Genomic DNA, 220,395 nt, shown 5'->3' with positions numbered 1-220,395 from the left:
TGTCAAACTCGCCAAACAGGCTTTGATGAGCTAACACCCCTTTAATAGTTGAGAGCTCGGGTGGAGTGGGGTGGGAGGGTCATAGCGGTCTGAGTGTATAATAGCAACGATCACAGAGAAAAAATTATGTTTTTCAAGAGTCACATCTCCCTCTTGTTGTTCGGGGTGATTAGAATAAAGTCTGTGCTGCTGGCTGGCTTGCTCTTGTGAATGTTCCAGTGGGATCCCAGAGCCCCAGAATTACAGGAAAAAATAAAAAAATAAAAAATTGCTAGAGAAATACCCTTGCTGGAAAACTGTCTGGTTACAGTTGATCTTGACGAGTGCAACGCTGCATGTGAAATATTGACAAAATATCACAGATTCAGAATCCAGTGCAGAAGCCTTTTTGGATTTATTGTGCCTCCATCCCAGTGGATATTCAAAGGCTCATCGTATAAATCTTGCCTCCTTTTGCTGCACATACTAAACTGTCATTGCATTTTTTTTTTTTTAATTATGTGGTCTATATTCTCCTAAAATATTTTCCGGTCTATCTGATTTTACACGTCATCCTATAAGTCAGCAGTAACATTTCTCCTGAATATGGATTTTTCTCCCTTATCAAGAAACAATATTTGAAGTATTTGGGATCTTCTAAACCCCACACTGCGAAGCTGTTATATTTGATTTTACATCAAGTCTTCCCTTTTCTTGACAAATGCCTTTTAGTCCCACAAAGCTGCACAAGCTAGAATTTGGGCTGAATGATTCGGAGAAAATATGCAATTGCGATTTGATTTGCAATGTGGTGATTCAAAGTCAAGCTACATTTCAATATTCACTGTGTAACAGATTTAAAAGATGTGATAGAGCATTAGCACATGAGAGACCATCAAAAGCGTGACTGCCTGACAAGCTGGATGGCATGAATTTGTACAATCATGAACACAACCATTTAAACCTTGAGTCAGTTGCTTAACATATATCCTCAACTTCAGCTTCTGAAATTTGCTAATGTATTGTTTCAAATTGTGAAATCGGTTTGAAGTCAATTCATTGTTCAGCCCTATTGTAACTCAGATGGCTGATGTCGGTGTAATATGCGTTTTTCTAACTGAACCTAGCACACTATACCTAAATATAGCACAAGATATGCACACAAATAAGCACTGCATGGTTCACACTAGAAACATGAGTGAGGCAAATGCCACGTCATGGCGTCACTTCTCAGAATGGCAAGGCGGTCTGCGTCTCAACTCAAAGGTTACGTTGACAGGCAAACCCTGACATCATAGCTCTTTACAGTGGTATTAATGACTATAAATATCAGCAGCCTTCACTCTATCTTTCATCATTAACAATACATCCATTAGCTCCAAGCTGTGCATTTAGAAATGGATGTGAATGAAATGAATCCCCACACAGTGGAGGCTGTCCACCTCTTCATTCAGTCAGTGACTCATGCAGAGGTAACTTTAACACAGTATTAAAACTATTACACCATATCATCTATTGGTTTCTTTAAATTAGGTATGCATTGAATTGTAAGTCTGCATCTGCCAGCACTTCTCCTTTGACTGATTGAGTCAATTCAAATCGAAGGCTGTGTTTAACAGGTTTTCTTCATCAGGCTCAAGCTGGACCAGTAGTATTAATTGGATGAGAGTAAGAGCGCAGTTGCAGTAAGCTAAAAGGATTGCTGTGCTTAATCAAAATGACACAAGCAACTGTAGCTCGTATAAGGAGACAGTGGAGTTGCCTTAATAGCAGAGAGTTAGACTTAACAAAGAAAGACAGGCATAATGATGGTAAGAGCAATATCCCATCTTCTGTAGCTCTTGCCGCTGTCAAATACACAGGGCTTTGTTACACTCATAATTTATACTAATACACTGACACCTCAGCCAGTAGCCAGTCATTTGAAGCTTGTGCCACCTGTCACCTGGGAAATAATGTGCAATGCCAATACACCTCTCTAAAGCTTCCTCCTCTGTATGTCTTAGTTCCTCTCTCTTCTCAGCCTGAGCTTGTGTCTTAGCATTAGAAACTATTTGTGTTTTCTTGCTACTTTACTAATGACGACTAGAGGTTCCAGTGTTCTACATTTAACACAGTTGGCCATTTTGCAGGGCCACAGCTGGCATGCAAGGCTCATTTCCCATGACAGATTACAATCCCGAGTCCTAAACGGTGGGAACATTAATGTGGCTACATACATACTGTGCATGCACCGTAAGTTAGGGTTTAATGGAGTTGGGATGAACTCGAGAGTAAGATGAAGGGCGAGTGAAATGACGTATCGTTGAATAATTAAAATGCTGAATCCTAACAGAGTTAAAATGGCTGGAAAATATTTAATGAGCCACAAAATGGAATTCCACTGTATTTTACATTAAGCAATGCTGCAGGGAGAAGTTAAACACAGTAGTGCGCAGTAGTGGTGAAGGAAATATTCAAATCTTTTACCAAGCATAAATATCAATACAGCAATGCAAAGATACTCCATTACAACTATAGGCCCTGCATAAATATACTAAAGTAAAAGCACAATATATCTTTAAAAAAAAATAAATAAAAAAACAGTCATAAAAGTGGTTTGGTCCCTCTGGCTGAAGGTACATTATCACTGTCAAATGACTAATGTGGGAGGAAAGAAGAAAAATAAGTTCTGATGCACAAATGTTGTCAGATTTTGGACATTTTCTGTAATGTTTAATTTTTGCTGAGATCATTTGAACATTTATTGAAATCAAACAATGTTTACAGGAAAAAAAAATGCTATTTGGTAGAGCTGTTAACAACATCTACAATGTCAGCCCAACAACTCACCGCTTTTTAAAAGAAGTGTTTTAAAAGTTTGCTACATCATATACTGTCTAAAATCTTCATTTTAGAGGTAACTAACGCTGTCAAATAAATGTAATGGAGTACAAAGTACAATATGTAGTGAAGTAGAAGTATAGCATAAAATGCAAATCCTTACATAGAGTACCAGTATCTAAAAATTAAGTACAGTACTTAAATGTACATGTACATGGACTTAATCACATTCTACCACTGGTGAGCAGCAGCAGCTAAGTATATTCACTCAAAAAGTAAAATTGTTACCAGTTCATGATCCTACTTCATAACAACAAATATTGCACTTTTTACTAACGTATACTTATTTTTTAGAATTTGAAGATAAAAACCACAAGATCAAATTATGAACTTAAGTATTTTATCATAGATTACAATTTAAAAGATGTGTAACGTGCCTATTACCTTTAGCAGTTCCATTTTAATGACATTTCACTCAAAATTTCCCAGATAGTGTCATGCTAACCCCAAAGCCTAGAGGTGAAAACACTGAATCTTTCATAAGAAAAATGCAAATATTTTTTCAAACAATAAATGAAAGCAAATATAGCTAGAAGAACTGACTTACCTATTCGGTGTTTTTATTTATTTATTTAGTTGTTTATTTGGTAGGGACTGTGCACATTAATGAACGCCCATTTATTCAGCAATGGCCGTAAATATGCCGGATTGTAGCACAATGCTAATTTACATCCGCAGTCCCTAAGAAAAAAAAAGACAGTGATAAAACAATAAGCAATAAGTCACAATAAAAGCATAAAATCATCTCCCAGTAGATTTATTAACCTTCCAACTACACTTACTTAAACCCTGGCACCGACTTGATACTGGTGCATCAGCATTAACAATTTCATAATGTAATACATAATTTCAATCAAGTGACATTTTCTTACAGAACTTTTTCTTTTCATACATTTTTCTGTTGATACACTTGCACTGTATTTTGCTTGCAAGACCTTGGACTATGGAGTATTTTAACATTAAATGGGGATGTGCAATTTTAAAGCCATACACTTTTGCAATAATCAGAGAACAGCAGTGGGAACAAGGGGGTCAGTAAATCTGGCACATTTTAATATATTAGGGCTGAACAACTGGCTGCAAATTTCTGATTGCAATTTTTCTTACAGATATTTTGATTTTCAATTACATTTTTCAAAGTCGAGTTGCAAAACACTACGTAAAAAGAGTTCAAACATGTGACAGAGCCTTACCACATGAGAAACCATCAAAAGCGTGGCTATCACAATAGGTGGATGGGAAATTATTTAAAAACATTGACACGACAGTTTAGAACCTGGGTCAGACATGCTGTTTAACATTCTGTACATCTTCAATTGCAGTCTTTGCAATTTAACAGCATTGTTTCAAATTCAAATCATAAGTTAGGCCCCTTCAAATATGCTAACTAGATAAATACCAACAATCTCTCCCCAGAATTGCAGACTTCACCTTAAATGGAATGTAATTTTACGAATGTAAATGACTTGATATCATGTTTTAATCAGATGCTACAACCAACCTGAAGTCACTGTTGACTCAATGGGTGCATGAATCTAAGCAGAATAAACCTGTACAGTCTGTTATGACAGCTAGTTAACACTGGGTCTTGATATTAATGTGAGTCAGTTTTATTCCTATGTTCTCCTTTCATCTGTCCCTTTAACTGTACCATCTCCAAGACGCCCATTCCCTGACTGCTATAACAGATAATCTCTCCCTCTCTTTCTTTCCGTCCTCATTATGAGAAAACTGTTATACTTGGCAACAGAATTAGCTGCTCGGCTGGCAGTGAGAGCTAGAAAGAAATGGAAGAAGTGGGTCATGTGCTAGAGGAGAGGAGGGAATCGAGGGGAAGATGGGAAGAATGTTGGTTGGGTAGGATGAAAGCACAGGTAGAGAGGAAGGAGGTAAAGACTGAGCACGAAACCAGGTGGGTGAACACTTGCTCCCAGCTTTGAAATTAACCAGATGAATATATAAAAGCAGGAGGAGACTGGATATGAAGCAGGTTCAGGGAGGAAATCACCAGGAGTCTTAGCAGCTGACAGTAAACAACAACTTTCTCTGAACACTTGGCTGCAACATATGATTTATGGATTATTACGTCTTCTTCTGATTGCAGGCTGTGGTGGGAATATCATATATAATAGCAGCTAATATGTACACAACAAACTTAATGTGGATTTAACATTACTTGGAGTTCTCAGATCCAAGTATAATACCACAGTGTAGCAATAGCAGGTCACAAGAAACAGTCTTGCCTCAAAAACAATCCCTTTGCAGAAATTGTATCATAATTATTTGTGCTTTAATGTATATAGGAATCACTTTAATGCTGCAGCTGATAAAGGTGGGGCTAATTGTAAATACTTTACATATTGCTACTATCGTAAACTTAACATCAAAATATATTCTTTGATTTTATTCTGAATTACTAATTTGAATTTGCATATTAACAGGTAAATGTGTGTGTGAAATATAACAACAGTCCTTGTGTGAATGTACTTTCCACCATGTTACTGAATAGTGTAAACAGAAACCAATGTCAGGTGGATATGCGGTAGTAAATTACAGTAGATTCTTGATTTTGTCAATCAAATCTGTGGTAGAGGTTAAATAATTAGTTAATTAATCAATCAGTCAACAGACAGAATATTAATCAAAGTACTCTGAAGTCTGCTTCAGTCAAGTTTCAAGGACTAAAGAAGGGCCTAAACTGATCAAACTTTATTTGCCTGTAATGTTTTCAGGGGTTAGGTGAAAGAATGGAGGGCAGAATAAGACAGTGATTTCCAAACATTTTTGAAATTATCTCTAGTCGCCCTTCATGGACAGCACTTCTCATTAAGTCTATTACTCTAATTTGAATGTAAATTAATATAAATATTGCTAGAATTATTTTTTTTATACTATTGAACAGTCAGTGTTTAGGTCAGTTTGGCAATAGCAGACATTTACTGAATTCTACAGATAAGTACTTGAGTACCTCCATTTTATGCTTATTTATAGTTTACTAGCTTCATTATTGTTAATCAAATGATTTCATTCATAATAGCATATCAGTCAGAGAGACCAAACGAGCACTTTTACTTAAATATTTCAACATTTTAGTGCCAATACTTATGTAATCTTACTCATTTAAGTGTATTATTTATGCCGGTCTTTAGCTTGTATCGGTGTGTTTATTAGATATTTTATATTGATGCAATGATATTTTACGTGAGGAAAGCATAATTCTTCTACCACAGCAGTTAAGTCAACTTTGTACATTGGTATCATTTAGGGGGAAAACCTGGACTTTTAAAAAAAAGTATCAATTTAACTAAGTATTTCAATAATTTTCTATTTCCTACCTACCTGATTTATTTATTATTTTAATTAATTTCACAATCAAATTTATACCTCTTACTTATCTCAATTGAAGCCATTATCCATTAGTGATACCCTGATTGGGAAACACTGATATACGATGCTAACGACTTAGCTTAGCAGGCTAGGCTACTAGCTAGAGGAATGACGGCTGTGGCGCATATCGTGGCCAGTTTCACAAACACAAGACCACCAAATTTAACCGCTTCTGAATGTGAATCATCACGTCACCTTACAAATGTCCAAATGAGGGGGAATGTTCACTAACTCACCGTTTTTTCAGTCTTAAACCGCAGTCTGGTAGTCGAGTCCAACTTCAAGCCGAACTTTCAAGGCTAATACGAATATCCAACATTTCAACGGGCCTGTCTCTGCTGGTGTTGAAAGGGTTTATGCAGCTTTACAGTCCTACTGTCGTCGAAGAATCACCGAATTAAAACCAAAAAATTGCGACGAATATGTGAAAACAACGCGAAGAGTGTTTTCACTAAAGTGTTTTTACAGAGTAGCTTGTCAGCTGCATTAGCTACCTGAGCGCAGTGTAAACAAAGTCTGTATTGATACCGTATGACTTTATTTATACAAAGCATATGGTTTCATATAGCAACACACGTATTTATACAACCACACTCACCTTAAAATTTACAGAATATTTTATGACCAACTAATTATTTGCAGTTTCTTAACATTTAAAATTGTGCAAGAGCTGCAAGAACTGATTAGTTAACAACTATTAAATTAATCACCAACTATTGATTGACCAGTTTGAGTAATTTTCTAAAGTCAGACTGCTTTGATTGCAGTTTCTTAAATGTGAATAGATTCCACTTTTTCCTCCTCTGTGACAATAAACTGATTATCTTTGGGTTTTGCACAAAAGACATTTGTCATATTGGACAGCTAATCGATTACTCCAGAAAATAAGCAGATTGTTCGACAAGGAAAGCAATCACTAGTTGCAGTCCCACATTTTAGGCAATAGCATGGTATTGTTTTTGTATCTTGGGTTAAACTCCTTGTTTAGACGACTGTATGGACCATCATTTACAGATGAGTTTCACACACATATATAAATAACAATTTTTCAATGAAGATAACATTAATCAGAAATACAGTCTAGACATTGTTAAATGACTATTGTAGTTGGAAAATGGCTGATTCTTAATGGAATATCTACATAGGGGTACAGAGGCCCATTTCCTGGGTGACTTCAAACTTTTGAACGATAGTGTGTATGTATATATATATATATATATATATATATATATATATATATATATATATATATATATATATATATATATATATATATATATGATGTACATACATACAACATACATATATGTATGTATTCACACACACATCTTGCAATTATCTTTTGGTCTTTCAAATATAACCATCATGAATAAACTTCATTTGAGGGCGACTCTCCACAGGTAAGGGAATGTGTTTGGTGCAGACTGCAGCAAACGTTACATCATTTTTACATTTCTTTCAGGGAAATGCAAATGCAAACATAGTCAATCAAATTAAAACTGTGACTCATAGTTCAATCACAATATCTCTAGAAACAATCACAGTAAGACTTTTTTTTGTCTGTGCATGTATTTGAGCACTACTGCAAAGCTTCTCTATGTCTCTGTTGGTGAATCTCCACTGTTTTAACAGAGTAAACAGATTGATCAGTGGCTGCCCGTCTGAACTGTAGTCACCTCTGTAGAAGCTCTCGTCCTGCCACTGCCTGAATATGTCAGTTGTCCTCTAAGCAGACAGGGTGGAACATTAGGTAACATTTAAAACATAACGCATGCATCAGAGTAAAATAGAAAGTTATGAAAAATGAGAAAACTGTATTTTTTCAGGTTATTCCAGTGATAATGATCATTTAGCTTTCTATCTAGTACTTTAAAGATTTCTTATATTTAGGCTCCAGTGTAGTCACACCCGCCTGTCACATAACAGGTGGGGGTAAAGCAACTTCTGGGCATGCAATAATTTCTGGTTCCAGCTTCTCAGTTGTGAGGACTTTGCTTACTCTTTGGTTTTATGTGACTGGAAATTACATTTCTTTTGACAGCTGTTAGACAAAACAAGTGAATGAAGATGTTCCCAAGGGTCATATTTTGCTATTTCATTAATTGTCACTGAAAACAATCTCTACCTGAAGCCTCAATTCTGGAGACCATGAAGAGAATAATTACGAGAAAACAAAATAAAACTGTCTTAAAATTAATGGTATAATCTCAAGAAGGATGTGATGAATGTGTAATGAATGGAAAGATTACTGGCATCAGTCAAATCAACCAACTGGTCATCGCTAAAGTTATTTATATTAATACATCTCATCATCATGATTATTGCTGTTACAGTTTTCCTTCTGGTAACATCCTTTTCAGATCTATAAACGTGTGAATGTACGTTTCTTTTTTATATTAAGGATAAAATATATGTACTGTTGTAAAACTGCAGGTTAATGATAACACGCACGTGAGTATTTAAAAGAGTCAGAGAGAAAATACAAAACAAGAATTAAGTATCTTTAATGATATAGGCTACATTTGTACATTTCTACAGCAGACTTTCAGTAAGACTAACTGCCAATTAGAAAAAAAGACAGAGAAAGTTTTACTTGTAACAACTGAAAAACTGGATAAGATGTCAAAGGCTTTGAAATTAAATACTCAAGGTAAATATTCAGTTCAGTACTTTGTCCCATTAAATAATAAAAAGAAAAAAAACATTTAATAGTTTTGAACAATCAATATGAAATATAAATTACATTAAAGCACCTTTTCAAGAATGAGGATATTGAAATAAATAATTGGCCTTTCCATATCAAGACAGTACATTTCAGGGTAGTAATGTAAGGCTGTGCAGTCACACTGAACACTCCTGCCCAATGATGTAAAATGGGTTCAACATACAGTACATCATTACATGAGGGTAATGCTCACGCGAGTTCCACAATCAACAGCAAATAACTCTGGTTACAATATAAACACCTATGAACATGTAGCTCCATCAGCCACAACAAAACAACTGCAAGTATTGTAGATGATGCACAATTTATCCTTCTGTTCTCTCCTTGAAAACAAGACCTAAACAACAAAAGTGAGCAACTCTGTGAAAAGATTGTCACTTTTTATTTAATGCAACATGACAATATTCGAATGTTTCTCATAGTCTGCCAGCTGGGTGTACTTCCATTACAAAGATGCCGTGTTGCGCTATCCCTCAATCCATTAAGCACAACTGGCCTGAAAAAACATATTGCAGTTCCCCCCCACCGTCACTCATCCACATCTGTACTCAAGAGAGCAGCTGTGAAAAGCTGCAGTTCATGAAACGCATCTTTACCCAGTAGAGTTGCCCTAGAATATATCGTTTCAGGTTGTGAAATTGTTTTACTGTACACTGTTCCTGCACGAGCCTTTCATTTATGCACTAATGAACTTACATAAATCTGGCAAAGCGACAGTCACACGATCAGGTATGACGACACACGTTACTTTGATCCCTCGAGACCCACCTGCCAAATGCATGCACACACCCACACACAAAGACTTGCACACACACACACACACACGGTGAGAAAAAGACCTTACTGTGAGTATAAAAATGAGGGTAGACAGGGTGTCAACAGGTGCTTCAAAAAGTCACAAGAACATATCAAAGTCTGAGGCACAAAGCTGCCTTTTTAAAACCCACCAATACAAGTACCGCCAACCAGTGATGGTGGTTTCTGTCTCTACTGCCATACATGGTATAGAAAAATTCATACATCTATGCTACAGTACAGTAAGAGGGCTTTCAATGATTACAGGGCCTGTAGGTTCAAACTCCCACTCACATATTTAATGCTTTGTTTTTCTTGATGCATTCAAAATTTGGTATGCTATGCAGATTGTATTTAGATATTTAGTTCTTAAAAAATCATACAGTAATTAAAACACTCCAGTAAGCCTCCTTTACATAAACCCTGTACAAGTCATTCGTATATTAACAGTCCATCAAAATAATGATTTAGAAAAATGCCAGTCAGTTGACTTTAATAACCGGTAGACTATGAATTACAATGCTTACAAAAACATTTTCTTTTTTGTGGCAGATACTGTATAATCCCCCTCACAGAAAAACAACATCCAAATGTAGTCTGGAATTCCTGCGGGTATAAATCAATCTGAGTACTGAAGATCTAAGTCTACTGTGCCGTCTGTCACCACCAACCTCACTCGCTTGGGTTTTGTGGCACCCATGGAGTGAGATGTTGGAACAGGTCCGTAGTGTGATGTGCCTTGGTGTTCTCCAGGCTGGCACTGCTGCTGCATGTCCTTTCTGCAGTGTTCTTCCTGACCTTTTAGCCCTGAAAATCCACCCAAGGCAAAAGATGCTGGGTTAGACAGCTGGGGTCCACAGGGCTCGAGAACCAGCCGCCCTTGTGTGCCTGAAGGTTCCATCAGACAGTGGTAGGTGTAGTTTGTTGAGCCTAATCCTGGGTAGCCCTCAGCTCCATCCCTGAGACCCAGGGTCAACGAATGGTCTCCGCTGAAGTTTAGTACGTAAGGGGGACCTTGATAGCCATAAGGGAAAGAGGCTGAGGAGGTCGAGGACTGACTCTTGTTTGCTGGTGTACCAGGAGGTGTACTGTGGGCCACTTGGGGGCTGCTGTGCTGAGACATGGGCGACAGAGATGAGCCAAAGCTGAAATCAAAAGGGTCTTGCTGAGTGTAACATGGCTGGTGTTTGTCTGAGGTTGCCGCAGTAGACTTATCCTGTTTCAAACTCTTGTCTTGTGGTGATGAATAACCGTCTGACATTTTGCTAGGAAAGAAGAAGGGTCTTGGCAGCCCAGAGAAGTTTCTGTATGTCATGTTGGCTTCACTACTTTCGTGTTTGTCAGATGACATCTTACTTTTACTAAAAGACTGAGGAATAGAGGAGTTGGGCTTGTTGAAATGAAGACTGGATCTGCTGAGGTTTGTGGAGGAAGCAAGATGGCTGACATCCTTCCCAAATCCATGTACAGAAATGTTGTCTTTATTATGGCTTTCTGTATTAACACCAAATTTCTGACTCTGCTGGGTCTTCTCAACAACACCAGGCTTTGCACTGAGTGTTCTCGACGTGACGGTCGGGCTGCCAGCAGCCATGATGTCTTTACAAGGTGCACTATACAAGTTCTGACTCGGGTTCCCCCCCTGAAACTTAAGCACCCTGTGAATAACTGTAGAGGTTTTCTCATGGAAGTTTAATGGATTGTCCGGAGGATTGGGATTTTTCACAGTGAAGAGTTGAGGAGAGAGGAATTTATTCGACATTTGAGATGTTGGGACGGACTTTGTCAGGCAGCTCTGGGGCATTCCCCTGACTGTGTTTGGCTGACTACTTGGAAACGTTTGAGATTTACTAGGAATGGTCATTCGATGGAAAGGGCCCTGGGTTTTAAAGTTGGACTGGGTTTTTGACTGGCTGGTGCTCGGCCTGACGTTCATAGAGGATTGAGTTAAAGTAAGAGGATTTTGAGATGTAACAGATGATGCTGCTGTGCCAAGCAAACGAGGTTTGTTGGTTACAGACAAAGACTGGGGTTTGAGGTCTTCTTTGGACATCCGCATTCCTAGATTTTTACTTATAATCCGATCCTTAACCATCAAGTCAGAGTTGCCCAGAGCTGAAAAATTGAAACTGGAGTTGGGTGGGTTTCTGTCTTTGCAGGTATCCTTCACTTCGCATTCCAGTGGAACCGAGTCACTTTTGGAAGAAATTAGGCCTGGAAAAAATTGCAGATCCTCACTGGTAAAGTTATTTCCTGGACTAGGAGGGCCAAGGTACGGTGTTTCAGTGGTCCATGTATCAGAGGGGCTATGAGAGAGGGGGCTGCTGAAAGGATCTGTGGGTGGATCCAGCGAACACAAATCTGATGGAGATGATGGAAGTATGTTCTGTGGCTGATAATACCCCTCAAAGTTAAGACATTGAAAATCTAGAATATCATCACAACAGTTAGTGAAGTTAGGCTCACCAGAGAGCATGTTATCAGCAGTTGTGAATGGAGGAGACTGGGATGGGGGCTGGATGACAGAATTAGAAGCACTGGAACAGGCTGTGGGCTTTTCCAGAGTCTGAGATGAACACAAGCCCTCAGAGAGCTTTGAGAGACTGTTATCAATTTGCTGGAGAGTGTGACTAAGGCAAGTGGTGGGTGTTTCTACAGGCCCACACTTGCGTGTTCTGTCCATTTTGTGCCTCTGTTTCCTTCCTCCGCTGTTCATCTCTGGCCTTTCAGTGATTCTATCAGGAGCCAGGGATATAACTTCAGCTTTATTGTCATTAAGAGGCGATGACAGTGACAGTGGTGATAGAGACAGAGAAAATGGAGGTGGTTCTGTTTTCAGAGGGGCAGAGTGGCTGTTGAGCCTCTGAGAAGATGGACACTCTTCTTTGAGCTTGTTAAAATCAAGACATCCTTTCTTTTGTTTCCCGAAAATGTGACCCCTCATCTCTACTCTGGGCTCTATTTTCAGTCCGGTTTGTAAGAGCTCCTCTTTGCTCTCCACCTCCCAAATATCCTCAACTTTCCTCCGTAGTTTAATTACTGGTAATGGAAGACCATTGAAATCCAATTCTGGTTCCTGCTTTTGTTGCAACCCACTTTCAAATAAGCAGCAATTCTTTACAAAACGGTCCTCAACTTTTGTTTCCTGGCCTGAAGCCAACATCCCACTGTCATTTTTGTTACTGTCGATTTTTTCTGATAGCTGCTTGACTCCAACAGGAGGCTCTCTGTCAATTTTCTCTTTAACTTCTACGTTATTGTTGGCAGATTCACTGGGCAGGCATGCACTTTCAGCGTCTTTCTCTGATTTCCCAACTGTGGATAAATTTATGGCTTGCTTTTCATTCAACCTCTCCCTCCTTTTTTTCATACGATGCAGCCTGCTCTTTGACTTCTTACTAGCCTGCACGTGAGCCTGAGCTGCCTCCATCTCCATGTTTAAAATTGATACAGAATCCATGATGGCTTTAAAAGGATCGCATGTCACCAACTCATCTCCCTTTTCGGTTTTTAATGCTACATTTTCAAATCCTGCACTTTGCATCTCCCACACTTTACCCCTTCTCCTCTTAAGACGAATCTTAAAATTAAGGCCAGGCTTTACGTCCTCTAAATCACTTTGTTCGAGCATTAATGCTTCCACCTGCTCTTTCTTTTGAGATATATTTAAAGCGGATTTCTTACCAAACCGTTGCTGGCTTTTCGCCAGATTAGCATGTTTGCCCTCTGCAATCTTATCAGTCTCTTCTGTCACAGCCTGGCTGATGTCATCGTCATCTTGCCTCTCTAATTTACACATTCGAACTTTCCTCAATAAATGGCCTCGCTGTACTTCGTTAGCTCTGGAGCGAAGCACTCTGGTAAAGGAGGTTTGTTTTGTCATCCTTTTGGGACCTAACTTTTGGACTTCTGTTCTCCTAGGTCTAACTTTCACTTTGCTGCTCTCCCCTGAACATGGAGGGATGTCCTTTGTTAGAGCTGTAGATGAATTTAGCTCAGTGACTTTTTTAGAAACCTGATCTGAAACAGACTTCAGAGTTTGTTCAGAGACCATTTCCACAGAACTGCGAAATGTACGTTTCTTCAGAGGTATGTTGGACTGTGTGTGGGCCTGTGGATTGGTATCTGGTGTCTTGTGAGGTAGTGGATTGAGGCAGGGAGTCGGTGGGTCACTGTGCCTCTGTGACGACTGAAGCTGCAAACTTTCCACACCAAACTCAGTCTTAACTGTAGCTGGAACTTCTTCGCTCAAGCGCCCCTTTGTACATTGCTTTTCTTCTGCTTTTGCTTTTGCTGCTCTGGGCCTCATCTTTCGTCTCTGCGCTGAACGATAGCACCTGCCTCCATTTATTTCAGTTTCTTCTGCTTCCTCCTCGGCACTCTGCGTTTCTTGAGAGATTAAGTTAGACAACCCTCGTCCTACAATATCTCCCTGCAATCTCTTATCTATTAAGGATTTATCTTTTCTTAAAATATCAGATAGCAGAACCTTTGCTTGCTTGATAACAATATCTTCTTCATGCCTACTCACTGCCTGTCTACTCAAACTCCGAGTCATTTGTGTTGATACTTTAAGCACTTCTTTCTGCTTACATGCATCCCTGACGATATTTTTCATAGACTGGATGTTATTTTGCGCTTTCATTTCTTCACTGGACACGATTTTACATTCAGACTCTTTTACTTCTTCAAGAACTATATTACTTTTACATTCTACAACTGTTGATGCAGAGTTTCTATTTTCTTTCTGCCCTTCACTCTTGTCTTTTGAAATGTTCTGTTGGTCTTTTTGTACACAAACTTTTTCTTCTGACACTGTTTGTATTTCAATAACCTTGTCGTTCCTTTTTTTCTCACTGTGGGACGAATCATCAACAATCTCATCAAGGTGCCGCTTTCTTACATTAACTTTATCTATGGCCTTAAAAAGCATTTCCCTCACCCCTCTGTTACCTTCAGCTGTACAGATGTCTGAACTTCCTCCCTGCCTCTGCTGAGATCTGGATACTCGTTTTTCTACCAGGGTCGCTGGTTTAGGACACTGGCTCTGCCTGCTCCTTCCTCTTATGTCCATTCTTCCTTTCCTGTCTTCACAGGTCTTTCCAGCTTCAAAACTTTGTTGCACTGATAACCTCGTTAGATTGACGGTAAGGTATTGCTTCAGAGATATTAGTGGATTGTCCCCAGCTTTCTTTGATTCATCTGTGATGCTCTGACAGACCTCTGACAGGGATGACGCTCTGATAGTCTTGCGCTCATTTTGCTCAGCAGTTGGATTTTGAACCTCAGCGATGATGCAGGATTCAATGCTGCTGCCTTGACTTTCTGTGGATGCATTTTCAGTCTTCTCTTGTTGTATTGCACTGCAGGTTTTGTCAACCTCAACAGGTGGACAAACAGTTGTAGTGTTATCCGTGTTAGTGGACTCTGTCTGCTGTGTGGACACGGCGCGAACCATGTCCTTTGTTCTTGACGAGGTCCTCATGTGTACCGCTCGCTTGCCCACTGCTTTGATAGGCTTCCCATTCACCGCTGTGTTACTTACAGCAGGTCTGCTTCTCTGATGAACTGACATGGAGGAATTTAGAGTGAAAGGCTTCAAGTTTAATGCACTGCTGTCATTTTCTTCACCAGTCGAGTTTAGTTCATTCAGCCTGTTATCTTTTGGCTTTACTTCCTCCAGCTGTTGCAGCAAGGCCCTTTCTTTGCTTTTGGGATCCTTACAATTAAGCAGGAAGTCCACTGAGTGGCGCCGTACTCTGATTGTAAGGTCCCTTAGAGTAACCTGGGACAAAAGTGGAACTGCCCTGCACTGTTTAAACGTGGAGGATTTTAGTGGATGCTTTCCTGATCGTCTTTGCTTCTCCCGTCTCCACTCCTTTGTTTGACTCAGTTTTCTGTTCTTCAAGGCATTTCTCCTCATCTGCTGAGTAAAGGAGTTCCTTGAGGGGATGGCTATGAATTAAAGACAACAAAGAATCAGTTGAAGTTAGGATTTTCTGTACAAAGGAATTTGTTTTGTTGATGTGTGTGTTTATTCGGCAGTTAATATCATGTTTAATGTCATGTTCAGCAATAAACATGAATGTCATGTTTAACCAAATGTTAGCTCTGAAAAATAGCCTTTGACAAGATTGTAAGTTTTTCCTCTATCTATCCTGTGACCCATTTACTGAACAGAAACATCCTATAATGCTATCCCAGCGTGTGATGATGTGGAAGCTGTGGCATAAAAACGCTACATCTTCTTTTCAACATATTTTTTAACATTTATACCATACCGAATGTTTTCAGTTAATAATCCACATACTACCTAGATGGTATTACGACTCCTTAAAGAACTGTAGTATTCAGAGTTTACGGCAAAGCTGTTTCCACCATCTACAAATTTAATGTCCACCGTCCACAGGCACAGCTCTCATGTTTGAAAAGATACACACAATCCATCCTCCACCTTTAAGCTAACTCTTCAACAGAAGCAAGACCATATGCAGCCTAATTAAAACTACAACACACCATTGATTTATTACATGTATAAATCAATAACTTTGAAAAATTCTAAATATTAAGAGTTTTAATTTATTTGTGAGAACTTCCACCTATTGTGTGATCTTTCCTGTCTGTCCCCAAGGAAGATGCCATCTAATTATTTTAAATCCTACCTGCTAAATCCTTTGTTTTGCCATGATTACATAAGCATATTTTGCTACTTTAAACCAAATACTATTATTTACAAATGGAGAAAGCGATGTCGTTAAACTTGTTTGCAGTCTCCATATTACATGCAGTCTTTTGGTCATGTGGAAGCATTTTCTATTAAATTATATTACATACTAGGCAATTTTTCAAACATGTTTACAGGTTATGGATGACTGCACTCACAGTCATTATAAAGCTATTCCAGACTCCCATCTGGCTCCTGAATAGTGAGACAAAGTTGTTCATTAACAGCCAACTGGCTGCATTAACTGATCTTGTCTGTGGCCTATCGCAATACAAAAATGTCCTGCGGACCGCCGCCTCACCAATTTTCAACCTATATTCTATCACTGTGGACACATGAAAAGATCTCTAGCCTTTTCACAATCATAGTATTGTCCTCGCTTTGCAGTGTGAATTTGTGGAAGCTGTGAGTATGCATAAAATTGCAACAGACATATTGATGAAAATTGCATGCAAGCATCACGACATGATTAAAGCAGACCCATTATTTGCCTGTACGTCTCTTAAGAGAATCGTTTAATTAATCTGTTGGAACAAGCGCTGGAATATACCTTTTAGAAAAAACACAGACATTTCACAGATCTTTTGTTGTCTTAATTTTTATGAACTCTTAAAAAAATTAAATGACAGCCATGTTTCTACTCATTTAGCGCTAAGTGGACATTAATGAACAAGCAGTGTCAGTGATCCTTAAGGCTTTTATTTTAATGATGCTTTTAACAACCGCTGAAGTTATGAGCAGACTGTCAAGTTTTTATTATCACAACTTGTAGTATAATTGCACTGTTCAGCTATTATTCCTGCGATTTCTCTGGTGTTCACTACATTTGTACAAAGCCAACAAAGAACATCTTCTGTCTGAATTAGGTGACAGTCAATATTTTGAAATTTTCATTTTAAAAGAATGTAGCAGTTTTATGAACGCAGAGTTATGAACTACTTTTTAGCTTTCATGATTATTTAGAGGATAATTTAAGAGAAAACCTTGAACTGGTTACCTTTAAAGATACCCGAGTGTATTCCTGGTGTTATCGGCCTTGTAGGAAAGTGACCTTTTTCTCTGTGGTGACGAAGATATCTCTCTCTCAGGCGGTACTTCTGGCCCACAGGGTCCTTCGTTTCCTCACATTCAGGCTGTTTCCCTCTGTGCTTGAAGTGGCCCTCTCCATTCCTTAAAAATGGTGAAAATTACTAAATTAAACAGAAGCTCAAACGTCAACAAGATAATCTTCTGTTTCGAACAAAAAAAACAGGCTTTGTTAAAGACAGTGTCTGATATCTGATGGACACACCTCTCACAGGTGCAGCATTCACACATTTCGTTGCCTTCACCAAAAAAGCTGGCACCATAGTAACATGTGATCTCTTCCCCAGGAGAAATGGGTCGAATGACTTCAACACAAGCAATATTCTTTTCCCCAGGGATGAACTGGGTGGGTGAAAACCACAGTAAAAGAAAAAGACAAAGGCTTGTTAATCAATGAAACACAATAAACAGCTGCAAAATACACAATCACAAATCTTGATAGATTAAGAAAATAACATTTGAGCATTTATGCATTAATTAATTTATTTATTTATTTATTTATTCATACGAGAAATTCTTATTTCATTATTACCTTGCAGTTTGGTTTGCAATCTTCAACCCAGAAGGAGAAACAAAAAGAAACACAGATTAAAAAAAAAAAAATCAAGTTTTTAATTTAATCACAGCAATGAATAAAGGACACAGCATTTTGTTGATCAGCTGGTCTACACCGACTTCATTTCGCAAAAGCTTCAAGGTTAAGCTGATTAACTTTCAAAACACTGTTAAAAGAAATAGCCCTCCGAGTGGATGGAACAATTAACTCAAATTTCACTGGACCTTTTGTATAATTGCAATTCAGTTCACACATCAGATTGATATGCTGTCTGTGAAGAGCAATCTGCATGTATTTACTGTCGACTTTGTTAAAATGACTGTGCTGTTCCTTTAATTAACTATACATTAATTTATGGGAACAATTTGATTATGATTTTTAACTATAATCACTAGTAAAATACAGTCATGGTACAAAACACATTCATCATTATACATGAATCATTTTCACTGTTGAGTAAAATTAGTACATATATATTGTATATATTGCACTCATTAATCGACATTTAGCTGGACTTTACATGAACTCATCTAATGACCTCAAAGCAAAACAGCAAATATTGACTGACTCTCTGACCCTAGGTTCATGGACTGCACAATAACACAGGGGTGACACTTTATGTAGATTTGAAAGACTAAAGAAAATCACATTAAGAAATTAAGCTGATAACACTGTACAGCTATAACAGAAAAATAAGGATATCTACAACCTAGATTCCCATGAAGATTGAGCAAAATAGGAAACAGCAATTCTTAAAGATAAGAAGAAGTTTGTCCTGCTGAAAATGTAATACATTAACAAATATTTTTTGCCACTGTGAATAACAACTGAAGTGCAATATTAGCACAGCATTTTACACAGAAAAGGTCAATAGCCTGGACAAAAGTTGTGCTCATGAAAAACGCAGATCCTAAGCATCACACCTCATGCTGGACAAATTTGGTTGGCAAATGTTAAAGCTTACCAGCCAATATGCATTTAATCAGGACTCTGAACAAAGCAGAAAAACTATATCAAGGGATGATCTACAAGTATCTCCAGTATATATCAAAACAACATAAGGCAGCTACTTCTAATCCAGCTTTCAAGCACATGTGCAGGATAATAATAATAATTTGAGGACACAGTCGTCAGTATTTCTACAGTTTAAATTGCAAATATATTTGGACTTTTTCCTGATATAGCATGAAAAATCGTCATTGCTGAATGCCTCAAGTTCTTGGCCTCATTCAGTAACGTCAGTGATTAACAAACACTACAAAACAATTGAGTAACACTTAGTTGTTGTGTAACATCACTGCATGTAATAATAGTCCCATCAATCAATTTCAAAGTGACAGCAGCTTGACACAGACTGCACCAGTAAAATGTGCTCCTGGGGAAATGATCGGCTAATGAAACTCATAAGCAAACACTCCTATCGGCTATGAAAATTTTTAACTGGTACACGTATGTGTGTACTGGAAAAACATTAGTGAGAAACGCAAACAAACTCACCGTGGTTAATAAAAGCTGCAGGCCCGAGCCAGAGCTGAGCACAGCGCTTGCGTGTGGAATACATCACGCTAAAGTCATTGACTCCTGCCCTCAGCACGGCACTGTCAGCGGGGCTCAGCTCTGCTATGCAGCCCAGCAGGACCTCCACCCGCTCCCCTGCAAACCTGCAGAGCAACAATTCAACAGTCACATAGCTACAATTTAAAAAAAAAAAAACAAACACTCACACAGTCCACCACAGTGCTGTAACAGTAGCAGTTATTGTTGCTGCCGTCTTGACAAATACAATGAAACAAGTGTGAGTGATTACCAGTGCCTTGTTGAGGTTATCTTTGCTCCGTTGGTCTCTGAGGAGTATCTGTCACAGGACTCGATCTTGACACCGCTATCCAACAGGAAGGCACTGAGGTAGCGATAAACCTGCAGACATCACAGATGGATTAGGATTGTGTTCTCACATTCCAGTGACAAGTTTAAAAGACAGTGATATGTTCCTATGAGCCAAGCACAGATACTAAAAGTGGGAGACTTCCGAGCGCAAATGCTTACATGTTGTCTCAGCAGCTCCTGTCGATGGCTTCCCAAAGCATTAAAGTAATCACCAGCCAGTTCGCCCACCGTCAGTGCCTCAAACGTAGCGTTGAAGTCATGCGTACGTTGAAACCGCAAGAGGGTCTCTTTGAGGTTACCCCAGCGCCGAATCTCTGGTGGGGGACTGAAGAAGAGCAGCAATTGCAACAGGGTCAATTCCACATAGCCTGAGTTAGTCCAAGGTGCTGTTTTAAACACTGAATTTTAGGTACTGATGTTGATTTTAGATATAGAATTCCCAGTATTGTTTTAAATCATCAAAACATTTTTGTGCTCAGTGAACACTTCTTGGTGCGATCAAAAGAAGATGCAGGGTTTAAAAAAATACATAAATAATCCATTTTCTCAACGATTTCTATGTTTGTGACCATTTCCAATTTACCACAACTACTACACAACATCAAAAACACTCAAACCGGTCACTAGTTAAACTTGAAATGAATTATGGCTAATTCATAACAGCAAAAATGTTGTTATAAATTTAGATAATTATCCCTTGTGCATCTTTGCTGTAAAGACAATTATAGATACAGCATATTCCAGTGTGATAGACAATGTGCACAAACTTTAACACTGCATTTAACATACTGATACAAAAAAATTAAAAACTCAAAATTCAAATAATCAAACATTTGAATAATAATTATTATTAATGATCTGTTATTAGCATTTGCATCACTGTCACACAACAGTAGATTGTTCCCTCCACTGAAATTCCACTTACATCACTCACAGGTAGCCTGCAGTGACAATGCTCTTAAATCAGAAAGCTTTAATCACAGCATTAATCAAACAAACAAAACATGACTCCTAATTCAGCTTTCTCGTGTACAGGGAGGACTGTCCTGAGAATTTAGGCTACTTTGCCTGAAGGTACAGTTTTAAACGCAAGTGTAGCTTGTGAATTCCAAAGGTTTTGTTGAGTTTGGCACTAGTTTTAAAAATATCTAACTGACTTGTACAAGAAATGGACAGCAGGCGTCGAGCAATATGATCTTAACACAAACTTCAACACAAATCTTCACTGAAATGGTTGGTATTATATTTTACATGTGTTTAATTAAAAAAGAACTTTTCAAAATTTATCCTTCAATGCTGATAGGCTGTTACTCGTGACATGTAACCAGCCAGACAGTGACTAGGTGAGACACTGAGGTGATACAGAGAGGGAGCTGTATCTGAGCCAATACAGTGCATTTTTTAAATAATTCATTTGATCAAGAGGTGCTTAGAAAAAATAAACGACATTGGTGATCAAATTTAATAAATCAGCCATGCTGGTAATCAGCCTTTATCTAGTGGACAGTGTGTGGGAACTGCATTAAACTGCACATCTGTCTTCTCAGCCCACACAGGGCAGTAAGGCACAGCTATTTGATTCAATACAATGCTTAACTTATGTCTGTAAGTTATATACATATAACTGTATGTAAACTACCTTAAGGACAGGTTGGGCTAACAGGGCATGCTCACACATGTCACAGTAAACATTCAACCAGTCACAACAAAAGAAACCAAAACAATAGTGTGTAAATGTGAAGGCCAAAGAGACATTCCACCATTGGTATTTTAGATTCTCTGACTGTGACACAGTTTGATTTGGCTGCGTATTACCAGAGTGACGGATTACCTGATGTTCATCTTGTGGGTGCTGAACCCCAGTAACGGGTCCAGCACCAAACCGGTGGCCAGGTCATCGGTCTCACACAGCTCCTTCACACTCATTCTAGTGCATCCGTCCATTGCCTCCCACCATCAGCATGCTGCAATCACAGGGTCAAAGTATCGCTATGGCAGCAACAACAGCAAACCACAATCAGCTACAAATTTTGCATTTCTGCACATCTAATCTGCAGATGACATAACATTACATTAGTCACTGGATCGCTTGCTAAAGTTAGCCCACTACCCCATCGTGCAGCTCGGTCTATATCTGCATTCTGTGTGTACTACTGTGGCAATACACAGCGGATGATAAGGTTACGTGAGAAAGGAATGTGACAGTGTTCCCTTTAGCTTCCATAACACATTAGCTTAGCGTGCCAGCTTGCTGGGTAGAAACACTGTGGAGGAAGGAGGCTAACATTCGGGTAGCACTAGCCGTGTGCAGCTAACGTAACATGACTGCATCCTACCGTTGATGAAATCCAGTTTCGGAGACTGGATCTGTGAAGCAATGTGCTCCCACGGTGATGTAAAGACACATATAGATGCAGTGTTCAAAAACCTACCTGGGAGTCTTTTGTAGTAAACGAAGGTATCGTCAGATAGACAATTTATCGCAAGCTGCTAGCTTGCTCTGGCTCCCGTTCGCCTGGCAGGGAAAGTTAGCCTAGCAACATAACCAGCTAGCTTTCCGCCGTCTTGCTGGCTAGCCCGAGCAGCCGCATACGAAAATGGAGTCTCCTCGTCACCTCTGGAATTTGCTGCTTTGCGGACGACTGTAAATCCCAGTTTGAATTTCAAACGCCAGAAATGCACCGCAATCAGCGACGAATTAGTTTAGAAATGTATATGTTTAGTAGCTGCTAACTAGCTTTGCCAGGCTCGTCTAGTAGCAAAAGTTGATGAGCGACGTTCAGCGCAACCGAACTTACCATTGACCACGCCCACATGCTGCGCTATTCGCTTAGGTCAAGGTCAATTTTGCAAATCAAACCCAGTATCGTATTTGGAGCTCTCTGATTGGTCGGTCTCTTTATGGGTGGAGCCACTCATGTTGTTGGATAGTACAGTGGCCTCTATGGCTGCTGGAGAGCAGCTCACTCTCACAAGAACAGCTATGCAGGGTACAGTAAGGATGCAGTCACCAGCAGGAAAACCAGTATCAGCCTGCTAGCAGGACAGAGAAGCCTCACATGCTTTTGTCTTATCTACTGTAAATGACATGTCTAAGAGAAGAATTGCTAAAACAGCTGCCTGCAATTGTAATTGATGAGGAATGCAGTGCCTTAGATGGGTGTTTCAGAGAGGTATTAATTATTTTTGTCTGCAGTTATGGGTTAAACAATGGGCATCAGTCACTATATAAGCCATCCAAGCTAAAGTCACTATGATGTTCAGTTAAAGGGCCAATCTGCAGTTTGTACTTAGCTAATAATCATCAATAATGCAGGTGTTTCAATCAAAGTTATTAAAAAGAAATTCAACTTATAACGGTTCGAAATAAAAGCATGCTTTACTACTGTGTTTGCAGATAACTAATGAAAACACACCTTTACAACACCAAATGCCGCACAGGACTAGTTGTTTTTGTGTGTTAAATGGCCCACTAATCAATTTCAGTGAGATAAAATATTGTAATTTTTTTGTAAATGACATGTTTAAGACTGATGTTGTTTAAACAGCTGTCTGCATAAAATTGTATTTTCCGAGGAACTCATTGTACTTGCACTGGTGTTGCAGAGAGGTGCAATTATTTTTGTTGCAGTTTGCACACTATAATTAAGGTTAAGCAATGGTCATCCATCACTCTATAAGCCAGTTGTCATTAGGAACTTACTGCACTGCTAAAATCACTATGATATCCAAGTTAAAGAGCCACGCCTCAGTTTGTATTTGGCTAATACTAATCATAAGTGCAGATGTTTGGATGCTTGGATTGTGTTTCTCAACGGATAACAGTTCAAAATAAAAGCATGCTTTAATGGGGACCAACCTTTACAACATCAAATGCCACACATGATTAGTTGTTTTTGTATTAAATTCCCCACTAACTGATTTGAGTGGAATCTTGTGTAAATTACATGTTTGATACTAGTATTGCTACAAACAACTATTTGCATAAAACTGTCATTAGTGAGGAACTCCGTGTACTTGGATTGGTGTTTCAGAGAGGTACAATTATTTTCGGATGGACAACTTTTTACAATTTTACAGACTATACTTAAGGGTTAAGCAATGGACATCCATCATTATATAACCCAGTTGTAATTAGGAATTCATTGCACTGCTGAAATCACAAATGTCCAAGTAAAAGAGCCAAGCTGCAGTTTGCTTTTGCCCATTAATAATCACAAATGCAGGCGCAAGTAATTTTCCATGTTTCCCAATTTATCCAATATGAAAATTAAGGCATGTTTCACTACAATGTTTGCAGGTAACCAGTGTATACAAACCTTTAAAACATCAAATAACACAGAGTGAGGAAAGAGAATAAGATAAAGTGTTATTAACTACAGATATTGCTTTCAAAATTGCATTTCCATTTGGAATAAATGCAGAATAATAATAAGATATACAATAAGTTAGTAAGAAATAAAAATAAGTGAGCTGAATTAAAACTAGAAGAGAAAAGTAGCAAGAAATACTGGCAATGATACTGATGTAATAAAGCAATATTACACATTGTGATGAAATATTGCACATTAAAGTGAAATTGTGCACAATGATTATTGCAAATGACATTGATATAATTGTTCAATGTTAAGCATGCAGAAGATGAAAGGCATTGTCCATAATACTGAGTAGTTTCCTTAGTATCCTTTCTGTCACATTCTGTTGATTTTACTGTTAGTTTCTTTGCTAAGCAACCTACTAATCAATGCCAGAGTGATAAAATGTTGTAATCCTGTGTATTGAGTTTGTTGGATGTGCTACACTTCTTTTTAGATTTGGATCGCTGCTCATGTCTTTAAAGACTCAAAGTTAACTTTAAAAGATCACATTATCGCCCACATATTTCGCAATGTACAAAGTGCACATCTTCAAATGAATAAGAAACTACCTTTTCATTGATGCTGATACTTTAAGTAGGCTGTGCAACTATGAGACCATGTTTTGTGTTAGTGTTGTGTGTGACAACTATTTCAATACACTGTCTATTTTGAGATATACTGTAGCTACAGCTTAATCTCTTTTTTGGATTTTTGCTGGCAACTCATCTTGAGTGTTGAAATGTCTTGGAAATCAAGAAGCCCCCTGCACCCTCCACCTCCATCCTGTGGACAGGTTTCAGCTGGAAAACAATCCAAAGTGCTGCATATTTTGAAGGGCGCCAAGCATTCAAGCACCCAGAAATGGCAACCTTCAAGGCCTTAAGGTGGAATGCACCCATCACTCTGTCATCAGAGGCTCAGCTATGTGGTTGAGGGAACAAATTCACCACAGATTATGGTCCAGTTATAAAACATTTATCTAGCAGTGTATCTTTTGCCTCCCTGGAGCAGCAGTCAGTTGCTTCCTTCAGCACCTGTGCATTCGAGGCAAACTTAGTCACTCCTCTCTTTTTTTCCCACTTCACACCATCCTCGCTTGTGTTCAGCTTTTTATTTTTGGTTGGCATTAAGAACACTGCATGCGCAGCATTTAATCTGGCTGTCTGGTGAAGACTTATTCATGAGTGTGATTCATAAATCAGCTGGATGATTTATGAGTTGACAGGTGGTGACTTCAGCTTGTGTCAGGCTGCATCACCATAAATCCTGATGTGAAGGTTGCAGGTATCGCAAGTCACCACGCAGCAGGTTTTGGTTTTTTATATATATAAGATAGCATAAATAGAGGACATACACAGACAGGTGAAGAATTAAAGGACAAACAGAACCCTTGACCCCTACAGTGAAGGGGTCTAGAGGCTCTTTTATGCTGTAGGGGGCATTTTGCTGGCGTGGTTGGGATCCACTTGTCCCTTTAGAGGGAAGGGTCACTGCAAATCAGTACTAAGTTGCTCTATCGTGATGGGATGAGTCTCTTCCAGGATCATAATATGTCAATCAGTACGACTCAAAAGTGATGGGAATCACACTCTGTGACTTTTGGAGTCACCAGATCTCAACCTGAAAGGATATTTATAGAGGATTTTGGAAGTGACACCATAATCAAAACACCGAATGAGGGAATGTCTTTTGGAAAAATGGTGCTCATCCGTCCAGCAGAGGTCCAGAGACTCAGAAAATCAATATGAGGACGCAATGAAGCAGTTCAGTACTAAAATACTTTATGTTGGTTTGTATTTTAATTTGCCTAGTGCTTGTATCTCTGATGAGTAAAATGGAAAATGAATTAAGAGCAATTAGGGTGTGGCTGGAATACAGTTTAAAGCAGCAGACCAGGGTTAAATTTAGTCTCTAATTTACATGTATTACTGCCCTTGTTCTGGCTTACTGCCTCTGGAACTTTCTCACTGCAGCTGTGGCATGATTCCCATTTTTATTTTATTCCGGAAAGCACAAGGACTATAAAAGATAAGAAAAAGGGTAGAAGAAAAAACAAGACAAAACAGCAAAGACAGGCAGAGAGCAGGAAGCAAACCACGCTGCCCCGCCCCTGGCCCACTTTTAAACCAGAGGAGGAAGGAAGAGGCTGGCAGCCTGGACGGAGAAAGTCTGTGCTGCCATTTCTGTTGTCATAAGCCACTTCACACCAAGCACAGTCAGGTGATAGACTATCTGATTTTGTAAAATGTCTCTCTGTGCTGTCTGAGCCAACTGACGTCAAACAGATAAATAAATAAATGTGCACGCACACATAAATGGGCCACCCATGTCACTGACTCATACTGCAAATGTTTGACAGACAATAGAGGCAACCTCCGCAAAAGAAACAGAGAAAAGAAAAACAGCCTCGAGGCAGGAAAGACGTAGAAAAATTACACTCCCAGTCCTCTCGTATGAGTCGTTCCTACCATCTTTCATGAGAAACTGAAATGTTTGATATTTCTCACATTGCAGTCACATTTGAAAAAGATACAAGGAAAGCCAGACAAGAATGTACAAATTCTAAGTTTTATTTCTACCTTGTAACAGAGACAATTTGTGATCGACTTGAAAACAAATGAAATACAAATAAAAAATACTGTTAATTTCCGTCATTTCTTTATCTTAATTGTAATAATCTAATGATTATATATCTACCCAGCGACAGTGCATGGTGCAAAACATCCCTGATTGATTAAAAAATCCTACACTAATAAGCTTGCAGTATCTAGGGTTAAATTTGTCAGTAAAAACAATACGAAAAAAAAGATTAGAGGGCAGAGTCTTAGAGGTAACAACCGTAAATATAGAGTAGCAATTTTAAAATGTTAGAAGCAGAGGTTTGTACAGCTGTGAAAATGAGCATGAAAGTGGACCATTTATTCAGGAGACAAAGATCTGCGAGTTCCATGTTGTTTCAGCTCCATATTATCTCTTACATGAGCCACATAATTGTTTTGGATTGTTGACAATCTCTCTGAACTGGAGATAGTCTCCACAACATCATAATTCCTAAACCTCTTATTAACTTTTTATTACCCTATTACACTTTAATACCACAAATTTCCAAATGTCTTTTTAAATCATATCACAAGACGGAGGGCCGTGAACAAATTAAAAGAAACAACATTCTAAACAACAGATCATTCTGAGCATTTCTCCCCCATGCACTCACCAGAATGCTGTTTGGGCTGAAGTCATTTCATTTCAGCCTCTTTAAAAATGTGAACACAAACAAACTGCAAGTACGCCGACTCGCACATGTCCTGTAACAACGGTGCGTATACATGTATGAGAATCACACCATTGCACTTGAATTGAATTTATTTAAATTTCGCTTCCTGAGTTGGTCTTACGTGATGTGAAACGGAATGTGAGCACACAATGAGGACTAATGGTTTGTTTTCCCAGCAGCCCTCTTCTACATATTATCCACATTGTTAGAAAGCCACACGAGATGCTGAATGAACCTTATCTACACTGATTTTATAGAGAAAAAAAAAACGTTATTGACTGAGGTACCGAGTAGAAAACCTCTGGCTGAGAAAATGGAATGAGAAAAGACGTGGCAGGATGACGGCTGAAGTCCAGCTTCTCCGCCCTCTGCTTAAGTACGTGCTTATGCACTGCCTTTACAATCTGGAGGGCTGCGGTTGCATGTGTTCATACTTGGACAGAGGGCTGAAGAATGAGGACACGCAGCAGACAAATAAAACCAGACACACCAATTACGTAATAGGGCTGAAAGATTGTTTAGGTTATTAGAAATGGGTAGTGAGATACCCTGAAACACTTCACAAAGATTTCTTCACCAGTTGCAACAGCCTGTGCTGAACTACGGCCTGCTTTCACTGGGAACACCCTGTATGCCAAATGATCTTAATGCACAGTCAAAGAAACAGACCGTTTGTGACAGTAAGTGGTAAAAGATATTCTTCCTATTTGTTTAAAAGTCTGTAGAAACAAGCAAAAATTAAACATTTTTAGAATCTCAATTCAGTCAACTGTGCCCATGGGGTCACACTTGAATAACCCAATTTTTTTTCAACAGCAAACTGCTGGAAAAAAAATTAGGACGTACTTACAGCAAACTGAGAATAACAATTACAATCACAAGCAATGCAAGTGCCTCCACATTCTTGCCAATATATTTTACATAGCATAATCTAAGAAGCATAGAGAAGTATTTACTGAATTGCTATATAGCACTAGCAGTTCACCTGGGAGCTACTTGATGTTGTAACCTAAACTTTAAACTAAATCCACAGGGAATCGACTGTACATGATTATCTTGTATTGTTTTTTCTGAACATGAGAGATTTTGTGCTCAGACTGCCCTTACACTATTATGTCAAAAAAAGGGATTTATTTGGGTTCTCTTTCCACACACCAGTCCTTAGCTCCCATGTCCCCAGTTTTATCTTGCATGCATCACTCATTTAGTGTGGGTTTTACATTTAAATAAACCCACTCTTTGTTTTCATCATGGACTCGAATGAAGTGGTCTTAACCAGAGCACTTCGAACTGAAAGGTCGGACCAATGAGTCACCATCTCAGCTCCCTTTCATAGCGTTTGCTTTGATCACAGCAGAAGATACAGAAAATCATGCAGCCACTTTCTCCTCAGTCGACATCTTGAGAATAATGGTGAGACAATAGACAACACAAGCCCAGTGACAGAGTCACAGCCTCCCTGTTCCTGTTAGTCTTCTTGCTAAATTGTCATCGATGCTTGTAAAGCCAACAATCATTTGAAAAAAATATATATTTAGGCATTTAGGAGATTATTCGTCAAAAACCCAGCTGGTTCTGAAACCAGGTTTGTGCTGTCCTCTCCTAGTCAGTGAATTTCCACTAAACATCATCTTTGGCTAAATCACACTGAAACAAGATGTAAAATCCCATTTTCTTTTAAGTGGGTCAAAATCACACATCGCAGCTTTTCCCCCACTTTTTAGTCTCATTCGTAAGACAAGCTGCTGTATCATCAATTCAAGGTGTCACACTCAAAAGACAGGAGCAGCTGCTGGGTGTGTCAAAGGTCGCTGATAAATATGACAAAACAATGCCAAACACAAACTGATCCATATGATGGCTTACTTCAAATAAATGGTTATTTTATTCATCTTCAACTTTCAGTGAACTAAAAACAAGAAAATGAAAAAAAACATGTCGGTTTCATGTATCTACAAGAAGAAGAAAAAGAAGCAAAACTATTTCACATCCATGACTGTGATCTTAAATCATTGGTTTTCAAAATGGAAAAGAAAAAAAGTTATTTTATTGTGAATCCGTTTAATTCATGGATTCACCTGCACATATATCCACCTGTGCACCCAGTGTGTGGTATGTGCCGTTACCATTTGAACGTGCAACTTGATCCCCAACCCCACCCCAACCCATCACACATATACGGACCTCCGAAACTGGATGTACAAAAGCTTGTGTTTAGCAATAAACAGTGCAGGGCCTTAACATAAACAGCTAAGGCTCCTCTCTCTCCCCCATCCCCTCCTACCCTGCAGCCAGGTTGGAATTTACATAATGGATGGGCAGAACCCATCTCTACAAAATGACAGAAAACAGAACAGTGGGAACACGAGGAAGAACAACAACAAAAAAAAACAACATACACACAGAATACAGCAACTCCCTCTGTATCAGTCTCACTTTTGTACACGCATTCACACAAAAAAATTGCAAGCATATAGCCAAACAAACAGTTAGAAATAGTTTTAGAGAGAAAAAACATGATTGAACCCTGGACACTTGTTTTCTTTGTTGCCGTTTGGTGACGAGGGAGAAACAAGTTTGGGAGGTAGAGGAAAAAAAGAGCGTTGGGCCGACAGGGGGTGGCAGGTCGTGGGAGGGGGACCCAGCGGGTGTTATTTCTTGGACTTGGCGGCCTTGGCTGAATTTCGTGGCGGGGTGACCGGTCTCCCAGATCCCATTCCTCCCCCTCCACCATAAGGATACAACTTTTTATCTGCTGGCTTCAGAATCTGTGAGACAAAGAAGGTCTAAATTAGCTTGGCAAATGTACACACTGAACTCTAATGACTGAAATCCATTTTTCAGTGTTCTCATTGAATACAGCGGAACAAATTAAACTCAAAAGGTTAAAAAAAAAAAAAATCAATACCCTTTGCTATGATTTCTTAATCCATACTGTATAATGTTACAATGACATACAGATTAGCTTCATTACAAAATCAAAAGTTTCTGTTTCACAAACCTGGAAGGAGCACATGAGTGTCTCATCCACACTCATCATGGCACCAGCATTGTCAAACTCTCCACAGTAGTTGGGAGCCGAGAATAGAGTAACAAGTTGCCTCTTTGCGAAAAATTCATAACCATCTTCTACCACCTTTGGACAGAGGAGAGATTGTCATTGATACAAAAGTAGAAGCAAGAAGTCAACACCACTTTGGTCCAGGTGGTTGTGAGAAGCAACAGAGACTTAAATTTTGAAGTTGCTTAACACTGTACACGATTTTAAATACTCACGCTCACATATTGTACATGAGCCACTTTATAGTAATCACCTGCTTTCTTTTGAACTCATACTGTAATAATCCTGAAAGATGTGTTCTTTTTAGTTTCAGTACGTTGAATTGAAATACTCTCAGTGGCCACAACGAACACTTAACGTACACGGACAATTCACAGAGCAGCTGCTGCAGCACTATGCTTCCACTATAATCAATGAAAGCCTGACACCAGGAATGAGAGCAAAGTATAAGGGCTGGAAAACACACCAGTCTTTCTTTTATAATATTTATACAAGTTGTGTGTGACCATTTCACATAGAAAAGGGTAATAAAGTCTCATTTTTAAACTAACAGTATACAGGAAATGAGTACTATGAATCAAACAGGACTTCAACCTTGGGGTCTTGATCCCCCTGTCAACATTTGTTGTGCTACTATCAACTAACGGTTGCTTAGTAACTTCATCCCTTACAAAGTCTACTGATGTCTGTAGACATTAATTTGCTCATAAATTACACAAACTTAGTGAGGAAACCAGAAGTTCGACAGCACTGTGCTGGGAACCAAACTGAAGATACAAGTCAAAACATACAGCCTGCAGCATATTAACTCTGCAAACAATTCACTTAGCTGTACGTATTCAATGTAGCCAAAATGTTAGGTATACCTGCATAACCTGGTGAAATCCAAGACAAAACACCTGCCACAAATTCTTAATTAGGTAGGGTTAAAATGTTTGATTATCTGCTGACACTGTCAGAGGAGCGTTAATTCAGCTGTGGCTGTAAGGTTGTGGTTAGTGGTGCTGCTGTACTGGACTGGGTTATATTGAAACGTGATTCTGATATTCTTCTTCCTTCATGTTTTTAAATGAGCAAATTATCAGAAGGCCCTCTCATTACAATGCAGTTCTATTTATCACCACAGCAAACTGCAACTGCTGTAATAAACATACAATTAAATGAATACCTCTTCACAGTGTCAATCAAATCTGAATAATATTATATAATATACTATGATCATAATGGTAGAATTTATGGCTGAGCTTTTCTTACTGGATTGTATTACATTTTACAGAGGTACCACATAAAGTGGCTACTGTGTGTAAATTCACAGTCTTTTGATTAAAATCAGGAAATAAAGAGGACAAACAGACACAGCTTCAGTTAACAGCAGCCAAGGTTTCTTGGTTTTTAATCCATACAAAATAACTAGTAAACCTTACCTGATGTGCCCTGCATATTAGGTCCATGTCATGTTTGTGCAAAAATTTGGCCACCACATCTGCCCCAAATGTGAAGGAGACACCACGGTCATTTTCCCCCCAGCCCAGCACATCTTTGTCTGGATCGGCCCACAGCAGGTCGCACAACAAACCCTGGTCAGGCACGTCTGTGGGTCGCATTACTCTGCGGATTTGCTCCATCGACTGAAGATCAGGAGACAGGCCTGGAAAAGAAGTACGCAGGAAACACATGAGCATATTAGTCTGGCTCTTATTATCTAATCTTCTTAAAATCATACGTTAACAAGGCCTACCTCCATGACAGCAGAAGATTTTCTCATCTACAATGGCAGCCACAGGTAAACAATTGAAGCAGTCTGTGAAGGTCTTCCACAGCTTAATGTTATACCGTCGCTTACCTGCCAAAATGAGAAAAGAAATTAAAGTTTAATGCAACAGTCCAGAACACAGATATGATTTTTTTTTTTTTTCAATTTACAGGCTCTGTGTCCACTTACACTCATCATAAAAGCCGTAGATTCGATTAATAGAGGCGCATTCGTGGTTGCCACGCAGCAGGAAAAAGTTCTCTGGGTATTTGATCTTGTAGGCTAGAAGCAGGCAGATAGTCTCCAGTGACTGCTTTCCTCTGTCTACATAGTCGCCCAGGAACAAGTAATTGCTTTCTGGGGGGAAGCCTCCATATTCAAAAAGCCGGAGCAGATCGTAGTACTGACCATGGACATCACCTGCAGGGGGCAGCAGAGAAGTGCAATTTACACACCACACTTTCACTGTTACTGGGTGTAGCTGCCTGTACATGCAGAGTCCACACTTATCAGCTGATAAAATGCTTAATTACAGACAAGCAAAACGGCTAAGTAAATCATGGACAAAACATTTTATGATTACCCATGTGTTATGCATAAGAGACAGTCCGCAGTGCAGCTTCTTACATTCGATTTTCACTCTTTGCCTTGATGCTGCAGACCGACTGTTCAACACAGACACCTCCACTCATTAAAACTCACCACAGATTTTTAGGGGAGCCTCTAGTTCAAGCAGGATTGGCTGGCTCAGGAAGATTTCACGGGACTTGAGGCAAAGGCCACGGATCTCGTTCTCTGTCAGCTGGACATTCTTCCCTGGCCGAGAGCCCTTGACTGAAAAAAAGGGAGATAATGGAAAAGACAGTTTATAGGAGATATATTAACACCACAAAGACATGCCTATTCTCAAAGCTGCAAGAAAGAATGACGTAAAGCACAGCAATGAAACGTGATCCGCAGGTTTTGAAACAGACCACCAGACCGAGAAGTTAACACCTCCCACCAGCCAAATGGCAACAAATTCTGTTAGCGGTCCAGCCTTACAGCCACTTCTGCAGGTAACCATATCATTGAGAGGTAATATTGTACTGTGTATTTTGGAAATCACAAGCTACTGACATGAGACACTTTTTGTGTTTACCAAACCACAGCACAACAAGATGAGCCTGTAAAGTGTGCAAAGATGTGCAGCATCTGAGAAAAACGGATCAGTGGAAAGTAGCTTGACGTTGTCAGCCTCAAAAGCAAGTCTTTCTGCTTAGGTGGCAGTTCAGACTGATGCTAGGAGAAAGATGTGAAACCCACTTCCCCTTGTAGCTGATGAAGCTGCGGCAAACACGTAACTAGGACTCGCTCTATTAAGAAGCAAAGAATGGCTCGCTAAAGGGTGTAATAACACAATTTCAAATCAAAAATAAGGCTAAGAAACAAGTTGTAACATAAGCAGATGTCATAAATTGCATACATATAAATATAATAATGCAATAATTAAGATGATATTCTGTTCATGTCATCCAGCTACCAGCTAGGTGACTGATGCCATCTTAAGAATTCAGCAAGTCTGTCTCCTTTTCACACGTACCACACTCTGCAGGACGCCAAACACAAAATCATGATAAAGAGGGACATACTTAATCCAATTTATTTTACTCACAAACTTTTTGCTTGAAATCAAGTATGTATTGTCATAGCTTTAATGCTACAAATGGTAGGAGTGTAAAAGTTCCCTTCAAAAAAAAAGTTGGTAGTTTCACAGGCAGTCGGAAATTACTTAAACCAAACCAGGACTACTGGTCCTAATTCAGATAAAAATATTGGTCCACTGACATGCCAAATGTAGGCCACAGAGGTGGTGCTATGCAACTGTATCTCAGTGAATGTGTGTGCATGGCACCCTTATGCAAGACTGCTCCTGATGGAGTTTGGAATCAGGTTTGTTTGTATCACTGACAGAATCAATCACGCCCCCACTCGTACATGTGCTGCTTGATGCCAAAGCAGTTCCCAACACAAACTGTACAAGCCTACTAATGAGGAGCCTCATTCCCACCCAACAAATTCTACACAGGCCACTGCACAAGTAATGTATGTATAGTGGAGAAGACAGAACTGCCTCCAACGATCTGAGTGACAATTATATTCAAGATGCGTGTGAACAGAGCTCTCTGTAATATGTTTATGGGACTGATTTAATAGTTATCAGGTGTTTGCCGGTTAACAGACAAATGCATTCACTTTTAAATAGCAGACGAGTAAACCGATGCACACGTGGATGATAGCAAAACCAGTCATTTAAAAACTATACATGTTTGTTGCACTACATTACATCTTTAATTGCACCACCTAGTTCTGGCAAAGCTTAAATCAACCTCAGACGCAATGCTGCATAATTATATCTGGAAGAATAGCTGCCTCGTCGATACTGAGATCACAATTTCTGCCACCACTCTCACATTGTAATGACTGAGCTATTTACTAAAACCTGTTTGAAATGTACCCGATGCCCTTCGCAAGAAATAAATTTGACAGTGCAAATCCAATTTAAATAAGACCATATGAATACTACCAGTGGAGCATTCAAGCAAATAAAAACAAATCTCTACATACAAAATACTGTTTCAATAGAACTGGAAGCTATCCTTTGTCTAGAAAATCCATTTCTCTGTGTGCTGACGATGGTGTAACTGTAATTGTATGCTCATAGGAAACACTGAATGGCCAAGCCGCTGAGACTTGATTTACCAGAACAGGTACTTAAACACACTTTTAGCCACAGTTATGCCTGCATCTACCTCAGTTATTACAGAATTAATGGCACTGTATCATAGACTAAAAGGAGGATTGTATTACATAAATCTCACCCGTTTCTGATAACTTCACCATAGACAATGGATCAAGAAAACTAATGTGAGCAATTTTAATAGCTATGTTATATATACACAGACAAAAAGAGATGGAGACAGAGGTAAATCTTAAAGTTTTTGCCCACAACTTCAGAAAGTCACATATCTTTTACTACTTGTGAAATGTTACACACAGCACCTGACACTTAATTACAGACCATCGCTCAGAAAAATTAATCTAAGTTTAATAGTGCTTGCAAAGCACTTGGAGAGGGAGGGCGAGAGTAGATGTCAACAAATGGATGTAGAATAAAGGCACTATCCTGAAGCGACGACTAAAAGCAGTGAAAAGTAGATATAAATACTGCAGTGCTGCTTGTCACTTTAAACCTGGATTACAGAAGGCTAAGCCCTGACAAAGCTTACTCCAAAGTTAGCCACATAGCTAGTGGGCAACCATGAGCTTATCATGAGGGGCACAGACAAAAGGCTTTCCACTACACTGATCAGGAGGCGGAAAACAAAGAGCTGGACCAGCGCAACAGTAAAGCTGTGTCGGGCGTGCTGGAATCAACAGTTGGTTTGGTCCAACACTCCTGACACAGTGCTGGGTGTTCTGGCTGGGCTTAGGTGATGTCACGCTCTCCAGACATGCTATTAGCAACACACTCCCCGAGTTCACTTAGCTGTAGATCGACGTAAGTAATCCAATTGAAACTGCTCATTATCCAAACACATTTAATTGGTTTGGTCTCGAAACACAGCCAGCAAGCAGGAGAGTTACCTTGTTGTCTCCATAGGAGACTGAGCTGGCATGGGGTAATTTATCAATCTTTTAATGCACGACTTGCAGTGGGACAGCTATTCTTGAATCTCCTGCAGTCCTGCACACAGCAGTACAATAACAATAGCAACATTTACTGGCAAATGCTTATTCCCAGCAATAAAACTGCAAATGCTGAAAAAAGGTCAAGCGAGTTACATAAGAGGATATAAATACTGCCACTATCAGGCTTGTTTGTCTTCTCCTGTGTTTGGCAGACAACCTTATCACGGCCCAAGTACAACAATCCAGGTACAAAACACTCCAGTAGCCAGCATGGCCCACACTCAAAGTCAAACTCCAAGCAGGCGCTATGACTGCATATGCATATTTGTGCATAATCCCAATCACCTCCACCAGCTCAGCTTAGTCTGATCATGCAGGGTCTATATTTAAGAAGATAAACAAACTGAGGGCTAAGGTCAAATTAAAAACAATGTTAGGCCTGAGAAACTTCTCTATATGCAGTGGACCCTATTTACTGCTCTAATTTTTTTCAGATAAAAAATATTAATAAAGGCAGAATTTTTCCTTATCCACAAACCCCCTGAATCAAATGTGTGATTTGAGATAAGGGGTTATATAATTATTAGATTCATTTTACTAACCCACATACACAGGATTACTGCAGTGAAACTGCCAAGTATTGATGTGAAGCAGACACAATTTCTACACCCAGTGCACTCACCCTGCAAGGACGACTATAGAAGGTCACAACCTTATTTCTTGTGCTCTTTCGATGAACTGTACAGTTGGGTCTGGGGAGATTTATGTTTCTGTTTGATGTCCTCAGGGTTCCTGTTACACAATCATCATGCGGATGTGAAGATAACGCAGCCCTGTTTTCCCCCATACACCTCCAACCATGACAAATCTGTCTTCACACACTGTATACAGTTGGCATTTAGAGATCTAAAATCCTTTGCTCAGGAATGGTTTGCATCAGACAGAGAGGCAATGCAGATACAATTACTCCATATCTGCCGAAAGGATGTCTAAAGATTTTAGCAAAAACAATTCCAGTGCATTTTTTACAACCTGACTAGTTTCCACACAATGACTTACAGTCACTTGATAAAAAGGAACTATATAGCTATTCTGTTTTTCACATTTTTTAATAGCAAAAACATGGCACTGCTATGTATCAAAAAGAAATTCGGAAAGTGTGTGCTTCAAATGCAGCTGCAAAATAGCAAAGAGGGCCAACCAGCAGTTCCTCACGGTTAAAGTGAGCATGTGCCAATCAAAGTATTGTTATTTGTACACCTCATTAACAAGTCACTCTGGGAGGACTGGGGCCGCAAATTGTAAACAGATCCTTCACCATGCAACTGCAAAACAGCACAACACAGCACAGCCCACCCAAGTAAGTGAGGAGCTCTAGTGGGAAAGGAGTGACTAATGGGGTAAAAAAAACCTCATCACTGCAAAACTGTTCTTGCAGGAAGCCTTTGTCCATCAGAGTTAACGCTTAAGTCACAGTTATAATTTCTGACTGTTATATTGTAAATAGCCACTCTCAAATCCTCCAACTAGTGTCAGAAATGATTTAGACTGGGCGTTTCTGTTATCCTGAGCTGAGAGACAGAAATATATCTGAGGCTGAGTTCCATTTCTCGATGGAAAAAGCTAATGCATTAATCAAAACCCATAAGCCTGAAACAACTAAAGCATCCAAAGACGTAATTTACATAAATACGTGTGTAATGTCCCTCTTTTTCCGGTCTACATCACTCTAACGTCACGTATTCCCTTTGATTTGTAGACAAGACCACAACAGTGTATCGCCAATGAAAACACATGAAGAAATGTCTATTATAAAGAAATATATATCTCCAATCAATAAACGGAGCTTAACAATCCATAAAGAGCAGGGCTGATTTGGTTTCAACCTCTGATCCAAATCCAGCCATCGAGATTGAGAGCAGAGCAATCTTAAGTAGGCTACTACAACCTACCCTGACTGTCTTTAACTTGAGCTGACCTACCTGGTTTAAGAAATACACATTTCACGACCATCCAAATTTCACATGGTTAAACAGAAACACTCTGCTGTATAGTGGGTTTGGTCCTCCTCACCTTCCAAGAGACGCTGAATTATAGAGTCGATGTTTAATTTGTCCGGCTCCGCCATTTTCTTTATTTTCTGACGTTCTCGGGCAGTCAAGACCTTGGTTTTCTGTGTAGCACCTTAGATTATGAGAGCAGAAAGAACAAGATAGAGACACTAATGGTTACTCGTGATATACATCATAATGTACACTGGTTACCTGACGAATGTCTCGCTAATCAAGAAACGTCAGGACTGGAGCAATCAATGAGCTTATGCGAGCTTGAGCTAACCCAGCTAGCCGGGTAGCTATTAGCCAAGTAACATAAGCTACACATACAAACTAGCAGCAGCACAACTGAGCCGCGGCTAGTTAGCTAACGTTAGCTATATAATTAAACTTGAAAACACACAAAATGTCGGCGAACCTTGTCTTCGGTTTAACAACAATCCTCCTGGGATGAAAATGATGTGAATATTTATCCTCTGAGTTCAATCTTGGCCCTTTTCCCTTGGTTCGTCCGGGTCGCTCTACTCTTCCCCCAGGAACTTTAAAAGAAGGCCGTTTCTAGCGAAGCGTCTACGGTAACGCAGGAGGCTGAATCAAACCGAGTTCTTCATACGTTTCTCACAATCTGATTGGCCCATCGTTGAATTCAGAACCCAAACCTGCGGACCCGATTGGATACATGCAGGGTCCGTCTTATGCGTAGGACCCCGCCCACAACCGTTGACAATGGCATCAATGGAGATTTAAATAAAAGCTCAGAGCGCGCCGCCCAGTGTAAACATTCGGAACTGCAGTGTGAAACCTAAAATTAGCCTCTCTACAGCAATTTCATCTGACCTGTCCACAGGAGGCAGAGTAATACCTATACATCCAAAAATATATCTAATAATCTATGAAAGTCACATTTTTTTTCATGATTTTGCATTAAATTGAAAGCTATAGTTAAGACATTACACAAGCAAGTGTTACACAATATAATAGGGCATCTGCATTATCCAATTAAGTTGCAAAATAGGAAGCAAATGCCGACCAACAGTATCATTTTCCAGAACTATTCTATTACTACTGACAGTAATAATGATAATGATGATAATAATGACAACAACAATAATAATACTTAATAATAACAATAATAACAATATTAATAATAGAAATAATAATAAGAATTCTTCTTCTTCTTCTTCTTCTTCTTCTTCTTCTTCTTCTTATTATTATTATTATTATTATTATTATTATAATTTTTTTTTTTTTTTAGCAATATTATCACCAGTCTATCGCAGGACTACACATAGAGACAAACAACCACACTCACATTCACACCTACGGAAAATTTTGAATTACCAATTAACCTCAGGACGTTGTTGGACTGTGCGGGGAAGCCAGAGTACCCAGAGAAAACCCACGCATGCACAGTGAAAACATGCAAACTCCATGCAGCCCAGTCTGGGACACAAACCGGGGATCTTCTAGCTGCAAGGTGACAGTGCTAACCATCAAGTCACTGTACAGCCCAAAAACATTTAAATTAAATTCTTTCTTTTTTTTAATTTTATCTTGAAATTTACCATACGTGATGCACACTGAACAAACATTACAGAAGGAATGTATTACCCAATCATAAATTTGTTTACATATTATCCAGTTGTTTTAAAACATAAAAATAATATTTTTAATGACTGCTCAGTTTACACGGACAACTGAACAATAGTGTACATACATTTATTTAAATGCTCTTCTTGAATAAATGTTTGTGTACCTCACCTGAGTCTTTTGATTTTAGGGTACTTGAGTTATCTTGAATTATAAAGTAAATATTTCTATAGCGTAAGATAAGGATAAGGATAAGGATAAGGATAAACTTTATTGATCCCACAGTGGGGAAAGTTCACCGTTACAGCAGCTCCAAAGAAAAAGTATAAAGGCAGTGCAGGAATAGATAAGAAAAAGATCATACATACAAAGCATATGGTGGGCAAATAAAATATGAAGCATTTTTATTGGCTACACATAAATGTATAATCTAGTAATTGATCATGTAAAAACCAGTAAATCCATGTCTCTGCATTACGTAATCATTAATTCATGTTGCTATTAACATCACTATTTGATGCTACTTTAGTTAGCCTCAATTAGGGATTGAACACTTTTACAGAGTAAGATTTTACATACACAACATGAGTGAATTAAATATGAAGCATTTCAGTTGTACACACATTCATGTTAATCTATGATCATTTTTATTCTTATGGTCTGAAATTAAGAAAAGCCAAACCTCTACTTCATTTTAAGTTTTTTTTTAAAAAATACTTTAGCCTTATGTTGTTACAAACACCAATGTACTTTTAGTTAAGTTGATTTAGTTTGTAAAACAGTTCCATTTACTTAATTTAGTGGTAGAATAAGTCTATACCACAAACAGATTTTAAATATTTCATGTGAAACTACAAAGTACTAGTAAAAAAAAAAACAATGCTTCTTGTTGAAATATAATTAAATGCCTGCATGTTGTATCTGTTAGAATACACAATTTCGACTATGTGTGTCTTACATACTATTTTCTTCTCTATATTTTTAAAAATCCTCTCTGTATCTTTTCACACTGAAACTTAATATTATGCAAACTATGAAAGTGTGTCACAGAATGTGTTAACAGTGGCTGCATTCCTCTTCATTTCCTCATTTATTTTCCTTCTCATGATCCACGAATCCCGGCTTTTAAAGTTACGCAAAAACCCACCCGTCACGTCACAGTTTCGACAGACGTAGGTGTGTATGAGAGGAGGTGGGGGGTTACTTGGGATGTGCAGCTATGGAGGCCTGGCTGGTATTTGTTTGTGTAGACGGTGGAGAAAAATGGGGGCAGTCTTCCAGGTGACTCACCGTTTTTTTTTCTGGTAACTTGTGATCGATACAAACAAAATGATTCACCCAGCAGCAGCATCATCATCATCATCACCACAATTACACAAACCTTTGTAGATGTTTCTTGGTCAGTTTTGACTACTAATGCCAAGATATTGCAAATTTTTCTCCTATAAACTCAAAAGTTTTTCCATTGGAGGCCTCCTTAGCTTCACAACAGGATTAAGGTGGGACAAGAGAGGGAAAGATGGAAGACAAGCTATAGGACAAGTCCAGTCTGGTCTTGAGGTCCTTCCCTTCTCTGTATTACCCTGTTTCAAGCTGAGCCCCACCTACATCCCACATTCCTCTACAAATACCCCATCCTCTCTTACAGCTCCTACATAACGCTTTTGTACATTTGAAAACAGCATCTTAAAAACTACGCACAGGTGGGGGAAAAAAAGGAAGAACCTCAACTGACACCTCATCTAATTTTTAATTTTTCACAAAAGGTAGGAATGTTTTTTTAATCCACTTTTTATTCAAATGGACAGTCTGAGTGCTGAAAAGAGACAGGATTCTGCAAAAGCTTGAAATAACAGAGGATGAAAGGATTGGTTGAAGGATTAGTTGGATACCTTTTTTATTAATGGACACGAGGAAAAAATGCGTAAAGTGCAAATAAACAGCCGTGAGACCAGGGAAAGAAAGGCTCACTATTTGCTTTATCTGTGCTCATAATTTTTAAGCATCTATATTAGAATTGACAAGGATGACCTAATTTATAAGGAAACAAAATGTATGTGTGTTTGATTGCAGTAAAATTAAGAAATAAAAAGTCATTTTGAGGATGAGCTGAACTTTCAGGAATAAAAACATTATTAAATGCACGAACTCACATCAGATTAGTTTTCAGTGTTTAATCTGCTCTGAAAGTTTGCTATCCGGGGCGGGTCACATATGCTAAAAAATGCTTAAAAGTAAGATATTTTTGTCCAGGTCTAAACCCTGACTGGGTTATTGGCCATCCTTTGTTATTTCAGTAGATTGAAGGTGGAGAAAACTAGATTTAATGATCACCAGAGGAAATAAAGTTGGAGGCATTTAGTTTGGTCGATAAAACGTGTCTCGTGGCGTGAGATTTTACGCTTTTCTGTATGAGTGAGGAACAAAGAGAAAGAATTTGGTGTATGTGCAATTAACACAGATGCCACAGAACATCCTGAATTGATCCCAGTGCCATGTACACGTGTGCTTTGCTTCTCCAATTTTTGAATTACACATTGTTTTTCAATACAAAGACAAACCACGAAGTTAGATTTTCCAAGTAAGAAGTTATGAGGGAGGGTGCAACATGTCCTGGGTGGAGATCCAGGGTGTGCAGGCCTGTTGGGACATGAGCTTGTTTTAAAAATGTAGCCCTACACCACATCTTCTGTGAGGATCTATCAGAGGGAGCGGGTGTTTGTCTGAGTGTGCCTTCAGCTATGTGATCACACACAAAACCCCCACAGATTAACTGTAATACTGTCTAACAACACACAAAGACATGTTACATCCTAGATTTGTGGAAGAAGTTCAACAACTCCTCCTCTAACTAGAACAGCAAATGCTAATGAGCTACAATCAAACAGCAATTAAGCAGAAGTACAGGAAATTAAGAGCAGAATTTTAGCATCTTAGTGGGAAAAAAATGGAAAAAATCTTAGATTTTAGGATACAAGACGTAAGACAAATGAAACTTTAAATACCAAACAGTTAAAGAAGAAAACATAAAGACTGAACAGAGTGCTGTGAAGCAGCAAGGAAAGCTTGAATCATCTCCCTCATGCCTCTTTGGTTTCTCTGGTTTTTCTAGAATGGGATCTGTTGGAGTTCAGATTGTATGTGTGGCCCTCGGGGTCCTCGGCCTGATCGGGGCCATCGTTTGCTGCGCTGTTCCTCGCTGGAAGGTGTCTTCCTTCACAGGATCCAACATTGTGACTGCGCAGGTAACATTTTAATCCAAGGACCTACACTACACAACTACACACAATGATTTCTGACCCTTTTGAACATATGTACTGTATATCTCTATATAAAAAAGACATGATTTCATCACTTTTAGATGAAGACCTAAAGAAAGCAGACTATTCTACTGAAGTATTTAGGACATTTTATCGAAGTAAAAAAAAAAAAACTAGCAAAATTGAAATATTAAAAATCCTATGCATCACAAAACATACTCAAAAGTAAAAGTGAGTGCCAGAATATTGAATATTATGTCCGTGGATTATTATTGCACATCTATTGTTGTGTAAGTTGCATTGCGTTTTTATTGCGTTTTTTTGTTCAGGTGAAGCTGATGTGACCTATTTAATAAAGTTTTGGGTAGTTCAACAATAGCAGTGCATAATATGAAAGTACATTACATGTTTTGTGAATGATGTGTTTGCAAAGTGACCCAGACTGTCAGATAAATGTAGTGGAGTGAACAGCACAGCATGTCCTCTTTACTTACTGTGAAGTATTGTTAGGTGAAGATGCTCAGGTTAAGTATATGAATAATGCATGAACTGACTTTGTGTTTTCGTTCCGTGTGTGTGAGCAGAGCGCTCAGGAGGGCCTGTGGATGGAGTGTGTGGTGCAGAGTACCGGCCAGCAGCAGTGCAAGAACTACGACTCCCTGCTGGTGCTGTCCTCCGACCTGCAGGCTGCCCGTGCCATGACCATCATCAGCTGCATGCTCAGCTGCCTCAGCCTCCTCATCCTGTTCTGCGGCGCCGACTTCACCACCTGCATCGAGAACGAAGACGCCAAGCCAAAGATCAGCCTGGTGGCCGGGGTGGGCCTGCTGCTGGCCGGCCTGCTGGTCATCATCCCCGTCAGCTGGTCCGCACACATTGTGGTGAGGGAATTCAACAACCCCCTGGTGCCTGCTTCCCAGAAGAGGGAGCTGGGAGCCTGCATCTTCGTGGGCTGGGGAGCCGGTGTGCTGCTGCTTCTGGGTGGAGGTCTGCTCTGCTGCTTCAGCAGGCCCAAATCTGGCTCAGGAGGAACCGCCAAGTACTACAGCAACAGCGCCTCAGCACCCAACAAAAACTACGTGTAGTGGCTTTATAAAAGGGACCGATGTGTGAGGGAAAGGAGGGCAGGGGGATTTAGTTGGTAAAAGACTGGGAAGCACAAAAAAGTAGATGAAACCTTGGGTTATTTTGAAAAAGTGTAAATATTAAATGCTGACACTAACTTGGTTCCATACTAATAGTCATGCTAGTGATGTTTTGATTTTGGGTGTTGGGTATTTCATATGCTATGCAAGTAAAGGCTGTAAATTATCAATCAAACTCAGCATGAAAACATTTTATTTAGGTTCCTGCCTTGGCGTATATGATATCAACTATAATAGTTTAGCTTCAAAAATGTTGCTTTCTACTTATTTTTCTTGAAACATGTGACCTCAAAATTGATTTTAAAGAACAGCACAAGTGTAAAAGAACATTAAAGGTTATGAAAATGTGAAACGTGTATTTGTGAAAAGAAAAATAATCAGATTTTGTGAGCTCTAAGCTCAACGTTTAAAGAGCCAAATGGCCTTTTTAAATGCACTAATGGCTCATATTTCACATACAGTTTGCATGTTTAACCACTTGTCTATTGTTCCTCTTTTATCTTGGATGCTGTTAACTATCTGTGGTCAGACATAGCGACAAAATAGTCTTTAACCAAATGTGTCTCAGTAAGCCTCAGGGAGTGTCTGTGTGCACTTGTTTCTCTGATGATATGTTCTTAGCATCCACATTACATTTCATTGTATAAGACATTTCTTGTTGCTCATTTTGTTTTGTTTCTCATTTTGTATGCTGACAAGTATTACTGAATAAAATTTGGTCCATTTCAAATGTGTATTCCATGGTTTCTTTTTTTTTTTTAAGAAAAAATGAGTCAAAAATGTACTTGGAAAATACAGAAGACTTTATTTCAAACTAAAAGCATATATTAAAATAGGAATTTTAAAACCAAATAAACAAATTCAAGCTTCAAGCCAAAAAAAAATAGTTTTCTAACATCCACTGTATTAATCTCTCCCTTTGTCTCACTACAATGAAAAGTTAACAACAGTTTTCTCCCTCTAGTTGTCATTCCTTGCTCCTCTGCTTATCTCTTGACTTCTGCTCTTGGTGTATATTTTTGGTTTATGTTTATCAAACTTTCCGGGTTTAATGCTTGCTCTCCAGTTCACTCACACGCTTGGTCAGCTCCTCTATCGCTGCTTTGAGGTCTTTCACCTCCTTCCTCAAGGACTGAACCTCCTGAAAGACAGAATAACAGTCTTGATGTTCATCTGATTGCATACTGCAACATTAGTTGTTGGTTAGGTGGATTTTCATGAGTAAAAAATATGTTTTTCCTTGCTACGGAAAATAAAAAAAATATTATTTACAGCAAAAAGCAGCATAATTACACTTTGACAGTACTTCAGAAAGTCCTGCATCCCAAACTGTATAGAAGTATCAGTGAAGTCTGGAATAAAACTCAAAATAAAAGTACCAATATGCAGAAAAATAACACATAAGCTGCATTTCACTGTTGTAGCTACTCTTAACTACTTTCTATAAGTACTTCAGGTTTCATCTGTAGAAAATGCATGATAATTAATATTTAAGTGGAAATTAAGTTGCAAGTAAAACCTCATTTAACAACTAAATCTGTTAAATAAATGGAATGGAGTTTCAAATGCAACCATCACCTCTTGAAATGCTGGAAAAAGCATAAAACAACATAAAATGGAAAATCTTAAGGTAAAGTAGAAATCATTATTATTATTTGAAAGTCTATTTTAGAGACTCACCCCGCTGCCTTCCTGCTGATTCCCTGCAGAGGCAGTCGTGGTCTTCAGGAGACTCTTGTGAACTTTGAACTCCTTGGCTTTGGTGGTCGCTACGAACCCGTCCTTTAGGGATATCAGGATCGGCTGTCCATCTTTGCCTTCAAACCACTCGTCAGCTTCAACCGAGGGCTCGGGGCCGATGGTGTCCGGGTACAGATCCTCCTGGAACAGATCCGACTACACAAGCAGAGAGAATAAAGAATTAAGTGACCCACAAACTCATTCTAATGGATAAAAGTGCACTTCAGCTTGTTAAACCTTTACCTTGCGGGGCACCGTCATGACTATGGGCTCACATTTCCTCTCATGGAGTTTGTAGAACCTAAAGGCAGAAACTTTAGTTCATATTTCAGGTTGTTGTGTCAGCATAGGTTGAGATAATGGGCCTGCTTTGGAGGCAGCGGACAGATTTTGCCCTCAAAATGTCAAACAATATAAGCAAGATAAAGAGTCGACAGCTATGCTGCAGTTCAGGGAAGAACAACGGTGCTTTGAGGTGAGTGTTTATGTAACAGTGAGTAACATGCTCATGCTGTGTTTACTGACTTAGTTTGCACTGGCTAATTATTACTAACATAAAGTACAGATGAGATTGATGTGGACATGAATGTCTGTACCAAACTGCACTGTTGCAAACCTACAAATGCAAACCTGCAAATGCAAACCTGCTTGTGGCACTAAAGGAAAAGTTCCTCCAGCGCCAGTGAACATCAGAAAACCGGAGTTGTGGTGCAACTGACCAAGCAGCTACAGTGTTATCATGGCTAAAATCACTGAACTACCTTTGGTTTTCACAAGACACAAACATAACTACCTGGCGATTTCACATTTGTTGACCTCCAGGCCCCTCTTGGGCATGTATCCCATCCCCTTCTGGCTCTCCTTGCTGCTGTACATGGACAGGTAGTGGACATACGGAGCTTCATCCGTCACCTCAAAGTAACGGATGCTGCTGTCGCCCTGTGACGAAGACAAACCAGTGAGCTGCGAGCGTCTGTGTGGGTGAGAATGACACAGAAAGATTTCAACATCTTGGTCTGACCTTTCCACAGAGGTAGACGACGCCAGTGTCTGGGTCGAAAAATGGCAGAAGGACGCCGCTGCTGGTGTCCAGCTCCTGCAGGGTCAACGGCTCTCCAAACTTCTTCTGTTAAGAGAATCAGATACACAAAGTTACACGTTTGATTACATCTGGTGTAATACACTGTAAAAAGTCTGCTCTAGCAGACGACAGGTAAGCCGGGGATCTATTTAATTGAGACTGATGTGGATAATGCAGAGCAAACACCCTCAGGGCTGTAATGTGGCTGTTGTGAAACATCAGTGTCGTAAATAGAAGTTACTCCCTAGTGAGAAATAACATTTTTGATACACCACGAAAGCCAAACTGTTCAGGTTTTTATGTAATATCTAAAAATTTAAGTCCACTTGCGCTCCTAAAAGTGTTTTTATGCTTCACTGTGCAGAGTTGGACACCAGAAAATCATTTTTAAATCATCTCCTGAAGGTGGACCCATCTTGTGTTCATCAGCTCAACTTTTCAACTGAAAAATATCCCCATTCATTCTATTCATAGAGTCTGAAGGTTGGGATTTTGTGTATCAGACACAGTTTATCTCAATATCTTAAAATATGTCTTGAGGGAGTGTTTAAAGGTGTATTTCGTATAAACACTACAGCCATTTTTTTTGCCAGGTATTTTTTTTTTTTTTTTTTTTTTAAGAAAAGTGTTCTTCATTTGACATAAAAAATTAAGATGAAATTTCCAGGCACCGACCAAAACTGAAAACTAAACCTTCAATAAACAACACATGTTTTTCTAAACAGGAACTTGATGTGGTGCTCACTAAGTTACATACATTTTATGTCGTAGAGACAAAATGTCAACCGCATTTTCATGGATATTTTTAGGATAAGCGTGAGGGTTCTGAATGTTGTTGAAGTTTTTCAGTTTGGAGTGACACTCACTGGATCCCACAGCGCCACCTGCCTCTCACTCATGCGACTGAAGCCAGTAGTGAGGATCTTGCCGTCATTCACAAACACAGCCCTGATAGGCCGGGAGCCCTCATGAGCTTTCTCCTTCTCCTGCAGGTGAAAAGTTTAACACAGAATAGAGCTGTAAATGTTCCATAAATACCCAAATAGATGCCGAAATAGATAGAAAACATAAAGTTATAGCTTTAAATGTTCTCCATAATATTAAATAATCAACTTCAACTTCTTTTCTTATCATTATCAACAATGTGCAAGAGATAAAAGTGCAACTAAAAGTCAAATACACATTTATTGGGTAATAACTGTACTGCTTAGAGCTATCATATCATTCTGACCAAGATGATTGTCTGAGAAAACCCCAACAGATTCTTAGTAGAACTGTGAGTTACATGATATTCCAGATGTTTTGGAAGAAATCCAGTTTAACTTTTTCTGTAAAGCTGCAGTATTGGTGATCGAGCAAGAAATGTGGTCAGATGAGGAAACCTACAAAGAGGACGGTGCCTTTACGTGGATCCAGCACCCGCATGGTCTTGTCCTTGCAGGCGGTGAGGATCCTGGAGCCATCCCTGTTCCAGCAGGCGCTGTAGATCAGGTCGGTGTGCACGCTGTCGATCCGCACTGCTGCTTCCCCACGGGCCACGTTCCACAGGATCACCACGTTATCGCAGCCTGCAGGGTCACAACAGTGGCAGATATAAAGAAGGGTTAAAGGGCTTCACTGTGGGCTCTATGTAAGAAAATTAATCTACACTAGAGATGCCCCGATCAGGTTTTTCGGCCCGCGATCCACGAATATTTAGTATCTGCCAAAACGTGATACCACTTTCCTATATATTATACACTTTGTATTATCAAGGAAAATACAAAGTAAACTTTATTTATTTAAGTATTGCAGATTAGCTGTAACCTCTTACTCTTTTACAGTCAAGGAGGAGGTAGGCAGTTCTGCGTTAGCAAGCAGAGGGCATTGTAGGTTTTTTGCTAGTAAAGGTGCACCATGTCAAAGTCTACTGTGACACTTCATGACATCTGGCCAGAGGAGTTTTAGCAAACAAAGTTGGGATTATCTAAAATGGTCTCCTATGTCCCAATGACATGTGACATAACTGTCTTTACAGATCATACATTGTGTCTGTGGCATAAAACAGAAAATTGTTCAAATTTATGACACCTAAGTGACAGCAGACAAAGAATCAGGCTTGGATTGGTTCCCATTCTGACCAGTTATGAAAGTCTTCATCATCAACTGGGACATCCCTAATTGACAATATTTGTCAAAATTAAAAACATTTTATTCAAGTATTACAGTGAAATTCAGCCTTTTTCTTCTCATTTTAAAATGCAGTGCTATGGTCGATTCAAGCTGATTCAGAATTTCACATTTGCTTTTCTAAGCTGTCAAAGCTTCAGTGTTATTTCCTGGTATCATGTTTTACATTTCCACGGTAATCGTAATAAACAGAACAGCAATGACAGCTGTCATGGCCACAGACAGCAGAAACAAACACCATATACAGAAAAGAGAACTCGGTGAAAAGTTTGGTGAGAAAGTCTTGATAGTACCGTTTGAAAGATGAGTTGGCTCGGCATGGAATAAAGGCCCTAACTTACACTAGAAACGTACTTTATGAAGATTAATGTCAGGCTTAAAAGCAGGGACATTCATGAATGAAAGGTTTGTACTGTATTAGCAGCAGTTAGGGCTGATTATTTAACATTAATATTTCTCTGCTGTCAGGGGAAGTGCATCTCGATTAAATGACTATTACTGACTGAATACATCTGTGGTAAATATTAAGATTTTAAGCAAACTGTTGCAGGAAACTACGCATGCATTTTGTCTATATGAGCAACGGCGGCATGTTTTTATTAGTATATTACATTTTTTCAATAATGTTGCTCAGTCCAAGCAGCTCTCATATTAGTGAAGTTATTTGGTGACTGTCAGACAGACTGAGGCTTCAGGGAGTTTTACTGTGAGCTGAAGTGTTGGGAGGGCTGAACAGTGTTGAGAGTGAAGAGGGTGGAGGCTGTGAGAACTTCCTCTTCAACAGAGGTGTGAGTCTCACTCAACAACACACCTGTGATGGATTTATGTCACATTCATCTCCGTGTGGTTCCTCAATACACATGATGCAGTTCCACACAGAAGTTCTCTGCCGTAACATGTAAACTGAGCGACAGTTAGTGTTTTAGCAGGTTACTGAGGGCGGAATGTGGGGAATACCTGCACTCATCAGCACATTATGAGCAGTGGGGTGCCAGCTCAGGATGCCGACACGTTTGGAGTGACCGTCCAGCTTCACAACAGGGTCTGTGAGTGACGTGGTCAGTCCGCCGTCCGGGATCTCCCAAATCTACTCATTGACGAAGACAATGAAGTGTGTAATTTACGTATCACATTGCAACACAAAGAATATGCCATGTCATACTTTAGAGAAAGACTGTTTCCTTACCATGACGCTGCAGTCCTCAGAACCACTAGCAATGATGTTATCATTGTGAGGACAGAACTCAATGTCCAGAACAGGACCTGTGTGGCCACATACAGTGGGGTAGGACATGTCGATACGTCCTGTCTGCAGAGGGAAGAACCAAGAGGACGATGACTGCAACTCTCAAATAAACTCGTCCATACAGAAACAAGGCAACTACAAAAAGTAAAGTAGATAAATGAATTTAAATCTGTGCATTATGAATACCTTCTAAATGTAAAATACTCAGTATTTACAGCATATTTTTTCCAAATATGGAAGAATTTGTGCTATATATTATATAAGTATTTATAATAGTATTTTCTGCTCATAGGACAACCGCACAATCTCAGTGTCTTTTTCCATATTGAATAACCCTGTGCAAGATTGTAATTTTCAACTTGCAAAGTAATTGGTGCAACATCTGAGTTTCAACATATAAAAGAATCTCTAAAATGTCAAAAGTACTTATGTATATTATCTTGTTTATTTTATAATGTTCTACTAATGTCTCTATATTCTTTGCTGTATTGCTGCTGCTGTAACACTACAAATTGTATTGCATCGCATTGCATCACATCACATCGCATCGCATCGTATCTTATCTTATCTTATTTTATTTTAAATTGTCTTACAAAGCAAGAAAAAAAACTGTAAAGTAACACAGATGTGTGATGAAAAAAGGTTAAAAAAAAACAAACAAAAAAAACATGATCTAATCCAGGTAGGAGGAGAAATTGATAGTCAGGTGATATAAATTCCAAAGCTATGCCTTCAATTACTCCTAATGCCTTGTAACCTGGTTACAGAGCATTTCAGGGCCTGGAAGGTGAAACTGCATTTGTTCGAACATGCCTCCATGTGGGAGAGCATCATGCAAAAGCAACATAACAAATTACATGTTAGAGTTAAAAAATTAGAAATGAACAATTTTCCAGCAAATCAATCAAATCTGGCTGCGGCGAATTTCTGAATTTGTTTTTTAAAGCAGGTAAAAAAACTTAAAGCAAGATAAGACAAGCACAACAGCAACCATATGTCTCAAAACAGGCAGATTTTATTTTTTTTTCCATTTTTCCACAACCCATTTCCCTGCAATTTTATGCCCAGTGGTCCCTTCATTTATTTTATTCCTTTGAGAATTATACACTACATGTGAGATAAGACCATGAATAATGTGGTTTCTGCAGGGGTCGCCAAGTTAAATTTAAGACTCAAAACCTCACATAGCGTGAGAATATGATCAAAAATCAGCAGGCACAATATGGATGACAATTATCTCATTTTTGTCAGTTTAGCAGTAATTTCTAATGACATAATTAATCACAGGAAAGACTGATGAGTAGTAGTGACAGTGTTTGATATACGGGTCTTAAGAGCCTCCTGCAGCATAAACTACTGTCTCCTAACAGACTGCAAACACATGCAAAAATATATTTTTTTATTTAACTTTGCAGCAAATTACAGCAAATATGAGAAATTACTTAAATAATTTCTTATATTTCAGTATATTTATTTCAGTAAAGGAACTCACTGCTTTGTAAAAAACTGCACAAACCTATACATGTGTTAGTAATGACAAGCCTGAAGGAACATATAGGTGATCCAAAGAGATGCTTCACTCAATTCACACACAAATGACCATTAACTGGGCCACAAGGCTTGCAATTTTCCACTTTTTCGGGGACAGAAAATGCAATAAAGAAGCCACCTATCACACTCCATAAGTGACTGCAGAGTAGTAGGGTTGAGGCCACATCCTGTCCTCCTGCACCGAGCTGACAACAAGCTCCTAATATGGTGAAAACTTCTCAACGGCAGAGCAAGTGACGTATAGAAAGACTCAAAGACAGCATCAAACTTCCTTATTTAGCTGAATGAGTGGTTGTGGCTGGCAGAAATCAAATTTTAAAGTACCAGCATGGAGCTGGGGATAAAACAAACAAACAAACAAAAAAAAAACACAATCAAGAACTTGCATCTGAAGTGGTCAACACATCCAAAAATGGCATGATGAGAAGTTACACAGAAGCGCAAAGAGCCAAGCAAGTTCCGGCTCTTGTGACCCACCTTGGTCAGAGGCAGCACCATGAAGGCTCCTCCACCGCTCGCGTCCACGATCATGGCCACAAACTTGGGGTTAACGGAGCAGAAGTTGCTGTCCCAGGTCATCTGGGAGATTCGGATGTCATCGTAGCATTGGTCAGCTTTCACAGCCTGGCCAAAGACGTGACGGAACTTACTGGTCCTCACAACCCTCCTGGACATGGTGAACTGAGGAAAAGCAAGCGTTTATAGAAAAAGCAAAACTTTGTGTGTGCAAAAGGTCTGCATTGAAACCTAAAGAAGCAAATCTATGTCATCATTTCAATGCATATGCTTCAACTATGCAGCAGCTTCACTGCTGTCCCTTTATGTTTGTGTTTTCTGATACTATTGTGGAAATATACTGACGACACAGTAGAAAGACACGACAGAGGGCACCTAAAAAAAGAGGAAGCACAACCTTTCACAACTGCTTCCTCTAGTCTGTTTGTGGCTGGAACCCTGTCTCATTCTCTCTTCAATTTGCGTTCCTGAAATAATTGTGCATGCTGAAGACAAGTGTACAAAGCAACAGCATGAACATGACACAAAAAACAAACAAACCATGCTTTAATCATGAATTTGAGCTGCTGTGTGCCTATAAAGGTAGCTGCTAAAGTGGCAGTTACACCACATCCTTCAGCAACAAAACCACTAACCCCTCGCTCTCACAATTTGTCATCCACACACTCGTGCCGTCATTGATTTTCCTATGAGTATACACAATTTAAATTACTTATTTTAACAAGCAAACAAATATATATAGCGAGTGCATCCTGAACCGAGGCAGGAGTCAGTCTGAGCACGTAATGAGATTTGTGTTAAACCTCAAATTACCCATAAGTTTAGTCAGAACCAGCTGCAAAATAAACCAAACATGCATCATTTAGCACTGCCAGTGAGAAACACTAAATAGATTTCATTTTACCTCCATTTGTAGACTTTACTTCCTGAAAGCTGCAGCTGCGCCTACGAGCTCACACTGGAATCGTGTAGGAGTCGTGCTGCATGTGCATCACAAGACCTCTCCTGCTTCTCTGCACCTAACTTAATAATCCTTTATAGAGTGAGCCGTAATTTTATCAGGAGCCTAAATGCATGTCATTGATCTGCCTCCACTGCTGTCTGCCTCTGTTGTGATGGAAAACACTACCAAGCACAGAGCAGGAAACAATTCACTGACTAGAAACAGGATAAAGTCAGACGATGTGCAACAAAGATGCCTAATTCAAATCAATGATGCTCTGGTATCTTCACCTACCTGCTATACAGTAAATGCAAGTGTTACAGGTAATATCATATCTTGTAAGATGCTCAGCAGGTGTAAATGAGCTGCAGGACAGATTGGAGGAAGATGTTTCAGGCCTACCTGGGAGTCGTGTGGAGGCGATTCAGCTTCGAGAGTTTCGGCAGCGACACCAGACACCCTGCCACCAGAATGAGAACTCAGAGAAGACGGTGGGTAAAGTACATCACAAAACGACATGGAGGAAGTGAGAATTTCAAATGAAGGTGGAAGTGGGAGGTGTCTCCTGTGACATTTTTGGGGTTAAAAAAAACTACAGAGGGCAATGTGAAGGCCTTTTCAGATTTTTTGTGAGATTATATCGAGATAAAAGTGTTAAAACAATGTAAACTTTGATTTAATGGAGTTCAGTCTACATTTATCAACAGATTCAAGCAGATTCAGGCCTTTGTCGCTCAGGAATCACCTCGTCATCAGAACCACTTCCTCTCTGACATGCAGTGATCATAAAACTGTTTAAAAAGCTGATCTGACCAATGTGATGCAGTTCACAGATGCATGTGTCAGAGCACAGGTGCAGGTTATTCTCTGAGAGGAGAAGTTTTGATGCAGCTTTCAGTGCAGAGACACCATATAGGAATCATTTTCTGACCAACTCTATTTACACTCCCCTCCAAAAGTACTGGAACAGTGAGGCTAGTTTCTTTATTACTGATGTAGACTGAAAATATTTGGGTTTGATATAAAACTATGAATATGAGACAAGAGAGCAACCTTTTTAGCTTTTATTTCCAGGTATTTACATCTGGATCTGATACACAACTTAGCAGATAACATTATTTGTAACGGAACACAAATACTTTTAGGTGAGCAAAAGTATTGGAACCAAACCTAATAATGAATATTTTCTCGTGTCTATCCTCCTCTATGGCAGTAAACTGAGTATCTTTGGGTTGTAGACAAAACATTTGAGATCATCATCTTGGGTTTTGAAAAGCACCAAACGACATTTTGCCCATTTTCTGACATCAGTTAACTGAGGAAATAATCGACAGATTGATCAAGAATCCAAAAATAATTGTTCGTTGTGGCCCTCGTGATGATTAGTTGTTGTGGACACACTAAAGACTTGCTTTCTCGAGCCCACTGAGTTGCAGAACAGAACACCACATGAGGTCCGTATTACCAGTTGCCAGTTTAGCTCCTCTTTCTGCAGGAGTCACAGCAGAAAAATGGGGCGCTTTAAGAATTTCTTTCAGGATTAAGAAAGTTCACACTTGTCTTATCAGAAATGTAGGAGTCAGTGCTTCTAGCAGTTTAGCCCAAAAATATCTAGATATTTTGATGTTTGCCGTATTCTTTCTAAAAATCTGTCCTTGAATCTTCATGTGCTGCAACATAAAAAAAATACTGGAAAGCCCTTTAAGCTGCATCAACTAACTGGTTTGGCTTGAACTGACTCTGTGATTAGCCGAGGCAAAGCGATGTTGTTGCGTTCTTGTTTTTTTCATCGTGACATAAAAATTTCATGCACACATAGCTTTACACTTAAGGGAACATTTGGCATAACCTCACCCATCAAAACTAAAGGAGCAACCAAATCCATTCCACTAAAATTCACATATTTTTTTATCTTTAACTGCCTCCTGTTGTTACAGTGTTTATGTGACCTCATGTGTATTTATTTTGGTACAGATGCACCATGAAGGTTACGTGTTGGAATGAAATCAGTCCTTCCAGCCAATATATGATCACTTTGTTGTCAGGCGAGCACAGAAAATGTTGTCTGACTGTTCTCATATTCTCCACGCAGATGTGAGCTCTGACCCTCTGGCAGGTGATAAAGAGTGTAATTAAACCACTTTAAAAGCTCATTTATGGCTCCTGCAATTAAAACTTTAAACTATGTTGATTGAGGCTGCAGGGCGTTGGGAGTCACTGGTTGTGTCTTAAGTGCAATTTGTGTAATTTGGAAATGTGATTTGCTACAGGAGTGTCCACACCTGCGGAGACAATAAAGTATCATATCATATCACATCACATCCAGTGTGAACATTTTATCTTTGTTTTTAGTGGAGCACACTTTCTTCACATTCTGGTGGCCAGAAACAATAGATAAAACATTTATAAAAGCACTTATTTATTATCATTCCTATTAATAAAAATATGAATGTTAAGGTTAAGAAAACAAATGAAAGTAGCTTCTACAGGCTGCTTTCAGCTCCACAGAGGGTTGTTTTGCTTTACTGACATTGGCATTGAGAAAATTTAGATTAGATTTTTTAAAAGTGAGTGAAGTTTATGATATTGTGCCGCCATGCATTGATGGTGTTAACAACAGGCATGCTGGTACCTTTATTAAAGGGAATTAGTGATGGGTTGCCTTCATGCATGAATCTTAGCTCAATAATAACCTAATTTTACACATGATTCATGTGGCAGTGCTGTTTGGATTGTGTAGGAGCAGTGTGAACTGGTACTAGGGGGGTGAATCTGGGACACCAGAGTTCACCGTCTAGCCTCCTGGAGGTGTTGTGGGACTAAATAGGTGAAACACCGTTAAAGGGAGGTTTCCACCTGATGACCCCCAGAGATGTGTTAGGAATCACTGCTCACTGGTGTGTATAGTGATGACTCAGGGATCCTAGGTCCTTCAATGAGTGTGTGTTCTTCTTGATGGAGCACAAGTGTCTCGTGTTTAAATTAACAATGATGCAGAAATGCATTTCACAAATCATGTTTTCAGGGGAGCTCATGTCCTTTTAAAGGGGCCAAGCTCCCACGTCTCATAACATTCTGATTAACAGGTTCTACTTCTGATTTACTTTTTGAAGAGCTGTCTTCAAGCAGTGTCCCTGTTTTGTGAGATTTTTCTACTATCAGTTGTAGTAGTTTAGGCACACTGATTTCTAATGCTCACTTGAGAGTTGTATTAACATAAAGCATTTTCTAACCTTGTGGTGCCAGATTTGAATGACCCAAAGCAGCCCTATACATCCCAAGCCAAGCCTTTAAGGTAACATTACATTATAGTAATGGTAAAAATGACTTTTCAAGATTTTATCACAGATTCGACCAAATAACACAGAAAAAAAACTGTTTAAGTCTAGTTGTAATGAATGTAAATGCCATTTCAATGTCATATAAGCTTCTACATGTCAAACCAGTGACAGGTATTTTCTGATAATAAAAGGGAAGATGTTGATTTGCAGGAATATGGACTTTTTGGGGGGAAATTTTAACCAAATTGTACAGCTATTTAAATTATCGCAAGCTGCCAAAAACCATTTCAACCATAATGGTGACTTTACTGTAAACCTACTTTTGACTCAACTCTAAACCTTCAAATTGAAGATGTGTCAAACAGCCAAATGCAATTTCCAGTTCAAACTCACATTATTCTTCACAAAGAAGTGCAAAAGTCACACACATACACATCCACAATTCTATATTTGTGAGGACCGAACCCCAACTTCACCTGTGCTGAATTTACTTCCAGGCTTTAACCCTAAAATCCGCCTAAATGACAGTGTGTTCGCTCCCAAGATAAAGCCCTATTCTCAGTTTGGTCCTCACAAAGACAAGCACACGCCCACACACATCTTCATAAAAGAAACATAGAATCATAAACAGGATGAAAGAGATGACCTGCAGGCAGGTTTAAAAATATAGACTTCAGTTTATTGCACAATCGTTGCTGGAGACTGAGGAGTGTGAGAGCCTGTCTGTTACACAGGACACTAATGTCGGACACACATGTGAAGTACAGCACAGGAACAGAGTGTGTGTCTGTGTTCGAGCGCGTTAATTTGCAAGCACACAGACTGGATAATGAGGCACTCTGAGGGTGCAGTCAGCATCCCGTCGGTGCAACAGGAGAAAGTAAACCGGACAACATACACATTTCATGCTTGCATGGGTTCTGCAGGAGAGCTCATACGCACATGTGCACATACATGATCTGGAAATAGAAATGAACGACCCTGGAGGAAAACCGCAGACCCGGACTGACAGTATTACCGCCTGTCAGCTGGTTTCATTTGGCTGCAGTATGGCTACAGTAATGCCTGCATCAGTGAACACGAACCTCCACTAGATGGAGCCACACTCGCTCCTTTGACACGTTAAAAATGCCGTGACGTTGCAGATATGAAGACACGATAACAGACAGACCCTCCAGAAAGCTCCCTTCATCCTAAAGGAAAGGGCTTGTCTCATTACCTGTACACATAGACCAGTGTCATTATTAGGATCCACAGAATAACAGTAATCAGAATAATCAGTATATAACAATACAGGTAATCCATTATAAACAGGTTGTTAACAGGCTATCCGGCACCTGTGTAATATTAAAAAAAACTGAATTTAGTTTTGTTAGTGATGTTTCCATACATCATTTTATGTCTTTTTTTCATTTAACATACAGACAAAAGGACAAAGACCAATTTTCTGATCAGACTCCACTCCTGTAACATGTATATATATATATATATTTTTTTTTTTTAGAGAAACACCCCCTTTCTACCTTCCTTCTCCCTTGCTTCCAGTCACAGCATGAACAGACTGGTTTTAGAGGGCAGGTGAAGGTAGACAGACGTTTCCATAGACATGTTTCAGACAGCAGAGGTCAGGCCTCGGATGTTACAGCTACTGCTATGGCACCCTGAGAAGTGGGAGACCCAGGATGTTGGAGTGAGGCCTCCGTTACAGCGGATCAGAGGGCCGGTTAACAAACACAAATTGACTTCACTGTTATGTATCCTTCGGCTGATAATGCATAGATAGACCAGTGGTAGTCACGAGGTATTCACATGCCCGCCAAGGTTCCCCCACCATGGTCATAAATGTCTTTCTCGTGTGTCTTTCAAAAAAAGCGGTTACATTTAATGATCAAAAGCATTCTTAGTTGGGGCCACAAAAAGTCAAAAAACTCTACATTAGCACTGAAAGCGATTTCAGTTATTTTTTTTTCCTGTGTTGTTCACATACATATGGACACAGCTAAGCAAACACGTCATTGATATCACTCTGAAGCACCGCACCGAGCCGCCTGCCTCCCTCTCATGTTTCACTTTGGCTATGAAAGAGAGCAGCAGCTTCTATGTGGCAAAGCATCAATCCCATTCCTTCTTATTGTCCCTCCTCAGCAGATTGTTAAAAAATGAATCAGGGTATATTTTGTCTGCACTGTATGTATTATATAATCTACATACATGTATTTACATTATTTATATGGACTTTAAATATGTTTCAGAATTATAATTTACTTGAATCCAAAGCCCTTTGGAGAACAATGAACAGTGCAGTTTATTTGATAGTGATGTATTGCCTCTGATCTGTCATCTTCCTATAGTAGTGACCCCACCCTCCAAAGTACCCCCGACTACCCACACAGTCATTTCCAGTAGTGAGCGGATGACCTGTTGCTGGCTACGATGTACAAACGATTAGCTAACACTATGAGACATCAGTTTCTGAATCACAGCTACTTTCATGCATTATTTTTTTCATTCAATGGCCAAAAATACATTAGTTTCAGCTTTTACATTGATCCCCGGTCATAGCAGGTAATAATCACCGTTGGAGTGAGACTAGCACACGAACAGTATTTGACTCTTTATCAGGGCGAGGCGGTGCAGTCTGAGGTTAGTGTACGTGATAAAGGCTCTGGGAGGTCCTTCTTCACCTATGAGTCAGTGTCAGTGCAGGAAGCAGAGGGTTTGCTACACCTCAGACGCTGCTAATTTGGCAAGATGAAATGGGACTGACGGGATTGGCAACTAGTCAGTGGGTGGCTGTGACTGTTGGCATGGGAAACAAGTGCAATGTCATTAAGAAAGTAAAGCCTGCCTCTAAATAAGGGATGAGGCGTCAGACAGCAGTCTTGAACACGACGGAACAGCGCAACAGTTACTTTTACTTGAGAGTAGCAACTGAAAGAGCACAGCAGGGTATGGAGCCAAAACAATCATGAACACACACAGAGCTGCTGTGCCTTTAACATGGCAGGAGGGCGAAGGGGTTCATTCCTGCTTAGTTAGACCAGCTTAACATATATATATATATATCTATAAATACACACCGCACTGCTTTAAAATGACTCATCAGAGTCGAACCTCTACTCAGGTTGAAAAAAAGTGCAAGTTAAGTTCTGCTCTGTCACAGAACACAAACACAGCTGCAGAGCAAAAACAGTGCATTCAAAAGTATAATGTGGCAATTATGTGCTCATTATGTGGCAATCGTGACTAAACATTAATATATAATGTACAAGTAAACATCCAAATACAGCAGAATCAAATTCATTCTGAGAAAAACTGATGTAAATAACTGAACTGAAGAGGCATGTTTAAAGGTCAGCTGTTATCTGATTAGTATGAATGAAATGCGATGCACAGCGACAGATCTTCAGTTCAGTTCAGATATATTACTGTGTGACTGAGAAGCCACATATTGCAGGAAAGAAAAGCGGGTGGGGAGGAAACACGGAGCTAATCCTCAGGATTTGCACGGTTTGAATAAAACAAAAGATTTTCTTTGACCTCTAGCTTGATCTGTAAGCCTGTGATCCTCCACAGCAGCAGCACAGCTGTTTAAGCAGCTGACAGACAGAGCTACCTGCAGCAACAAATAAACACCGATGAATAAAAAGAAGAACGGATATAATCTATTCCTTAACTACATTATTTTGTGCATATTGGATCAAAGACCACTATCTGCTCTTTGCCCAAATGAGTTTACAGTGTCAAAACATTTACTAGAAAACATCTCACAAGCTATAGTTGGCAACAGCTTACTTCTCAATGCATCCTGTTGCCACATATGTACACACAGTGGCATTTCAGTGAAAAGCAACGTCATCTATAGGTTTGTTGTTTAAAATTGCAGATTAGAGGGCTTCTATATGCAACTTCTGCGCAGAAAATAAACTGAAGACTCAATACAGAGCAATGAGTTCCCACATTTTTAACCTAAAAATGCTAAAATTTCATAAAAATAATTAGTGGTTAACAGTTTCCTCACAAAGGGAGGTTATCATAAATGCACAACAATAAATAATGAGAACTTTGCTGGACATGAGGATTCTGTATGATGCTACAGAACACAGGTTGTAAACGAGTGCAGTTTCTTTTCTGTTTAAACACACCTGGTTTTCGTTGGCACAGGTAAAAACAAAGCTGATTGCACTGCTCGACACTAACTTTGCAGTCCTAAAGCGAGTCAACTCATCGCCAACATGTTCAGGAATGAACCCCTCGTCCATCTTCATCTGGTGCCGCTAAGAACAGTTGAAACCGACACGCGCATAAAGAAAGAGGCAGTGGCACAAAACAAGGAAATAAATAAGTGAAAACTCAAGGAGTGCTTTGTGCAGCACTTCCAGTATGAACATGTAGTATAAAAATATATGTGCGAGGGAGGAGTGTGTGTAGTGTGTGATGTGCGTGAGCCGAGATATGGATGTGCTGCATAGGTAGCAACAGTGACATCTGAGAGGACTTGAGCGTGAGATATTTAGCAACCGCTTCAACTAATGCTCAGCCTCTGTTATTTCATAAAGGCTTTAAGCTCAGCAGAAGCCTTTTACCGAAGCCTTTTCCTATGACTTTAGTGTTTAATACTCTAATTAACTGTATGAATGCGAGTGTCTGTTCATGTTTGTGGCAAGAGAGTCAAAATGATTGTGTGTGTTACTTGACATACGTTTACCTGCATTCGCACAAAGATGGACGAAGATATGAACATTCTGAGCGCATGAGGTGAACACATGCACAGCATCAGTTCTCCCCCTGTCTCCCCTCCTCCCCCCTCCCTCTCCACACACACCCCCCCCCCCCCCCCCCCCCCCCCCCCAGATGTCCTTCATCGTTATGTCCCGGCGCTCCTCGTTGGGGGGTGGGGGCTGTTGTGGGGGTCAGTCTGAGGGACAGTTGTAGCTGTTGATCCACAGCAGGTCGTCCAGGACGCCCCAGTGCAGGTAGAGGATGGAGCCCACCACCAGTACATGCATGATCTGGTGGCTGTTGCACCAGTAGTCAAAGAGGCCCGGCCGGAAGCGCTCCGGGATGCGCGTGATGTTGATGACCCCGCCCAGCACGGCCAGCGCGTCCATCGTGAGGAAGTGGCGTAGCGAGGTGGGGCTGCCGCCGCCCACGCCCACCCAGCGCAGCAGGAAGAAGGAGAAGCGGAACAGAGCCTGCCAGGCGAAGGAGCGCAGCCGCCGCACGCTACTGCGAGCCGTGACGGCGCAGTAGATGGCGTGGCTGGACAGCAGGATGTAGACTAACAGGGCCACAGTGCGGATGAATGGGTAGCACAACAGCGTGCTGTAGACAATGGGCAGCGCACCTGAGGCAAGAGACACACACAAGGAAGTCAGCGATCACGTGCCGACATACAACTCAGCAGCAACGCCACGCCTGCTGCACGGCACAGAGATCAACAGTCAAATAGTCTGAACCCTGTCTGACACGACCTGTTCAGAGCCGAGTTAGCAACGTTCACATCCTTAAATGAGGAGTCGCTGCCTGACTGCGCTTCAAGTGCTCAACTCTTGTCACACTAGACTTGTTTCCGGCCTTCAACCTGTTTCCTCCTCTGACTTTTGCCAGGCCAACGTTGTAAATAAGGGCTTGTTCTTTACCCTCAAAAGGCCTAAAGCCTGCTGACTGGTTCAAAACAAGCATGTTATCCTTAAAAAATCTTGAGAAATACACAATTTATCAGAGGCAGAAATGGCAAAAACAGAAAGACATGTCAGATTTTCAGTTTTCCAACATTCACAAATATGTTTTCATGTGTAGGTCCATCACAAAAATTAACCACATCTAAGCTTAAAATCATGATTTTCATTAAAATCATGTTAGTCTGTATGTCTCATCTAAAGATTTGTAAAAAAAACAAACAAAAAAACCCCACACTGTTCACATTAACTAGATTATGTGAAAAAAGTAAAGATTCTGCACTACTTCATACAACTAAGAACCCATTAGTGACTGAGATGTGTCAAAAACTCAGGGGCTCTCAGGCTGTACTGGATTAAACTGCAGGCAGTGTTTACACAGTGCAGATAACAGACAAGCATGGAAACAAAACATTTAAGTAGTAAAACAACAAATATATGTTGTATGTGCAGCCCCTGTTTTTTTCCAATATTGGCTATAATTGTGAGCACTTAGGGAAATGTTGTACTGAAAAATTCCACTTTAATTTATTTCTTTTTTGGGGATTTATTACATTATGGCTGTGTCATACTATACCAAATATATTTTTAAGTTCTCTCTACTTCTAGTCTCGAGGTTGTGCTGTTTCCATAGAGGTGCAGGACTTTATGTTGCAGTGAAAAATGAGCCCAGAGAACTGAAAACCATGAATTGGCCTCAAAGGCACAAGAGTCCAGCCTTGAACAGTCTGTGTGAAAGAACCTTATGTTTCACAGAAGTTTAGATTTGTAACTGAGAAAAAAGTTCTCTTTTATTAGACTGACGTAGAGTTAAAGATGACAAATCTATTAGTCAGTCGACTCACAATTAGTTGGGATTTTGATCATCATAAAGGCATTTTTAAAGCAAAAACTGCAAACTTTCTCCAGTTCCAGCTTCCAAATGTAAAGATTTGCTGTTGTGCTCTGATATATTTAAATGCGAAATGGTGATCTGTATAATATGACGATGTCACCTTAGAGATGAGCTTTGAGACTTTTACTAATCTTCTACCCTATGCGTTGTCAAAATTTCAATTACTCTTGTATTACTATCTGCATATGTGCTGTAGGACAATCAGTAAGGTTTGTTCAAAGTACACGTGCACATAAATAAATGAAAAATAATGCACCTGTCATTTCTTTTACTGTAGGTTAACATAGGCAGCACACGCAGATCAATAATCATTTCAGAACTTGGATCACCGCTTGCGCTGGACGACTGACTTAACGTTGCACTCTGTAGTGAAATGTGCTCTGACCAATCAATACTGGTACACCTCCAAGCAAAACACTTCCACGGTAAATCATTGACAATCAATAAAGAAAAAATTCCACCCTCAAAGCAAACAGAGAGCGGCGGCTGACAATGAATCCGACACGACAAGCGGCGAGGCGATCTGCTGAGGAGGCTCACCCAGCGTGTTGATCATGCAGATTCCACAAACGTCGAGCTTGAGGAGGGTGTGATAGACCGGCTCGCCCCCCTCGTGGTTCATGAAGAGGTGGTAGAGCACCGAGCCCAGCTGGGGCGACAGGCAGGCCAGGAAGTGCACCACGCCCAACCATGTGACGCTGATCTGGGACCAGGGGATGTTGAGCGGCAGCAGCACCAGGAAGCAAACCAAAGGGATGCCTGGAAGAAACAGAAAACATTACACTGTGAAAAAAAAAGTCTTATATGGTAAAATTCCAGCAGCTGTGGTTGCCAGAACGCTACCATAAAATTACAGCAAATCATTTTCTTCATTTACAGTAAAGAAATGTATTGAAAATGTGCTTCATTCCATATTTTACTGTACAAAAAAAGTTTTGTTTTACTTGAAAATCTGCATGAAAATATCATATAAAATAAAGTTTGTGTGACCTATTATAAATATTACAGCATTTTTCCATTATCAGCACAACAGTTAGCTATAGCTGTCATTAATATGAAAACATATGTCTGTTATTAACACAAAACTACATCAATTTGACCGGTACAATGTATATTTTTTTAGATGAAATAAATGCAAAAAACGCCATGTTACTTGTTACAAACATGATCAGCACAACAGTACGTACATTTAACTGTGAAAACTGGTATTCTTTTCGAACAGTGAATGCAAAAATTACAGCACTGAATGTTGTACATATTATGGCATTTTTCCATTAAAAAACTGTGCAAGACTAGGGAAATGTATTTTGTTCAAGACAAAAAAACTAAAAAATTCATTTTTATTCCCAATTAACTTATTTACAGTGATTCAGTGCATTATAAACTGCATCAAACTGTTTTACAGTTTACAGATTTTAACTGTCATGGTTGGACAGTTTTCCACTGTAAAAATTTACAAACATATTTTACAGTGAAGTTATTTAGTTGTTCCTAATCACAGAGGAGCAACCATAGACTGTATACAGTCTATGCGAGCAACACAAACAAACATGTACTTAACAGATCCAGTAGCATGTCACCAAAGCTTATAAGATACCTTTTGAAGGATTATTTCTGTTTGAAGTTTCGTCCACTAGATGACAAAAAAAAAATAGCCTGAGGCACGCTGGTGTGAGAACCATCTGCTGCAACAGCAGCTCTGACAAAACCAAATTAAGGTGACTTGTTTATTGTAGCGCTGATTAAAATTTTGATTAAACACAGGGTTGTGTGGATTAATTTGATTAATCACTCATTTCAATTAATCACATATCATTCATTTTACTCTATATTAATTGCGTTTCTCACAGGTGTATATATATATTCGGCTACTTCCGGATCAACTGCACATTGCATGTGCGGTGGCATGTGCGATGGTAAGGCTACTTGGACAAACTGAAATGCGTTGCCAGAAACGTTCAGGGGATTTTGAGTCATTCTGCCCTGCAGGTGGTGTTAATTGCGTTAAATGATGATGGATTAATCCACATTAATGCATCAATTTCAACAGCCCTGGTTTATTGTGACAAATAATCTGGCTCAGGACTTTTTTTCTTTTCAAACTGTACAAGAAAGAGCAGCTGCGAAGGGCTTCCCGGCTCTGCTGAGTGTGCGCCAACAACAGCAAGAAGAGCAGAGGGGGAAACCTTCCTATCAGTGTTTCCCTCTGAGAAAGAAAGACAAGGCTCCCGCTAAGCCCCTTATTTTGATGCAGCAAAAAGACCCCACCAGCTAATGGCTACACAGCTCCAATCTGAGCTTCTCTTGTAGCAGGCAGCCACTGCTACGTGAGCAAAAACCCAGACCTTGAAATTTGATCCACATACAGTTGTTACCATCATTTATCACCCCGCAGCACACATATAGCACTCCCTTTCCCTTATTTCTGCTCACTCTGCCTTTCCCAATGTCAAGCCATTTGTCCCAGGCAGGTGATACAGGGAATGCCATCTACTCTAACACATCTATTTTAAGTGCATTATCTCCGCTCCCCCTGCCCTCTACTCGTCCTGAGCCTGACCGGCCGAACTCGGGCTTGGACACGGTGGAAGAGGAGCTGCTCTGAAAGCCTGGGACCGGAGCTGCGGGCAGGATGTTTTCAGTTTATATGCAAAACAAGGCGGCTCGGGAAAACTTAGCTGAAATGTTACTACACTACAACAACAACAAAAAAAAACAGCCTCAACCTGCACGGCTCGGCTTCTCCAGGGCCACTTCCTCTCATGATCCCCTGCTGCAGTTTAAGCTGCAGGTCGGAGCACCGTGAGATGATGACCTTCACAACAGGGAAGTTGTAAGATTCTCAGCAGTCAGCGAACGCACAGATGATGCATTTGAATGGGAGAGAAGGAGGCAGAGGAAACCGGGCGTGCTACCGAGGAGAGCTATCATATCAGTGCAACAGCAGAAAAACAGCGTGCAGACTGCCGACACGTCAGTCTCACCTCTGGCTGCACAGATTAACACATTACTGCAATTAATTTGGGGCTTGCACACAACTATAAAAAGAATAGCATATTGTGTAACCACGACACCGAGGGCCAGGTGAACAAACCTGCATGTCAAACTAGTTTCTTTATGAAATCCGTTAATTTTTAAGTGAGGAGAGCTGAGAAAACATGGCCCGAGGCATTTTTTTCTGAATAATCAATTACCAAAATTCCCATTTAATCAATTTGGCGCACGCACAAAATGAAATCAAAAGAAAAAACTCACCTTTACATGTGTTTTACTCACACAACTTGTAAAGTGACTTAAAGTAAAGATATTTTACTTAAATAAATGTATGTTAATGTAGGCCCATATTGCTCAATATTACTAATGCATTTGTGTGGTGAAAGACATTAAAAGTTTTACTACTTTTTCTTGTCAGGTTGGAGCAAACTGAAACTATATTTTAGAGATGAAATGACTGATTCATTATGGTGATTGAGATGTTCACTTAAATGACATATTCTCACAATTTTGAAAGCAAAGAAGAGCAAAAACATGAGCCGATTTGCTGCCTTTTCTTTTGCTCCACATCACTGAAAACTGAATAAACATGGATTTATGGCTAAAACATGCAGAAGATTAAGTGGCAGATTAATGAATTGCAATATTTTCTTTAAAAACGAAATTATTTTGACACTGCAGAGGTTTATCACATTTTATCACGTTTGCATGTAAGAACTAACTACGGCTGTGGGTGGAGTAAAAGCACCATATTTCCCTTTGAATTGTAGTGCAGCAGAAGTACTAAGCAGCAGTTAAATGGAAGTTCTCAAATTAACTACAAGGCCTGCAGAACTGCACTTAAGTACAACACTGGAATCAATATAATTAGTTCTGTTCATGTACTGATGATGTACTGAAATGTGTAACTTGCTATGACTCTTAAATCAAAACACATGAATTTTACTAGTAATAAACACTACAAAGCAGTAGTACAAATAAGTAACCAATTAAAGCTGCAACAATCAATCAATTAGCTGTATAGTAACTATTAAATGAACCGCCTATTTTTGTTAAGGAATTGAAGCTATTTTGTAAGAATAAAAGTCAAAACTCTGTGATTGCAGCCTCTTAAATTGGAATATATTCTTATTTTCTTCCTTCCTTCCTGGACAAAACCAGATATTTGTCATCTTCAGCTTTGGGAAACACCATTCTCTGACATTTTACAGACCTAAACTAATCGATCAGTTGAGAAAATGTTTGCCAATGAAACTAATCCTTCACTGGACTTTTATTTCTGCTCCTACATAAACTGAAACAGGCTTATAATTGTTAAATATTCTCAGAATTTTTAGCATTTAGTGTATGCGTAAATGTATGTGTGTTAGAGTTTAATAATAAATGCTTTTAAGGCTTTTAAGTCATGTGGCTTCATGAGTCCGACTTACCATCACAGCTCTGCAACGATTAATCGATTAGTTGTCAACTATTAAATTGATCGGCAACTATTTTGATCATCAATTAATAATAGTGTAGGAACAAAAGTAAAAAAATTGTGATTCCAACTTGTTAAATTGTAATATTTTCTGCTTTCTTTAATCCTCTACGACAGCAAACTCAACATATTTAGATAAAACAAGACACGTCATCTTGCTTTGGGAAAACCTCAGCAATATTTTCCATCAGTTTGGACACATTACATACCTAATTAACTAATTGACTGGGAAAATATTCAACAATGACAACAATTTTTAGTTGCAGTCTTATTTCTGATGCTTCATTAACCAAAATTGGCCTGTAATTGTTAAATACTGACATCCATGTGTATGTGTATTTAGTCTAAATATCAGATATTAAGTTTTTAAGTCATGAATATGGTTTGGCATCACACCTCTGATAAAATGAAAACTATTTTTCAATATTATTAATTGCGAGTTGTGGACAAAACAAGAGATTCATTGCATTTATCTAATTAACTAATCGATTAATCGATATATTATTCAACAGTGGCAACAATCCTTAGTTGCAGCCTTATTCCTAATGCTTCATAAACCAAAACAGGCTGATATTTGGTAAATATTTTCAAATTTTTCAAATATTAAGGTTTTAAATCATGCCTGCTTCATGCCTCTGACAAGATCATTGGATTAGTTAACTGTTTTGCTAATCAATTAATTGTGAGGTGTGGACAAAACAAGAGATTTGTCAATTTGGGCTAATTGATCTAATTAACTAATCGATTAATCGAGAAATTATTCGACAATGACAACAATCCTCAGGAGCAGCCTTATTTCTGACGCTACATGAACTAAAACTGGCCTGTAATTGTGTTATATTGGCATGCATGTGTGTGCATTTGGCCTAAACATCAGGTGTTGGGGTTTTTCCTCCGTGCTGGCATCATCCCTCTGCAGGTGCAGCATCTGTCCCGGTTAACGCTCAAAGTCACACCGGCCACACTAATCTGAGCCGCTGACTAAGCAGATCCGGCTGATTTTTTCTGCACTCACCGTGAGTGTAAATGTTTCCAAGTTCATTGTGCAGGTAAAACAGGCTCCTGATGCAGTCCTGCACGGAGGAGATCGGCCGGTATCCCGTCAGGACGTATTTGTTGAACTGAAGATGTGGAGGTGAACTCGCCCAGTCCAGCAGCCTGGGTCCGTTTAGAAATGCCATAGCAAAGAGGACCGTTAAAAGGACGCCGCCGAACAAGTAGAAAACAGACTGTACACCTATATACACGTTCAGCAGGATTATTGCCACTAAAACCTTATGGGACACCATTGGTGTAGTTGGGGAGGGGGGGTTATATATTGTGCTGTTAGCCGCCTAGCTCAGCGCTAGCAAGCTCACGTCAAGTCTGTCGGCGCTACCCGGCGACGGTGTGTCCGCGCCGCCGCTGCTCGCTCTGAACCGCCGCTACCTGTGTGAGTGTCATCCGCAGGGCTGGAGGCAGGCACGGCCGGCCACAGGCATGCTGGGGGACGGTCATTACACCTGGCATCTAGGAAATGTCTGAGCAGCGCCGACGAGCCTGAGGGACGAAACGCCTCCCGTCATGTTCGAGCCACTTCCTCGTTAGTTAGCATTCCAGCAGCAGCCTGAACGCGTCCCGGGCTGCAGGGATGCAGAGCCGCTCGTCCATCCGACTCCAGAGGATGCTAGCTCGGTCCTAGCGGTCAGAGCCGCAATACGGGACCTGAAGGTTACACCGCCGCTTCAGCGAGAGCAAGCGGGCGTCATATGCTCCAGTGAGCTCCGTCGGATGCTGGCTAGCTTTCGTAATGCCGTTATTAAAAAAAAGCCCCAGCAGATCCGTGATTGTGGAGCGGAGGGTTTGAAGGACTGCGGGGCTAGCAAGCCGGGCAGGCGGCTACCGACGTCCACTGACCGGGGATGAGAGAGCTGAGATTTGAGCCGGCTGACTCCAAACGACCACGGCCCGGTTCGCACGGCGTGTATTCGGTGTGTTCATTATCTGTTTTGTCCGGTTATCCTCCACCATTCTTTGTGACTGTATTCCTTGAAATGCGGAGTCTTCTCCGGCGGCCTCAGGTCCCCTGCAGCGCCTCCAACTGTCAAGACACAGGAACACACACGACCACACTACCGGCCGTGGTTTACAAAATAAAACACACATAGCGGATCATGTTCACCGTGTTCAAACACCGATATACAACAACAAAAAAAATCACAGCATGCAAATTATCTTCTTTTCTAACTATAAAAAATATATCTAATTTTTGTTGGTATGGTTAGAAAAGCATTAACCCTCCTGTTGTCTTCATTTACGGGCATCAAAAAATATTGTGTCCTTGTCTGAAAAAAATTCAGCAAAAAAAATTCCCCAAATTTCTGAAAATTTGCAAAACCTTCAGGAAGAAAATTCCAAAAATTCCTGAAAAGTTTCCCTTAAACGTTTTATTTATTATTAATTCTTGTAAATATTTTTTAAAAAATGAATAAAAATCTTCCAAAAAATCCTAAAAATATCTAAAGTGATTACATATATATCAGTAAAACTTCTAATATTTTCTTGGCCAGAAAAGCATGACGGCATGCATACTGCAAAATCTAGAAGGACATCCTGTTATTTTTGACATACTAAATCTGTTTTTCTGGTGTACTATATAGTGCAGTAGTATTGATACTGGAGCACACCCATTGTTTTGGTGTAACATTTGCACACGGGGAGGTGAATGCCATCACTAAAATGCCTTACACAATACAAACCAGGTGCAAAACCGGAAATTTTCAGTGTGCTAAGTTGCTAGCCAAGTGTCATGAAGTGAAGGGGCTTTGACAACAGTAATGCATAGATAGCAGAAGAGGAGAATAAAACTGTATGAAATGTATCTCCAGTGGCCAGCTTCTCCCTGCAATCGACACCCAGTGAGTCAGACTAGCTTCTGACAAATTTGTAACTACTGAGTTAATCCACAAAAGGACAATGTAAAGGACAATGATCAAATACAGAGATCAAATAGCACGACCAGACACTCCTTTGACCGGTGACTATAAAAGGCCTCATTAAAATGCAGCTTTATTCAAATGAAGCAGTGCCACAGACTACAAGAGAAAAACAAGAGCAGGCTGTTAGCTGCTGTTTGGATCATAGGCAGCCACTTGAAAATCCACGGTTCACCATTTGTTATCTTAGAAATAGTTTCAGACGGCTTTGGATGTCCAATAACCTAAATCTATCCCAGAAATTTCCACCAACTTCTCCAAGCCCCTTTAAAAAGAGTGGGACAGCATTTAAGAAGTATCATCAACAACCTCTGTAACTCTATGTTATAGAGTTGTTCAAGAAGAATAACAAAATGACACCTTGCAAGTAGGCAGGATTGGTTCCCAAGGTTTGTCTTAGGTCTGTTGTGTATGAAACCCTGGAAGTCTGAATCTCTGTTTGTGCAAATGTCCTCTGTACACTGCGTTTTTAATTTGAAAATGGTCAGATGTGGCATTGACTACTCATTTTGCTATCTAAAAACACTGCACGGACATGTCAACAAGGTAAAAAAAAAAAGAACATTGCAGGTTCAACTCTACATAGACAGGTAGCAGTAGACACCCTAAATGTATGAGATTATATTATTGCATTCATTTAAATTTTAACACCTATACTGATCCTTGCTCCGCGGTTGTTGAAGTTAGACAGTGTGTACAGATCATGTGTGCTCACTGTTCAGTTCCGTTTGGGGAAGATTCATTAACATGAATACACAAGATGATGATAATTATGCAAATATTTGCTTTTAGGCCCCTACAGATCATTTCTCCTCTTTCTGCCCTGTGTACACTGAAAATGTCAAACAGTACTCACGTTGTGGAATAATACTGAATGGCTCCATATATTAGTTGTGGTAATTTAAGGGCAATTCTATTGAAGAATATAAAATTATAAATGCAGGGAACCTTTACAACACAGGACCGTAAAATTGCAGGATCCATCACAAATTCTAATGAATATTCTCTAACAAATATGCAAATATTCAGAATTAGTAGAAATAGAGTAAACCCCAGTTGGATCAATGTAGGTCTGGGTTCCACTTTCCCCACAAGAAAATCTATTTAAGTTCCTCTTAAAACAAAGGAACAAGGCAGCTATTGATGAACTCACCCTTTTCTGAAAATTAGATTTTAGTTTGAAGGCGAACTCTGTAAACTTCTGGTCTTATTCTGGTTGACTGGGTGCAATTGATGCCGCTTGGCTCCACTTGCATTGTGTAAATGCCAACACAGACAGAGCTGCAGCTGCCTTCAGTGGACTTGGAAATGCTGCAGTTATCACCTGAGAACACAGAAGAAAACAAGATTGTCATTTGCATGTTACTATAAGCAAAAAAACATGTTGAAATACATCAAATCAATATTGCATCCTAAAAAAAAATAGGTCAGGCTTTCAACGATGTTCCAAAGGCTGGATGTTTTTGAGAACTATACTGCACAAAATCAGTATTTATAAATGTGGAACATGCATAGAAATTATTGGAGTTGCAGATTTTAATCATGAGAAAATCCGTTGTGTCCTAAAAGCATGCACACACTCTGTGAAAACACGTGTTTATATGGAGCTAAACAAGAATATGACTATCACTGACACTTGAAATACAGCAATACACATTTGAAGACTGTACAAACATCCACAGGCAAGCAGATTGTAAGACATTTAAATACAGTCAGTTTTTTATGAAATAAAACTAGTCTTATGAGGTCACTGGCCAGACACATATTGTTTGAATGCAGCCCCCAATTGTCAAACCTTATAAGTGCTGCTTAGGCTCAGTTTTGCTGTTCTTGCTGCACAAAAGTGATGGATGCACTTGGAGTTGCAAGAGTCCGAGGAGCACTTGAAGGCAGCAGGTGACGTCCTGTGATGCTCTAAAGGGAGAGGACTGTTGAGGATGTGGATGAATCACACCACCTCTTCCTCTCACCCCTCTCTGCTGCTTGGACCCTATGACATGTGGCCGCCTGGAACTGCACCTCTGCAGAATAACCTTGTGAGAAAAAAGTTTGCTGTGCATGAACCACCTCAACCTGTCACCTCATTCCTTCACCACATGCCACCCCCCACCCCCACCCCTAACCACCAACCACCCCCTCAGCCCGCACACACACACACGCACGCACGCACACCAGCAACACACACACACACACACACACACACACACACACACACACACACACACACACACACACTCACCGTCCCCTTTACTAGCTTATAAAACCCAAAGTACTGATACCGATGCTCACAGCTGAGGCTCATACATGCAGCACCAACTCCAGAGACGAAGGTGAGTCCTTGTCAGTTTTCTAGTTTTAAATATTCTCCAACCTTACTGGAAAATACATAACCTTTACAGAATTTCTAAATATAAAACTATTAATTACACTTTTTAAAAGACATGGCAACTTTCTGAAACACAGGAATTAAATGTTTCATCGGAAAACAAGGGGGAACAAAAGAAAAGAAAACTCAGAATAATGTTTGTTTGGAGATTTTTAAAAGTATACTTTGTACCAGCTGATGCAGTCACCTTTTGTGGAGTGGTGAGATTACCAAAACGACTAGTACTGAGTTAGTAGATCACAAAACGCACATCCAAGACTTTAAAAATGAGATGTAAAATCTTACAATTGGTTCTTGAATTTCCCTCGAGATTAAAAAAGTATCTATCTATCTATCTATCTATCTATCTATCTATCTATCTATCTATCTATCTATCTATCTATCTATCTATCTATCTATCTATCTATCTATCTATCTATGAATTTAAAAAAAAATTAAATCTTGTTTTGCCTGAGGACACCAGAATAAAGTGCGCTGCAACTGTCAAGTCAGAAAAGATACAAGCACGGGCAATGGCATGTAAATGCAAAACAAATCTTATAATTGATTAAATATATCAGTTAAACAAAATAGAACTGCACTAATTTACCCACCTGCCATCAAAGTAAACATTTTAGAAGTCCAGTTTCTAATTTTAAGAACACATTGGAGATTTTGGGGTCTGACACACAGTTGGGCATCATCTGCATAAGAATGTTAGCTGGTGGTTCATCTATCAAAGCTTTGCCTCAGTATGTAGACAGTAAATAAAAGGAGTCCCAGGCTACACCCTTGGGGGACCCCTGAAAGTAAAGGAGGCAGCTACAAGTATATACTAGTAGCTGTGTCAATACAGAAATCAATTTTGTTGCGTTTTGAGTCGCGAATCTCAAGCAAATGTGGGTTCACTGAGTCAAAGGCTGAAATGAGATCAAGTAGAAAGTATAGGCATCCATTGGCACAAAGAAGTAGTCTCTGTCGTGTACATATTTTCCAAGATTTGATCATTGTTCATGAAAGAAATCAGTGGTGAATATTAATAAAACAAATGATTTGGAGAATTTTTTTCATTAAAACGATAGCTCCGAGATGGTTCTAAAATTACTTAAAGGAGATTAAATGAGGGGTCCTTGAAGAAGTGACATGTTTAAAATTGGAGGAGAAAATCCCAGAAGATAGTGAGTGGTTAATAATGGCGAAAATATCTGAAAGAGACCCAAGTTAAAATATACTCAGATGGTTAGGATGATGATTTTGAAAGAACACATGCCAAATAATTAGCATGTGAAAGAAAATGTTGCCTTAGTGTGGAATTCTATAATGCGCTACTTAGTCTTGTCCAACTGTTTCATGATTGTTAAACTGAAAATGTTCCTTTCCCAGTTTGCCTCCATCTTCCAACTTAACGGCAGCATGTTTCAGTTGAGTATTGTCCTCTGGGCTGGCCTCATGCTGTCCCTCCTTCAGCGTTCCCATCAGTCATGCATAGAAGGGACACCCAGACAGTGTGAAGATGCAGAATTTGCTCCAGGTACCAACTTGGCCGGGGAAGGCTTTGACATCACCAAAATGGAGCGTAAAGGCGCCTTTGTGCTCAACATGAACCAGTGGAACCATAAAAATAAAACCTGCACCCTGTGTAGCAACCCCTATCTGCAGGGCAAAAAGCAAAAGCTGCCACTGTCAGTGGTGGACTGGAGGGCAAAACAGTCCTGCAGTGCAAAAGTGTCCACCAAGCTACACAAATCCAGCGAGTCTCTCGTAACATCCAGCTCCTCCTCTGTTGAAAACAACTGGAATATTAGTCTAGATGTTAAAACCCTAAAAACAGGTGCCTCCCTGATGCTGGCTGGTTCTCATTCTAAAGTGGCTGAATTCTCCATGGAGAAAACAAAGAATGACAAGTTCAGCTTCGCAACCCACAGCATGTCCTGTGAGTACTACAGGTAAGAACATTCAAATAGAACTAATGTCTGCAGAAGATAACAATACAGCATGTTTTAGAGCTGTTTCATGCTGGTCGGTTTTGTTTCTGGAAACAGCTACAGAGTTTCCAGCACTCCCCAGCTGCACAGGGAATTTAACAGAGCAGTGAAACAGCTTCCAAAAATCTACAGTGCAGAATCCAAGCATCGCTTTTACAAAGTGATCGACAACTTTGGCACCCATTACATCACCAAGGTGAGTGAAAAGAAAATCAAACCACCCAACGGCAGCATTATAGAAAGTCTGACCTTTGCTCATGCAGAAAGTCTTTAAATATATGATTACAGGTGAAGCTGGGGGGAAGTGTTGAAACTGTGACCAGCATCAAGGAGTGTCAGGCCAGTCTGCAGGGCTTCAGTGTGGAGGAAGTGCAGATGTGTCTGGAAGCTGAGGCGTCTGCAAGCATCAAAGCTACTATGAAAGCTGAAACAAAACACTGCAAGAAGGACATAGACAAGACAGCGACTAAGTCAGCCTTCTCCAGCACCTTCAATGACAGGTAGGTAACATTTTTCTCATATTTTCCTTTCTCATGCACTTCAAAGACAGAAAAACTGAAAATGCATCAGAATTTAACATGTTTCTTCACATGTACAATCCACCGTCTATGATGTAACATGATTTATATTCATTAGTAACGATTACATTCATCCTCCTGCATGTGCTATATTCTGAAAGACAGCGGCTCTTCTAATCTTGTTCTAATCTGATCTTCTACAGGTTAACAGAAATAAAGGGCGGCCACACCACGGAGCCGGACCTTCTCTTCTCTGCCAACAAGAATCCGTCGGCCTACAAGGAATGGTTAGGGTCACTACCACAGAATCCAGACATAGTGTCATATTCTCTGGAGTCACTTCACGAGTTACTGCCTACTAACACACCTGTCCACAAAAACCTGCGCTCTGCCATCAGCCACTACATCCTGGAGAAAGGCCTGTTGAGGAACTGCAGTGAGCATTGTCAGGCTGGTAGAAAGAGCGACTCCAGGGATCCCTGCGTCTGCCAATGTCACAATGACCCCGCTGTGACCCCAGACTGCTGCCCAACCCGTAAGGGCATGGCTCGGGTCACCATAACAGTCCAACGGGCCTCCGGTCTGTGGGGCGACCACATCACGGCCACGGACGGATACGTGAAGGTGTTCTTTGGCGGACGGGATTATCGTACGCCTGTCATCTACAACAACAACAACCCACACTGGGACATGGTTGTGGACTTGGAAACACAGGATCTGTCTATGGCAAATAAAGTGAGATTTGAAGTCTGGGATGAAGACAACAAATGGGACGACGACTTGTTGGGGGAATGTGAGCAAGTTCTCACTGCAGGAGTCAAGGAGGATTTGTGTGTTCTGCAGCACGGCTGGCTGTACTTCAAACGGGAGGTGAAATGTGCTCCGAGCCTGGGCGGAAACTCGTGCATGGACTACAAACCTACACCTATGAGTCAAAGTCTGAAGAAGCTGTATGTGTCCCGTCATGCCCATCCTATTCCGAAGGCCATGCTGTTAGAGATGGGCGTGTTCGTGGACGAAACAAGTTCATGGAAAAACCAGAGTCTGACTGCTGAGAGTCAAAAGTATGATGTGATATAGCACCAAAATCTGGTTTTACTGAAGCTCACAGTCGATGCTTTAGCAATGTTTTTATTATACTGTTGAGACATTTAATGCAAAATTTAATCCTCTTCATAAATCAATATCTACTACAAATAATATACAACAAACACATTGGTTCGGAAAGAATAGACAAAATGACAGCAAGTTAATATGTGGAAAACATCTTTTATAAGTTGTATGTTTAGTAATATTTGCAACATAGTGACATAGTTTCTTAAGGTCTTAAGTGATATTAATTTAGGCTACATAGATAAAACAATCTCAGCACATACACTGAAAAAACATCAAAGCATTTGATTGTGTAAAATTTCCTGCAGTTGCTGATGTGTGATTCAATGCAGCTTTTACTTAAAATTGTATTTTACATTTTAAAAGGGTTTTTACTGTACCCTTTATAAAGCATTTAAAGTGTGTTTTATGCATTTATATAGGCTCATGTAGTGCTATCATGTATCCCTTCTTGCATTGCTGTTATACATTGTTTTTTAAAATGTATGTATGAAACCATGCATTCATCAGTTTCCTCTCATGTTTTTATTACTTCGCAATATCAGTGGTCTATTCTCTATGGATTTCTTCCATTTAAATGTACTTTTGGGTTTTTAAAAATAAAATGTACATCTTAAGATGATCAGATACTCAGTTGTGTTGCACTACTTTCTTTGTGTGTTCAAAATTATGCTTTTTTCTTTAAAGTGTTTGCTGCTGAATTTCCTCATATCTTGCTCACCCACAGATTGAACATTCAGTTTTTATCTCTGCTCATCATAATAGAACAATTAAGTTGTTTTAGATTGGTCACAAAGTTATAAAGCTGCTGATTGGTCTCGTTTTCCTGCTTATTTATGGCCACAGCCCAGCACCACTTCAGAGAAATGACAGGTCTGTGGCCTCTGATTCTTTGCTGACAGGAAAACAAGTCTGACGTTCATGCTTTCGCTGACTGAGTTTGTTGATAGACCACCGGCTCCTCCAACTCAGAACTGAGCAGCAAAGATGAAACTGTCAAACCACCGTTTTTCATTAGATCATTAGCTGCCTTCAGTGCACTTGCAAATGCACATTTGAAGACTGTACAAACATCTGCAGGGCAAGCAGATTGTAAGACATTTAAATACAGTCAGTTTTTTATGAAATAAAACTAGTCTTATGAGGTCACTGGCCAGACACATATTGTTTGAATGCAGCCCCCAATTGTCAAACCTTATAAGTGCTGCTTAAGCTCAGTTTTGCTGTTCTTGCTGCACAAAAGTGATGGATGCACTTGGAGTTGCAAGAGTCCGAGGAGCACTTGAAGGCAGCAGGTGACGTCCTGTGATGCTCTAATGCAGGGGTGTCAAACTCATTTTCACCGAGGGTCACATCAGCGTAGTGGTTGCCCTCAAAGGGCCACATGTAACTGTAAGACAGTATAAATATAACCAAATGTAATGTAAAAGAAATGTAACTACTCCTCAATGTTAAATTACTCTGAATTTATTACTTATTCAAATTACAAATATTACATATGCATTTGCATAGATGTTAAAAAAAAGGTTGCTAGCAGCTCTGTTAATATAACATAAAAATTTTAATTTGTCAGGTTAAGAAACCCACATTACTCCATCAATCAATGATCAAACTATCCAAGTGAATAAAGAAAAATATCATCCAACACCAGTTATGACATTAACTTTGTTCAAAACCTTTTTGTCACAGCTGAGAGGGGCAGAATAACAGAATAAGTACAACCAACAATTGTGAGGTGTTAAGAACATATGCGACAGATGTAGCATTTTACAAAAACAAATGGCTGCACACAGCCTTGCAGATTTGTCTGCATAAACATATAAACCTGTAAACACTAAATACATTGCTACACAGATAAAGTTATATTTGTAATAAACTCAAAATAACAAAATCATAGTTCTCCACCATCCTAATCTATTGATCATGCTCTAAAAATAACAAAATGCCAGCACAATCATTACATTGCACACAGTTTTATTCTTCTTCTTCTTGACTGAAATACATTTTATTATATATTAATGAGGTTTTAAAAAATGCTTACCTGTGTATTTTCTGGCTGGATCTCTGACATCGTTTTTTTTTCGTCTTAGGTCTTGTGCTGAGGCAATCCGTAGAACAGCGTGGAGGTTCTCATCAGTGATGCGTGATGTGTGCTTGTTTTTGTTTAATATTCATTATTGAAAACATCTGTTCGCACAGATAGGTGCTCCCAAACATAAAACATGGGCTGCATGACATCGAAGCTGTGGCATCGAACCGGGGGACATTAGACGGTAAAAGTCCTTCATCGCAACATCCTTGAACTTTGCTCTCAGGCTACGATCGCTTTGAAGCTCTATTAACTCCATCTGAAGGTGTTGGGGTGCAGTGCAGACGTCGGTGGTGAAAGGATGGGCAAAGATGGCAAAGCCCGAGTGCTGTGCTTTAAAGTCAGAGAAACACCGATCAAACTCATTTATTATCCGGCTCACTTTGGTCGCCAACTGAGCATATGAAAAAGCACCCGGGAAATGAGGCTGAAATGCTCCGACAAACAGGAAAGTGCACAAGATTGTCCTGTTTGACTTGACACATCCATAGGTCAAGTTTACGCTGGAAAGCGGTGATCATGTCAGACATCTGTGTAATGACTTGCTTGCGTCCCTGCAGCTTCTGATTCAAGGGTTTTCCTTTACTTTGCACGATGTCTTCCCTAAGTTCAAAAAATCGTTTGAGGACTTTGCTCCTACTCAGCCACCGTACTTCTGTATGGTACGGCACATCTCCATGCTCTGAGCCCATCTCCTGCAAGAACAGCTGGAACTGATGGTGATTCAGGCCACACGCTCGAATGAAGTTCACTGTTTTCATGACCGTGGTCACTATATGATTCATCCCCAGCACCTTCCCACACAAAGCTTCTTGATGAATAATGCAATGATACATTAGCAGAGGCGCGCCACAATTACTTTTTTGCATTTTCTCCCTTAGTCCAACCAAGGCCACGTTTCCTCCACACATTGCGGGTGCACCGTCTGTAGTTAATCCCACCAACTTTTCCCAAGGTAATGCATTTTTACTCACGGTCTTCTCCACCACATTACAAATGTCCCGTCCCGTTGTGGTTCCATGCATGGCAGCTGCATCCAACAGCTCCTCAGTTACAGAGAGGTCCGACTTCACGCCTCTAGTAAAATTGGATAGCTGCGCTGTATCCTTGTTGTCTGTGCTTTCATCAAGAACTAATGAAAAAGCTATGTAGCTGCGTGTCCCTTGGGCCAGCTGCGTTGACAGGTTTCCTGCTAGTTCTGTAATTCCGTCCACAATGGTGTTCTTTGATAAACTGACATTTTTAAAAGTCTGTATCTGGTCGGGGCACACCTGCTCACAGACCTTCAGCATGCACTGCTTCAAAAACTCGCCCTCTGAAAAACACTTTGAAGCTCGGGCGATTTCTTCTGCCACAATAAAGCTCGCTTTCACTGCTGCAATGTTTTTGGTTGTGGCTTTCGTGAACACATTCTGCTGCAACTGTAGTTTACTTTTTAATTCTTCGACAATTTGTAGTTTTTCTGGAAGGCTAATTTTGGCATATTTAGCTCCATGTTTAGTTTCAAAATGCCGATGTAGATTGTACTCTTTGACAACCGACAATGCCTCATCACAAAAAAGATATACCGGTTTTTCTCCTTGAAGCACAAACACGTATTCGCCTTCCCATCTTTCTTGAAATAGCCTTCCATCTGCATCAACTTTCCTCTTCCTGGACATTTTGGGATCATTTTTAATTCCACTCAATTCCACTTGCAGAAAATAGCATTGATGCGCATGCACTGAAATCTAATGGCAGGATGTCGTCACTTGGCGGGTAACATAATCGGTATGCATTGTGGGAAATGTAGTTGATGGTCAATGCACGCTTTTGATTTATTTATTTAAAGACAGTCGGAACTTTTCAGCTCTCGCGGGCCACATTTGGTCCGCGGGCCTTGGGTTTGACACATGTGCTCTAATGGGAGAGGACTGTTGAGGATGTGGATGAATCACACCACCTCTTCCTCTCACCCCTCTCTGCTGCTTGGACCCTATGACATGTGGCCGCCTGGAACTGCACCTCTGCAGAATAACCTTGTGAGAAAAAAGTTTGCTGTGTATGAATCACCTCAACCTGTCACCTCATTGCTCCACCACGTCCCATCACCCCCACCCCCTCACCCCACCCAGACCACCAACAACCCCCAACCCCTCCTTACTAGCTTATAAAACCCAAAGTACTGATACCGATGCTCACAGCTGAGGCTCATACATGCAGCACCAACTCCAGAGATGAAGGTGAGTCCATGTCGATTTTCTAGTTTTTAAATATTCTCCAACCTTATTGGAAAATACATAACCTTTACAGAATTTCTAAATATAAAACTATTAATTACACTTTTTAAAAGACGTGGCAACTTTCTGAAACACAGGAATTAAATGTTTCATCGGAAAACAAGGGGGAACAAAAGAAAAGAAAACTCAAAATAATATTTGTTTGGAGATTTTTAAAAGTATACTTTGTACCAGCTGATGCAGTCACCTTTTGTGGCATGGTGAGATTTCCCAAATCGCTAGTACTGAGTTAGTAGATCACAAAACGCACATCCAAGACTTTAAAAGTAAGATGTAAAATCTTACAATTGGTTCTTGAATTTCCCTTGAGATTAATAAAGTATCTATCTATCTATCTATCTATCTATCTATCTATCTATCTATCTATCTATCTATCTATCTATCTATCTATCTATCTATCTATCTATCTATCTATCTATCTAAAGTGCCACAAGGATTGTTGCAGCTACTTGACAGAACTATTTAAATCTTGTTTTGCCTGAGGACACCAGAATAAAGTGCACTGCAACTGTCAAGTCAAGAAAGGATACAAGCACGGCCAATGGCATGTAAATGCAAAGAAAATCTTAGAATTGATTAAATATCTCAGTTAAACAAAATAGAACTGCACCAATTTACCCACCTGCCATCAAAGTAAACATTTTAGAAGTCCAGTTTCTAATTTTAAGAATACATTGGAGATTTTGGGGTCTGACACACAGTTGGGCATCATCTGCATAAGAATGTTAGCTGGTGGTTCATCTATCAAAGCTTTGCCTCAGTATGTAGACAGTAAATAAAAGGAGTCCCAGGCTACACCCTTGGGGGACCCCTGAAAGTAAAGGAGGCAGCTACAAGTATATACTAGTAGCTGTATCAATACAGAATTTAATTTTGTTGCGTTTTGAGTCGTGAATCTCAAGCAAATGTGGGTTCGCTGAGTCAAAGGCTGAAATGACATCAAGTAGAAAGTAGAGACATCCATCGGCAGAAAGAAGTAGTCTCTGTCATGTACATATTTTCCAAGATTTGATCATTGTTCATGAAAGAAATCAGTGGTGAATATTAATAAAACAAATGATTTGGAGAATTTTTTTCATTAAAATGATAGCTCCGAGATGGTTCTAAAATTACTTAAAGGAGATTAAATGAGGGGTCCTTGAAGAGGTGACATGTTTAAAGTTGGAGGAGAAAATCCCAGAAGATAGTGAGTGGTTAATAATGGCGAAAATATCTGAAAGAGACCCAAGTTAAAATATACTCAGATGGTTAGGATGATGACTTTTAAAAAAGACATGCTAAATAACTAGCACGTGAAAGAAAATGTTGCTTTAGTGTGGAATTCTATAATGCGCTACTTCGTCTTGTCCAACTGTTTCATGATTGTTAAACTGAAAATGTTTCTTTTCCAGTTTGCCTCCATCTTCCAACTTAACGGCAGCATGTTTCAGTTGAGTATTGTCCTCTGGGCTGGCCTCATGCTGTCCCTCCTTCAGCGTTCCCATCAGTCATGCATAGAAGGGACACCCAGACAGTGTGCAGATGCAGAATTTGCTCCAGGTGCCAACTTGGCCGGGGAAGGCTTTGACATCACCAAAATGGAGCGTAAAGGCGCCTTTGTGCTCAACATGAACCAGTGGAAACGCAAAGATAAAACCTGCACCCTGTGTAGCAACCCCTATCTGCAGGGCAAAAAGCAAAAGCTGCCACTGTCAGTGGTGGACTGGAGGGCAAAACAGTCCTGCAGTGCAAAAGTGTCCACCAAACTACACAAATCCAGCGAGTCTCTCATAACATCCAGCTCCTCCTCTGTTGAAAACAACTGGAAAATTAATCTAGATTTTAAAACAATAAGAAGAGGTGCCTCCCTGATGCTGGCTGGTTCTCATTCTAAAGTGGCTGAATTCTCCATGGAGAAAACAAAGAATGACAAGTTCAGCTTCGCAACCCACAGCATGTCCTGTGAGTACTACAGGTAAGAACATTCAAATAGAACTAATGTCTGCAGAAGATAACAATACAGCATGTTTTAGAGCTGTTTCATGCTGGTCGGTTTTGTTTCTGGAAACAGCTACAGAGTTTCCAGCACTCCCCAGCTGCACAGGGAATTTAACAGAGCAGTGAAACAGCTTCCCAAAATCTACAGTGCAGAATCCAAGCATCGCTTTTACAAACTGATCGACAACTTTGGCACCCATTACATCACCAAGGTGAGTGAAAAGAAAATCAAACCACCCAACGGCAGCATTATAGAAAGTCTGACCTTTGCTCATGCAGAAAGTCTTTAAATATATGATTACAGGTGAAGCTGGGGGGAAGTGTTGAAACTGTGACCAGCATCAAGGAGTGTCTGGCCAGTCTGCAGGGCTTCAGTGTGGAGGAAGTGCAGATGTGTCTGGAAGCTGAGGCGTCTGCAAGCATCAAAGCTACTATGAAAGCTGAAACAAAACACTGCAAGAAGGACATAGACAAGACGGCGAGTAAGTCAGCCTTCTCCAGCACCTTCAATGACAGGTAGGTAACATTTTTCTCAAGACAGAAAAACTGAAAATGCTTCAGAATTTAAAATGTTTCTTCACATGTACAATCCACCTTCTGTGATATAACTCATGATTTATATTCATTAGTAACGATTACATTCATCCTCCTGCATGTGCTATATTCTGAAAGACAGCGGCTCTTCTAATCTTGTTCTAATCTGATCTTCTACAGGTTAACAGAAATAAAGGGCGGCCACACCACGGAGCCGGACCTTCTCTTCTCTGCCAACAAGAATCCGTCGGCCTACAAGGAATGGTTAGGGTCACTACCACAGAATCCAGACATAGTGTCATATTCTCTGGAGTCACTTCACGAGTTACTGCCTACTAACACACCTGTCCGCAAAAACCTGCGCTCTGCCATCAGCCACTACATCCTGGAGAAAGGCCTGTTGAGGAACTGCAGTGAGCATTGTCAGGCTGGTAGAAAGAGCGACTCCAGGGATCCCTGCGTCTGCCAATGTCACAATGACCCCGCTGTGACCCCAGACTGCTGCCCAACCCGTAAGGGCATGGCTCGGGTCACCATAACAGTCCAACGGGCCTCCGGTCTGTGGGGCGACCACACCACGGCCACGGACGGATACGTGAAGGTGTTCTTAGGCATGCAACGACAGCCTTTACTGACTCCTATCATCTACAACAACAACAACCCACACTGGGCGTACGTCATCAACCTGGGCTCCTATGACCTGTCCTCAGGAAATAAAGTGAGATTTGAAGTCTTGGATCGGGACAGGGGATGGGACGACGACCTGTTGGGAAAATGTGAGCAAGTCCTGTCTGCAGGACGCAACGAGGAAGTCCGTAATATGAATCATGGCCAGCTCTTCTACAAATGGGAGGTGAAATGTGCTCCGAGCCTGGGCGGAAACTCGTGCATGGACTACAAACCTACACCTATGAGTCAAAGTCTGAAGAAGCTGTATGTGTCCCGTCATGCCCATCCTATTCCGAAGGCCATGCTGTTAGAGATGGGCGTGTTCGTGGACGAAACAAGTTCATGGAAAAACCAGAGTCTGACTGCTGAGAGTCAAAAGTATGATGTGATATAGCACCAAAATCTGGTTTTACTGAAGCTCACAGTCGATGCTTTAGCAATGTTTTTATTATACTGTTGAGACATTTAATGCAAAATTTAATCCTCTTCATAAATCAATATCTACTGCAAATAATATACAAGAAACACATTGGTTCGGAAAGAATAGACAAAATGACAGCAAGTTAATATGTGGAAAACATCTTTTATAAGTTGTATGTTTAGTAATATTTACAACATAGTGACATAGTTTCTTAAGGTCTTAAGTGATATTAATTTAGGCTACATAGATAAAACAATCTCAGCACATACACTGAAAAAACATCAAAGCATTTGATTGTGTAAAATTTCCTGCAGTTGCTGATGTGTGATTCAATGCAGCTTTTACTTAAAATTGTATTTTACATTTTAAAAGGGTTTTTACTGTACCCTTTATAAAGCATTTAAAGTGTGTTTTATGCATTTATATAGGCTCATGTAGTGCTATCATGTATCCCTTCTTGCATTGCTGTTATACATTGTTTTTTAAAATGTATGTATGAAACCATGCATTCATCAGTTTCCTCTCATGTTTTTATTACTTCGCAATATCAGTGGTCTATTCTCTATGGATTTCTTCCGTTTAAATGTACTTTTGGGTTTTTAAAAATAAAATGTACATCTTAAGATGATCAGATACTCAGTTGTGTTGCACTACTTTCTTTGTGTGTTCAAAATTATGCTTTTTTCTTTAAAGTGTTTGCGGCTGAATTGCCTCATATCTTGCTCACCCACAGATTGAACATTCAGTTTTTATCTCTGCTCATCATAATAGAACAATTAAGTTGTTTTAGATTGGTCACAAAGTTATAAAGCTGCTGAGTGGAAGCTGATGGTCTCGTTTTCCTGCTTATTTATGGCCACAGCCCAGCACCACTTCAGAGAAATAACAGGTCTGTGGCCTCTGATTCTTTGCTGACAGGAAAACAAGTCTGACGTTCATGCTTTCGCTGACTGTTTGAGTTTGTTGATAGACCACCGGCTCCTCCTACGCAGAACTGAGCAGCAAAGATGAAACTGTCAAACCACCATTTTTTCCTTCTGCTCTCATAAAGACCACTGTCACCTCACCCCCCCACCACCTCCTGCTCTGCTTTCTTTGTCTTTTAAACACCAACCACCGATATTCGTTCTTACAGCACCCCATTTCACAAATTCAGTTTGAACCAGCAACATAAAGGTGAGTCTACACTGCTTTGCTAACACTGAAATTCCCTTAATTGAGTCTCTGCAACCATCTGTCTGTTATTTATTATCACGTTGTTTAATGTGCTGGTACAGTTCACTCATGTTGCATTTGTGAGAACAGGGCCTTTAAACCTTCAGCGAGCTATTATGCTGGAAGTCAAGTCCGTTTATCTTCAGAGCGCATTTAAGAACAGCAAAGCAATCATGTTATGGACTCTAATACTTCTGTACCAACACTGGCATCAATACAGGATTTAAAATGGTAACAGAGTGAGAAGACGTGACAGTGAGAAGAAAAATACACCACAGACACCCTTTTATTTTGACCAAGAACAAAGGTTGGTTAAACCACTGACAGACTGCCTGGCTGAAAATTAGGCCGGCTTTTCTTATTCTCATTTAGGTGGAAAAATGTCATCAAGAAGTTAATGTTCTTGAGGGAAACTCACTTTGTGTATCTTTTTTTAGATACATTTCCTCTGTCATAAAATATGCGATGGGACGTTTTCCAAAACCAAACCCAAGTGAAACAAAACAGATCGTAGACGTTGAGGTGCACCACAAGAGAAAGAATCAAAAGGAAGAATAAACATTTACTCACAACCGAAACTGATCTAATGTTCAGAAAAAAACACCAAGGCTTTGCACTGACAGACTCTTAAATGCTCTATCAAATGCAGAAGAAACAATAATATAAAATGTTTTCCAGAGTGTAAAGACACTGTAAAGTTGTTGGTTATGTCTAGGAGAGCAAACCTGACAGGAATTTGTATAAAATGCAGTTTCAACTAAGTGGAAAGCTCTGCAGCTAAACAATGAAATCAGTGCTGAATACCAAAACTGCCATTCCTCAAATGGCTCAGTTCATTCCCATAGGCATGCATGGTAAAATATGCAACTTTACAGCAGAAATAAATACATGTACAGCCTGGTGCAAAAAAATGGATTGGGTCAAAATTGCTCATTTCCCTGTGCCATCACAGGATGTTCCATCTCTTTGTTCATTTTTGGATTAACCAGAAGTTAGAAGGAGTCAGGCCACGACACTGAGGCTCAAAACCGCCGTTCAGAGAACCTGAAAGTGACATTACAGAGGGCTCGTCCAACTTTATATACAGGCTATAGCTAGAGTCTACAAAGGATAGAATCTGTGAAAGTACAACGGTTTCCAAGACCTTAGGGACCAGCTGGAAGTATACAGTGTGTATCAATCAAAATATGAATACTTGAAGAAAGATGGTTCATCATACTTGACACAAGATGTGTGAATAATGGATAAAAAATTTAAGCCACTAAGACATTTCTAAGAATCAGCAGAATCACTGTATGTCCAAAGAGCAACTTAAAGTGAGGCACAAAGAGCTTTACCAGAGTCTGGATTTTCTGAGTCAACTCAGAGTGGGAACATCAGGCTGATTAGAGGGTGTGAGGTGTCATTCATTGGTTGCACCTACAAAATGCACTTTTTATGACTGGACTTCCTACATAGTCTAGTCTGACTCATAAAGGGTATTTCCATCTCAAATAACTGAATTTTTAGAATAGTTTCTGCTTGACTATGTCTGATTTGCCTGAAATTTTGATAAGATATAATGTGGATATTAATAAAGATACTTGTAATGTTTTACCTTGATATGTCAAATACTTTTGGCAGTCAACCAATTTTCAGCACGTTTTTGGCCACATTGACTTTCATGTTTCGACGACAATATCTTGGGAACGACTGATGATAAAATCCTGAAGTTTTCACTGTTATTTCACATCATGCCATCAATTCAGAATCTGCAAACAAGATAACTATTCTAAAACTTAAGATCTTTGTTTTACTTAAATTAGCCTATCTAAAAATAACTTCTTCTCTCATTTTTTGTGATCAAGTTTTTCATATTATAAAAAGTATTCTGTTTTGTTTGGTATCATCGTGACATGCAGCTACATGCGCTTCAGACAATATCATTAGTTGGCTTTTGCATTATTGTTTTTTTTTTTTTGTTAATGTGAGTTCAGAGTTGGGACTTTTCATATTTCTACTCACCCATAATCAGAGACTGTTTAATAAATTTGTCTGATATTACAGATTCTGAATCAATTACATGATGACAAACAAGAGATTAGATATTGTTCAAACATAGCCTCAAATTGTAATGTGAGAAAAAACATGCTAAAAGTGGGTCGATGTGCAACCGGAAAAAAAAATTACTGTATCTAGAAAAGTACTTGAAGTCCAAATTTCACAGATACAATTTTTAATGTCATAGTTTATGATGAAAACGGTATCAAGCAAATCACAGATGCTTGAACAGGACGCCCTTGATGATTTGAGACGGAATAACTAATTTTAGGAAAGCTCAAACCATTCTGCATGTTCAAATTGCAGTAATCCTCCCGCAGACCTTCTTTCAGTGGAGAAAAAAAGCACCAGTTTAGAACCTCTGTGGCAGAGCTGAGAAATGGCTGTACAGGTCCCACAAAGATTGGATAAATGCTGAGAAGCCAACAGGCACCAAAATGTTTGGCTGTTTTTTGAGTGTGTGTGACTGTGACAAAGAGGCATGTGTTTCAATGACTCCATCACAGTAAATTAAGAATTACAGGAGTCACTGGAAACTCAAAACTGCCATTACAGGAATGGTCTTTACAAATGTATGCAAACTTTTGTTCACGACTGTATATTATATTATTACATTCCTGTATTCAGATTGTAGGGAAAACCTATATGATCATTCAGGTTGGAAGATTTAATGTGCTCTAATGATTTGCTCATGTTTATAAAACTGTTTCTTTCCCAGTTTGCCTCCATCTTCCAACTTAACGGCAGCATGTTTCAGTTGAGTATTGTCTTCTGGGCTGGCCTCATGCTGTCCCTCCTTCAGCGTTCCCATCAGTCATGCATAGAAGGGACACCCAGACAGTGTGCAGATGCAGAATTTGCTCCAGGTGCCAACTTGGCCGGGGAAGGCTTTGACATCACCAAAATGGAGCGTAAAGGCGCCTTTGTGCTCAACATGAACCAGTGGAAACGCAAAGATAAAACCTGCACCCTGTGTAGCAACCCCTATCTGCAGGGCAAAAAGCAAAAGCTGCCACTGTCAGTGGTGGACTGGAGGGCAAAACAGTCCTGCAGTGCAAAAGTGTCCACCAAACTACACAAATCCAGCGAGTCTCTCGTAACATCCAGCTCCTCCTCTGTTGAAAACAACTGGCAGGTCAATCTAGATGTTGACGTAGGTGAGAAAAGCGCCTCAGTGATGCTGGCTGGTTCTCAATCTAAAGTGGCTGATTACTCCATGGAGAAAACTAAGAATGACAAGTTCAGCTTTGCAAGCCACAGCATGTCCTGTGAGTACTACAGGTAAGAAGATGAGGTCATTTCCGACACACCTACACTGTAAAATAAAATCCATAATAAAACTGTAAAAATCTGGCAGCAATAATATGTTGTATGGTAGCATACTGCAACATTAAAAAACTGTATAAACGATGAAGATAATGGATACAATCTGCAAGAAAATTAAATGCAGTGTAACAAATTTTATGTAAAAACAAAAATCTTTGATTTGAATATTAAGTATAGGCATGTACAGATTTCTTTAAGTATTGCAAATGTAAATTAATATGCTCTTTCCAAATTTCCTAGGTATTATCAGTCATTTAACAAAACAGACAAAAACACTGATCTTTGATATGGGCATTATTTACAGTTTGGGACAATTTTTCAGTGTTAGCATATAAATAAATACTTCTTTTCCTCCATGATTTCATATTTTTTTAACAAAATATAAAAACATCTTTAAAAAGAGTAAATGGCTCAAAAAAAATTAAATTGCGATATACTTATGAAAAGTAAATATAAAACTATTGCACATTTGCTTAATACTGTTGTCTTGTCTTGTATGTTGTCTCAATATCAACAGCTACAGAGTGTCCAGCACTCCCAAGCTGCATAGAGAATTTAACAGAGCAGTGAAACAGCTTCCCAAAATCTACAGCGCACAATACAAACAGCGATTTTACAAACTGATCGACAACTTCGGGACCCATTACATCACCAAGGTGAGTGAAAACCACTGCATGGCAACATGATGTGTATAAAGTTTGACCTTTGCTCACACCGAAAGTGTTTTAATATATGATTGCAGGTGAAGCTGGGGGGAAGTGTTGAATCTGTGACCAGCATCAGGCAGTGTCAGGCCAGTCTGCAGGGCGTCAGTGTGGAAGAAGTGCAGATGTGTCTGGAAGCTGAGGCGTCTGCAAGCATCAAAGCTACTATGAAAGCTGAAACAAAACACTGCAAGAAAGATTCGAGCAAGATGGACAATAGCAAGTCTTTCTCTGACCTCTTCAATGACAGGTTTGCAACATTTTCTCCTATTCTGCCACATCTTTTATCCACACTTTAACTGAATTAAAAAAAAAAAAAAGAAGCTACTTTCAGCCTCAGAAAAGCCAACTGATATGTCACTGCCTTCTACAGGTTCACAGAAATAAAGGGCGGCCATACCACAGAGCCAGACCTTCTCTTCTCTGCCAACAAGAATCCGTCGGCCTACAAGGAATGGTTAGGGTCACTACCACAGAATCCAGACATAGTGTCATATTCTCTGGACTCGCTTCACGAGTTACTGCCTACTGACACACCTGTCCGCAAAAACCTGCGCTCTGCCATCAGCCACTACATCCTGGAGAAAGGCCTGTTGAGGAATTGCAGTGAGCATTGTCAGGCTGGTATTAAGAGCGACTCCAGGGATCCCTGTGTCTGCCAATGTCACAATGACCCCGCTGTGACCCCAGACTGCTGCCCAACCCGTAAGGGCATGGCTCGGGTCACCATAACAGTCCAACGGGCCTCCGGTCTGTGGGGCGACCACACCACGGCCACGGACGGATACGTGAAAGTGTTCTTTGGCGGACGGGATTATCGTACGCCTGTCATCTACAACAACAACAACCCACACTGGGACATGGTTGTGGACTTGGGAACACAGGATCTGTCTATGGCAAATAAAGTGAGATTTGAAGTCTGGGATGAAGACAACAAATGGGACGACGACTTGTTGGGGGAATGTGAGCAAGTTCTCACTGCAGGAGTCAAGGAGGATTTGTGTGTTCTGCAGCACGGCTGGCTGTACTTCAAACGAGAGGTGAAATGTGCTCCGAGCCTGGGCGGAAACTCGTGCATGGACTACAAACCTACACCTATGAGTCAAAGTCTGAAGAAGCTGTATGTGTCCCGTCATGCCCATCCTATTCCAAAGGCCATGCTGTTAGAGATGGGCGTGTTCGTGGACGAAACAAGTTCATGGAACAACCAGAGTCTGACTGCTGAGAGTCAAAAGTATGATGTGATATAGCGCTAAAATCTGGCTTTACTGAAGCTTACAGAGCAACAGCACTCATTTAATTACATTTGTTGATGATAATTTAATCAAAAGGCTTTATCAACGAAGAAACATGTTATTAAAGCTCTGCTGACTCCAAAAGATAAGACAAAGACAAAACTGTAACTCAGCTGCAGAAAATGTTCAAATTATGTGACGTTCAGTTTATGTTTCAGCATAATCTCTATTCAACCACTTCACTTGCAAATGCAAATGTACAGTTTCTATATGCCGTTTGGCAACTAGTAATGCAGGACATCAGAAAACAACTCCAATCATTGTTATAAATGTATGAAACATGCAAAATACAGCAATACATTTCAATCATCTGCTACAAAAGATAGCTTTGCTGTTTTACAAAAACTGTAGTTATCTTAGAGCCAGTTTTAAATAATTAGCTCCTTTTCACGACAGCAAATGACATCTAGCAGATCACCTAAAAATTGAGCGAAACTTTAACTTTCCCTGTAGCTGTATTTATGCCTTATTACATTGCATTGCAGAGTTAATATATATTGCATTTATTTTGTAGCGTTTTTTTTGTGTCTATAAAACATTTACAACATGTATCAGTGTGTTTTATGTATTTTAATCTCAGTCATATTGGTGATTTTTGTTTTTTACATGTTTTTTAAACTCCAGAATAAACACATAATATCTCAAGCATTCGATGCTTCATCTTGTTACTTTTAGTTTTGATTGGTGTGTTTGTGCTCCGTTTATCTTAGGTAATGCTGCCTGACATGGGAGGGGAAGTGGTGAAGCTTCCTGTGCACGGATGAGGTTTCATTTGGTCTGTTAAAGAGAACAATGTGTGCTAGTACGTGTGAAAAAGTGTTGACTCGCAAACTTCTGTTTGACCTCATTTGATTAGATAATATATTAGATTACAACAGTAAAATCACAATTTTAATCTTTATTTTAAAACAGAGACACATTTCTTGCACTTTCCATCTATTTATGTTCATCAATCACCACCAATGTCTTCAGCACTGACAGAGCTGAACTGGTGGGGTACAGCAGGTTCTTGGACAAGGAAGACAAACAGACATGACTAACAGATGTCCACTTACAGAGAAAGACGAGGGGGTGAAGAAAAACAAAAGGACAAATGGACAACGCAACAGGACAAAGTTGAGTAAAACGTAAAATAAAAGCTTTAGAAGCTCATTACACTGAACACATTATGGAAATGATCCACGTGGAGAGGTCCAGGTCATTTGAATTAGCCTGGTTAAAGACAGAGACAAAGACAGAGGGGGAGGAACACAAAGATACTGAATCAGGAAAAGACCAAACCACAACAGAATGTGTTCAATCACAAAGAAACCACATAATACTCGACAAAAAAGTCCATCTTATCTAATCATCTACACAAAACAAATCAAAAATATCTTCAAAAATGAGCCACAGATGTGTTGATTTGCTCAAAACCACAAAAGAAAACTGCATCTGAATAGATCTTTAATGCTTTAGCTGCATCGTCTTGCATCAGTTGCAAAGCTTCCTTCATTCTCACCTTTGTAGCCGTTACCAAGGGCACCGTTCACTCCGCCATATTTGCCGGTTTGCTCTCCTGTGAAAAGAGTCAGCCAAGTTCAGCTTCAGAAATGTTCTCAGAATGACAAAGCAGCAACAAAAAGTGGTTTGACAGCTACGTTAAAACTTGCGAAAATGGCTTTTCACCTGCATTAAGAGGACTTAGCCACCTCACTCCATACCCTTAAGTGGAAAATAATCCATAATGCATGCAGTTGTACTTTCACTGTGCAAGCAGCTTTAGTCAAAGTACATGTTGAGAGCAAGTAAACAACAATCATGAGTGCAGAGTTCATTTCACAAATAAATCTTTATAAAAATGAGTTTTGTGAAGGATGCAATTTGTATATTTGAAAGAAATCAATTAAAGCGCACTAATGCTAAAATGCATGCTAAACCGTGCAATAATTAAATATGAAAGGTGTTTTTGTGCACAGAAAATGTGTTGTAAATGGTTATATTGAGCAAGCATGACTAGTGTGTTCGCCAGTGTGTGGAAGCTGATGAATGAGGAAGTGTCTGGTTTTCTTACCCAAGGCATCCTGAGTGGCTCCTAGCTGAGCACCATAACCTTGAACAAAGAAATTAGACTGTTAAGATGCAGACGAGAGAAATTTGCAAAATATATTAATTGAGACTTTAAGTGTGGCTGAGGAAAGTTGAAGGTGCATTTAGAAAAATCTTGATTTTGCAAGACATACCCATGCTAAAAATATTGGTTAAATAAACACACATCGCTGTAATACAGCCAGACTTTCTCAGTCTAAATGAAAATAACACTGAGATCATGATGGTTAACTGATCGCACCTCTTCGATGACCTTGACAGGATTCTTGACTCTCTAGTGTGACATAATTCCTCTTTAGCTAAGGTGAAGTTGTGAAGGCCTCCTAAAGTTGTCCATGCATTTATTATAATTCGGCCATGCTTTTGTAAATGTTTGTATGTGGACGTAGAACAATTGGCTCCAGGGCATCTAAATTTCGTACAAAATGCAACCGTTTTGTATTTTAACAGGGTAAACTCCAGTACTGGCCTCCCTCCACTGGCTTCCTGTCAATTTTAGCACTGATTTTAAGGTTTTATTGTTTGTTTTCAAGCTTTTAAATGGTTTGGCAACTTCTTATTTATAAGAACCTTCACATTTTCACAAACCAGTTAGAGCACTGTGGGTGACAAACCAGATGATCCCTGCTGGTTCAAGATCTGGACACAAAATTAGAGACAGTTGAGTTTTTGCAGAAGCTGCTCTGAATCTTTATAACAGTTTACCTTTTTATGTGAGAGCTGCTGAAGACCCAGCTATTATCTTCTGCATTTAACCCAAGTGCAGGTTGACACCTTGACTTAATTTTCACAGCGTTGTATCCTTTATTTTTCCTTACTATCAAGCAGTCTTATTCAGAAATGTCCTTCAGCCACTCTGTGTATGTCTGAAGGGCTGCTATTTATAACTGTAGTGCACTTTGGTTTGACTCCTGTTGTTTCAAATGTGCTTTAGAAACACATTTGACTTGACCTGATGGGCTGGTGTGAAAAGACATCCACTGGGGGTTTTTATATTTGTGTGACAGGATGTGTGTGATTCTTTGATTGTGGGGGAATGTAAATTCACCTGTTTGCTGAGCTCCATAACCTGCACCAGCACCTGAAACAACACAGAACATGTAAACACTTCAACAGACATAACAATGATCAGCCATAATGGACACACGAAACATATCTGTATCATGTTCTTATCCCAGATCATAAGGCACTGTATACATCTAATGCTCCTGTTCATTTTCATTATTCTCTGTTTAAAAGTTTTAACCTCATTGGGACTTAACTGGTTAAAGAAAACTGACACCTCTCAGTAACGGTACTTTTCCATCACACTCAGTTTGTCACACTTTTGCTCACGCACACAGTGTCTCACCATATTTGTTGGCGGTTTTGGCGCCTTCAGCACCGAGGCTGAGCTGCTGAGCGCCGTAGGGGTAGCCACCATCACCTGAGGGAAGGACTCATGTTAAATAGGAGTATTTAATGGTTTTGGTAGCTGTGATGTTGCAGTGAACTGACAGGGTGCAACCAAATGAGAATGTTGTACATTTTAGAGGTTTTTTTTTTTTTTTTTAACACCAACAAAGTCAGAGGTGTTGATTCTTTTTCCATTCTCACATTGTGCAGCATTTATAGGCCCTTAAAATTACATTTCAATTAACAAGTCTTGTGTAAATGATACACAACAAAGTGTACAGATATATGAATATAAAAACAATACATAAAAAAATGGAGGATTCAAATGCGTGAAGTCTGTTACCATCCTTTACTGGGATACTTGTAATAGTATTACAGATTTAAGACCTAACAATTTATTCAGACTAACATTTATATTTGACAGTGACTCTGCTCGGGTGACCATGTGGACAAGCATAAACCAGACCCAGAGATCACAAATCCCCCAGAGGAGCCTGAGATCTACAACATTCACATGAACAAAGCATGAACCAAGTATACTTTCTTTCTTTCTTTTTTTTTAAGAAGAAGGTGGCTGAGGAGGAGGGGAGATAATCTTCAGAGGCTGGTGTAGGAGCTATGTATCAGTATTTGGTTCTATTTTCATGTGCAATAATTCATTGTCGTGTATTATTTTGCTCAGAATCATTGCCACTTTTACTTCTTACTTTTCTGTTCTAGTATTATTGTAGCTTATATTTTTGTAATTTTATTTACTGAGCATTCTGTGGTGCATGTAGAGCAAGCAGAATGAGTGAACGCTGCCTCAGTTATAAAGCCTGATAATTGCATACGATGGACGGAAGTGTTAAACAATTGGACAGAAAAGGGCTTCCAACCATAGACTGTATGTAAAAGATGAATGTACCTGCATTAACAACTACTGGTTTGTGAAAAAAATCATTCAAAAGCCTCAGGTTTAGGATTTGGCCGTTGCCATCTTGTTCTTTTGAAACCAGATGTGACATATGAGGACTCTACGCATGTCAGTATATCAACCTGTCAATCACACGGCATCCCAGCCACTAAAACATACCCTGCTTTACTGTGTATTTTCCCCTAAATAGGACCATAATTTACAAAATGAACACCCTACTGTACTGAGGAAGTCTTGAAATTAGCAATTGAGACCATAAACTTTTTAGTAAAATGTTTACTGGGGTAGGAAATCAAATGAGATGTAAGTTCATTTTTTCATAGACTTTTATATAATTTGATTTCTTCTCCTGATCTACTGCAAAGCTCAGTTTTTATACTTATACAATGATCATTTATGTAGCTACCTAAAGGAACATTTAACCATCTGTGGAAATGAAATGATTTGCTTTAGAGTTAAGTATTAAGGTCAGTATGTTTCTTGAATGCAGTGGATCAGTGGATTGGATTAGCTTAGCTTAGCTTAGCGAAACAACTTTTGTAATTTGTCCATAAACCAAAGAGTAACATGGTGCTACTCATTTACTGCACAGATATGAGAATGAGCAAGAAAGTAGATGGACATATAGGACAAATACATATAACCCTCTTAGTGTAAGTCTTAACACTGCTCAAGAAAAGTGGTCAAATCTGCCACGAGTCAGCAATGAATATTTCCAACTGATCTGTGATGCAGATATGCTCTGCTTAACAGTGATAGTGGTTACAAATAAAGTTGCAAACACATGCAGGCCCCACCTTCCAGTCCGGCAGGAATCACTGGAGCATTACCATAAGGAACCTGAGCAGCTCCTCCTCCTGCAGAGGGGAAAAAAAGAAATCATCACATGGTCAAACTGACTCATATCTCTGGTCTCTTTCCAGCCTTTAACCCGCATGGGCCATCAGCCAGCTCTGCTCAGGTCACCAGTTCAAGTCTGATTCAGACGTGGAAAGCCACAGCGACAGAAGCCTGAGTAATACTGTGACAGAGGGATGAGGTCATGTCAGTGCTGCTCACCATATTTGCCACCAGTTGCATCCAGGCCTGCACCGAGCGCTCCTGAAAGAAGACGAGAGGGGCAGTTGTGTCAAGCTTTCCCTGAAAACGTATTCAGACTGCGCTCTTGTTGCTGAATGGACGGCCATGTTTCCCCCGACTTGTATATTTAAAATGAAGCAACAGATTTGGCTGAGATGTGGGATATACATGAGAATAATTAGATTTTTTGAGTGTAGCTTTATAATCTGTATTCCGATGGGAACTGTGTTGTTTTTCTTCATTACAGTCTGAAGCAGTGTTTTACCTTTTTTTCCGTTGTTTTTTTAATCTTTACTTGTAGTTTAACTGGATTAAACAGCCTTAAAAACACGTATGGCAGCTAAAGGGACATACATTAACTGCGTCCTTATTGCTGCTCCATTTTTAAATTTCTTACCATACGCCCCCTGGACCGGCCCAGCGTAGCCTCCTGTACTGAGAGCTGGAAAATAAATATATTAGATAAACATACATGTCAGATACTGGCCAAATGTTACCTGATAAGTAGGAAACCTTCAAATTAAAAGCATCTACAGGAGCAAGAAGTCAGAAGCCACCAGATTCAACTGGTCAGCTTCTATAAATAAGAGACAATAGCTACACCCAGTGGATAAAACACCACACTGGCCATGTTAACAAGCGTTTTTCTTGATGTTTTTTATGCTGTCAAACTTTGCAGGTTAAGCATCTATGGGTTAGTGCCAGTTTACACCAACTCCTGGAAGTTGTTACCTTCACTCTTCCCTGCTTTGTTCTCAGCACCATCAGCTAACTCTGCAGGGTAACCAAGCCCTGAAACATAGTTCTAATTAATTATGTCTGTGAGCTAATGACTCTTTAAGTAGACTGAGTTTCCCCGCTTATGGTTTTAGACGGCACTCACCAGCTCCATAACCGTCAGGGTAACCGTTGCCATAACCTGTTGAGAGAAGATGAAATATGTTAAGATAAAGAGAGAGGAAATATCCAAGAGTGTCATGCATGCATGCTAAATACCTGTAGACAAAGCTTTAGCACCATCTCCACCTGCAATAAAAGCAACATTAAAGATAAGCCTATGTCAATGGCATATCAACACTCCTGTCAGTGACGGCTTTGATGCAGTGTTTTTGACACCAAACACAATGAAGAGCGATCCTCTGTCGTAGTCGATTCACGTCTCAAAGTAACAGTCTTTGCTCTTTAATTTAATCTGACCAGCTGAAGAAACATGAAATTTCTCTGGGCTTCCACCTACCAAAGCCGTTGCCTGCCACAGCGCCAAGGTATCCTGTTGTTCCCTCCCCATAGCCTGTGATAACACACATTCAAAGCAAACTGTGTGACACACACCGTGTTTGTTTAACAAAAGACATTATTTAACTAAGAACAAATAAAAAACTCGGCCGGCTCTAAAGACATTAATTTCTTGCACGGACATGCAAAACGGAAAAGAGAAAACAAAGAGATATTCACAGGAGGGCTGAAACAATTTGTGAGTAATCATTTGTTGTTGTTGTCTTGCAGTTTTTAAAAAGCCATATTAATTATTCACCAGAAAGGAAAGGCAGCTTCTGGTGTGACCTTTAGAGGAAGGTGAAGATGACAGAGATTTTCTTCTCTCTAGTGTGACTCACAAGCAAATTATTGGTTTACAAGGCAAAGCAGGAGTAGCAGCTGAGTTTCTGCTGTCTGGCCCAGTCCTCAATTCCACTCTCATTCTGAACAACAACATTAAAGTGGAGAAAACAAATCCTGATTTTCTTAATAAGTGTAGGTGGTTTCTGACAAGCTTCTACATTTGCATAAGATGACTGGGTCTATGGAAGAGGCCCTTAAGGCAATAGTTTGACATTTTGGGAAATATTTTGTTCACAGTCTTGCCGCAAGTTAAATTACAAGACCACATCGCTCTCACAGTAAACAACCCATGTTGTGTCCCCTTTTAGCAAATTAAACAAAGCCCCACACGTGTGTTTTTCAGTTTAAAATAGTGCATATAAGATGGTTAATATTACGACTTTATTACTCCTGGTTTAAGCCCTGTTCTAAATGAATTTTTTCAATGCTTTTAGCTTTAAATAAAGCTGAGCTGCTGCTGTCCACGCCTCCTTCAGGAAGAAGACTCTCTCCGTATCTGTGATTGCTAATGCAGAGCTAAACAGCTGACTGCACAGTAGACAACACAGATTTCTGATTATGGAATTATTGCCATGTTCACAACAAAGCTGCTGTTTTTAACTCATGTGTTTAGTGAGTTTATCAGACAACATTGTGGTTATGAAATCAGTAGTTTAACAGTGGAGAACCGCAGCTTGGAAATGGCTCTGAAGTGATTGCTGGTTAACATGCAGTCTTAATGGGCTGCATTTCAGTCACTATTTTATACTCATTCCATTGTCTGACAACAGAAACTGAAAAATATGTAAATGTGAAAAACTGAATTAAGAATTCAGCTTTCTTAAAATACTTAAATGGAAGCAGATGTCAATGTTATTTTGTAGAGAGAGAGGTATGAGTTAAGATGCAAAAGGAGCAAAATTAGCACATAAATCCAAATAAGCAAAACAAAGAAAAGAAAAACGAAGGAAAACGCAGATTCTTACCTCCTAGTTTGCCTGCTGCACCACCCAGATATGCTCCCTGACCCAAACCTGAGGGCGGCACATGTGAAATATTTACCACAAGTAGAGTAAATCTACATCAGTATTTCAGTCTGTTAAAAAGCACTTTTCATGTGTTATATGTCATTATCCAGCATTACCTGGTCCATAGCCTCCAGCACCCAGGCTTGCTCCCAGATAGTTTCCTGCTCCACCCATGTAACCTGTGGAGAAGGTAGACAGAAGTTCAGCAAAAAACACCTGTATGTCTTTCAAAACTTAATACCTAAAATGTAGAGGTAATCATTTTGCTGTGTGCTCAGTGAAGTGTTTAAATAAACTCATTTACTTTTAACAAATACAACCCAGCTTTACTAAAAAAGCTGATAATGACATATATGGAATATACATGTTTCTGCTGGAAAACTGTGACAAGACTCTTCATTCAGTAGTCTCTTTATATGGAAGATGCAGCGGTTTCTGCAGATGGAACACATGGAACTGACACCAGACACAATAAATGTCTGAATCTTTGTTTGAACTGGGTGTTATTTTTAGCATCCGCTCCACTGGACGGTAATTTTCCTGGACTGAATCCCAAAACCCACAATACCAGATGTTGAACCATCAAAATACGAGTATATGACAACCTGAACAATGAGTCAGAGGTAACCCAGATAGACACAGACATATTGTCGGATGTGCTTCGTTTCACCATCACTCGCAGTCAAACCAGCATTACAGCACTGGGATAAATGCAGTGTCAATATAAGGAGATTAACCAACACAGACTGGATGAAGTGTAGATTTCCTCTCTGATTGGAACCTCTTTGTGCAGACAGCCAGATCAGTGATTAAGAGATCCTCAACTGCTTTAAATGAGTCATACAATATACAGCTTAAGGTATTAGTGAATATTACAAAATCCCCTTTTGACAAATCTACCAACTATGATCGCAGTGAGTCATTATTTCAGAGTCCAGAAACTGTATTACATGAAACAACCGTACATTATGATTTTATACATAGGGCTGTAACGAATGACTGTATTCATTGTCAGTTAATCTGTTGATTGTTTTCTTGATTAATAAACTAGTTGTTTGTTAAAACATCAGAAAATTGTAAAAACAAAATGCCTATTAGTGTTTCCAAAAGCCCAAGATAACATCTTTAAATGTCTTATTTTGTGCACATCCCAAAGATATTCAGTTTACCGTCACAGAGGAGGAACGAAACCAGAATGTATTCAAGTTAACAAGCTGGAATCAGAGAATTTACACTTTCTGACTGTCAAAAAGTCCCTCATTAATTTATTTGTTGATAACTAAACTAACTATTGCAGCTCTAACATCACCCATGAAACTGTGTTGCAATCGGGTTTATACTTTGCAGTGCATCTCTGCTGCTAATTAGAGAATATGTTTTGACCAATCCATGAATTATTTCATATTATTCTACTGTGCATTTCCAGATATTTGCAGTTGTTTTGGGGAAACGTATACAATAATGTTTGGGCAAAAACTGTGCTATACTTAGCAGTGACATAACCATTCTATAAAGAAAAGACAATTTCAAATAAGTAAAACACAATATATGAACTTAAACTGTGAATCTTAGATATTTACAGTTGTTTGTGTCATGATTAAATTATGTAATGAAGACATTAGAGGCTACAACTGGCCTTCATTTGGCCGGATATATTCAGGACTATTTTAGAGGTCTAACAAAGCTGCAACACTGAAGTTAGGTCTTATGCTCAGGGCGAAATAGATAACGTTTTTTAAAAGTTATTAGCAGGTGCAGAACATTACTGTTTGCTGCGGAAAGCCCTGCAAAGTCAGACCCATAACGTCAGTTCTATTAATTATTCATAAATTCAAGATAGAGTGAATCTTTTTAAAGTATCTTCAATCCTGTGACGTTCAAGAGATGGCAGATTTACATGATTAAAGACGCACAACAGAAATGTATTATCGACTCACTCTGCAGTCAGAGTTATATTCTCTGGGTTATGACCTTTACAGCAGAAAACTGATTTGTGTTCTCATTAAAGGATCCATGAAGCTTCAGCCTCCCAATGATTAAGTCTTGAATTTCCATCAGTGCAAATGGGAAATTAAACAATGACTCCATTCAGCGTACCAAGCAAAACATAGCCACACTCACAGTTTAACTGTTTCTGGTCACTACAGCTGTAAGGCCAAAACCTACAGGTCATTTTTTACAAAGCTATTCAAATTAAGATAATAAGACATCAAGCAATTGTTGACTATTTCTTTCCATCCATGATTGTTTCCATAGAGGTGCAGGACTTCATGCTGCATTGTAAATGGAGCCCACAGTGACGGGAGCAAAAAAAAACCTGGTGGTTAGAGGGTTAAATTAAAATCTGACTGAGTCATTATAGACTCCAGCCCAGAAAGTGTCGGTCAGGTTGTTGACATCTGACTGAAATGCTAAAGGACAAGTTTTACATCTCTGATAACTTGTGCAAAGGTATTTCTTGTCACAAGATGACCACTGTCATGCAAAACTAGATAGCACTCCAATAGCTCTAATACTTCTCGGTTGGATGTACATGAGATATTTTCAATACTTTAGAGGGTTCATGTAAGATAACATTTGTAGAGACACTTTACATAAACTACATTCACATGTGAAAGATGTCATTACCAAATGAAACAAAAGGAGTAAAAACTGTTACGGAAAATTTTTTAAAAGGCAAATAAAAGCAATCTGGGTAATTTAGGAGACTAGCATAGTGTAAATCTCAAGAGTGGGCCTTAAAAAAGCCAAATCTGAAAGGCAAAAAAGGATTCTTAGATGATGAAAAAGACAAAGCTGTGCTCTTACTTGCTGCCTGGTTATTCCTCCCAGCCTGCCCTGGGATATGGAGAGCTTTTGGCTTTTTCACATCATGTTCTGCTTGAGAAAGGCTTTTTGCATCGTGAACATCTGCAGTGAAGCCCTGAGCCTCTTGCCCTGCTCCGGCTGACAGGATTCCTAAACTTTGGGTTCCAGTTGCACCAGGGACCACTGCTCCATAGCGCCCCCCTGCTTGTGCTTGAAGGTTTGGAGCATCGTGTCTACGGCTCTCTACAGTGACGGTGCTGCGGATTTGCAGTCCATTCCTAGCCACCAGTCCTTTGACTCCCTGCTTGTCTGCTGCAGAATAAATGCTGCTTCTATCCGGTGCTTGTGAAAGAGGGAGCTGATAGGTTTTCTCTCCTTTCACTTGTGGCTTTACGTGTCCAGGATGTTCGCTCTGTTCACCAACGTGTGTCTGAGGCAGCAAACTTTGACTCCTTTGAGTTTCTGAACCCAAAAGCTCAAAGCGATTCCTGTCCAATACGCCTGACAAATCAACAGCGGGGCCACAGTTTCGGGTTCGAGGATTTTGTTGAATAGATAAATCAGAAGAAGAACCGAGACTTTTGATGGTGTCTTTATCTAGATTGAATTGTCTTCTTACACCTCCAGCTGCCAGTGCGGCTCCATGACTTGTTGTCCCTTTTCTTTTAAAGATCGAAGGGTCATGAGTTTGTCCTCCTTGTGCTTGTGAAACAGCTAGACTGAGAATCTCACTCTGTTTATCAAGAGGAGTCCCAAGATGTGGTGACTGAACTATTGGATCGAGGCTTTTGACCTCCCTTCCTGCATGTAATTCAGGAACAGTGGGACCAAATACACTGCTTCTCCTCATGTTGGGTATTTCAGGTCCAAGCATTCTGTCTTGTTTTCCATACGAGTGACCTAAAGCTCTGCTCATTTCTCTCTTATGGTCTCGAACAGTTTGGCCCAGACTGGCCAGCTCAGGTCCAATCAAATCTGCTGCACCTGGCAGAGAAATATCATCATGCATGCACAACTTCTATGTTGGATCAGAGACAACTGTAGCAGCCAGAGGCAAAAATATTCACTGATCTGTCTGTTTTTTTAATTCTACTCTACCGATGTGTGTATCATTGCATTCGATACAATATAACACATCATCAACAGAAGAATCAGTGCTCGAATGGAGGCGATTCAAAACCAAACACAGACGAGACAAAATCCATTATGGTCTGAAAGTAGTCCAGCTTCAAAGGACAGAATCATCACCATAATTAGGACCCACACTTGCGATAAAATCGACATATAAAACATGCCATGGCAGCAAAACGTTGCCATCCCAAATTGTTGAAATGCCATAAAACACACTAGAGTCACAGCACAAGATGAAGACAACTCCAGACTCCAACAGCATCAGTGTGTGGCAAAGACAACTGATACACAAAGCTTAGTAACACACAGCAGGAGGCTTCAGTCAACAGTGAAGTGAAAAATATTTGCCAGGAGACTGAAATAATCCAATTTTTACAATTGAGCTTCACTAATAATATTAAAACAACAAAGATGTTATCGTGCATAAAATAACTGAGCTACTGTGAGCCAGAATCAGAATAATGTAACAGATTAGAAATTTTCATGACTCACGGTAACTTGACATTCCTGCCAAAAAACAAATGAATCATGTGTGAATAATTAGTTTTTTGCCCCGATAAGTAAAACATCAGCAAAATTTGAGCTATGCTCTATAGAAAATTGATTACAAACTTAACGTAGCAAACTGCAGCTTTCGCAATCAGTAGAGCATCATTTTAATCTTATTATAAAATCAAGTTGTTACTGTGCATTTAGTTTGCTTAACCTACTTCCTGCATCCCTTCAGCTCCTGCAAACCACAGCCCTGAGTTCTCTCCACACATCAACTCTTATTAACCCACAGACTGAAGATGAAGCTGGAGGAGCTCGGAGCTCATGCAACATGCAACACAGATGAAACACTGACAGACAAACACAGTCTCGCCTGTGCACACAGAACAAAAACAGCAACATTACATTCGATAGATGTGATTTCATGCCAACATGAATTCCACATCGGTGAAACACCAGGCGACGATTTCACAGAGGTTGCAGAGAAGTACAGCACAGAACAAAGACAGCCCGACACACACGATCACCACAGTCGACTGCAGTGAAGATGTTACCCGGTTTTTGTTCCTTGGCCCCCTGTCCAGTGGGATACTCAGGTAAAACCCCTGATGAAAGCAGATAGGAGGACTGTCATTGAGTTCACTGCACATGCAAACTCACAGAGCAAACCAGCACCAACGTTATCACCAGTGTTTTACAGGAAGTAGGCTTTTTTATTCTTGTAAAGACGACACATTCTGTGGCAGTGGAGGCGGATGTTAAACTACAAGGCCTTAAGTTCAGTAGAACAGGTCAAAAATGGCTCTACCAAAGATGCTGCCTGTGATTCTGGAAAACTACCCAGCTTCTGTGAAACCTGATGTTACTGCACGACTTTGGATGAAGTGTTTAAGGCCAGAGCAACAAGAAAACACCCTGCAGCCCACACATATGAGAAGGCACCTGAGGTAAGACAGGACTCCTACCTGGCCGGGCTCCAGGATAGCCGATGCCTGTTAAACCTCCGTATCCTGGCAAAGAAACAAAGAGCCCAGTTCATCTTTAAATCAGACAAGCGCTCTGATTACATCATCAGTGTCCTGGGGTTTTCTCTGTTTTACAAGGACACATAATTTATTTGGCGAGATGCGATCTGCCTCATATATCATGTTCACAGACGTGTTGGCAAAGAGCCACTTAGCTGAGATTTATCCAACAAACAAGCAGAGACCCACAGAAGAGTGTGTTTACGTTCATTTGGATACGCAACAAAAAGAAACTATGGAACAAACCATATAATTACCTACCTGGCACAGTGCCGAGGCCAGCGCCATAAACTGGAAAGTCACAAAAACAGAGTTAATTCCTATTTACAAAGATTCCTACAATGTATAGCCATCTGTTTATATGAGATGTGTCTGCATGTTTGCAGTGTGAAATTTATAACAAACACACATGAATACAAGAAGATAAAGACTCAATGGTTCAACACGTCTCATAAATCTGATTTCATTAAAGCCCTGAAGGTTTTGTGCCAAGTTTTGCATAAAGCACCGACGCCAAGGTTTCTGCTGTGCTGTGTGAACAGGACAAAAAACAAATCTAAACTTGCAACAAACCACATCTGGCTGCTTGAAGTTCTTGAAAAAACTTGCTTAATAACTTACGTATTCTTCAGAAACAGGTAATTATTATACTTTTTAATTATACTTTTTTTTTTAAGCGTCAAAGTTTTTATTTGGGTAAGAAATAGAATTAGTCAATACTTTTTAAAATAATGTATATTTATGTAATTTTTCTTTTTTTAATTTAACTATTTTTAAACATTTTTTGAATGTAATGCCGAATACCCATGAATTAAATTTTCAAAAAAGAAAGAAATTTTACATAATTGCTGAAGTTTTCACAATAAAAATGCTGAATGACTGTTTTCATTGATGAATTGGATCTAAAATTATTTGTAATTTCTCAAAATATAGTTTGTATCATACATATAATTATATCTGCCTAACCATGCGTTATATTATCATAGGTAATTTCATTGTTTTGTACATGTAAATATCCTACATTAACATTAAAATGGAATCTAAAAATACAGATAATCTCGTGTAAAATTAAGGCCAGAAAATGCATTTTAACTATGGAAATTTGCTGTATATTTTTATTGGCTATTTTCTTTTCTTGTTTTAGTAAACTGCAGGAATGATTATGGATCTGCTTTTATTACATTTGATTGGCAACGTAAGAAAACAACCTCACAGCCGTCAACAGATTTTGATTCAACTGTTGCTAAACTCTTATCGGCGCAGAAAAATACAACAATCACCTTCTTCCATTAGGAGGAGGAGAGCACAAACAAAAACAAAGACGCAAAACTCTCTTTGGGAGGAGATTATGCTGCTGACTGAGAAAAAAAAGAATTTCAGGGCCTTTTCTAACAGCAGCTGGCAGCTAATGAGTGTGTTTGGTACTGATTGTTGTTGTGTTTATTCTAATTTTCATTTATGTACCTGCTTGAATAAATAATTTAAATGGAGTGCTGTTCTGCTCATGCTTGTTTTATTTTTTTTTTTGCTTTCATGGCTCTAGCCAACATCTCCCCTTACTGAGCATGTCAACGCCTGACTAAAACCTCTATTAAACATTATCTGCTGGACGCCATCTTCCTTTGTATGTCAGTATTACCACGTCTCCCTGCCTGGCCCAAGCTCAGTCCCAGTCCATTAGTAAGACCAGCTCCCAGCGCCATCCCTGGTCCCAGACTGGCGCCTACAACCACAAGACAGATATAAACTATTAGTAAACTGTATTTATTTCTTTATTTTTTATTCACATTAACCAAAGCAACAAAAGGAGACCAGAGGAGGATAAACATTAAGTAGACTGTGGGGGTTTGGTGATGTACCGTAAGCTCCCTGGGTTCCATATCCACCCTGCTTCAGACCAGCTCTGCCTCCTAAACCCAGAGATCTGTAGCCTCCTATGAAAACAACAGAAAGTTCACGTTGTTGTCCAGCAGCAGTTCACCAACAAATATCATCATTCAGACTTCAGATGGGCTGTTTATTTATCTGGATGGAGGAGCTCTGCACCTCAATTCCAAGAGTCAAGGAATTATTCCATCTGCCTTTCATAGATCAATAATGTTGTAGTCGTGAATAAAAAAAAGAAGTTTGTGCTCTGTATACTCTCCAACAGGCGAGTGTATTCTAAGCCTTTTCTTCTCAGTGCTGTGCAGGTTTACTCATATTACTGTAATCTGTAGGACATGAGGATTTTCTTACCAACACCAAGGTGAGCTCCAGGATAACGTCCAACTGAGATTTACCAAAGAAAAACAAAAACATACATGACTTATTCTGAAGTTAAAGTAATATAAGATCATTCTGTTGGCAGAAAGTTAAACAGAATTTAACTTACTTCCAGTCTTCATTGCTTTGCTGCCATATCGGCTCCCCAGCGCTCCAAGAGCTCCTGTAACTGAGAGGAAAAGCATTTTTTATTACATTATTACAACTTTTCTCTGTATTTATACCCAAAAAAGAAGCTTAAGATAGAAACAGGTATTCCTCTATTCATTATAGGTTAAATGTCACGTGCACATCTGTATGAGACACACTTGTACATCCAATAAATCAGTCAGATAAGGTGCTAGCCTCTACTGCTGTAATTTTCAGTTTTAATTAGCTACTCATAGTTGGCATTAGTTAGCCATCCAGTGCACCATTCATAGGATGTACACATAGAAAAAGACTGACCTCCAGGTTTCACTCCAATGCCGACACCTGAAGAAATAAAAAACAGACATACAAAAATGAGAAACAGGTACAGACCTATTTCTTCTTGTTTTTAAGGGAGGTAAACTTTAAAAAAACAAAAAGTTAAAAGCAAATGTGTTTGACACACCTCTGGCTGGCAGCACTCTCCCCCAGGACACACTCTGAGGTTTAACCCCTGAAACATTGAAAACACCACATTACAGATGGGACCCATTTGCTTTTCATAGTTATCAAAAGAGGATAAAACTGAACACATTCCGAAAGCCACCATGATGCATAAAAACACAAAAGCTATGAAGCTTGTGAGAATTATAATGAACTGAAATAGATAGCAAACACATTAAATTACCAAACTAGGAGTCAATAAAGATGGTAGAGTGTGTAATGTTAGCTCTGCATCCATTGTATATAAATGATGGAAATAATGCAAATAAGAAAGAATGCATAATCTGTAAACAAATGATGTGTAAGTCTGCAGGAAAGTTAATCTATCAAGGAGGATGGGAGGACTTAACTATTGGTGTAAATTGAGCTTTTAGATTCCTAACCTTTTATTTTCCAAACCCACACTCAGTGGTAGAAGAAGTACTCAGGTCCTTTACTTGAGTGAAAATATTAGTACAGTAATGTAAAAATATTCCAATACATGTCAAAATGCTGTATGTAAAATCCTGCTAAAGCAAAAAAAAAAAAAAAAAAAAAAAAAGATGTACAAATTCCACAAAGCTGTTTTCAGTTGTTGGACTTTTTCCATATTGCTAGACAAAGTTTTAAATATTTACTGAAAATTTTGAGGGGGGAAAAACACAATTTGGTGGAGCTTTTGACAACTCAGACGTCTAAAAAGAGATTCTGACTTAATGAACCAAAAAAGTCACAAACCACTAGCTTACTCTTTAACTATGTGTTGTACTTAAAAGCCTGTTGTACTGAGCAAAATATTCATCTTAACAAAGGCTGTCAGACAAATGTAGTGGAGAAGAAAGTAAATACTAATGCCTCACAACTGTACTTGAGTAAATATATTCAGTTACTACTTTTTATAGAGTTGTATTTAACTGAGCCTGAAGGTCAGACATGGTTTTATGGTAAATTTTACTTAAAAGCCAGTATGTTTACCTATTTATTATCCACAATACGGTAAAAAACTGTGAACCAGAAGCCAGTCGAGGTTTTTGCGACTGCTGTAGCCTGACTGGGAAACACCAGGACAGACAGACAGACAGACAGACAGACAGACAGACAGACAGACAGACAGACAGACAGACAGACAGACAGACAGACAGACAGACAGACAGACAGACAGACATTCACTGATGGAAACGCAGCGACTGACTGGAGCCTGTTAGTTCTTCTCACAATCATTCGTCAGATTTTACCTGCCTCTGCCACCTTCTCATTGCATCCTTTGATTCAAGTGAAATCAGATAATATGAGCCACAGAGACTTGGCAGAGCTGCTGACGTTTGAGCCCACAGTCCTTTTTCTGCCCCGATCTCACACACATGAGATTTAACAAGTGAGTGAGAGCGAGTCAGTGAAGACGCTGATCCATCAGAGCTGACAGTGAAATCAGACAGATGTGCTCAGAGCTCTTTCATCATTCATTTGTCAGCCAACGTTTCAAGCAAAATTTTCGCGAAAGCCAGAGTCAAGGTAAATAGATTTTGACCAGTTTGTGCTGAATTGTTTGATAACTTAACATTATTTCATTTATTTCCACAAATATTCCAGATTTGCAGTAGCAGTTTCTCTTTTAACCTGTTGCTTTCTAAATTTAATTCCTGAACACAAAGCTAAATTAGATTGCTTAGAATTATACCACAAATCCGACAAAGGTGATCTTTATGCTGTTATTGCGCAAAATACTTAATTTTTCAAATACCAAAGCAGCAAAGACATTTAACAGAACTGGCATAGAAATAGGCAAGATAAACAGAAAAATATCACCAAAATCATCAATCAAATAAAGCTATCTTGCTTAGTACACAGTAAAAAAAACACCTAAAAATAAAAAAAAAAAACCTACATTTTCTGCCACATTTGAAGTGTGGCAGAAAATATACATAAAAATGATGAAATATATAAAAATATAATGATTAATAACTAGAAATTATGAAAATAATCTCAGCTGTCTGTACAAAAAATTGATTTTATACTGTAAAAATTGTGCCATTTTATTGTCGTGATTTTAAAAAAATTGTAAAAGTGCATTTTTCAATCCTTCAGATATAGAAATTTTCTTTTAATAATGACAAATGTCTAAAATAGCATTTGTGGCTCATTTAAATATAGTAAAATAGTGCAAAATTAAAGTCAAACACTCTAAAACAACAAATGAAAATCTGTTATGACACCTTAAATGTAGACATTATCTGTAGTTTTGGTCTCTTTTTTAAGTTAACAAGTAAATTGAAGTCTTTTTCTTCAACTTTACCAGATATCTATAATTTTACGAAACAGGAAAAATCTGTAAATAATAGTAAGTATATTTTCTGGAAAAATTACAGGTAAAAACCGTAAAGATACTATTTTTTTGAAACAGCGTATAAAAACTTTGCTTCGTCTTCACTGATGCAGTCGTGTGAGTTTCTTACCGCCTTGCAGAGTTTGCTGAGCCAACCAGAGAACCAGCGAAGTCTGGAGTAGAGCTCGAACCAGCATGATGGAGGCAGCAGCACCGGGAGAGAACCAGCTGAAGGACAGACAGACAAACACAACACTGGTACTTAAAGCTGCACAGCCCCTCAGGTCTTTTATACCATTCTTTCCTCCGATACACTCCCACTGACCAGTTCTGCCCTCTGAACACACACATCGGTCTGACTGGGCGAAGCTAAAAGGCCCATTAGCTGTGAATGTACACAATGAGATTCTGTATTTTCTTCTGCACCTGAGAATTCACACCCTCCAACCAAGAAACAACCTGCATTTGGGCTAATGGTTTGATTTAGTATCTTTCACATTTTTCTGAAAACAAAAATCACAAATGTGTGTGTATGTGTACTCATGACTGTTAAACTATGTATAAATCCAAAGATTTATGTCATAGTGAGCACGAATAGAACTCAAGGATAAAAACAACAAAGAAACCGGTCTAAAAACAGCCAGAAGGAAATTCTTCTCAGCGAAGAGCAAACATCCAGCGAGTCTGTCTGACTTTCCTGCACATAAGGATTCAAAGATCCAGGATTCAGTGATTTTACAAACACTTGCACAAGCAAAATGTGCACTGAAATGCAATGTGGTGTGGCCTTAGGTTGTGCTAAAAAGACGAGTAGTGTGAAAAATAAGAAAGAAAAAAAGAAATGTATGTGTAAAGAACATAAACATGCAACAAGGATATTTAAACGTTTGAAAACAATGAAATTACATGTTAGATAGATAAATATCATTAAAAAACAACAGTATTTTGACAGATCACCAATATGTAAAGGTATTATACAACTATAAAAAACAGTCAATATTTTTGTGAAAACTTCTGCAACTATACAAAATATTTCTCATTTAAGAGACAAATCTATGTAAAATTGTAGAACCAGTATTTATTTTTTTGTAACTTTCCACTAATCATATCTTATTTTTGTAATATATTTAAAGCAGTAAACTGTAATTTAACAGTTTCATGTATTATTATTATTGTCATTTACATTTATTTTGTTATTTTGAGTTACAGGTTCTTAATGTTATTTTACATTAGACATGTAAATTCTGTAAACATGTCAAGTCTGTTTTAAGAATTTTGTTGACATTTCTATGCATTTCAAGAATCTGCAAAAAATCTGTAAAAATGCAAACTTTTTTTTTCTCCTTACAGCATAACCCTGATTCTGCACCTTCTACACGACTCTCTTTAGGGCTTTAGTCCAGTAAATCAGCTGATGATGACTCCTAATATTACAGAACCCATAAAACAGTGTTTTCTCCATATTGATATTCTTGTCAGGATGGAAGCAGTTAGCAGCTAAATAAAGCAAGATTATTTGCACACTCTCTCAGACATTCCCACGAATGCAAATACGGCCTTCTTGTTGTGCAATAAATTTGCAAATGAGAGTGAAGACAGAGAAATTACATAATGATTTTTTTCCATAATTAGGCCTTGACAGATGTGTTGAATTCATCCGCCCTCCAAACAAACTCACCTAATTCAAATACTGTTGAGCAACAAGCCTGCTTTTCCTGGTTTTTGTTAACAGAGCAAATATTTTACCTCCTAAAAAGAAAAAAAAAGAGAGGAAAAGAATGACAGCACGCAAACAGAATCTGTTTTCAAATATCCTGGGTTAAAAAAAGGCACTGGGGTGCCCGTATAGCTCAACGCGTTGAGTGGGCGACCCATGTACAGCGGCTGGTCCCTGATGCAGCTGGCCCGGGTTCGATTCCCGCTTACGCCCCTTTGCTGCATGTCTTCCCCCGACTCTTCTCCCCTGTTTCCTGTCTCTCTCTCACTGCGCCTATCTAATAAAGCCCACAAAAAGGCCAAAAAAATAACTTTAAAAAAAAAAAAAAAAAAAAAAAAGGCACTGGAAATTGCAGAGTAAATATGACATCATTACTGCATTTGTGTGTGTTGGGAGAACACCTGATCCAGGTAAAGCACAACTAAGAGAAAAATATGCTCCAATGGATGTTTAATGTGGAAGCAAACACTGTAGTGCTGTAGAAGCTCAATTAAAATGTCATTCTGAGATGTTTTCCAGTAGTTTTCTATAGAAGAACATTGTAATCTTAAAACAGTCTGTTATAGCAGCACAGTGTGTTAATGCAGGCTGAAGGGAATCACTGGGTTTGTCGGGTTTCTCTCCATCATCAGGGGCCTTCTGTCAGATCTGCTTGAAACTTTATCATAAACTGTAGATATTTAAAAACTTATCTGTGAGTTTTTTTGCACTAGCAATTTTCGCACATTGAAATCTGAGGCCAACAACATCTGTGGAACTACTCAAGGATAAAACCCTTTTATTTCTCATCATGGCATTGATTCAGAGTCTGCAATATTGGAAAAGTAGATCAAATATTCACTGATTATAGGTCAGTTGAAATATGAAAAGTGAAGCTGCCATGAAAAAATATCTTTAAGCACACATTAACAAAAAAAACCTTTCAATTGGTAATAAACTAATTATATTATCTGATCAAAATGTCACAATAATACAAAACATCTAAAATACCTTTTAATATGAAATATTTGGTCACAAGAAGTAAACATGCTGTAGTAGTACAGAGTTCTGGAGTTTTAAAATGTTATAATGGTTAAAACAGTTCTCACAGATATAACTAAGGGCATAACTTTCATTTTCCTACCAAACTTTGTCAGCAGAAACCTTAGTTTGGAGAAGACTTGTCAAGTAGTTTGGGGTAAATTCTTGGGGGGAAAAAATCTAAGAAAAATATACCAATATCTTTTCTTCGTAGTTATATTCAGAGAACTCTCATAAAACTGTCTAAAAAATGTTTATATGTTTTGCTTTGTATTATTATGACTTGCAAAAAAATGTGGTTCACTAGTTGTCTTCTGTATTATCATTGTTTTTTCGTAATGAGTACTTAAATATGGGACTTTTTATGGAAGTTTGAATATTTTTTATAATGTTAACTCATCCTTAATCAAAGATTGGTCTATGTGTCCAATACTGCAGAGTCTGAATCAGTGACACGATGAGAAATAACTGTGGAAAATTATAGGCTTTGATCATCAATTTCTGAGATACTGTCATCCAAAGAGCCTAAAATTTGTGTCAAAAAAGGTGCTAACAATGTGTCGATGGCACAATTAAAAAGAACAACATCTTAGAAAGTATTTGATAAATCAAGCTGAAGTTTCACAACTATCTGTATAAATATCCATAATTTATGCGAAAAAATGCAGAAATGATCAAGGCAAAATTGTTCCAAAAATGTGCTGATTTCAGATGGAATGACTCTATAACATAGTGTTGTAAGGTCTTGACCTCGCCATGTGAAATGCCCTGAGATAACTTATGTAGTCAACTGTAGCTGTAAAAATAAAACTGATTTGAATTGTTGAAACTGTGTAGAAGAACATTGGACCATCGGTGCCAAACTCCAGGGTCGTCGTCGTATCCTATACTGCGGGAGGTCCGTGCAGGATTTCTTAATGTAACGTTGAAATTTATACACTCGATGCAAACGTCTGACTGGAGAACCACATATGAGGCTGAAGCCACTTGGTTTGATGCCACCTGAGGAAAACGGCAGTCAGACCACCACATCGTCTCCCCTGGTGGTACTGCAATAAGACAATAACAAAACCCACGTCTGACTCACGACTCCTCGCCCGTGATTCACCTCTAAACATTTATGTGTCTGCATGTTCGAGAGGTCCCCTTAAAAAACACACATCCATAAGGAGAAGGTCAGTTCTTCAGCAGGAGATGTCAAAGCTTTGAGAAGACATTTACCCACAGAGGAGGAATATGACATGAGTGTGTGGAGACACATCTGGATGGCAGTTTCACTGTGGTCTGTCATACTACAAACACCGTGTGCACCTATGTATATACTGTTAAAAAAAAAAGTTCTAAAAATCTGACAGAAAGAGTCCCTGAAAAAAATAATGCAAAATGGTGGAATATGGTAATGTTCAAAAATGGTGAAAATAATGGCAGATATATGTATAATGCTGATTTTTTTTATTATTTTTTTGTGCTGCTGATTCAAAAACAGTAAAAAGTTAGTTATTTTTACATTTGTAAAGGAAAAAATATACATTTTAGATGTGGATATTATTGACAATTTTTCCTTGTGTTTTTTTATATAGTCAATATACAAAACTGGGAACATTTGTAAAAAAAAATAAAAATAAATTAAAAATTATGTAATTTTTTCCATCTTTAAGACACTTTTATCAATAAAAGCAAATATTTGTACAATAATTATATTTTTGCTGATTTAGATACAGTTAAAAAAATAATATTTTTACTGTCAAAGGTATAAAGATGAATTGAGTTTTTTTAGGGTTAACGTGTAAATGAATCTTTTTTTCTGTGATTTTACTAGATATTTGAAATTTACCAAAACATGTAAAATCTGGAATACAGCAATTAAACAATTATTTTACCATTTTCAACCCTTAATATACATATTTTTTTCTTTTAAAACAGTAGTAGTAAATGTGCTAAATAATGAAATTTGATGATTTAAATGCAGTCAAAATAATACAATTTTACTGTGAAAAATAAAAGGATTGCAACATCACTCTTGTGGGTTTTATTTTAGGGCTAACATGTAATAAATGTTTGTTGTGTCTTTTCTTTTTAATTATTTTTTTTTATAATTTTACCAAATACCTTTTATAATTTACCTAAGTGGGGAAAATCTTTAAAATTACCCCAAAAAATTAATAAAAAATTTAAACAGAGTACAAAAATAAGAAACATGTTTACAGTGTACATACAAGTGACATTCTGTTTCTGCATGCATGTTATCCTAACATGTCCTTTAAGGAAGGACACTAAGAGGAGGAAAAATCCCTGAAGTGATGAGGCTGAGCTGACACTGACGCGCTCAGCAGGCTGCTTAACAGTCGCCATGTTGTTGAGGGTTAAAGGATATATTGAGGATTATGTTTTGGTGTGTCAGACTTATCAGGCAGGCTTAAGCACCGGATGATGACTTTAGACATCAGGGGGGGTGACCTGGATGGGCTGAAGATTGGCCTGTAGGAAATATGTCAGTGTTGGCCTGTTGTTACTACATTAGAGAGCTGGGGATACTAATTTACTTGATAGTCTCTATTTATGACATTTATTACCCCACTGAGGGGCTTCATCTCTGTTAGAATCTGCACGTATGACGCATCCTCCCAATAAAATGCTCTGTCAGATTTAATACACAGCACACCTCTTGCTGTTGCGGTAGTCTCCATTGTTCCATTTTCTCTTAAAATAAACTAAAATGTTCCATGGAGAGTATGAAACTAACATTAGCATAAACACAGACTGCAGCAGGAGCACAGTCAGACACTGTGAGCCTCATTAACGAAGCAGCAACACCTGAACAAACGTGATCACATTAACCTGTGCAATTAAGTTTTCTAAGTGTCTCCACTCGGTGGTCGGGGCGTGAATACAAACCGTGCAGAACGAAACTCCTGAAGTCAGTCTGAGGCAAAAGAATCAGGAGGTTGACTGGTTTAATGTGTGTACCTCAGTTAAATCTGCAAACCTGTACAGCTTCATGTCTCAAAACAAAATAAACGTCTTCACACTGGTTAAATGATCAGCTTCACTCTCTGCAGTCTCAGTGAGGTTTTTTTTCTTAGCCTCAGGAGCAGCAGTGTTTACTGGAGGTTTTATGCTCTTCTTCTTCCAGCATGTGAAGCCCTGCGGGCATCCTCCAGGGGGCTTAATATTAGTGTTCAGCTCCATGTAGCGCACACATGAAGGGGAGAACACAAAGACCTACAGAGCTATTGTGCTGGCGCTGTTTGTTTCAGGCAGCTGTTCCGGCTGAGCTTGTGTCTGGCGGAGCAGGTTTGGTCAGAGAGTGTCGAGGGCTGAAGTCTGCTTCCAGTAAACCGACCTCACAGCCAAAACAGGACATTTTGGTGCTGTAGACATTGCAAATAAAATCTACTCCACCAGGGGTCTGTGATGAAGCAGGACTCCACCACTCTTCAAAAATAACCTGTCAGCTGCAACAAAATATTGGCTGTTTGGTCACAAGGAGTCATAGGTGGAAACTGTTGCGTGAGAAAACACCTTAAAGGAGGTTAGCAACCCAAACTCACATTTTTCTTTATGTGTTTGGTGAAAAAAAAGTCTTGCTGGTATCCATTTCTGTGACATACAACCTCTTAAGACTGACTTCATATTACCTTTTTTAAAAAATCTACATGTGAGATAAGATATCAGAATGTCACAATAAAGACTTTAAAATGAAATATCAGCAGCACAAAATGAACACCGAGTCTCTCCTCACTATAGATATTGCTGTAAATTTGTTTCCGTATTTGTTTCTGATCTACTCTGTAGAAACACAGCCTGCAGTTAAGTCCATCCATTCATTATCTATCCACCGTTTAATCCTCATTAGAGTCCCGGGGGGCTGGACAGGACAGGCCACCAGCTTATCGCAGGGCTACATATAGAGACAAACAAGCACACTCACATTCACACCTATGGACAATTTACAATCGCCAGTTAACCTTAAGTTAAGCATGTTTTTGGACTGTGGGAGGAAGCCGGAGAACCTGGTGAGAACTCACGCATGCACAGGAAGAACATGCAAACCCCATGCAGGCCCAGGCCCGGACGCAAACCGGGGATCTTCTTGCTGCAAGGCGACAGTGCTAACCACCAAGCCACTGTGCAGCCTGCAGTTAAGCCCAATTTAACTAAAAAGTTCCTGAATTTTTGTCATGTAACTATTGATCACAGCTGACTGAGTAAAGACTCCACAGTTGCACCAAAGAGTGCAGAATTTTCAGTTTTCAGAATCTAGTTAGAGTAAACTGCTTATTTTTGGGCCAGTTTGTAAATGAGACATGTAGAATAAAGTGATTTTGAAGAAATATCTAAATTTTTAAGTTCCCCAATGGAATACCATGTCAAAGATTAGCAAATAAGACAAGCGTTACTGTTTTTACAGTTTGTAGCTCAAAAATAGTTTCATTTTTATCTTTTTTTAAAAGATAACATGCCTTTCAAACCTGCTGGTGGGTTTTGGGAGTCAGAGTTTTAGCACAAGGCAGTCTGATGGCTGAGGCAGCAGATGCCAAAACTAAGAATAAAACAACCTCCGTCTCATGCTTTAATGGTAACTAGTAATTACACTGGATCCCAGTTGGATGAAATATTAATATTAGCTAATGTTGTCAGAAAACCTTGTAATTAACAGCTCTCAAAGCTCCGACTGGCACAAATAATGTGGAATCCAGCTTGTTTAAAGACAAGCTGGTCAAAGGAGACTTAATTATTTCTGCACAACCAGCAGCAGTCAGTCAGAGGGACTGGATGTTTGCACTTGAAGATTTAAAAAAACACCTTGAACAAGCCACGCACAGTAGAACTTGTCAGCAGTCCTCAAGTTTACTCGTTATGTCAGACTGCGAGAAAACATCCTCGCAGCAGATAATAGACGGTGAACTTTCCTTCCATTCACTGCGTCTGCACGAGACCTGCTCCTATGATGGACAGTGTCTGGAAGTTTCCACGGCACAGAAACATGCCTCACTTTGGTCCAAATCCCTGCTGTGTCAGTCCCACTGGAACAACACTGACTGTGGATTCTGACTCCTCATGGCTTGTTCAGTGTCTGCAGCCAGACTCAGACTACACTGTAAAACATCTATACACTGACAGATGTTTTGCAGAAAATGTGTCTGTAAGATGCATGTGTTTCAATGATTTTCTGTGTATCTGTAATTTTTTACAGATTTATATATTTCCTTTTTTCTCTGTATATTTGAAATCATCTAAAATTTATAAATTCACATGGCTAATGAAAAAATATACAAGATTTTGATGTAAAGTTACACATATATTGAAATTCCCTTTGGGGATAAATAAAGTTATTGTATTGTATTGTATATGTGACTTAAATGAACAGTTCGGCATTTTAAATATAATCATAAGTATTTGTTTAATAACTATGGTTTTGCAAGTACAAGTAAATGCACATATTTTATAGGTAGAATTTTATAATATTAAAGACCTGTCAAATCTTAAATACAAAATACTAAAGTAATATGTTCTAAACTTGTTCATGTAATTTAAAACTGAATTACTAGTTTTGCAACAGTATTTTGACATTTTTAAAGTTTTTTTACATAAAAAATAATTAAATCCTACTAATAACCCTACTTATTGGTAGTTTCATTGCTTTTACACATGTAAATAATCTTCATTAAACATTAAAAAGACCACCAAAATGTATAACATGTAGCCTTAAGGCTAGAATCTATATTTTAATAATGGAAAATTACATTTTGTAATAAGAGAAAGAGACTTTTCTACAGTCAGTTTACTACCAACTAAGTTAGCCATTTGCTGTTTGAGTCCGCTACAACTTTCTGAGTGACTGATGATTTTTTCTTTTCTACTACTCACCATCACCAAGCGCTGCTAAAACAAATCTAGGTGGCCTGAGATGACATATATCGTGAATTGGGGCTTCAGAAATAAATTTTGACTAAACTGACCAGCTATATATGCTCACTAGATTGATTACTGGGTTACTGAAAGCTGACTGATATTTTCTCCTTAATGCAAATAATTAGACAGCTGGTCCTTTAGCCCAGTTGTTTCAAACTATAACTTGTAGACTTCAGCCTTTATTGAAAGTGTGTGTTGTTGGTTACACAGCTGAACATAAATCACAAGAGGGAGAGTATTTAACTCATCTTCTCTCACTCCTCATTTTGGCTATTTATCTCTTCACTTTCAACTTTCACATTAATGCTCTACAACAAATATCTGTCATTCTGAAACCATGTTTTTAGCTCAGTCTATCTGTGTGTGTTTTGTTTTCCAGCCAGGTTTGGATTCTCTGCTGCCTCCTGAGAGGACCTGCATAATGAAGGCCAGAGAAACGGTTGCCATGACGTTATAAATTCAATAAAGAGCTTAGATGTGAGCTGGTCTGAAGTGCCCAGAAAAAAAATACAGAGAGCGCCACGGCTTTACAAAGGAAAGACGGGACAGGACTGTTAAAACTGGCAGAGGCTGTCGTCGCCTCGGTCCAACATCACACACACTTACTGCATCGCACACAATCCACAGTTGTCTTTCTCTTGGCATCCAATACACACAGACTGAGCTGTGTGGGTGTTGTGGAGGGTGAAACCACCTGAACTCAGTCTAAAAACTGCCTTTATTTGCAAAACAGTTTACCTACATTCATTTAAATCCTTTTTCTGTGAATGTAAATAATGTTTAAGTGATTACAAGAGGATCCAGGCAGCAGATACTTTTGAAAAAGGCTGAATATAAATAAGTGTATTTACCTTCAACTTTCTATTTACACATCAGTCTGTGCTCTGTCTTGTACACTTTGCTGTGTTGAGTCTGCAGTGTTTCCTCCGGCTGCTGTGTCTGTTTATAACCTCCAAACCCACCGGTGGACCTGCTGTTCATTCACTTCAAGCAGAAAAACTGTGGATTCGGTTCCTTGGACACAAAAAAGCTACTTTCTTCAACACTGCAGGACAAATGCCGAACACGTTTTGTATCTTAGTCTATTTAGTTTGCAAGGTAACATTTGCTTATTAGCATTCAACATGTGCAGTTAAAGGCTGATCAAATTATTATTTGCATATTATCATCATTTGTTATTTATTGATGATGGCGCAAAAGGAAAGTAAAGTGACCTCTGGAGTCGTTATTATTATTCACCATATGTGAAACAGAAAAATCTAACAAAAATCAAGGAATCAACCAAAGTCAGTAGGGTTTATTCTCCAGGGAGAATGAATGTCTGCCAAAAAAACATGGCAGTTGCTAAAATATTTCATTTTGGATCAAGGTGGTGGACCAGCTGAGGGGCTGACACATTCACCAGAATGGTTAAAAATAGTAGTATTACATCAACTTAAAGGATTTCTCTATAACATGCATAAAATCTTGTCATTGACGACAACAGTGGTTGTTAGATGATCTACAGTTCTTATTGTTCTCCTTAACCCTTGTGTCGTCCTGTGGGTCAAAATTGACTCGTTTTAAAGTTTGAAAATGTGGAAGAAAATTTTTTTTTTTACAGTGAAACTTTTGATGTCCACACTTTCAACATTTTTTAGTGGAAAAAAGAAATGTTAAAAATGTTTCTTAAGAACATTCACACAAAAAATCAACCAAAATCCAGCAAATTTCGCTGGATTTTAGTTGATTTTTTTGTGTGAATGTTCTTAAAGAAAATATTAGAAATTTTACTGATATATATGTAATCACTTTAGATATTTTTATATTTTTTTGGAAGATTTTTACTCATTTTTTGAAAATATTTACAAGAATTTTCTTGCCAAATTTGGGGTGATTTTTTTAAAAATAAAACTTTTAAGGGAAACTTTTAAGGAACTATTGGAATTTTCTTCCTGAAGGTTCTGCAAATTTTCAGAAATTTGGGGAATTTTTTTGCTGAATTTTTGGATTTTTTTCAGACAATGAAACAATATTTTTTGGTGCCCATAAATGAGGACAACAGGAGGGTTAAAGTAGCAAATAAAAAGAAAATCTGAGATGGTGGAGCAACACGTTTTCTGAATTCTGAATTAACACAGACTGACCCACATGTAAATTACTTCATGTTCTGATGCATAGTACCTTAAACTGTGTACTTCTACATTTTATTTCTAATCGAAAGCTTGCTTACAGTTATTAACGTAAAGCTTAGAATGGGCTGTGAAATCAGTCTGGCCGGAGCTTTGGCCTCCTCAGCTCCAGCATCAACACACCTGCAGCACATGCGAACCTCTGTGTGTCTGTCCTCAAACTGAGATGGTGTTTAAACCTCCGCCCATAAAAACAGAAGTTCTAGACGTTCAGACCGGCTGCTTGCATGACTGGCTGACATCACTGCTGGCACTGCAGCACGAAGCTGTCCAGACAGAGACGACAAAGACACTACTGAGTGTGGAAATCCCAAATTAACACTCAACGGAGCAAAATTTACAGTACAGCAGATGATACCTTTCTGTGAAGATAATTATATGATAGTAGTATGAAAACAGATGTTTGTTAATCCTTGAAATATAATGCTCAACATCTCTGTGCAGGTAAATCTGCAAAAACACTAAAATTTATGACAACGTTTCTTTCAAAAGTTACACACAATCTCTGTAGCAGCCCAACAAGTGACCTGTCATGATGATCAAGGAGCCCCACAACAACTGTAGACCAAAAATGAACAAACTAGGAGTCCTAAAGGAGTGTTTACAGAGAATTCATAGCAGCACTACCCCATCTGGTGGACAGTCTGTCTGCATCAAATCTGTTCTGCACCGATGCAACGTTTCCAACTCCAAAGCAGAATATTTCCACTCTGACACTTAAAAGTAGGCGAGATGTTCTTTCCGAGACCACTCTGGCTGATTCAGATGTCGCTTTGCACACTTCAGTAATGTTGCGGCCACAGTTAAGGTTTTCCTCCATGTCTCGACCTCAGTGCTGCTCTCCTGTGTCAGCCCAGTCTTCCTGCAGCTCCTCTGCGCTAATTTTGGTGGAGATGTTGCTTTTCCTTGCTTCTCAGCAGCTTAATCTGAAAGTTTTCTTCCAGATCTTGTCTTGACTTACAGTTTCCTGCTAACTGCCATCTGTTAATGACATTTCGGCAAGCTGAAAGCGCTCTGATATCTTTTTATAGCCTCACCCTCCTTTGAAGACATTAATTAGCTTCATTTTCAGATCTTCTTACTGGTCGTTGAGAAATACCACAAAGTTTGATGAGTCAGAGAAATGATCAAACTCTGGAAATGTCATTAGCAGCTCCTAATGACCATTTTTGACCTCCTCCCCCTAAGTTTTAACAAGTCAATTAAGGCCTATAAAGTTAATTAAGTTTTTTTCACACGTGGAACCGTGCCCAAACTTGTGCATGTGCTACAAATAGTTCCTCTTCCAGTTTTCAGCTCATGATGAGTATATCAAAAAGTTTATTTATATATATATATATATATATATATATATATATATATATATATATATATATATATATATATATATATAAAAATAAAGATTTCAATGCATTTACTGCCACTTTAACAATTAACAGAATGTGTAATTTGTTGCAGAGAGCCCAAACTTACAGATTCGACTGCATCAGACTCTGGATTTAGGGTGTTATTTGTGTTTTTATTCACATATAGTTCAATCTATACTGTTCACATAATTTACAGTCCTTATAGCTCAAGAGCAGCAGTATGACGATACCTAAAGAAAAGAAAAACATTTGTATTTTTCTACATAAATGTATATTTTTTCAAATGTTATAATTAAACATCTTTTTCATATCCTAAAAAAAGAGAAATTCTTGACAAGATAACCGAATATGTTGTTTCTTTTTGTTGTTTCATGACATTCAAAGACTCAGAAAAGCCTATCAGCCTGTTATTGTGTTCCTTGTTATATCATATATTTCATGTATTTAGTGTCTCTCTATTCTCATTAAAAGATAGATGTAAGATTTATTTCACTAAAAAAGTAAACAAACTGGACACCATCTTGCACCGTTGACCCAGAGCTGAACCACCATCTTTCAGTAAACAACTGTCAGACATGAGTGACTTTCACTGCTGCTCTCCTGCTGAAAGCAAAAGTGAAACCTAACACACTGTTTCTGTGAAAAACCTGAAAAGCCCACTACTTTAATGTGAAATAACTGGGCATGAACAAGTGTTTGTTTCTTATTTTGCAGGCTGGATGTGCTCCGCAGCACCTCCTCCTCTGTCCTCTCCGTCACGTATCAGCCCGCCTTTGCAGTTGCCCAAATATAAACTAAGTTTCTTGGCCCAGAGACAGATTGAAACGGGGAGGAGTCTGATACACCGAGTTCAGCTTAGGACAGACTGAAGGACAAACAAGCAGGAAGGAGAATTCGTCAGAAAAATAAGGGGACAGTAAAGCTTTCTGAACACTGCCTACCTGAAGAACAGTAAGTGTTTTCCCTGATTTTTACTGTATTTTAACTGGAGCATGCCTATTACCAGTGTATGCACAGCACCACTGGTAGGCCCTGCCTCAACCATGACTGTTTTGTAGGGGGAAACATGGCTAACATTTGACTTTTAATGAGAAGTATAATGTTTAAATGGCTATACAGAGTTTCTTTTCAGTCAATGTGATATTATTTTTGCATTTATCTGTTGCTTTTTTTTAGTTAGTATAGAGTTTATGAGACTCCTTTGACATGAAAACACATAAAATTAGTTCTTAGGTTATTGTTGTCTTATCAGATTCAACATGTTTGTATGTGAATCATGTTTGAAAGCAGTTTGTATCTACAGTATATCTTCATCTCTTTTTGTTTCTTTACTCCTGTTCCACCACTGCAGATGTCTCTGACTCCAGCCGCCTTGGCCGCTCGTCGAGTGTTTGCTGCTGCGTCGCATTCAGGCGAGGGAGGAGGTCAGTATGTCTTCACTGAACTGTCCATTCAAATACAGCGGCGTTCCAAAGCCATGCAGGAACACCACAGAGTCACATATAGCTTCGGTCTCTAGCTGAACATTAACTGAAATGTCTGCAGAGCTGGCAGCCGGCCGGTGCATCCACACTCTGGCAAATAATCAGGAACTGCAGTCCTGTAATTTACTTTCATTCAGTGCTTCTGTAATGCACTTTTATTGTGTTTTCCACAGCGAGGACATGGAAGATTCTGACCATCGTTCTGGCCTTCCCTGGCGTCAGTGTCTGCATGGCCAACGCCTACATGAAGATGCAGGCTCACTCACATGACCCACCAGAATTTGTGCCATATCCTCACCTTCGTATCCGCACTAAGGTCTGTCTGCAGCTACATACACACTATTCTCCAATGTAATTTGCTGCAAAAGTAATAATAATACGTTGATATGTCTCCTTCCAGAGATTTCCCTGGGGTGATGGAAACCACACTCTGTTCCACAACCCCCACACTAACGCTCTTCCTGATGGCTACGAGAGCTCCCATCACTGAGAGGATCAGACGTATTTCTCAGCTATGCTTCAAGCTAACTCCAGTCTGCAGAATACTTAGCTCGATTACACTGTCAGAGGGGCCAAGCAGCAGCGCCGTGAAGCCGTGCTCCCAGACAGGAATAAAACCACTTTGTGCTGTATTACAATGAGTGCCATTCTTTCTTTTTTTAAATTTTGAGTAGTGCTCAATTTAATCAACACTCAGAATATATGTGTGTGGTGTTGAATGAAGAGTGTTTTTGCATCTCATTATGTAGACCAACAATTTCAAGTGCTAGACGAGCAGATCTCATTTTTATATACAACCACTGGGGGCTGCCAAAGTCCGAAATGTTCAAATCCTGAACATATTGGTTCTGAAGCACTAAAATAAGGCTGGTAACATTCTATATTTCACTCACTGTTGAAAAATTATAAGTCTCTTTGCACACAAATTTCATGAGACATAAGCATAAGAGGGTGAAATGTATATGAAAAAGCTGAAACAGGGTCCAGCACATTGTGTAAGCAGCTAAAATATATTTATTTGTGTCGCTTTGGTGCGAGACCTTCACCAAGAAATTAATTTATTACAAAGAAAAGCCAACTTAAATAGGAAATGGCTGTAAATCTGCAACAAATCACATCCATTAGGTTCTATACGAACCCTTAAACATTATTCTACTGAAGGACAATTTTCACAAACATAAACACTATGATGTAAATGCCAAAGATTTATTTTTGGGGAATGGGGTTTGACCCTTAGTTATTTTAATTCACCCATTTATTTGTGCAATTTCAGGGTACATTTATGATTGGTATAATACAGAAGGTTTTCTAACTTTCTGTTTGTTATTGTTAATTGCCATTCAGAATAGTGATGTTTTGGAATTCGTGACAAGAGAAATGTGATTAGTTGCAGCCACTTCCTGTTTCAGATGGCTTTTCTTTGTAGCAAAACATTTTGCCGATGAAGGTCAGGACTGAAAAATATCAAATAAATGTGTTTTTTTAGAGTTAGCCAACATGTGAAGTGTGTAACAACAAGCATTGTCTGTGATGTGAAGCTTTGACGTAGTATATTCCTCCATACCTGACATGTCCTTCATAAACTGTCCTGCTGCTGCAAATACTCACTTGTGTACCAAATGTGGTTTAATATGCAGCTAAAACATGCCTCTTCTGAGTAATTATTGCTAAAAACATGAAAAACTGGATTTTTTTTTTCTAAAGTGAAAGTTTACATGGATGACTCATTTTTAGAGATTAGTAGCTTCAGAATAGGCTCAAGGCTGCTGCAGGCAGTTCAGTGGAAGTATTTAAACAGGCTTTAACACTGTTGGTTTTGGGCTTTTTGTGCTTTTTTTTGGCTGCATGAAAAATCTAGAACATGGCCGGTATTTTCCTTTGCAAAACTTTTGTGAAATGCAGCGTGTTAGCTTGCCAAGTGCTGCCAGGTGGAGCATTTCACTCTAAAATAGCACTTTAGGGAAAAACTGGAGATCACCATGGTCACGATCAGATATGTAAACCAGTTTTCACTGTAAATTATCAGAGCTGTTGACATTTTGCTCTCTGCTGAAGTGAAATAATAGAACCAACAGTCAAAACAACAAGAAACTGGAGGCACAGTGATGTTCCAACAATATATTCAGTGGCGCATCGATCTGCTGAAACTTATACACTGTATATCTGCTATTCCATATCATCTCTATGTACAAAATAAACAACTGGTTCTGAGACCAACCCTGATTATTCCAGCTACATGACACTTGGTAGAGCATCTGCTTAAACGTTTCCCAAATTAAAAAAAAAAAAAAATCCCAATACAAATGCCGTTAGAAATTAATGCAACAACAGTAAATTATAACAGAAGTATGTCATGCTCGGACGGGCTACAATTACATCGAAACTAAACAGAAACGTTTGCTTCAAAATTATGAAAATAAATCACCAGTCACTGCCATTAGCGCCGAAGAAATCATACAGCATATTTTTCAGGTATTCGTGCTATTGTTGTAGCCGGTAATTGATAAAAATAAGACAATGGCAACTTCAGAAGCTTATTAAGTCGACTCTAACTTACTCTGTGGCCTCTGAATTTATGCTATTTATCACGAAAGTCAGTATTTCCCTCCTTGTTCAGCTCAGAGCAGCCGAGGCCAGACTCAATAGATCCTGTTTCAGAGTCTCTGTACAGTCAGCCTCTCTGGCCAGTCTGCGAAGGCAATCCCCAGCGATGGAGGACAAGAAGGGCCGAGGACAGTCCTGACAGCCCAGCAGCAGAGACAGGCAGGCCCGACCCAGCGCTGGGTAACTGTACCGCTGGGAAAACCAGTACACCTGTGGGAGCAGAGCAGCCAGAGCTCCACCTCCAGCAACGGTTTCTGAGGAAGAATGAGAGCCCTGAGCTGCTGATTTCACAAGCTGTGCTGAACCTTTCATCAAGTTCTTTGGTCTTAATGTCAACTCTTCTGGATCCACTGATATGCCCTCAGGTTTAGAAGTTTTGATTGTTTTCTTCTCTGAAGTTGTACTCAGTCCTTTGTTGACTTTCTGTCCTGCTCCAACCAAAGAGGATTTCTTACTGTCTGTTTGATTTAAAGAACTGTTCAGTTTCTTGGTCTGTTCAGGCAAATTTTCTGTTTGCATCTTAGTTCCAGTCAGCTCTAGCTCGGATGTTCGACTAGCAAGGTTCTCCTCAGCGGACTCACTGACTTCTTGGTCCATTTTAGGTGCAGCCTTTTCAGCACTGTCCTCTGAGGGAGATGGACTAGCAGCCTTCGTGGAGCAGGACAGAAGAAGAGACACACAGAGGTCCTCTAACTCTCTCTGCAGCTCAAGAACCAAAAATCTGCAAGCTCCAATCATGGCCTCACCTAAAGGTGTTTTCTGGAAAGCCAAGTCCTCTGCTGAGTGCTCCTCTGTCTCCTTCTGGCAGACATTCAGTCCATCGAGGACCAACGCATTTAAAATATGACACTGTCCTTTTCTCCCTCCTTCACCAGTTTCCTGTGTTGTTTCAGTCTTTGTGAGACGACATCCATGCAGGTAATGCAGCACCGGTAGCAACATACCTGTGCTGACATCTTTAATGTGGATGGCTTCTTCTGCGTTACCCTGAGCTTCTCCAAAGCCACCTTTCAACAGAGCCCTGAAGTACTCAGAGCCGACCCCGTATGAGCCCTCCACCCCGGCCACAGTCTCCCTGTTGGCTGGGACCCGGGTCCCATCGTCCAGCAGCAGGAGCAGGTCAAAATGAGAGACACCGTAGGGACATGTGTCAGCTAATCGAGGCTTTTTCGAGGGAGGAGGTGAAACTCTGCCAGATTTACTGGCTGACTGTGTTGGAAGTGGATTCATAAGTTTTATGTCAGTTTTAATGGGACCGGTCAGAGTCGACAGGCATCCGATCAGGAGAGAGAAGTAGAGCGAGTGGAGCTGAGAGGTCAAACCTGAATTAAACAAGTCGGAGGGAAGTCGTCCACATTCAGCGGGGTGGTCGTCATCCCCATCATCATCTTCGCAGCCGAGGGGCTGAAGAGCCAAGAGGAGACCACCACTGTCCAGGAGGAGCTTCTTCAACAGGGACTTGTTACTGGTAGAAAATAAGAACCTCTATATAGTTCATATTTTATTGTTCAAACAAGTTTCGTCAAAGAGAATGTTGTAAAGGCATAAGTAAATAACTAAAACATAGTGGCAAAACCGCAGACTGCACTTGAAGTAAGTGTAACCTCAAAACAGAAAAGTGAATTTTATGGAATTCCATACATTGTTAATTAAGTACATTTGTCATATTCATATCTATGTCTACCACTCACCTGCTGATTAATGGCAGAGAAAATGCACAGTTCATCTTGTCGGACTCGGAGCCAGACAGCATCACATGTGCAAGAACCCCAGAGCCAAATCCAGACTCACACTGGACACGCAGATTATTCAGAAGAGCGACACCTACAAAGTCAGAAGGACACAATTATAAACTGCTCTTGTACAAAGTGAAAGTGACCAAATTTTGTACATGATCGTATAAAATTCAGGTATCCCCCAGATGTGGTCATATCCACAACAAACAGTCAGTCAACATGAAAATCATCATTCCTAGCTTAATATTGGCTTACATAAAAATACTGTCAGAAGAAGTAAGGTATGCAGACTTTCAATACATTTCTTTTACAAAAGCCCTAGTATCACATTTGCACTCTGTAACAGCAGATAACTTGAGAAACTGTTGAGAATTTCTGCTTTGGGATTAAGGCAGTTCATCTTGTAAGTGCATCTGAGGACAGAGTGACATTTAATGATGTAAACTATTTAAATAAGATGAATAAAAATAATCTTCTTTAAATAGAAGATTAACTACATAAATTAAATAGAAGATTATCAAAAATGTCGATTATTTATAACTTCATAAGTGAACTTTAGCTTATGGTTTCAGTTACTTGATAAGAGCAACAAGGTTCACAGGTCAAACGAGGCCTCTCAGCTGTTCTAAAATTACCGTGTTCATCTTACCGAGCTGTTTAACTTTAGCTTTCACTCGGTCCGTCTGCCTCTCTTCTCCCTCACACCCTCCCTCTCTCTGGCAGAGGTGGTGGTGAATCAGTGCTACAGAACCGGTCCGGACCAGCGATTGCAAACAGTTTGGGTTGCAGCTCAGCCGGCAGAGCATACGGAAGCACCTGCTGCTGGGGTCCTGGTGCTGGGTGAGGTAGTACAGCAGGCCGGACATGACGCCTGAGCTGACCAGAGCGGCGCTGGGGTCGGTGACATGGGAAAAGCGCGACAGCAGCAGCAGGATGGGAGACTCGGCCGTCCAGGGTTCGGGGTGGTATGGGTGGTGGTAAGCGTTCGGACGGGGCACAGATGGAGGGGTGTCAAGAATGACTTTAGTCAGACAAGTTGCTGAATGAACCCGCTGTCTTCTTTTGTGTGGCGATGAGAACTTTGACGGAGAGACGGGTGTTGATTTAGTCGGAGAGGAGATGGTGGAGGAACTAGGCTGGGTTTGAGGTGTGAGAGCAGCGGAGGGAGTCGGATCTGTGACTTTTAATGACGATGAAGAGGAAACGGGGGAAGGCTGAGCTGCTTTCTTAGAAGCAGAGGAGACTGTAGGAGTGGATGAAGAAGAGTTTTTAAGAAAGGGACTAGAATATGGGTTTGGGGAAGAAGTTTGAGGGGATGATGACGGTGGGATCTGAAGAGTCCCCCATTCCCCATCAACACTGGAGGAATCCAGCAGATCTCCTTCAGAAGAAATCAATCCTTCAGACACCAACCATGACCTGGAGAGAGAAATAAAGATGTAAATAACAAACACAGAATAGCAGAACAATAAAGATTTGACTTTTTGATTTGATTTGTCATACCTGAGACTCAAAAAGCTTGATGAACAAAGACCTTGCTCTCGACCAGCTTCCTCCTTCTTGTATCCCTCAGGAGGAGGAAAGTCAAAGGAATCCAAACATGAGGAGGGCAGCAGCTCAGTGGGAGACATGCTGGATGAGAGGCTCACGTCCATCTTCTCAGCCAACTGCTCCTCTCCTCTGGTGAGCTCCACTAGTCGTGCGACAAGAAGAGGGACTAGCCCCAACTCCTGCAACTGCTCCATGGCTGCCTCATCAAAAACAAAGTCTACACAGGCCAGAATAGCGAGCCGGGAAAGTGGATGACTCTGATGAGCAGACAAAAAGCCAATCAGCACCTCCAGTCCGCCGCTCTCCTTCACCTTGGCCCGGTTCACAGCCTCTTTGCAGCACAAACACAAAGCCCTGAGGAAGACTCCCGACTTCAGAGGGTCTCGCTTAACCTCCTCTGTGAACTTCTGAATGACCCCCAGTGACCCAACTAGAGGCCGCAGGCAGCCCTGGGAGCACATGTTGGCCAGCGTCTTAAGGGCCACCTCTTCAAAAGGTTTACCAGACTCCCCGGACGCCAAGACACCGAGCTGAGCGAGGACCCCAGAGCGGGACACCTCCCTGGCACATTCAACACCACAGCCTCGGGTCAGCTCGTGGAGGGTCCTGAGTGCTGCCCGCCTCAAGGCCTGGGGATACTCTGGAGCAATTAGAGGGGCGAGGGCAGATAAGGTCCCTTGGGTGAGCAACGACAGGCGGTTAGAGGGCGTATCTGAGAGGTAGAGGAGGGCCCGAGCAGCCAACTGAGCGCACTCCAGCTTGGGACAGGGGTCTTTGGGTGGAGAGGCTTTGGGGGAGGACGGGGCTGAGGACAGCGACACACAGAGGAGGAGGAGAGGAACACCACCTGCAGAAGAAGAGGAGGCTTGACAATCAACAGACATAAAATGTCCATACAGTTAGACACTTCACAGATCATAGGAGGGCTGCACGATATTGGAAAAAAATGACATTATGATCCTTTGTTTTTCTGTGATGTGAAAAAATGCAGGAATTTTCATGACATCTCTTTTTCTAACTAAATCTTCCTTTTCAGTTTCTTTCCTGTTCCTCGCTCATTTTGGTGTGCACATGTGGAGACTGCATGTCTACAAATTGCGTCTTGTAAATAAAATTAAGAAAAGAAAACTCCACAAACTCTTGAATCAGACTAAATTATAGTTCTGTTGATTAATCATTGAAAATGAAAACAATTATTTACATCTAGTAACAAAAAAAGTTATTGCATGATGCGTTGAGTTAATTTACTTTACATTACACATCGCAATGTTGATGATCAAACCATATATTGTGCAGCCCTAGATGATAGTAACAATTTCTGCAAACATTTGCATAAATGTCACTTGTGTATATATTTTTTTAAAAATGAGACATGTAAAGATGTATCTATCCTTTGATAATGAATGGAACAATAAAAAGCTTTCTGTATGGGTTACTATGAGCTCCTTCTATTATTCCTTATATTTATATATGTCATATTGTGAGAAAATAAAAAAGGGATTTTCCAGTATGTCTACAACTGATAGTCCTCAATATATAATGAGTTAATTTGCCATTTCAGTATCACACCCAAGTAAGAAAGAAGAGTGCCAAAATGTGATGTGCATAAGGAATTAGTCAATATAAAAATAGTACCAAGTGCAAAGCAATATGCGCCATGTGGTCAATGCCTATCCTGCTTCACATATGTTCTTTGAGTACATAATCACACCACAAACAGACTTGCATCTTTAACAGTTTCTACTGCAGCTCCTACAAATACATAATTACCATCAAGAATTCAAGTCACATCTCATTTTGAATGCTGAACTGTCAGCGAAAAATGACGCAGAGGCTCACAGCTACATTTCAGACTTACCAGCAGAGTGGATGAGTGCAGAACTCTCTGGATCCATGGCCAAGTTTCCCAAAGCCCGGGCTGCTCGGCTCTGGATGGTCTCCAGTGCCACATTTCTCTTCAGGATGTCCACTGAGACAGTGAAGAATGTTTTTTACATACATATAATCTGACATTTCATTGTATGTTTTCACAATTAATATATAATTGCAAGAAACTGCCTATAAAATGCAAAAATGAAAGCAAAAATGTAAGCCTCACTTACCTACAATATTGATTCCATCAAGTTTACGAACCTACAATGAAAGATAAATTAAATGTAAGCAGCTTGAATAAATAAAGAGATCAATATTGTATTTTTAACTCCTCTTTTCTCACTTCTAAACGTGTCTCCAGCTCCGTACAGCAGTTGGCCAGGATGCTCAGAGCCAGGTCCAGAGTTTTCCTGGAGCACTCAGGGCGTTTGAGCAGGTCCAACAGGGGCCGCAGACCCCCTTGAGTTCTGAATCGGGTGATGCCAGCCTTGTCACCCTTGATGTGCTGCGTCCGGATAGCAACTAGAGCTCGCCACTGAGAGGCCCTGGACCTCTTGTCCATTTCTTTCCCACCACCTGAGTCTGCCTGGCTCTGTCCCTGAGGTTCAGCTCCAGATCCAGGTTTGGAGAGGTGAGCCAGGCACCAGGTCAACGAGGACTCTGGTGAGGATGGGTGTCCTTCTTTAGAGGGTGCTTTTGAGTGTTTCCAGTCACCTTGCACAGGTGATGCAGCCATGATCCCGACAGATTTATTAGGTTTTACTCTTCTCAGCTTAAGTTGACATTACAGACACAGGGAAGCATGACGAGACGCTTCCAGTGAAATACCGAGAAATTAAATAACATGTCCTCTCACTTTAAATTTAAGCCCTCAAACTAGTGAGAACGTGCTTTTAGTAACTTCAGTCATTTTCTTTAAAGTTTGCACAAAAATAACAGTTTGGTGTAACCAGGAAACTACAGATACCAGCACGAGAAATTAAAATTGTACCACCTGACGCCGCAGTCGCTGCCGGGAGATGGAGTTCCAACCGCTTCGGTCCACTCCCTAAAGAAACAGGCCTACATCGTGAGAAGGCCAACCCGTGTTATTCTAAGTAATGGACGTGTATTTGCTCAGTGTAACGTATTTTTACACATCAAATGACGAATTAAACCTCTATTTCATCAATGTTTTGTTACCACTGGCCGAACAATTTTAGTGAAACAAAATGCAATCGCCTGTGTTAGCCGCTAACGCCATCTTTAGCCAAACAACAAAACAGGGGCGGTCGAGGGAGGGAGCAGGGAGTGAAGAGGTGGGTCGGTTGTTGATATTCTGGGATTTGTAGTTCAAATCTGGCTGCCGCTTACCTCTCGTAGCGCATTTTCTCTCTTTAATAAACTACATCTCCCGTGGCAGTGATAAATACTAGATTGCGTTCAACCGACAGAAGCGTTTAGGGATTGTAGTTCTTTTAAAAGTCGAGAATACCCAAAGGCCAGCTTGTAGCTATTAAACGGACTACATTTTCCAAGCTACCAAGCGACGTTGTTATAGTCATCGTTTTTTGTCGACTCGAGAAAGCGCATCGGTGCTTCTGAGAGGTTGTTAAATTCCGCGATAGACACACCGTTATTAAATAAACAACTTTATATGTGATGTTTAAAAAATATGGAGGTTATCGAGACAATTGTGATACAAAATGCTGAGGTGGAAGGAAAGGAAACAGTTCTGTCCAGTGTGGATACGGACAAAACTAAAACAGGTTAGTACTCAAAGACTGAAGTGAAACAGGTTTCATCCAGTCATCGCATGAAGCGAAGAGGCTCTGATGAGTGCGCAGCATCTGCCTGTTGTACGTTATAGTCAAATACTGTAATTCAGACAATGTCAGGTACATGCACCTGAATTATAAATCATCGGGTAACTGACAGCTTTTAATAGGTGTTACACTGGAGGGGATATGTCTAATAAAATGATGAAACTTAAATTAAAAACAACAACGTTTTGTTCAAGGTCACACATTCATGAGCTAATAAAATGATCCATTTTTGTTTTCATCTCTAGAGTTTATTTGGACGCTGCAGGCTACATGGCACCTTGTCAACACCCGACTCGAAATGGATCAGGCTTTTGACCAGCCAGTATGCAAGAAAAAGAAACTTTGGGAGACGGTTGCAGAGAAGGTAAATGCCAAACTGAGGGAGTCAGAGGTCACTGATGTCACTGTGAAGGCCTATGAGTGTGATCTGAAGTGGAGAAACATGCTGGCCACGTACAGGAAGAACTCAGAGAGGGCCAAGAGGCTGGGGGCCACCAGCGTCCACTGGGAGTTCTTCAAGGCCATGCATGAGGTCCTGGGGAAGAGCCGGGAGGAGATCGAAGCCCAACGCAGGGCCAAGCTCAGCGGGACCAGAGTGGGAAAGGCCATAGCCAGCAAGAGGTTTACCCCCATCCTCCCCACGCCTCCTGCCACCGCCGCCCCCTGCCCCGCCAGCAGGCCTCCACAGGACGTCCTGCAGCTGTACATGGAGCTGCAGGAGAGGAAGATGAACATGTGGGCGCAGCAGAAAGCTCTGGAGGAGAGGAAGATTGAGGCCATTAACAACCTGGCCCAGGCCATCTCCAGCCTGGCTCAGAGTAACAGCACACAGACGCCAAAGGATGGACAGTAGGCCGCAGGAGACGTGGATCTGAACTTTGATTTTTTTTAGCTCTTAAGAAAAACTTTTATGATGCAGCACGAAGAAAATAGTTGATGTTTGTAATATATGTTTTTTAGACTGGTCACGCTCACACTTTTTCACTGTTACAGTTCATAGAGTAGTTGAGTGCCACAGGAAAGTTTCTTAAAAATAAATGGAAAAGGTACACAAAAGTAGGCACTCATCGGTGATACCCTCAGCAGCTCTTGTTTATACTGCAAACAGATTACACAGATCTTTAAAGTTTTCATTTACTGCCTGTGTCCTAAAAGGTGAAATGATCATTTATTTTTATACCGAAAATTTTATTTTAGTTTAAGTTAGAAACCAAGAAAAACTAAAACGGCACACACAAATTAGGCATCCTGCCATCATTGTACCACAGTATCAAATGCATAATATCAATGTCAATACAATACAGGTGTTTTTTTTAATTGATAATTACTATTCTTTCAATGACGGTATTTATTGAACCACTGGTAATAAATGTCTATTTGTTAATACTGGTCACTGCCCTCCAGTGGTGTGAGTAGGAAATACAACACCACGTTATATTAATTTAATCATTAGAAAATTCAATAAATACTAAGAATCATAGAACTCAATTCCATATGTGTTTTTAATAACAGTATTAAGTTGTTTGTTTTTATAGCAGTTTGTGGTCTGGATGCTGATTCAGTATCAAAGCACGGTTCTTTGCTCGATATCACCTCTTGTGCAGACTTTATTATGGATTCCTGTGCCAGTAAATACAGTTCAATAATCACCCATGCAATAAACATTATTTTCATGAAGGTTTTGTCTGCATTTTATTATTGTTTACTGCTTTCCAATGATAGCAGTGCAGCTAACAGGTTTGATATAAATGTAATCAGTGTAAATATTTCTATATATGACTTGTTATATGTGTTTATTACAGGTAATGATGGTAATATCTGTATTGGTTATCATTTTATTGACAGTTTTTTGGTATTGTTAATTTAGATATAATTAAGTACAATACCTAATAATATATTCTTTAATAAATTATCACCCATTCATATTTTTATTTAAGCAATCAGATGTAAACCTGCATTAATTAGGCAGTAGTGTTGTAAAATCATCTGCATACGTCTGATTATTTCAGGTAGTAAATCTGTAGTTAATTAAATACATTAAAGTCTTTTTGGCATGACTACATTTTTATTTGTGATAATTAAACACAATTCTGAGGTAAAACTCGTTGCAGCTGTGGCGAGTTTGTTATCAGCAAACAGTTCTGGAAAAATGTGTCCCAAAAAATTAAAGAAAAACAAAAACACGTCATTCAAACTCTGGTAAACCACAGTAATACCTCCATAAAACTGCAATGTGACAAACCTGAGGTGTGTTTAAAGTGTTGGTGTGCAGACAGACTAAAACAGCAGAGATTCTGTTAAAATAAACCTTTATCTCAGAAGACTGTTATTTACAAGCCATCATAAAATCACGTGTTTCCAGAATCAAAGTTTTTAAACAACAAATCTGCAATCGCGTCACGTCTGCGTACGCCCTCGATATCAGCCTCCATGTCTCCCTCACTTAATATGGCTTCCTCTTCCTCAACTTCTCCTTGAAAAACCTGTCCCATCTCCAAAAACACATTGTGCAGGACACAAGCAGTCAGCACAACAGCTCTGGCTCGGTCATAATGTCCAATATCCAGATACCTGAGCCTTTTAAATCTGGCTTTCAGGTTGGCAACAGCCTGATCCAGGATGTGAAGATGCTCCTCCAGCGTCTTGTTAAACAGTTCCTCCCTTGGTCCGTGACTTTCTGTATACGGGGTTAAAACCTGGGCAGTGAGCGGGTATCCGGCTCTGGCTACGAGGCAGGACCCAGAGGGCATCAACTCAGGCTGCTGTTTCAGTTTGTCTCTCAGAGCGCCGCCTCTGTCCACGTCTGATCCTTTACTGATTCTGCAGTAAAGAAACTGTCCTCTACGGTCACACACCATCTCAAGGTTTAACCAGGAGTCAGGATGAGCCTCCTTCTTCATTCTCTTCACCTCAGGCACTGAGCTCTGCACATCATGCTTCCCTATCGGCAGGCGGATGGGGATCCGAATGTGTCCCAACACTCCCAGGACTTCAGGGACACTTTGTCCCTCGTCCTGCTCGTCTTTTCCAAGCAGACTGGAAAACGGAAAAAGTGCCTCTTCAGCTTCTCTGCCTGGAGAATACAGATAAAACACCAACACCATTATCACCAACACATTCCACTTAATTTCAACAAATCTCCTTTAAACAACAGTGTAATCAACCCACCGACTGGCCACCGGATCTGCTTCTCCTCCAGCATGTTGACACGTTCACAGAAAGAAAAGAAGATCCTGTGGATGTTTCCTTTCTCCAGCTGGAAGCGGCGAGACACCGATCGGTAGCTGACTCGTTCAGAGAGCAGCGTGAGAGACAGGAGAACGGTGTGGGACAGAGACAAACGAGCCCGACCGGCCATCCGAGCCCTGGATTTAGAGCTTTGAAGCAGGTCTGAGATGTACTGGTGACACAGTAAAAATGACAGCACAGTGGCGGTCAGTCAGTGGATTCAATGAGCGTATGAACTTTATCATTACCACATCCTGGTAAATAGTGGGAACCAGCAGGGACTTCTCTCAGCACTGAGCCAGTCGACTGAAAAATATTGTGCAGCTATATGGATAGTCATTTTATTAGTTGAGTCACTTTTTGCCAAGTTGAAGGCCTTCCTCTGTCCCAAAGAACTTGAGAAAGTCTTTGTTACCTGTAATTAGACTAATGTAATTCTTTGTATATGGATTTAAAGCAGTCGTCTCTGCAGTTCTGCAGCTGGCACAACTGCAGCTGCTTGTGTTTTAACAGGAAAAAGAAAGTGTGATCACATAAAATGAGCACTGGTCTCTCTCCACTGCTTTTCAGGTCTGTTTCAAAGTCGATTTTATAATTTCATTGGTTGTTTTTAAGGATTTAAATGGGTTGGTGCCACGTTATTTAGCAGAACCACAACCAAATGCACCTGGATCTGTAGAGATCTAAGCACAAAAGCAGAGCTTTCTTTGCAGTGGCCGCTGCATTTTAGTTCAGCTCTTGTGAATTTTAAATGAGATTTGACTTGAATTTTAAAGCAAAATTCCAAAACAAATCTCTGGCTCCAGCTTCAAAGTCAATAACTGAAGGTGACACAAAAAACAGTATTTCTGAATATTCTTCTTTTGCACCTTGTGACACTAATTAATAAGATTTCATGGATTAACAAAACAATTAAGGCAGAAAAATAGTCAGCAGATTAACCAAATAGTGACAGTAATTATTAGCTGCAGCCCCTCAATATGCTTTTGATTAACTGCAAGAACAGAACTACAAAAATTGCAACATGACTGGTACAAATGAAAAATGTACCGTCAAATGGGTTAAAATCTCAAAGCTAAATGATAGTTGAGATAAGTTCCACTGATCTGTAGTACATGTTTTACTGTTCACAATAGCTGCAAAGTAATGTATAAGATTTGAGAATATCCTGCTAGTGTTTGCTGTAGATGCAATGCAAACAATTCTTACTTTATTTACTAGACTGTTATGTTAATGCTAAACAGTAAGTCGTTTCTTGGAGGAATGTAATATGACCAGTATTCACCCTGACTGCTGCACCGTCCACAGGATCCAGCTGCTCCTGGGACTCTGCTGAATCTTCCTCCGGGAGGCTGCACGTTGTTGCGGTTGTTGTGTGTAAAATTTGGGGTCCAACGGTCGCCTGACTTGGCAGTAACTGTACGTAGATCGTCTGTGGAGGAGGAGGAGGAGGCTGCGCTTCAAGTGTTGCTATCAGGTCCGACTCCAGGATCTCCTCCACCGCCTGGTCCAGCCGGTGCTCCAGCTCCCCCGCAGACAGAGGCTGCCACTCCCGCTCAACCATCTCCAGCAAGGCTCGGCCCGCCGATAAAACACACTCAGTGAAGTCCATTTGTACCGGAGATAGATAAACTAGAGGGCTTTAGAGGGGTTACAGCGATGGACGTGAGTTAAGCGAGTCTGCAGGAGGAGCAAAACTGTTGTTTACTTGTTGCTAGCATGATGCTAATGTAGCAGCTTGCTAACGTGTGCTGCCTTCAGGTGCAGTCGGAAAGTTCGAAGAGTCAGTGAGACGTTGAGGAACCGTGAGCACAGAAACAACGCTAAAGGGAATAGTTTTATTCAGTATTAAATAAATACATACATAAGAAAATAAATATGCCTATAAAATAAATACAGCATTAAGAAAGTCCCATTGAAAATATATATTTGAAATAAGAACTTTTCCTTATATAAAAAAATACATCAAGATTAATTTTATATGAGTAATTATCTATTTTGTGTTGAATAAAACTGCATGCCACAACACTGTCAGCTCTATATTTGCAATTTATACATGTATGTATTTACTTTAATATTTATCTTACTGTTTGATTGCTGAATGTGCTGAGGTTTTGTGTTTTAATATTTGCACTTTCTGGGCAACAAGAGGTGTTGCAATCCTAATTTCATGGTATGCAGAGTTTACAGTGGCAATAGAGGCTTTTTGACCCTAATCTGAAAGTGGTATTTGGTCAAAAAAAATTGACAGCCTATTAAGTGGCTGCGTTACACTTAAGATGATGAATTTGTTATGATATACATTACATTACTCTTCATAAAGCAAAATGCTTCATAAACCATAACTGGCTTCACACCCTCTTTTTTTATATATAATTGTAATTTTAAATGTCTTTTCAGTTTGAACTGCAGTTTAAAGAGAATCCATTAGTGTTTCCATTGACTACGAAAGCACACAAAAACACCACAGTGCACAGAGATGAAAAACAATTGTTTTAATGTTAAATCAGTTACAAGTGCAACTTTGATCATGTCCCACTGTTTAACAGCCTCAATTTGCAAACATGTTTTTTTTAAATGCAACATTAAACAATTTCATTCAACACCCCCAGGTCAGAATATCCATTCCCTGTGGTAAATAATGTTTTTTTTTTATTTTTATTTTTTTAGTTTCTAGATCAAGAGACCTAGTATTACACCTTAATTTGAAGTTTTGATGTGCAGAAGTGTTCCATTTGTTAATTCACCTTTCAATTTCAGAAAACTATGTGTATTAAGGTATTGATGGTGTATAATACAACATTAACTGCAGCATGAAATAAACCAGTGATTCTGGGATAATGCAGCGTCAAATGTGCAGCCTACTACTGGCAGGCACAGCTCAACATTACTTCTAACTTTAAAATTGTTTAATGCTTACTTTAAACAATTCAGGCCACCTATTTAATACTCAAGACATGATGAGCTACAATCAAACACTGGAAAGGAAATTTGATTAGTCCCCCACTACTGTAAGTAAGGTAAAAATAATCAATACTCCAATTAATATTCCATTGATGCTGTGCCTGTCAGTCATTACATTTTTTAACATCAGGTCCAAGTTAGTAACTCACGACTGAGTGCGTTCAGTGTCGCCAACTTCTGATAGTAAAGTACCAAGAAATGTTCGTCTTAATACCGAATCATCTGCCAACAAGTGAATCTATTTTTTTATTTTAGAATAATATTGTTCAAAAGTTCCTTGAAATACAGATAGTAACTTAGAAATTCACAAACTCCTAGCTATTGTCGCAACACATATCCAGGCCAAAGACCAAAAAACATGTTAATCCTAGTAAGTTTAATAAAGAAACACACAAACATAAAAGCCTAAAAATGTCACACCTTATCAACTCCCACTTTTTAAGCCAGCAAAGTAAAAGAACACAAGTAAGGCAGCATCAACCTTACCCCAAATAAAGACTAGAATTCATTAAATACGAGGTACAATTCTTTAAGTTCAGCCTTTACCAATCCCATGGATGACTGACAGTGTCGTGACAAGTCCGTCAGGTATCTCTGAAGGGTCTTGTTGCGAAATTATCAATTTTACTAGCATGCGTTCGCCGATTTCAGGACAAATGAACCACTTTGAAGCACCCTCACATTTACAACAAGGGGAATCCGTGTTTGTAATCGTTTGTGCCCAGCTGAAGATCAGTCGTCGGCAAGATAAAACTTCACCCGCTGAGGCATCGCTTCCCAAAAATCCAACCCCTCCCTCCCCCCGTGTGTCCTCCCTCCGACCCCCTAACGTGGCCCTCGCGTCTACCCGCCCCCTCCCTCACTGGACAGCCTGCTCATTGGCTGTGCTGCCTGAATCCTGGGGCTTCATGACATCGGGGAGCTCTGGGGGAGTGGAGAACGGCTCAATCCTCAGCTGCTCGAATGAATCATCTGGGAGACAAGACAGTGAGAACAGACAAATAAGAGGCAGAAAGTTACCAGGTCAAAACTGAGCTCAGATCGACCTGCTGGGCTCAGACTGAGCTACAAGTCAAAAAGACAAGCAACTCACCACCCAGACGGAAAGCTAATCCCACTGTGGCTGGAGCCTGAGGTCGGGCTGTTTGATTTGTGAAGCCACAATTTCCAAGAGTTTGACTGTCGTTAAGCAGCACGTCATCCTGGAAGGGAAAACATCAAAAAGAACAAAGTAGTGTAGAGGCAGCTGCTGGTTCGCTTCATGTTTATTTTTGCACAGTACACATTATCGCCCCGTTCAGAGATAGTGTCCAAGGCATCCGAGGAGATTTAGGGGATCAAGCTGTCAGTGTGGCGAGTTTTGCAGTTAAAGGGTCGCCTGTTTTACACACTGCGCTGTGATGTAAAGCCTAGTTGGGTTCCTCTGAGGAAGCATGTTTAAAAGTTTTAGGCTAAAGAAGCCCTTAGCTGTCAGGGAACTTAAACTGCAAGACCTGCTTTTTAACACACAGCTACTAGTGAGAGATATGAAAAGAATCCACTGTTATGAACAGAGATGTGGATCTAATAATCTAGAAAATCAATTCAGATACTTCTTGTCCAAATGAAAGAGGCATGTGAGTTTTCATATAATCTAACGAAAGTCACAAACTAATGTATTTTACTAGACTAATGAAAAAAAAATATTAAAATACATTACCATATTGAAATCTATCTCATTTAGATATTGTAGGGGTAACATGTCCATAAACAATATTAGGCTGCAACTAACTATTATTTATATTATCAATTATTCTGGTAGTTATTTTTAATTAATTTAGTTCAGAAAATGGTGATGTAGTAGTTAAATATGCCAATAATCTGTTAATTTGCTTGTTTTGTCTGTCCAAAAGTCCAGAATGCCAAGAGATTCAATTTATGTCATATACTATAACTAAAAGGAGCAAATTCTCACATTTGAGAGACTGAAACCAATGAAAATGATAGAAACTATAACTTGACTATCAATAGTTACCAATTATTTGCGAATCACTGCAGCTCGAAGTGATGTAGCTACTCCTTTCAACGCAGACAAGTTCACATTGTCTCAGAGTATATATTGTAAAATAGCCAACACTCTGCTCAGACAGTTGTAATCATAAATGTGAATTTTGTTAATGCTCTAATCCTACACACTAGACTAACAGCTGGGTATCAAAAACAATAACACATGGAGACGATGTTAACTAATAGTTTGCTTGCAGAAAGCTGAAACCAAACAAACAGTGCAAACTTCCAAGTAAGAGTTATAATATAATTGTGCTCAGACTGTGTAATTTTTTTAATAACCTATGCAGCCAAAATGACCTCTTAAACTGTCACGGGAATGTATAAGCAATCGAACATTTGCACATTCTAAACAACAAAGGATGTTCCAGCCTGGTAATTTATTTCACCTTATAAAGCCTCTGATCTTCAGGTGGCCTCTTTAAAATGCCCTCCACAATGCGCTTCAGCTCATAGACTGTGGTCGACTCTTTGGCATCTGTGAAGATGGTCGTCTTGTGACGTCGAATCATTAGAAACACATCCTGAAGTGAGGTCAAGCGACAGAGAAAGAGTCGAAGTCAGACAATGATGACTTGTACAGATATTCAAATCACAAAAATGAAACTGTTGACCTTGTGAATGCTGATTTCTCAGACATGCTGTAAACCTCTTATTCATATTGTTGTGAGTGAATGAGCTTTAATCAGATTCTTTCAATGCAAGAGAACAAGCAAGATAGGTTGTATCTAGACTGGCCTTCAATTGCTTACTTCAAATCCACATCCTCTACCAAAGAAATAAACTAATTTGGTGTAAAGAATTACTCCTATAAAACTTGCAGAAACTGCTTGATGTCATCAAGAGGTAAAACCTTTACAACTTTAAAATATTCATATATACACACATTTCAGCAAAAGCCATGTGGTAATGTGCAACATGACAAATACAAATAAAAACTCTGGGTATTCAGACCTGTTGAAAAAGGTACATTATGTATATGAATTTAGTGGTTGGGATGGGATGTAAAATATTTTCATTGTCTATTAATCTGTTGATTATTTTCTCGATTAATCAAATAGTTGTGTGACATGTAAAATGTCAGAAATAAACAAAAAGTCATAGTGTTTCACAAATTTACAAGTTTTTTGTAAAGCTACAAATTACTGATCAGAATATCAAATATAATATATTATAAAGACTTCTGATAATAAATTGTTAGGTGTAAATGGGGATTGCAACAAATAATTGGTAGCATATTTTCTTGATTTATCATTTAGCCCATCATTAGAAAGTAGTTTTTTTTAAAAAAAGAAAGAAAACTCACGATTTACTATGGAAAAATGTCTTGTTTATCTGATTCAGTTTAGGTGATTATTTTCATTATTGATATTTGTCCAAGAAGCCAAAAAACATCATGGAATCAAAGAATTTAAATTTTTTTTCTCTCAAAAAGCTACTGAAATTGATTAATCAATAATTAAAATAGTTGGCTATTGGTGTAATATTGACTATAAACTGATTCACCCTGCTACTCCTCTCCGCCAATGCTCAGATAAATAAGAAACACTAAAATAAATAATACATATACACTACCATTCAAAAGTTTGGGGTCACCCAGATAATTTCATGTTTTCCATGAAAACTCACACTTTTATTCATGTACCTAGCATACTACCATATTTGCATATTTTGCTACCATAACTGCATAAGGGTTTTCTAATCATCAGTTAGCCTTTCAACACGATTAGCTAACACAATGTAGCATTAGAACACAGGAGTGATGGTTGCTGGAAATGTTCCTCTGTACCTCTATGTAGATATTCCATTAAGAATCAGCCGTTTCCAGCTAGAATAGTCATTTACCACATTAACAACGTCTAGACTGTATTTCTGCTTAATTTAATGTTATCTTCATTGAAAAAAATGCTTCTCTTTCAAAAATAAGGACATTTCTAAGTGACCCCAAACTTTTGAAAGCCAGTATATGTGAAACACATTACACACAAACATAAAAACAACACGGGGAATCCTTAAATTTGCTTGGTTTTGATGTACAGTATATTTTTGTAGGTTTATGACTTTAGCTCTATATTAGTGAGATTAATATTCATAATGAGGAATACTGTTGGGTCTCAGCTCAAATGCTTATTATAATCTAGTAAAGTGGTATTTTACACACGTTTTGAAGGGTTTTAAACCTCAGTATTAGCATTACTCAGTTAAATGTACACCATAAACAACACTGCAGGGTCTCAACCCCAATATGTAACTTGTTTGGTTGGTTTGTAATGGATGGTAATTTTATTTTTCTAATTGATGCACTTTGGCAAAATGCCTGTTCTTCAAATGTACCACAAAAATACCATGAAGTGATAAGTTTTTGCAGTTCCATTATGAATTAAAGCAAAAGCAAAGAGGTTATATAAAACAAGACATATAAGTCAGCCCAAACTTTTTGGGAATTAAGTTCTGCTGTAGAAGGATCAATTGTAAACAAATAGGTACTGCGGTAACCACTAGTGGCTCAGGTTAAAATAAATTTAGACACGTTTGTTGACTCGATCTGCCTGTACTAACCAGGTTACATGATATTATGCTGTGTCGGGGCAGCAGCAGTGTTGATGCTGGCAATAGTAGCTTTGTAGTGACTTGGCTGATGACTTGAGTTTATGAGTAAGCCAGTAACACTCGTTTACGTTACGCCGATCTGTAACCACCCAGCCAGGCGTTTAAAGACCCACAGTACAGCTGCTAGCTAGCGTCATGAAGCTTAGCCGTTAGCCTAAGGTGGTCCTTAAACCAACTGTTAACGTTAGCTACAGTGGCTTCCTCAATAAACTGATTATCACAACTGTGCGCTGATAAACTAGTATGTACTAAACATATTTTGTGTTGGAACCCGTCTAATGTCAACATAACCACCTTTCACTGTCTACCCGAGCATTTTAATCTAAGTTGTGTCAGAGATGATAACGTTAGCCGAGCTACAGCAGCTACCGATAACTTTAGCTAGTTAGCCTTCCCGCGGCTAGCAAGCTATTTGATCAAAAACAAAGTTTGTTGGTTTAGCTGTCACTTAACAAAAACTATGTCTATGCCAATGTTCTTTGTTTGGACCCCCCTCCGCTAAACTTGCTATCAACTTAAGCACTGTAAAGCAATGTCGAGCGGCTATGAGCTTGGTTAACCAACGCAGGGGAAGCTAACCCATGCTAGCAAGGGTTAGCTAAACAAAGACATCAGCTTTAAAATGATAGCTTTGTGACAAGCTTGGTTCACGACGACATTTTAACGGCTTACTTAAGGGTTTGATGACTAACTAAAAGTACGGTTTAGCTGGTCAACGGGACATTACACTATGAGCTGTATCTGTTTTCCTCACTCACCATTTCTTGCGGTTGGCTGCACACAGAAAAAAAAACCCTCCACTGCACAGCGACAACTGTGAGATCACAGCAGCATCAGACAGCTGCAGCTCCACTAACAACCAGCTGATGGCGCTGCGGGAGCTTCACCGCCTGAGCCCTGCAGGAAACATTTTTGTGCTTATGTAAACTATTACAGAAAAACTATGAAAGATGGAAAAATACTAAAATCTTAACATGGAATTTACATTTTAAACAGCTTTAAAGGTTCCATATTATATCCCCTTTAAACATGTGTCCAGAGTATCTTTCAAGCCTTGCATACTGCAAAATCTGACCAGATTTAGTAGGACGCTTCGTATTTTTGGCATACTACATTTGATCAACTGTGTATTGGGCCATATTATATCTTTTTCTGGCATGCTATATAGACTGGTAGTATGGATTTTGGAGTGAACCCTCTTTTCAGTGAATGATAGAGATCCACAATCCTAATATAAACCCTAAAGCCAAAGTATTAAACCCATTTTATGATCTATGGAGAAAGTAAAGAACAATTTTTAAATATATTTTATGGGTTTCTAGACACTCTGGGGACGCATGCATATGTTCAAAAACAATTTAAAAAATGCAAATTCAATTAAAGCTGCAAGCAGCGTTGGACGGGTCCTCGCATCCTTGCTGGTCGGCGAATCCACGCACGTCCACCAGGTGGCGCTATGACTGTGGCTGTATTTCAGCATGTGTATGTCATCAGGGCGGGACTCTGATCATACATGTAAAGTTTGAGGCAGATTAGAGTATGTTTAGGGCAGTTACACAGCAGTTGATGTGTCATGGCGAAGCATCAAAGTTCAGGAGCCTGCCATGGCCACGCCCTCAGACTTTTGCAGAGCATTTTGATAACTTTTGATCACCCATGTGTGTAGTACATCCTGGCTGAATGTCATCTCTGTCGGTGTTACCCTGTTTGAGTTTATAGCTTTTCAAAATGTCTAAAAATGATCAAAAATTTAAGTTTGGTCTTAAATTCTAGAAAGAAGAAGAAGATTAAAGAAATAAAGTATCTAACAAAATGCCATTAAATCAAAGGGAAAAAGTTAAGACAAAAAACATTTATAAAGTAGGACAAAAAAAGACGTAAGAAAATCAAGAAGTTTATTTAATAACTAAAGATGTAACTTTGTAAATAAGTGTTGTAGTCTATTTCACTTATTTGATCGATAGGTGTAGTGAGAGACAGGCAGACAACGGGGTAGAAATAAGAATGAGGGCAACTCATACAGCACGGGGTTGCGAGCGGGAATCGAACCCGGGCCTCAGCATTGGGGACCTAGTACATGCGTGAGTGGCTTAACCCGCAGCGCTATATGATCACACATGTTGCCTGTCAGCAAAGGTGTATCAATCCAATAGAAAGTCTAGGGGTAGGGTTGGGGTTACAGTGGCAGGTCCTGACAGTAGCAATGTACAAAAACATGGATATTAAATTTACATATTTTCATAATTTAATATTAAGTCAAACTAGCCAAAAAATTCTTAAAATGAATGTGGGGTTTTCCCGGTGGATTTTGGCCGTGCTATATATAGAGCGGCCAAAATCCAACGGGAAAACCTGGGATTAATTTCTCTTAATATTCGGCTGCTTCGTTTGGACATTAAAAATATTTATGTGTAATATTAATTTAACCCTATTTTTGCATTACTACTGTAAGGACCTTGCTCTGTAACCCTAACCCTACCCCTAGACTTTCTATTGGATTTATACACGTTTTCAAGGCCAGAACATGTGTGCTCATGTAGCTTTACGGGTTACGCCTCTGACGTATGTACTAGGTCCCCGACGCTGAGGCCCGGGTTCGATTCCCGCTTGCAACCCCGTGCTGTATGAGTTGCCTTCATTCTTATTTCTACCCCGTTGTCTAGCTGTCTCTCACTACACCTATCCAAACAAAAAGTGAAAGACACTAGTACACTTATTTGCATAGTTCAATGTTTCTTTACAAATAAACACCTTAAAGACAATAACACTTTTACTAGGATTTAAACACAATTTACTATGAAAACTTTACATATACAATTACACATTAAAATCTACTACAAGTTCTTAAAATTACAAACTACAACAGTTTATCTAAACATTTAATAGTGAAAATAAGATTTTAACTCATCACATCCAATAATACTTTTCACTCAACAATTACACATTAAAAAGACAAAACATTTGGACATCTAATCTAATATTATAAAATCATAAAGAATGACAAAAGACCAAGACTAAACTTTTAAGATGAATCTAAAAACAGACTAAAAATTGGAACAACACCACTGACACTTTTGAATATCTAATTACACAGAAGACACAATAACAAAATCCAAAATAACAAATAAATTTACATATCTTAGAACGTTTTCTATTCTGAAACAAAAACTTTACGCTCTTTACGCTCTTTACGCTCTTTACGCTCTTTACGCTCTTTACGCTCTTTACGCTCTTTACGCTCTTTACGCTCTTTACGCTCTTTACGCTCTTTACGCTCTTTACGCTCTTTACGCTCTTTACGCTCTTTACGCTCTTTACGCTCTTTACGCTCTTTACGCTCTTTACGCTCTTTACGCTCTTTACGCTCTTTACGCTCTTTACGCTCTTTACCTTTTTCAGGCAACCTCTGGGTTTTGCCAGGAACCACCCTTCAACTCCAATCCACTGACACTCCACACCACAGACCACAACCTTTCCACTCCACTATCATCCTCCACAAGGTTCCCAGTGGGGATTCGAACCGTGACCCTCCACATGACAGACACACAACCTATGTGTGAGCTATCTTTCACACAAGGTCCTTCGTGGACTTTGTTGTAATGATGGTTGAAAGAGGTTGTCATACAGCCAAAGTATGTATATATTGTAAATAAAGCTGCTGTAACAATGTAAATTTCCCCTGGAGTGGGGAGAAATAAAGAACTTTATCTTATCTTTATCTTATCTTATAAAGTGTCAAAAGAGCCCTGGGCTGGATTCGAACCAAAAACCTCCTGGATGAGAGGCAGATAACTTACCACTGCACTATCCTTCCTACTGGGTGTAACTGTTAGTTTTCGTAAATGATGGTACACAAAACTATTAAGGAGGTGAAGATAATAAAGGTACTAAGGTGGATTTCAACCAGGAACCTTCAACATGCCAGGCAAAAAACTTACCTCTACACCACCTGTCCTACAAGATGCTGCTCTAACTTTGCTTAAATGATGCTAGCAATTAGTACTGGAGCATCCAAATGACACATAAAAAGTGTGAGTGGGGATTTGAACCATGGACCTTCAACATGTGAGGCACAGAACTTACCTCTGCACCACATTTCCTACAAGGTGTTGTTGTAAATTGGCTTAAATGATGGCATCAATCAGTACTGGAGCAATCAAAGGACAAATAAAAGGTGTGAGTGGAGATTTGAATCATGTGAGGTACAGAACTTACATTGTAGGTTTGTTTCTGAGACTGAATAAACCCAATCTCATCTGATCTGCAAAGCTAAGCAGGGTTGGGCCTGGTTAGTATTTGGATGGGAGACTACCTGGGAATACCAGCTGCTGTAAGCTTTTTACTTCTCCTCACAACCTGAACAAGACACTGCTGGTCATTCACTAGAGACAGCTATCAACTAAAACCTCTTGGTTTCTTTATTATACACTCTATGAGGTGGATAAGCTGCAGCTCATGCTGATTTATTGCTGGTTCTGGTTGAAGCCAAAGAACAAAGGCGTCACCTGTTGGAGCAGCTGATGTCCTGCAGCCTCTTCACCACAGAAAGCCTCTGACAGCTTCAATTCTTTACACTCTGACTGCAAGACACCAATCACATAGGAACATATACATGTGTGGAACAAAGAGCTGAACTGACACTCAACATGTGTTTGACCATTTATTGATAAAGACATTCAAACATGTCTAGAGATAGAACACCAACGCACGGTGTAAGAAAGGTCAGAACAGACTTCACCTGCTCAGGAAACTGAGGTCCTTCGGGGTGCAGGGAGCAATTCTGAGGACCTTTTATGGTTGTGTGGTGGTATCAGCCATCCTGTATGGAGTGGTCTGCTGGAGCAGCAGCATCACGGCTGCAGACAGGAAGAGACTAAAGAAACTGGTTAAGAAAGCAAGCTCTGTCCTGGGCTGGTGTTAGACAGGAGGATGATGACAAAGCTGTTGTCTATCATGGAGGACATCTCCCACCCCCTGCAGGAAACACGACCATCACCGGCAGCTCCTTCAGGGACAGACTGCTTCACCCACGATGTTTGAAGGAGGTCCTTCCTTCCTGCAGCAGTCAGACTGTGTTCAATCAAACCTGCTCCCAGTAGTTCAGATCACCCATGAAGTAACTGCAATAAAATGTAAATAAGTCAATATGTGCAATTTCACAAGTTTTTTTTTTTTTACAAGCATTTCTATTTCTTCTCTAAGGAGAAAGCATCTATTTATATCTGTGCACTGAGTGCTGCTTTTCTTTTTACTTTTTTTCCTATCTGCTACTGCCACACTGAAAATTTCCCCACTGCAGAATCTACCTATCCATCCATCTATCTATTGTCCATCTACCTCCCGACCTATCTATCCATCCATCCATCCATCCATCCATCCATCTCTCTCACAGATATGGGGGTTGATTCACCTGTTCTCAATCACCTTAATCCACGAAGGCCCGGTTCTTCATTCTTCCGCTCTCTGCCAGACCAGAGACTTTGAAACCAGAACCTTTCTCCTACAATTAGTCTGGTTTTCCCTTTTTGTTTTCACCTTGGTTTAGTTATCCTTTCTGTGTTGGTTTTAGTTTCATTCGTTAAATAAACTCCTTGTAATCTTTGACCTGTGTCTGCAGATGTCCTGTGACACCAATGATCCCATCTGATATTTAGCATGTTTTCAATTATTGGTCCCATTTCTTAAAAAAAAAAAAAAAAAAAAAAAAAAAGCCCCCTGAAATCTGATCAGATAAATGAATGTGAAACTACTTTGGGTCTGCTGCAGCTGCCTCCCTCTGATCTTGTTCCTGCCCACAGCACAATCTGATCAGTGAAACACTGAAGGACAACTTCAGCATGTAAAACATAAATAAGCAAAGGCTGCAACTCGTGATTATTTTAATTTTAACTTAACTTTATGTGCTGTTCAAAAACTTTATTTTTTCTGCAAATGTGTAGTGATTCCAAATCTTGGTTATTGATCTCCTTGATTACAAAAAAAATCTGTATCGACCCGGAAAAAAAACAAACATGTCAGGCACCCTATGATGTTAACTGTTTGCCTGAATGTTTTTGTTTAAAATCCTCAGTAATAACCTTTGACTGGTTGCTCTTAACCCTGTAAAACTCACTGCTGCAAAAATACAACATCAGCTTATTTTTTAATTACTATTTTCTATTATATATATCTGAAATAAACCCTAATCTGGGGTCTGACAGCAGCGTGAGGTCAAAGAAGCTGCCATCAGCTGCTGCACTTCTGTCCGTCCAGCAGATGGAGCCATGGAGCTGCAGTGAAGTGAAGAGCAGCACAAGGCAACCACCACTTCCATCCACTGACGCATTCAATTTGACTGACGCTAATGTTTTATTGACTTCCAACCACTAAACCAATAAAAGCTGCAAGCAGCGTTGGACGGGTCCTCGCATCCGAGCGGCCCGACTGGCCCACGCATATCCACCAGGAGGCGCTGCAACTGAGAGAGTAAAGTTTCAGGCAGATTGGAGCATGTACAGGCTACTTACACAGCACTTCCTGTTTCATGGCGAGAAATCCAAAATGGCCGCCAAGTGGTGCAAAGATGTGATTAGGGCCGGACTCTGATCATACATGTAAAATTTCAGGTAGATTGGAGCATGTACAGCTGAGTTAGACACCAATTCCTGTTTCATGGCGAAGGATCAATATTTCTGGGGGTCGCCATGGCAACGCCCTTAGACTTTTGCAGAGCATTTTGATAACTTTTTATCAGGTTGGGCTGTTGCATATACTGGCCAAATTTGGCATCTCTCGGACTTACCCTCACGGAGTTATTAATCTCAAAAAATTTACAGCTAATTCAAGATGGCCGACTTCCTGTTGGATTTACAGTATGGCCGTGATTGACTTTTTTGGGTTTCCTGATGTGCTGAATATGCATACAAAATTTTGTAGCTGTAGATGAAACGTCGTGCAAGTTGGCCTAATGACCAAATTTTCAATTTTCCAGGGGGCGCTATGGAGCCATTTTCCCACACACATGTGCAACTCCCCTAAAATATCAAATTTTTCGCCAGTCCTGATGAGCGTGCCAAGTTTGACACGTTTTGGGGTATGATAAGGCCGCAAAAAATGCAATTCAAAAAGCGGGAAAAGAAAGTATAATAATAAACCCTAGGGTTTCAATAGGGTCTTCGCACCATTCGGTGCTCGGACCCTAATAATGTGACTCCTATAAAACCAGTCTTTCACCTTTTTAAAGTAAGCGAACAGTCAGTGACATGCAGTGATTAAGATACTTGGGTCAGGAATTGGGTCGTTCAGTATATCAGAACAAGTCAACAAAAAATTAAGTTGTCAGTCTGGTTTTGAAGGGAGCTCCCACAGTCTGAACTCAGCACAGTAGTTTTGCAGGATCTTCTGAATCATCAACATGCCTCCCTCCCTTGCGAGGCAAACAGGTGTGTTTCTTTTCACTGAATCTTTTGTGTGGGAGGACTTAATTTCCTCCTCTCTGTGTCTGTACAGCTTTTAGCACAGTGAGAGGGACAGCTGGACTGACAGAGGCTAAGAAACACCCACAAATCACGGTACTTAGGATCAGGATTTGTTTTCTTTGTCGATAAAAATGCGATAAAGAAGTAAACACCTGAAAACTTGCACACTTACATAGACAGACTTCTCATACTGTACAATAAGTGTTCCAGAAGTGTCTGTTTAGTAGGTGCTTTGTATGAAAGCTGTTTCATGACCCCTGAAACCTGTATGTGAAGGTGCAGCTGTTAACCTGTTTGTCACATTACAGAGCTAAGTCATCTGCAAACAAAAAGCCTTCAACGTCTCTTTGTATGATTTAAAATCTCCTGTGTAGGTGCAGATGCTTAAAAGATGCAATTTTTCTGGTGCAGATGCACTAAAAACTGCATTTCAAGTGTGAATTCTGACATATATGAGCATTTATAGCAAATTGTAAACTAGTTGAAAACAAGCCATCGTGATGACAATGGTCTCAACATGCTGATAAATCACTTAATTTTAAAAGTGTGCTGATTATACAAGATTCATTTCTCATATTTTAAACCCAGCACCATAAAGGCATTTTTGTTTAAAGAAAGTTTATTAACATGTTTTACATTTTATACACACAAAGCAATAACCAATCAGGCACAGCTGCTGTAACTTTGCCAGGTCAGATGTTTGAACTGTTTGGAGTAACTTACATGTAAGAAGCGGCAAACATATTTAAAAAAATTATCCAAATAAATAAAACATGACCATGTTCTAACAGCTTTTGTTCTTGCTAAAGGCCTGTATTTAGTTCGTCCTGACAACATCAACAACTGAAATAAAATGCTACATTCATTAACATGATTACGTGAAGACTGAAAATGACCTTCCACTGATTTAAGAGACAAAAAAAGACAAAACGCCAGAACATGTTTTGGACCAAACAAGCGGAACATTTCAGCGAGTCCTTGGGAGAGTGGAGGATGCTGTAGAGGTTCCATCTGCAGTTCCTTTTCAATCGACAGACTCCTGGTCAAACCATCGAGGTTTCCACTGTTCATTCCAGCACTGACATTCTTTAGGGATTCAGAGTACTTCCATGACTGAAAAATATTCCTCTTTACTGGTTTTCTAAGGACACTGAGTCCAGTTTGGCTCCCAAGTCAAGTGACCTGAAAATAATACCAAGTAAGACAAGCTGTATATTACTGTTAAGTAAAAGTCTCTGGAATTCAATGACTTTATCTTCCTATAAAACAACAATACGATTCACAAATTCCACAACCCCCCAAAAAATGAACGTTATGTTAAAGTTTCAAAGATAAATGCAAACTGTGATGAGAAATTTCCATATTTTGCCATTTATATTCACATTTACTACCCGTTACATTCTGTGTTTTATGTATTAACTGCATGCTGTTTCGTGTAAAGAGTTGTCACATTTTTCATTCACTCCTAGTTTGTTGCTAGGAGCAAAGCTTGACCTTGATGTGCAGAGGAGGTCTCATCTGGTCTCTTAATCAGATGTAGTTTCAAGAGCAGTTTCAGGGAGGAAAAAATGAAGCCAGACCAACATAAATAATTCTGTGAAGCTTCAGTTTGTCTCATTACTGAACAAAGCTTGACTGAAAGTGACCAAAGAGTCTGACCCCCAGACTTCATATGTGTTGTTCTCATCCCATGAAGGCATTATTATTGCAATAAATAACTATGATGAAAACTTGTATTTCTGTGAAGTTACATAAAAACTTCGAAGATGTTCAACTTACCGAGTGAACTTCTATCTAACCACGAAAACACTCTCTCGGATCTTGGAATAAGCGTGCTGTGGAAGAGAGAGGTATAAACACAAAAGTAATGTTGCCGTATATACAAAGAAAAGTCTTATTAAAGCTCAAATGTTCAAACCCTACACTCACATTCAGTCCTCTGGGGGATTGGACAGGCTTTAGTCCCTTACAGCAGAGCACTGAGAAAGGCCTCTCCTTGGTGGCTGAATGCTCTTTGAAGCACAGACTGACAACCTTGGCAGGAAGGTAAACGTCCCAGTCAGCTGCATGCTCCTCTATTAGATCACTGACCATCCTGTTGGGGAGCCACAGACAGAGAAGATGTCAACATGATGAGAGAAAATCCAGTTATAGAACTTAAAATATGCAGCAATTTAACTGCCACTCACTGCAAAACCAATACGATTTTTAACATTTGTAATTAAGATATAAATCAAATGTCTTTTCCTAGTCTCCTTAACTCAAAAGAATGAACTGTTTAGGTCATAATGTAATGATCGCTAAATATATTTTACTTCAATTAACTGTCATGTTAATGTGACAAAAATGTGTCAATTGGAAAAACACCAGAACAAACAAACACGTCACAAGGTGTGACATGGAGAATGCCCAAATTATACTAAAGAATAAAGAGACAGTAAAACATAATGGAAAATGTTCCAAGCAGAAAACAACACAAATACTGTCACCACTATTCACAGAGCGCTCTATTTACAGACCTGTTAATCAGCTGTGGTGTGATCAAATCTGCAGTGCCGGTCTGCTGATGATAGACCACAAGAGCCACGGTAACCTTCAGCTGATCTTTCAGTTCTCGGTTGATCTGAAACGAAGACACATTCGCACAATATTATAGTGGTTTATCCTAAGGAGAAACACATACTGTCAAGTGAGCTGAAGAAAACAGTTTGGGGCATTTCATAGTTAAAACAAGGAGCTGGGATTTGCTGCTGTTGTATCGGAGAGAAAAATCAGTAATTGCTCTTCCTGGCCAAAATAAGACAACAATGGTTTTGTTCTATAGGATGTTTCCTCATGTTATCAGACAACTCAAGACAATTGTATGATTACGGTCTTTTGATGTTCAAAAATACTGCTGACAATTGACAAGAGGACTATAACTATTACATATGAGTTTAATTATGTTCAACTAGGGTGAGGCGACGAGGTTAAAAGATCATTTGATGATCTTTTGGGTCATATGATGACCGTATGATGATCTTGTGGAGCAGAATCACAATCCACAATCTGAATCACAATTCTCCCCACACATTTGAAATCATGTGATAACATGACAAAGCATCTCACGTCAACTTAAGACTAAAGCTCTGATCTTATTCTAAAAGTTCTGACTGGAAATTACAAATTTCCTCCTCTAGTCAGAACTCATAATCCTCGTAATTTATCCATTGTAACACTGGTCCTTTAGCTGCTATTCCACTGTCAAAATAAGCCACACCTTCGAGATATTATGCCAAGCTACCATCATCAGATAACCTGCTGCTACATTCATCAACATACTTCAGCTGACTTTAGGCACTAATGTCTCATTAATACCAAGTCCAACTTAATAGAGACTTCCGAAGGATCTGAATTTTCCAATGGTAGTTCCGACTTTGATGCTGATATAAGCTCAAGTTCTATGAGCAGTTTAGTGACAATGCACTTGCCTTGTGGACTATGTCATGAGGCAGTCTGGACAGGATCCTGAGTGGGTATCCAAAGTGGGCGATGACGTCCACGATGTTCTTCGCCACATGTGAAGGGAGGCACAACTGCATCGGTACCGCTTCCACCCATTTGGAGTAATAGTCTGTCACTGTCAAAATGTATTTGTGTCCATTCAGTGTTTGGGGAAGTGGTCCTCTGACATCCAGACCTAACCACTGCCACGGCTCCGTCACCTGCAAACAGAAAATGACATCACGCAGGTGTGCAATGAGGTCACACCGATAAGTTTTATTGTATTTTATATTATTCTATTACAACACCTCAGAATCAGAAGTAGTTTTACTGCCACATTGGTTTTTACATAAAAGGAATTTGACATGGTGATTTGGTGCATTACAGTAAATGCTTACAAGTCGTGTATTTAAAAAAAATATTAAAAAGATTTGCAAGCCAAGAAACAGTAGGTGTTATAAGTGAAAAAAAACAGCAATCATGTAGCAAATTTGAGGACTTTAAAATAAAAAAAAAGTAATAGAAATATCTACAGTGTGCAGGAATGAGCAAAATATTTGCTTGAGAATGTGCAAATTATTCATGTTAATGTTATTACTAATATAATTAATGTAAACAACTTGAGAGGAAGTAATCACGCTGGAAAAGACCCACCTCAATCACATTTTCAGGGTCTTTTTTCTCTGTCTGTGGAAAATTATTGAAGAATGTGTAATTATCATAGTTTAAAATACAAAAACAAGATTTTAAAAAGAATCCAGAATGCTGTGTTTTATAGAAATGAACAATACTTACACTGACATTATTATCTGGAGCCCACTGAATATTCTGTTGATGCAAGTGAAAAATTACACAGAGACAGAGAGACAAGTTGCAAATAAATACAAAATTAGAAACTGCAATACTGAAGATAAACATCTGACAACAAACAATAGATTTAATGAACGTCATATCAGAACATTTACACAAATGAGATCATCAGGTTATCAAAGTAATTATATCAATCATATTTTTAATAAATCATAGCACCTACCTGTGGTACACAGTAATCACCATGAAAGAAATGTGGAAATGACTCGATCGTCATCAACCCTTCATCAACAATGATCCTCCATTTGTCTGACTTCTTGGGGTCTCTGATAAAAGCAGAAAATGTTCACACACATTAAAGATATGACAAACAAAATGTATAAATCAATAAAAAGCAGAACAGACATTTTGTTACAAAATTTCTACAGCTTCTGATGCTGAAAAATCACACAAATGCACGAGCTGATCCAACATTGTAAAAACTTTAAAATACATGGCATTCATACATGTATAACAAATATTACTACAAGAAGCATTTTCCCAGTTTTAGCACATTTTACAGATTAAATTCATCACAAAAAACTGTCAATTGAAGCCTCAATAAACAGTCATTTTGAAGGTTGTGTATTAATGAGTGGACAATGAAATATTACATCATTTAAAAATATGAGCTTTAAATTGTGTGTTGTTCAGTGTGAAGATTTTGAGTAAGTCTTGTGTTGTTGCCTTTCGCAAATGTAAACAAAGAAACAAAGCTTTGGCATTTAATTTTCATACTTTTAATATATTTTATTACATGGGATTTGGCAGGATTAATAATGGAGAAATCATTCTGTGCCAGATATTTACTTATTGTCACGTCTTCATGGAGTATAGTGACTTGGAGATGCTAACTCAGCTTTCCATCTGACCTTAACTTCCAAAGAAAGAGTTCAGGGGGAGGTGTGAATGTTAAAACCCACATACACACAAAGACCAGGAGGCAGAAGTGGATCCTAACTCTGCAGCAACTTTAGAGCATCACAGAAAAAGGAAGGAAGTGTTTTAATGGTGTAAATTCCAAAGTACGTTTGAAACTGACACAAAGCTTAATGACACACAGTAAACATTTTGTTAAGTTCCCTGCTTTGTAATCAAATTTCACTTTTCAGCATCTCTGAAGCAGAGTAGTCAGGCCTCTCAGAGAGGAGTCTTGATCGAGCACTTTAAGAGAAACAGACCTCTGACAAAGCAAAGTTAGAAAAATCTGGTTGGACCTATTAAAACTATGGAGATTTGGCTAACCACAATTACTACAATAATTACATCTGACTTGAAAAATCTTTGACACAAAATGTGGAAGTTGCACCCCTGCATACTAATTTCTGTTACAAAGCAGACACTCTTCTCCGCAAACATGAAGCATTACTTCTAGCAACAAGAAAAGCACCCAGAGAGCGCAGACCTCTGAAAAATTCTGTTCATTCCCCTATATGGCATTGTCAGAAATGCAGCATTTTTTTAAAATAAGTGCAGCATTTGTTTATTAGTTACTGATGATCAGAAATCACGGGAAACATAGAATGTGTCCATTTAATATAGATGTTTCCACAAACAAAATGACCTTGCACTGAGCACAGGCGTGTGTTATGCATGTGTACGTTATGTACGAATACTGTATCGTGTGACCTAAATATGTAGCAGGCAGTGGGAATTGATGGGACTCAGAAACACCCCCACAATTTAATCAATTGTCCCTTGTATTATTTCTGGCGGATAAGTCCTGATAAGTCTGCAGCAGTCTATTTTTAGTAGGATCGCAATCATGTGATCATCAGCAGGCAGCTGTAGTGTTCACTTGTCATGGTTACAGTGACGCTGTGCCGCTATCTTGCAATGATACAGAAATTTATAACAAATCTGTGAATCCAGACTATAAGCCACATCACTGTGAAAATCTAATCAGTTGGTCCTTGCGCCATTTCTGACCTTCCCTGAAAATTTCATCCAAATCCAATAATCCGTTTTTTTAATAATGTTGCTAACAGACAGACAGACAGACAAACCAATGGCAATCGTCACATAGCCATGCTCCTTGTTGAAGGCAAAAAATCAAACACAATCGAAACATGATGCTGAGTCCAGTAAAGTCTATGAAGTTGCCACTGATTCATGCTGTGATTAATCCAATTGGTAACTTGTTGGTGAACTACAATGTTTGTCTTTGTTTCTTTGACCCAACACAACAACAATCCTTAAATCTTGATTGATGACATGACAATAGAGCTTGTAATTCAATGCCTATTACCTTAACTGAATGTAAACACAGCTCTTTGTGTGCAGAGTAATGATCTCATTTATCTGTACACAATGTACTGAACAAAGGCAGAAAATCCACTGGCTTTGATGGCAGAGAAGCCTGATCTAGTAGCAAATACCTGCATTTGCTTTTTACTTTTTTCTGTGACATTAATGAATTCTAATTGATGAGGTATTGTTGGCGTTACTGTTGATTTGAGACAGAGGGCTGAGACAGCACAAAGCCTCTCTGTCTGTAGTTACATACCCAGGTGGCTCCTGCTCTGTTTGGCTGGAGTCTTTGTCCTGGACGCTCCGCTTTGCTGTGGTGGGAGTGGCTGTGGCAGACTGAGCTGAATCTTTCTCTGAGGCTTTGGCACCAGGTGGCTAGGATTACAATACAGAGAAAAACAACACGTATTTTACTCAAATGTTTGAAATTAAGTTTGAAGTGGTTCATGATTAGTGCATTGACATTAAGGTAAAACAGCCTGACAGCATTAAATCAAATGTGTTTGATTTTTAGGCACAAATGAAAAAATTCCTCCTCAATATTTAAAGAACATTAACTAATAACTCCTGATTAAGATCATTTAAACAATGAAATGTCAGTGAAGGACGGTCTCACCTTGTGTCGTTTACGTCTTGAGTTAATGGGAGCCTGTATCAGGGAGGCAAAGACAATAGCATAAAATAGATTTTTTTAAAAACCTATTAAAAAGTTGAGGACATTAGTGGAGCAGTCTTCATCTGAAACAAGTTTTCTCACTGTTTTATTTTGGTATCAACTGTAAATACAAACCTTCTTTTTCTGTGTGTTGTCAGTCGCTGGAAATAGGGTGGGAACTGCATCTTCTCGGAGTGTCACACTTTTGCCCGTTCTGTCGATGTATCGCTCTTCAAAATGATTGATGCACAGCACAGAGAAGCGAGTTGGAGCCCAGTCCTTCCACTTCATGTTGACGAGCCATTTCTTGAGTTTTCGGGGATTGTACAGGGGAAACCTGTAGTAACACATAACTCATTCAAACAGTCCTGATGAGGAGGATAATGACATGTACAACTCTCTCCTATGTGAAGGAAATGCAGCACTGAAAGCAAATTAAAAGATGTTAAAAGTAAATGCTCACGATTTAAAAAAAACAAACAAAAAAACTATGGTATCCTCTCGATCCCTAATCGTTTAATATACGGTCATATACTATATGTTGGGAGCCATAAAACAGAGGTAGATTTAGCAGTTCATAAAACACAATTTGATTACTGTTTTTGCACTCAAGTCTGATATTCTCTCATGTATCCCCTCAGTTAAGTGTGTTGATCACTTTGGCATGAAAACAATTTCTCAAATACTTTGTCAAACATATCTAGACCAACGTACTCTTCTATGAGAAATCAGTATATCTCACCGCATTGACTATTCATCTTCAGCGTATTTACTCCCAGCAACTGCACTTCATGTATACAACAAGACTGAGGTATTTCATGTAGCTTCATTCAAAAAAAAAAGCATTATCCTGTGTCTTTTCTTAAAAAGTACTAGTATAATATTAATTACTGTTATAATAGTAGCTAAGATAAAACACTGAGACGTCCTGGAACAACTTAAAGACACTAACATCAGGCTAATGCAGGTCATGTTGATACTTTTGTTTGTTAGCTTAACTGTTACTTCTGCTAGCTAGTTAGTTGGTTTATCGCAGAAAAACTACGTTTAATATTGGACACTTACTTAAAAAACTTAACATCTGAATCGCTCGAGTCGTCGCAGTTGTAGGCACATTTATATCTTCCCATTTATTACACGATTTCGGTCAATTTGCGACCAAACAAATTGATGTTGTTGCTAAAGCTAAAGTTGTTTGACAGACGCGGTCAAGCCGGAAACGATACACGAAATCTACATCCGGTTAGAATTTTCAAAACTATAGTCGCATTGTGTGTTTGATCATTTTAAACGAGAAGAAAACTCAAAATCTTACTAAATTATTTTTGCATTCTTAAGTGTTTAAAATAATTTTTTTCTTGCTTTATATCGAATCCTCACGAAGTACCTATATTCAACACCATTTATTACTTCACGTATTTCACCAGAGAACATGCTTGTTTCCTGTTTTACCCTACAGAATGTCGCTGACTTGACAGAACACTTTATCCCGCGGATGTTGTCGCTTGCTTTTCTTCTTCGTGGTGTCTAAATTGGTTCTGGAAGTTCAATACTGCCTCCTTGAATGGAAGGTGGCATATTAATTGGTATGTCGCATTTATACACAGCTAAATTGAATGTTTCTTTTACAGTAAAGAGCTAAAACAAAACAACTTATATTTCACATTTCTATTTACCTTTCATATAAACCAGGTTCATTTACCAATGTGGCCTGTTGACTGTATTAATTTATAAATTGATACATTAACCCTGTATAGATTCTAGAGGCCAAGGTGCTGACTGTACTTTATATATTATAGTGGGAAAAGTCTTGAGTAAATTTATTTTAAGAGATTTGCTATTATTGTTCACCTTTTCTCTTCTGCTAAATTGCATATTTTGTGAAATTTTTTTCACTGCATTTCATGTGCAACCTGTAATGCCAGCATTTTTCAAAAGTGTGGTTTTGGCACTTGTGGATTTTAGTATCTTTGTATCTTACACATTCTATGTAAACAGTTGGTGGGATGATGTTTTTTTGTAATTTATATCTACAATTCTACAGTTTCATTAAGCAGACACGTTTATCCAAAAGTGATGTACGTCTGAGAGTTGTATAGTATGCGGGATACGTTCATTGGTTGCAGAATTGCAGCCGCTCCCTATTTAGGACGACTTATCCTCAAACCAAACCATTTGCCTGTTGAAGGTTTAGCACTGAAACATCACAAATAAATGTATTTTATCCAGTTACAATGAATGTGAATTCTTTTGAAATTAAAGAGTTTTCTGTACAAATAGAGCCATTTTTTGTTCTATGGATTGTACCCATTATATTTTCATGAAAGAATGACTCAAATAAGACATAATTTAAAAATATCATTGTTTAAAAATCGTTAAACAATGTGATATAAACAAACAGAAGTAGCTGCTCAGCTGGTTTTTGTTTTCCACTCGACTCTCCACTCATCCCAGTCCAGCAGAGTTCTCTTTATGTCCCATCCTGCAGCTTCAACACCTGGAGATGATTTGAGCAGAACCATGGATCTGTTATTAAAAATACATGCGATACAGCTGGTGATTTGTAGGTTAAAACAGTGCTGTGTGTCTGCTAACCTCGAAGAAATGGACTGAAAATTGTGTCCATCAGCTTGTGACTCTCGTGCACCATTTCCCAGTGACCTTTCAAAAAAGAAATAAAAGCATGATCATGCCTCTGTGTGTAAGGTAACATTTAAACGTCACTTGAATGCAGACAAAAGGAGGTAAAGGCTCACATTGCTGTTTTGGTGAGGAACATGTCGATTCTTTAGGGCTCAACATGCTGCTGAGCCACACAGCCTGACACATCGCTCTGATTTCATCATGTACTGATGCTTCTGGTCCCAAACAAACACATACACAGCCTAAGAAGAAGACAGCAGGGTTAAAAAATAACTTTTAAGATATGTTACTTGGCTCTTAAACAATCTGCTGCTGTGTGGCAGAAGGTGGCACACACCGTTTCTGATTCCTAAAAGGTAAGGCCTGTCGTTTCCCTTCAAAGCCAAACTGAGTTCCTCTGGGCTGCAAAAAAAGCAGTTACATGAAAACGCGTTGAGTTTTAAAAGTGTAAAAGCAAAAATGACTGTTTATATGAAATTACCTCTGTACGATCTCCTGCAGCCTCACCCCGAGTTTGATTGGCACAGCTTTCCCGAATTCTGATAAACCAGAAGGTGATTTAATAATACATGGACCAACTCAACAGCTGTTTGTCTCAGTCACTACAACAGCTTCTTTAGAAAGTCAACAAATACTCTTTTTTTTTTTTTTTTTACCCAAAAACACCGGCTCTCTCTGATTGGCCTCTAGTGGATTCAGGATTCGTTCATCTCTGAGGTACTGCTGCAACACGATGGAAAGCCGCGCCTCGTTGAAGGTTTCCATGACAACTGAACGCACGGCTTTGTAGTTGGCGAAAAGATGAAGGACGGTGAAGAGGAAGAAGAGGCTGAGAGTCAGTCTGAGGAGCAGACAGAGGAGAGAATACAAGTGGATGGCATTAAAAACATGACAGCCTCTAAGAAGACAGTACAGTTAGTGTTTTAAATTAAAACTAAGGGATCCAATATTCACTATCTTCCTGGTAGTCTGCACTTATTTTTTTTATCTGATTTTTGATGATAAAAGCAATTCAATCAAGTTTTGTGTTTGTTATTCTAAATTTTAACAGAGATTTGTGATTTTACTGCAAATACATAATGCTGTGTTTTATGTACAATAACTTTCACGTAATTATTGAAGCCATACATAATTTCACTTTCATACAATGAATATTTTACAGACTACAGGCTCTAGAAGAACATAGCAGTGGATCATAATTTTGTGCTTTTTAATTATTTTTTTTCCAGCATTTTTTACCTGCACATTTGCTACTGAAACTGTGACAGACACCGTGGTGCTTAATGTTGTTTCTAGAAAAAAAAAATCATGCTGAACGAAAGAGATTTTGGTTTATATTGTGACATCTGAAGCAGACGTATAACTGATGTGGGTTTTTTTTGCATGGCTTCATTAAATATGCAAAAGTTACTGTAAAAAAACAACACAAAAAATGGTTGTTTCTCAGGGCATCAGGTGATAGGTACTGATTGATTTTTCATGGAAAGACCCTGATTCTAAATATTGATTATAAGTTATCAAGGAGACCAATACCCCTGATAACTAATAAACTGTTTCAGAGTACCGGCATTGAAAAAACACACTGGTCAATCCCAAAAAAAGTGTTTCTTTGTATGATTTTTTACACGTGGCATTGATACAGCAACACTTACACTGGATTGTCAGTGACAAGGGGAATGAGGATCAAACTGACCAGCAGTCCGGCCAAATTCACCAAAGTCTCCTGTAGGAAATCAAGTAATACATAAACTGAGAAACATGATTTTGTCACAGCAGGCCTTTTTAACTGAGACATTTTGACAGGTAGCCGCAGGTAAAACAGAGATGTACACAGAAAAAACATTCAGTGCAATCATGCACCACAGCTCACTGGGACACTTGAATGGAACAGAGCCTTTATTTACCATATTAGTAAAACCTGTGTGGTGGTCAAAGCTGCTGTGAAAAGGTCTATTGTATTTTTATGTAGAATATGATAAGCCACAGCAAAATACTGCTTTAAGAGTTTGTGCCTTTATATTTATCTTCATATCATTGACTACTTTTCTTTCTATATTTTAAAAAAACAACACATGAATGTTCTTCTGTGCTTCACCAGAAAGCAACCTTCAAAACAAGCTGAGCAATGCAGTAGGGAGTTCACAGTCCTACATATAGGGGAGACTAAACAATCGCTTTACAAGTGCATTACAAAACCCAGGACAAGACTTAACAGTCCACCTACATCTGAAAGATAAGAGACTCTTTTGAGGACAGTAATGTTCACATGGAAACAGAAGACAGATTGTAAGAGAAAAAAAGAAACAGTCATCTACAAACAGGACTGGGGTCTATGACACCACTTAGCAGGTACTTCTAATGCAATAACGAGTTCGCTTCCCAGACAGTTCCACCTCTATTATCACCTTGAGTCATCTGTCTCTAGGCAGTTTCCCAACCCATCACACCTCGAGGCATGTGAGTCTGTCCATTAACCGGACGTGAGTCATGTGATCATGGTATTTCAATAAATACCACTCGGGTTAGAACTGAGGAAGCGTCTTTCATGAGAAGTGAAGTGTCTTCAAGAACCAAAAAGAGAAGTCTCGTTGCTTTTTACTGATGCACTCAGGATTACTGCGACCTAGATAAGTGAGAATCTCCACAGACAGAAATGGGAACATGGCATGGACTTTGGTACCACAACTGAGCAGTACATGAGCTGTAAAGCACCTTCACTGTTCACATCGGTTCAATCAGATGAAAATACAAGTCCAGTTACCTGACTGCCATCTTTAGCAGAGATATCAGCCATGTTGTCTCTGCGAGCCTGGTGAACAGTCAGAGCAGCTCGAGTCGCACCGCCGGCCACTCCAACGATAGACTGAAGAAACATATAACAGTGCTAAGTTCAGTTTGTGAAAGTCAAACTTAAATCCAGCAAAGGAAATATAGTATGTTTATCAGTTTTATTACATGATTACAAATAGTAATCTTGTTTCTTGTCTCCATTTCTTATTAGAGTTTCAGTTTATATTTCGAATAAATTTGCTACCCACATCAGCAATCTGTTCAGTGTAGAAAACTATTATTAATGAATAAATGAAGGATTTTAAGCCTTTAAAGTTCAAAAGAGTAACTTTGAAATGCTTTGACTTTTGACACTTTAAATGAAGGTGGGCAGCTCAACCAAACAATGATTCTGCTTTTTACAATCATTTATTTTAAGTTCCTTGGGTGTGCAGTGACCCAATAGTTTGCAAGCAAAAAGCATTCATGGATAAATGCAACTTTGTGTAGCATAAATATGTTTCTTGCTTTTCAAAATGTTTACTGCAACTCTGTGGAGGGTTTCTGACTCCTATGTCTGAAAACCACTAATTCAAGCCTCTGTTTCAGGTGTCCGGTCTCTTTTTCGTAGACTGGAATTATCTAACGAATAATCAGACGAATAATAAAAAGAACCCTGATATGGGCTCAGTTAAATATTGAGTATTTAGCTTCAGGGACAGATTAAATGAAGGCCTCATTTAACATTTTTACGTTTTTTTTTTTTTTTTTTACCTTGAATATCCCTGCAGTGCAAACAATCAAGGTGAAGAAAGCAGGAAAATATGGAGCCAATATTTCCATGAACATGGCAATGTCATTGAGAACATCAGCAAAAAGTCTGGAGGGGAATTAAAAGGACATTAGCTGGATTCATTATAACGGTTGAACTGACAGATTTTCCAAATATAATGCATACCTCCACTTTTTGGCCTCAGAGTCCAATTTGCTCCTGGAACAAGGACAAAGAAACTGAACACATTGAATTAAAGCTCCGGAAACTATTATTGAACTGAAAAAAACACAGATATGAGCCTACCCTTTCCGCCAGGCGAAGAGGATTCTTCCCAACATGCCAGTTCCATCTGCAGGTGGAAGCATTAGCTTGCAAGTTACTCAAATGCAAGCAGGGATGGTACAAACCAATCACGATTCATGTAACTTTCTGATATTTTTTAAATTGTTCTACCTCTTAATAACCAGGTAACTGTAGCTGCAGCTACTGTCGCCTCCTGGTTTCCAACACCAACACCTCTGAGAGACGCCTGAGTGGCCAGAGTTCCTGACAGGGAGCTGGAGAAAGCCTGAGAGAGAAGGAAGAGTAGGAGTGAAGGGTTTCAGCCTTATAACACTGTAATAATAATAATAATAATAATGATAACAACAATGATAATAATAAAAACTTGATTAATATAGCACTTTCCAAAGAAAGGATTTACAAAGTGCTCTGACAAAGGAAAAGCAGGATACAAAGTATGCACCATGACAACAAATAAGAAAAAAGCAACAGATGCAAAGATGTAATATCGAACTTTTATTTTCCACAAATAAGAAAATGAAAGCAATACAAATTTACTGAGGAATGGGCAATGAAGAGATGACATCACACAAAAGTCAAGGTCAAACGATTTGAAAAGAAGACACTGATTCTGTGAGCGAGGCAGGTTGTTCTAAACCTGAGGGGTCCTCACAGCAAAATCATGGACACCTTAAGATTTAAGCCTCAACTTTGGAACAGTAAGAAGGACTCCACCAGAGACTACTGTTGTCTTTTATTTTAGGAAATGTTTTGTTTGGTTTCTTGTTGTATTGCACAGTCTTATGGAACAGTCATTTTGCTTTTCACTATCCCTACGTTATGAGCATGTGATGAATAAAAGTCTTGAGTCTTCAACTAGACCGAATAAGATTTTTTTCTTGTAGTATTTTTTTTTGTCAACTTTGTAAAAGAAAACAACAGGTGGTCTAATCCAGAGCTGTATGTCTGTGTGTTGTTGTAATGCTGGAATATTTAGTAATGATCTGTGTTTCTGGTGTATCCTCTACTTTACCTGCACAGTATCCCAGAACTGGTACTGCAGGTAATCACCGCTGACACTCTCTGGGTAACCTTGAGGCAGAAAAACACTCTGAAACAAAAGGCGTAAAAGTCAGGCTGATGTGTGTGAACAGTAAATGTAGCTGCAAATAAGCACAATAAATCCTTACTTTAAACACTCCAATAACAGAGTTTCCTCTGGATTCGCCTTCACTCCCATCCCTCCTCCTCTCCATCACCCCATCTTTACATAAATACTTCCAGGACTCTGCACTTCCATATCTCTCTGTGGCCAAAACCACTCCCGGATCTTTCTCCATTTGCACCTTTAGGAGCGACAACAACACGGAAGCTGACGATGTTATCAAACTAAACGAAGCTGCAGTCTGAAGTCTGCTGAAAAATGCTTAATTAAAGCTCATTTTGAGTTAGTAGAGGGAGTTGTGGCTCACTGCAGACGTGTCGTTTCCTCCTGTTGTGATTTTCTCTGCTGTACTTCCGTGTTGTTTTCCGCCTTTGCAGTTTCCTGATTCCTAATTGGTGGATTCTGACTTAGAGGCGGAGCTTCTACAGAGACATGCGCACTAATAATAGACGATAGTGAACAACAGAAGTTATGAATCTAAAAACTGGAAGTATTATAGGAACATTATTATGGTGTATTTGGGTTTAAATACAGCTGTTTTTGCATTGCTTTCCTCATGCATTTGCTTTTGGATTTGTTAATTAATTTTGATCAACACAATTTGAGATTGTGCAAACAAACATTGATGGATTCAAAGATGATCATTTTGAGAACACAATTTTTACGAAAAATAAATAAAAACTTACAGGCACCATCAAACAGCCTATTAATTACAATGCTGTATTTTTATCCATTTTTAATTTCAAAATCATTATTTGCTTATCATAATTATAGAGTTTTGGTCTTTCATGTAATTTGATTTATGTGATGTGTGACATTTTGTGTTTGGTCTTCATGCTTTAATGTTAGGTTTGGTGTGTCTTGCATTTGTGTGGTTTAACTGTTTGACTCTCAGTTGTTATGTTGCCTTGTGGGTATCCTGCTCTTTGAGTTGTCTGTCAAAGCACTTTGAAAACCCTCTTTTAAATGTGTTAAATAAATACAATTATTACTGTTATTGTTGTTGCCATTGTTGTATTTTTCCTCTTAAATTAAAAATAATTTGTTGTGTGGAGTGAACAATCCACTTCTGGGACTGCATGCATGCATATTTTAATCCTAATTTCAATACAAATGAAAAAGTTCAGTAAACTACTGTCTTTATATTAGTCACAGTTTCTCTTTCATGCCAAGTAATACAAACTCTACTACAAACAGAAAAGGATCTTCTATTTTCAATTTTCTATAATTACTTTCTCCCAAATTTTACAAAAATCTCCAAAAATATGAGCCCACATAAAAGATGATTTAAGAGCCCTTTATTGTTATTGTCTGACAAATAAAGTAGCAGCTAAATAAGAGATAGAATAAAGATACCAATATAATAACATATCCCGCACGTATCATTATAAACAACAGGATACAAATATTGAAGGTATAATATACGGCTAGGCAATAATATCATTAATTTTAAACGTCAGTATGCGAATATCAAAATGCACTACTGTCCTAAATATTGAACTTTGTAAGAACAGATGTTGATGTGTGAGGATCACTCAGCATCTGGAATCAATGCATGCTACTCTTTATGTACACATTTGTTTAATGTTCGCATTCTGATAACAATTTAAATGCATTTCATTCTGTGTAAATTTACATCTGATGAGTTTTTATTGCACATAATGACTGCCCTGTACATCGTGTTAAACATGTTTCTTACTGATCTCCATGCATATTGCACTGTCATTTTATTTACTCACACTTTAAACTGTACTGATGATACAGAATAGGTCAGGAAATGTGACATGGAGGGTTATTACAGGGTAATTGTGATTTAAATGATGAAACAGCAATTTCTATATGTGAGTGTGCAAATAAGGATGTTCCCACAGCTCTTCCTGGATGGTAGGAGGTTAATAAAAGATAACATAAGTTGACATGAGCTGGGTTGTTAATGATTTTTGTAACTCTGTTTGAGCATCAGGAGTTGAAGATGTCATCAGTGTCAGGCAGCAGTGTTCCAGAGGAAGTGAAAAGCCTCCTTCCTTGATGTTTACATCCAGTTAACAGTAAATTTATACTTCTGCTGAACCCTGGCTTCCCACTTATATTTCCCTTTATGAGATTTAAAGTTAGAAGGGAAGAAAAACACACAGTGCACAGGCTAATCTGACTTTGTGTGTCCCGTCCCTCATTATAGCTGCATATTGTTACTCTGACTACAATCAGTTCAATCTCAAGTTTCTACATTTTTGTATGGATGCACCATTACATGAAAGCAAAACATACTGCATTTCTTATGCAGCATTTCATACACATTTCTCTAAAATCCATTCATTCTTGAAATTAGTGTAAACTTTGAGATGTCAGCTTCATTTCAAATAAACCTGTGGATTTGAGCCTGTAGCTTGTCATCACGTGTCTGTACTGATAAACCCAGAGGAATAAGGCATTTAACATTCTTACTGAAAATATGAAATTCAAAAGTTTTCAATGCTAATCTATTTCATATTTGCAAAGGAATTAGTTTTCCTGGTTTATGTTTTTTAGTAGTAGTAGTAGTAGTAGTGGTAGTGTGTTTTTTAGTAGAGCACCTTCAGCTCATCACCAGTTTCTTGTTGTTCTTCTCCTGTCAGTGTTGCAGAGTTCTATTCTCACCTATGTGTCTCACAGTGCAATAAGTCGCTTGAATGTTTTGGTATTCACAAGTCTTTGACCCACACACTGTAGTAGCAAGGTGAAAGGTTTACTTCAGACCCTCAGGTTAGAACATTATCAGGAAGGAAGTTACAGAATAATACTAATATTAATAGTAAAATAATCTTATACCACGTTGTTAAGTGTTATTGTTAGTCAAACTCTTGGTTTGATCAGTTATAACTGTTTGCAAACTATTTTATAGGTTTGAAACAGAGTCAGCAATTTAGTGATGAGACAAGGCAATGATCAAAGAGATTTAAAAAAAATGGAAATTACAGGCTCAGTTGAATCTGTAGGTTAAAGAAAACATTTAGTGCAAAAGCTTCTTAAGACCCTCACTGGTAAAAATCAATTCTTTTACCTTGTTACCACATGGTGCCACATGCCCCTGTACCCTATAAACACTATCATAAATTCATGAAAGCAAATAAGACAATAATAAAAAGTAAAATTATAAAACAGAGACATAATTGGTAAAAAAGAGAAAGAAATTAAAGAAGAAATAACCGAATAAGATCAGTTTATAAAATATTGGTAATAATAAATAAGAAATAATGTTCTCAGATATACAGATTCAGACTTAAAGGGTTTCATACCAGCAAACCTAAAGAAACAATCCTGTCAACTTGCAGTGTGGGACTCTGTATCATTATTCTTCTTCAGAACTGGTTTCCAAGTCTAACATGCATGTCTGAGCTACTCCAATGTTACAGCTTACCACTGTGTAATGCGGAGTAGTTTTACGGTGTTTGAGTGGAGCTGTAAGTGAGCTGGTGTGCTCGAGCTGTGGCAAGTGTGTAGAAGTAGGTGGAAAGAGGGGTTGGAGCTTCACAGATTTACATATTCTAAAGGAAGCAACAGTGTAGAATTGCATTTAGGCCATTTTAATGCAGAAAGGGATGACTTTACTGGACAAAAACTCCTAAATAAGTAACTTTTATACAAAGAGATGAGTTTTTAAGGGCTTAATCAACGACCAAAGGAGGACCTTCAAGCAGAGATTAATTCATCTGATGATATAAATAACAATCGGATGCAGAAACCAAGTCGTAGAGCTAAATCAGTTGGATGAAAAGTCCCAGCAGGTCCCTCCCCTTCATATTTTCAGCATGAGGGAAGGGCTGGTTAGGAGTGGGTGGCGTCAGCTCTTATAAAAATGAGTCAAGGGGTGTCTTATCTCTGTGTCAGAGAACAGAGAGATGGGAGGAGATCAGAAAAACGTCATAATAGTAAACATTAAAGTGACGTAAGATGTAGTGATTGTTTCCGTTGTGTTGAGTGGAAGACGAAAGTGTGAGATCTGTGCACTTGCTAAAGGTGAATTCAGACACCTTTAAAGTAACAAACTGGAATGTGAGCGTGTTTCACCCCACGGCGAGACAAGTGCTGACACACCTTTACTAACTCTGGAATGTAGAGCAGAAAATAAATGAGGTAAAGGTTGCAGTACTGCACAGCACGTCTCAGTGTGACTAACCAGGCACAGAGGAAGTCTAACCTACAAATACGAGGAACACAACATGAGAACTAATGTAACAGTGGGAGGGAAGAGTCTGACAAGTGTCTGAGTGGGAGGCCGAAAGAAACAAACCTGCACAGTAAATGGGCGTGGAGGTTTCGCAGAGTTTCATTTCAAGCTCTCCTTCCCATCATTCAACAACTTATATGGCTCTGGGATTCCACAGATTCAGAAGCTGTTGTCTAATACGGTCACAGGAGTGTTTGGACGACCGCATGTGGGAATTTAAACTTTTATGATTTTAAGGAGGACGTTTCAGATTGCACCTGTCACTGGAATCTTCCAGAGGAGACAAGAAGAAAATCCACCTGCCGACCATCTCACTGTTACTTTAAAATCACTCTCATAACAGAGTGGACAGAGTTTGCTTCACTGAACAAGTCAGCTCACATTGATCAGGTTTGTACTTTAATTCAAGCTTTGAACAGGTTTTAATTGCGTCAAGCTAACAATGACATCTTCACTCCAGTTGTAAATACTCTGTCTTGGATCCTTAAGATTTACTTTATAGAACAATAAGTTCCTTAATCAGTCAGCTCATATTAGCTGCAGTTAAACACACTGTGACAACACTCAATGATTCACAGGTCTGTGTAATATTACATGAAGATCTCAGTTCAACACTACAATGAAACATTTTCATCTGAAATGTAGACTATGCTGCTGGGCTTGTTGGAATCAGGGATCAGATAAGCTGCAGTTCATGTTGACAACTTACCAGCCAGGCAGGAAGTTTGGACACTTTTAAAGAGTAATCATACAAGTTTTTCAACTTTTTTTTTTCAACACTGACACTGCTCTCTGTGTTACGCCATTTAAAAGGTACTTTCTGTTACTGTGGAAATACCCAGCCTTCAAAGATTCCCATGCTCAACAAAGAGACAAAACATTCTTTCTGGGTATTTTGAAGAACATGTTTTAACTTGTTGGGGACATCACTTAAAAACAGTTTTGTCCAGTTCTGGAGTAAACAGCTGAATAACTACAACTGTTCAGAGTGAACTCATTATAGTATCAGAGCAAGCTAAACACAAGCCACGAAAGCAACGTGGGAACACAGTTTTCATATTGTTGTGGCACAACTCAGATCACAATATGCACTGCCAGAGAAGTCATTAATAGGAAGTAACAACATTTGTCGCAAGGATGAGATCAGAGAACAATTTCCAACTTTGATATTCCCTTTGGGCAAGTGTTGGCATCCAAATGATACTCAGGTAGGCGAGATATCAAGATTTTTGACACAGCACACTCTACTGTTGGAGTTTGTTCTCATCTGTGGCAATATAAAGGAGACTTTTGTTTAAACAATTGCAACAATTATAATGAAACTTCCTGTATATTGTGCTGTTATTAATAATCTCTTGTGTTTCTGTATGGCTGTAAATCCTGAAAAAGATCTGTCAGGCAGTAAAAGGAAGTAACAGCGTTTGTCACAAGGACAAGATTTAAGAACAGTTTCCAACCGTCATATTTCCTTTGGGCAAGTTTTAGCATCCAAATTATACTCAGACAGATGTTTTATCTAAACTCACTAGTGTCAACAAAATGCAACTGTTTGCATCAGTCTATCTGAGATATGACAACTTCCAATTAAACTATATTCAACCAGCAAACTACATTGAGTTAGGAGAATTTTCCTTGACAAAAACTAGCACAAACACAAGTTTTTAAGGTAATTACTCATAAAATGTTAATTGCTCCAACCTGTATTTTCATTTTATTTAGAAGGAATTTTAAGTGTTATACACTTAGTACCATAATTAATGTAGTAATTCAACAAAAGTTGGCAAATTAGATTGGCAAATTAAAAAAATTAAGTTGCCCCTGTGTTAATTGGGTCGGGGAGGAGACCTGAAATCCTGATCCCAAGGTGAAGAAAAACAAAGTTATCAAGCCATTTCCATTAAGTTACCTCAACTTGATTTAAAAAAAAAAAAAAAATCAACAGAGAAATTTGAGTTTAAATACACAATTATAATGTCAACACAACCCATCAAAACAATGTCTTTAAAAGGTTCATCTGAACCAGTAAATTTAGATTTTTTTTTAAATCTTGCAACCATGCATTTAATTAATGGGTGGGATTAGGTCCCTTGAATTATTTCGTAGACGTTGGACATTGCACATCCTGTTATTAGAGTTTCTTCTCATATGTGGTCATTTGTTTTAGTTTTCCTTCAGTATAACAAAGGAGAGACTGTCACGACACCGAACAGTTGTGATTATGTACAAGTCACAAAACCAGAGCGGTAAATTAATTTTAATGAACTAACATTTACTTAAGCAGGGTTTGTCCTTATATAAAAGGTGAAACAGCCCCTTAAAACTCCCTTTATCTGGAAAAACAAATAGTCCTATCAAGTTTAAACCACAACGATCGGCCACTCATACGGCTGTGTACGTTCTAACTCAAAACTAGCTTTAAGAGGTTTGATATACCGTATATACATATCACCTAAACTTGTTCTCTAGGTCAACCTCTCTTACACTCAATGTCATATTTTACAGAAATGTCAAACTCACCTCAGACGCGTGTAGTGATGGAAGAAGAGGTCCCGTTGAATACCGTACCAGGAACAGGCGACGCACAGAATAATGACACTTGTGATGAAGTAGTAACCAGCAGCCCCGGACAGGACGCTGCTCTCTTCTGCACAGACAAGCATCACAGGAAACTGGCCATCTGCAGCATCATCTGTGGGCTCTCCTGCATCGGAGTCAAAGCTCTGATATACTCAGTCAAGGTATTTTCTCTTTTCTTTTCTGCCAACATTTTCTTTTCTTTCTTTTCCCTTTGTCCAAAGGAGAGGCTCGCATTCTTTTGAAGTCACACTCACATGTCCTGAAGTACACTCTCAGGCTGTTCAGTGTAAGGGACAGGGAATAAGACCCACAGTCTTCATACTGTCTAACACCGATTAAAGTTCAGCTGAAGTTAATGTCGCTGCAGCTGATCATTTGAAAAATTAAGTCACAGGACTTTAATGTACAAGAAATAGAAGTTACTGACTTGGCTAAGCCAGGCAGAGAAACAGTTACTGTAAGAGTTTTTAAGTACTAAAAAAGACGGCAAATTGCTTGATATGAACTTGAAATTGACTTGATTTGTTTACTGCAGACTGATAAAGCCTAAAACAAATTTGCAAATGTAGTCATATACAGTGTATTTACAATGTGGACTCTGCACTTTTTGTTCCGTCACTTATATTAAAATGGCTTTAATATATGCAACAATTATAGCAAAAAACAACAAAAAAGGCAAATCTTCATTGCACATTTAGACTTGTGAGTATTCTTCTGATGTCCATGAGTAAAGATGGAAAAAGAAAAGGGCAGATATAAGGACCAGTGTTTAAAACTGTGCAGTTGATGTTTCCCAGCTGTAAAAACAAACACAACTGTATGTCTTCAGTTTTTACACACATAAACGTCACCTCCCCAACACCTTTTGCACTGATGCAGCCCCATATCGTCACGCTCCCATCTCTGTGCTTCACTGTTAGGACCATGCATTCGCTGTGACAGTCCTGGAAACGTTCATGCCAAACAGTCTGAGCCAAAATAAGTTTATCTTGATCTCATCGGACTGAAGAATGTGCTCCCAACATTCATCAGGCTTCTTGCTCTTTTTCTTGGACGCCGTTCATAGAGGTTGATGTTATGGAATGTCTTTCATACTGTCTGGGCTGTCACAGAAACTCTGATTTCCGCCGATAACTATGGTGCCAAATCTCAAACCATCAGTTTTTCAGAGAAAGATTGTTAAAGTGGCATCATTTTAAGACAACAACCACTGCAGCTCTGATTAGTGTTACTATGATGTGTTTTATTTATCCCAATAGTTGCTGCAACAGATTTTTATTTGGACAATCTCACACTTACAAAATACTAGTCTTTACAGGTTGTTTTTGCAATTTAGTTTGTTTCAGTGATCACAACTGTATGTTTTTGCTGCATCGAGTTTCTAATTTGGGGCATTTGTTTTGCATTGCTCATATTAGGAAATATTCTTCTTGTCAACATTGAAATAATACAATAATTTAGAGCTGATGCAATTTGAAATAATTTGACATTTATGTGATTTTGCACAGCGGGTGTACTCACTTGATTACGCTTCTATGCAGCTGTAAATGCTGAACAGAGGTCTAAAATAAAGTGTTGATTTTTTACGCTGGTTTTACCCTTCGTTCTAAATATTGTCCTGTCTTTACTGCAACAGGCCGAGATGTCGAATGATCCAGTGGCAGTTCAGAAGTTTTCACAAAAGGCGAGAAAATTCAGCATCATCTCCATCGTGACTTGGGTCTTCATTCTGGCATCATTTCCCTTGTTAATGGGACTGATCTCATATCTTCTCACTTTGCTAGACTGATCAACGTGTGCAGAAAAGAACCAGTGGAGTGGCTCTTCTGACTTGGGATGTTAATGGAGACAGACAGTTGACAGTACAAAGCTGCTTATCAACAAACTGGAAGTTACATGGACATAAAAAAGACTGCAGTAGTCTTTCTTGTGCTGACTGCGGTCCCAATTTAGGTTTAGAATCTTTTACACAAGGAACAATCACCCTAGAACGTATTAAAATTCTGGCAACTTTTACATGTTTTTATATGCTGTAATATTTATTCAACAATATATGAACATATGGACATTACCAAATTTAAATGAACATATAAAATCCAGCATTGCCTATCGTTTTAAACATGACACTACATGACACATATACATTATATATTAAAGATCAGGCCTGTCATCCTCCAGAAATGACCCAATCCTTAATATTTCTTACAGTTTAACATACTGTCATTCTTAGTTACTGTATGTACTTGCAGATACTACAAAAGTTAATAAATTAGTCAATCTGTAAATCTCTACTGTAACAACATACATGTATTTATAAAGGATTGGGTCTGTGCTGGAAATAAAATGGCATGGCAGTGACGGTGGCAGTGCTTCACCAGGACGTTACAAGAAGCTGCTCTTGTTGCGCCAACATTATCTTGGCATTATTGCATTGTTACCGTATTAGCTTTATTATTGTCAAATGTATCTGTATGTTGTACTTTTATACAAACATATAAACAGACGATTTTATAATAAAATGACAAAGAAAAGCCTTTGTGCTCTGAGTTGCTTTGAAGCATTTTGACATGCCCTTATAAAAAAAACACCCCAAAAAACACAGCGACGATTGCAAATGTGCCAACAAATTTTACAGTTAAGGCAACCTCAATGTTTGGCAAAAATACGCCCTCCTCCCCCCCAAAAAATACATAGATAGGTAGTTCAACAAGAAGTCACCCCACAAAACAATCAGAGAACCACAGGTTAAGAGAAAAAAAGAAACCAGCAGTGGACACTTCCACCAATGATTAGAAATGCTCCCTGGAGTGCCTTATTGTTTTCATGCTATATTTCATAAACACAAATAACTGATTAACTGAAAAGGCTCTGCCCTGAAGTGAGTAAAATGATTTACGCAGTCCAAGCCACTAGCAGATGCACTTGATTGTACATAAATTTCACGGACAGAAACTTTGTGAAATTGGTTGCAGTGAATAAGAATCTCTTGCTGGCATGTTTAAAAGTTCTATTCAGCATTTAATAAAAAAATAGCTGCCTCTATTAACAACTCAACGACGCTGCGAGGTCACTACTAGTAGCACGATGCTCTGCGTTCTTTCTAAACAGTGCAACACAAATCAGATACAATCTGCATCATCATTTAGGAAAAAAAAATTACTGTAGCAGAATTTTATCTTGAGGTTGTGCAGAGTTGTAGAAACGGGTCTGAGATTTAAAATACTAAAATAACGCTGTATTATACAAGTGTTTAAATAAGTATATCAACTTTTGTTTCTCTTATTGAAAAGGGGAAGTGGCCGAGGGGAGAAATGGACGGCAGAGGTTGTATATAAATGAAAAAGTGTCTTACTGTATACATGTATAATGCATTTTACCACTATGTTGATAACCAACTTCTATGAGGCAACACATTTATGATGCTATGATGTACTGTTCTTCAACTTGCAGGCTACAGATGCTACAGAATGAAAACGTAATTCTTCAATTAGAACTTGTCACCACAACATTTATACACCGATTGTGCTGATGAAAAAAAAAAAGCTGGAAGACTCACGTGAATCTTCATCAAACTGTTTTTAAAGGCTGCCAAACAGTCGACATTTAAGAGGCACCTGTCAACTGTCGTTCTGATCGTGCGTCAACCACAAATTGAGCTGGTCGAGCTTCGCGCAGAGCAGAGAGTCCATATCTTGCACGCTGAGGGACGGTTCGTCTTTAGGGAAGCCCCCTCGTCTTGTCCTGGAGGAGGAAATTCCTGCTTTTCCAACTCCGAGAAGAGGCTTCTTTGGTTTTCTGGCCTCGCCGACCTCCAGGAACTCCAAAAATCGCTTGACGCGCCTCTGGCCAAACCAGGACTCAGAACCGTTCTTGCGATTGAGAGGCACCTCAAATATGGTTTCCAGGCGGCTGAAACACGAGAGACAACGCAGCGTAGAACTGATTGGATACTGGAGCAGCTGTCTTTGATAACAACATGACCTTTCCTCTGGTGCCACCCTCTGGTCAAACTGAGCTTTTCTGCTTCACAAGCAGCAGCCTGCAGACACTAAAGCTTTGTCCCAAACGCACCCAACATGCCAAATCTCAGCAAGTATAAGTATATGATGTGTTTACATTGGATGTAAGGAGCATTTGATTTTTACGTCTGATAGTTGACAGAAACTATGCAACACGCAAAGAGAAAGGAGGAGCTGCTGGCAACTGGTAAAAATTCGTTTGTGACAAAATAGCATCACTTGCATCTCAGAAGATATAAGTGGAACCACTGCTTCGCAACTGTAAGATACCACCAACGAGTTGCAGCTGCCTTCCATGGATCTCCAAACTTTGTCTTTGACTAGTTGAATGTAAAACATCATCACTTCATACTATTGATATTTGGGTGACATTTTGTCATAATTGGTGTGTGAACATAGACTGTATATAAAGTCTATGTGTGTGAATTCTTGTGTTGTGGCCATTTTTTTTTTTTTTGTGATATTCTATGGACCCTCTAAAGAAGAAATTCTAACTAGTTCACCTCTGAGTCAACCCAAAAACATGATGCCTCCAGCCTTGTTTGTTGCAGAGACATGGAAGATAACCATTAAATGTTTGGAATAATACATTTTGCTGACAAATTTCTAAAGCTGCAGTTTTACATCTGGCAGATAAAGTCCTGTATTATTTCAGTGTTTGACTTAAAGGGATAATTATGAAGATTTCTTATGCAAATAATATATTATAAAGACTGCACTATGCCAAAATTTTAGGCATTTTACAGGGTTAGCGTTTTAACTCTTAATCACCAAACTCTTGATGGTGTCTTAAATTAATTCTGGAGCATAACAACAAACCTAAACATGCATCCAGAGTCATAAAGAACTATGTACGGTGACAAAAAAAAACAACAGACTCATTATTTTTAAAGCAACAAATGTCTGCGGCCTGTTTAAGATCTACCGTTGCAACTCTTTAAAGCGCAGAAACACACCATAGAGCCATAAACAAAGGTTGTTTTACTGTTCAAAGTCGAAAGGGAAAAGGTGTTAATGGTGCAGTTTAAGCCATCTGTCTGTTTATATTTGTAGAAGACTTGTGACTTGTTGAGCTTCTTCTCTGCGTGTACGTGAAACATTTACCACTTATCTAAATGCTGTAAACGGTTATATATGTTGACTTACCTTTCAGGCGGTTTGCTGAAGTTTTTATTGGTGTAAATTTCTTCCAAACTAAACTCCTTCTTTTTCAGCCTGCAGTGAAACAGAAGGAAAACGGGAACAGCGTTGCAATCAGTCTGATTGATTAGAGGTTATTCAATAAACAAACATATGTACTGACATAAATTCACTTCCAGCTGTAGGTCAGAGTGTGACCCAGCAGAATTTGCCCTACTGCTGCATGTGCTTGAACTTAGTGCACGATTGAACATGAACTTGTACATTTTATCAGCAAGATGTTTTTATACTTTCAGTCAGATAGACACAAGCTAGATAAGAATTTCACTTCAGATTCTGTGACGTTGCCGTGTGAATTGTAGCTAAGAAAAAAAACTTTCAAATTACAAGTCAAATTACTTTTTAAAATTACATTTAAATGACTTCTTTTTATATACACTAGAGCAACAAAGATATTATCTTTATCTTGCTTATTGTAGCACTTGCGTAGTGACCTGTGCTGACCTATGGAGCAATGCCTAATGTATGTATTATGGGATACAAACCTGATGGGCTTAGGCAGGCCCATGGGTGTCAGGTTGGTCTGAGGTTTGGGCAAAGTTTTACGAATTCTGATAGAAGACACCTTTCCTCGCTCCTCGTGCTTTTTCACCACCTGTGATTATGAACACAGAGATCGACTGAAAAGCATTAAGAAATGAGAGTAGGTTAAAAATCAGCAGCGACTAGAGTGACTTCAGAACAAGTTGGGTTTTTACAACTACTTACTACTTTACAATAACTATTAAGTGAACATGAAGGCAAGCTTGCAAATGCTGCAAAAAAGAAAATGGGAATTAAGCTTGTTTGTCATTAACTGCTTGAGAGAAGCGTAAAAACTTCTTTGTGGAGCGTTACTTCAAAATATGTAAAAATATGATATGGAAAGACACCAAATGTAACTAGCAGAAAGTCTGCGCACGGAAAATTTACATCATAAAATGCGACAGACAGCATCTACCTAGGAAAAAATATCACAAATTTTAGGAGGCTGAAATATTAAGAATATTTTTTGGAGTTTTGAAAACACTGAGATACAACACATAAAACACAACATGCAGTTAGGGTCTATTGTATTGCTTTAGGTTTAGACTGAATTAATGTTCTGTAGGTGCACCTACCAAAAATGCTAATAAATCAAGAAGTCATTATACGTTTTTATATTAGTGTGTACCTTGATTTCCGAGTCAGACAGGGCCTTTTCCTCTCTCAGCCCAATGTCTTCAAACTCCTGACTGGAAGAGCTTGTGTCTTCACCATCATCCTCCTCCTCGCTCTGTTGTCTCCTCTCAGTCTCACACTCCAGTTGGTTTTCACTTGAAAGAAGCCAAGAGTAAATATCAGCACACTTCTGACACTTAGGACCATCACAAAACTAGAGATTTGAAAAGAGGGTTACCTGCCGTTAGAATCCAAAGTAGCAGCAGACGAATCATTTCTTGCGTGAAATCCTTGAAGATGCCACGAGGAGGAGCTCAGTGGGGACAGCAAAGAGGAGGAGGAGGGAGAGCAAGCATGAGTGGAAGTGCTGGGGCTGCTGGCAGTAGCTCCCCTGCTGTCAACTTTCTTGGAAAGGAAAGCCAGGGGGCTTGAGAGGAAGCATGAAGCGAGAGCTGTAAGGGACGAGCTGGGGGAAAGTGCAAGACTGGGAGACAGGTGCTGTGTGAGGGCGTCGTACGAGGCCGATCTTCTGGACGGATACACCTCCTTCCGAAGGCACAGAGGAGCGATCTCCCTCTCGATCTCTATACTGCAGACTGTGTGCCTACGAGCCCGCCGCTGGGATTTGTTAGAGACAAAGGAACTGTGGGAGGGCTGATGGTGGTGGGGGGAAATGTGAGTCCTGCTGTGATGTGGAAAAAGCACAGAGGAGGTCCAGGACATGTCCTGGTGACAGAGGGAGGGGATCTCTGGACAAGAGTAGCTGCGTAAGAGGCGCGTCAAGAGCCCATTTCCTAACAAGCGTCCACCTGATGTAGTCACATCTGCATCCTCCATAGTGACAGATTTCGCCATCTCTTCACCTTTTCGCATCCTACTATGCAAAACCCTGCATTTCCTCCTTTGGTTTTCTGCTCTCCTTGGCTTAATGTTAACTCTTCTTGTGCTGGACCTTAGCCGAGAGAGATTGATGCTGCTATTGTTACTAACTTCAGAGTCTGTGAGAAATATTTCATTGGCACCACACTTTTCTTTACCATCTGTTAAATGCCTATATTCGTTGTGTAACTGTACACAACAGTCTTGAAGCGGTTTGGAGGGTGAAGGAAGAGGTTTTGGAATATTTTCAAAGGGTGTCATTTCAAAATACACAGGGTCTGTTGAGATTTTACATTTGCCTTCTTTAGTCTGACAATCTTTGGTTAACAATCGAGGATTGCTGATACATTGCTTTGTCTCTTGAGTCCCACTAGATGATTGAACAGCATCTCTAAGACCCTTCTTGGGTCGCTTGGATGGCTGGCTCTGCCCTCTAGCCGAGTTTTCTTCTTTCTGAACATGCGGAGAGGTATTCAGATTTGCACGCATGAGTTCTAATGGCTCCAATAATACTTTTACTGTGTTACAAACCAAAGTGCTGCCTGGTTCAGTCATGGAACTCGCTTGGTTTGGTGATTTCCGTTTTAGTGGCTTTTTGTTCGTATTCCTGCACTTGCTCTGCAGCTGCTTTATATCAGGACGGACAAGAACTTCAGATAAGGGCTCCTCCTCAGCTTGTTTAGTAGAAGTGATTGCCACAGTTGTTTCCAGATCCATACCGTTATCAATGTTCACATCAGCTTTACTAAGAACTGTTCTAGTCTTCTGTCTTTTGCATGAACTGCTTGGCTTGGCTTTGCTGCTGCAGTCCTTCTGGTTGTCCTCCAACACACTACAGCTTTTATCCAGTGAGCTAATCAACATAGCATCAGGGGAACTTGCAGTCTGCATGTGTAAAATGGTTTCATTTATCGTAGCAAGCATTTCTTGTCCACCTTTTCCTTTCCTATTCGCTCTTGCTGAAGTGGACGGTCTTGTTCTAGCAGCTTTCAGTGTTTCTTTCCCATCTGTACTGGTATTTAACAACACAACCTCCTTCCTTGGTGGTCTTAGCTCTCTCCTTTTGACAGTATCTGAAGTTAGGTTTAACAACTCTTTTTTTGTATCCTCTGGATCCGCTATTAGTCTTTTCCTTTTTACAGAATCTTGAGAATTATAATTTGGTTTTATCACCCTCTTTGCTCTCCCAGAGCCTATACCTGAGCACGTTTCAAGGACTAGCTGATACTGGGGCTGCAGTGTATCCATACTAGGCTCCAGTGTCCTTTTAGTAGCACCGTCACTCAGGTTATGATGGAGGCTTTGTCGAGTCAAGCTGCAACCGTCTGTGTTCCCAACATCACAATCACCGCCATCAGGCTGAAGACTGTCCGAGTCAGGCTGAGTGTGATAAACTGAAGAAGACAAAGACGGCATTTTGTCTGAGTGGCTGTTGTTTGATTTAACAGAGTACTGGTGAGAAAGCTGCCTGTCACTGACCTCCGAGTCAGACTCCTCCGTTATGTCTTCAGACGTAAGAGTCTTCAAGTTAACTCTCTTGAACTCAGACCTATTCCCTGTACGTCTTTTGGCTGGTGTTTTCAGCCGGGAAGCCACCTTGCCCTTCTGGTCCTCCACAGCATTGGACATATTCAACTTGGATTCATTTGAGGCACTTACATTGGCAGTGGACCGTAACGAGATAGACGATCTAATAGACCCAACAGATTCTGAAACTGGTTCAGAAACAATGCAGGGTAAGGGAGTGTGGGTAAAAGGCACTAAATCAGGTGAGATTTTATCCTTCTGATTTATTGCAAATTCAGCAGCCTGTTCAAAACTGTGTGTTGACAACTCCATATCAAAATCTATTTTTTTAGAATATTTGAGTGCAAATATTTCTGTATTATGTGCAGTTTCTACATCGCTGAGCCTCTGCGGAGTAGTTTCAGTGTCCTGATTCCTGTACTCAATTTGTCCCAAATGAAACATATTGCTTGGCTCCGAGTGTTCAGCATCAGTTGTCTCAGCGGCTTCTAGCTCACACGCACTGAGTTTGTCCGGATGGCCCATGGATGGCGGAGGACTGTTGGCTCTGAAAAGTTTAACGGGGCTCATAACTATCTCTGTGAAACTAGCCATCTTCGATTTGAACGACTGAAACAACGGGCCGATCACCCATCCCTTCGGTGCCGACGCATTTTCAACAGTGTCTGCAGCAGCCAATTCCCTGCAAGTATTTATGTCAGATTTAGCAGCGTCGACATTCTTTGCAGCGTTTTTGGCCAACTGCTCAACTTCACTTTCTCCAGGAAACACATCTGTTTTTTTCCGTGGGCTTTTCTGGTTCCTTTGCCTGTAATACAAATGTAGAATAGAGGAAATGTGACAAATCACAAAGCTGGAGCAGTGCAATGTATAAATTAAGAACATAAAGAGATAAGATTTTAGGAAAAATCACTGGTGGTACCAAGACATTGTATAGTTTCCATTATTAAAAAAGTTCTGAAAAGCATTCATGTCTCGTTATTCACCAATTTGCTACTGCACGTTACACGGAAAACTACTTGAGCCACACCTGCATAACAGGCTCGGATCACAGCTGCTACACTGCAAACAGTTTCTTATTCACTTATTCAAGTTGTAAAATGCAAGATAAATAAACATGCCAAAGCAAACAGTTTCCATAGCAGCTAAATGTTATCATGCATATAAAGTTGTGAAAAATTTGCGGTCATGCTTACTTATTTTGGCGCTCTGCTGTAAAACTAAGATCCAATCCATCCTGAAAAATAAACAAACATTTTACAGTTACTTTAAGAGCATTAAGCAGCATGTGGTTGAGCATCAATACCAGATGAGCTTCCGATCCAGCCAACTTAACAACCTGCAAAACACACCAGACAGTGCTCTTTGTGGGAAAGAATTTTCTGCAGATCTTCAAGCATAAATAAAAAATTCCACTTTTAGAAGAAACATTAAAAAATAGTGTCTACTCACGATTACTGTGATGCGTTTTACAGACGCACATTCCCATTTTATTTATTTTTTTCATTCACTTCAAATAACTAATCTTACTGCATTAATTTAAGCTGAAAATAAATCCGAAATTTTCTAAAATATGGTGAAAAAGGAAAAGGAGGGCATGAGTAGTCTTTTCCTCAGCCAGTTTACTCTGCTACCTGGTTGGTAATTTGTTTTGGCTGAAACGGAGAAAATAAAGATACACGGCATTCTGTTGTATCTGTTGTCTGTGCATTTGTAGGTCACATTAAGACACTCGATTGCTTGTCTGTGTCAGATGCAGCAGACCGTGAAGGAGGATTAAATCACTCAATTAACCCTGACAGCCCACTCAATGTACAGGTCTCCAATGTTTTCATACACAGCCTTACAGTACAGCTTCTGCAGAAAGAGATTAGACTCCAGTGGCTTTACACCAGGAAAAACACCACCCAGAGTGTGCAGACAGACAAACAGCATCTCTCTTCACGGAGGAATGCAATGTTGGAACGTGCAGATCAAACAAAGATGAAACTGACCTCGTTTTGTTTCTCATGCGCATGTGCTCTTTCAACTCTTGGCTGCTTCGACTGAGACACTTGCACCTATGAAGAAAAAAGGTGAACCAACAGTCCATTAGCAGAGGCTCATTTTTATTACTGGCTAGCATCTAAACAAGACTTTCAAGTTAAATTCCTACCATATTTCCAATCTGCCTTTCTCTCTTTGCGGGGGACGGATTCTGCCTGGACGGTTTCTGAGCTGCTCGGCTGTCTGCGTTACTGTGCTTGTTAGGAGTCTGAGCTCTGACAGCTTGAATGCGACCGCTTCGTCTGTGTCCAGATGATCCATCACTGGCACAGCTGTGAATGATTCACAGAAATCCTTAAATGTGGTGTTTTTTGTTTCAAATACAGTTAGAAAAAAAAAGCAGCTAGCCGTAGGGATGAATAAGGAGGCTGAACCTGTAACAAAAATAAGAGCAAATATAGGAACCAATATCTAAACTGTGCCGGATAAATACTGATGCAAAATAACGAGAATAAACAAGGTTATCAATCCGTAATCCAGTCTGTCTAAATGCATTATCTGTGAGCTTGTTCTGAACAGATAATGATCATTCAGCTATTTTATGCATTTCTTACAAAAGTTATATACCAGTTCAAGGGAGTGGATTTATTTGAGTACAGACAAAAACTTGTCTTCGGTTCAGGTTGGATGTCTAGTATCTACCAGCGAGCTTTCACAAATTTTTTTGCTGTTTTGCCAAGTTATTTAAAACTAAATGCTGGAGGCTCAGAACAGTTCAAGCGAGGAAAATTGTGCTGTGACTGAAATGATGATATTCAGAAAAGATGTAATCTTCTGAAAAACATAAGGACCGGCACTGAGACACCCAAATCTGCATGAAACTAGACACAAGGAGTCACTGGAATTAAATAAGTTTGCCGAACACATGTTGCCGGTAGTGACTACAATAGCTATGGAAATAATAAGTAAGTAGATATTGGCAAAAATTCAAGCTTGTGTACTCTTAAACCCAACAGTGCATAAAAAAGTGCCATAAAGCAAGAGGGGGAAAATACACCAAAACCAAAACAAACCAAAAGGTGGCAGGAAAACTATACCTGGGAGTGACGGAGGAAAGGGGGAGGACAGGTGGTGGAGGTTCACTGTGGGGAGGTGCACTACAGAAAGGGTTTGGGGGAATAGCATCTTCATCCATTGGACAAACTATCTTAGGGAGCGAGTCAGAGGGATAAGTCAACATCCCCTTGCTCTCTCTCTTTCTCCTTGTCTGGCCTTCTCTGTAAATAACAACAATGGAAAAACAACACACATGCGGGGTTTCATTTCAATACGAAAGCTCTTCAGAAGATGTCTTAAAAATATAGCCTCACTTACTCTGCTAAATTCTGGGATGGAAGTGGATTCTGCAATGAAGAATGAACACACATCATTAGTTTATATATACAAAATGTCAGAATTAACAGAAGTGTGTAAACACAACGGGAATCCAGGGAGTCTTTGGATTTATTGGGTTATTCTAACCAGGGTAAAATATTCAAATAAGACAGATTAATCTCCATAATTTATAATACTGTACGAACTTAGCCCTAATATTTAGAATATCACGTGAAGTTACATTTTATGTCCTTTCTGAGGTTTAAATCCTTATTATTTAAATTACTCTGGAAATCTCACATAGTAAATAACGCTGTCGGGTCTTAACCCCAATAGTCAAACTTGTTAATTTGTTAATCCTAACTCTGGAAATCCGTTTTCCTCAACAGCTGTTGCTTTGAATGTGCTGTATAAATAACAATGACTTGACTAGACATGTTCTATGTCCCATCAATAACCCAAAACCCAGATATGATGTTTACAATCAAGTAAAACCAAGAAAAGCAGCAAATTCTCACAGTTGAGAAACAGAAAAAAATGCTACCTTACTGATTGAAAAGTAGAGCACATCAAGAGGTACTGAACAACGCAAAAAGAAAAAGTCTGAAAGACAATACCACTACCTTAACATTTAAATAAACACAGGTAACAACAATAGCAGTGCAACCAAGGACAGGTGGGGCATTCATGTAAATTTACACCTGTGTTAACTGAAATACAGGCGCAGTCAATCTTGATGAGTGATAGGTCTTTAATAGACTCAATTCCAGATCCCAATCTCCTATAAACGCTTTTACTTTTGAATTCCGACCGCTATGTAATTTTATGTAGTGGTATGGGGCTGGTGGCTGTGGAAGAAATGTGTAAATCACAATGCCTTCTTTTTAAACTGTAGTAAGAATTTAACTTTATAGTCGATAACAGAAGATTAACAGAGGCAACCCCGACTTCTGTGCTTTGAATTTGGGCTCCTACTGTTTGCCAGTCATTGTGGTTGGCACGCAGTATTCGTTGACTTGCGCGAAAAGTTGTCTCGCTTGTATTTAATAACTAGGCTAAGCTAATAAAGACAGCAACACGGCAAAAAGGAAGTGTAGCAGGTTTTGTAGCTAATAAGGCATAAAAAGACTCCAGTTATTGTTTTCAATCAAACAAGCGGCGGTTCCATCAAAACTGAGCGCCGTCTACTTGCTGGAACTTCTATTTATGTGCGAGCGAATCATTATTCAAGTTGATATTGGTGAATTTCAGATAATGGCTCTCCAGACAGATAGTGATAAACATTTGAGGTGCATCGTAGCAGAGCTTTGTTGTAACCCCGGCAAAATTGCATGTTTTGGCTAACGCCGATATTCCTACAGTGTGTAGCATACAGTCACCGCACCGGGGAATAGACGTAGCCGGGAACTGTCATATCTTCCACCATATTTTATGGGGCGGTTGGAGGTCTCCTTGGGTCGCAGGTTAGTGGCATACGGTTACTGAAGCTAAATACGTTAAATAAACTCACCTGAAACGCTTAGCGGGACCGCGGGATGGTATTCCGACCTCGCCGTAAACAAGACATGCCGGACGGCGCCCTACAGCGGACTCGCAGATGGATCCGTTTTTACAAATCCAAAAGCCAGACGGAGGCATCAGCCAATCACAGCGCGACTTGTTTTTCCGCCCGGAAAGCCCCGTTGAAACCTGACCAATTAGGAGACGAGTTGGAGGGTGGCTGGTTGAGGGCAGCCAATTGGAGAGCGATGACAAATAGCCACAATGCTTGTAAAATGTAGTCTTTTTTGATGTCCTCGGGTGACCCAGTATCTTAGAAGACCTTCATTTTAAAAATCGCGGTCAGATTGACAAAATGTGCATTCACAAATAAGTTTCTAACAAAATAGAACTATTTGCCACCTTGTATTATGTATTTATCCATCTGTCAAATTTTAATGAACTTCTGATATCAACACTCAACACCATTCTTATATTCCATTAGTTTGACAAATCACTACTCTTAGGCAAACTACACTAGGATTGCTACTTTTTTTAAACTGCTCTGATAGCCATTTGGCCAAGCCACACAACTTCAGACTATCCTGGATGGTCAGTGATGCCATCAAAAGTCAGAAATTACCACACTGAATTAATTAAAATGTAAAAACAGAAGATCAAGATTTTTTGTTTTATGCTCAAGAAATTAACAATTTATCAAAATACTTAAAATTCTATCTCTAGACTTATCAATAGCTGCAGCCTGTAAATCATCCTTATTAGATCCTACAGTGATCTTTGGCTACTGTGCCTTGAAATAGTAAAGTCAACACAATTTGAATTGCCTTGATATTTTTAGGTCATTATTTTAAAAGTTCTGCAGCAACACTGATATGAAGAGCAGCGATGTTATGCAAAGTAGTTATCCTTAACTACTAGTAGTATCCAACTAAGACTACTTGAAGCTGGACCATTAACCCAAACATTTTCACATTCTAGAGAAAACATACACCTTGCAGAAAAAGTACCATTTAGCATTGAGATTTGAAGGGAAATTAGACTAAATTGCCTTCTCCAAAGTATAAAACGCTCTTTAGGAACAAGGTAATTCTGCATTTGAATGAATGCTTAGAATAAAATAACCAACGGCCCTTAAAATGAACCGTCAATGTGATTTGTTTCTCAGCAAGCCAAAAAAAGGAAAAAAGACTGATAACACCACCACACACATGAATTCTTTATTTAAAAACAACTTACAGAAAACAAAGCCAGTGTTAATTGGACAGATCTGACAACAAAACCCTGGATGATACAACTGAAGAAAGATTGCAGATGAAACATGACTGCTCACAGTGATCGCAATGGCTGTGATGAGTTACTTAAATCATGTATAGAGCTCAAAGTCTAGTCTCCTGGAGTTGTAGAACTGAGATCCCTCCTGGTCCACCCTTCTGCAGTAAACGCCACTGCTGAAATAGCCTTCATCCACCCAGTCCTGGAAAAAAAGCAATAAGGAGATTAAAACCCATCTGGACAGAAGGGGGTTAAAGGTAAGTCCAGACGGCAACCCAATAATCTAATAAATATCATGGGATTTGTTAATAACTCTGCAAGTGCTTGTTCAAAAACAAAATAAGAGTTTCAAGTAAATTTGTCAGTATATGTGCAAGTGATAAGGTTTTACTTGATTCTAATTTGAAAACTAAACCAAACTCCAATGAATTTTTCTGTTTTTATCATTTGTGGTTCTAATAAATGGTGTAAATTTTACAGTTTTTAAAAGAAAACGTGCCGTTTTTATCCACTTGTCAATTTTGGGGCTCAGAGGTTTAAACAGTCCCTTAGAAAATCAGACAATCAAAAGAAACTGATTGAAGTTGATTCATGTACCAGGTGTTTTTGTACCCCACAGAGGTTTTAGGGCCTCAAAATGAGGTTTTTAACCAGCAGCAGAATTTAGAATCCATTGGAGTTTCATGTATTTACGCAATATATAAATTTTTGGTTATCAAGTAGTCAGTAATGACTAAAAAAATGCAAAGATTTGTAATCAATGTAACACTGACTAATTTCCTTTAATTTACGTGGCCTGATCATGCCTAACTGCTGTGCACAGTCAACCACCAAAGTCCTGTTCTGAGCCAAGATAAACCCTGCCCACATGTATCTACATGTACAACCTCAAGAAACTTTTGCAAGAGAATACCTGCATCTGTTGGCTGGTGAAGGGGCCGTAGACTTCTGAATTATCCTCATTTTCCCATTTGTACTCCCACATCACTTCATCACTCACTGAGAGGAACACAAAGCTGGATTACACACAGCAGATATTTTGAAATATTAAAGTCAAACGTATAAAAGTAAGACTAAGTAACCTCTTTTGTTGTCTTCCTCTTTGCTGTCCCCTGATTTGCCACTGTGCTTCTCATCAAAATTATCAGCAAACATGTCAAGTTCATCCTCTTCTTTACCGTCACCATCGCCCCTGTCTTTCTTCCCCACTGCTGGCTGCTTGCTCTTCATGTTCTTCATCAAATAGGCCAGTTTTTCATATGTTTGCTGATAGATTTCAAACATCCCAGATCCAACCAGTCTGTCAGCTAGTGCTGTGAGCCTATCAAGCTTTTCTGTATCCCTTTTAGCCTCCTCTGTGGATTCACTCTCTTCTCTCATCTTTCCCTTCTTTCTCCCTCCAAGGCCTCCTAACCGACGTAGCGCTTTAGCGACTGTTTCACCAGGTTGTAGCAGTTCAACTACAGCTTCAGTGAGCTGGTGCTGTGTGTAGGATGCCAGGGGATCTTCGGCAGGCTCTGGTTCCTCCTCCTCTTCTTCTTCTTCTTCTTTGTCTGCTTGCTTTTCTTCTCTCTGCTTTTCTTCCTCAGCCTCATCCTCATCACCTGCTCTGCGTGTCCGTTTGGCTCCAAGACCTTTCTTCTTTTGTTTGAAAGGCTGCTCTTTTATTCTCACCTGGAAGAGGAAAATTATATTATCCCTCAGTGCTTGAAAAGTTTTCAACAACGAACAAATGTCCCTAAAATGCATTTACCCAGTCAATGTTGTCAAGCCAGTTGTCTCTAATCTGCTGCTCCTTTTTGATGAAATAGTTTCCCTCCGAGTCAAAGTGCCCTTCCTGCATCTCCTCTTCCAGGTTGAAAGGCGTAATAGAAACTCCCTCATCATAGTCGATTGTTGCGCCCTCTTGACCTGAAAATATAGTTGGCACTGTCTTGAATTAAATTGTATGAACTTGTATGAAGCAGGTGTGAGACTTCATACACTTTTCTTGTTAACAGCATACATCCAAATCTAATTCTTAGTGAGGAAAAAGTCGGCTTTAAACATGTCAAGAGTACAAAAACATTTTAGCAAATTTATTTCTGCAAAAACGTTGAGCAAGACCATTTATCAGCCATTGACCATGTCATATTTACAGATAACTTAATCAGTAAGACGCACCGTCCACATCATCACTGGCTAGAATATCATATTTGCTGCTGCTTGTGTCCTCTCCGTCGTCCTCTTCATCACTGTCAAGGGAATGTTTACCCTTGAACCTGGAGCCTGGTCCACTGACAGCCTCACAACTCTATTTTATCAGAGAAGGAAAAATGATAAGAAAACATTAGTTAGCAGTAAATGCAATACAAACATTCCTTTTACTTGCAAGATTTAGTAACCACTTTCGTTGCTCTGAAAAAATATTAAACTCCGCAGCAGTTCACCTATCTATGTATCAACTTTTTAAACAGTCTGACAGGTGGTGGAATTCACAATTTCAATCTAAGTTAAGTTTTACATTACGGTTACATCAAAAAAGTCACCATAAAGGGCAAAATAATGGAAGAGTCGGGCACCTGTTCAAAGCATTTAACTTGAACACTTTGTTACCAATGTGGCAAGCATCAGTACAAATGACTAACTTCGTCTCATAGACTCAATTTCACCTACTCTGTAATAGAGTAGTGCATCGTAAGTATCGTGTATGGAGCAATAAGTATAGTCTTTATAGGTCCAAAGGCAATCCCGTCTTAACATAAGTTGTCATTCTTCTCTACTTGTTGTCCTGGAACAATAATATAGGGGTGCATCACACTGTTTGTATGGAATCAGTTGCTGCAATATAATTTTCATAGATTATAGTTAAACCACATATTTTTGATGGCCTAACTGAAAAATCAGATATCTGGATTTATTGGTTAGGTGATGCCATTGACGTGTATATCTGAAGAAGATTTTTTTTTTTACCAAAACATTTTCTGTCTGTGGGTGTCATGTTGTAACTGTATTACATTGCACATTAACATTTGTTAATCTTAAATATGAGTGCAGTCATACTTATATCTAGTAATACATAGTAAACCAAAAAATAAGCAGCCAAACCACTGGTAACACATTTCTGTGACATGTGGATTTTGTGCTATAATGTTTCGACAAGAGTTTTCTCATTGTTTTATTTATTTAAGTGCAGTACCTCCACAGTATTTTGATGTTCAGTTCAGCTCAATTTTATTTAGATAGCGCCAATTACAGTTTAAATTGTCTCAAGACGCTTTACAGAACCCATATGCCTGAATGGTGTGGCTGCAGATTTTGATAACTGTGTGCACGGAAATCTTTGACCAGTCAGACTGTGTGAAGTTAACAAGAATCAACTGACATGAAAAGACCAAGGGGTATTGGCTGACAGCAGACAGTACAGTACACTACTAGTAATACTACTACTACGAGATTAAGCTGGCAATTATTTTATATATCAATACATTAGTTGTTTTGTATGTACTACAATGTCAGAATATAGTGAAAAAATGTCTAATGGAAAGATATCACCCTCTGGTATTTTGTTTTGTCCAAAAGATATTCTGTATACTGTCAAAGAGGAGTAAAGAAACCACCCAAAATATTCAAACTGAAGCAGCTGGAATCAGGAGTTTAGAGTTCTATTTTTTAATTATTTGATTCAATTAATGAATAATAAAAATAGCTGTGATTAATTTAATAGTTGACAATTAATTAATTAGTTCTACTCATGATTATATACTAGTGCTTATTCAGTACTGATTGTGTGAAAGAAAGTGTAATGTGTGACGGTTCATGACAACAGCAAAAATCCAACCAAAATTTTAACTGTGCTATACTCTGATGCAAAGATGAGATTGTTTCAAATATGTATTTATTACATTTTAATAAAGGGCATAGGAGACAAAGCAGTTATCCCAAAGCTCTGACTATGTTAAATTGAATATGCAAAGAATGTGTAAAGATTTTCAGGCTTGTGATCAGCATCTCAGTATTGTACAATTTGCAATCAAGTTAGAGTAATACAAATAAATAAATAATCCCAGAGTCAGACGTCCTGTATAATGTAAATCCTAAACAGCAGTCTTTGCAGCTTACTAATCGTATTGTTCCAACCTGCAATTTCACATTTGAAACTGATCAACTGCTCAGCCTGACTCTGTACACTGCAACTGCAAATACTATGGAGCACAATTTTGTTAACTGCTTCGAGATAAAACATTTGCATAACATTTTTACAGAGTCTATTGTGTCACAGAATTTGCTATGTTCTGTGTATTGGGAATAAGTGTGTAGTGCTTTGTTGAACAGTTTTAGAGAGAAAAAAGAAGAATCTGATTAGTAAAAACAACTGAACTACGTTTGGGTTTCTCGACTTTTCATGGTGCAACACTTTGAGAACAGAAACTGTTTCCCTCTGACACCACAACACTTTAAACTTGATAAATAACTGTGGAAACTGGACAGCATTACCTTTTTATTTGGGACGTCATCTTCCAGGTCAAACTCTCCGTTACCGTCCTCAAATGTCACTTTTCTTTTCGGCATGGTGCTGCAGAAGGCAAGACAGTGACTCTTTACATCCCGTAACACAACCGAAGGTGAGCTGTAACATCAGTGAGTATTTTTACAACACTTTCACGTAGTCAAGTCTTGTGAGGCTGGAAATATGAACCGTTCTCACAGAACTCATGTTAGCTTCGAAGCTAAACTGTTAGCCAACAACAACACAGCGCATGCAGAACAAATGAAGCGTTTATTACGGTAAAATACCTGCTTACAGGTGAGATGACATTTAGTTTAGTGTAACTTATACGCACTACGAGTGAAATATGCAAACAAGGCGGTCAAAGTAATATTACGCCGGAAAATGGGGCAAAAACCTGAAAATAATTCAAGCGACGTTCGTTTTCGTTTCTTCTTCGCTGGTTTTCTTCTTCGTCTTCTTGGAAAAATGTTGTTTTCACCTCGAAACGGTGCCGCCACCATCTGGAGAAGGAGCTTTAGTGCAAGTTGTGAACGTTAATATTCTGCATTTTCTAATTAATTTAGGGCTGACAACAATTAGTCAGAACAATGACAGAACATTAACCAACCGTGTTATTTAAACAAAATTGCTTTTAGGCAAAAATACCAAAACTTAAAAAAAATGAACTAGTAATGGAAATAATTGATAATTACTCTGATTAGACATACTCCTGAAACTCTTCGTTTCTCATCTCATGATTGATTTGCTAAAAAGATTTGTTTTTTAAATTTGTGCTTGAAGTTACCGACAGACATGTTGCACTGGTTTTATATTTTTTTAGCTTTTCATTTTATGTGTTATCATTATATTTATCCCTATTTCTTTATTACATCATTGTTGCACTGCCTGCTCTACGTGCCTTTTTAATTGCTCTCTGGGGACAAATAAAGTTTTCTGAATCTGAATCACTGAAGCTTCTGCAATCAAATAATTACTTAGTTGACATCTGTGAAGCCCAAGGTACGACAGGTTTTTTTGGAACAGCTATGTGAATTTCTAGGTAGCTGTATCTAACTGCAGCAGCATCAAATTCAAGACCATCTAAACCTGATCCATGCGTTGTTGAAAACACTAAAGTACTAAAATAATTACAGATAAAAATAATCTAACATGTTTTTGTATTGACATTTTTTCAACACCTTTAATTGTGACACACAAGAATGCATTTTTAATGATAAATCCCACAGTGCCGGATTGAATGTGACACTTTATGTGCTGCACTGTTGACATTTTTCATTAATAAATGCATTAAATGCAGTGTTTTTTTTCTCATACACCCAGCTGGAAATTAAGATGATGCAAAAAGATAGTGTTTAGGTTTCAAATGTTTGAGATCCTTAAAGATGGTGTGCAGGAATTTAACACTTTTTTTTAACACTCATATGTAATCTGAAACTCTGTGGTGAAGAAACATGTCTACAGTATACAAGGGCTTGGAAGTCTTAACACTTCGGACCCTTTTAGCTTCAGAATTCCTTAAAGTCCACTAGGATAAAAAGGATAAGTGGTCATCAGAAATAGACACAACTAGTAAAGAAATGTTGAGACATTCTCCTAAAGGTCACTGAGTGTCTTTCTGTTTTTACTTGCATTAATAAACATAAAGTATATCTAAATAAAGATCTGTATGTCTCTCTGAAGAATCAATCATCAACCAACAGGGATATCTGTATCACAAACGAACAGAGATTAAAATGTGTGTGATAAAAAGAAAAGTAACAGAAAATGCAGAAGCAAGAGAGTTGAAGCAAGAGAGGTGAAGCAGATGCGTCAGACCTCAACCTCCACTTCAACATTTAGCATCTCACTTCCAGGTAGCACTTCTTGTCAGTGAGTCTGGTTTGTGCGACCCATCGGCTCAAGGCAGAGTGAAGCGTAGAGGCGAGAGAGAATATAATGTGTCAGGATTTTGTTACCAGGAAGTGGGCCGAGTTATTTATATTTCAACACCCGTCCTCTTGTACCCGAGGGACAACCAGTGGTAGTAACCTGAAACTATATATTCAAGCGTTGTCTGGTTCTTGACGATACAAACTGATGGAGAACAATTGGCTTCACGCTTAGGAACAACGAGAATCCAAAGAAAATTTCTGTAAATGTAAATAATGTAAAGACTGTGTGGAGGATAAAGTGACCCTGTGAGGGACTCAGCAGTGGAAGAGGTAAGTCTGAGTCACAGTTTTTTTATTAACCTGAGTCACTGTGCAAGAACTGCAGGGTTATTAATGTTGCTACTTGGCTACATTACTGTCACTGTCACTAAAACCTATTTAGAAATACAGTTTGCAATGTTCAATTTTACTGATATTAATATTCAGTATATATTTAAAATAATAATATGGTCTTGGTTCCTATCTATCTATCTATCTATCTATCTATCTATCTATCTATCTATCTATCTATCTATCTATCTATCTATCTATCTATCTATCTATCTATCTATCTATCTATCTATCTATCTATCTATCTATCTATCTATCTATCTATCTATCTATCTATCTATCTATCTATCTATCTATCTATCTATTAAAAACACATTTATGTAAAATTAATGGTAAACATATATTTAAATTATGGAAAATTACTGTATTTTGATGAGACAATTGTATTCTGTATTTTACAGAGTCAAAACCTAATTCCATAAAACAAGGTCTCACCTTTTTTTTTTAAATTAACATTAAAAAGTCAAGAAATGCACACACAAATGTGTTTCAATTACAGAAAATGACTGTATTTTTATGAGATGGTTATTTTTTTACTTTTTTTACAGTATTTTGTGGCACCCCAGCAACTACAATATTACAGTCTTTTACAGTCTAAACTGTGATTCTCACAGATTAAAATGGGTAACGTTTCGCAGAATGTTGTTGCACAATTAAAAACTAATCTCTGCTTAGGAAATTCAAGTCTGTTGATGTGAACCAAAACAAAACAGTTTATTCAATATGTAGATGCTTTTCTTACTCAAATTAAAATATTTGTCTATCCATTGGTGTACGTTGCTTAGTTCAATGGTTCCCAACCTTGAGATCCAACAGGTCACAATATAAATCTGAGGTGATTAAATGGTTAAGAACAAAGAAAAAACTAAGTTCATCTTGTGAAAGACTAAAACACTTGAAAATAATAGTGTTTAAAGCTTGGAGGGATATGAGATTTTATTAAGAACTGAAACTTAACAGGGGGCCCCAAACAGAAATTTTACAGTCCATTTATTGAGTGAATTCTGTGAGGTAGATTATACTCTACACCTACATGGCCTGAAGTGTGATAGTAATTGCTTATTTTCAAGCTTGCCTTGAAATTCCGAAAAGTGCTCCAGATGATTTAAGTTTTAACTTACACACCTGTTATTTGTTCTAATCTACATTCCTTGCATTTTCTAGTATAAATACCTTCCAAATGCTGCGTTGGGATGAAGCTCCATGAGAAGATTTTGACCCATTACCTATCATGCACCTCTCCAGTCGATAAAGAGGGATATCTTTATAAAAAGGTTTGAGGAAACATAAAACACAGACTGTATGGAATCACTTCTCACGTGGTGACAAATGCAATAATCCTGCTTCACTTTATTTGGCTCGTTTCTTTATAGAAAGAGCGAAATGCCACCTACCAGCGGCGGTGGTTCGTCCTGAAGGCCAACCTGCTGTTCTACCAGGAGCGTCCAGCTGACCGACACCTGCTGGGTGTCATTGTGTTGGAGCGATGTGCAGTTCGCAGGGCAGAGTCCGATGCACAGTTCGCCTTTTCCCTGGTGTTCGGTCCTGGACTCAAAACCTACAGGTTTGCAGCAGTGGATCGACAGACACAGGAGAGCTGGGTGAAGGCTTTGCTGTCGGCCAGCCACTGTTACCTCTCCCTGCTGGTGAGAGACCTGGGGAGGCAGTATGAAGGTGAGATAGAGGGCCGTGGCATCGTTCTGGTGCTTATATTCAATGGATTAAAGTTCATGGTTTATTAAAACACACTGGAAAATCAGACATTTATTAAACAATTTACAGTTTTTATAGACTTTCCCAGTTCTGTCTAGTATTAAATTAAAAAAAAGTTTTAATATTTACTACTTGACTGTAAAAAACAGGTCAAAACTGTCATTAACACCCCCATCAAAAGTCTGTATTTTTTACACATGATAAGTTGCTATTTTACAACATTTGGCCAGAAAATCATGAATTTTTTCACTGTTTAAATCAGAAAAAAAATCTGGATTTTACAGATATCTGCCTGTATTCAAAAGAAAACTTGTGTACATTATGGGTTAATAAATGTGTTGAATTATTTCTTAAACTGCTAATTTACAGATTTTCCCAGTTTTGTTAAATTACAGATAATAGCTAGTAAAATAATTTTTTTAAAAAAAGTCTTAATTTACATGTTTTCTCTCTCTAAAAAAGAAAGAGATCAAAATTGCACATAATGTCGAAATTAAAAATCTATATTTGTACAAAGAGTGATTTCGCCTTTAACCAAATTTGGCTGTTAAATTACAGTATTTATTTATTTTTATTTTTTTTAAGAGATTACAGATTTTAATAATGTAATAAATAATGTAATAATATCTAGCAAAATTACAGAAAAAAATGAACATACAGGTTGCCTATAAAAAAGCACGCAAAATCTGTACATAAAGCCTACATCAAAATCTGTACTTTTTTTTTTTTTTTTATTTACAAATAGTGATTTTAGTGTCGGGCTGCACAGTGGCGTAGTGGTTAGCACTTTCGCCTTGCAGCAAGAAGGTCCCTGGTTCGCGTCCCGGCTTTCCCGGGATCTTTCTGCATGGAGTTTGCATGTTCTCCCTGTGCATGCGTGGGTTCTCTCCGGGTACTCCGGCTTCCTCCCACAGTCCAAAAATATGCTGAGGTTAATTGATTATTCTAAATTGCCCGTAGGTGTGAATGTGAGAGTGCTTGTTTGTCTTTGTATGTAGCCCTGCGACAGACTGGCGACCTGTCTAGGGTGTCCCCTGCCTTCGCCCGAGTCAGCTGGGATAGGCTCCAGCCCCCCCCGCGACCCTAGTGAGGATTAAGCGGTGTATAGATAATGGATGGATGGATGGATTTTAGTGTCATTTTTATTGTCATTTATAGTATTTTTTACTGTATAGAAATTTGCCAAAAATACAAACAGGTTCCAGAAGGTTACTGCTTCAAACCAAGAACATTTCTGAAAATTGCAAATCATCACTTTTACACATCTGTGTTTGTATAAATTAGGCAATTGAGGTAGTTTATCTGTGATTTTTAGAGTTAATTTTTTAATAGATTTTGTCATCAGCTAACCAACACAGGTTTGCTTTTCACCCTTATTTCCAGTGTGTGCGCTAAGCTAAGCTAATCAGCTATTCAAACATAAGAGTGGTTTTCTCGATGAACTCAAACACAAAATGTTACTATTTTTTTAAAAAGCTGCTACATAAGTATTTGTTCCAAAAATGTTGTTTTTGTGTATTTTTTCAGAAGCTAAACAGCAGCAAGGCTCCGGTGAATCCCGTTCCTCCGTCACTGCCCTCAAACCGTCCACATACAGTTTCCTATTCACTGCACAGGGACCAACAACAGCAGCGGTGGTCAGGGAGGGAAGGAGCCACAGCGCCAGCACTGTTTTGCAAGCATCTTCAATACCAACCAAAGTGGTAGCTAAAAAGTCTCCCAAACTGTGGCCCAGAAGAAATGCTTACGTCACACCGCTGAATGGACCAGCACCTCTGTACGGGGAATGGCCTTTGGTGGGTTTTGACCCGCTTGAGGACTTCCGCAAACTTCACGATTATTATGGCCAAGAAGTGAAGAAAGCACGAGAGGAATGGCTGAGAAGTCGGCAAGCAGAGGAGGAACGCAGCGATGAAGATCTCATTGACCTGGGGTGAAAAAAAAAGAGATTTGTGAAGAGGAACTGAGAAGAAGCGATTCATGTGTGTCAAACAGGAACTGAACCTGAAGTGTTTTGCTGTATTTATAGAGTCTGAGGCCCAGACAGCTGTTTATGTGCTGAAAGTTAACCTGTTTCACATGGCCAGCTTGAAAACTTTCAGATTTAGGGCAGATGCTGTTGGTGTCTGCACATCTGCACTTTTAGGTCTTTTCCTTGCATTCTGACATGTCATAGTGAAAGCACAGGTTAACAGGATTAACCTCTGCTATTCAAGTGTCCCAGGAAGCCAAGAGAGTCAACATGGACAACACAAAAATGCTGAAAATGGAATTCAGTCATCATTCATTTCATAATTTAAAGGTGTAATCTGCAATTATAGAGAAGGATTGTTGATATTTAGCCAGTTAGTGTATTTAGATAGTAGCATGTGCCAGATTTACCGTCCCGTATCCCACTTTCTCCCTGAACATTTAAGCTCGTGCACAGGATAAACTGGGAAAGTGACCACATTGTTTTCAGCTAGAAGACCATGATGAGATACTCATTGAATTTGACAAAAAAGTATTATAAAGTGTGTGAGAGAAAAAATCTCTCCAAACCAAGACACTCCTTAGATCAAAATATCTTTATTATACAGACATGTCCTGGCTGGACTGTTAAAAAGATGCTGTGCTCCTGCCTGACTGTATATATAGACATAAATTCCTCAGTTCACTGGCACTGAGCCCAGAAGAGGACATGAGATGCTATGCGTGGGCATCTTTATTTCCAGCCCCGCACTAGGACATGTCAAAAATAATAAAGACATTTCAATGTAAGGAGTACCTCGGTTTGGAGATGTTTTTCTCTCTTGATGCCAAAGAGCACTGACCAAAATAAAAAAATATGAATTAAGACTTTCTACAGACAGAGCACACCTGTAATTGTATATTTTATTATAATTGCAGACTCTACCGTAAAAATCTCATTCCTTGTTTTTCTATATGTTCTTCTTGCTAATTGGAACCTGTACACTTGCTGCTAGATGTGTTTCCTGAGCAGATAATCTTTCATAAGTGGTGCAATTTACACTTTCCTCCATAGCATAAAAATGCTTTATGACGCAGTATTAAGCAAAGAGTATTATATATTTTTCATTGCATGCAAAAATAAAATTGATATGTTGATTTAAATGCCTCACAGTCAGTCAGTCGATACGTTGACAGAAAACTGTAAGATGCTGATGTTCAAAATACAAACGTAACTCAAAAGATCAGTAAGATTTAAAACATTGTAAAACCATGAGCATCTGAAATTTTCCATTTTATGAAACTGTTTTTTTGCACAGCTAATATTTTAAATCAGTTTTAACATGTACTCAGGCACACCGAAACCAACAAGTACTCAAGAGCAGAGGTAATTACTTGATTAATGACCAAACGATTATTTAGCAATTTGGTAATTAATTGTTTCTTAAAGCAAACATTCCCCACATTCACTGATACCAGCTTCTTCAGTGTAAAGATTTGTTAGGTTACAATTTTTCTATGATAGTAAACATCTACATGTGAGGAAATATCATATTTTCTGCAATTTTCTGACATTTTCTACTCTGAAAAGTTCAGCTAACAATGAGGATGAGTACTCGGTGCAGTTTTTTTTATGAGGGAGTGAATCACAAGCTAACGGATGGAAGACCAGTAATAGATGGTAATATAGCACAATGGTGCAAATGTCTAAAAAGGTTGCACTAAATCAAGTTACACAGATCCAAAAAAATGTTAAGTAAACTTGCTCATAGTGGCCTTAGTTTACACGGATCCAAATCTGGGAAAGTTAACTAAAATACCAATGCAGAAAGATGCCAACAAGTTTCTAAAGTTGGTTCAGGTGTTAAAGCTTTAATAGTTAGCACGAGAGAGACAAAAGTAGCCTTTTTCACAAAGAAAAGGTATTATATGCTTGATTGTTTATCTAGGGCTGCACAGTGGCGTAGTGGTTAGCGCTTTCGGCTTGCAGCAAGAAGGTCCCTGGTTCGCGTCCCGGCTTTCCCGGGATCTTTCTGCATGGAGTTTGCATGTTCTCCCTGTGCATGCGTGGGTTTTCTCCGGGTACTCCGGCTTCCTCCCACAGTCCAAAAATATGCTGAGGTTAATTGATTACTCTAAATTGCCCGTAGGTGTGAATGTGAGAGTGATTGTTTGTCTTTGTATGTAGCCCTGCGACAGACTGGCGACCTGTCTAGGGTGTCCCCTGCCTTCGCCCGAGTCAGCTGGGATAGGCTCCAGCCCCCCCCCCCGCGACCCTAGTGAGGATTAAGCTGTGTATAGATAATGGATGGATGGATGGATTGTTTATCTAAATAAGAGCCTGATTTTCTTCATTTTCTTCAATGGAATCCTAGAAGAAAACAGGTAAGGATTATGTGTGTGAGATTAAAGTTAAGAATTAAATAGATTTTAAATTAAAGTCACTTTAAGACGACATTTGTGGAAAACGCTATGATTAATAAGCATCAGAGACCAATAGAACAGTCATTGTCAGGCGGTGAACAGCAGAGGGAGCTGCAGTCACAATGTTATCAGTGCAGTCAGAAATAGTTGAGTGATTTATGGAAGTATGTGATGGACAAAGAATGCAGCTGGTGTTAAAAGTGACAAGGGTAAATATTTAGGAAAATTAAGTGCCTTTAATTGAGCTATCTGTTTCTTCACTTGCATAATTACAACACTTCTAACTCCTAATTTGAGTAATTCATTTTATAGCTGAACTGTTCTTTCAGCTGCCATGTTCCTCCCACCAGACTTAAAACAATAAAAGCAGACATCTGACCTGCCCTTAAAACTTACTGTGTGGCAATTGATGTAACCCAATCCTAGATGTGATCAGGTAACAAAACAAGGCAACCTGAGGCTGGCAGGTAATCAAACACACCAGAGTGTAACATTACAAACTCTCCCATGTCGTCAGATCCTTAAGCTCGTCTTCCATAGGTCAAGCCTGGAGCTTCTCTGCATTCCAGCCCCTACAGACACACATACCAATCATTGAAAAAGTGATAGATGGCTTCAGAGGAGCGTGGAGGGACGTGTCATGTTACAGCGGTGACCCCTGCAATGTACACACATCTGTATGGAAACGCTTCCTCACGGCTGGCAGCGTGTAAACACATTGTGAAGCGGCTGAAGTCTGTAAACTGCAGCAGCTGACATATCTGTGAAGAGCTTGAGATGCGACACCTTATTCTCATATTTTTGGGAATGTCTTGTCGCTCACAACGTGTAGACAGGCGGACATTCACCGCGCCAAATATAAACAGCTTTAACTGATTTATTACTTAGTCGAGACAGATTGTAAAACATCAGGAGCAAGAACTTGCCACGGAAAAAATCAATCGTGGTAGCAGGATGCAGATTATAAGTGCCAAAATTTAACACAAGACATTTATTTGTTGTTATTATATTAATTATTATTGTGAAAAAAAGCCAAATGTATGACCTTGGTCAGCTAAAGAAAAAGATGTTTGCATAAAGGCCGACATAATATGACATAAATTACCACCAAACTGCTGTAATGCTAGTAGACAAACCCTTAAAAATGCTCCAAAATGTCACATCTCACTTACTAATACTGTCTTTAATTTTTAGGATCAAGGGACAGTCTGTTTGAAATACATTAAATTAAAATTTTAAAGCACGTACTTACTAATGTGAGGGCAAACTAAGGCTTTAACCTGATTAAATCATAGTTTCATTTTACATTTCTGGACCAACTGTCAAACATGGCAGTGAAAGAAATGCAGCTTTACCACTAATGCTCCAATTCCTGGTGGCTCTGAGGTTTTCTGCCACCGGATGTTTCCAGAAGATGGAAGACGACAAGTTTGGCCTGTACAGCTCAAATATCTGCTTAACTATCAGAGCACAGTGTCCCAGTACATCCAGTTCTATCCAATGGGGGCAGTTACCAGTCCCCCAATCACATCCACCCAAGTCCCACTAGGACACAAATGTATTGTTTCTTAATTTATTTTAATGCATGAATAATTACGCATCAATAAACTTGGATTTATTGATGGGAGATCAGTTAATAACTATGAAACAGAGCTCGGCTTAACTTTAAATATGGATTTACTTATTTACTTACTTGTTTGAAACTAAGTTTTGTTAAATTTGTTTAAAAAAAATACAATAAAAATAATGGAAAACAAACATCCTACAATGTATTTTAGGAGTATTTTTATGCAAAAAAAACATAAAAATGGAAAACTTCTGATTAAAGTTTCAGGTTTTCAATGTTATTTTATATTATGCACTAAAAATCACAGCCTATTTTTGTTTCTATTTATATTCTTATTTATTTCAGAAATATTGGAAAAATCTTTTTTTTAATCCATAAAGTTACAGCGTAATCTAAGATCAAATTAATTGTTTAAGGTGAAACCCAACCAGAGCAGCAGAAGCAACATTTATGACTTGAATATGGTGTGTTTAATACCAGATTCAGTTGTTTTGCCCCTTTAATTGAATATGAAAGACATTTAAGAGGTGTTCTAAAGCATAAAATTAAGCTGTTGCGCTCATCACCTTCCTACACCTCCCTTTTCAAAGTAAAAATGACATAACATGTGGTGTGATACATTCTGTTCCTGCAACAAGGTGGTGATAATCCAGGAAAGCAGAGGTCAGAGGTCAAACAGGATCACAAAGGGAGAACTGAGAGAAAGATTCTGGATGTCCAGCATGGCCAACATAAACAAAGGTCTGTCTAATCCGAATTACTGCAACAGTGGAAACCAGCAAAGAGCAGAGACGTGACTCATCAGTGACCGTCACACTGTCAGGGAGAGGAGATCAGTGGAAACACAAACAGGCACATCCCTGGAACAAAAATACATCCATCCAATAGACCAGATTAACCAAGTTGCTAATGAAATGAAAACAGATTATCTCTGAGGTAAATTTGGATATAAAACCTGAAAAAAACTAATAAAGGAAAGCATTTTGCTCTCGGGGCCGGCACGTTGGCAGACCGTCAAGTTTATTTAGCTATTTTGGTCGCCTTCAGCTGTCCCTTGTATGTTCTCCTGGGAATGTCTGCTGCCATCACCCTGCCAAGTAATCCCCTTATATTTAAGAGGGGGCATGAGGGGTAGACGGTGTGAGAGGGGGGCAAACAGGTGGGAAAGTGTTCATGGCTGAGGCCAATCACCAAACACACACCTTGGTAGTGATGAGAAAGCAGGACCGCAGCCAAAGGTTAACGGCGCTTTCACTTGTCTGGCATGTTGTCGTTAATTTAAGGCTGACAGCAGGATCCCAGAGAAAACAAACAAAGACAGAGGAGCAAGAAATATACATTTACATAAAAACGCTCCAGCTCAGTAAGAAAAAACAGCTTTAGTCTATGAAATAAGAGGCTCTGACATTTGAGCAACTTCTCCTATTAATAAATATAAATATAACTGTGAAAACCAAGCTTGCAGTTCACTCCACAGTGGTGGAAAGTAACTCGACATTTACTCATATGCTTCAGCTTCTTTACCAGAGTGTTGCTGTTTTATTTCTGTTCTACATATAGGCGGGAAAAAAAGTGCAGATTTTGCTCCTATGCATATATTTAGTGATTATTTACTTTATTATTAGGAATTTTATACAAATAAGTGGTTAAAGATCAAATTAATAGTCTTTAATCTTTTTGGCTTGTGGCTAATCTATGATTTGTTCCACCAAAGATATACAATATGACACGGTAGAATATACTCGGAAATATGTCTAGTTTTGTACACATGTAGCTGCTGTAGCAAATCACAACCCCCACCTTAGACATATTGCACATTACATTTCACATATTGCACATATTATGCATATTTTAGGCATATTTCCCCTCAACACTTTCATTTAGGAGGTAAAATGATCAGTTCGTCAGCATATTGTTATGTAATATTTGACACAGAGGTCACTTACCAACAGAATAATATTCCTGTTAATGACTTATGACCATTTTGAAACTGTAGATTTTACATTTTTTTTAGTTTGAGTTTTAATGAATAGATTTTTACTTGTAATGGAGTATTTGCACACTGTTCTGTAAAGCTCAAATTATTTTCTCCAACGAACTGACATTCTATCTGGAGTATATTCTAAATGTATTATTTCACTTTAATCAGTAATGTTGCTTTTACTGAGTGTTGTCGTCCACATTGCACTTGTTTTGATTTTTGTTGTGCTTCATAATTAAAAATGACCATATTAATGACAATGATAATAACGACAAAAAACACCTATAATGTTAAATGGTGAAGTTCATTTGAAGTCATTACAGTTCTGTGAACATTCGTACTACTAATAAAAGTGAGATTATTGTGTGGAAAATTCACAAGTCAAAACTAAAATTAGAATTATTTTCTTTGTTGCTGTACACTTCATTTTCATTAATTAAAAATCATTTTATATCATTGTACAAATTCATCATGTACAGTGTCACTAATAAGAATATAGATACAAGTCTGTCAGCATGTCTATTATTTTAAAGTATGGCGTCGCATAGACTAACAAAATTTGCTCCATATTCTGTGTTGTGACAAGAGATATTTTGATTAATTATCTGAGCAATGAGCCAGACACGTTCATGCAATCGTACATATCTGCTCCTCCTAAGGATCCCCTGTCGACATAACTTCTGTGGGAAAATTCCAAATTTGATATTAGCATCATTACTTTGTCGCAACTTAAAAAAGGAAAGTGGAGCGCTGCACATACAGGGTAAAAGCTGCATCAGTTGCTGAGCATATAGAATGCTTGTATCTCAGTCTGTAATATCGCAATGGACATCACAAACCAAAAATAACGTCAGCAGTGGCCGCTGTGCCTCTCTGCTGGCAGATGGAGGTGGACAAGAGGGTGGAGAGACAGTGTCCAGCAGTCCAAAAAGCATCTATGTCCCGAATGTCCTTATTAGTCCAGCTGGGACTGCAAACCTGCTACATGGTCCCTCAGCTATCAGGTTTACTTAATTCCAAGACTCCTGGGTCTATTTTTGATCTCCTGTAAGGTGATACACTGTTCCGCCATTCAGTCTCCTTCACTTTTGCCATCAGTTCATCCTTGACCATCCTCTCTCTCTCTTTCTCTCTCTCTCTCTCTCTCTCTCCCTCTCTCTCTTTTTTATCCCCATCCAAACTTGAGGCTGTGGCTAAAGTTAGATTGGCCGGCAGAGGGGTATATAAGCCCCCGGAGATATACGTATAACGCGGCTTCACACTGTCTTCTCTTTCTTGATCATCCAAACCTCCACTGATACCGTCTCAAGATGGTGAGTAACAGGGTTCCCATATCTCTGCACTGTGCTGGTGGAAATATCTGCAGGGGAATCAAACCAACCCTTTGGATTAATTCAGATTTTTTGTCTAAGCTTGAGATAGAATTTGCATCAGATCAACTGATATTGGAAATTTTTGATGGATGCTTTTGGGATAGCTGCGGTTCTGGGTGATGCAGCGATAAGGATGCTTGTGTGCTGATATTATTAGTGCAAATTTGTGGTTTTATATATAGATGGCATGCCGAATTCAAAGTTTTGAAAAGCTAAATGGAAGAAAAGATAGTTAAGTTGTTAGATGTTGGAAGTTGGTCCTAAGTTTTTCAAATACTCCCATTATTGCACCTGAATTGGTGGGACCTGTGATGGAAGTGGTTCCCAACCCGGGAGTAAGGACCTCCCCATGGGGGACACAAAACAGTCAGAAATATTTAAAAAAAAAAAAAAAGATACCGTTCTGCAGCACAAAATTGTGTTCTCAAAATTTTACATCGTGATTACAGATTCACATTTAATCATGAAAATGAAAGACATTTTTAGGGGGAAATCACTATTTTTCGGTGTGTATATATGTAGGCACACATTGCTTAATATATCTAGAGAACCACTGATCATGCAGCACTCGGTAGCGTCGTGGTTTTATTTGGAGATTCACCTATGTGTTTGTCCTCCAGGCACCAAAGAAGGCCAAGAGGAGGCAGGCAGCAGGAGACAGCGGCTCCTCCAACGTGTTCTCCATGTTTGAGCAGAGCCAGATTCAGGAGTACAAAGAGGTGAGGTTGTCAGATCATATATTAAAACATCATCCCTACAGACATCTCCTTTGTTGTTAACTCTACAGAATCATTCACAACAGAATCAGGGAAAGTCCCAGGAAGCGTTTTGACATCCCTTTTACCTCCAGTTAGTTGTCAGAGATATGTAAAGAGCCCCAGATTCGGAATCTGACCAAATTTAGAGTTTGGTTTAGCGGCCCTCGGATCCGTTTTCACAGCAGTTGCTATTTTGCATGCCTCCTCTTCTCCCTCGACAATTTAATAAGCATAAGAATGTCATTAGGAGGAGCTCTGAAATTTTGACACCATCTTAAGCTCTCCATATTTTGTTCACCCTTGACCTCCTGCTCAGCTGTCACTCAGACATCTCTTCAAGGCTCTGCTTGAAGGCTGCAAGGCCAAGCTGAACAACTGGACCAGTGCATTATAATATAAGCAACAGAAAAAAGGGCTCTACTCATTTTTTTTTGCACATTTAATGTGGTTTAACTGTAGTCCTCAGTTTTAAAATTACTGTTAAATGGGTTTGTAGAGAGAAAAAAGCAAAAGAGAGCGTAAAACTACAGGGTAAAAGCTGTGTGTTGGGGTTCATTAAGGTCAGGGAGATGGGATTTTATAAGGCCATGCTGTCATGATACTGGATAATGATGGTGTCTGGGTTTTCATGGTGTTGTTAAGGGATATGCGCTCCGAATAGAGGAAACATTCCTGCCGTGATAAGTGATCAGGCTTCTTGAGTACCAAAGGGAATGTACGACATGATGATTAGACATGATCTTAGCACATTGCACATATGGAAAGATAGCAGCCAGGAGGATGTATTTGCGTCCAGCAGCGTCTTGGAAGCTTACAAGTAGGTGGGCAATCAGAGAGGGTGACAAGAAAGGTCTGTGACGAAGTTCAAGTTCAAGTCCAAGAGGTTATCTTAAATTTCATGGAGCAGATCAGGCAGCTGTTCCCTAATGATACTTTCCCAAATTAACATGTAAGAAAAGACTTGGGGACATATTAAGCACCCCCCCCCACCACCACCACCACCACCACCACCAGCCTCTTCTCCCCAGCTTAAGACCACTAAAGCCAGTTCTGACTTTCTGGGTACATCCCTTTTCCTGCACAATATCTTCTAACAATATCTGTGCAGCACTGTGTCAAAGACACGAGCCAGCTGCCACGTTAATGGACAAACTGTTGACAGGGGAAGCCGTAAAAGTGTGAAGGGGTCTCACCACATCTGTCCACACAAACTGCTTCTGTCTCAAGTGCTTCCTTCCAGTAATAAATCCTGACTCTCCTTTCCAGGCTTTCACAATCATTGACCAGAACAGAGATGGTATCATTAGCAAAGACGACCTTAGGGATGTGCTGGCCTCAATGGGTGAGTCTGGGTGGAACTAATCTGCACCAGGAAAGTGTGTGTGCATAGGTTTCACGGTCTCTAATGGAATCTCTGTGCAATTTTAGGCCAGCTGAATGTGAAGAATGAGGAGCTGGAGGCCATGATCAAGGAGGCCAGCGGCCCCATCAACTTCACCGTCTTCCTCACCATGTTTGGAGAGAAGCTGAAGGGTGGGTGGCACATTTTTCACAGAACTGTGTTTTATATTATTTCTATTACGCTAGAGCTGGATGCAGGTGTATTCAGTCAGGGATATCTCATTACATCAATTCTGAGATACTTCTGCTTTAGTTGAATACCTGCTTTTTCAGATCAAGATTGGCATACAAAATATAGGAGAAGTTTTTAACAAATCATGTATACTTAAACTATCAGACCAACATCAACCAACCACAGCTTGCATCTTTGGATATTTATGCACATGCAGTAGCTACTACAGTCTTTGTAACTCACCTCTTGTCCTCTCCAGGTGCTGACCCCGAGGACGTTATTCTTAGCGCCTTCAAGGTTCTGGACCCCGAGGGTACTGGAAGCATCAAGAAGGAATTGTGAGGACTTTTTAAAATGATTTTCACATCCCTCAATACATATCCACAGCAGGGTGGATTCACATTTGTAACTCCCCAAATCTTTGGCATTGTCTATTCCAGCCTTGAGGAGCTCCTGACCACTCAATGTGACAGGTTCAACAAGGATGAGGTAAAATCATGAAGATGTCAGAGGAATACGACATGTTTTGGCAAACTGGCCCATTAGTCTTACTGTTGCATGCTAATGCTTAACTCGTCTGTCTTTTTTGACTAATTTCAGTTGTTATAAATCAAACTTACTTTACAAAAGAAAAAAAGAAAACAACCAAGGACATAGTACGCAACCCAAGTTGGGATCTTGATCTTTATGCCTTTATGGATTGGATTTATCCAGATGTACATATAAAGGCATCCTCATTGTTTGTTTGTTTGTTGTTTGTTGGAGGGCAGGTATTCCTACTCCTCCTTCGGAAAAAATACTGAATTCCATCACACATATGTCCAAGACTTATCCATTTTCTATTCAAGTGAGGGAACACCTAGACTAATGGACCACTATCTCAAAAACATGCTGTATTTATTTTTGAAATTAATGATGATGCATCACTTCACCCTCTGGCATACATAGTTAATTTTCTATCCTGGCTTTCCCCCTCAGATTAAGAACATGTGGGCCGCCTTCCCCCCAGATGTTGCTGGCAACGTAGACTACAAGAACATCTGCTACGTCATCACACACGGAGAGGAGAAGGAGGAGTAAAGAGAAAACTAGAAGACAAGAAAAGACAGCAATCCCTTTGCTATTCTGCCTTTCCCATTCTTTTCTCTGTTCCTCTTGCTCCCTGCTCACCTTCTGTGTAAACCCATGGGCTCAGTCACTCATGGTCAAACCAAAGACTTGTCACACTGACACATGAGATGGCTGCTGGCCGTGGATGTCTATGTTTGCTTATGGGGAATTGGGATGATTTTCAATAAAATTATCCTGCAACATCATTTCCAACATTTCAAACACCCTCTCTTTCTTTGCAACTATTGTCTGTCTTCTCACCTCTTCATCTCTGTCTGCGCTGTCACTTCAGCCTCTGAAGTGTTTACAGGAATGAAGCATGTCCCTCTGCTTCTCTCAGTATCTGAGAGAAAAGCAGGTTTACTGTTTGCAGAGGCGCAACAAACATGAGGATCTCATTCCAAATTTCGAAGATGTCCTCTTTGGTAGAAGGGGTGAGAGGAGGGAGAGCACTTGCAAGTTAGACAGGAAAAAGTTGCCTCCTTAAAGTGATGACAACTTTCTTTCCTTCACAAGTGAAAATAAAAAGGGATGAAGGAGAGGAGAGAAAGGGCCGAAAGAAAACATTGAAATCTTCGATTACCTTCCCTCCACTTCTTCCCGCACCTAGTAAATCACCTTTTTTTTCCATAAGCTGTCTTGAATCCAGTGACTGGACTTCTTGCTCGCCTTTCCTCTGTAATGAATAAAAGGGACAAACTGTGAATAAAATCTCTTTCCTTTTGTACAATAGTGTGTCTGTTCAGTGGCTCTGTGGGGCAGGGTTTGAAGAAATGAACAGTGTCTCTATACACATTTAGTGACATCTAGTGGAGCTTCTTCAAATCTCCATGTATGAACAGGAACCTGACAAGAAAATCCATATAGCTCACAACCTACTCTATATTGCTGCAATAATTCTAGATAAAAGATCAAACCACCTCTCTTACAGCAGTGACAGCTGACTTTTTATAATGAAAAATAAGTACTGGTTATTAAAATGCACAATATGTATTTTCTGCCTTCATAGGCTCATCTTATTGCTCAATTTGGAGCCTCCTCGTCACCTCTGTCCTCCTGTCAGTAACCCGAAATCCATCTTACAGAGTCGTCTTCAATGACGTTTTAATGTCTAAAACAAAGAGGAGATTGGGGGGTGCAGGGGGAGCTATGAACAAGGATGCACAGGTGCATCCTTAATGCATCCTTTGCAGAAGTCTTTTTGGGACCAATGAAAAAAACAGGCATCCTGATTAATCCATTAGTCGTTTGTTTTATAATACAGGGCTGAATGATAGGTTAAAAAAAACATATATTATGATAATTCTGACAGATATTGTGACATAAATCACAACTTTTGTGCAAATGTGTAGTTTTAATTTCTTTTGCGCTGAATTTTTTTTTTTCATTTTGGTTGCAGTGCGCATCAAACAAGCATACTGCCTTATTATGTAGAATACAATTTGTAGGCAGGGGTATCTGTAGCAGCGAGATGCTTCATTAAAAACTGTATATTGTTCCACCTTTTACCTTCACGATATTGCTTTACGAAATATTTTTTTCTTTTAAAAAATTACTTCTCAGTCAATTATCTAAATAGTTGTAAGGTAACTTCGTAGTTGACAACTGATTAATCAACGCAGTTTCAGTGCAAACTATGAAAAAAGACGATGGGTAGACTCAATCAAAAGGACAAGCAAAGACATAGTAAAGACATAAAGAAATAAATTTGTGTCGTTTAACCTGAATAACTGCAAAAATCGAAATAATGTACTTAGAACATTGATTAATTTAATTGAAACTGAATTTAAATGAACGTGAAATTATTTGTAATATTTTTATTCATAGTGAAATTCTAGTTAACTAAAATAAAGCAGGCGGGAAAAAAGTTTATGAATGGGTTAATGTATTCAAGTAAAGTTTAGTCATATTATGGTGTTTCATTCTTGTGAAACAGGCTAAAGTAGCGTTAGCTAACATAATGTTAACTGCTAACTTACCATGACATGAGTCCAGTACGCGTACAGCTGCTGTGTTTTATGGTGAATTCAGTTTAGGCTCAGTACTGTTATCTGTGGTCAAAACAGTCATAATTATTAAAAGAATTCGTCAAAAGTGAGCAAAACGAACAACAGAGTGAAAAACAACAATGTACTTGCTAGCTAGCTAGCTAGTTCGCTGACTTTTTCGTCTTTCTTCCACAGTTCTGACGTGTCATCCACTGCTTCCATGGTAACTGTTGGATAAAGCGGAACTATTATGTGTGTGTGTATGTGTGTGTGTGTGCTGGCTGGTGTTCCCACACGGACATATATTGTTGTGGCACTTGAAGGCTGGCATTAAAGAACAACGCGTTATGCACTACCACGGTGTCGTCTGTGTCTCCCGTATAACGTTAAGCCAGATAACGCTAACATAACATGGTGTCAGAAGAAAACCGACGAAAATGGAAAATGAGTCAAGAGGACGCGGCGCGAAGGCAGAACGGAGACGGCGGAGCAGCCGTGCCCCAGCTAGCGGCGCCAGGCAGGTTCGACTTTGCAAAAGTTTCTGAGTGGCCAAGATGGCCGAAGCGGTTTGAGCGCTAGAGAATAGCGTCGGGACTAGATAAGCAGTCTCAAGAGTTTCAAGTAAACAGCATCATGGACGCTGCCGGTGACGATGCAGAGGACATTTTAAACGTCCTGCCACTGGATGATGCTCAGAAGAGGTCGTATGATGCAGTAACAGTGGCTTTCACGGCGCATTGTGTGACCAAGAGGAACGTCATATTCGAAAGAGCGCGCTTCAACCGGAGGTTCCAAGAGCCCGGGGAGAGTGTGGAGTCCTTCATAACAGCAGTGCACACGCTAGCTGAATACTGTGAGTTTGGTACATTGAGAGATGAGCTCATAAGGGATCGCATAGTTGTGGGCATAAAAGATGCAGTTATCAGTGAGCCTACAGCTGGATGCAGAGTTAACTTTGGAAAAAGCTATGACAAAAGTGAGACAAAGTGAAACAATAAAAAGACAACAGCCAGTCCTAAGAGGAGCTGAAAATCAACAAGGACAAATAGAGACAATCCAGAAAAAGCCTGCAAAGCCATTTAAGACATTTAAAGACAAAATAGACACCAAGACATGTGAGTGCAGCAGATGTGGACAGCTAAAGAAACACTCAAGAACTGAGTGCCCAGTGCGAATGGCAGAATGCAGGCGATGTCACAGGAAAGGACACTTTGCTAAGAAATGCAGATCGGCTGGGGGGGGTCCACAACATTACAGAGCTTCACAGCCGGAGTGCAGATGAAGAGGATTTTGCATTTCTGGGTGAAATGGACTGCATGGGGGAGGAAGAGTGGAGTGACATAGTTCGCCTAAATCAGGACAAAACACTCTTCAAGTTGGACACCGGAGCAAGTGTTACAGCAATCCCAAGCAGCATTTACTCCCTACAGAAACATGGGACACTGCAGCCGCCAGGCAAAATAGTGTATGGTCCAGGCAAACAGAAACTGGATGTCAGAGGATGCTTTAAAGGTAAATTAACCTTGGCTCAGAAGACAAGTATACAAGATGTGTATGTTGTTAATGAACTGTACAAGCCATTGCTGGGTCTTCGTGCAATTAAAGCACTGGAGCTCATAAAATGTGTCAATGCAGTGCAAGAACAGTCAAAAGACTTTAAAGCTCAGTACCCAACAGTGTTTTCTGGACTGGGGAAGTTAAAGGAGCCCTACAAAATCGACCTGGAACCAGGAGCCATCCCATATGCCCTGTCAACTCCACGCAGAGTGCCCCTGCCCCTACGGGACAAAGTTAAAGTGGAACTGGAGCGTATGGAGCGAATGGGAGTGATATCCAGAGTGACACAACCTACACCATGGTGCGCTGGACTGGTGGTGGCACCAAAGGCACAGCCGGGGAACATAAGACTGTGTGGACATGACCCACCTGAATAAGTGGGTGAGGAGAGAGAGACATCCTTCCGGCTGTAGACCACACACTCGCCATGCTATCCGGAGCAAAGGTCTTCACAAAATTGGATGCCGCATCCGGGTTTTGGCAGATTCCGCTGGCCGAGGAAAGCCGGCTTCTCACAACGTTCATCACCACTTTTGGCAGATATGCATTTAACCGCCTGCCATTTGGGATCTCATCTGCTCCAGAACACTTTCAGAGTCGCATGTCCCAGATGCTGGAGGGGTGTGAGGGAGTAGTTTGCCACGCGGATGACATTGTCGTGTTTGGAGAAGATGTGCAGCAGCACAATGAGAGACTACACAAAGTGCTACAGACCCTCAGGAAGGAAGGACTGACACTGAACGAGAAATGTGAGTTCTCAAAAGATAAAATATTGTTTGTGGGACACTGTGTTACAGCTGAAGGCGTGTCTCCAGATCCGAACAAAGTCAGAGCAATCATGGAGATGCCTGAGCCGACAGATGCAGAAGGCGTGAGGAGAGTTATGGGCATGGCCAACTACTTAGGAAAGTTTCTCCTTCATCTTGCATCGTACACAAAACCATTAAAGGACCTTCTCAGGTAAGTGCTTAATAACAGCAGACACACTCTCAAGAGCGCCAGTAAAACACATGCTGACACAGGATGAACTGAACAACGAGTCAGAGGTCAAAGTGTTTGTGGACTCTGTGATTCAATGTCTACCAGCTACAGCACAAAGACTAAAAGAAATCCAGCAAAGACAACACACTGACCCCATCACCTTACTTCCATGGTGGCCAAATATTAAAGACTTCAGAACCAAACAGAGACTGTCAAAAGAAAACCAGCAACGTCAATTCAACCGTCGCCACAAGGCCCGTCCACTTACACCCCTGCAACTGGGTCAACAGGTGTGGATCCCGAGAGAGAATAAAGAAGGGACTGTTGTAGAAAAAGCAACTACACCTAGATCGTATGTCATTCACACAGATGAGGGACATATCAGACGAAATCGCACACATGTGAGACCTTTACATCAAGCACCTGTTGAAACACAAGTTACTAGTGAACCAAGTACTAGTGATACACAAACAAGCAGTACATCAGTCACACTCAGTAGTAACACACAGGGCACTACAGACACACCTTATGTGACAGCTTCAGGACAAGTGTCCCGTCCGCCTAAATGTTTAGACCTGTAAAGTTAATGTTTATTAAAAGATGTTTGCTGCACATTTATAGTCCACTTTTAAAAGTTCAGCAGACAGGTGCCCTGCTTTGGAGTGTGACGATGTCGTCGGTGATGTGGAGAGTGAAGTTTCCGTTTCACCCACAGCGTGCTTTAGGGCAGCCGGGTCCGACTTGATGTTAGAAATACTGACTAACAGCTCAGATTTAACTGTATGTAGTTCCGTTTTGATGGATGTTAAATTTTCACTCAAAGCCGCCAGGAGCTGGGTCTTTAAAATAACCACCGTCTCGTTACAGAGTGAAAGTAGCAGCTCCTCTTTAAGGTCAGAGATTGCAGCATCTGAGGGCCTCTTCAAAAGAAGAAGTAGTGGATGAAGGCGTTCTGGAGCAGGACCAGAAAGACCACGACCAAGCAGCCTTGAGATCTTAGACAGCGTCTCCCTCAGGTGGGTGTCAACAGTGTTCACGGTCAGGTCTGTGGTAATCCCGTCAAAAAACAAAACAGAAAAAAATCTAGATTATAAATCAACATGTAACCAAAGCACTCTGTATAATGCCATAGTATAGGATGTAGTTCAGAAAATGTCAAAGTATAGTATACTTTTCAAGAATAACATAGTATGGCCTGTAGTTCATAGTATAGCATGTTGGCAAAAAAACCCCAACTGATTATTATGTGGTTCAAAAAATGCAAAATGATAGGATGTTGCTTAAAATTGTCATGTATGATATGTGGTTCAAAAAATGTCATAGTGCAGTATATTGTCAAAATAGTATGTTTTTCAAGAAAAGATCAGAGTATAATATGTCGTCTAAGAAATGCCATAGAATATTATTTCATTGCAAACGTCACAGTATAGCATGTTGCTCTAAAAACGTCATAGTATAGCATGTCACTCTAAAAATGTCATTGTATAGCATGTCGCTCTAAAAACATCATAGTATAGCATGTCGCTCTAAAAACGTCATAGCACAGCATGTCGCTCAGAAAACGTCATAGTATAGCATGTCGTTCTAAAAACGTCATAGCATAATATGTCGCCCAAAAACCGTCGTAGTATAGCATGTCGCTCTAAAAACGTCATGGTATAGCATGTCGCCCAAAAAACGTCATAGTATAGCATGTTGCTCAGCAAACGGCATTGTATGGCATGTTGTCCAAAAAACGTCATTGTATAGCATGTCGCTCTAAAAACATCAGAGTATAGCATGTTGCTCTGAAAACGTCATCGTGTAGCATGTCACTCTAAAAATGTCATAATATAGCATGTCGCCCAAAACTTGTAATCTATAGCCTTTGGTTCAAAAAACGTCATAGTATAGCACGTCGCTCTAAAAACGTCATAGTATAGCCTTTGGTCCACAAAACGTTGTTATGTCCCGGCTGTCTGAAGTAGGTGAGGAGCGACACAAAAACCGTCCAAACGCTGGTTTCCAGAGGGGTAGAGGAGTATTTATTTGAAAGAGGAAGTTTACAACAACACAACATGTGAGGGGGTTAAAAGCAAATGGGTGTTAGTAAAATAAAAATAAATAATCAGAACTAAAAGTGAACTTCATGCTGACATTGATGGGCATTCCAACCAGGAACAAAGTAAAAGATCATCTTTTTTTTTTTTTTTTTTTTGTCTGCATTTGTTCTCATTGTTTAACTCCACAGAAGAGGTGTCAACGGGTATCTTCTCAAATGAACTCGCTGCGGTTGTTGATTAATCTCTGTCACACCGATCATCTTTTGTCACAGAGGACGAGGCGCGACTACCGAAACCGCCAGCAGACATGTCGTACTGCAGACAGGAGGGTAAAGATCGCATCATCTTTGTGACAAAGGAAGACCACGACACACCCAGCAATGCTGAGCTGATTGCAGATGATCCCAATGATCCGTATGAGGAGCAAGGCTTGATATCAATCATGAGATTGATGCATATTTTAGTCATGCAGCTAAATATTTTAATATTTAGTGCATGTGTGTGACCATCACCGGCCCTCCCTGAAAGCTAAGCAGATATTCTTTATTAGAATTCCCTGTTATGAGCCAGGGAGGGCAGTGCTACACCTCAGTGATGTGTGGGGGAAACAAAGACTGGACAGGACGAACAGGATGAACAGGATGAACAGGGATAGAAAATAACAGGCGGTGCTATTGCAATTAAAGATAGTAAGGTGGTGTGTTATTCCAGACTACTAACTGCCCATCAATAAAACAGAAAGAAAAAAAAAAAACAACACAAAAGAAAAAGAGATTAAATAAATAAATAAATAAACAAACAGTACTGAGCACCATAATTGTGGATGTCTTGACAGTATGGAATAGAATAGGCCAGAAGAGGATACCAGTGAAGGAGAGAATGAGTTTAGGATAGAGACTCTGGAGAGATTCTCAGCACATTCTGGTGGGTCCCATCATTCGCTGACAATGGGACTCGGCAGTAGCTGGCGAGACCTGATCAAACATGTAAGTGTGAAGAACCCTGAAGCCCAGAACAGCAATCACGGCACGGCAGGGCCAAGCCAACAGGGCACCCCTCCCCCCCGGGCCATAGGAGCCACAGGGCGGCGCTCCCAGAGAGCCACCGGGGCCACCGTGAACGACGCGAACCCGGAGAACAAGAGGGAGCAGCTACCGACACCCCCAGCGCGCCAAGACCGACCCAGGCGGCCCGGGGCATGAGGACCCACCCGCTACCCAAACCCCAACCCCGCCCACCCCAGTCCCCACCAAACCCCCCATCCCACCACCCGACCTGCCCACCCCACCCCCTCCCCCACCCCCGAGGGGACCAACGGCCCCACACAGCCAGGACGCCAGACACAGGGGCCGAGCGGCCCACCGAAGGGATGGCAACCAGCACAAAGCAGGCAGCCACCGGGAGCCGGTCAGAGGAAATCGGAGCCGGGACCCGATGCGAGTCCAGAGGATGAAAATGGACAGTGAGGTGGGGCCCGGCGACGCCGACAGGGAGGCACCCCGCATACCCCCCCGCACCAGGCCCCAGGCGAGCGCAGTACACCCAGGGCCCCCACTCCCCGCAATGCGTCCTGACAACCCACCAGGACAGAGCCACCACATGCCACCAAAGTAAAAGATCATCAATACGAAAAAAATAACTCTTCCTGTTCACCTCTTCAAGCCCAAAAACACAACACAGTAGCACCCTAAACTAAAACTACCAATGGGTTTCCTGTTTTCCTTTCTGAACAATTCAAAGGTCCCTCTCTATCTCCCCACACATCCACCAACCACTGGAACACATCTCCAAAGTTCTGCCGGGCCAGCTTAGCTTCCCCTCAAAAGAAGTACCGCCACCTGCCAGATGAAGGAGCCTTTTGAGAGGCAGCTGGCATCATGATTGGACTGTACTTTGGTCTGTTCCAATCCAGCTTCAGCTCCAGAGACGGCAGGCGGGACGAGTCAACGGAGGCCGGGTGGACGAAGGCATGCAGCTGAGTACAATCCAGAAAACAACAGAGGAGGAGTGCAGCAGCCCAGGGCCAGAACAGACAGAGTATGTCTCTTAGAAAACATCATAGTATAGCCTTTGGTATGAAAAAACGGCATCATATACATCGTATATTGTACAAATAACAAGTCAAAGGAAAGAGACATACATTATAGAATTGTAGTAATTGTGGGCTGACTGATTTACTGATTATCAATATTTTATTTTTTACTGATTTACGGTAATAAATAAATTTAAAAATGGCGCTACTTTGGCTCTGAACCTTTATCTACCTGTGGTCGCTCTGTCTTCTGGAGTGATTTGATTGGTTATACGTCACGAATAAAACTCCTTCAACTTGACATCTGTAAACAAAACAAAAACGTATCAAAGTTTTCTGTTGAAGTTTGTGTTCTTGTAAGTTTAACTCCAAGATTTTAAATACTTTCATTTACTGCAAATGAATATCCAAATGAATATACTCCAGGTGTCTCACTAATAATCATTATCAGCCTTAAAAACCCACAAAACACCCCTTTATGCTCGACCACACTTAGTACAGTCCGGTTCCCCCTTCTATAAATCTGCTTGGAACCATCCACTTCCTGTTTGTCAAAGTGGCCTTCTACCTGGACAGGTTTTGTTGGAGCTCATGCAGCAAACATTTTGGGTAACTGCACTTTAATATGGATGGATGATACTGAATTAGAGTCTGTTTTAATGAGACTGAGTTAAGATGTGTAGCTCTGTCATTAAATAGTAAATTATTTCTGAGAATTCACAGAGAAAAGTCTGAAATGTTTGCTAGGTTAGCGTCCCACATGTTCTTTGGCTCAGCTAAAGCTAACTCTCTCCAACTTCTGGATCTCTTGAGTTGCTTGTTGTTAAAATATCTTGCTAGAGGTGCTGAAGCTCCGAAAGTCTGAGATGTTTGTTCAAAATAAGCTCATTCTCAAGTCTTATCTGAACTGTCTTCTTATGTTTTAACTTTCCCTAAACTTAGGAGTTAATGAAAGTGCAGCACATCCAGACTCAGTCTTATTTATGTAGAGATTAAACTTCAGTGTCATTCATTGATGTTAAAGTGCAGTTTTTCAAATGTTTGTTGCACATGCTCCCGACCAAACCAGTCCAGGTGGAAGACGATGTGAAGAGAAAGCTCCCGAGGATGAATATCACACATTTACGTTGGAAATAAATGTCCTTTAATTAGACATTGTCATGCAAATGATGTTCAAATCTTTGTTGAGTGTTTTGTTGATGTTGGTTTCTAAATGTTTTTTGACACTCACGGCTCACAAGCTGCAACAATTCACACATTATCAACTATCTTTCTGACTAAACTAAGATAAAGAGTGAAAAACTGCCTGATTCCTGCATCATGAATGCAAATCTTTTTGGTTTTTATGACAGTAAACTGAATATATTTGGGTTTGACATTTTATTAACCAAAACAAGAAATGAATGACTGGAGAAAACGACAGATTAATGGACAAAGAAAATGTGTTTTCCAACATATATGGCTGAATTACTCCAACATTACAAGATACATCCAATTTTTATTCAATTTTATTTATATAACGCCAGTTACAGGTCAAATTGTCTCAAGACACTTTATATTTTTTGTCATATTTAAAATATGACAAAGTAAGAAATTTAAACCTCTTGACTAATCCAATTTATTATTTGGTTTTTACGAGACTAATCGACATATAAAGAACTTTCTCCACTAAAACTAATAAACATGAGGTCAAATAGAAGGAACAGTTTTAAATACTGCAGTCCCACAATGACAAGAATAAAGTTTCTCAACAAAAACTAAATCTGCTGGTGGATTCCATTTAAGTCATAATGAAGGATAATAAAGTGTGATACTAAAGGTTTGTGGTGCTAAAAATCTCTAAAGATATCAAATTGAACATCTGGATGGAGGTTGATAAAAGTTGACCTCCCTTCATTTCTCTGGAGCCGACTCCATGGATTTTATGGATGGTGGTTAAAGACCTGCTCTTCTAGTCGTCTTCCTTCTAGTCGCTGTAAAAAGTCACCTCTTCATGACAACTTGTCCTGCCTCGGACCTCGTGGAAACTCAAGAAACTCGGGAAAACCTGTCGAGACTCGAAGAACTCATCGAGACTCGAAGAACTCGTCGGGCGGGGGAAGGTGTGGTGGGTGGTGGGGGGAGGTGGGGGAGTAGAGGGGGGAGGCCGCCACCCACCTCCCCGCCTACTCTCCGCCCTGACTCCACCCAGACTCCGCCTTTGCTCTGCCCATGTGGTCACTTCAGAAACTACGATGCCAAAGGGACGACGAATTTATTTCTTTTTATCTGATCTGTAGCTCAGTGAGTTAAGGATTTGCCTATGGAGCTGCAGGTCGCTGGTTCAAGACCAGACCCTTCTTAAGTTTTCATCAAAATCCTGACAAAGATGAACAAAGAAAGGTGCCTGTGGCGGGTCTTGATCCTGCGACCCTCCACTTGGTAGTCCTCTTCTTATCCTCCTGAGCTACTCGCTCAGATACT

General features: G+C 39.4%; 20 protein-coding genes and 2 long non-coding RNA genes across 29 annotated transcripts; 9 read left to right on the top strand and 13 right to left on the bottom strand.

Moving 5' to 3' along the window:
• Positions 1–8,737: 8,737 nt before the first annotated feature.
• On the bottom strand, positions 8,738–22,822 carry kmt5c (lysine methyltransferase 5C). Its single transcript, XM_023297967.3, has 9 exons — positions 22,455–22,822; positions 21,854–21,986; positions 20,182–20,347; positions 19,943–20,052; positions 19,633–19,796; positions 18,112–18,131; positions 17,785–17,921; positions 17,491–17,663; positions 8,738–15,724 (listed from the first exon to the last, which is right to left on the bottom strand). The coding sequence occupies exons 2-9, from the start codon at positions 21,964–21,966 to the stop codon at positions 10,389–10,391; spliced, it is 6,219 nt and encodes a 2,072-aa protein (XP_023153735.2). The 5' UTR covers positions 21,967–21,986; positions 22,455–22,822; the 3' UTR covers positions 8,738–10,388.
• A 6,698-nt stretch (positions 22,823–29,520) lies between these two features.
• On the bottom strand, positions 29,521–38,769 carry ppp1caa (protein phosphatase 1, catalytic subunit, alpha isozyme a). Its single transcript, XM_023297949.3, has 8 exons — positions 38,613–38,769; positions 38,214–38,324; positions 33,171–33,302; positions 32,658–32,888; positions 32,454–32,558; positions 32,140–32,363; positions 30,656–30,790; positions 29,521–30,422 (listed from the first exon to the last, which is right to left on the bottom strand). Exons 2-8 carry the CDS (start codon positions 38,266–38,268, stop codon positions 30,306–30,308), a joined length of 999 nt encoding a protein of 332 aa, XP_023153717.1. The 5' UTR covers positions 38,269–38,324; positions 38,613–38,769; the 3' UTR covers positions 29,521–30,305.
• Positions 38,770–41,389: 2,620 nt separating this feature from the next.
• On the top strand, positions 41,390–44,919 carry cldni (claudin i). Its single transcript, XM_023297966.3, has 3 exons — positions 41,390–41,550; positions 42,897–43,029; positions 43,629–44,919. The coding sequence occupies exons 2-3, from the start codon at positions 42,898–42,900 to the stop codon at positions 44,127–44,129; spliced, it is 633 nt and encodes a 210-aa protein (XP_023153734.1). The 5' UTR covers positions 41,390–41,550; position 42,897; the 3' UTR covers positions 44,130–44,919.
• Positions 44,920–44,971: 52 nt separating this feature from the next.
• coro1a (coronin, actin binding protein, 1A) lies at positions 44,972–53,991 on the bottom strand. Its single transcript, XM_023297950.3, has 11 exons — positions 53,838–53,991; positions 52,454–52,657; positions 50,366–50,488; positions 50,137–50,266; positions 48,397–48,578; positions 47,877–47,996; positions 46,951–47,055; positions 46,723–46,868; positions 46,173–46,230; positions 45,870–46,085; positions 44,972–45,330 (listed from the first exon to the last, which is right to left on the bottom strand). The coding sequence occupies exons 1-11, from the start codon at positions 53,952–53,954 to the stop codon at positions 45,238–45,240; spliced, it is 1,494 nt and encodes a 497-aa protein (XP_023153718.2). The 5' UTR covers positions 53,955–53,991; the 3' UTR covers positions 44,972–45,237.
• Positions 53,992–61,569: 7,578 nt separating this feature from the next.
• Positions 61,570–69,859, bottom strand: paqr4a (progestin and adipoQ receptor family member IVa). Its single transcript, XM_023297976.3, has 3 exons — positions 68,779–69,859; positions 63,833–64,051; positions 61,570–62,063 (listed from the first exon to the last, which is right to left on the bottom strand). Exons 1-3 carry the CDS (start codon positions 69,050–69,052, stop codon positions 61,630–61,632), a joined length of 927 nt encoding a protein of 308 aa, XP_023153744.1. The 5' UTR covers positions 69,053–69,859; the 3' UTR covers positions 61,570–61,629.
• A 3,082-nt stretch (positions 69,860–72,941) lies between these two features.
• LOC111587848 (perforin-1-like) lies at positions 72,942–77,348 on the top strand. The gene is made up of 5 exons (XM_023297964.3): positions 72,942–73,068; positions 74,487–75,049; positions 75,146–75,284; positions 75,377–75,588; positions 75,810–77,348. Exons 2-5 carry the CDS (start codon positions 74,517–74,519, stop codon positions 76,684–76,686), a joined length of 1,761 nt encoding a protein of 586 aa, XP_023153732.2. The 5' UTR covers positions 72,942–73,068; positions 74,487–74,516; the 3' UTR covers positions 76,687–77,348.
• Positions 77,349–80,992: 3,644 nt separating this feature from the next.
• LOC111587846 (perforin-1-like) lies at positions 80,993–85,323 on the top strand. Its single transcript, XM_023297963.3, has 5 exons — positions 80,993–81,030; positions 82,479–83,041; positions 83,138–83,276; positions 83,369–83,580; positions 83,779–85,323. The coding sequence occupies exons 1-5, from the start codon at positions 81,025–81,027 to the stop codon at positions 84,659–84,661; spliced, it is 1,803 nt and encodes a 600-aa protein (XP_023153731.3). The 5' UTR covers positions 80,993–81,024; the 3' UTR covers positions 84,662–85,323.
• Positions 85,324–85,749: 426 nt separating this feature from the next.
• LOC111587845 (perforin-1-like) lies at positions 85,750–91,913 on the top strand. 2 transcript variants are annotated; one of them, XM_023297962.3, is made up of 5 exons: positions 85,750–85,864; positions 88,662–89,224; positions 89,787–89,925; positions 90,012–90,223; positions 90,347–91,913. In XM_023297962.3, exons 2-5 carry the CDS (start codon positions 88,692–88,694, stop codon positions 91,221–91,223), a joined length of 1,761 nt encoding a protein of 586 aa, XP_023153730.2. In that variant the 5' UTR covers positions 85,750–85,864; positions 88,662–88,691; the 3' UTR covers positions 91,224–91,913. The 2 variants fall into 2 exon arrangements, with proteins under 2 accessions (XP_023153730.2, XP_054861318.1); XM_055005343.1 differs by lacking the exon at positions 85,750–85,864 and having other exon boundaries at positions 86,940–89,224.
• Positions 91,914–92,151: 238 nt separating this feature from the next.
• Positions 92,152–110,317, bottom strand: LOC111587859 (uncharacterized). 4 transcript variants are annotated; one of them, XM_035942784.2, is made up of 25 exons: positions 110,161–110,317; positions 107,691–107,738; positions 107,543–107,569; positions 107,205–107,264; positions 107,069–107,101; positions 106,690–106,764; positions 106,470–106,553; positions 105,092–105,121; positions 104,771–104,815; positions 104,360–104,410; positions 102,183–103,166; positions 99,491–99,553; positions 99,333–99,380; positions 97,985–98,038; positions 97,744–97,773; positions 97,631–97,666; positions 97,480–97,539; positions 97,145–97,189; positions 96,727–96,768; positions 96,465–96,524; positions 94,708–94,782; positions 94,405–94,437; positions 93,322–93,360; positions 92,770–92,826; positions 92,152–92,480 (listed from the first exon to the last, which is right to left on the bottom strand). In XM_035942784.2, the coding sequence occupies exons 1-25, from the start codon at positions 110,225–110,227 to the stop codon at positions 92,476–92,478; spliced, it is 2,151 nt and encodes a 716-aa protein (XP_035798677.2). In that variant the 5' UTR covers positions 110,228–110,317; the 3' UTR covers positions 92,152–92,475. The 4 variants fall into 4 exon arrangements, with proteins under 4 accessions (XP_035798677.2, XP_035798678.2, XP_035798679.2 ...); XM_035942785.2 differs by lacking the exon at positions 97,480–97,539; XM_035942786.2 differs by lacking the exon at positions 102,183–103,166 and having other exon boundaries at positions 110,161–110,316.
• A 12,699-nt stretch (positions 110,318–123,016) lies between these two features.
• Positions 123,017–124,337, top strand: LOC111587842 (cytochrome c oxidase subunit 6A, mitochondrial). The gene is made up of 4 exons (XM_023297953.3): positions 123,017–123,172; positions 123,573–123,645; positions 123,879–124,021; positions 124,106–124,337. Exons 2-4 carry the CDS (start codon positions 123,573–123,575, stop codon positions 124,193–124,195), a joined length of 306 nt encoding a protein of 101 aa, XP_023153721.1. The 5' UTR covers positions 123,017–123,172; the 3' UTR covers positions 124,196–124,337.
• Positions 124,338–125,808: 1,471 nt separating this feature from the next.
• armc5 (armadillo repeat containing 5) lies at positions 125,809–132,741 on the bottom strand. Of its 2 annotated transcripts, XM_023297952.3 has the most exons (7): positions 131,812–132,741; positions 131,699–131,729; positions 131,455–131,565; positions 129,549–130,443; positions 128,695–129,464; positions 128,001–128,133; positions 125,809–127,774 (listed from the first exon to the last, which is right to left on the bottom strand). In XM_023297952.3, exons 1-7 carry the CDS (start codon positions 132,202–132,204, stop codon positions 126,319–126,321), a joined length of 3,789 nt encoding a protein of 1,262 aa, XP_023153720.2. In that variant the 5' UTR covers positions 132,205–132,741; the 3' UTR covers positions 125,809–126,318. The 2 variants fall into 2 exon arrangements, with proteins under 2 accessions (XP_023153720.2, XP_023153719.2); XM_023297951.3 differs by having other exon boundaries at positions 128,695–130,443.
• Positions 132,742–133,017: 276 nt separating this feature from the next.
• si:dkey-66i24.7 (uncharacterized) lies at positions 133,018–134,950 on the top strand. The gene is made up of 2 exons (XM_023297971.3): positions 133,018–133,216; positions 133,519–134,950. Exons 1-2 carry the CDS (start codon positions 133,123–133,125, stop codon positions 134,124–134,126), a joined length of 702 nt encoding a protein of 233 aa, XP_023153739.1. The 5' UTR covers positions 133,018–133,122; the 3' UTR covers positions 134,127–134,950.
• A 615-nt stretch (positions 134,951–135,565) lies between these two features.
• LOC111587858 (uncharacterized) lies at positions 135,566–138,255 on the bottom strand. Its single transcript, XM_023297972.3, has 3 exons — positions 137,787–138,255; positions 136,442–136,673; positions 135,566–136,346 (listed from the first exon to the last, which is right to left on the bottom strand). The coding sequence occupies exons 1-3, from the start codon at positions 138,111–138,113 to the stop codon at positions 135,622–135,624; spliced, it is 1,284 nt and encodes a 427-aa protein (XP_023153740.2). The 5' UTR covers positions 138,114–138,255; the 3' UTR covers positions 135,566–135,621.
• A 726-nt stretch (positions 138,256–138,981) lies between these two features.
• Positions 138,982–144,987, bottom strand: elob (elongin B). Its single transcript, XM_023297965.2, has 4 exons — positions 144,880–144,987; positions 141,901–142,035; positions 140,559–140,667; positions 138,982–140,437 (listed from the first exon to the last, which is right to left on the bottom strand). Exons 1-4 carry the CDS (start codon positions 144,880–144,882, stop codon positions 140,325–140,327), a joined length of 360 nt encoding a protein of 119 aa, XP_023153733.1. The 5' UTR covers positions 144,883–144,987; the 3' UTR covers positions 138,982–140,324.
• Positions 144,988–152,179: 7,192 nt separating this feature from the next.
• zgc:153292 (uncharacterized protein LOC100003014 homolog) lies at positions 152,180–161,005 on the bottom strand. Its single transcript, XM_023297970.3, has 12 exons — positions 159,881–161,005; positions 158,951–159,152; positions 158,777–158,809; positions 158,417–158,535; positions 156,095–156,197; positions 155,857–155,889; positions 155,716–155,748; positions 155,049–155,282; positions 154,098–154,201; positions 153,508–153,673; positions 153,358–153,413; positions 152,180–152,760 (listed from the first exon to the last, which is right to left on the bottom strand). The coding sequence occupies exons 1-11, from the start codon at positions 159,943–159,945 to the stop codon at positions 153,369–153,371; spliced, it is 1,137 nt and encodes a 378-aa protein (XP_023153738.1). The 5' UTR covers positions 159,946–161,005; the 3' UTR covers positions 152,180–152,760; positions 153,358–153,368.
• Positions 161,006–161,160: 155 nt separating this feature from the next.
• rusf1 (RUS family member 1) lies at positions 161,161–166,810 on the bottom strand. Its single transcript, XM_055005497.1, has 14 exons — positions 166,475–166,810; positions 166,318–166,395; positions 165,456–165,570; positions 165,306–165,351; positions 165,186–165,218; positions 165,002–165,107; positions 164,220–164,321; positions 163,111–163,181; positions 162,115–162,299; positions 161,940–161,997; positions 161,796–161,860; positions 161,572–161,700; positions 161,411–161,476; positions 161,161–161,312 (listed from the first exon to the last, which is right to left on the bottom strand). Exons 1-14 carry the CDS (start codon positions 166,622–166,624, stop codon positions 161,227–161,229), a joined length of 1,290 nt encoding a protein of 429 aa, XP_054861472.1. The 5' UTR covers positions 166,625–166,810; the 3' UTR covers positions 161,161–161,226.
• A 3,805-nt stretch (positions 166,811–170,615) lies between these two features.
• Positions 170,616–175,766, top strand: LOC111587853 (uncharacterized). Its single transcript, XR_002748113.3, has 3 exons — positions 170,616–171,046; positions 173,159–173,394; positions 174,870–175,766. It is a non-coding gene; the product is annotated as an uncharacterized LOC111587853 (long non-coding RNA).
• On the bottom strand, positions 175,245–186,996 carry prr14 (proline rich 14). 2 transcript variants are annotated; one of them, XM_023297968.3, is made up of 11 exons: positions 186,869–186,996; positions 185,359–185,387; positions 185,082–185,261; positions 184,154–184,316; positions 183,993–184,058; positions 183,195–183,235; positions 179,831–182,806; positions 179,606–179,747; positions 178,938–179,047; positions 178,399–178,467; positions 175,245–177,142 (listed from the first exon to the last, which is right to left on the bottom strand). In XM_023297968.3, exons 3-11 carry the CDS (start codon positions 185,222–185,224, stop codon positions 176,851–176,853), a joined length of 4,002 nt encoding a protein of 1,333 aa, XP_023153736.2. In that variant the 5' UTR covers positions 185,225–185,261; positions 185,359–185,387; positions 186,869–186,996; the 3' UTR covers positions 175,245–176,850. The 2 variants fall into 2 exon arrangements, with proteins under 2 accessions (XP_023153736.2, XP_035798676.2); XM_035942783.2 differs by lacking the exon at positions 185,082–185,261 and having other exon boundaries at positions 186,869–186,978.
• A 1,065-nt stretch (positions 186,997–188,061) lies between these two features.
• Positions 188,062–193,096, bottom strand: cd2bp2 (CD2 (cytoplasmic tail) binding protein 2). 2 transcript variants are annotated; one of them, XM_023297978.3, is made up of 7 exons: positions 193,017–193,096; positions 192,607–192,685; positions 190,294–190,423; positions 189,884–190,041; positions 189,213–189,804; positions 189,044–189,129; positions 188,062–188,332 (listed from the first exon to the last, which is right to left on the bottom strand). In XM_023297978.3, the coding sequence occupies exons 2-7, from the start codon at positions 192,679–192,681 to the stop codon at positions 188,222–188,224; spliced, it is 1,152 nt and encodes a 383-aa protein (XP_023153746.2). In that variant the 5' UTR covers positions 192,682–192,685; positions 193,017–193,096; the 3' UTR covers positions 188,062–188,221. The 2 variants fall into 2 exon arrangements, with proteins under 2 accessions (XP_023153746.2, XP_023153745.2); XM_023297977.3 differs by having other exon boundaries at positions 192,907–193,076.
• A 1,462-nt stretch (positions 193,097–194,558) lies between these two features.
• On the top strand, positions 194,559–199,710 carry pheta2 (PH domain containing endocytic trafficking adaptor 2). The gene is made up of 4 exons (XM_023297979.3): positions 194,559–194,823; positions 196,048–196,157; positions 196,257–196,557; positions 198,124–199,710. The coding sequence occupies exons 2-4, from the start codon at positions 196,077–196,079 to the stop codon at positions 198,531–198,533; spliced, it is 792 nt and encodes a 263-aa protein (XP_023153747.1). The 5' UTR covers positions 194,559–194,823; positions 196,048–196,076; the 3' UTR covers positions 198,534–199,710.
• LOC129347666 (uncharacterized) lies at positions 196,396–201,533 on the bottom strand. Its single transcript, XR_008599866.1, has 3 exons — positions 201,367–201,533; positions 198,345–198,524; positions 196,396–196,538 (listed from the first exon to the last, which is right to left on the bottom strand). It is a non-coding gene; the product is annotated as an uncharacterized LOC129347666 (long non-coding RNA).
• A 4,151-nt stretch (positions 201,534–205,684) lies between these two features.
• On the top strand, positions 205,685–210,062 carry mylpfa (myosin light chain, phosphorylatable, fast skeletal muscle a). Its single transcript, XM_023297981.3, has 7 exons — positions 205,685–205,831; positions 206,512–206,610; positions 207,916–207,991; positions 208,078–208,182; positions 208,482–208,560; positions 208,663–208,711; positions 209,201–210,062. The coding sequence occupies exons 1-7, from the start codon at positions 205,829–205,831 to the stop codon at positions 209,300–209,302; spliced, it is 513 nt and encodes a 170-aa protein (XP_023153749.1). The 5' UTR covers positions 205,685–205,828; the 3' UTR covers positions 209,303–210,062.
• Positions 210,063–220,395: the final 10,333 nt, after the last annotated feature.

Source organism: Amphiprion ocellaris, chromosome 19 (assembly GCF_022539595.1).
Source record: "Amphiprion ocellaris isolate individual 3 ecotype Okinawa chromosome 19, ASM2253959v1, whole genome shotgun sequence".
Classification (NCBI taxonomy): Eukaryota; Metazoa; Chordata; class Actinopteri; family Pomacentridae; genus Amphiprion; species Amphiprion ocellaris.
Note: the sequence above shows the minus strand (reverse complement) of the source record. Positions and strands in the feature narration are given on the sequence as shown.

What these genes read in the sequence shown, in the direction of transcription:
- kmt5c (XM_023297967.3), bottom strand. Translation starts at nt 21,966, where the DNA reads ATGGACGGATGCACTAGAATGAGTGTGAAGGAGCTGTGTGAGACCGAT. An exon ending in TGCAGCTTTTATTAACCACG is followed by an intron (nt 18,132 to 19,632) that starts GTGAGTTTGTTT and finishes TCTGGGTTGAAG; the next exon opens with ATTGCAAACCAAACTGCAAG. An exon ending in GAATGCTGCACCTGTGAGAG is followed by an intron (nt 17,664 to 17,784) that starts GTGTGTCCATCA and finishes ACCATTTTTAAG; the next exon opens with GAATGGAGAGGGCCACTTCA.
- ppp1caa (XM_023297949.3), bottom strand. Translation starts at nt 38,268, where the DNA reads ATGGCGGAGCCGGACAAATTAAACATCGACTCTATAATTCAGCGTCTC. An exon ending in AATTCAGCGTCTCTTGGAAG is followed by an intron (nt 33,303 to 38,213) that starts GTGAGGAGGACC and finishes CCTTTTTTTCAG; the next exon opens with TCAAGGGCTCTCGGCCAGGG. An exon ending in CTACGGCTTTTATGATGAGT is followed by an intron (nt 32,559 to 32,657) that starts GTAAGTGGACAC and finishes TCATTTTGGCAG; the next exon opens with GTAAGCGACGGTATAACATT.
- cldni (XM_023297966.3), top strand. Translation starts at nt 42,898, where the DNA reads ATGGGATCTGTTGGAGTTCAGATTGTATGTGTGGCCCTCGGGGTCCTC. An exon ending in CCAACATTGTGACTGCGCAG is followed by an intron (nt 43,030 to 43,628) that starts GTAACATTTTAA and finishes GTGTGTGAGCAG; the next exon opens with AGCGCTCAGGAGGGCCTGTG.
- coro1a (XM_023297950.3), bottom strand. Translation starts at nt 53,954, where the DNA reads ATGTCGTTTTGTGATGTACTTTACCCACCGTCTTCTCTGAGTTCTCAT. An exon ending in AGGTGGCGCTGTGGGATCCA is followed by an intron (nt 47,056 to 47,876) that starts GTGAGTGTCACT and finishes TTCTCTTAACAG; the next exon opens with AAGAAGTTTGGAGAGCCGTT. An exon ending in ATCAGCAGGAAGGCAGCGGG is followed by an intron (nt 45,331 to 45,869) that starts GTGAGTCTCTAA and finishes TCTGTCTTTCAG; the next exon opens with GAGGTTCAGTCCTTGAGGAA.
- paqr4a (XM_023297976.3), bottom strand. Translation starts at nt 69,052, where the DNA reads ATGGTGTCCCATAAGGTTTTAGTGGCAATAATCCTGCTGAACGTGTAT. An exon ending in TGGAAACATTTACACTCACG is followed by an intron (nt 64,052 to 68,778) that starts GTGAGTGCAGAA and finishes TGTTTCTTCCAG; the next exon opens with GCATCCCTTTGGTTTGCTTC. An exon ending in CTGCATGATCAACACGCTGG is followed by an intron (nt 62,064 to 63,832) that starts GTGAGCCTCCTC and finishes CTCTTGCCTCAG; the next exon opens with GTGCGCTGCCCATTGTCTAC.
- LOC111587848 (XM_023297964.3), top strand. Translation starts at nt 74,517, where the DNA reads ATGTTTCAGTTGAGTATTGTCCTCTGGGCTGGCCTCATGCTGTCCCTC. An exon ending in ATGTCCTGTGAGTACTACAG is followed by an intron (nt 75,050 to 75,145) that starts GTAAGAACATTC and finishes TTCTGGAAACAG; the next exon opens with CTACAGAGTTTCCAGCACTC. An exon ending in TCCAGCACCTTCAATGACAG is followed by an intron (nt 75,589 to 75,809) that starts GTAGGTAACATT and finishes GATCTTCTACAG; the next exon opens with GTTAACAGAAATAAAGGGCG.
- LOC111587846 (XM_023297963.3), top strand. An exon ending in ATGTCCTGTGAGTACTACAG is followed by an intron (nt 83,042 to 83,137) that starts GTAAGAACATTC and finishes TTCTGGAAACAG; the next exon opens with CTACAGAGTTTCCAGCACTC. An exon ending in GCACCCATTACATCACCAAG is followed by an intron (nt 83,277 to 83,368) that starts GTGAGTGAAAAG and finishes ATATGATTACAG; the next exon opens with GTGAAGCTGGGGGGAAGTGT.
- LOC111587845 (XM_055005343.1), top strand. Translation starts at nt 88,614, where the DNA reads ATGTGCTCTAATGATTTGCTCATGTTTATAAAACTGTTTCTTTCCCAG. An exon ending in ATGTCCTGTGAGTACTACAG is followed by an intron (nt 89,225 to 89,786) that starts GTAAGAAGATGA and finishes CAATATCAACAG; the next exon opens with CTACAGAGTGTCCAGCACTC. An exon ending in TCTGACCTCTTCAATGACAG is followed by an intron (nt 90,224 to 90,346) that starts GTTTGCAACATT and finishes TGCCTTCTACAG; the next exon opens with GTTCACAGAAATAAAGGGCG.
- LOC111587859 (XM_035942784.2), bottom strand. Translation starts at nt 110,227, where the DNA reads ATGCTGGTTCGAGCTCTACTCCAGACTTCGCTGGTTCTCTGGTTGGCT. An exon ending in GAGGAATAACCAGGCAGCAA is followed by an intron (nt 99,554 to 102,182) that starts GTAAGAGCACAG and finishes CCTTCTCCACAG; the next exon opens with GTTACATGGGTGGAGCAGGA. An exon ending in TGCAACTGGTGGCAAATATG is followed by an intron (nt 96,525 to 96,726) that starts GTGAGCAGCACT and finishes TCCCCTCTGCAG; the next exon opens with GAGGAGGAGCTGCTCAGGTT.
- LOC111587842 (XM_023297953.3), top strand. Translation starts at nt 123,573, where the DNA reads ATGTCTCTGACTCCAGCCGCCTTGGCCGCTCGTCGAGTGTTTGCTGCT. An exon ending in GCATTCAGGCGAGGGAGGAG is followed by an intron (nt 123,646 to 123,878) that starts GTCAGTATGTCT and finishes TGTTTTCCACAG; the next exon opens with CGAGGACATGGAAGATTCTG. An exon ending in ACCTTCGTATCCGCACTAAG is followed by an intron (nt 124,022 to 124,105) that starts GTCTGTCTGCAG and finishes GTCTCCTTCCAG; the next exon opens with AGATTTCCCTGGGGTGATGG.
- armc5 (XM_023297951.3), bottom strand. Translation starts at nt 132,204, where the DNA reads ATGGCTGCATCACCTGTGCAAGGTGACTGGAAACACTCAAAAGCACCC. An exon ending in AGCTGGAGACACGTTTAGAA is followed by an intron (nt 131,730 to 131,811) that starts GTGAGAAAAGAG and finishes CTTTCATTGTAG; the next exon opens with GTTCGTAAACTTGATGGAAT. An exon ending in TGCACTCATCCACTCTGCTG is followed by an intron (nt 130,444 to 131,454) that starts GTAAGTCTGAAA and finishes CTTCTTCTGCAG; the next exon opens with GTGGTGTTCCTCTCCTCCTC.
- si:dkey-66i24.7 (XM_023297971.3), top strand. Translation starts at nt 133,123, where the DNA reads ATGGAGGTTATCGAGACAATTGTGATACAAAATGCTGAGGTGGAAGGA. An exon ending in TACGGACAAAACTAAAACAG is followed by an intron (nt 133,217 to 133,518) that starts GTTAGTACTCAA and finishes TTTCATCTCTAG; the next exon opens with AGTTTATTTGGACGCTGCAG.
- LOC111587858 (XM_023297972.3), bottom strand. Translation starts at nt 138,113, where the DNA reads ATGGACTTCACTGAGTGTGTTTTATCGGCGGGCCGAGCCTTGCTGGAG. An exon ending in TGGACGGTGCAGCAGTCAGG is followed by an intron (nt 136,674 to 137,786) that starts GTGAATACTGGT and finishes CTGTGTCACCAG; the next exon opens with TACATCTCAGACCTGCTTCA. An exon ending in GCAGATCCGGTGGCCAGTCG is followed by an intron (nt 136,347 to 136,441) that starts GTGGGTTGATTA and finishes TGTATTCTCCAG; the next exon opens with GCAGAGAAGCTGAAGAGGCA.
- elob (XM_023297965.2), bottom strand. An exon ending in AAGATCAGAGGCTTTATAAG is followed by an intron (nt 140,668 to 141,900) that starts GTGAAATAAATT and finishes TTTCCCTTCCAG; the next exon opens with GATGACGTGCTGCTTAACGA. An exon ending in ATTAGCTTTCCGTCTGGGTG is followed by an intron (nt 140,438 to 140,558) that starts GTGAGTTGCTTG and finishes CTTGTCTCCCAG; the next exon opens with ATGATTCATTCGAGCAGCTG.
- zgc:153292 (XM_023297970.3), bottom strand. Translation starts at nt 159,945, where the DNA reads ATGGGAAGATATAAATGTGCCTACAACTGCGACGACTCGAGCGATTCA. An exon ending in CTCATGACATAGTCCACAAG is followed by an intron (nt 154,202 to 155,048) that starts GCAAGTGCATTG and finishes TCTTCGTTTCAG; the next exon opens with ATCAACCGAGAACTGAAAGA. An exon ending in AATCCCCCAGAGGACTGAAT is followed by an intron (nt 153,414 to 153,507) that starts GTGAGTGTAGGG and finishes TCTCTTCCACAG; the next exon opens with CACGCTTATTCCAAGATCCG.
- rusf1 (XM_055005497.1), bottom strand. Translation starts at nt 166,624, where the DNA reads ATGGAGAAAGATCCGGGAGTGGTTTTGGCCACAGAGAGATATGGAAGT. An exon ending in CTTGTCACTGACAATCCAGT is followed by an intron (nt 162,300 to 163,110) that starts GTAAGTGTTGCT and finishes TCTGCTCCTCAG; the next exon opens with ACTGACTCTCAGCCTCTTCT. An exon ending in TTTCAGTCCATTTCTTCGAG is followed by an intron (nt 161,313 to 161,410) that starts GTTAGCAGACAC and finishes AATCATCTCCAG; the next exon opens with GTGTTGAAGCTGCAGGATGG.
- prr14 (XM_023297968.3), bottom strand. Translation starts at nt 185,224, where the DNA reads ATGTTGACTTATCCCTCTGACTCGCTCCCTAAGATAGTTTGTCCAATG. An exon ending in CGCATGAGAAACAAAACGAG is followed by an intron (nt 183,236 to 183,992) that starts GTCAGTTTCATC and finishes TTTATTTTTCAG; the next exon opens with GATGGATTGGATCTTAGTTT. An exon ending in ACTTTGGATTCTAACGGCAG is followed by an intron (nt 179,748 to 179,830) that starts GTAACCCTCTTT and finishes GCTTCTTTCAAG; the next exon opens with TGAAAACCAACTGGAGTGTG.
- cd2bp2 (XM_023297978.3), bottom strand. Translation starts at nt 192,681, where the DNA reads ATGCCGAAAAGAAAAGTGACATTTGAGGACGGTAACGGAGAGTTTGAC. An exon ending in ATGACGTCCCAAATAAAAAG is followed by an intron (nt 190,424 to 192,606) that starts GTAATGCTGTCC and finishes CTGATAAAATAG; the next exon opens with AGTTGTGAGGCTGTCAGTGG. An exon ending in TCACCAGCCAACAGATGCAG is followed by an intron (nt 188,333 to 189,043) that starts GTATTCTCTTGC and finishes CTTTTTTTCCAG; the next exon opens with GACTGGGTGGATGAAGGCTA.
- pheta2 (XM_023297979.3), top strand. Translation starts at nt 196,077, where the DNA reads ATGAAGCTCCATGAGAAGATTTTGACCCATTACCTATCATGCACCTCT. An exon ending in AGGGATATCTTTATAAAAAG is followed by an intron (nt 196,158 to 196,256) that starts GTTTGAGGAAAC and finishes GTTTCTTTATAG; the next exon opens with AAAGAGCGAAATGCCACCTA. An exon ending in CCTGGGGAGGCAGTATGAAG is followed by an intron (nt 196,558 to 198,123) that starts GTGAGATAGAGG and finishes GTATTTTTTCAG; the next exon opens with AAGCTAAACAGCAGCAAGGC.
- mylpfa (XM_023297981.3), top strand. An exon ending in GTTTGGAGAGAAGCTGAAGG is followed by an intron (nt 208,183 to 208,481) that starts GTGGGTGGCACA and finishes TGTCCTCTCCAG; the next exon opens with GTGCTGACCCCGAGGACGTT. An exon ending in ACAGGTTCAACAAGGATGAG is followed by an intron (nt 208,712 to 209,200) that starts GTAAAATCATGA and finishes TTTCCCCCTCAG; the next exon opens with ATTAAGAACATGTGGGCCGC.